General features: G+C 38.6%; 5 protein-coding genes, 1 long non-coding RNA gene and 1 pseudogene across 13 annotated transcripts; 3 read left to right on the forward strand and 4 right to left on the reverse strand.

Annotated features, from left to right (window-relative positions):
* The first annotated feature begins 43,321 nt into the window (after nucleotides 1-43,321).
* FABP6 (fatty acid binding protein 6) lies at nucleotides 43,322-52,771 on the forward strand. The gene is made up of 4 exons (XM_001369808.5): nucleotides 43,322-44,906; nucleotides 48,238-48,413; nucleotides 49,064-49,153; nucleotides 52,649-52,771. Exons 1-4 carry the CDS (start codon nucleotides 44,840-44,842, stop codon nucleotides 52,700-52,702), a joined length of 387 nt encoding a protein of 128 aa, XP_001369845.1. The 5' UTR covers nucleotides 43,322-44,839; the 3' UTR covers nucleotides 52,703-52,771.
* Nucleotides 52,772-60,196: 7,425 nt separating this feature from the next.
* CCNJL (cyclin J like) lies at nucleotides 60,197-110,564 on the reverse strand. 2 transcript variants are annotated; one of them, XM_007473963.3, is made up of 6 exons: nucleotides 110,285-110,564; nucleotides 109,756-109,867; nucleotides 80,821-81,031; nucleotides 66,214-66,513; nucleotides 63,752-63,911; nucleotides 60,197-62,546 (listed from the first exon to the last, which is right to left on the reverse strand). In XM_007473963.3, the coding sequence occupies exons 2-6, from the start codon at nucleotides 109,816-109,818 to the stop codon at nucleotides 62,099-62,101; spliced, it is 1,182 nt and encodes a 393-aa protein (XP_007474025.1). In that variant the 5' UTR covers nucleotides 109,819-109,867; nucleotides 110,285-110,564; the 3' UTR covers nucleotides 60,197-62,098. The 2 variants fall into 2 exon arrangements, with proteins under 2 accessions (XP_007474025.1, XP_056667516.1); XM_056811538.1 differs by lacking the exons at nucleotides 109,756-109,867; nucleotides 110,285-110,564 and adding an exon at nucleotides 100,353-100,439.
* Nucleotides 110,565-120,335: 9,771 nt separating this feature from the next.
* Nucleotides 120,336-135,770, reverse strand: C1QTNF2 (C1q and TNF related 2). 3 transcript variants are annotated; one of them, XM_056811539.1, is made up of 5 exons: nucleotides 135,514-135,528; nucleotides 131,186-131,235; nucleotides 124,862-124,997; nucleotides 122,355-122,607; nucleotides 120,336-121,129 (listed from the first exon to the last, which is right to left on the reverse strand). In XM_056811539.1, the coding sequence occupies exons 4-5, from the start codon at nucleotides 122,596-122,598 to the stop codon at nucleotides 120,516-120,518; spliced, it is 858 nt and encodes a 285-aa protein (XP_056667517.1). In that variant the 5' UTR covers nucleotides 122,599-122,607; nucleotides 124,862-124,997; nucleotides 131,186-131,235; nucleotides 135,514-135,528; the 3' UTR covers nucleotides 120,336-120,515. The 3 variants fall into 3 exon arrangements, with proteins under 3 accessions (XP_056667517.1, XP_007474027.1, XP_007474028.1); XM_007473965.3 differs by lacking the exon at nucleotides 124,862-124,997 and having other exon boundaries at nucleotides 135,514-135,770; XM_007473966.3 differs by lacking the exons at nucleotides 124,862-124,997; nucleotides 131,186-131,235 and having other exon boundaries at nucleotides 135,514-135,770.
* A 24,287-nt stretch (nucleotides 135,771-160,057) lies between these two features.
* SLU7 (SLU7 homolog, splicing factor) lies at nucleotides 160,058-216,525 on the reverse strand. 2 transcript variants are annotated; one of them, XM_056811540.1, is made up of 16 exons: nucleotides 215,793-216,525; nucleotides 172,134-172,317; nucleotides 171,888-172,041; nucleotides 171,371-171,451; nucleotides 170,895-171,059; nucleotides 170,351-170,419; nucleotides 168,418-168,465; nucleotides 167,125-167,256; nucleotides 166,743-166,840; nucleotides 166,500-166,567; nucleotides 166,013-166,152; nucleotides 165,543-165,704; nucleotides 163,777-163,881; nucleotides 162,600-162,671; nucleotides 162,173-162,286; nucleotides 160,058-161,671 (listed from the first exon to the last, which is right to left on the reverse strand). In XM_056811540.1, exons 1-16 carry the CDS (start codon nucleotides 215,995-215,997, stop codon nucleotides 161,489-161,491), a joined length of 1,980 nt encoding a protein of 659 aa, XP_056667518.1. In that variant the 5' UTR covers nucleotides 215,998-216,525; the 3' UTR covers nucleotides 160,058-161,488. The 2 variants fall into 2 exon arrangements, with proteins under 2 accessions (XP_056667518.1, XP_001379920.1); XM_001379883.4 differs by lacking the exon at nucleotides 215,793-216,525 and adding an exon at nucleotides 188,061-188,216.
* Nucleotides 198,411-212,410, forward strand: LOC130456385 (uncharacterized). The gene is made up of 2 exons (XR_008915154.1): nucleotides 198,411-198,638; nucleotides 211,927-212,410. It is a non-coding gene; the product is annotated as an uncharacterized LOC130456385 (long non-coding RNA).
* Nucleotides 216,526-216,608: 83 nt separating the features above from the next.
* PTTG1 (PTTG1 regulator of sister chromatid separation, securin) lies at nucleotides 216,609-227,585 on the forward strand. 4 transcript variants are annotated; one of them, XM_007473968.3, is made up of 7 exons: nucleotides 216,612-216,740; nucleotides 219,757-219,805; nucleotides 220,661-220,745; nucleotides 222,090-222,283; nucleotides 223,589-223,682; nucleotides 226,012-226,179; nucleotides 227,429-227,585. In XM_007473968.3, exons 3-7 carry the CDS (start codon nucleotides 220,670-220,672, stop codon nucleotides 227,509-227,511), a joined length of 615 nt encoding a protein of 204 aa, XP_007474030.1. In that variant the 5' UTR covers nucleotides 216,612-216,740; nucleotides 219,757-219,805; nucleotides 220,661-220,669; the 3' UTR covers nucleotides 227,512-227,585. The 4 variants fall into 4 exon arrangements, with proteins under 4 accessions (XP_007474031.1, XP_007474030.1, XP_001379946.1 ...); XM_001379909.3 differs by having other exon boundaries at nucleotides 226,012-226,167; XM_007473969.3 differs by lacking the exon at nucleotides 219,757-219,805 and having other exon boundaries at nucleotides 216,609-216,740.
* Nucleotides 227,586-275,404: 47,819 nt separating this feature from the next.
* On the reverse strand, nucleotides 275,405-275,884 carry LOC100030448 (lipopolysaccharide-induced tumor necrosis factor-alpha factor homolog; annotated as a pseudogene).
* Nucleotides 275,885-288,358: the final 12,474 nt, after the last annotated feature.

Raw genomic sequence — 288,358 nt, forward strand, 5'->3', positions numbered from 1 at the left:
GAAGCACCAAAGCCTTACACATACCAAGAATTAGCTCTAAAAAACAGTAGCACAAAAAAGCCTGAGATTTAGCCCAGTGTTTCCCTACCCCTAAGTGAGTAGAGTCCAACTTTAACATAAATTTTAAAGTCAAGAAATAGGCTAGAAAAATGAGCAAACAACAACAAAAAAGTATTTGACCGTAAAAAGTTACTATGGCAACAGAGAAGACCAAGATATAAACTCAGAAGAAGAAAACACTGAAAATAATGACAAAAAAAACTAAACTAAAAGAAAAATGCTAATTGCCCCAAGCCCAACATGAATTTTTAGAAGAATTAAAGAAAGAAATGAATGGTAGAAGAAAAATAAGGGAAAAATGAAAATGATGCAAGAAAATTATGAAGTGAGAATTAACATGCTGGCAAAAGAGGCAAAAAAAAAAACCATACAGAAAATAACATTAAAAAAACAGAACTGGCTTAATGGTAAAAGAGGCACAAAAGTTCACTAAAGAAAATAACTTTTTTTTTAAAGCAGATTTGGCCAAATGGAAAAAGTTACAAAATCTCACTAAAAAAAAATTCTTAAAAATGAGAATACTGCAAGTGGAAGTTAGTAACTTCATAAGACATCAAGAAACAATCAAAAAAGGTCAAAAGAATAAAAAGAAGAAGAAAATGTGAACTATCTCATTGGAAAAATGACTGACCTGGAAAATGAGAGGTCATTTAAGAATGATTTGCCTACCTGAAATCTATGACAAAAAAAAAAAAAAGCCTGAACATCTTATTTAAAGAAATTGTCAAGGAAAACTACCTTGATAGCTTAGCTCCAGAGGGTAAAATAGAAATTTAAAAAATCCACCAATTCATCTCCTAAAAGAGATCGCAAAATGAAAACTCCCAGGAATATTATAGCCAAATTGTAGAACTCTCAGGTCAAAGAGAAAATACCTTAAACAAACAGAAAGAAATTATGGTGGAACCACAGTTAGGCTCACACAAGTTTTAGCACCTTCTATATTAAAAGAATAGAAGGTTTGAAATATGATATTCCAGAAGGCAAAGGAGCTAGTATTACAACCAAAAATGACCTACTCAGCAAAATTAAATGTAATCCTTCAAGGGGAAAAATTGTTATTTAATGAAATAGAGGACTTTTAAACATTCCTAATGGAAAGATCAGAGCTGAACAGAAAATTTGACGTCAAAGTGAAGACTCAAGAGAAACATAAAAAGGTAAACATGAAAGGGTAATCATGAAGGACTCAGTAAATTTAAACTGTTTACATTCCTATATGGGAAGATGATACATGTACCTCCTAAGAACTTTATCATTATAAGGGCAGTTAAAAGGAATTTACATAGACAGAGGGCATAGATATGAGCTGATTATGTTGGAATGATATCCAGAAAAAAAATGGACAAAGGAAAAAGAGGGATGCACTGGGTGAAGAGTGTTAAAAACTATATTAAACTCTGGTCTTTAATTTCCATAGAGTTTATTAATATTTATTTAAATAAGAGAAGGCAGATAGATAGAGACAAAGAAGCCTATTCTAAACTAGCCACATGAGTGCTCTCCTCATGGCTCCCTCCTCCACCTTCCTTCTGCAGTATGCCCAAGGGAATAGAGCAAGTCCACTTTCTGGAACTCCTTTTTTTATTCCTTCCCTTCTACCCCAGATCAGAATCCCACTCCTTTTTAGGTTAAGTTATATATCTAGGTCACTGTCCACACTGGAGTACAGGCACATAGGTTAGACCCAAATGCATGATCCTGGGAGGGGGTATAATGGGGAAATTTTTCTCACATAAAGGAGGTACACAAAGAAGAGTTTTTACAATGGAGAGGGAAAGGGATATGGTAGCAAGTAATGCTTAAACCCCACTCTCATTGGAATTGGTTCAAAGAGGGAAGAATATATATACAGACTTGGATATAGAAATGTAAGTTGCTAAATAAGAGGAGGGGATGAGAAGGGGAAGATATATTAAGGAAGGCAGTGGTTGGAAACAAAAATAGATTTTTGAGAATAGAGGAAGAAACAGATGTAAAAATTAAATTAGTCTCTAGTAATAGAAATATTATATTTTATGAGGTTTATTAAGATTATTAGAAATCAAGGATACAAAATAATAAACCACATGCCTAGGGATGATTAGCCCATTCACAGCTTACTCACTACATCTTGCAATGTCCAGGTAGAAGAAGAGCACCAGATAGGCGTTACAGCCAGTTTAAATACTAATTGTAATCTCACCCAGGTGGAGACTTGGGTGAGATTATAGGGAATTCTGGGAAATACCAAGGACTTCTGGGGACTGAAGTCTAGGGTTCAAATCTCCATTTTTATATACTCCCCTGTGATCATATTGGGAAACCAGTTTCCCCAAAAGGATCATGGAAACATAATCAACCTAAAGATTACATCTGTTGCAGAAAGTTGCCAGAAAACCTACGCTACATCAAGAAGATCAAGAATGAACTTTGGATATGGTTGATTAAACTGAAGTTTGATTGAACATTTATTATAAATGTACACATTTATGCCAAAAGCCAAAAGCCGAATTTGGTTTTCTGTCAACGCGCCTAGCAAAACATTGGTTTTGCTTTCTTTCTTTCTTTTCTATTCCTCCCTCACTATTGTAATTTCCTCTTAGAAAATTGAATATTTTATGAATCTGTAGTTAGAAGTGCATTTAGGACTACAAGATGATTATGTTAAATGATCAATGGGGAGAATAGTCTCCCAATGATCATTGGGGGGGATTGTGAATCTTAAAATTTCCCCAACTCTACCTTAGAACATTTGGTTAAGGCTATTCCCCATTTTAAACAATGGAGGTACTTAGTCAGGAATGTATGTGAGAACTTTAAAATTACTCCACCCATACTTAGGCATACTTTAGGGGAAGATAAAGTTGTAAACTCCTTACTGAACAATAAAAAAGTACTTAACTCATACTTATAGTGAGGCAAAAGCCCTTAAGCTAGGTCTATTTTTAGATCTAATACAAAAGGGTGCTAAGTACCTTTGAAGGTTAAATTAATCACTACAAGGTCAGGCAACTTGCAAGGGACAACCTTAGCAAAGAGGTGTGAAATACTCAGAAGTTTTAGTCTACCCAGAGAAGGTGATAACAAGATGTGAATTAAGAAGGTGATAACAAGATGTGAATTAAGAATGGTCAGTCCTTTGGAAAACGTCTACTGTGATTGGTAGATGTGAAAATTTAGGGGAGGTGACATAGGAGAAAATTCTCTTTAAAAGGAGGTCAGGGGGGCAGCTGGGTAGCTCAGTGGATTGAGAACCAGGCCTAGAGATGGGAGGTCCTAGCTTCAAATGTGGCCTCAGCCACTTCCTAGCTGTATGACCCTGGGCAAGTCACTTGACTCCCATTGCCTAGCCCTTACCACTCTTCTGCCTTGGAGCCAATACACAGTATTGACTCCAAGATGGAAGGTAAGGGTTTAAAAAAAAAAAAAGGAGGTCAGAGGCCTCTGGACTGAGTTCAGCTTAGGAAGCTAAATTGGAGTCTCTTGGTGGCTGAACTTAGTTGAGCTCAGGAACTGAACTGGAGGGTCTCTCTGAACACTAGAGTTTTGCTTGGGACAATCTTGTGGTGAGTGATTAAAGACTGACTTAGTTTTTTCTCTTAAAAGAAAGGCCTAGGCCCTAGCCTTCCTATTATTTCCTGTTACTCTGTCTCTCTCCCTTTCTTTAATTCCTTCATTTGTATTAATTAAAAACTCCATAAAACCCAGCTGACTTGGGTATTTCATATTTGAGAATTTTTCCCATGGTGACCACTTATTTTTGATTTAAATCAAGACACTAAAAATTATCTTTATGCTTTTGGCAATTCAAAGTCTTGAACCCATATTTTTGTGGTCACAGTTTATGGCAACCACTCTTTTGTCTGTAACAATTTGGAGAGGTGCCATGTTTCTTAACCTAAAATTTCTCTCTTAAGGAATTTAAACTTTGCAATTTAAAATAATAATAATTTTACATTTTTACACAGAAGATAATATGATGGAGGAAAATACATAGTAATCATAAATGTGAATGTGAATGGAATGATCTCACCCATAAAACAGAAGTAGATAGAATGGAATAGAAACCAGTATCCAACCATATAGTGTTTACAAGAGATACACTTGAAAACAGAAAGACACACAAAGAGTTAAAATAAAAAGCTGCAATAGAATCTAATATGCTTCAGCTAAAGTAAAAAAGGCAGGGGTAACAATCATGATCACAGACAAAGCACAAGCAGAAATAGACCTAATTAAAAGAGATAATCAGGGAAACTACATTTTGCTGAAAGGTACCATAGAAAATGAAGTAATGCCAAAAAAATTTACAGCAATTTGTTTTCTGATAAAGAGCTCATTTCTCAAATATATTCTGAGTATAGAACTGTCAAATTTATAAAATTAGGAAACATCCCTCAATTGATAAAAGGTCAAAGGATATAAACAGGCAGTTTTCAGATAAAGAAATTAAAACTATCTATAGTTTGTGGGAAAATGCTCTAAATTACAGTTGCTTAGAGAAAGATAAATTAAGACAACTCTGAAGAACTACCTCAAACCTATCAGAAATGACATATACTCGAGGGGATGAGTTAAAATAGCTAGTATGAACTGTTGGTGGAGTTCTGAACTGGTCCAACTATTCTGGAAAACAATTTGGAATTATGCCCAAACGACTATAAAACTGTGTTTATCCTCTGACCCAGCAATACAACTATTAGTTTATATCCCAAAATTATCAAAGAAAAAGGAAAAGGAACCATATATACAAAAATATTCAGAGTAGTTCCTTTTGTGGAAATTGAGGAATGCTTATCAGTTGGGAAATGGCTGAATCAGTTGTGGCATATGATTGTGATGGGTACTATTGTGGTATAAGAAATGGTGAGGGGGCGTTGTTTCAGAAAAACATGACAGGACCTATATAGTTCATATGAATTGATGCAAATCGAAGAGAAAAGAACCAGGAGATCATTGTGAACAATAGCAACAATGCTGTAATGATGATCAACTGTGAAAGACTTGGCTGCTCTGATCAAAACAATGACCCATGACAATTTCAAAGGTCTCATGATAAAAAAATGCTATCCATTTCCATAGAGAAAACTGATGAACTCTGAGTGTAAACTGAAGTACAGTTTTCTCACTTTATTTTTCTTGTATTGTTTTCAAATGTTATTAATATGGAAATATGTTTTGCATAATTTCACTTGCATGATAACACTACTGGATGTTATATTGTTTACCTTCTCAGTGGGTGTGGGAGGGATGGAAGGGAGGGAGAGAATCTGGAACTCAAAATACAAAAAGAAAAAAATTTAAATAAATAAATAAATAATTTTAAAGTAAGCACTTGAGGGCAACTAGATGGTGTAGGGGAAAGAGTGCCAAGCCTGGAGTCAAGAAGATCTGAGTTTAAATTTGGGCTTAGATACTTACTAACTGGATGACCCTGAGCAAGTCATTTAATCCTATTTGCATCAGTTTCCTCATCTGTAAAATGACCTGTAGAAGGAAATAGTAAACCAGTCCAATATCTCTGCCATTGAAATCCAAAATGGGGTCACAAAGAGTGGGACAGGACTGAAAATGATTTAATAAAAACAAGAAACATTTAAACAGATATTTATGATCTGATGATTGATTGGTTGGTTGATGGCATGTGAAACATCTCTTACCTGGAGTAGTCCATATTCCACTAACTTCTTGTGGAGGAATCTGAGTCCAATCTTGACTTTAGTTTGGTATACATCCAAATCATGCTCTAAGACTTGATCCTTATACGGGGAACAGAGATAACAGATCTAACCTAAAGGACTAGAGGAGAGAAGGGCTACAATTAAAAAAAAAAGGAACTTTAGGTCCCTGAAGGTGACCTAAGGAAAGGGAAATGGGAAAGTGGTAGATATAGCTTCCTAGTTGAGGTTGAGGGGAAAAAGCTGAAGAAGAGAATGAGCAATTTATGCAGTTGCAGGTAAAAGAGCCTGGAAAAGACCAGTTCTCATCAGGAAGAAAGATTAGCCCCTCAGGGACTTGGCAGATCTGAGTGGAAGCAGGCAGGAACAGGTAAAGAGCATCTCTCTCCTTCTTCAATTCTTCTCTGGGGATTGCATACTGCCTACCACTCTGCAGGAGGCTTTCAGGTAATGTAGTAGAAATTGTATGTGAGAGAGACAGAAGAAGATGTGACTGAAATCTCTCTACCTTTGGCAACACGGGTTTTAGCCTTAATCTGGTGAATAAACCCACCATTTGAGAAAAAGTAGAATCATCAGTATGAGCCCCTATTACCAGCTAGACTAGTTTCTTATTTATGCAGCAAACTCTAGTGTATTTGACCCCAGTGCCTCTTTTTCTCTCTTCAACATTTGCACCATTATCCAAGAAGGATGACTAGGGGCACCTTTCAAAGGTGTCTTGGTAAAGAACATGTTAAATTGTTTGGGGGGGGGGGTAATGGATAGAGAGAGTGACTCAAAGATCCTGCTGTTCTTTCATGAGCCCTTCTCCTTCCCTTTTCATTTCTACCCCTCCTCCCCAGCAACATAGTAAATTCAGTATGAGCAAAGATTGCCCCTGAAGGTTCCGCTGTTCAATTGAAATTTATTTCTGCTTAATTCTGCACCATTGCTGAGATCTCTTCAAATCCACACCAGTGCTAGGGGCAAGAATGGAAAAGTAAAAAAGTATGTGCTCTAGGGATATGATGGAAACTATGGTAAACAGAGGAATAAAAATCCCAGAACTTCAGATAGCAAGGCATCTCCTTTCACAAAACCTAACACGTTGTTGTTATACAGACATTTTTCCATCTTGCCTGACTCTTGATGACCTCATTTGTGTTTTCTTGCCAAAGATAATTGGGCAGATTTGGCATTTCCTTTTTCAGCTCATTTTACAGATGAGGAAACCAAGGTATAACAGGGTTAAGTAGTTTGCCTAGGGTCAGCCAGCTAGTAAGTAAGCATCTAAGGACAGAATTAAACTCAGGATGAGTTTCCAGATTCCAAACCCAGTGCTCTATCCATTGAGTTACCTCTAATTGCATAATAAACACTTGTCAGTGAAGATGATAAAGAACCTCTATCTGAGGCAGGAGTCTACTTTGTGATATCCCTGATAAGTGGTGTTTGGTCCATCTGTGTTTGGCCATCTGATTGTCCTGGGATTTTTGTAGATGCCCACTCACTTACTCTTTGGTCTTGTGGCTGATACTGGCTGGGTGACTAAATACTTAACCTTCCTTAGCCGTTTGTTAAATGAGAATAATAATAAAACCTACCTAGGAGTGTTAATGAGGATCAAACAAGATTACATATGTAAGCATATTAGTTAAATCCTATATAAATGTCAGCTCTTGTTATTGTTATTCTATGAGGTTGTCCAGGGATAGGCAAATCATTTGGAAGGATGATAAGGAGAGATTTAATTGAATGGAATTCAATTTAATAAGCAATTTTTTTTGCCATCAGACAAATATTTATTAAACACTTTTTTGAGCATACTACAGGGGATGGTAGTAATACACAGTTTAGATATGATACGATACTTGACCTCAAAGAACTTACATTCTAATAGAGAGCTATTGATAACTATAAATACAAAAATATTATAGGATAAATGTGTTAGGAATGTAAAAAACAAAATGCTATAGTAGGTCTGAGGGAGGAGGTCATTACCAACCAAGGAAATCACAGAAGACTTCTATATTGGATAGATAAATTTATTAGTCACATTCTATCATGTATTTATCATATATTCTGCTATTGACATTCTTGTAACATTAAAATATTCAGTGTTACCAATGTAGAAATCCCAGCCAGGCATTTCTCACCCTGATTGGCCAGGACCCCTATAGCATCTGGAGTTCACTCAGCTTAGTTTCTGGATGAGTCTAATAAGGACCCTTCCAAAGTATTGGCGAAATGTACCACCAAAAGAGCAACATTGGAAAGGTCCAATAAATGTCACCATAGCCTCCAAGAAAGACTGTAAGTTCTTGGCTCTACAAAAGCCCAGTGAAGCTATTCAGTCTGAGGTTAAGAACCTTGACCTTGAATTTCATGCCAACTGGTCTGAAACTGGCTATCCCTTCAAAGATTAATAGACTGGAATCAAAGGTGACTACAAAGGAATCCCAGCTGAGACCCTCCAAGAAAACAAGGGTCCAGATGTGAGAGGACCCAGTTTATAATACTATAGGAATGAGATCCTTGTCATATTGCCTTGGCCTTTGATTATTTCTTCTTTTTCCTGAATTCAATTTTATTTTTTCTTTCTATTTCAAATGCCTCAGTCCTCCCTCAACCATTTAGAAGGCAAGAAATACAAAACCCATTACAAAAACAAAGACATGCCAAACAAATTTCTGCATTAGTCATGCCCCCTGCTTCAACTAGAAAAAAAGACAAGAAAAAGAAAGAAAGAAAAGTAAATATGCTTCCATTTGTACTCTGACTCCATCAGTTTCCTACATGGTTGTGAATAGCATTTTCTATAATGAGTCCTTTGGAACTGTGATGGGTCATTTTGTTGATCAGAGTTACTAAGGCTTTCAAAGCTGATTATCTTTATAATATTGCTCCTAAGTATAAATTGTTCTTCTGGTTCTGCTCACTTCATTTTGCCTTAGTTCATATAAATCTTCATTTTCTGAAACCATCCCAATCATTATTTCTTATAGAACAATACAGACCTAACTGACAGGCATCTCCTCAGTTTTCAGTTCTTTGCCACCACAAAAAGAACTACTATAAATATTTTTGTGCATATGAATTTTCCCCCCTTTTCTTTGATCTTATTTGGGTATAGACCTAGAATCAATATTTCTGATATGCACAGTTTAGTAACTGGGGGTGTGATTTTAAATTTTACTTTATTCTCCAAATGACATGTAATAACAATTTCCAACATATATTCTCAATATTATAAGATTCAAATTGTCTCCCCCCCCCCTTTCCCCTTCTCCTTCCCAGAGATGGTAAGCAATCCAATCTGGGTTATACATGTACTATCATGCAAAACTCACTTCCATATTGATCATTGTCATAAGAAAATATTCATATAAAACTAAAACCCCAAACTAAAAACTCAAATAAACTAAAGTGAAAAATGGTATGCTTTGATCTGCATTCTGACTCCAACAATTACTTCTCTGGCAGTGGATGGCATCCTTTGTCATATGAATTTCAGAATTGTCCTGGGTCATTGTATTGCTGAGAATAGCTAAATCTTTCACAGTTGATCCCATTTTTCTTTGAAGTTTTGCAGGTGGTTGCTTTAATCTCACCATCCCCTACTGAATCTGTATCTTGCTCTTTGTCTCCATAGAAATTTCCTATGGTTAAGTGTTTCTTTTGCTATTTGATCATTTTCCCAGCCTTTTTTTGCCTGTGAACTTGGAGTTCTGAAAACTGCCAATTCTGTCTCCTCTGCTCATGATTTGTGGAACTTAGAGCATTGTGAGCTATTTTTCCCCTGGGGCTAGGGGTTTCACTGCAGGCTTGAAAGAACCAAGTAATATGGACTTCAGGACCTCATTGTGGGCTGGTGCCAGGGCTTGGGAATTCAAGGGGGTGGGTGTGGGGTGCTCTGCTGTTGTCTTGGGCCCAGGATCCCAAAGTTGGCCTATGTCCAGGCTGGAAACCTAGCACAGTAGGTGAGGGGTGGTCAGCCAGCACTCCTCTGTGTGTAGTTTTACTTCTGCTTTCCCCTTTTCTGGTGAAAATCAGCTCTCTCTGCCTACTTTTCAAGTTGTTTTCTGCCGGAGAGCTCCTTCATTCCATCTCCTTGTTGGTTCTGTGACTTCAGTCATATTAAAGCACTATTTTAAGGTTCATGCTTGATGGTTGCCACTTGCCAGAGAAGGCTTACATAGATAAACATCAGGGCAGCTTCTCGGGAGTGCCTTTCACAAGCCCCCAAAATGGCAGAGAGAGCAAACCCCCTTCACAAGCTGGCTTTTCAAGCTAAGTCTAAACCATCTCACAAGATCCTTCATCCTCACATATCACATCCCTTGACTTCTGCTGGCCCAGAATCCCACCTGTCATGCTGGCAAAATAAGACACATGTCTCTGTGACCCCAATTACATAATATTGCTAGGACCTGGACCTGATGGTCTCCTAGATATTTAATCCACACAATTCCTAATGATCATAGTTGACTTTTTAAAAAATTACAGAGCTCTTTACATTCATTATCCCCTTGAAGCTTATAACTCTGTGAGATAGGCATTTTAGGTACAGGTAACTCTGTAGTATTATCCCCATCTTACTAATGAAGAAATATAGAATAAGGAGGTCAAGTGTAATAGGATTAAGTCCCTGGGACCTGTCCTCTGGCCTCAGGAGTTATATACCCATGCCTTGGTCTCTCACTAAAAGGTATACCCAACCAGAGGTTTCATGATCTCTGACACTGATGGGCTGTATCAAAGAAGATTGATGGCTGAGATTCTCAGTAGGTTTTAAAGCAGGAATTTTCAACCTTTCTTAATCTCTATAATCCAGGGCCTTTTAGTAAAACCTTTTTATACTCCTCTATTTACCATGAAATGAAATAAATTCTAGAGTTTACCAAAACAAGTCCATAAATAAACTAACATTAATTAACCCCCCCTCCAAAACCTGCATTAGGTAAGAAACAGATGTTTTATATCATAAAGTTGTTAAATGTTTATAAATTTATATAATCTGTGTATGTTAATATTAATATACTACTTTTGGGACATTCCAATAAGATAATATAAAATCTTCCTGGACAAGCTTCCCTTACCTCCTGTGAGGTACACAAATTCCATCTTGACCAACTTTAAAAGGAAAAATTGCTCCTGTTCTCTTTCTCTCTTTGGAATGTGTCAACTGGGGCTCAAGTAGCCTCTCTCTCTGACTTCTAGGAAAAGGGATAGGGAATCTCTTCTCTTTCTTCCCTCTATTTGTTCCCTCTCCCAATGTCAATGGCAGCTTCACTTATTTGGTAGTGAGGACATCCTTACCTAGATAAGCTTGAGAATGGAACTCGGACCTCTGGCTGCTTCTTCTATCATGTGTTTCCCTTGAGCAATCTCAAGATGGATATTTCTAGTATTGGAGGGAATTTTGTGAATTCCAGAGGTTAGGCACTCCTGGATCTGGGTGTTGGTTTTCCAGGAGAGAGTGCTCTCTAACACAACATCTCAGAGGATACAAAAGAAACAAGAAAGCCCAAGCCATGCTCTGGCTTGCCAGATAATCAGATTTATTGTGAAGATGGTACAGAGCAGAGAAGAAAATGAAATATCTGTTCAGCAGTTCTACAAGTCTCCAAGGAGTTTTTACCTCCCAGGAGAGAATAGTAGAAGTGATGGATTACTGTTTCATATTTTAAATATTTTGTCAGGGCATTGAAATGAGTCTTTTTGTGTTAGCATTTTTCTTAAGGTGGAGGAAATAAATAGTTCTATATTTGATTTCTAATCTTTGGATATTGAATCATTTTCTAGAAGGAACTCTTAATCGCTTTGGGGGAGATTCTCAACATGAGCTAAACTAGAATTTTGTTTAATGAGGTTTGCTTGGAATCACTATAGGCAGGGGTATAATGAGCCAGAGAACAAGAGGAGAAAAAAAGCATGCTTTCCTCCCTTTAGGATCAAGGTTATCCTGGACTGAACTTAGTCTGCTTAAGCCTAGAACCAGAGGCTCTTGGTGGGAACAGGGGACCCCACTCTGGCCCTGATTCTTTACATACGGAAGGCAATGAGGATGATGATATAGGATTGAAACCTGACATAGGTACAACATCTCCTAAAGCTTGGACAAGGCAAATTTGAGACAGAAAAGAAATCAGACTTCACATATTTAGGGATAAATTTATGGAACATGTACTGGTAAATGTGAGAAGTCACAAGCTGAAATGATGCCAAGTTTCATGAGAGGTTTAGATAAATTCTAAAAGGATAATTACAACATGGGGTAAGCAAGAACTTTTGAGGGAGGTGGCAGGGTAGCTTTGAGGTCACCATCAGAGAAAGGAATTCTGCCCTTTCACAAGCCATCTTTTCCTTAGAATTCTTCCTATGATGGACAGGTCTCAAACCCATTGGTGACTACCCCAAGCAAGACTTCCCCTGATAAAATGGGAAGATAAAAGCAATTGGTTCCAACAGCCATGAAGCAGTTGCTGGGGAGTGCTTAGAGATTGGTTAGGCATTAAAGTTTCCAAGGTCATCCACTGCATCCTGAGACATTGCCAGTCATCCTGACTTTTGTTTTGCACTGGACTTCAATGACTGGAAGAAAGAGCGACACTCATGACTTTGTGCAGCCCTGCCTCACTTCAATACAATTCATGATCAAGTCAAGACATCACCGTTGGATGTCATTGGTCCTCTTTGAAAACAAAGGACAAATGACAATGATGGAAGGACCAGGAAACAGGTTTAGATAGGCAAAGTCTATGGCCCCAAATAGCAGAATTGGAAACTGAATCAAGGACCTCTGACTTCAAAGTCAATGCTATTTCTTCTTTTCCTTTTTTTTTCTGTGCTGTTTTGACATAGACTATTCTGCTTCTTAGAACATTTTTACCTACTATCCTCAACCCCCAAAGAATGCAATGAGATAATATAATAATAAATAATAACGGCCAGAATTTATTTATTGCTTTTAGGTTTTCCCAACTGCTTTACAATTATTTTTTTATTTGATCTTCACAACAACCTTATAAAGTAGGTGCTATTATTATTTCTATTTTACAGATGAGAAAATTGAGACTGAGAGAGATTAAATGGTTTGCTCAGGATCCCTTTGCTAGTAAATATTTGAGGAAGAATTTCAACTCAGGTCTTCTTGACTCTAGTTGCAATAATCTATCCTATATACCAAGCATCTTCCCACTTAATATATATGAAAATGATTATTTTCTATTGAAAAGATAAAAAAACTATGAGAAAGAATTTCTAATAAATTTTAGTTATATAAATACATACTTCAATAATTCAGGGATACATGATTTCATTAGTTTGGATACTGCCTGTGCTGACACATGGCCAGCCTTCTATAAATCCAAGAGTTACTACAGCCAAAAGATTCGCAACATGCTACAGCCAACCTGGTAATGAGATCCTCTGTACTCAGCAAGGCTGACCCTTTGACGTCAGGCTTTCATTAATCACTGGTCCTTTCTTCTAAGCTTTTTCAGCTTAGCTGAATCTGTTAGGGCTTGTACCTTGCTAGCACTTTGACCAGTGTCACTCCCACACATTAATAGGGCATCAGAATAGATTCTTGGTGAAGTTATATATAATATAGAGCATTTTATATTTGCTTGTCATCTCAGAACATTAACTCAAACATTCACCATGCCCCATCACTAAGGTCTAAAAGTTTCTTTAGTCATGATGAGGGAGGCCACACACAGCTCAGCCCAGGACAGGGGAAGCAAACCCTAAGGATTTGGAGACCCTGGTTTGAATCTTCCAAGTGTAGGTGGCCTCTAATGTGATGATGCCCTTCCTCTGCTGCCTCCCACTCTTACCCTAGGGCAAAAGGTATCTCCAGCCCCACCTTGGATTTCCTTTTTTTCTTTTTTGTTTATGACTTTCAGGTTGTCCATTAATTCTTAGATTGTCTGGCCTGTATCTATTTTCCAGGCCTGTTGTTTTTCCAATGCAATATTTCATATTTTCTTCCATTTTTCATTGTTTGGATTTTGTTTTATTGTTTCTCAATGTCTCATGAAGTCATTACCTTCTATGTACTCAATTCTAATTTTTAAAGACTGATTTTCTTCCATGACCTTTTGATCCTCCTTTTCTATTTGGTCCAGTCTACTTTTCATGGAACTTTTTGTTCACTGGATTTTTTTGCCCCTTTTCCCACTTGACCAATTTTGCTTTTTAAACTGCTTTTCCTTTTGAATGACTTTCATTTCTTTTTCCCATTTTTCTTCTGCCTCTCTTATTTTATTTTTTAATTCCTTTTGAGGTCTTCCAGCTCTTGAGACCAATTCCCATTTTTCTTTCAAGTTTTGAATGTGGCTGCTCTTACTGTTCCCTACTGAATCTGTTTCTTCTTTGCCTCCCTAAAATTTTTCTATGGATAGGTGTTTCTTTTGCTGTTTGTTCATTTTCCCAGTTTTTTTTTTTTTTTAAATATGTGGACTGGGAGTTCTGAAAACTGCTGATTCCGTCTCCTTTGCTGATGGCTTGCAGTACTCAGAGCACTGTGAGCTATTTTGCCCTGGGGCTAGGGGCTTCACTGTAAGCTTGAAAGAGCCAAGCTACAGATTTCAGGGCCTCACTGTAGACAGGTGCCAAGGTTTGATACTTCAAGGGGTGGGTGTTATGTGCTCTGCTGTTGGCTTAGGCAGGGTCCTAGGATGTCACAGTTAACCTGGCACAGTAGGTGGGGGGTGGTCAACCCACATATCTCTGTGTGTAGTTTTACTTGCTCATGTGGAAGGGGCATCAGATACTATAGGGGTTAGACCTGAATGGCCAATGCTATCACGTGGATCAAGCAGGATCAGGCCACTTAAAAAATAAGCAGTGGGCACAACTTCATTCTTCACTCACATTCTTTATGCTTTAAGGGCATGCAAGTTGTTGGGCAGTTATTAGATATGATATAAGAACTGCCTGGCCCTTGTATGTCTCAATCTGCCCTCATGCTAATGCCTTTGGACAATCAGAGATCCAGTGGTGGCTGGACCAGCCCATTACCACCCTGTAGGACACAAGCTTAGCTCTTCTCCTGTTTCTCCTTTTTCTGTATTCTTTCATAGGGGCCTCAGTTTGGGGGTTCTTCCTGATTTCTCTTCTTTACATACCCCTCATTTTCAAAATATTAAAGATTTCTTGAAACTAAGAAGACTTTCTAAAAGTAATAGGAAGTTGACCTGTCCTAGGTCAAGAAGGCAGACTTCTCACACAGCTTAGTGACTCAGATAGGAGAGATGACACTTCATATCTAGGGCAGGAAGGGACCAGCTCCTATGGGTATTCCTCAGCCCTCCCTGGACCAAGAATTCACCTGTCTTAAGGGTCTGTGCCTATTTAGGGCCACTCCTGCCACTGCCAAGCCTCGCTAAGGTATAAAATGGACATCTTCCCCATTTTTAATTTCCCGTTTCTCTTCTCTAGCTCTCAACCGGTTAGCTGAACTGAGCTGATGAATGACTCCTAAGCCCATCTATCACATTTTCCTGCCAATTCTGACTTTACCTTACCTAGGTCTTTAATGGCATCCCTCAGATGCCAAAAGTCAGGGGGCGATGTCTTTTTAAAAAAATTAAATTAATTCTATTTTTAAGAAGATCCTCATTCTCTCCTTTCTACTTCTGGCCCCTACCCCCAATCCCACTGAGAAAGCAAGAAAGAAATGCCCTCTTATAAACATATATAATCAAGGAAAAACAAATTCCCACACTGACTGTGACCAAAAGAATAACATAGTCTCAATTTGCATTCTGGGTCTATTGTTTTTCTCTCTGGAGATGGGTAGCCCCTTTCATCACAAGTCCTTGTTTTTGTTTGTTTTTAAACTCATACCTTTTGTCTTAGTATCATTTCTAAGATAGAAGAGTAGCAAGGGCTAGGCAATTGAGGTTAAATGATTTGCTGAGGTTCACACAGCCAGGAAGTTTCTGAGGCTAGATTTGAACCCAAATACTTCTGGTTCCAGGCCTGGTGCTTGCCTCAGTTTCCTTGACTGTAAAAATGTGGATAATAATAGCATCTATGTCTCAGGGTTGTTAGGAGGATAAAATGATATATCTGTAAAGCTCTTAACATGGTGCCTGGCACATTGTAGGTATGTAAATGGTTATACCTTTCCTTTATCCCTTCCCTCCTAAGAAATAATTAAAAGGAATGGTTTCAGAGAAACCTAGAAAGACTTGTATGAAATAATGCAAAAATAAAAATAAACAACAGTGAAAGATTTAATAACTCCCATCAATTCATTGACTAACCATGATTCCAGAAGATAGATGATGAAGCCTGCAACCCAACTCTTGATCAAGAGGTGATAAATTAAATATATAAAATAGGATGGGGTGGGGTGGGGTAGCGAGGTGGTTCAGTGGATTGAGAATCCTGGGTTCAAATGTGGTCTCAGATACTTGCCCAGCCCTTGTTACTTGTCTTACTTAGAAATGAGACATAGTATTGATTCCAAGATGGAAGGTGAGGGTTTAAAAAAAATTAGAATAAAATTTTTGGACATGACCGATTTGGAATTTGGTTTGCTTCTCTATGAATATTTGTTCAAAGAGTTTTGTTTCTCTCTCTCTCTCTCTCTCTCTCTCTCTCTCTCTCTCTCTCTCTCTCTCTCTCTCTCTTCCTTTCTTCCTTTCTTCCTTTCTTCCTTCCTTCCTTCCTTCCTTCCTTCCTTTCTTTCTTTCTTTCTTTCTTTCTTTCTTTCTTTCTTTCTTTCTTTCTTTCTTTCTTTCTTTCTTTCTTTCTTTCTTTCTTTCTTTCTTTCTTTCTTTCTTTCTTTCTTTCTTTCTTTCTTTCTTTCTTTCTTTCTTTCTTTCTTTCTTTCTTTCTTTCTTTCTTTCTTTCTTTCTTTCTTTCTTTCTTTCTTTCTTTCTTTCTTTCTTTCTTTCTTTCTTTCTTTCTTTCTCTGCCTCCCTCCCCTCCAGGGTGTGGGGTAGCAGAAAGGAAAGAGAAAATGCTGCTTAATTAGGAGGAAAAAGTAATAAAAACAACAAACAAACAACCGTTTATGAAGCCTTTGCTATGGGCAGAAGGGTTTAAACACTAGGGATGCTAAGAACCAAGCTAAGATAGTTCCTGCCCTTAAGGAACGTTCTAATGGAATGCAACATACATAGTTAGGAATGGAAAAATGGGAATGGGCACGTGCACAGTGGGTATAGTTTAGCCATATTTGAGAAGGGACTTTGTGTTTAGGAAGGGCCCCACAGGCCTATTGATATAGTTTGGGACAAGATAAGGAGAAACAAAAACAACTATCAGCATCCAGTTTGTGGAGAAGGAATCTGGATTCTTGTGGAAAGGAGAGAAATACCAGAATGCAGGAGGCATAGTTTGGAGTTGGCAAGGCTGTATGTCTGTGGCCAAGTCATTGAATTTCGCAGTCCTTAGGCAACCCACCAAGACATTTTTAAAATTTTTAACCCTTACCTTCTGTCTTAGAATCAATACTGTGTTGGTTCCAAGGCAGAAGAGCTATCAAGGCTAGGCACTAGGAGTTAAGTGACTTACTCAGGATCAAGCAGCTAGGAAGTATCCCAGGTCATATTTGAACCCAGGAGCTCCTGTCTCTAGGGCTGATTTTCAAACCGCTGAGCTGCCCAGCTGCTTCCTAAATTTGCTTTTTATTTTAAAATATTTTTTTCATGGCTTCATGATTCATGTTCTCTCCCTCCCCTCTTCCCTTCCCTTCCTGGGGCTAAGAAGCAATTCCCCTGAGTTACACATGTATATCACCTAGCTGCCTCCTAAGACAGGGTTTTTTTTCTAAGTCATGGACCCCTTTGGTAGTCTGATGAAGCCTAAGAATAATGTTTTTTAAAATTCATAAAATAAAATAAATAGGATTACAAAGGAAATCAATTATATATATATATACATATATATATATATATATATATTTAAAAAGCTCTTATCTTCCATCTTAGAATCAATACTGTGTATTGGCTCCAAGGCAGAAGAGTGGAAAGGGCTAGGCAATGGGGGTTAAGTGACTTGTCTAGGGTCACACAGCTAGGAAGTGTCTGAGGCCAGTTTTGAACCCAGGACCTCCCATCTCTGGGTCTGGCTCTCAATCCACTGAGCCAGTCATCTGCTTCTGGAAATCAATTATATTGAAATGGAATTATTAAATTTTTTTTTTAAGTTCATAGACTTGAGGGGGCAGCCAGGTGGCTCAGTGGTTTGAGAGTCAGGCCTGAAGATGGGAGGTCCTGGGTTCAAATATGATCTCAGACACTTCCTGTCTGTATGACCCTAGGTAAGTCATTTTGCCCTCATTGTCTATCCTTAATTGCTCTTCTGCCTTGGAGCCAATGCACAGTATTGATTCTAAGATGGAAGGTAAGGGTTTAAAAAAAAAATAAAACTAGTAATTAAAATTTAAAAAGAACTTATTTTGTACTAGGCACTATGCTAAGCACTTTATAATTATTATCTCATTGGATCCTCACTACAATCCTGGGAGGCAGATGCTGTTATTCATTTTGTGGATGTAAAAACAAACAGACAGTTGAGTGTTTTACCCAAAGTCACATTGCTAGTAAGTATAGAAGCTAGATTTGAATTCAACTCTCTAGGAACTGCAGGCTGAGAGCTCTATCCCCCATACCACTTAGCTGCTGCCTAAACAAATGCAGATGATGTTGGAGGGAAGTGAGGTGGCTCAGTGGATGGAGAGCCAGACCTGGAGATGGGAGATCCCTCCTTCAAATTTGGCTTCAGATTCTTTCTGACTATGTGACCTTGGGCAAATCACTTAGCCCCCAGTGCCTAGTCCTTCCTGCTCTTCTGACTTGGAACTGATGCACAATATAGATGCTAAAACTGAAGGTAAAATTTAAAAATAAATGGAGATGGTAGAGGGTCCATTTTGCGTCGGAAAAGGGTGCAAAAGTAGGGGATGGCAACATGAGACTAACTTTGCTGGCACATAGAGAAAGAAGAGGTAATGTGAGATAAGGTTGCACGAATAAATTGGACACAAATTAGGAAGGTCACAAATGCCAGTTTATTTATGTATATTATATATGTCTATAATATATAATTAGTATATATTATATTAATAAAATACATAGGTAAATAAAAATAATAATTTTAAAAATGTATATTAAGGAATTTATACTTAATTCCCTAGGAAATGGGAAGCCACTGAAGGCTTCTAAGCAGAGGAGTGCTTATTCGTGGTCATGCCCCTTTTGGAGAAGGTGGGAAGGGAATAAGTATGCATGTACAATTTACTATGTTCCAGGCATTATATTGAATGCTTTACAAATATTTTCTCAATTGATCTTCACAATAGCCCTGGGAGGTTTTGGTGGTGTTATTATCCTCATTTTTCAGATGAGGAAACTGAGGCAGAAAGAGGTGAAGTGACTGGTCCAGGTCATAGCCCTAGTAAGTGTCAAGGCTCAAACTTGAAGTCACATCTTCCTTATCTATTTTGCTGCCTGTCCTCCTAGATAGAATACTCCAAGAAAAGCCACTGCAAAGAAACTAGAGGAGCAAGGGACATCATGTTTCCTGGAACAAATACAATATAATAAGGGGATTCCTTTGCCCTGGAGTGAAAAGGCTAGTGGATTTGGATTCTGAATCAATTTGGAGATAAATTCCAATTTCACTACTTAGGATCTGTGTGACTTAGTTTCTCATTATAAGTTGAAAGTAAAGTATCTGGTTAGATCAGCACATTGATAAGCATTGATTAAACTCCCTACTGTGTGCCAGTCTACAAAGACAAAAGCTTACTAACTATGTGACCCTGGGCAAGTCATTTAACTAACCCCAACTGCCTGGCCCTTACTGCTCTTCTGCCTTGGAAATGGTACTTGTATGGATTCAAAGACAAGAAAGGTAGTGCTTTTAATTTTCTTTTTCTTTATTTTCTTTTAATAACAAATTTCCCCATAAGTTTTCCAAAGTTACATGATTCATATTGTATCCCTTCCTTCTTCTCCCCCCCCCCCACTCCTAGAATTGACAAGTGATTCAATCTGGTTTATACATATCTTTAAAAGAATAATTTTTTAAAAAAGAAAGTCTAGCCCTCACTCAGTGTCTCCCACTTTACAAAGGCTTACTTAATGTTTGTTGGGGAACTGGTACACACGTATGTAAGTATATACAAATGGAAATATGGGGTGGAAATTGGCCTATGAGGATTTGGGAGCACAATAGTTGGAGAAGTCCACTTTTGGAAGTGCTCAATAACTGACTATCATGAATAGGTCTCCCCCCATTAAAAAATATTCAAAATAACAACAAGGTCATGGGAGAAGAGGGATCAAGAATGGCATCTGGTGTGGAAGATGGGCATGAGCTGAACTTTGAAGGAAACAAATGATTCTAAAAGGTAGAGAGAAGAAGGTAAGGCATTTCCAGGCATGGGAGATCCCTAGTTGGGGAGAAAGGCTCAAGGAGGGGAGATAAGGAGTACCACGTGTGAGGGACAGCAAGAAGATCAGACTGACAAGACCATCTGGGGAAGACAAGGCAAATGAATGGGAGCCAGCATTTGAGGGAGAGGATTTCTTGGGTCTAAATCTTAGAATCTTGTGAATCTGGGGAGCCACTCACTAGAACTTGCCACTCATTATCTCAGAGAGATGGAGCAGCAATTTCTAAGCACTCCCACGAGAGGGCAGCTGGGTTGCAACATCACCACCATTTCTCTCTCTCTCTCTCTCTCTCTCTCTCTCTCTCTCTCTCTCTCTCTCTCTCTCTCTCTCTCTCTCTGTCTTTCTCTTCAGTTGCTCAATACATTTATCTGTCTTTATTTTCTCTGCATATCTTTGTGTCTCGATTTGCCTGTCTTATGACTTGTCATTTATCGATCTATTTGTTTGTCTTCTTTTCATGGGAAACTTGATTATTCTTGGTGATGGAACAGAAAGAACAATAGGTTTATAAGAAGACATGGATTGCACTCCTCTCCTTCCACCAGAAAGCTGTCTCAATGTAGACAAATCACCTTAAATTTCTGAGCCTCAGTTTTCAACTTTGTACAATAAGCAGTGATGAAATAATGGATGGAGTGAAGCTGTTATAAGAAACAGTGCTCTGTAAAATGTTTTATATGTGGGAATTTGTAGGAGTTGCTTTAGCAGATTATAGACAAGGATTCTCTCTTATGTTCCACTTGTGTTGTGCTAAGTCCAAAATAAGACATTAGATCAAGTACAGAAAACAGTTGTGAAACTCCTCCCGTGGGCAGAGGACTGTGCTAGGCTGCAGAGGTGATGCCAAGCTTAGATAAGACAGTCTCTATCTTAGGAAAGCTTACAGTCTAGTAGTTGGCAATACAGATGACTAATAAATGATATTGCATAAGTCTATTAAAATTCAAAGGGAAAGATCATGAACAACTGAGGGATCAAGGAAGGTTTCCTAGAGGAAATAATAGCTGATTTGGGTCTTAAAGAATGAGTAACAGTGCAGTAGGCAAAGGAGGGGAAGGAAGAAAGAGAAAAGGCAGGGAGGTAAGAATGAATCTTACCTGTTCAAGGGGTAAAATGTCATCCTGTCTGCCTGGAGCAGTCGATGCCAGTCAAGTTATTTCTTTTTTTTAAACCCTTATATATATATTGTATATTATATATATGTATATGTATATGTATATGTATATATATGTATATGTATATATATATATATATATATATACTGTGTATTGGCTCCAAGGCAGAAGAGTGGTAAGGGCTAGGCAATGGGGGTCAAGTGACTTGCCCAGGTTCACACAGCTGGGAAGTGGCTGAAGCCGGATTCGAACCTAGGACCTCCCACCTCTAGGCTTGGCTCTCAATCCACTGAGCTACCCAGCCGCTCAATCCACTGAGCTCTCTCCTTGGAGAAAAGTAATACAGAAGAATAGTTGTTCTTGAGTCATTTCAGTCATGGCTGATTTTTCATGACCCCATTTGGTTTATTTATTTATTTAGTCAATTTAGAACATTATTCCTTGGTTACAAGAATCACATTATTACCTTCCCTCCCCTATTCCCACCCTTCCCGCAGCTGATGCGCCATTTCATTGGGTATTACATGTGTCCTTGATCAGAACCTATTTCCATGTTGTTGGTGTTTGACCATTTGGGGTTTTTCTTGGCAAAGATTCTGGAGAGTTTATCATTTCTTTCTCTAACTCATTTTACAGATGAGGAAACTGAGGCAAACAAGATCAAGTATCTTGCCCAGGGTCACACAGCTAGTCTGTGTCTGAGACTAGATTTGAACTCAGGTCTTCCTAAATGTAGGCCTGATGCTTTATCCATTTTATGGGGCCCAATTATAATAGGGCCTCCAGACTAAGGAGTATAAACATTACCAAGGAGGCAAAAGAAAGCCATAGCAATTTTTGGAATCTCTATGGAATAAAACAACCAAATTTATGTTGTTTTTTTTTTTTAAGATTATTCTGGAAGTAACATAAAGGAGAGATTAAAGGAAGGGAGAGGCCCTAGGTTCATAGATCTAGAATGGACCCTATAGCCATCTAGATCTAACTCCTTCATTTTGGAGAGGAATATGATGAGTCCCAGAGAGGTTGAAGTGACTTGTCCAACACCATACAAAAAAATTACTGCTGGATGGAAGATTGGAACCCAGGTCCTCTGACTAAAAATCCAGTGCTGTTTTCCATCATTCTATTCTGTCTCTACATAGGAAGGCCTGTAAGAAGACTAGGTGGCTCAGTGGATTGAGAGCAGATCTGGAGATGGGAGGTCCTGTGTTCAAATGTGGCCTCAGACACATCCTAGCTGTGTTACCCTGGGCAAGTCACTTAACTCCAGGCTCCTAACTCTTATGCTCTTCTGTTTTGGAACTGATAGTATGGATTCTGAATTGATAGTATCAATTCTAAGTCAGAAGATAAGGGTTATAAAAAAAGATTAAAAAAGTTATTACAGGTAGCATAGGCAGTTGAACAAAAGTCTGGAGCAAGCTGATTAAAAATGGATTTAAGAGAGCTTGCAGAGAAGTGTTGGAGGGGACCTACCTTGTAACTGATGGGACAGGAAAAGGGAATGATCGAGAAGAGTCTAAGAAAATCCCATGGTTATAACCTGGGGGAATGCAGACGTTTAGCTAATGAATTCAGTTTGGGAGATGCTGATCCTGAGGGGATAGTGGGCTGTCCAGGGGTAGGTGTCCTCTAGGACTTAGCCCTGTGGATAGGGCGCCTAGAAAAAGGGCAAAAGACAATAGAATTCTAGCGTTATCTTCATTGAAGTGATAGTTAAAGTTACGGATGTTTTCAAGAGTGTGAATGTGGGTCATGGTTAGAATGGAGAATGAGAGAGAGAACTGGATGATGGGACCCTCCCCAAGCTAGCTGGCCCTAAGGTCTCTTTGCGGTCTGGTAAATACACCAGATCCTCATTTCTACCACGAACCTGTTCATTCTCCTTGCTCCGGAATCCCTCCTCCTCCTTTCCAAGTTCTTGGATCCTATGTTGTTCCTTAAGGCACAGACCCAGTTTCACTTCCTTTGGGAAGCCTCCCCTGAACACCACCAGTTTGTCCTGATCTCTTCTGCTAACTCTTCTACCAACTCTCATTTGTGCCCTCAGACATTTTAGTAGATGAGAGGAGCATATATCAGCCCCCTACTCTCCTCACACCTACCCCGCCCCCCCAACATCCTTGAGAAGAGAATTTTGCTTTATAATTTCTGTGTCTTCTACAGCAAATTGGTATTGGGCACATATTAACTCCCAAGAAATACCTGTTGATTTGTACTGACAACACAGTTTGGGCAAGGGTTGTTTCTGGGGGCCTGTTGCTCAATTCAAGTACAGTTCAGGGTAGCAGTTAGGTAGCTCAGTGGATTGAGAGTCAGGCCCAGAGATAGGAGGTCCTGGGTTCAAATTTGGTCTCAGATACTTCCCAGCTGTGTGATCCTGGGCAAGTCACTTAATCCCCATTGCCTAGTCCTTATTGCTCTTCTGCAGAATGTAAAATGGAGATTTTGAACCCTAGACTTCAATCCCCAGAAGTCCTTGTTATTTCCCAGAATTCCATGTAATCTCACCTGAGTTTCCACCTGGGCGAGATCACAATTAGTATTTAACTGGCAGTAACACCTACCTCTCGCTCTCTCTTCTATGCTTCGCTCTTCCATTGCAATGATGTAGTAAGTAAGCTAAGCACGGGGATTATGAATCGACTAATCAACCATAGGCACAAATGTGGTTATTATTTTGTATCCTTGATTTCTAATAATCCTTAATAAACCTCAAAAAATATAATATTTTTATTACTAGAGACTAATTTAATTTTTACACTTAGAACCAATACCCAGTATCGATTCCAAGACAAAAGGAAAGGGTTAAAAAAAAATCAAATACGATCCAGATCCATGAGTAGAAAGAAAATTGTTGACTGCACTTGGAGTCAGAAAGTCCTGAGTTCAAATCCATTGTGTGACTATTTGTGTTGACCCTGAACAGATTTCTTAACCACTGTCTACCTCAGTTTTTTCATCTATAAAATCAAGATAATAATAGCATCTCCCTGCCAGAGTTTTGTGAGTATCAAAGAATATATTTTTTTGCAAGTGGTTTTGCAAACTTTAAAGCTCTATATAAATAAATACTAGCTATTGGTATCAGGATAAGAGGTTAGGGACCCATATTGGAAAAGAGGGTTGAAATCTGTAGGCCTGACCCTAATCTTCTGCTATCCATTGTAGAATATGACAAGTTTGGTGAATCTTTATTTGGGAAGGTATTTATGAATGTGAGTTATTCATTTATAGAGTATAAATACTGTCAAGAAATATTTATAATCTCTTTGCCTGGTTCCAGGGGTGGTAGGAGGAGAATGGTGGGGCTGGATTTCCTTGGATGAGGAAGCTCTATTTGTAGGTCTTTTCCCCCCCAAGGGCTTCTTGGCCTGAGTTTCCTTTTGCAAAAGAAGAAAAACTTCTGTTGTTGCTTATGGCCTTTGACATGAGCTTTGGCTTGTTTTATTTACCTGGCATAGTTGTAATATTAGAGTCCTTTGGACCCCTGGAAGTCTAGATCTAGAAGTGAGGATCTAGATCTAGATCTAGAAAGTGAGGAAAGAAGAAGGGCTCCCCCTCTCTCCTATTCCCCTTCCTTCTTCCCTCTTTCTTTTTTCCCTTTCTCCCCCTCTTTCCCCTTTCTCTCGCTCTCATTCTCTTTCTTTGTCTCATTTTCTGTTTTTCTGTCTCTGTCTCTGTACCTTTCAGTCTGTCTGTCTCATTTTCTCTCTATCTGTGTCTGGCTTTGTCTCTGTTTCTCCTTCTCTTTTGCTCCCCTTTGCTTCTTTCCTTCTGCTACAATTTCAGAGGTGGAAAAGGAGAAGGTCTTTTTAGGACGAGCAAGAACAGAGAGAAGCTCAGGGCAGCTGTCTGACTTCTGAGGGAATAACAGAGCTGTACAGAATACAGATTAGCCAGGAGGCTCTGCAGTTCTATCCCAGGGGATGCTGGGGAATGGGCTGTAGTGCTCTTGCTCATGGGTCTGATGAAAAATAAAGAGGATGAAGTCTGCCAGTCAGATTCAGCAGAGCCATGCAGAGGGTACAGAAAGTGGGGACTTCTCAACTTCGGGTTTCTAGGGCAGAGATAGGAAGGGGAGGGATGAAGGAAGAGGTGTTGTGCCTTATGGAATGTGAAGAGGTCCCTGGTACCTTCCCTCAAACATATCTCACTTTTTCCTGTAACCCTTAGCTTGAATTGTTCTTCCATCTGGAATGCCTGTGACTGTTCTCTTCCCTCTCCAAATCCTTCTCATCCTTCAGTTCCCACCCCCTTGAAACTGATGCTCTTCCCAGACTTTCCTCTTAACTTCTTGTCTGATGCCAAGATTAGACCTGCATCCCAGGGATATATATCAGAGATAGGAGAAAAGGATCTATGTGTACCAAAATATTTACATCTCTCTTTGTGGTGGCAAAGAATTGGAAACTAAAGGAATCTCTGTCAATTGGGGAATGGCTGAACAAGTTGTGGAATATGCTTGTAATGGAATGCTATTGTACCATAAGAAATGATGAACAGGACAATCACAAAAAACACCTGGAAAGATTTATCTGAAGTGATGCAAAGTGCAGTGAGTAGAACCAGGACAACGTTGTACACAGTAACAACAAAAATGTGTGATGATCAACAGTGAATGAATTAACTTTTATCATCAAGGCAGGGATCCAGGAGAACTCCAAGGGACTCATGATGAAAAAGGCTATCCACTGGGACTGACAGAATCTGAATGCAGATTGAAGAACACCATTCTTCACTTTATTTCCTCCATGAATTTTTCTTTCGAATAAGTAAAATGTATTTTCTTTCACAATATGATGAACATGGACATAAGTATTATACAACAGCACAAGTACAACCCTTATTGTTTTACTTGCCATCTTGGGGAGAAAGGAGATGGAGAGAATATGGATTGCAAAATGTCGGAAAATGATTATTAAAATTGTATCTAGGGGAAGCTAGATAGCTCAGTAGATTGAGAGCCAGGCCCAGAGATGGGAAGTGCTGGGTTCAAATCTTGCCTCACACACTTCCTAGCTGTGTGACCCTGGGAAAGTCACTTGATCCCCATTGCCTAGCCCTTACCACTCTTCTGCCTTGGAACCAATACACAGTGTTGATTCCAAGATGGAAGGTAAGGGTTTAAAAACAAAACAAAACTGTATCTACATGTAATCTGAAAAGAATATAAATTTTTTGAGAACTGACAAAAAATAAACTTATTATTTGTACTACTTATTTTACCATTAATCATGCACTACCTTGCTTCATCTTTTGTATAATTATATGGAATTATTCATTGCACGCATATAAAATAGCATGGACTTGTGGATAGATATAGTTGCTCTTGGAGCAAAGAAGACCACTTTTGACACATACTCAGTATATGACTGTGGGCAAGTCACTTAAACACTTAGGGTCCAGGTATCTTTCCAAGACTGTAAGTTGAAGAAGAGGAGATGATTAGTAGATTGAGTTTTCTTTCTTGAGTGTTCCCAATACAGATAAACCACAGTGCAGGGTCCTATCCTTTACTGTTATTTTTTAAATGCTTGTTGATTGCTAGATTGATTGAAATTCAATACAACACTAGTGGTAGAGGTTAAGTGTCAAGAACTGAATTCTAACAATGAAGTTCCAAGAGAAGGCAGATAAAATATCTGATCAGACCTATGTTGAAGTCCCACATGGTTCTGATTCTTACTGGCTGTGAGTCAGGATAAGTTATTTTATCTCTCCATGGCCCAGACATCTTCCTATGGGTCTGTATTGGTAGAAAAAGTCCTAGGAGCCCTTGTCAGCAGTAAATCACAAGTCTCCTCAACTGGATTATAAATTCCTTGAAAGCAAGAATATTGGTAGTACATATATACGGACTAGTGGTATATATGGCAGGAAGAGTAGTAGTACATATATGCTCTCAGAGCACCTAACTCAGTGCTTTCTTTCTGGTCAGCACATCACATATTGGGTATCTCATATACAACGTCATTACCTATGATCTGTGGGTTAAAGTTGTGTCTTGTTCTATTGTCCCAATCGCCTCCCCCTCTTCTAGTCAGTATAGTAAGTTTATTAGCAGCCAGTATAAAGGGGGCAATAGCAGGGAGGAAGGAAGATTGCACAGGGGACCCTGGAAGCCACCTACAAACCATCCTAAAGGTCCAAGGAACATAATTTACAAATTACATCATATATTAACCAGAATTTACATCCTGTAATATGTAATGAATCAGCAGAAGCTACACAGATGCTGTCATTGGAGTTCTGGTCTTATGATATGCGAATTCCAGACAAATTCCAGGCTTTCTCAGTTCCAGATCAGCAGAACATCAAAAAGGTGCTAAGAGCTTTGAAGTTTTCCAGATATCTTTGACATGATTTGGGTATGTTAACGAACTAACCCCCAGGTGGGACAGATAGGAGTTGGTCTGTTTCCCACCCAAGAAACCTATTAAAAATTCAACCTTCAATTCCACCCCTCCCATCCAACCCATATGGGGCCCAAGCTGCTGAGTGCCCCCATTCTTATTCATGGTGATGTGACTGATATTTTCTGCATCTTTCCATCCCTGGCCTCTTCCCCACATTCCTGACTCCCTTGGCTGTCCTTTTCCCTGTCCCCACATTGCCATCTGTCTCTGTACTGCTTTTCGTTGTTTGTCTTTGACTTTCTGGGCTTTTTATACCCATAATCTCAATGTTTAGTTAAAGTTTGACTGCTGCCCCATTTCCTGCTGCCAGTTGTGTTTTTTTGGGGGAGTACCCAAACCTGGCATTCCTGCCCCCATTTTGTAATTTTATAAATTGTCAATTCGATGTTACTTGACTGATATAAAATAGACAAAGAATGAGTGTTAATGGATTAATTCTATTTGAAACAACAACTGTCTAACAAGCATTTATAATATACTTGACAGTGATCTTGCAAAGGTTATGCCAGCAAAGGGCTAGTGTCAGTTAATCTCATCAAGCTAGAAGAGGTTCCAATGAAGAACTGACCATTTGGCATCTGATGACCAACCTAGCAAAGTTCAGAGCCTCATGTCCAGGCTGGCTGAAGGGCAATGAATTTTTCAGCACAGTAACTCAGGAAGACTTCTACCAAGTAATGGAAGGGTTGAGATTTGTGGACAGTATTTATCTTTGTGTGCCCAGCACTTAGCACAATGCCTGGCACATAATAGGTAATTAATAAATGTGTATTGACTGACTGAGAGGTGGCCTCTTCATCTAGGAAATTATAGATGCTTAAAGAATTAGGGCAGAGGCAGCTGGGTGGCTCAGTGGATTGAGCGTCAGGCCTAGAGATGGGAGGTCCTGGGTTCAAATCTGACCTCAGACACTTCCTAGCTGTGTGACCCTGGCCAAGTCACTTGACCCCCATTGCCTAGCCCTTACCACTCTTCTGCCTTAGAGCCAATACACAGTATTGACTCCAAGATGGAAGGTAAGGGTTTAAATAAAAAAAAAAAGAATGAAGGTATCCAAGTATGTATGATAGGCACACAGAGGTTGAAGAGGTTACAGGCCCTGATCTTATAGACTTTACATTTAAGAAACTGCTTCATTCAAGGTTGAAGAATTCTATTCCTTTATTTGGGGGGTGGGGGAGGAGATGCTAAGCACTAAAGACCATTCATAGAGTCAAGAGAGCCTCAAGCTCAGTCCGAGAAGGTTATAATTGTTGTTGCTTGGTCACGTTCAACTCTTTGCAACTGCATTTGGGGTTTTCTTGGCAAAGATACTAGAGTCATTTTCCAGGTCCTTCTCCAGCTCAGGAACTGAGGTAAATAGGATTTAGTGACTTGCCCAGGGTCACACAGCTAGGAAGTGTCTGAGGCCAGATTTGAACTCTGAAAGAATAGTCTTCCTGACTGGAGCCCAGTGCTCTATCCACTTGGCCAATTAGCTGCCTCAAAGGTTATAGTAATAGTTTCCATTTCTGTAGTATTTCTTTTTTTTTTTCTGTAGTAGTTCAAGGTCTACAAAAGGCTTTAGGTAGAAAGAACTAAATTTACTAGACAACAGTGGCACTACAGACATAGTTGGGGTCCTTAAAAAGGACCCCAGTGTCTCCTGGTCCTACCTCCTGGGCCAGAAGCATAGACCCCCTTTATGATATTCCCAAAGATTACTCGTCCAGTCTTTCCTTGAACAACTTCATTGATGAGATGTTCGCTACATACTTTACAGAGCCACTCATTCCACTTTCGGAAAGCTCTATTTGTTTTAAATCTGCTGCCTGAAATTGCTGAAATCTGGGTCCCCGTAACCTCCACCCCAGACTTTGAAATTCCATCCTATGTGGACATACGGAACAAGTTAAGGTCTCTTCCACATCGAGCCCTTTAGATATTTGGAGATAGCAATGATAACATCCCACCCACCTCCCCCAGCCCACCCAAGACTCCCTACCTGGTGGCTCCTGGCAGTATTATCTTCCAAATGTTTAGCTCAATGCCTCTTTCTCTGAGTTGGGGAAGGGGAAATAGTGAGACTTAGTCTCTAGAAGAGAAGTCCAGGATATAAAACCCAAGTACTTCTCCAATGTTAGTATTTTCACATCTATCATTTCATTAAGCCTTTAAGAAATATTTATTATCCTATGCAGATCTGTCGGTATGAATCATAATTGTAATGCAAGGCCTTTTCAGCATTTTTTTTTAAACCCTTACCTTCCATCTTGGAGTCAATACTGTGTATTGGCTCCAAGGCAGAAGAGTGGTAAGGGCTAGGCAATGGGGGTCAAGTGACTTGCCCAGGGTCACACAGCTATGAAGTGTCTGAGGCTGGATTTGAACCTAGGACCTCCCATCTCTAGGCCTGGTTCTCAATCCACTGAGCTACCCAGCTGCCCCCTGCATATTAGTTTTAAGGCAGAAGAGTGATAAGGGCTAGGCAATGGGGGTTAAGTGACTTGGCCAGGGTCACACAACTGGGAAGTGTCTGAGGTCAGATTTGAACCTAGGACCTAGCTCTCAACACACTGAGCTACCCAGCTGCCCCCCCTTTTCAGCATTCTGATGGGTTCTACTGAACTTTTTTTTTCTTTTCTTTTCTTTTCCTTTTTTAAACCCTTACCTTCCATCTTAGAATCAATACTGTGTATTGGCTCCAAGGCAGAAGAGTGGTAAAGGCTAGGCAATGGGGGTCAAGTGACTTGGCCAGGGTCACACAGCTGGGAAGTGTCTGAGACCAGATTTGAACCCAAGACCTCCTGTCTCTGGGCCTGGCTCTCAATTCACTGAATCACCTAGTTTCCCCTTCTTCTTTTTCTTTAAAAAAAAAAAAATCTTTGTTGTAAGAGTCAGTTAGTTCTCTGGGAATGGGGAAAGGAGGGATAGAGAATGAAATCAAGTTGACATAAAACCAAAAAACTTCAATAAAAAGTTAAAAACAAATGATTCTCTTCATTTTACCAAAGAGTCTAAGAGACATCCATGAGTTGCCCCACGTCTAATTTGTGGCAAAGCTGGGATCAAAACTCAGTAAGGGGGAACAGCTGGGTAGCTCAGTAGATTGAGAGCCAGGCCCAGAGATGGAAGCTCCTGGGTTCAAATCTGGCCTCAGACACTTCCTAGCTGTGTGACCCTGGGCAAGTCACTTGACCCCCATTGCCTAGCCCTTACCACTCTTCTGCTTTAGAACCAATACTCAGTATTGATTCTAAGACAGAAGGTAAGGGTTTAAAAACAAAAACAAACAAATTCATCAAGGGCTTTAAAATAAGCTTGCCATTTACCTCCATGAATTGAGAGCTACTTGTATCCATTCCCCACCTCTCCAAATCCTCCCCATATTTTCTGGGTTCACTAGGTAAAAAATGCCAGCCTCAGATAAATCTGAATCTGAGGCTTTTGTGAGGTGAGAAGTCAAGGTCTACATTCATCCCTCCCTTCCCATCCCACTCTTTTCCGTTCTTTCTCCTCCCCACCCTCTCCTCCCTTCCCTAGATGGGTTGGGTTTAAAAATGCCAAGGCCCTCTCCTCCTCTTCCTCTCCCCAGCCCAGCTGTAACTGCTATCTATGAAACTTCTTTTGTGTTCTAGGATAAGGGCTGAGCCGTGAACTCAGCTCGGCGTTGGGCCCAAGGCCTTTCAGCCAAGGACAAGATCCCAGTAATGATTAGATCATTAACTCCCAGCAGGTTTTGCTTTCTCAGCATTTCAGCTCAAGTAGATGCAACCCAGAAGTGAAAACTTAACACCATCTTCCCAACCCCCATCTGGGCTGAGAGTAAGCTATATAGATATATCTATATAAACCTGAACATTGGTCTCCCCTTCCCATAACACTGTACATGTACACCCCCCAAAATGCACAAATATATGCTCGCATATACACTCCGTGGGGAATTCAGAAAAGAATTTGAGTCACCGCCAGCATGGAGCTTAGCAATTAGCTGGGAAGATATTATTTATGTAGCAAGTATGCTCAGAGCTCACTATCCCAGAGTCAAGATGCCGCACCTTCCCCCCCCTCTGGAGTCTAGGGTCCCAACCCCTGAGGGATTGGGGTGCTTCTTTTTTCAGTGCCATCAGCTCAGGCTGTTTGGAGTATCTTCCTCCCCCAGTGTCAGCCCTAATTTTATCTAACCAATGAACAAAAGAATATTTACTTCAAAGATATAACAAGAATAAAAGTACAGACATTTCCCATTAATAATGCAGCGGCACACTTTTCCCTATCCCACTTTGGCCCCTAGAGAAAGGGAGTTTAGATGTAAAACAGTTTCTAGATAGCATTGGTCCAATCAGTTTCTTTTCTGAATGTGGCACTGCTGCTGGCTCAGTCTTCGTCTCAGTTGCCACTGGCCTGGGTCTCTAAAGTTGCTTCCTGCTCCCTGTTTCTTGGGGTATTGAAGCTGGGCCTTTGGGAAAAAAAACAACACAACATATACTTGATTCTTGGATTCCTGGGCTCTCAAAATCGTAAATGGTTTTCACTCTTCTGAACTTTTAAAACGAACAAGGTTAGAGTCTCCAAATTCTTCTCCCTGCAAAATGAAAGAGCAAATGCTGAGGCAAAGAAGCAAAACCCACTTTTACAGAGCCAATGTTGGGGTTTCAATGGGGAGAAGACCTGAGACCACTTTCTTCATTGTCTCTCAGTAGAAGCTTTCTAGCAAGAAGTTAGCCAAAGAGAAGCCATCAAGAGAAAGAGGCTGAGGCCAACTGAGGGTTTTTGAATGTTCCAGTTCCATTTGCACAACTTCATCTAATCATGAGCCTTGATTCAGTACATAATTCAGACCAGAACAGTCACTGAATGTCTCGTCAAGCTCCAGAGCTCTCTGTGAGACTTCAATTGTATTTTATTTCATCTCAACTAACCCACAATGTTGAGCCTTCATTCCCCTCTTGGCCTTTATAGACTTCAAAATTGTGTTTTTCCCTTCATTCTGCAACTCCCCCCTTTTGGTTCCATTTGTGTGTGTGTGTGTGTGTGTGTGTGTGTGTGTGTGTGTGTGTGTGTGTGTGTTGTATTTTCCCAATAGAATGTACAATCTCTGAGGGTGAGGACCAATTTTTTGCTTGTACTGTACCCCTTGAGCTTAGCACAGTGTGTAGCACATAGTAAATTCTTGGTTCATTCTTTCCTTCCTTCTCTCTTTTGTTCCTTTGTTCCATCATTTTTCCTTTCTTTTTGTCTTCCTTCCTTCCTTTGTCCCTCTTTCCTTTTTTCCCTCCTCTCTCTAGCTTTTGCCCCCAATTGGTTTTTTGTTCTTTCCTCAGTGGCTAATTAGACCAAATCAGAGAATCAGACTTCCAGAATCTGAGAGTTGGAAAGAACCTCAATGGCCAGCTAGTCCAAATCATAATTGAAAGGCATCCCCACTACAATACACCTGCAGAGATGTCAGTCAGTCTCTGATGACTACCAAAGAAACAGAATCCATCATAACATCCAAGTAAACATCCATCTACATCTAGGAAGCTCTAATTACTAGGAAGATTTTTTCCCAACCCCAAGTTTAAATTTGCCTCGTTGTAATTTCCATCTGCTAGTGCTAGTTCTGCCTTCTGGTGCCAAACAAAGCAAGTCCAGTCTTTCTTCCACATGACTGCCCTTCAGATACTTATAAGATAGCTCTTAGGTCCCTCCTGACTTGTCTCCTCTACAGTCTAAACATCGCCCTTTCCTTTACCCAATCTTCATATGATATGACTTAAAGCCCTTCATTTTCCTGGTTGCCATTCCCAGGATGCCCTTCAGCTTATTAATGTTCTTAACTGTGGAGTCCAGAATTAAATTCAAAACTCCTGGTGAGATCTGTTGAGACCTGAAAATGGTGGGACTATTGCCTCCCTCTCTTAGAACTGTCTCTCCACATGTAAAACCCAGTGGAATTGCTCATTGGCTACAGGGTGGAGGGGAAAGAAGGAAGGGAAAGAAGACAAATCATGTAGCCATGGAAAAATATTCTAAATTAATTAATTCAATAAAAATTTTTAATAAAGAAAAGAATTATGACTCTCTAAAGGCAGACTGACACTGGGGAATAACCAGCCTACTTCATGCTTTGGTCCCTTTGGGTAATGTGCCCTTGGAGCCCTTGCTTGAGGTACCTGACCCTGCCTCTGATTTCTACCACCCATAGAAACAGATTATCTGCAAGACTCATCCTAGCTCTAACATTTTGTGAGGCTACAAATATGAGTGTCTGGCAAGGTTCAATATGTTTTCCTTCTCCTTCGATATTGTTATTTCAATCGTGTCTGACTCTTTGCAACCACTTTTGAGGTTTTCTTAGCAGAGATACTCTAGTGGTTTGCCATTTCTTTCTCTAGTGCATTTTACAGAGAGGAAATGGAAGGAAACAAGGTTAAGTGACTTGGCCAGGGTTTGAAGCTGGATCGAACTCAGGTCTTCCTGATTCCGTGTTGCCCTTCTTTGGTTATTTGGTCACTAAACAAGAGGTTAGCAAGGGAGTTAGTTTTGGAAAAGGGAAGCTTCTTGGGGCCACAGACTTCATTTCCATTCTCTAACATTTAGAGCCAGGACATCTTTTTAGTGTTTCAAAATATCACACCAATTCAGGTGGTGACCTGGTGCCCAGGGAAATCAATCCCTTCTGACTGTCACGGAAGCCTGTGTATGCTTTTTCAGGAAGGCGTATATCGCCTGGCAGGGTGGTGCACCTGGAGGAGACATATGACAGGAGGAGCTGAATGCTCTGACTCAGCAGAAACCCCCTGGTTTTTCAATAATTCAGGCACATGTGCTCTAGATAATTACTTTTCTCCTGCTTATAAGCTTAGAGGAATACCACCTCCCAATAACTAGCTACTTAATAAGGCTAAATTGTAATGCGGGTTCTGTGGAATTACACATCACATTAACACCAAATGAGTTCATTAGGAATTCATTAGGAATGATTGCTGTGGTGGTCACAAGAATTCATAATGTTTAGCCAGACACAATGACAAAGGCCTGAATCATTGTTGCAGGGAGGAGGATAGAGACCTTCCAGTTCCAACAATCTCCAATTCCAGGGTCATAGGACTGGTGAAGAGTTTTCAGAGTTAATACTTCTTGGACATCGCTACATCTACTTTATGCTCCTTCTCTTCCTTCTCCCTGACTGGTTCCCTTTCTCAAAAGGGGAACAAAGAGGCCCCTTTAGCCTTCTCCAGTCTTAGCCTGCCAGGTCAGTCCACAAAGCTTGGTTGAGCTTATTCTGTTTCTAGCCCTTATCCTGAAGGATTCAGACATGGTCCCGATCCTCAGAGAACTCTCTAACTAGGGAGATAGAACACAGATATATACAACAAAAGGGGTTAACACAAAGGGCAGAATAAAATTTAGTGATGAATTGTCTGATACAGGCTCTACGTGTTGTAGGAACCTATTAAAGAAGACCTTTTATATGACTACAAGATGGGAAAGACATGGCTGGATAGCATTTCATCAGAAAAAGATATGGAGATGTTTAGTGGACTGCCAACTTGACGAGTAGACAGTACAACAGACTCCAATATGCCCATAGATTTATAATCTTCTAGAAGTGGGTTTTCTTTACAGTTCCTGAAACCTATTCATACATGCCTAACGTTTGGGAATTTCATCCATGTCATTCCACAAATCACCATTGTAGGTCCCCAACATGTGCTGGGGTCTCCATCAATTTCTCTTCTTGTTGCATGCATATTTGTGGAGCATGTGGACTGTCCATCAAAAGTCCCTAGTTCTTTTTTTTTTTTAAACACTTATCTTCCATTGACACTAAGCATTGGTTCTAAGGCAGATGAGCAGCAAAGGCTAGGCAATTAGGGTTAAATGACTTGTCCAGGGTAACACAGGCAGGTTACAATGTCCTCTGTCTGAGGTCAGATTTGAACCCAAGACCTCGCAACTCTAGTCCTGGCTCTCAATCCACTGAACCACCCAGTTGCCCAGTCCCAAGCTCTTGTGATATGTCTAGGCTGTCACTTTTCCTGGCCATACCTTTCTCTGATAACATTCTTTACACCACTTCTCCTGAATAATTTCTTACTTGTAATTTGTTATATAGCCTGCTTACCTTTGGGTAATCTTAAACTTTCTCAACAGTAGCCCCACAAAATACTATGGCAAAATTAAACTAGTTAAGAGTGTATGAGAGGCAGTATTTTAGATAATGAGAATTGTCTTTGAGTTCTAGATTCAAGTTCTGCATCTGGCAAATATTAGCTATGTGACCATACACACATCACTCAACTCTTCGGTGCCCTTGAAAATGCACTGACTTAAGTTACAAACAGACTACATATCTTCACTGGTGGAGGACAATTCTATACTGGGAGTTTCCTTCACTAATGATATCAGAGATGTTATTTCCTTTTCCACTCCATATTCCCATCCTTGCAAAAAAAAGGAAAAAAGGTTGTTTTTAGAACTTGAGAAATCTCCTGACTGGCTCAGAGAACATCTGGGATACTATATTCAGTATGAGGCACCAACTTCCAGGAAGTGCATTGAAATTCTATGGAGCTTATCAAGATGGCAAAGGTAATCAAGATGGTGAAGAGTCTTGGCCTAGGTTCAAACAATCCTGGTTGAAGGAACTGTGGGCAATTAGCCTGATGAAGAGAAGACTTTGGGTGAGGAGGGTGTAGATTGGTCATATAACATGGTGGTTGTCTTCAAGAAAATTGAAGGATTTTCATATTTTTACATATGGCAGATCACTTAGACTTTTTATGCTTGGTCCCAGAAAATAGAACTAGAACGAAATGGGAGAAAGTTAGAGAAGTAGATGTAACAACTTTGTAAAAAGGTAAAACTTCCTAAGACTTAAAAAGTGATCCCAAAGCAGAATGGGCTGCTTCCTTGAAAACCTTCAAGCAAAGGTTAGACAGTCTCTTGTTGGGATTTTTGGTCTGGAAAAGGTTTGGACTAAATGATTTCTGAGGGCTTTTCTAAGGCCAAAGTTCTAGGTGGGATTCTGTGAATTGGAGAAATTCAGCTTTGAATGGTAAATATGATCTTTGAACGTGGGTTTGCAAAGTTATATCAAAATCAAAAATGGGAAGAAAAAGGTTAGGGAGGTGGGGACAGCAAGAGAAGAACAAAGGCTTCTGTCTTTATGGGCTTGGAGGCAAAGGTTGGGCACCAACGGGAAGCTATTAATTTATAGCTCAACTGCTAGGGATTCTTAACCTTGGGTTCATTAGCTTGGTTAAAAAAAATTTTTTTATCACTGTGTTCCATTAAAATTGGTTTCCTTTGTAATCCTATGTATTTTGTTTTATGCATTTGAAAATATTGTTCTGAGGAGGGGTCCACAGGTTTCATGAGATTGCCAAAGAAGTCTGGGCTACTCCAGTAAGGAAGATTTCACTCATTCTTAATCCTGCTTGGGAGTTAGTGGGTTCCCCCTCACTAAAGATCTTCAAGGGAAGATTGAATGATCATTTATTGGGAATTCTGAAGAGGGGATTACTTCTAATGAATTATGGACTAAGATCACATTCAAAGACTCTTCCAACTCTGAGATTCTCTGATCCTGACATCCATTATTGAGGAAAACTTAATCTTGGCTCATTTTTCTCTTATAGAACTCAGCTCTCCCAGCCTAGATATATAATTTAATATGTGTATATATAAATACTTTTTTTCAATGGATGAAAATCTATTTTCTCTCCTCTATTTTTTCCTATTCCCCGCTGAAAGAGAAAGAGAAGGGAACAAGTACCTATGAAGTGCCAGGAACTCTATTAAGCAGTTTTAACAAATATTATCTCATTTGATCCTCACAACAACCCTGTGATATAGGGACAATCTTTGTCCCCATTTTATAATTAAGTAAACTGAGGCAGACAGAACTTAAACAATTTGCCCAGGATGTTGTTGCTGGATTTGAACTTGATCTTCCTGACTCTGGGCCCAACTTTCCATCCACTAACAGAACCTTTGTGACAAATACACAGTTGAACAAGAGACATTTCTGCATTGACCTTGTTCAAATATTTATATCCATGTCATCAATCTCTCTATCTCTCTCTCTATCTCTCTATCTCTGTGTCTCAATCTGCACCTTGAGTCCATTGCCTCTCTGGCAAGCAGTGGTTATCATGCCTCCTCATCAGTACTTTGGAATTAGGATTATTACCCATGATATTGTTCTTCAATCTTTCAAAGTTGTTTGTTTTCTCAATGTTGTTACTGTTCTCTTGGTTCTGCTTCCCTCATTCTGCTTCAGGTCAGAGCAGCCTTTCAGGGAATGTGACATGGATCCTTGGATTGTAGCTCTGTGTACTTGGTAGGACTTCTTTTCAGAGCTAGCTAGGTTGAAATATGATAAATGGAAGAGTCAATGGGTACCAGTCATAATACAGTGCTCAATAATCATGTAACAAGTTGCAATGCCTAATATGAAAAGATGGCACAATGGGTAGAATGCTGGGCTTACCACAATCAGGAATATCTGAATTTAAATTCAGCCTTAGAGACTTATTTGCTTTGTCACTCTGGATAAGTCATCAACCTGCATTTGCCTCACTTTCCTCATTTATGACATAAGGATAATAATAGCACCTACTAACTGATACAGAGTGAAATAAGAAGAACTGGGGGAATATTGTACATAATAACAGCAATATTGGGTGATGATTATCTGTGAAAACTTGACTGCTCTCAGCAATGCAATTATTTTGGACAATCCTGAAAGACGTGTGGTGGAGAATGTTCCCTACCTCTAGATAGAGAACTGTTGGAGTCATCCTTCACATCAGTATATCTTTGGCTTTATTTTGGGGTTTTGGTCATGTATGACTTTGCTCTTATAACAATGACCAATACAGAAGCGTATTTTGCATGACAATAAAAATAAAGTTAAAAAATAATAATAGCACCTGCTTCTGAGAGTTGTTGTGCAGATAAAATGAGAATATTGGTGAAGTGCTTTGTAAACCTTAAAATGCTATGTAAATGCTATTATTAATAAATGGCAGGGGCATCTAAGTAGTTCAGTGGATAGAGAGCTAGGACTGGAGATGGGAGGTCCTATGTTCAAATATGGCCTCAGATCCTTCCTTAGCTGGGTGACTCTGGGCAAGTCATAACCCTTGTTTGCCTCTGTTTCCTCATCTATAAAAGAAGCTGGAAAAGGAAATGGAAAACCACTGCAGCATCTCTGCCAAGAAAACCCCAAAATTGTCCATGAAGAATTGGCCATGACTGAAAATAACTCAACAACAGCAGTACCATTAACTATCATGTTCTTATGTAAGGAGACTGGTGCAGCTTTCTCAGCTGGCATAATCTCCCCAGTGAGAATCTAGAGAGCCCACTCAGGGAGAGTTGCGATGAAATCAAACAGAAAACCTGGCAGCAGCCATTACACTTGCTCTAGATCTCTCTCCCCTGTGGTGGATCCACCAAATATTCATTATACTTCCCAAGCATCAGCCTTTTGAAGGAATTAATACCTGGAATGAATGAAAAACAATTCAGAAGTACCTATCATATGCCAGTCACTAAAACAAATGTGAGACATTCCTTGCTCTCAAAAAGCTTACACTCTAATGGGGGAGACAACACATGTAGAGGAGAAGGGAGTTTTATTCAGGGAAGTCCTGGGAATGGTGATTGAAGCCTTAAGCAGTGTTTATCAAGTTTTTTTTTTCCAAAAGAAATGGGAGGAACAATTTGATAACTCTTATCCAGTTAGGGCTAGAAGGGATATGGAGGAAGGTACCAGGTCAGTAAAGATGGCAAGATGTACCTGGTCTATGGAGGGATGTGTTAAAGATATTTTTAGGGTTGTGACTTAAAATCTAAATTAATTTGGTCACCAAGGAAATCCCATAATAAAATACCCAAGTCAGCTGGAAACTTATGGTGATTTTAATTAATATAGAGGAAAGAAATTAAGAAAGAGAGAGAGAGAAAAGAATTAATTTAAACTGCTCCTGCTCAGGCTGAGCCAGGCAGGAGTTCAAGGCCTTGGCCAAGGGGCCCTCCCCTGAGAGCCAAGGGAAAAGGGAGTCACTCTTATCACTCACCACGTGACCATCTCAAGAAAGCTGTCCAAGGGAGCTCCTCCAGGCTCGAGTTCTAGGATCAAACTGGCACCCAGGCCTGCTCACAGGAAGTGACCAGCCAGAGCCACCTCTCCAGGGAAAGAGCCAGAAGGTTCTCTTGGAGAGAGCCAGTGAGCCAAATATATAGCCCTTTTACTTTTGTGTCTCCTCCTCTAAATGCCCATTCTTTAGTTCTCATCTTCTTTGATTAGATTACATCTTTAGAGTTACTTAACACTTCTTTGTTAAGTTCACCTTTTGTGAGTTACTTAACCTTTTTGTGATTAATTTAACCTTTATAGTTACTTAACATCTTTTTGTATTAAGATCTAAAAATAGACTTAGCTTAAAGTTCTAGCTTCACTATAAGGTGAGAGCTAAGTAGTTTCATTATTCAATCAGGAGTTTACAACTTTATCTTCCCATAAAGTAAGATCTAAGTGGGGTGGAGTAATTTAAAGTTCACAGATGGATGGGATATGAAGCAGGGCCTGGGTCTCACTAGATATAGTGAGTTTGATGAGTCTGTACTCATTTAGGAATGTTCATTTGCAAGATGGGAATTACAAAATGGAGTAGATAAACTTTCCCTGGAAATTGAGGATTTATCCCAGATATTTGTGTGGTATCTTTGGTGTGTGTGTGTGTGTGTGTGTGTGTAGAAGGTAGGAAAGATGGGTTGAGGTGTTGGATAGCAGAATGGAAAGATTGACACCTCCAATTGGAGGGTAAGGAATTTGGCTTGGTCAGTTTGAATAAGATAATTATTGAGTGCCTTCTTGGTAAAAGATACAGATGAGTTCCTAAGAGAAAGACCAGGAGAAAATACATGTCACAGTTCTTCTAGTTCACCCATGTTATGTCATATATTCCTAAGACACATAAAACCCTGAGGCCTGGATTTTGATTCCCTTTTACTAAATGATAAAGCATTCCCTAGAAGCTTTAATTCTTTCTTCTCTGCAAGAGTGACTGGAAGAAGTGTCTGTCAGTCCACTCCACTAAGACCCTACTCATCATCCAGATAATTAATAGGAATTAATATTATAACTAAATTGATTAAATAATTAATCCCAAAGTGTCTCTTCCAAGCACCACATAGGGGATATTTATGAATTTTCCTCCATCAGAAAGTAAATTCCTTGAAAGTAGGGTCTGTCTTTGCTTTTTTATTCATATCCCTAGATAGACTTTGCACACAGTATTTATTCATTTACAGTTTTTTCATTCCTTTATTCTTTTGTCCAGCCCAATATTAGAGCCTACCCTTGGGAAGCTAGCACTAATTTGCCCTAGAGAGGCACAGCAGTTATGGTCTTAAAAATCTTGGGCTTAACTTTAGGTTTTAGAAGTCATCTACTTTAACATCTGCATTTTACTGAGAAGCAAAAAGATAAGGTGATTTGCTCTGGGTCACACAAATAATCAGCGGCAGAACCAGTGTTGGGACTGAGTTCTCCTACTCCTAACCCAGAATTAACCAAAGCACATAGGAGGCCAACAATTTGCTCAAAGCAGAGCTGGGACCAGAACTAGCTTCCTGACTCCTAGGTCAGTGCTCCTTCCTCCACATCACATTGATTTTGGATATTATTGTACTCTATCAGTTACAATTGCCCCATAAAACAATAAGTAAATAAATAGGAAGGGATGAGGTCATTTACCTGCCTAATGAAATCCTGTGGGACGAGAGAAAGGGTTGAAAAGGAATGGGAATGAGACCTTGAAAGCAGAGCTTTCAGGTTTCCTCAAAACAGAAGAGCAGAGCTGAGTTATCATTGGTCCCTGATGTCTTCAGAATCCTCTCCACGCCTACTTCAACCTTGAACTTTAGGGCTTTAGTTGAAACTTCAGGGAAGCCAAATGGTGGCCAAGGAGAGGGAGAGTTCTAGGCATAGGGGGATAATCAGTGAAAATGCTCAAATTTGGGAGATGGAGCATCTTGTGGGAGAAATAGCAAGAAGGCAGGTGTCACAGGATTGAAGAAAAGTGGAAGGTAGTAAGATATAAAAACCTGGAGATGTAGGAAGGGGTTAGGTTTTGAAGGACTTTCAAAGCCAAACAGGATTCTCTATTTGATTCTGGAGATAACTGGGAGTTATTAGAGTTTATTGAATAGTGTGTGTGTGTGTGTGTGTATGTGTGTGTGTGTATGTGTGTGTGTGTGTGTGAGAGAGAGAGAGAGAGATGGTGAGACATGCAATTTAGGAAGACTGACTTGACAACTTAGTGAAAAATGGGTAAGGGTGGAAGAGGTACGAGAGAGTATGGAATCTAGGATGACACTGAGATTGTGAGCCTAGGTGGCTGGGAAGATGGATGGTATGTAGTTTTGGAAGAAAAGTGGGACATCAGAATAATGGTTTTAAGTGCATAAAGCAATTATGTAGATTACAAAGGAAACCAAGTATATTAAAATGCCATAATCTAAGAATTAAAAAAAAAATAAAAACAAGTTTGTAGGTCCCAGGTTAGAAACTCCAGAGCTGGGTGCAAGGAAGGCAATACAAAGGAGTTTCTATGCAGATGATTCTACAGAGCTGCCCTTTGGGCATCCTGAATTGGAGGTCCCATAGGTATCTAAAACTTGCAACATTCAAGACCGATTTCAAGCTCACTGTCCTTTCCACTCTACCAATCTCCCTCAGTTGGCACTGGATTTTACTTTCAACTCTAGAGGAGATGCTACAATTTCCCTCAGTTGTCTTTCCCTCCATTTAATAATATTAAATGACAGGAAACCTTACTGTCTGACTGAAATCTTCACCATTATAGTTAACCTCATTTCTTTAGAGTAGGTACCCAGGGGAGATGCCTGCTAACCAGTAATCTGGTATATCCAGAGAGGTATATAACTGCATAGTTCCTCTTGGTATTTTGTCCATTATACAGGGTTTTCTATGTTGGTGTTCTCAGTATAAAATCAGAATCTTGAGCATGTGCCAAGTTTTCATGGTTGGGGGCCTGAAGAAAGTGGCAAAGAAATTAGTTCAGAAAAATCTCTTGGACCCAACAATTGACTGGGAAGAAGACTATTTTGTAGTATACCTATTGGAAGTCAGACTTACTCCACTCAGCCCTGGGGACACCACATGTGTGGGGTTTGGAATTCACTTCCAGAAATCACATTTTTAGGAGGATGAGCTGGAGTGTGACCAGGATGATAAGTGGACTTGGGCATGGTTGGTAGAACTGGGGAGGTTTGGCCTCAAAAAAGAAAAGTCTTAGGGAAATGACAATTGTCTTCAAATATCTGGAGGACTGTTGTTGGAAGAAGGTTTGTATCTACCCTGTGATGTGCCAGAGATTAAGAAGAATCAAGACAAATGTGTGGAAGCAAGGGGAAGACTAACTTTGACTCAATATAAAGAAAGATGAAAAAAACCTATTAGAACTGTCCAACAATGAGGCTCCCCCATGAGATAATGAGCTCCCCATCACTGAAAGTGTTCAACAGAGACTACTTAAGCATCTGTTAGGAAATGGAAATATGGACTAACAGCTTCCAATGATTGGAAGAGACCTTAGAGATTCTCTGTTGGAACTTTAATTACTCACTAACAGACTCCTGGAGGAGACCCAAACTACCAATGAGTTTATCAGTACTAATAATTAGATCAATAATGGGCTGCATTTGTGGAATGCTTGATTTTCATTTGAGTTTTATGACTCAGTTTTTAGATTGGGATTTTTTATTTTTATTTTTTTGGATGAGAAGTGTGATTTCATTAAGTAGGGAACTCCCAATAAAGAAACGCCTTCTACTGATGTTTGATCAGATAATCAGCAATTGTTCCACAATTAAAAATTGCAGAGAGTTGCTTGTAGGCTCAGAGAGGTTGTGGGTTTCCTTTTTTTTTTTGTCTACAGTCACAGAGTCATTATGTGATAGAGATGAGCTTTGAACACAAACTCTTCCCCCTCTCCCCCAAGATTGGCTCTCTATTCAATACTACAGCATTTTAGTATTAGGCAAAATTTATTTTTGTTTTTTATATTTTCTGAATGACATGTAAAGATTTTTTTTAACATTCCTTTTTTAAGACTTTGAGCTCTAAATACCCTTCCTCCTTTCTTCACCTCTTTCTTCCTTGAGAAAGCAATCAATTTGATATTGATTATACATGCATAGTCATGTAAAACATATTTCCATAGTAACCATGTTATAGAAAAAAACAGAACAAAAAAAATCAACTCAAGAAAAATAAAGGAGGTAAAAAAAGTCTGCTCCAAATTAAATTTATATTCTCTCAATTCTTTTCCTAGAAGTAGATAGCATGTTTCATATAAGTCCTTTGGGAAGGGGGCAGCTGGGTAGCTCAGTGGATTGAGAGTCAGGCCTAGAGAAGGGAGTTCCTAGGTTCAAATCTGGCTTCAGACACTTCCCAGCTGTGTGACCCTGGGCAAGTCACTTAACCCCCATTGCCTCTTCTTTACTACTCTTCTGCCTTGGAACCAATACATAGTATTGATTCCAAGACAGAAGGTAAGTGTTGTAAAAAAATAAGTCCTTTGGAAAATAGCTGCATTGTGAAGATGAAGAGACTAAAGCCCAGAGAGCTCATGGTCCTATGATCTTATAACCTGAGCCAATTTAAGATTGGTGCATCAGAGCCAGAGCTAGAACCCCCAACCTATGTTGATGGTTGGTTAGTATTGGGACTTGGTTTTATAAAATACATTCCATAGAATGTAGACTCCTTGAGACAGAGACTCAATTTTTTGTTTTTGTATCCCCAGTACCTAGGACAGTACCAAGCATATAGTAGACATTTAATCAATGGTTGATGATTGACACTGAGCCCCATCTAATTCCTTAAGACATATGAAGGTCTTGGACCTTCCAAGGTCAAGGAAGAGCAGTAGGAATTCAGCCAAACTGTAGGTTCAACAACCTCAGGGTTGAGGACAGTCTCCTTCCTCCTTGGCCTGATTGGCCCCTCATAAAACCCTAAAGTAGGGTGAGGAATAGTGGGGTGATTTGGGGGCTGGGCAGAGGCTTCCAAGAGACTTTATAAACCTCCAGCAGGGAGTCCCTTCATTGAGTCTCCTCCTGAGTCTGAAGTTACTTTCTTCCTCCTCTCCAACCAACTTCCTTTCAACATGAGCTTCAGTGGCAAATATGAAGTTGAAAGTGAAAAGAACTACGAGGCATTCCTGAATCAGTTGGGTGAGTAGACTTGGCTGCTGCTTTTTCTGATAAAATCATGCCAGGGGTGGGGAATAACAGTCCCCTTACTCCTACTTTGTAGGGTTACTTGGTATTTTTCTTATTCTTTCTTAAAAAACAAAACAAAACCCTTACCTTCTATCCTAGAATCAATACTAAGAGCTGTAAGGACTAGGCAAATGGATTAAGTGACTTGCCCAGGATCACACAGCTAGGCAGTATCTGAGGTCAGATTTGAACTCAGAACCTCCTGACTCCAAGCATGGCTTTCTATACACTGAGTCACATATTTGTTCTGTATTTGGTCTTTTTAAAACCATTTTTGCACATTTGCTTCTCACAGCTAACTTGGGAATTAGGCAAGGCAGCTAATACCTATTGAATTGATAGATGGATTGAGGCAGAGAAAAAATTTGGGGGAGTGATTAGAGAGATCTCTCCAGTTTCTCTCCCTCTCTCTCTCTGTCTCTCTGTCTCTGTTTCTCTGTCTCTGTCTCTGTCTCTCTCTCTCTCTGTCTCTCTGTCTCTCTCTCTCTCTGTCTCTGTCTCCCCCCCCCCCCCTTTCATTCTTTCTTAGTATCATGCTACCTCGCTGCTCCTCAGATCTGTTTCTGACAAATCCTATCTATGTGACTTTTGGCACTTAACTTGTTTGTATCTTAAGTCCATTTTATCTCTTTCTTTCTCTCTTTCTCTCCTTCCTTTTTCTTTCTTTCTTTCTCTCTTTCTCTCCTTCCTTTTCTTTCTTTCTTCCTTCCTTCCTTTCTTTCTTCCTTCCTTTCTTTCTTTCTTTCTTTCTTTCTTTCTTTCTTTCTTTCTTTCTTTCTTTCTTTCTTTCTTTCTTTCTTTCTTTCTTTCTTTCTTTCTTTCTTTCTTTCTTTCTTTCTTTCTTTCTATCAATACTGTGTATTGGTTCCAAGCTGGGAAGTATCTGAGGTCAGATTTGAACCGAGGACCTCCAGTATCTGGGCCTGACTCTCAATCTACTGAGCCACCCAGATGCCCCCTCATTATGTACTTTTTTAAGACTAGAAAGTACAGACAAAATCATAGATCTGATCCAGAGAGGGGAAATAGTCATATAATTGTGATTAAAACTCTGTTTTCCTGAATTAAGATGATGCATTGGGTAGAGTGCTGGGCCTGGAGTCAGAAAGACCTGAATCCAAAAGTAATCTCAGACATTTAATAGCTGTGTGATCCTGGGCAAGTCACATAACCCCGTTTGCCTCAATTTCCTCATCTATAAAATGAACTGGAGAAGGAAATGGTCAACCCCTCCAGTATCTTTGCCAAGAAAATCTCAAAGGAGATCAGGAAGAGTCAGATACAACTCAACAACCACAGTAGCAGCAATAGGTAGGCTGGGCTCCAGGTTAGGTAGCTGAAAGGTGAGGTGGTGCTAGAGGATACCAGAATGTTGGCCCCCTGCTCTGAGGCTATTTTTACCCCCAGGGAGTTAGTTAATGCCAGTGGCCTGGGATTCCTGTACCCAACACTGTGCCTTCCAAATCAACATGCCAACCAGCATTTATTAAGTAAGCTCTGGCCCAAGCCAAGGTAATATAAAGAACGGGAAAACAAGAGCTCACGACTGGAGAGGGAAAACATGACAAGCAAGATGGATTACAGAATAAATTGGAGATCATCACAGCGAGCACTTAATATTTGATGAATGAAACTGAATTGTTGACAGGAATCACAAGAGAAAGCATGGTGTGGCTCCCAGACACCCGACTCTGCCTGCTAGTGACTAGTGACCTTGGGCAAACAGATTAACTTCTCAGACCAGGAGTTTCCCCATCTGTAAAATCACAGAGCTGGATTAGATGAGGGATGTCAAAATCAATAGAAATGGGGGCCACATATGGATTTAGAAAAACAAATTAATGTTATCTATGTTATATTTTTTTATTTAAATGTTTATTTTCTAATTACATAAAAAACAAAAACACCTTACCCTCTGTCTTAGAATCAATACTAAGTTCCAAGGCAGTAAGGACAACGGGGCTTAAATGACTTGCCCAGGGTCACACAGCTAGGAAGTGTCCGAGGCCACATTTGAACCCAGGACTTCCCATCTCCAGTCCTGGCTCCCTATCCACCCCCCACCAAGTATGTTTGAATCTGGTTCTGGGGCACTCTGGAGTTTTGCAGGTCTCAAGTTTGACTCCCAAGTTTGCCGATCTCTAGGGTCCCTTCAGGTTGTACAGTTCAATGATTCCTTGACTTGGGGTGGGCTGGGGATAGGAGAGCCTGTTTTGCAGAGGGCTTTTATTTTACCTTAGGTGGGCAGTCAATCAACAAGCATGAACGTCTGCCATATGTCAAAGGTTGGGAATTCAAAGATCAAATGGGGATTGTTTCTGTCCCCACAGAGTTTGTTTTTTGTTTGGCAAGAGAGCCGGTCCACATACACAAAATATATGTGTAAAAATATGAGTGGGGGGTTTGGGGGCATGGGGGGAGGCACTAGCAATTGAGATGAATCAGGAAAGCTCAAACTAAGCACTGAAGGAAATGAAGGGTTCTAAGAGTCTGGAGGTGAAAAGAGAGCACATTCCAGGCATGGGGGACAAGCTGTACAAGGTTATGGAGACGGGACATGGACATCTCTTGTGGGGAATAGCAAAAAGGCCAGTTTGACTGACCAAAGGGAGCATAGAAGGAAATGCAATAATAATAATAATAGCAGCAGCTAATATTTCTATAGGGCTTGCATTGTGCCAGGCACTGCACTAAGAGCTTTATAATTATGATGTTACTTGATTTTCCCAACAACCCTGTGAAGTAGGTTCTGTTATTGTCTTCCTTTTACAGATGAGGAAGCAGAGGTTAAATGACTTACTTGCTCAGGGTCACATAGCTAGTAGCATCTAAGGTCAAATTTGAAGTCAGGTCTTCCTAACTCCAGGCCCAGCACTTTGTCCACTGTGCCACCACCTAGATACACCCTAAGTATTGCATAGAACCTGGAAAAGTAGGCTGGAGCCAGGATGTGAAAGGTTTCAAATGCCAAACAGGATTTGTATTTGGTCCTAGAGGTAACAGGGAACCACTGGGATTTATGGAGCAGGAGTGTGGCACTGTCAGACCTGTGATTTCTTAATATCACTTTGGTGACCACATGGGGGATGGATTGGAGAGGGGAGACGAGAGGCAAAGAGACCAATGAAGTCATTGCAATGGTCCAGGAAAATGGTGATGACCTAAAGTAATCTCATGCGCTTCAATCAAAATCAAATGGGGACATTTGCTGGGTTCCTGGGGAAAAGAGAAATCTTTTCTTTCTGAGAATTGAGCATAAAAAACAAATGTGATTTCCTCGTAGGAATCTCCAAGGATACCATTGAAAAATACAGGAACTTCAAGACCCTCACTGAGGTGGTTCAGGATGGGAACAACTTTACCTGGATCAATACTTATCCAGGGGGTCAAATCATGACTAACAAATTCACCATTGGCAAGGAGTGTGAAATGGAGACCATGGGAGGCAAGAAGTTTAAGGTGAGGGATGACATGGCCACCCCAGGTGTCCCCTCCCACCCTGGAGGGGGCTCAGAGGGAGGAGGTATCCTTTTCATTGTCAGGGACACACACATTCTGAAGTTACCTTCATCTTCTGAAAAGGTTAACCTGACATCTTATCTTGGTCTAGGCTTGAGAATAATTGTGAGGATAGGATTTGGTCCTGGAACATTAATCACACTAGATTGGTAGGTCTGTGGAGAAGTATATTCCAGGTACCTCCATGGATCCACACTGACTATGTCTCAGCCATTAGCTTTTATCAGCCTGGAAAGTAATATTTGGATAACTTGGGGTCAAAGATTAGGAGGTGGGAAATTTATCACCATCCATTCCCCTCCCCCCAGCCTATGTTCCTTCAATCTTGCTCTGGTACCTGAGGCAAATGCTTGCTCATTCCACCTTAAAGACATTTAATGCCTCTCTATCTACTGGAAGAACCTTCCACCGGACTTTTTCTACCCTAGAATTCACTATCCTGGATCTCTTCTCCAATTCCATGCTTCCCCTTTGATGGCCCCATCAAGAAGCTCTCCAGTTACCTCCCATAGGGCTTTTATATTGTTTCCAGTTTGGTTTATATTTGGAGAAACTCAATGATTCGGGGATTGTGTCTGTTTTTAACTCAGGCCACAGTGCAGATGGAGGGAAACAAGATAGTGGCGACCTTCCCCAACTATCAACAAACCTCTGAGATCGTTGGAGGAAAACTGGTGGAGGTAAGCTGGAAGTTCATGTCAAGAAATCCATGGTGAAGAGCAGCTAGGTGACTCAGTGGATAGAGAGGAGGGAAAGCCCTGGGTCCAAATTTGACCTCAGACACTTCCTAGCTGGGTGACTCCGGGAAAGTCACTTAACTCCAATTGCAAAGCCCTACCACTCTTCTGATTTGGAACAGATTCTTAGTATCAATCCTAAAACAGAAGGTAAGTGCTTAAAAAAAGAAAAAGAAAAAGATATCCATGGTAGTCTTTGAACTGTTGGCTGCTCATAAGGAGTGGCTATATAGAGTCCAACCCTGAAGAATTTGTATCAATTGACATTTCAGTGAATGTCTAGAACCTCCTCTGTTAATAATCTGGTACCCTTCCTACTTACCACCTCAAGTTTAAGACCAGGGGTTTTTAACGTTTTTTGTGTAATATGGAAGCCTTAACTAAATCTGATGAAGCTATGGATTCCTCAGAATAATGTTTCTGAATTCATAAAACATAAAGGATTACAAAGAAAAACAGATTTATCAAAAGACTTATCAAACTAGATATATATTTAAAAGTTAACTAGCTCTAGGTTATGGATCCCTAAGCTAGAAGGAACCTTAGAGATTATCAGATTCAACTCCTTTATTTTACAGATGAAGAAACTGAGGCCCAGGGAGGAGAAGTGAATTGTTAATGGTCACATAGGTAGTGCCAGAAGAAAGATTTGAACCCAGGATTTCTGACTCCAGAGTCAGTACTCTTTTCTCCTCTCTCACCATTCTCCAGTGCCACACTGTACTTCCTCTTCTTTTTGAGGAATTTGCAGGAAATTCTTGACATTCCCCAGAAGTCCTTCTCCTTTTAAGGGCTAGAGACTGTGAATGGTAGACTTTTTATGGTGGGGTGGGGTAAGAGAGGATGTTCTCATTCTCTACTAGATGGAGACCTTCAGTTCCACTTCAGCTTGGAGTGACTGGACATCCTTAGAATGCTTCCCAGTGTTTCCCACAAAGCTTTCTTTTTTATTGCTCCCTCTTTCCTCTCTGACCTTTGGATGCTGTGACTGAAAAAGAGATACACCCATTCCTCACTGTTCAGCATTAAGACATTCCCAGTGTAAAGGGGATATGCCTTGGGATGAGGTGCTTGGCCCGTGAAATGATCTCAATACCCCCTGCAGACAGGGGCAGCTAGATGGAGAGCCAGACTTAGAGACAGGAGGTCTTGAGTTCAGAACTGACCTCAGATTCGTCCTAGCTGTGTGTCCCTGGGCAAATCATTTCACCTTGTTTGTCTCAGTTTCCACATCTGCAAAATGAGGTAGAGAAGGAAATGTTAAACCACTCCAATATCTTAGTCAAGAAAACCCCATATGGGGTTATGTACAGTTGGACATAACTGGAAAAAAAAAACAAAAACAAAAAAAACAAGAGGAGTCAGAGAGGAGGAAGCTCCTGTTAAGCTGGAGATTCCAGCCTGATGGAAGGAGAAAGAATATTGGGTCTGGAGCCCAAGGGCGAGGTTCAAAGTTTACTCTTCAATTCACCACTTCTGTGATATTGGACCTGTCGCATTCCTTCTTCTCTCTTGGCCTCCTCCCCTGCAAACTAAGGAGGTTGGGTTCCTAAGAGGCTGATCCCCAAGCTCCCTTCCAGATCGAAATCCTAGAATTCCCCCAGAAGACTAGGGGCCAAAAGGGAATTTCATGATCCCACCAGTTTCAGAACCAGAGTTAGGGTTATGGAAATCACGGGCTGTAAACCCAGAGCTCGAAGAGGCCTCTGAAGCCATCTGGAACACTCCTCACATATGATAAAACTGGGCTCCAGGGAGTAGAGGTAAGCACTTGAGGCTGGATTTGAACCCAGGCTCCCTGATGCAAGAGACAGTCCTCTTTCCATTCTATGGGAAGTAGCATGGCATGATGGACAGAGTAGTAGATGGGGAGTCAGGAAGTCCTGGGTTCAAATCTCTTCTCAGATACCAGCATGTGACCCATGAGTGAGTCTCTCAGTCACAATTTCCTCAGCAATAAAACAGAGACAATAATGCCTATTTCACAGGGTAGGGTGAGGATTAAATGAGGCAATATATGGAAACTACTTTGAAACCCTTAAAGGGTTATTAGAGCATTAGCTCTTATTATTACCATTGTGCCTCCTTCTTCCTTCATCTTTTTCATAGAAACAGAACAATAAAATGTCAGAACTGGAAGGGCCCTTGGATTCATCTTGCTATTGCCTTTATTTTATAAAAAAGGAAACTGAGGCCCCAAGAAAGGAAGCCACATGCCCAGATTCAACTGTTCTTGCTAGCACTTCCCAGGCCTTGGAATTTATGGGACAGGTCTTAGGCTTCCCAATGACAGGAACCAGATTTGCCCAAGAGAAAACCCTGAAAATCTCTGTGATTTCACCCTTCCAGAAGGACCTATTTCCTGGCCCCTGGAGGCATCTGATAGTCTCTTATGACGGTGGATCCCAGAATTGGGCTATGTTGGCCCACCCCCCAAGCCTTGTTTGTCCAGAGAACAAAGAGAACCTACAGCTTTTTGGACCCTGGAGACTGGGAGCTCTTGGCCTACCTTTTTGGAAGGCAATCACTCCTGCAGGGGATGATAATGGCTCTTACAAAGGAGTCTCCTCTCAATCAGGAATACCTCTACTCTAGAGTGCTTTGCATTGTAACAAGAGCTTTCTTCCCCAAATCCTGGTGAAGAACTGTAAATTGTGCAATAATGATTGTTCTCATTTTTTTTATATACCGAGCCCTAGATTTTCATGAGTGTAGGGAACCTTTTCTGCAACTTGAGAATTTTCTTGGAGCACTGAGTGGATAAATGACTTGCCCAGAAAGGCACAGCCCATATTCCCAACTCTAGGCTTGAGCTCCCACCAAGCTTGCCCAAGTTTCCACAGGAGAGTCAGAACTTGAACTCTGGTCCCTGACTCCAGGTCTGATACTTCTGTTTTCTTATACCACATTGTTTCTCTTCCATGTCACAAAAGATCCTTCGAGGTAGGTAGAAGATTTGGACCTGGAAGAGATATCTAGCTATAGTCTTTCCCATTTAGAAGGTCAGAAAACTAAGGTTCAAAGAAGTGACTTATTCAAGGTCATGGAGCTGGATATTTATCCTGTACATAGCTTGTTTTGTACCTGTTTGCACGTTGTAAGCTCCTGGAGGCCAAGGACCATCTTTTACCTCTTTCTGTATCCCCAGTGCTTAGCACAGTGCCTGACACAGAGTAGCTGCTTAATGTTTATTGACTTGAGAAGCAACAGAGGCAGGAGCAAGAATTTGGGCCTTCTATCTTTCCCAGGCTCCCCCCATTCCCCATGCTTCCCCTTCAAGATTAGCTGCCTTTTCCACTGCCTCTATCCTTGCATGCAGTCTCACCTATCAGAGTGTAAGTAGTTTGAGGACAGGAGCTGAGTTTTTGTTTTTCTTTGCTGAAATGCTTGCTGACTTCCACTTTCTAACCTAATTTTATCCTTTTATTTTTTTTTAAGATCTCCACTAGCGGAGGTGTGACCTACGAAAGAGTCAGCAAGAAATTGTCCTAGGCAACTAAAATTCCGGAACCTTCCCTACAGGGATAGGGGAAAAACTTCAATAAAGCCAGTTTTAAATACAAACATCCACAGTGCTTGGGAGTGTCTTGGTCTCAAGAAGTCGGGAATTTTTGATGTCTTGAAAGAGACATCCTGTGTTTGAGGATTGGGGGTGGACGAGAGGAAGATCTTGGGTTTATTTGGATTAAGTCACAGGGTTGGGACATTTGTCCTGGGTCTTCACCACTCTATAGTCTCCCAGAAAGTGTTAAAAGGCAGAGAAAAGGGGGAGAAGGGGAAGGAGGGGGAAAGAGGAGGAAGAGAAAGGGAAGGAGGAGGGATGAGGAGGTGGTGGTGGTCTTTCCATCCCACAGTCTCATTCATAATGGCAGGGTGACACCATGTTTAATTCCATAATCAGTACCCAGGTGGTTGACAACAGCCCTTGCAAGGGACAGCTAGGTTGCACCAGGCCTGGAGTCAGGAGGAGCTGTGTTCAAATCTGACCTCAGATACCTTCCTAAAGGTGAGCCTGGGCAAATTACTTAAGCCCATTTGCCCAGCCCTTGCCTTTCTGGCTTGAAGTTGTAATTTGGAGAGAAGGTAAAAAAATAAAAACAAAAAACAGGGAATGGGTCCCAAAGTAAATAAAGCCAAGGAAGCTGGGAATGGGGTATTGCAAGACTGGAGCCAGGCAAGGGCATAGGAAATGGTGGACACAAATGGTCAAAGGATTGTGAATTTAGAACTGGACAGGATCTCAGCCCATTTCAGAGGAGGAAAGTGGGGCTTAGGGAGGCTAAGTATTTTGTACAAAGTAACCCAGGTGGCAGAGGCAGGATTTGGACTCAGGCCCACAGACTCTAAATCTAGTGCTCTTTTGAAAGCATCATCCCAGCCTCCTTTGCCCAACAGTCCCTGTGTACTCACGATACATTTAATTAATGTACTGTACTATGTGGGACAGCAGTGAATAGAGCACTGGGCTTGGAGTTAGGAAGACTCCTCCTCATGAGTTCAAATCCAGCCTCAGATTTATACTGGCTCTGTGACCCTGGGCAAGTCACTTAATTCTGTTGATCTCGGTTCCCTCATCTGTCAAATGAGCTGAAGAAGGAAATGGCAAACCATTCCAGTAGCACTATCAAGAAAACCCTAGATGGGGTCACAGAGAGTCAAATGCTACTGAAAAAGACTTAACAACAATTATGTGCCAGGAAATCCAGACACAAGCAAAAAGAAAAATAGTCCCTTACATTCCTTTTAGAAGAGGACACATAAAAGGAAACTGAAAAGCTATGGGATTGGGAGTTGGGGGAGGGGAAGGGATTGAGGCTAAATTCTGAAGAGGGAAGCCTGGGATGGGCCCTCTCTCCCAACAGAAATTTGTGGAAGACCTCACCAATGGGAGAAAGGACCTGCAGGTTCCAGGCATATTTTCTAGCCTTTCCCTGAGACAGGTTGCTAGGTTGGTTGGTTCCTAAGAAAGACTGACTCAGGAATTAGTACCAAGCCTGAAGTGAGAGAACTAGTTTTAAGTCCTGGATCTATCCACTGCTCTGATACTGTGGCTGAATCACTTCACCTCTCTCTACCTCTCAAGTTTCTCATCTGTAAAATGGGGATAATAATATTTCCTTAGGACAGCTTGTTGGCACAGTGGATAAAACACCAAGCCTGGAGTCAGGAAGAACTGAGATCAAATAAGACACTACTTCTTTCTTACTTACTGACATTTACTAGCTATGTGACTCTGGGCAATGATCTGGTAGTTGTAACTGATGTACTCTGGTTAATGACTAGAGAGCTGCTAGTAGAGGGACACCTTTGCAATGGTGGTAGATGTACTTTGAGAAATACTGAGAGATGCTGCTACAGATAGAGGGATATTGCTACAGGGGAATGCTCTGGGGTTTGCCTATTGACCCCTATTTGATTGACTAGTAGATCAATCTATTTCCTAATCTCCTCCTCCCTTCACTCCCAGATAACCACACACTCCCTCAACTCCTTCCCTTCTCCCAGCCTCTCCCTCCCAGTTTCTTCTTGAAGCTTGTGGCTTCGACCCTCCCCCCTGAGTGGACTATGAAGATACTCTTGTTTTCTTTCTCAGGTAAGGGGTTTATTGGGAAACAACAGGATGGGAAACTGAGGAAAGAGGGATGAGGGTTTCCCTAAACTATAGGGAGAATTTGTGGGCTTGGGAAGTCAGTCCAGTCACAGCTGTGACAGAGGGACAGTCAGAGAGATGGAGGACAACTGTTATTCTTCTTTTCTTCTCCACAAAGTCACCAAGGTCTCTCAGCCTAATTACAGAAGCCCCCCTCAAGGGTCCTTCAGCCTGGGACAAAAGCTAACAAAATCAATTCAGCTTCTTCCCCCTACAGCCAGGCTTGCTTCCTTTCTTGGTCAGTAAAGCCCAGAGAGAGCAGAGGTTTCTCAGTTTCTCCTGGCCAGCTCAACTGCCTCCTCTTCCCGGGAACATTCCGTTTGGAACCTTCTTGATTGACAGACAGGTCCCCAGCCTTGTTTCTTGCATGAACTGGCTTGTAAGTCCTCTCTCTCTCCATGCCTCTACCACAGCAAGTCACTCAATCCTGTTTGCCTCAGTTTCTTCATCTATAAAATGAGCTTGAGAAGGAAATGGCCAACAACTCTGGCACCTATACCAAGAAAGCCCCCAAAAGGGTCACAGAGTCAGACATGGTTGAAAAACAACTAAACAATTATTTCCTTATCTGAGATACATAGAGAAAGAAAGACTGGCATTAAAGGAAGACCCACGTTCAAGTCTTACACTAGCTGGGTGACCAAGGATAAGAGTGCCCCAGAAAGATCCCTAATTTCTAATATTTACATATTTCACTCACTAGATCCTTACCATAATCCTGTGAGGTGGATGCTATTATCATCCTCATTTTAGATAAGGAAACTGAGGCAGACAGAGGCTAAATGATAAGCTGAGGGTTGTACAACTAGTGCCTGAGGCAGAATTTGGTTTATTTCTACCACTTTGCAGTCTCAGATGGTAAATTATAGATGAGTTATCTTCTGCCTCTGAGGAGAGAATTACCACACAAGGGAATTCCCTATACGGGTGTACAGATAAGATCAGGTGACCATGCTTTATATGCTTCAGAGTACAAGGGATGATGGCTTTGAGTGTTGAGTCTTGGCTCCAGACAGATTTGTAATGTCCTTGCTACCTGGCCATCAATCCCCTACCGCTCATCTTGATAACTGCCCCACTCATGGCTCATTTCCCCAAGAATGGTCCTTCCTTACCACCTCTCAAGTTCATCATTGTACCAAGACTTATTGCTAATTAAGTGAACTAGGTAGGCATTAAATTAAACCAGCAGCATTGTTCTTCCCCCTCCAGATTGAATAATTACTTATAATGAGCTTGGATAATAAGTCTCTAAATAACAGAGTTAGCTGCAATTAGGCTGAAAAACTCAAACTCACTTCTTTGGAACAAGGGCAAATACAAACTCTAGGGTGGAAATGTATCAACCTGATCTTTCTCCATCCAATTCCTCATTCCCAGTCTTTTTTTAGGAATGAGAATCTTGCCTTCCCAAGATGCCCAAGGTTCAGAAAAATCCTCTTGTGCAGAACTTGTGTGCTGAGGCAAGTAATTTCACATGATACACTTAAAAAATTTTAAAAATATTTTACATTTTAAAGATTTCACGACACTTGTTTCTTCAGCCACAAAACTGCCTATTTTCTGCCCATTTTTGAAAGCATATTGTATGAATGAAATACAAGATGTAATTTTAAAAAGTAACTTACCTTCTTAATCATATCATTCTCATGCACAAGAATCTTCTCTGGCTCCCTATTGCTTTAGTAAGTTTGAAGCCTATTAATTATCATTCTTGATGGCACCTGGGTATGTGATCTCTCAGAATACATTCTTTCTCCAAACTGACCTCAAGGGGAATGAGGATACTCTCTCCATGCCCACCAGGTGGGGCTCCATTCCCTACAGTGGAAGGCTTTGAAACCAACCCTTTCCAAGGAGGGCATTTGTTTTTGTTATCAGGTGACAAACACTGCTTCGGGTTGTAGATGTATTTAAGCTAGCTTGTGTATAGCTATCCAAGTTAAAGCTTCCAAGTGTGCCCAGGAGACTCTTACCATCCGGAAGAAGAGACACCTTCAGCCCTGTCCTAACCTCTTCTAGGTTACATTTCTCATTTTAAAATAAGGGAGTTGGCCAAATCCTAGCTGATCTCATTAGTTTCTTTCTAATAACCACGATGCTCTGTGATCCTACTATACACAGAGGGGAGGGATTGTGAGGATGTATCTCATGTTCTTCCCTCTGCAATATATTTGGGAAATAGTGATATAAAAACAAAAAAATTTAAGGAGAAAGAAGAGGGGATAAGAGAATTTTGGAAAGTTTTTATTAAGTTTTATAAAAGGAGGAGGTAGGAGGCTTGGTGGATAGAGTGCCAGGCCTGGAGGCCGGGGTTCTGGGTTCAAATGTGACCTCAGACTTTTCCTGGCTCTGTGACCTTGGGCAAGTCATTTAACCCCCATTGCCTAGGACTGACCACTCCTCTGCTTTGGAACCAATACACTGTATTGAGTCTAAGATGGAAGGCAAGCTTCTTTGTTTTTTAGAAGGAAAAGATTTTTTAAAAAAAAGTTTTATAAGTACAAAAATTAGTTGATCAGGAAGTCTGCCTGAACTATCAACAACAAAAAATTAAGGCATCAAAACAAATAAAATTGGTATTTGTGCAGTTTGCATAGAATCTAACATATTCTCCCTTATACCTATATGGATAAGTACTATGAGCAAAGAAACTGAGGCTGAGGTTAAGGAGTCACACAGCTGTGTCAGAAGCAGTCTTTTCCATTAAAACTCAGTTTGATATTCTATCCATAACACCACTCTGGTTTCAAAAGAAACAACTCTGTTCCAACAGTAGCTTCACCAGCTAACACTGTTTTAATGAACACCTTCACCAGTGCTTATAATTAAGTGGACTGTCATATGCAAAGTTGGTTTTAAGTATGTGGGGGAAAAGCTTCTTTGGCTAAATTGGCTAAATTAATCTCTCTGGAAATCTCATTAACACCAGTGATTGGATTAGTAGAGTCCATTGTATTTTCCTTCCTAAGTTCTTCTGACTCACTTCTTGGGTGTCTAGCTCCTTCTGGGCTCTCAGAAGCCTCCCCAGCCCTGCTCCAAGGGCTGCCTCTCTCTCCCACTGGAGTCAGGGGGAACACAGACTCTCAGGTCATTCAGCCAACAAATGTTGAGACTAAAGGGGTGGGGGGAGGGGAGGGCTGCTTTCTTGATGGAGAGGGCAAGAGGGGAATCAGGATTTAGATCAGGAAAGAATTTAATCTAGTCCAATCCTCTCACCTAACAGATGTGAAAACTGAGCATCAGAATTGTGAATGGCCTTCCCTAGTCTTTTGTTTTTTAAAAGACAGTCCGAGATTTCCTTAGTCCATCCAGCTCATGGTACTTTCCTCAGTGACTGATATGTTGATCATTGATCCAGCTCTCTGGACTCACCTGTACTCAGTAGATGGGAGTGGAAAAGAGGACAGGTTTGGGAGACAAAATGCTACTTGTATGACTTTGGACCTTATTTCTCCTCTTGGAGCTAATCATGTAAAATCAGAGTTGTACTCTGTAATCCAATTTCCAATTAGACTAGACAGCTGCTTTTAGGTCCAGGCACTACCAACATGCTATACTTTGGTGATTCTAAGTACCAACAGGCTGAAGAGTCTACCTGGTTGATAAGTCCCAACTGGGCCTTGAATGTCACACAGCATTATGGAAATGGACTCATAAAAGTAAAGAATTGGCCTGCCTCCTCCTTTCCCCTCTCCCCCTCCCTGGTTTACTGAATAGAAATGGATTTCCTAGGAGCACACTTACCAGCAGTCAGATAAATCGCTTCCTGGGCATCTCTACATTGCTGTGATTTAGGACTCCATCTGTGGAACCCGCACTCTCCCCCAAACTCCCCCTCAATGTCCTTTGCAGCAAACTGGCTTTCTCTTCTCTGGTCTCAAGAGCTGTTTCCCTTGAGGTCTCTGTGCCTGAGTCTATAAAGAATTTGCCTCCCAATAGCCAATTACATGGGCTGTCCATCCATTCTTCCCCCAAGGATGCGCAACGGAGTGGAACTTTAGTGAATTCTTGGGAATGGAGAAAGCCCTGGCTACCTCTCAATCTGGGAGTTGAACACAGCTGCCCACAAACTGAACAGAGCCGCTGGGAGGCCTTGTTGGCCGTGATCACCCACTCTGGCTGCTATGAGCTATTCATTAAAGGAAAAAGGCAGGAAAACTACTCTTCTCCATGGTTGAGTCTAATTGCTCTCGGCACACCTGGCATGACCCAAAGCTAGCACTGCAGGATCTCATTCATCTGGAACCAGCCAATGCAGGGTCTGTGATCACTAGACCATCTAAGTCATTTAGGAAAAGAGGGCCTGCTAAGCCAGTTTGTATCATAAACAAAGCCTGGGAGGTTATGTTGAGAAAATAAAATCTCACTCTATCACTTAAAAAAATGTTAGCACTCAGTTCTTATTCCAACGATGTGCTGATTACTAGTGTTGTGTGCCTGTCTTCACATCTTCACAGTCTAGGCTCAAATGACAACTTCTCCAGGGAGCTTCCTCGGATCCTCTCAGCTAACAGCTCCTCCCTCTGAGTTCCCAGAGCATGCTGTAGCTTCTACACATATTTTCCCCCTTATTTCTTGCTCTTTCCAAGAAGCTGCTTGGGGGCAGGGACGAGACAGAAATTCTCATTCATTTGTTGTTGCTGTTCAGTCATGTCTGAATCTTTGTGATCTGTGGGCCGTGCAGTCTGTGGAGTTTTCCTGGCAAAGATCCTGGGGGTGGTTTGCCATTTCCTTCTCCAATGGATTAAGGCAAACTAGTTAAATGACGTGCCCAGGGTCATCTGAGGCTGGATTTGAGCTAAGATCTTCCTGATTCCAGGTCCAGTCCTCTGTTCACTGAGTCACCCAGCACCCTTGCTCTAAAGCAAATGCTCAACGGATTGGGGGAGGGGAGGTCCAAGAAACTGGACTGAGGAAGGCCTGGTTTCAAACTCTATTTCAGACATTTATTAGCTATATGACCCTAGGAAAATCACTTAACATCTCTGGGCTTCAGTTCCACATCTGCAAAATAAGGGAGTTAGAATTGGCCTAAGGTCCTCCCAGCTCAAATTCCATGATCCTCTGGGGGCTTGGAAACTTTCACTTCATATTGCCCCTGGCAAGCTCCTAGAGTAGAGAGCAGCTAAAACAGGGGATGAAAACCTTAATCCAAAACCTTTTATTTTAAATACAACCAAAATTCAGTTTTAGACTTAAGAGTGAATTCAGAAGGCATTGACTGATGATTGAAATGAGGCCCGGCAGTACAGTACAATTAGATTCCAATATGTGGGAGGGCTCTGCTTTTGAAATGAGGAAAAAAGTCCAGGAAAAGACTGCATGACACAGGATGAGAGAAATCAGGTTAGCTATTTATTGGGGGAGCTTTCCTCCAGGGGCCAGTAGGGAAAGAAAGGAGAGAGTTTCACCAAATGGAAGAAAAGGTGAGGCTGACTGCTAGGTTCTGCTATCAGCCCTTAATCCACATCTGTGGTCCTGAGAGGATGCCCAATAAAATAGTGTAGAGACCAGAAAAGCTCACAAATGATAAAAACAGGCCAGAAGACACTAACGCCAAATTTCCCAATGCTAAATGCTTGATGGTACATCCAAGGCTTCATTTTGCCTGCTATTTAGGTTTTCATCCGCTCTGCCCACCTTCATCCTACTTTAAAAACAAAAACAAAAACTTCATTTTTTCCAGGCAAGGAAAGTAAGCTCTTCAGATTAGATTGAGATTAATTTAGTGATCCAATAAGGCAGAAGGTAGGTGAGTTCTTGGTGTTGTGATTTTAAAGAAGTTGGGAACAGGCCACAGATTTCTCCTAAAAGTTTAGGAGAGGACCATATGTTGTTGGAGGGACAATATCCAACACCCTATTCTCTACTCATCCCCACCCTTCTTTCACATCATCTCTTCCAAAAACCCCAAGAACACACTGAGCATGGATCACAAAAATCAGAGTGAAAAACATATTATTGCACATTGTTTATATTGTTATCCTCCTCCTGTGAGCCCTCTGGATGGACAACCAGCCCTCTCCAAAACTGCCTTCCAATCTGACATCAAATATCAAATGTCCTGACAGTCCCCCCAAGCATAAACACACCTCTGCATTTTTACAAATGCTCCACTTCTTGCCTTCATACAAACAAAAACTTAGGCCAGGTTCTCATCCCCTACAGAGGCAGAAGGAGAAAATAAAACAACCCTAAACCTTTGTCTACTCTTCAAAGATCTTATCTACAGGCTGGTTTTGTAGAAAACCCGGCTAGTGAACAAAGTTGCAAACAAGTCTAGGGGCCATCTGGAACTACGAAAGGCTTAGGAAATGATTTTTGCTGATTATTCCTTTTCCTTCTGACAAAACAAAGTCAAGCTATCGGCTTTTAGTAAGCAGGCCACAAGATAGTTCAACTTAGAACACATTAGCATTATGGGCAGTGCATTACTCACAGACAAAACATTTTTTTTTTCCTAAGGAACCTTCAAGTAACATTAAATCCCTGATATAATTTGTAAACAAGACATTTTGCTGAGCGAAAAAGCTAAGTCACTTTAGGAGGCAGCAGCATCTTAAAATACCTACAAGGCAGTGACATTTGAAGTTAAAAAAAAAAAGGTAAAAAAGAGACCCATCCACCCAATCCCAGAAGGCAGGTGTTCAGATGTGTTTCTCATTAAAACAATAACAAAACAGTCACAAATCTAAACAAATAAACCAAAAAAACAAAACCTCAAACATACATTAGACTTCTAAGCCAAGGAAAAACTGCACCAACAACTCTTGGCATTTTCTGGAAGAACCAAAAAACTTCTCAAGTGTCATTTTACAGTGGTATAGCTGCCATTGATAAGAAATAAAGTCTTTTTTTTAATGATAAAAACAGGAAACATTCTTTGACTAGTAGTCTACCCAGGGTCAGGTAGTATGGCCACCAGTCAGGTCCTTCTGATTCCCTGGAGTCCCTATTCTGGAAGACAGATGCAAAGTCATCTCTATACAACCAGCTTCTTAGGGAAGAGTTTCAGAGAGAAATGTTCTTGGTGAGGTATGTTATTGCATTTTTCCACTCTCACAGTTTTAAAAAGGGCAAAAGTCTCCATAAGCCAGTGCTTCAACAAGGCCAGGGGGGAAGAGGCCCTAAAAATAACCAAGCTCTGTGGCTGACATCCTAGCACATCTCCCAAAACAGCTGACTGCCCGTGCAGCCATGAGATCCCTCTCATTCGTCTGCTCAAACATACAGTCTTAGGATGGCTTTACTTTATCTGTCAAACATCCAGCTGGGAACGAGTGATGTCCACTGAAGTAGCTACTCCCGTAAGCCATAGAGATGCAGTGTCTTGGTTCTACTCCTATCTGCCTGGGGAGGGGTCCTGGGATGGTAATAGCCTGGACTGCTGAAGGCTGGAGAGCAGAATAAGGGTGGTACAGAGAGGGACCGGTGCTTCCTGACAGCAAGCCCCCAGACTGGTGGGGCTGCAGGGTGTCACGATAGGCCGAGCACAAGTCTTGCACAGGGGTCTGGATGTGGGATAGCGTGGCTGCTGGCTGGGGGACTGGATGGTGGAAGGCCGGCTGTTGGAACAGCACCTGGGTAGGAGCCTGATGTGTGCCTGGAACCAACATGTGGGATTGCAAGGCCAGTGGCGGGTTCTTCACTTTGTTAGCATCCTTGAAGTCATTGTCAAAAGCCCTGGAGGGGAAGAACCAAATGAGTATTAGGTGAAAGTTTGGTGACAAAAGTAATCACTCGGAAATTTTAAACTGAATATATGCTGTATAATAACAGCAATTTATATTTATTTATTTTTACATTATAAAGCATCTTCCTCATGACAATTCTGAGGCAGGCAGTGCAATAATTATTCCCATTTTACAGAGGAGAATGAGGCTCAGAGGTTTAAAAAAAAGGCAGGAGATAGCTGGGTAGTACAGTGGATGGATAGAGCACCAGGTCTGGAGTTGGGAGGACCTGAGAGTCAAATATGGCATTGAGTACTTCCTAGCTGTGTGACCCTGGGCAAATCACTTAACCCCAACTGCCTAGCCCTTACCACTCTTCTACCTTAGAATTAATATTTAGTATTTGAAGAGAGTAGATAAGGATTTAAAAAAAATAAGGTTCCTCAGCTATTAAGTTCATAGAACTAGATCTTCTGATCCCCAAGTTTAATGCATTCTTTGACATGCTGCCTCTCAAGAGGAGAGCTAGCCCTTTTTAGAAACTCTCCCCTAGCCTGATGGTGTTACCAGCCTTGTCTAATTGGTTAAGCATCCGGGAAGTGCTGCAGAGTGACTGGTGCAGGTGAGGGGGCTGTGGATGTGGCGGGTGTCATGAATGCTGTCCCCAGTGCTCTCTCTCAAGCCTACCATAGGGTCTGTGGATGTCTACCTTCAAGGTTAATTGAGTAGAATTTCTTTTTGAGGGCTTTGGCCCATCACACCACTTTTTAAAAGTAATTAATTAACTTTTCCAATTGTATACAGAAACAATTTTTGACAATTGTTTTAGGACATTTTAGGATTCAGATTTTCTCTCTCCTGTCTTGCCTTCTCCTCTCCACAGGTGATAAATGGTCCGATATAGATTATACCAGGGCTTTCATGCAATATACCATGGTGCCTTTTTAATGTTTTTTTCCTGATCATTTGGCATTCACTCATCAACCAATTTAGGCAGTGAGCATTTCAAGTCCCCCTAAAACTGCATCATGACTCAAACATGAACCATTCTAAAGATTTAGGTTGCTTAAGATGCTGCATAATTGACATTTTCATACCAAATATTTGGTAGGGAGATTGCTTTTTTGTTGTGCAGATTTCACACAGATATACACTTGAATTATTGTGTCTCCCTCTCTGTCTCTCTCCTTCTCCCTCATCAGGGTTAAGACTTACAACAGCATGACTTTAACGCAAGCACTGATCTGCTCCATGGAATAGTGTGATATTTTCTCCAAGTCTCTGGTCCAAGTGGGGGAGAGCTGCAGGCAAATCCTAGAGGCCCAAATGCAAGCTGCAGCTACCATGGATGGTGGGAAGTTGTGAAAAATATGATCTGAAAGGGAAGTTAACATTATGAGTATTATGAAAAATGCCTCCAGGTGAGTTCCACTCTCCCTTTATGTCAGGGATCCACCTGAAGATTGGTCAATTCAGATATTTTCCTCTGGAAGGCACAGGTGACCTATGGTACTTTCCAACCCAAAGTCCCAGTTCACAGCTCCAGGCATAGCTCTACCTTTCTTATTCCAGTTCTTCCTCTGTCTCCTGATCTCATGAGGCTACAGCAAACCAGCAAACTATCTCACATCTATCCCCTACACCAATATAAAATAGTGAAAGCCTCAGAACTGCTTTCTTTCCACACCTTTTTCTTCTTTTGATTCTTGATAAGGGTCTGGAGCTTGAATGTTCTCTGAACTTCCTTTGCTCAGGCATTTGATGAGAAATAAGCGCCATTCCTGAGAAATGAATGAACTTTGTACCCTTAGAACAATTTCAAGCTCCTTCAGGCAGGTGGAGGAAGGAGTTATGATTTTCCTTTGGTTTAGAGGAAGGAGTGCTTCAGGTGACATACTGATGGTTCATCTTGGCCTTCCTGTTAGTAGTTGAACTGTTTCTTCTTGTCTCAGAATTGTGGAGTAATACAGCTCTAATGTGTTGTTTCTAATAGCTAATGTTTATTTCCTAAACACAGATACCTGAGAAAATGCTTTCTGGGACTTAGTGGATGGCACCCTAAAATGAATTTTTAAAAAATAATGAAGTACTGCTCTAAGATGTTTGATGTGTTGCTACCTAGTTGGACTTAGGCTATAAAAGATTATGAAACATCCCCAGTCACTGACCCAGAGGTCCCACAGCTAGGCAGGAACCCCAGGTGGGTCTAAGGCACCACAAAAACACAGAAATATTCACAGCAGCAATTTTTGGATTAGCTGACCATCTATTGGGGGAGCTAAGCCAACAGTGGTAGATAGATACACTCTATGTTGTAAGAAACGATGACTTCAGAGAAACACAGGAAGTCATGTAGGAATCAATGAAGAATCAAGCAACAAAACCAGGAAAACAATATATACAATGACCCCAACAAAACAAAAGGAAAGAACGGAAAACTGGATATTATGTAATTATTATGACCAAACTTGGCCTTGGAGAAGGTGAGAAAATGTACCTCTCTCCCTTTCTTTGCAGAGGTGAAGGTGTGGCATATGGAATGTAACAGTGTGGAACATTGAAGATACATATTGTCCAACCTTAGTTATACTTAACTGATTTTCTTTCTTGTTCATTTTTGCTATAAGGAGTGAGTCACTGGGAGGTCTGTACTTGAAAATAAAGGTCAGGGCAGCTGGATGGCTCAGTGGAATGAGAGCCAGGCATAGAGACAGGAGGTCCTGGGTTCAAATCTAGCCACAGACACTTCCTAGCAGTGTGACCGCGGGCCCCCATTGCTTAGCCCTTACCGCTCTTCTGCCTTGGAAACAATACTTAGTATCGATTCTAAGACAGAGGTAAAGATTTAATTTTTTTTTTAAAAGGTGGTACAGGAAGACTTACATGAATTGATACAAAGTGAACTAAGCAGAATCAAGAGAACATTGTACACAAAAATAGCAATATTGTAACAATGATCAAAAGGGAAAGACTCAGCTACTCTTTTCAATGCAATTATTCATAACACTTCCAAAGGATTTGTGATGAAAGATACTATCTATCTCCAGAGAAAACATGAAAAAGGCTATCAATTTTTTAAATAAAGATGCTACTGTGTACTGAAGTGATTTGTTCATTCTGTCATTGTCTTGGACCTCTCTTTCAAAGCAAAATCAGAAGTCTAGGATTTAGATCTATTTCAGCTTTCTCATTTTACAGATGAGGAAACCAAGACCCAGAAGTGAAGGAGTTTTTACCCAAAGTCAAGGATGGGCAAGTAGGTGATATAGTGGATAGGAGTGTGGGATGTGAAGTCAGGAAGACTCATCTTCCTGAGTTCAAATCCAGTCTCCAATATTTACTAGCTGTGTGATCCTGGGCAAGTTATTTAACCTGTTTGCCTCAGTTTCTTCATCTATAAAATGAGTTGGAGAAGGAAATGGAAAACCACTCCAGGATCGGTGTCAAGGAAACCTCAAATGGGATCATGAAGGATCAGACACACTTGAAACAAATAAACAACAAAACATTTAGGATCACAGAGTCAGAGCTGGGGGAGACCTTACAGGCCATGCCCTTCAATTGAGGTCCAAAGAGCCATGGACACAACAGACAGGGAACGTGGGATCTGGGACTCCCAACTTATCTGCTGACCCAGCCTTCTCCCAGCCCCTGAAAGTGAGCTGTCATCTCCTCACCTTGCAATGAAACTTCCAGAAAGTAGTGGACATATTTCTCTAGGAAACCTTTGGTTTTTGAGAAAGAGAAGATAGGCCGGTTGTTGCAGAGGTCCTTCTCACTGAGTGAGAATAAGAGGTAGTAATCCACATAGTGGGCTGGGGTCGGCATGCATAGGTTCCAGCCGAAAGCCTCCAGGAGGAGCAGCTCCGTTTGCAGAAGTTCCTTCTTACTTAGTACCAGTTGGTGGCTGCATAGGAGGCCCAAGCTGTTCATCTGTTCCAGTTTTGGCACTCGGTCCTCCTTCTCTTCAAATTTGCCTGGAGGAGGGAGGTGGATAGGTAAGAAAATGTCAAATGTTTCCTATACAACAGTCTGAAGACTCACTACATTATAGAGTTTATGAAGTACACAAGGAATTGGGCATGACTTTATTATGTTTCTTTCTATCATCTATCTATCTATCTATCTATCTATCTATCTATCTATCTATCTATCTATCTATCTATCTATCTATCTATCTATCTATCTATCTATCCATCCATCCATCCATCTATCCCTTACCTTCCGTCTTTGAGTCAATACTGTGTATTGGCTCCAAGGCAGAAGAGTGGTAAGGGCTAGGCAATGGGGGTCAAGTGACTTGCCCAGGGTCACACAGCTGGGAAGGGTCTGAGGCCAGATTTGAACCTAGAACCTCCCATCTCTAAGCTTGGATCTCAATCCACTGAGCTACCCAGCTGCCCCTGGGCATGACTTTAAAGTGGGTTCCTGCTATACAGGAAGGACAGGGTAAAAACACAAGCAGACCTATATGGGATGCTTATCTTGAGAATTCTAACCAGGAAAATGACTGCTACAAATTTCCAGAAAGCCCTTATTTCCCTTTTACAACACATTTCCAGAGACCTTCGGAAATGGAAATCCTAACCATATATCTATCTCTGGTAGTCAGGCATGAAAATGTGGAAACTGCATATTACTGTATCTTACCCCTACCCCATCCAAACCAGACCCATTCTGCTGGTGGCATCCTATGTATAAGAAACTGAGTGAAGAAGCTTCTTAGCCAATGCAGAGTGTTGCCTGGGGCACTGATTCATCTACGGTCAGAGCCAGCACCTGGAAGGAGGGGGCACTCAGTGGATATTTTCCTGCTTCCATGGCCAGCTCTCATCTAGGCCACTTTGCTTCTAGTATAAGTATTATCGTCTGGGGCTTAAAGGATAAAGTGATGAGGAGAGTGAGGCAGCTTGTCCAGGAACATCAACTAGTAAGTGTGTATATAGTGCAAGACCTGAATTCAGGTGTTTCCAAACCCCAAGACAAATTCTCTTTCCACTACAGTGTTTGTTCCCAAACTCTGTGTCTTAGACTCTATTCTAGTTAAAAAATTCTGCAGAATGACTTCACATGTGTAATGGGTATCATATTGCTTGTCATTTCAATAGAGGGGAGAAGGACTAAAGGGAGAAAGAATATTTGTAACTCCAAATTTAAAAAGGAATGTTAAATGTTAAAAAAATATTCTTCAGATCTTTCCCCTTCCCCAACAGTTGTAGTACTTAGTAACTATTGAGAAAATAATTAACAGAAATCAAGTATGAATTAAGCAACCGCTTAAGCAGACTTAAAAAAAAAATTCCAAGAGCATTTCCTCAACATTTGAAAGATAGTAAAGTAGCTAGATGGTGTAATGGATAAAGCCCTGGAGTGCTGGAAGACCTGAGTTCAAATCTGGCCTCAGACATTTCCTGTGTGTCACTTTACCTCTGCTGCAGTTTCTTTAACTAAAAAATAGGGATACCTCCCTGGGCTGGGAGGATCAAATGAGATAACTATAAAATACTTCTCACAGTATCTGGTATACAGAAGATACTATATAAGTTAAATGCTTATTTCTTTTCCTTCCTCTTTCTAGTAATATAAATGAGCAAAAGATTTCATTCATTAAATTTATCATAATCAACACAAGTTTGCAAAATGTTTTACATATAACAGCCTGTGAAGGAGATACTATTATCTTATTTCCATGTTACAGATATGGAAATTAAGGTAATAGAGATTAAATTACTTGCTGGGGTTATACAGCTAGCAAGTATCTTCTGAGGCAGGATGTGAATTCAGGTTATACTGTCTCCAAGTCCAGTCCTCTATCTACTCTGCAGCCTAGATGACTTAGGTTATAGTGTTCTTTGCTTATTTATTATTATACTGAGCTGTGTGGTATATTTTTGGGGTGCTAAATAAAGATTTTCCTCCTAGGCATTAAATGGTGTAGCCACTGGATATCAGCAGGGCTGTTTTGAATTTCATCACTTGGACTTTGGACAAGTCACTTTTTAGGCTTTATCTTCTCCATAGTATCTTAAAGGGAGATTGTATAGATCTCTCAATTATTAATTCTACAAATAAGCCACAAATTTATATATTCACCCTGTCATCACTCTCCCACTGATTTGGGCTCAGGATCCATTCTTGACTTTTCACTCTCATTCCAAGTAACCAATATATTGCCAAATCTTGTCCTTCTTTTCTTCATCACCTCCCACCTGAATTATTGAATTCCCCTGCCTTGAGTCCTTCTTTTGCTCCAATATGTTCTCCATTCTGCTAACAAAGGGAATTTCCTAAAGGGTTATTCTGATACCTGATTGCTCTGATTTCCAAGGGCTCTCTATTACCTCTAAGATCAAATATAACCTCCTTTGGTCATTCGAAGCTCTTCATAACCAACTCCCTTTCTACCTTTCCAATTTCCTTAGGGACAATTCTACTTGTTGCTTTTTATATGATGCTCCATTTTCCATTTGTGATCACTGGCTATACCTGATAGAGATTCAATTCTATATACCTACTTATTTATGGTCTCCTCCATTGTTTGTTTGTTGGGGGTATGTTGGTTTCCCCCTTCCTTTCTAGATATCCCTAGGAAATAGTAAAATCTTATTGAGTGCTTGGTGACTTAAAAAAAAAAATCCAACTTTTTATTTACTGTTTTTCAATTAACCCACATGTATTTTCTTTCTCAACCAATTTAAAAGGAAAAATTATTGAAACAAATATGCAAAGTCAAACAAAAATTCCCACAGTCTGTACCCAAAAACTTGTCTCATTTTGCAAGTTGAATAATCTTGAAGAGGGTAGCATAGTTCATTGGAAAAGTCTCTGGAGTCATGGTAAGTCACTGCATTGCTGGCTTATTTCCTCTTCTCCACTTTAGGTGTGTGTAAAACTGGATCCTGCCAGTGGCCTTTTAGGATGCTTATCTTCCTTTACAACTCAGCTCAGAAGCCATCAATACTAAGCCAACTGCTCTGAGCTTGCTATGGGTTAGTTAGTGCTCTTCCCTGCCTCAAATTACCCTCTATTTATTCATCTATGAACATGTTTTCTCCCAATGAAGTAGAAGCTCTTTATAAACAGTCACTGTTTTGTTTTTGTCTTTTCATCACTGGTGGTTAGGAAAGGCAGCTAGAGTCATAAACATCTCCAGTCCAATCCAACTCAATCGTACAAGTGTTTAAAAAAAAAAAACAACCCAAAAAACAAAACCCTTATCTTCTAAAGCAGGTAAGAGGTAAGGGCTAGGCGATGAGGGTTAAGTGACTTGCCCAGGGTCACCACATAGCTAGTGAGTGTCCGAGGCCAGATTTGACTCAGAAAGATGAATCTTTTGACTCCAGGAAACTTGAAAGGATTCCCTTGAGAAATGGCACCATGGAAGCTCAGCCTAGAAGGGGTAGGTGATTCCCACCATCAAGTGCTGAGGATGGAGTGCATTTCTGAAAAAAAGGAACAGCCAGTACAAAAGCCCTGAGGGAAGAGAAAGAAGAATGAGAGAGCAGGGAATCCCAAATAGAGCTATTAGGCTGGAAAGTCGATGAAAGGGAGCAAAGCACAATAAACCTCTTCTGTTGACACCTACTGGCCATTTAACAGTGCTCCAGACAACTCTTCTCTAAATAGTACCTCTTTGGCATTCTGGTAAAACCCATGGAACCCTTCTCAAGAGTATCTGTTGTCTACATTTATAATACTGAAATTTCAGTTAGAGGTTAATAAAAATAAAGATGGACCCCTTACCCCTATTTTCCACTCCCTGAAAATTATCACCTAGAGTCTCAAGGTAAAGAATCCCTCTGTTCCAAGACAGCAAATTACAAGGCAAATGGTGATCTACATCAATGCCTGATAGAAGCGCTGAACTTTGGAGAACCCCGATGAAATCCCAGGTCCACATGCCAACCCAACCTGTGGCTCTTCCTGTAATTAAAAAAAAAAAATCCCCAGCACATAACACCTAGAAAGTACTTAAATAAGTTACCTTGAATTCAAGGTCTCATTGTTATATGGAGATAACTCTGGATTCTCAAAGGCCTTGAAAAAGAATTCTTCTACCAAACTGGCAAGTCTTAAGGAGTACAAAGGTTTCAAGTTTGACCCTAATGTCAAACCCTATCTATAGTCCAAGTAGCAGTGAAATAGCAATTATTCTTTTGATTCCCAGCAAATCCTGAAAGCCTACTAAGGTGCAGGTGTCCAACCCACAGGTGCAAAACAGAGATCCAGGAAGCATGCATAATATACCAAGGTCAACATTTAAGACACAATCCATTATGGGATTCCCAAATGCTCTTGTGCATATCTTGTGCAAATCAACAAAAATTTGAAAATAAAAGGGAAGTAAAAATTCTGATAGCCCTTTCTCCCTCTCCTGCTTGTCCCTAAGCAATTACCCTGGGTCAAAGTTCCCATTGCTAACAGTCAGCCAATACTCAGGGTATCTTTCTTCTTCTCTTACCCCCAACTTCAGATCTCTACTAACAAATTTAAAGTTGACCCAATAGGTGAACATTTTAAGGAAGACTTCCCTGTGCCTTATGTTCCTTGTTAATCATTGGCCAATCCTTCATTTCCTTCTCCCAGATGTGAGAGAGAACTGCAATACAGACTGGTTTATATTCCCAAGTAGAAAAACAAATTACACTTCATCAATAAGCCTCTGGAAGAGAAAGCAGCTGCCGGCCTCCAATAAAAGGTTTAACCTATTCAGCAATTTCTCATTTGCCTAATCACTGTTCTCTCTTAAGCAGGGTAATCATAAAGCCTTCTTAAGAAATACCTTGTGATGACAGTAGTATAAATATTGACTTCATTTTATAGATAAGCAAACTGAGGCTCTGCCAGATCAGTCTCAGAAGCAGAAGATCTGCACCCTGAGGCCTTTGACTTAAAGTCAAACACTTCATGTTCCATATTGCCTCTCCAAGTAGGGTAGAGAATAACTAGGCAATCTGTATTCTAGCCCTGTCTGGATTCCATAAGGGTACCCACTTACTAATATCAATTTACAGGAAAAAAAAGTAGCCCAATGGAGAGCATTTTCTTAATATTTTTCATTTCAAAATTTCCTTTGCTTATCCTCCTCAGCCTTCATCCACAATAAATATTAAACTTATTCCTCCCTCAGATCTGGGAGGAAGGAAGACTGGTACCCAAGTTTTTGCTCTTAGTGAGAGAGGTGTTTAGTCACCAGGGAATGTCTGGACATTTAACAATGTTACAAAGGGCTGGAGGTGGGAGAGAAGGAGGACCCCTGTGCCTCAGGGAATACAGAGATATACCATCTGAGCTGGGGGCTGCTAGGCCAGCCCTATCCCAGGTGGGAGGGAGACCCATGCCTGTTGGCTATAGAAGCAGCAGCTGGGGTCCTGCTGTCCCTCTCTGTTCCCAGCTGTTGTCTAGAAGCTTACCCCTCGACAACTCAGAGCTCATTCGATCTTGGAATGAAATTAAGATCCAAGTAGCAGGGTATTACTTTGGGAGGCAAACTGGAAGAACATAAAAATTAGGCCAGAGGTCTCCCCCTCACAGTTATGGGCTCTTCCTTCTCTCACCCAGTTCCTCCCCCAAATTCTGTTCTCAGGAGGTTGACTTTAAACATCAAACAATGCACTTCCCTTTAAGGGATGCAGTCTAAGTGAGTGCTATAATTAGTTGCTTGGCTTCTGCACGTTCACAGGCATACCACTCCCCCCTCCCCTTCTCTTCCCCCCAGTCACAATCATGAATCAGGGTGAGCAGCCCATTGTCCAGACTGCACAAATCCGACTCAGCTGTCTCCGCCTTATCTCCAATCTGCCCAGACACCAGATGCAAGAAAAATTCTTTGGGCGAGTCACCTACAAAGGGGTCTTGGGAGGGTCATGTGCATTCTAAAACACCAAAGAAAACCATAACTTCCCCACGGCCACACTCTTTTCTCTTCTTCAAATGTGTATTTTAAGGGGGGGAAGGGAGAGGAAGCTTTCCACACATCCCTTCCCACCCTAGTTCTCTGGTCCAGGCCAGAGTTATTGCAGGTGCTAACCTCAGTATTTTACAAACATGCAGTGAGTGATCCATCAGGCAGAATTCCAGAGGCCAGCCAGTTATGTTAGGGCAATGACAGTAACAAAGACATTTCTTTCCTAGGATCAGGAGTTTGTGTTTGGAATTGGGCTTCAAAAGAGGAAGGGCTGGTTTTGTTACTTTTGGGGTGGGGAGCAGGAGGTGGGGAGATGGGGGAGAAGTGTTAGATTTAAAATGGTTGAAGGCCTTAAACTGTAAATTTCAAGGTTTACAGAAGGGAGTCTAGCAAAAGCAAACAGGAGCCACAGCTAACTTTCCTGGCTTCCCAGAAGAAAAAAGACAAGACATTGTGCCCTAACTCCCAATCTCTCTCGAAGCAGTGAAGACATTAGCTAGCTGTCCACATACTAGATCTAAAGCAACGTTTGCACTTGGGACCTGAGAATGAAAAATTAAACTTTATTTGGGCCTTAGATCCACGGTTCCTCTTGGGGAAGTTGCAGCAGCTTAATGCTCCTTTTTTGGGGAGTACCAATATCTTTCTAAAAATCACAATGGTTCAAACACCCCTTTTTTTACACTATTCCCCAACTCCCTCTCTTTATTTCTACAGGGACACCAGCCTTCTTGCTGTTCCTCATACCCTATTTTTCAACTCAGCTCTTCCTCCTGTATTAGGGAATTACTCCTCTACAACATTACACTTCTCACTGCTGATACTTGGTTTCCCTGGTCTCTTTCAGGACTGCTCAGATGCCACCTTCTGCCAAAGAGCTTTCCAGGTCCCTCTGACTAACAGCACCCTTCCTCTGAGATAACTTTCTGCATATATCTGGCATGAATGTAGTTGTCTGCCTAGCCAGTCAGGAAGTAATAGTGCTTTAAATAAAAGGAGGAGGAAGAGAAGGGAAGAAAGGAGAGAGGGAGAAGAGACAGAAAGGAAAAGGGAGGGAGGAAGGGAGGAGGAGAGAGGGGAAGAGAGAGAGGGGAAAAAGAGAGAGACAGAGACAGAATTTCCCAAAGGGAAGACCTCCTACACACTGAAGGGGGCCTGCTTTTCTGATGCTAATTGCACTTTCTCTGGGCTCAGCAAAAAGGCCAGTGGCCAGAAAGGGCAGGCAAGGATAGCAGCTCTTTAGCCCAGCAGAGTCAACTCTGACAACGGATTTCCTCAGGTCAGGAACCAGTAAACAGAATGAGAACCAAAACTGAAGCTGTTGCCCTTGGCCAACACAGTCACTATTCCAGTGAGCAGGGAATCACAAACACTTTCTCTGTAGTGTGCTCTGCTGACTTGGGTTTAGGATGATTTAAAAGCTACTTTAGTTTGGGCTACTTTTAGTTTAGGAGAATCCAAAATTCTCCTAAATGGAGGCTAGGAGATAACCTGGAATGGAGTCCCTGGTTGGGCAACCTATACTTATGTTGTGAATGAATAAGTCATTTACTCTCAAAGCCCTGATTTCCTTGGTTGTAAAACAGACAGACTGCTTCCTCCCTGATGAAACTACCAACATGGGCAGGGAAGCCTGTTGGATACAAAAAAGGGGAGGAGGTGTGAAGAATAAAAAACCCAGACAAGATTTCTTTGGCCATAGAACAACTCAGTAGGACAGAAAGAGGAAAAGGTGCTAATGCCCTCCAGTGGCTTCTCTTTCAAATTAGGCAGGGCTTGCTTTCTCTCAGGTCTTTGTGGCTTCCTCTTTTCCAGGGACTCAGGTCATCAACAGGTTAGGTGGAATCTACTCTAACTGAGACACCAATATAAATCACTCATGAGGGATTAAGCCAGTCAATGCATTTTTACAAAGAATCTTTCCTAGGACTGGGCACAGTCTGCCCAGGGCTATTTGCTAGTAGAACACTGGCTTCTTTTTTTCTTAAAGTAAAAACAAAATAAAAACAAATCCCAGGAAGCAGGTTGCTTTTATCCCCTCCTCCGAAGACTCATTCATTTATTTATTTATTTATTTTTGCATGATCATTTCCCAGTCTTTCTCACCTCCCACCTTATTAGAACATAACCTGGTAACAACCAATTTTCTTTTTTCAAAGCAAAGCAGATCCCACCCACACAAATTGGCTGTCTGCAGTTGGTGGCCAATAGGATGGAAAGCTGATTCCAGATTTTTCACCAACCACTTGAAGTCAAGATTTGTAGTTTCTTAAGTAGGAAACACTGAAATTTAATTCCACATTTAGAGGCAGTCTTTCTATGGTTCATTCACCTAGAGGTTTTTCTAATTACTGGGAAGACTTCCCTCTTTTAGGGGTGGAAAAAATACTTGCTACATATACCAACTTGCCCCTGGCTTCTCAGACTATCTCTCTGTTTGCTCGGGCATCTCACACTGTGTTGCCCCTGAAGTGACCCAGATGCATTCACTGTTTCAAATTGTCTGTGAAGCTCTCTCCTCAAATGACCAGAGAACAGAGACTCAAGGTCACTTATTATTTGACTGGAATCTGGAACCACCAGAGGTCAGCCCTGAGTCCTTTGTCTGGGGGAGGGAGATGAATCTTTTTTCAAGGTCAGAGTTTTTCAGGCATTCCAGTTTGAAAGGGCAAAAAAAGGCAAATGCCACCAGCAAGCAAGTTCCATCGGACTATTTCCAAATAAGCATGAGATGATGCTTTATAAAGAACAAAATAGAAAGCCAGAGAAGGTCTATTGAGTACTCTCCTCTCCCTTTTCCATAGTGTTAGAGAATTGGGGCCTCCCACTTAAACCATCACCAGAATAGCCCACAGGACAGGCTGGGGCAGCATGGTGGCCCTTTTCAAAACTGGGTTCTGATTTAACACTCATATTGGCAGAGACCAAGGTGTCCCCTAAGCACCAATGCTTTGCTCCAGGTCAGCACAGGCTCATCTGTAAAATGAGGGGGGGTTGGTCTAGGTGGCCTTAAGCCCCTTCTAGCTCTAGATGTATGAAGCTGTTTTCCCTAAGCAGGGGAGTAAAAGATAAGAAGTTCTAGGATCTCTGCCTTCCTCTAACCGTAAGCTTCAGATCCCTCAGATCCCTGATTCCTTGGTACTGGTAGGGAGAGAAATGAAGAATTTGCTCAGATCTCAGCACCTCATTTACATTAAAACAGGCAATGGGCTGGTTGTTTCCTTCCTAATCAGCATGTGGGGAATTTCTCCCATAGAGGCCAAGAAGAGTAGGCTCAACTAAATTGCCATAGGATTGGCCTAGGATTAGTTATATTTTGTTATACTAGATTAGAAAGTCACCACATGGTACAAGTAGTTCATCCTTATATCATCTGGAGGTCAAGGACTTTCATTGGGAGTACCCCATGTGGATTTCTATGGCTTCTGAAGCAATGATATTGTGAGTTACTGTTAGGTTTGGAATCAGCAAATTTAGGTTTCCAAATGCTATTTCTGACACATAATCTAGGTGATCTTGGACAAGTCACTTGACCTATGTATCTCAGACAACTCTCTAGGCCTTGCCTACTAAATCAGGGGAATGGAGGGATTTCCCTTCAACACATAAAGAGTGGGAAGAATCAAAAGCCACAGAAATGGTTTTTACTCAAAAGTAAAATTCCCTCAATTGGAAAACAGTTCCATAAACAGACACAGAGGCAGCTTTGAAGTGGTCGTTGGGTATAGATAAGTGGTCACAGAAAATAAAAGATAACAATTAACAACTCCTGGGATAGCAAGGACAGAGCTTCCATTGCTGGAAAAACTTTGCTACTTGTGCTTGAATGCCTCTTAGCATAAAACAGGCCAGAATGGATTATCCTCTTTCAGCCCTAAGGCTTTGCTGCCCAACAGAGTAAGCCTAAAACATTAATATTCCTTCTGGTCTCTTTTATAACTATGATGAAAACTAGGGCTTGGTGTTGAAAAGCACTACTGCTACACAACTAAGAGCAATAAAAATATTCCTACTTTTTGAACCAAAGATTCTCAGACCCTGACCCAAGCACAGTGCCTGGAACAGTGGGCATTTAATGAATGCTTCCTCTCTCCCCCACTTCTTCTGTCTCCTTCCTTTCTTCCATATTCTAACAACTTCATTCATAATAAAAAACAATCAGAAATAGCCTATGTAGCTAATGACTGGGAAATGGTTTATGAATGTAATGGGAATACCCCATAAAGAACAAATAATCTATTAAAGAAGTAATAATGTACTATAAAGAAAAGAAGGGTAAACTAGGTGGCACAGTGGATAGAATCTTGGGCCTGGAGTCAGGAAGACTTGTTTTCCTGAGTTCAAATCTGGTCTCAGACACTTACTACCTATGACCCTGGGCAAGTCACTTAACTGTGTTTGCCTCAGTTTCCTTATCTGTCAAATGAGTTGGAGAAGGAAATGGCAAACAACTCCAGTATCTTTGACAGGAGAATTCCAAAAGGAGCCACAAAGAATCAGACACAACTAAAAATGACTCAACAACAAAAAGAAGAGGACCAGAATGTACACAAAACTATTCAGACTACAGCTCTGTTGGCAGTGAACAACTTGACAAATATAGGAGAAAGATCAGAAAGGGTCACAAGAAAACAGCATTTTTCTTTTTGTTGAAGTTAACATTTCAAAAATTGTAAATAATTTGGAGTTTTATATGTGATTTTTTTAATAAAATGACTATTTTAGTTGATTTGTGCCAAGGTTTAAAATGTAAAAAACAAAACCCTCTACAGGGTGCTGAAGAATATCTCTGGTTCCCCTCACTGATTTGGTGTATGTCATTGTCATTTTCTACATAAATCCAAGGCATTTTAAATATAGAAAGATAGGCCCCTAGAGAGGTAACCTAGAACACCTTTCATTAGTCCCCCAAAATAAAAAAATTACAGCCCCAGAAACAACTGACATCCCTCCCACAGTTCATCATCATCCTTCAAGGAAAGTTACTATAATCTGATGAAAACAACCCATTAGTTCATTCCTATCCACCAAAAAAGGTTTAAGCTCGCTTTCAAGTTTTTAAGGTCTCAAACCAGGCTTCCTATAGCAATCAAGGTGGGGAAGAAAGCAGGGGAGAGGGAACTTTATTGGGGATAGATAAGCTATTCCTAGAGGCTTTTGAGTCACTGACCAACCAGAGTCAGACAGGCAGTAACTTTTATTGGGATCTCTGTCCCAGATCTCCTATTTAAGGACCATTAACACTGTTTTTCTGTCTGAGAGCTCATCCCTCACCCTGAGTTCTCTCCCCTCCCACCCCTTCAAGCCAAAACAAGGTAACAACCTGAATCCAACTTGGCCAAAGTCACAATGGAAAATCAGAAACTTCCATGGGACCAAAGAGATGGATTGGGGAGCATTTATCTTCATAGTTTCTTGCAACAGGAGACTCGTGGTTCCAAAAGTTTCTCATATAAAACCAGCTGCATTTAAGAGACAACTTCTCTATGAATCAAAATTTAAGGAGAAAGGAAGAACGATTTAGTTATCAGACTTCTGTGAAGCTATGAGCAAGTAAGAAGATAGGCGTCAGAATTTTCAAGGATGGAATCATCTCCTGACATTTGCATGGGGAAGTCACTTTAGGCCATAAGAGTGTTTCACCTCACCATGCCTGGAATATCTGCCCAAGTCCACTGAAGCCTCCTACCATTCTGTACAGATATAAGAAGTTTACAAGTCAAGAATGCCTTGTTTCCACGTGCCAAAAATAACCCCACATATTAAAAAATTGAGCTGGGCTCTATTTATCATGGTCTAGAAGTAGGGCCATTTTCAAGTACAGGAAAAAGACCTGGGTGCAAATTACATTTGCCAGACACTGGACAAGTTTCTTTATCTGTAGTCTTTAGTTTCTTTATTGGTAAAGTGGGGGATGGAGTGTGGACAGGGAGGAGTTGGATGATCATCTCTAAGGTTCCTCCTAGTTCTAGCATCTATAATCCTTTGATAGTGGGCCAGCACTAGACTCTAGATTTTTGCCTTGTGTTAGTTTCTAACTTGCAAACTTTAGCTATTTTCTAAAAATAGTTCTAGAAAATAGAAAAAAAAATTTTCTTACTTTCTGCAAACCAAACATTTAAAATGTGTCTAGTGAAGGGGTATAGCTAAGAAGGGCTCAGGAGGTACAAGGAAGCAAGGGTCATGTGGCAGGGTGAAAAAAACACTGACTTGGAATTCAGGAGATCTGAGTTTTCATCACAGGATAACAAATTTAAGAGTTGGAAGGAACCTCAAAGGTCAGAATCCAATCTTCTCATTTTACAGATGAGAAAAATGAAGCCCAGAGATATTATGTGACTTATGTGGCCAGGGTCAGGTAGCTTGTTAAGTGTCTGGAAAGAGTCTGAACACAGTCTATTGAATTCTATTCATTATCATACAATGCCTTTCAGAACTAATCTTAATTTTGCCACTATCGAGCTGTGTAATATTGGGCAAGTCACTTCCTTACCTGGCCTCTTCACCTGTAGAATGGGGACAGTACTACTTGTAACATAAATCATAGCCTGTTGTGGGAATTCCATGATATAAAATCTGTAAAGCCTATTTGCAAGCATTTAACGGCTATAGAAATTTTCTGATGTCAATATAATGTGTAAAATGAGCAGGTAACTAGATCTGCACAAACTCCAAATGCTCTGAAAGTCTGATTTTACAGGCTGGAGTCTAGAGAAAGGCAAACAAGCTGTTTTTGCAAAGAGATGTACCTTTAGTAATGTTCCCCAGAGTATTCCTGAAGTTAGATGAGCTCCTGCTGCTGCTATGCTGAGAGGCTCCATTCGTACCCTTTAAAAGGGACTCTGGGAGAAAACAGATTGAGATGGTATCTTCTATGGCCAGACTGATTAAAAGATGCCTTCATAAAGGACCATGATCTGATAACCCTTGGTGGGATGGGAAGTACGTGAAGCTAAAAACAAGATGTCTTCCCATAAAAACAAAACAAAACAAAAAAACAAAGGGGAAGCTGAGCGCAGCAAAACTTCCTATTCCACTGTCTGCTCATCCACATAGGAGCAAGACAGTCTGGAGAAGCAGCAGGGAGAAGAGATGAATAGGATTTAGGGGATGTCATGGAAACTTTTCCTTCCCTAAGCAATGGCAGCATATGGCAGGTGCCCCCTAAAATAAATTTCTCCTGCCTCAGGCTGGCTCCAACCCTCAGACATATATAACTATCTCCTTCCAGTTTGAAATGCCTCTTTTCACCCTCTTTTCCTCTATTTACCCTCCCCCTTTACTCAGCCAGAGCAGCAACAAACTCCACTTCTTAGCTCCACAAAATGATACTGAGGGAAGGTTCATGTAGTCCTGCAGAAAATTAACTCTGTCCCACCCGCTGAAAACACTATTCTGAGTCAGCCTCCAGTAGCACCAAAGTGTTGCTCATATTGATAGCTGCCGCATGGTCCAGACTGGACTTTATAAATGTGGCTTTTATTGGTTGAGAAGCAGCCAAAGAAACAAGGTTCATTTCTTCCTAGGAAGGGGGAAGGAGAGGGGGGAAATGAGGAGACTAAGCTACTTTTTGGTTTAGAAATACATAATGGCAGCCATATATCCCTAAGCCCAGTTCCTGTCAAATACGTGTACTCATAGCAAACAAGACTGTGGTCAAGAAATTCCTCATTTTCTCTTAGACAAAGAGGCTGGGTTTTCCCTCTGTGTCAAAGAGATATGGCTGAAGACCAAAGAAATGGTATCATGAAACAGATGATTTTTGAGAGAGAGCCCATTGACCATCCTAGAGCTAGGGATTCTATTACTACACTACATTTGTTTGTTGAGTTGTTTTCATTATGTCTGACTCTTCATGATTGCATTTAGGGTTTTCCTTGCAAAGATACTGTAGTGGCTTGCCAGCACATTTGACAGATGAGGAAACTGGGGCACAAACAGGGTTAAGTGACTTGCCTAGGGTCACACAACAATCTTCTGGATTCCAGGCTTAGTTCTCTATACACTGTGCCATCTAGCTGCTAGATGTTCAAAGGTGCCCCAGATTTCTAGTAACATTTTTGGAGAAATGTAAACCCCACCAGGGAATGTGCCTTTGTAACAAGGCAAGGAAAAAATTTCCTGAGTTCCTAAAGATATTTAAGAAGATATTCAAAGGTTCTTCCCCACTTCCAGAACTAGCTAGTGTTCCCATTCTCCTACTCTAGGCCCATGTGAAAACAATTGCTTTAAAAGGTCATGCAAGGTACCTGATTATTAGTGATTAAGCCTGGGAGGGAGGAGTGATGTGAGGAGAAGGGGGGGCCCATCCTCCATTCCCCTTCCCCTCTAAGGAGAAAGATAATGGGAAAAGAACAGAGAAGAGGTTTCCACTTACTTGCTAGCAAAAGACAGGCGATGGCTACGATATGCAGCTGTTTTGCAGTCACACTGTATCGATCCATGAAGAGGTCCAGCAGGTAGACAGCCAGGTGTCTGGCCGTGGGGCAGATCTTGCAGTGGTTGCTGAGCACAGAAACTAAGTCGACAAAATACCTTCGGCTCTCAAGGAGTGGGGATTGGGCTTTGTAAACGGGCAGCTTCAGCTCCTGGGGGAACAATGCCAGGGGAGAAGATGAGAATTCTGTTGTGTTTAATGAGAGCACCCAAAGCTTAATTTGATGCCTTTTTAAGGGGTGCATCCAGCAGGTTAATGTTTCATGAATTAATAATGAACACCTAGGACCAACAAAGACTTTCTGCTTATGAGGGTAAAATCTATGGTAGGAGGAGGTAGTTAAATGATCACAGTGGATTTAGAGATTATAGTTTTAGAATTAGAGAAGATGTTAGTTTACCTTGTATGACATCTTTATTTTAACAGATGAGAGAACTGATATCCAGAGAGGCTAAGTGACTGTAAGCATAGTTTTTGTTTTACCTTTTGGAATTCTAAATTCTTTCCCTTGCCCCATCCCATGAGAAGGTAAGCAAGAACTATTATACATGTGAAATGTGCAAAACACATTTCTGTGTTAGCTATGTTCCCCCCCACCCCATTTGAATTAGTTTATTTAGTCAATTTAGAACATTATTCCTTGGTTACAATAATCACATTATTTCCCTCCCTCCCCTCCACCCACCCTTCCCACAGCTATGTTAGCTATGTTAAAAAAAAAAAGCAAGAAAAATTAAATGAAAAAAGTTTCAATCTGTACTCAGAGTTCATCAGCATTCTCTCTCTCTCTCTCTCTCTCCCCCTCCCCAACATTTTTCATCATGTTGATCAGAATTCTTAAGTCCTTCAAAGTTGTTTATTCTTACACTAACTACTGTGGTATTGTATAAATTATTCTCCTTGGGGGGGGCAGCTAGGTGGTTTAGTCAATAGAGAGCCAGGCTTGGAGTCAGGAGGTCCTGGGTTCAAATTTGGCCTCAGAAACTTCCTGGTTGTGTGACTGATCAAGTCACTTAACTCCCATTGCCTAGCTGTCACCTCTCTTCTGCCTTAGAACTAATATACAGTATTAATTCTAAGTAGAAACTAAGGGTTTTAAAAAATAATAAAAAATTATTCTCCTGGTTCTGCTCACTTCACTTTGTATGAGTTCATGTAAGTCTTCCAGTGCTTTTTTGGAAAATAATCCTGTTTATTTCTTATAGCACAATAGTATTCCATTAAGATCACAATGCGTTCAGCCATTCCCCAACTGATAGGCATCTCTTTAATTTCCAATTCTTTGCCACCACAAAAAGAGTTGATATAAAAATTTTTGTATATACAGGACCGTTTCTCTTTTGAGAGAGACAATATTTTAAAGTGCCTGTCACATACTATTTCATGTTTTCTTCCCTTTTATGTGTTATTTTCCTTCATTAGGATATAAAGCTCCTTGAAGGCAGGATTGTCTTTTGGTCTATATTTGTATATTCTGTGCTTGCTACAATGCCTTCCAGGCAGGAAATATTTAATATATGCTTGCTGACTGACTTAGAAAAACTTGGCTTTTTTTAAGATGGCTCATATGCCACCTTGTGTATGAGGCCAAAGTTCCTTCAGCTACTAGTGCCTTTACCACTTATGACTTTCAACTTTGTATCTTGCACACACACAAGTACTTCCACCCACTCCTCCCATGCTTTTATTCAATTGTTTCAGTCCTGTCTGACTGATTTTTGGCAAAAATACTACGGTGGCTTGCCATTTCCTTCTCCCCAGCTCATTTTACAGATGAACCCAAGGCAAACCCTGCCTCATCACAGAGCTAGTAAGTGTCTGAAATTGGGTTTGAACTCAGGTCTTCCTGACTCCAAATCCAGAGCTCTATCCATTGTACCACCTAGATAGTTCATACATGCATATTGTGGGTGTGTAGCATGTATGTCATTTACCACTGTTAGATTTCCTAGGCAAAGGCTGTTTTTGCAATGTCTGATTTACTGACTATAGATTGGAACTGCATCTTATCTAATTCTATCTCCTCCATAACCTAACTTAACATGTAAGCTTATTTTTGTTGTGGTAAGAAGGGATATTTGTATATACAGATAGTAGCACTGTGGCTGACCCTCTCCAACTCATAACTTATGACAATTAAGTATTATTACAAAGGTTTAAAGATAATTAATTGAACCCATACAAAGTTTTTCTTATAATAAATAGTCAGACCAAAATATTTTTATTTATCAAGAAACATGTAAATATGACATTTATCCCGGCTAGATTATAAGCCTCATGAAATCAGAAGACCAATGTATACTGCAAATTAATTCAAGAGGTTTTTTAAATTTATTAGTAAACAGTAAGCACTGAACTACATGTTTACAAAGACAAAATCAAAATAGTCCAGGCCTTGTATATTTTTACCTACCTAACACGGTGTGCTACATATATTTGGCACTAAACGTCTGCAGAAATTGAAAGGCCTACTTAAATCTTGAATAAAAACCTGTCCTTCCAATTCCCAATTTATAGGTACCATTATGAAAATTCTGAGATCCTATTTCCAATAGGAAAGAGATGCTTCCTCACCTAAGCTTACTCAGAGTTAGAAGATTACCATTAGAAGGGATATGAGAGTCTTATAACTCTCCTTTCCACTTTACAAATGAAGAAGCAATCCTAGAGAGGTTCCATGACCTGACTAAGGTTATGTACCTAGTAAGCTGGGGCTGGAATCCAGGTTTTCTGATTTAATATTTATTCAATGTTATTTTCACAATACCATGTGGTTTTCCCTATAGAGGACTATATAGTTATTTACCCAAAAAGGAAAAAAGGTTGGGTCTTCAGAAAAAGAAAAGAAAAAAAGATGAAGATATTATTTTGGTTATTGGTAGGTCAACACTCTGGCCTCTTGGCTTCAACCTCACACACTCATGAAGCAGAGGGAGGCTTTAAACTTTTTTTGGGTCATGGACCCATTTGGCAGGGATGCTTGTTAATGAGGATTTCAAATGAATAAAGTAAAACAAACAAGATTTAGGAAGGACACCAATTCTACTGAAATACTGCTTTATAAAAATGTTTTTAAAAACCAAATTTCTGGGCTTCATTTAAGTTTAAGAACTGCCCTGAGGCCATTTGGCAGGGTTGGGTTTCTAGACCCTAACCAAGGCATGAAAATGTCACTAGGGCCTTTCCTCTCTAGAGTTTGGGCCTCTCAGGTACCCCTGGACTTCTGGACCAAGTTTCCTTGAAAGCTGTTTCAATTCAAACAAATGTCCTTTTTGGCAAAGCCAAATGGATTTGAGAGACAATAGGGCAGCTCAGCAACCCAGTCAACCCTTAAAGCAATTACCAGGATTAGAAAGGCATTTAGAAGGCAGCTACTGGGAAGCATAGTAACCAGAAGGGAACAAAGTAACTTAGCAAAGCTTCTCCCCCAAAAAGGCTTACACAGAGTCCCTCAGGGTCACAGGCAGGAGGGAGACTGGAAGAAGGGGTGGGGAGCTCACAGAAGCTTATACATTTCCTATTCTCTGTTCTGGTTAAAACAAGTTTCTTCATTGTATCTGATTATCTTTAGGACACACACTTCTGAGGTGACCTCTGTCCACAAAATGAGTCTCACTGGTCCTTTCTATTGCTAAGATTTCATGGACAACTGTCACAGATATCTTCAGAAAGGGATAAAATCCTACCTTCTACAGGAAAACATCTGCCTCTGGTTCTCCATAAAAACTGTTTTACAGATGAAGCGATGAAAAAGTACTTATTAAAGAGCTTGCTAAGAACAAAGCAAGGGCAGTTAGGTGGTATGGTGGATACAGCACTGGGTTTGGCATCAGGAGGACCAACCTGAATTCAAATCTGGCCTCAGACACTTACTGGCTGTGGTAAGTCACTTAACCTCTATTTGTCTCTGTTCCTCATCTGGAATGCTTAGAAACAAAATGGCAAATCAATCACTCCAGTATCTGCCTAGAAAACCCCAAAATGAGGTCATGAAATATTGGACATGACTAAATAACAACAAAAGGGCAAAACTCTGGGCTAAGCTCCGGAGCTGCAAATAATAAAATGGAGACAGTCTCTATTTAAGATGCTCACACTCTAATCGACAGAGACAATAAACAAAGTTAGCTGCTGCAAGACTTGGGAAGGAAAGGCAAGAAGTTCTAAGGATGCAATGGTGAGCAAATGGCAAGGTTCAGAGGTTCTCAGGTTAATTATTTAGCTATCTCATGGATAAATCTAATCTCAAGAGTAAAGACATTTTGGAACTCAAATATAGATAGGAAATTTGAAAGGGATTATTAGATAAAGTCAGAGGACTTTATCTAAGAAACCCATTCACAATATCAGGATGCCTGCTCCTGAATTTTGTCATATACTAGTTTTTGGACCTTAGACAAGTCATTTAACCTCCAGGGCTCAGTTATCTTCTCTCTTTAAAAAGGATGGAATCCCTTTCTCTTTTTATCTTTCAGAATGGTTGTGTGGATTTCCTCTCTACTCTTCCTCTCCTTAGCAATTTTGGTAGATTATATAAATACAATCATTTTCCCTTCAAAGAAGATTCCCAGGTATATATATCCATCTCTAATTTATCTCTTGAACACCTTCCTGACTTGTAACTCCAACTGTTTGCGGAACATCTCTACCATCTGGAATGCCACATTTCCAAAGTGTACTTCAACAACTCCTCTCCCCAGAGACCTGGATTCAAAACCTTAGGGATCATTTTTTGTTATTCCCTTCTTTCTCCCTCTCCACAAAATGACCAATTGCCACATCCTGTCTTTTTTACCTCCACAATATTTCCCAATCTATACCCATATTTCTACTCTGTTACTATTGAATTCAAGTCTTTATAACTTCTTATCGGGTCTATCACAATAGCTTCCTCCTTCTCCCTCCTCTAATCTAACCTTCACACAGCCAGCAATAAAATCTTCCTAAAAGGCGTGGGTCTAGGCATAGCAGGCCCCATCTCAAAAATTATCAATGACTCCTCTAGAGAAAAAAAAACAATACAAACTTCCTAGCCTGACATTTCAAGGCTCTTGATACTGGGCACAACCTACTTGTGCTGCTTCATTGCACAGTACCCTGTTGGAACTCTTTGGGTTTGAGCCTAATGGACTACTGGCTAATTAGAACGATACTCTACATATATGGCATGTAATCCCTTCTTCATTTCTGCTTTCAGATTTACTTTCTTTCAAGGCTTAGGGACCACCACTCCCTTTCCAATTCAAGACCAAAGTATTCTCTCTATCCTCAGATTCTGCCAGATCATGAGATCTAAGGCAACTCTTTTGTCTCCTATTTCCACCCTCTATGTGCCCCACTATCACTCTCATCTTATGTTCCATTTGATCCTCTCAGTAAAATGAAAGCAGGACTTATTTTTTAATACCTTTATCCTTAGTGTCTGGCACAGAGGGGCATAAAAGTCACAGTGGGTGGAAGGTGAAGTAGATGTCAGCCTGATGTAAAACAAAACTCCCTACCAATCAGATCTATCCAAAATCAAATGGGTTGTTACCTCAGGAGTGGGTAATGGGAGCTGGAGGAAGTCAGTACATCATGTTAATTGAATCCGTTACAATTTTATGTTTTCTGAACTTTCAACTTGGCCTTCATGGAATTAAGGCTAGTCCTTTTGCTTCCTAACAGGCAATCATCTCCCCCTCCCCCCCTGCCCTAAGAGGCTGTTCCAAACCTCAAGCCTCTCACAATATCCTGTCCTACCTTCAACTAAGGACATTGCCTCAGAGTTTTCTGATAAAATCAGGGCCACTTACCTCTTCTCTATATCTCAAAACCCCTTAGCAACTGCCTCCATTCTCCTTTTTTTTCCCCCTAAACACTATTTAATGAAGAGGCAGATTTTTTACTTTCTAAGGCTAAACTAACCTTTCAATATATACCTTTAATCTCATTTTATCTTATCTTCTCCAGCACACCACTATCCTTATTAGTCACCTAAGTGCACAACTTTGGCATTATCCTTTACTCCTCACTCTGCCTCACCCTACTGGGTGATCCCCAACAATTCACACAGATGCCAAATCTTGTCATTGCCACCTCAACAATTACCTGTGGCATCTTTCCCTTCTCTTTACTCACAGGGCTACTAACTCATAACCCTACTCTCTCTCTCTAATCTTCGACTTCTCCTTATCTATGATTCCTTCCTGTGGACAAATGTAAAAAATAGACTCGAATACAGGACTACAATCCCCATGAGCCTTTGCTCCACTTCCCCAGAATGCCTTGTAATCTCACCTGGGCCGAGATCGAGAAGGTATTTAAGTGGATTCAAAGGCTTTTGAGGGGCTTTTCTTGGCTCTTTTGGACTTCCGTTTTGGAGCAGAGGCGTCTCTTCCATGATGTGAGGTTATTTTGTCTAGGCCTCTGGCCTAGGCACATGTTTCTTACTTGTATATTCTTAATCTTTAACCTTTAATAAACCTCTAAAAAATATAATACTCCTTGCAGAGAGAAACTAATTTCTACCTGCCTCAGTCTCCCCATATTCCATAAATTTTAATCTTTACACTGAACATATTCAAAGCTTCAAAAAAAATAATTTGTTGCTCAGTGGATTGAGAGCCAGACCCAGAGACACCAAGTCCTAGGTTCAAATCTAGCCTCAGACTCTTCCTAGCTGTGTGACCCTGGGCAAGTCACTTAACCCCCATTGCCTAGCTCTTACCCCTCCTCTGCCTTGAAACCAATGCACAGTATTGACTCTAAAATGGAAGGTAAGGGTTTAATATAAAAATAAGTTAAAATAAAAAAAAATTTGTATTAGACCCTATAGCATGCTTCTTTGAGAGAATCCTCATTAGACCTTACCCTCATGGTAATACATTGGACTGTCTTTTCTGTCTTCCTCAAACTATTAGAAAAAGTTACTTGCCTTCATTTACCCTCCGCTAACTCTCAACCCCATGTAACCTGGCTTCCAATCTTACTTGCTGGCTGTTTTCTCCAAAGTTACCAAGATCTCTGTTTAGTATAATGGTTTTTCCTTAGCTTCATTCTTGAAATCTCTGAAGCAGATGGTACTGGCAATCGCCCTCTGCTACTGGGTTCTCATTCCTTTTGGGGTTTTGTGTCACTGCTTATGTGAATCTCCTCCTACATTTCTGACTGCTCCTTCTCAGTCTCTTATTCTGGAGTCATAACATGTCTCCAAATTGCTAAACTGTATCCTAAATATCAGTCTTGGTCCTTCTCTTATTTGACTATTCTTTCTCATTTAATGATGATTTTTCAAATTTATGCATACATTCTCTTCCTGAGCTCCCACTCTACCTCTGTGGACATTTTATGCTAGATATCTTCTAAGCATCTCAAAATCAGTATGCCCCCCCCCCCCAAAGAATTCCTTTCTCCCCAAACACATTCCTATTTCTGTCAAGGATGCTACCATCTTTGTAATTAGCCTTGTCTCCTTAACCAATCAGTTGTTAAATTTTGTCATTTCTAAAACCATAATATCTGTGGCATCCCTCCCTTCTCTATTCTCACAACCATCACCCTGATTGAGGACCTGGAGTAATGAAACACCTTCCCAATGGGAATTCTCTCCCTTCTCCATTCCATTCTCCACATAGCTTTTAAAGTGCCCCTCCCACCCCCATCTCTCCTTCCTTCACTCCCTCCCTCCCTCACCTTCTGTCTTAGAATGGATATGATGAATGAGTTCCAAGGCAGCAGAGTGGTAAGGGCTAGGCAAATGGGGTGAAGTTCCTTGCCCAGAGTTATATAGCTAGAAAGTATCTGAGGCCACATTTGAATCCAGTACCTGACATCTCTAAGTCTGGCTCTTAATCCACTAAATTACCTAGCTGCCCCCTCTTAAAACACAGTTCTAACCACTTCACTCTCCTACTCCAATGGCACTTTCTAACTTATAGGATCAATTATAAATTTCTCTATTCAGCCATTGAAGTCCTTCACAACCTAGCTATCCAGATTTGTGTTCATGTGCTCTATAGACCAACAAAAGTGGCTTCCTGATCTCCATGTATGCAAGCAATCAACAAGCATTTCTTAAGTATTTATGTATTTAGGTGCTAAAAAATGAAACAATGTCATTTCCTCTTCCCTTGGAACCCCTAGTTTTCTTTAAAATTCAGCTCAAGCACTAGCTATATGAAACCCTCCAGTGGCTACTTCTCCCCCATTACCTTGTATAAATGTAGTTGTCTTCTTCAAGAGAACATTGAAGTCTTGATGTCAGGGACATCTTCCATTTTGTCTATTCTGAATCCCCACCATCTACCAAAATGTCTGGCACAGCAGGTGTTAATAAATTTTATTGATTGGGTTCCCTATCACTTTCTGGTGAAAGCTGAATGTCACAGAGGAGATTCTTGTATGGTCTGGCCTTTATTAATTCTGAGGTCTTTTCTGTGATTCAACCTAAACCTCAGTTTTTTCATTTGTACAATGAGGACATGTATTAGATAAGTGTTCTCAATGTTATTCCCAGTAGGTGGGGATAAGTACCCTTCACAGGGTCCTGAAGAACAGTATTATTTTAATAATAAGATATTTGCCACTTAAAGTATTCCTCCCTTTTCCAACTATGTATCTTTGTGAGCCTGAAATTTTAAAACAAACTTTAAAGCAACATATCACATCTTTAAGACATTAAAGAGATTTGTGAAAATAAGTAAAACAATGCCACTAATTAACGCCAACACCTATATTTTTCATAAAACATTTGTTGTTAACATGTAATGGGTTTATCATTATCATTAAATTAATACCTATTTCAAAATATTTTGTTAGTTTTAATTTTGAATATGGTAAACATCAACAGATATAACCCACGCAAATAAAATGTCTTTTGGTGTCCTCAGTAATTTTTTAAGAGTATTAATGAGTCCTGAGTCCAAAAAATTTGAGAACCACTGTACCAAGAAAATCCTTTAAAATTCTGTACTAAAGAATTAATCTAATAGAAATCTTTTGCTTTGAAAATTAAACTGTTCCTTGTCAAATGACCTATGGTGAACACTGGAAGCCTAAATGTTCCCCCTGCAGGGTCAAATTCAAAATCAAATTTCTCTTCCATTTCTTATATGTTCATCACAATAGTCTCTTTTAGCTCTTCCTTTCCTGGTTCCCAGAACCAAGGCATCTCTAGATACCCAAAAAGATAGCTGCCATAAGTGGGTAAAAGTATTCATTTTCCTCATGAACACAGAAGTAAAGAGAAGATTTTGAAAGAAGATAGGTTTTTTTACATGGACAATGTCTATTCTAGATGGAAGCATGTGTGTAATGGAGATTTGGAATTTCAAGGCCTGAGCTCTTTTTCAGCTGGTCTCAGCTTCCTCACTATAAAATGAGGCAATTCCCTTCCACCTTTAAACTATGATCTTATCATCATAACCTTATATATTACCCAGCTCAGGGAGTCTGAATTTTTGAGACTTGAAATAATATTCAGGGATGGACAGTAGGGCCCACTGTGGTAGGTCTTTCTCTTTAAAACCAAAAAATCCCCCCAAACAAAAACCCCTCATTCATTTCTATCCCAAAGCTACTTTCTTTACTGTGCCCAACTATCCAGGGGATTACCTTAAGTGCCTGAATGGCAGCTGCAGACAAGAGAATTCTAACCCACACAAAGGTTCTGTTTCAGGCTCTAAAACGAACAAGGGCATGCAGGTGTGTGATCTGGGTTGTCTCTACATGTTCTGGAACTATGGAAGGCTGGGGAAGCCTCATATTCCCCTCTTCCTTCCAGTCAAAGTTAGGTACATGCATATTCTCTCTTCCCACCATCTTAAGCCCTAAACACTGATGCAATCAGCACTAATTACCAGTATCTGAGAAAGGGCCTATCAACTTACTGTGCCAGGGCTCCATTCAATATCTTCCGGGCTTTCAGTCCTTATCTCCCTTCCCTGGCCCACCATTAGCTCCCCCATTGGAATGTAATCAAAGGCAGGGACAAAATTTGGGTCCTCAAATCTTAGCACAATGCTTTGCACTTAGTGCTTAAAGAATGTTTTTCATTTACTCATTTCTCCAGTCTCAGACATAGAATGAGCTGACTAAAAACTTTCCCTGATCACCTTGTTTTTTCCTTTCAGATGAACTGTTGAAATTGGAGGTAAGACCAATTTTCTAAAGTAGATATAAAATACCAGAAGGTAGTATAATAAAATAGAAAGAACATATGATTTGTTATCAGAGGAGTTGGCTCTGCCACTTTCTACCTGTGGGACCTTGGGCAAGTCACAAACTCTAGGGTCCACAGTTCCCTTCAGCTAAAAAATGAAAGAGTTGAATTAGATGACTTCTAAGATCCCTTTTAGCACTTAATCTGTAATCTTTAGGTCAGGAAGCTATTTATGAAAAGATGGGAATATAAAGAAAAGCAAGGGGCAGCTAGGTGGCTTAGTGGATATAGCTCCAGGCCTAGAAATGGGAGGTAGCCCTGGGTTCAAATCTAGTCTCAGATACTTCATAAATGTATGACCCCCATTGCCTAGTCCTTACTACTCTTCTGCCTTTTGATTCTAAGCCAGAAGGTAAGGGTTTGGGGGGGGAAATGGTGAGAAACAAGTCCTTACTCTCAAGGAAGTCATATACTAAATAAGGAGACATGTAAATTAGAACATTCAAGATATAAACAGAGTAAATGACAAGTAATTTCTGAGAAGACACTAGCATTTGCAAAGAAACTGGCAATACTGAACTGCTAGGGTTAGGGTGGAGGCTGTGAGTGAAGAGAAGGGTACAAAGGAGAAATGTCATGAAAGTAGAATATTAGGCAATAGGGAGTCCAGGATGACATGAAGGTCCTAAGCCTGAGAAAATGAAAGGATGAACCCTTGACAAAAAAAAGACCGTCAGAATCAGGGAGGGTTTGGAGACTGAGAAATGTTAATAAAACAAATAAAAATATACAACATAGACAATGCTAATTTTGTGGGTGTTTAGTCCATATGCCTCTACAGGGATTCATTTTTATTTGAGTTTGACACTAAATGAAGAAAGTCTGACAAAAGTGAGGTGAATTTGGTGAAGATCACAGATCCAGAGTTAGAAGGACATAAGAGGCTATCTAGACCAATCCCTTTATTTTTACAAGTGTGTGTACACATACATATACACACACCCAAAAGGTAAGCTCTTTTTGAGAGTAATTTTACTTTGAGTAAATCATTCTTAAGAATTCATTTATTCTTTGAATTGTTTATCCCAAGCACCAAGCACATAGGTATTTAAAAAAGTTAAGTGATTTACTCAAGATCAGTGTCAGAGGCCAGATTTATTCACTCCCTCTCTTTGGCTATCTCCTTCACAGACAGCTCCAACACCTTGCTGCCAGACCCATCCCTGTTCCCCCTTGGTGACTACTTTTCCCAACCAGACCAATGCTTCAGGAGGGTCCCAGCCATGGCTGTCTACTCCCACTTCCCTCTCTTCTGTAACCATGAACCCCTATGGCTTCATTCACCATCCTTGTAACTTTCTGAACCAAAGTTCCCCTATGTTACTACTCCTCTTTGTGTGCTGTATCTTTACTATCTCCAGTGTTTGGCACATGGTAAAAAACACTTAACACTTCTTCATCCCTAAGTTCTCTGACTCAGAAGCCAGAGTGCTTTCCAATTTTGTTAAGTCATGTCCAATGTGACCCCATTTGGGGTTTTCTTGGCAAAGATACTAAAGTGGCTTGCCATTTTCTTCCTGGCTCATTTTACAGAAAAAGAAATTTGAGACAAACAGGATTAAGTGATTTGCCTAAGATCATACAACTAGAAATGTCTGAGGCCTGATTTGAATTCAGGAAGATGAGGCTTCTTGATTTTAGGCCCTGCATTCTATCTACTACACGACTTTGCTTTCCACTTTACCAAACTCATTCTCAGACTATGAAGGGGTATATTGAATTCTCTTACTGGAGGAGAAACTGGTACTTTCCAGCTCTGCATTTAAGTACTAAGTTTGCCTCTTTTTAAAAAACTATAAGAATATATGTTTTCCTTGCTTCCAAATGAGTACAGAGAAGTTACAAAGCTAAAATTAGGCCAACACTTTAGAAATATACTATTAGAAATGTTCTTGTGGACACTATGATTTGACAGAGGGCCTCAGTACAATAATGAAGTATGATAAAATTCAATACTTATCTGCTGGGTGGCTTTTCTGCATCCTCACTAGAACCCTTGGCTCACAGTCTAATAATATAATGATTAATGCCATTGCATGAAGATTTTTACCAAGAAGCACTGGATAAATAAGGTATAGATTCTATTCACAGCCTAATATGCATAAGAATTTCTACATAGACACTGCACAATGACTGAATATATCAGGCCCAATTAGATTGTAAACTCCTAGAGAGCAGGTATAGTCTTTTGCCTCTTTTTGTATCTTAGTGCTTAGCACAGTGCCTGAAAGGCTGGTACCAAGCAGATTACAACAGTTCCTAGAATGTTCATTTTCACTGTTCCTGTCTCTGTCAACTCCCTTTTCCTAGGGGTGAAGGATTGGCTCTCTTAACAAAGGTTAATTATATTAAGGAGTAATACTATTTTTCTTTCTCAACTCTGGACAAATATTTCAAAGAATAAAAAGCATTCTGTCCCACATCCCCTTATGCTTCATATATAGCATTTTGGAGTTAGTTTATAAGGTGCTTTCTCCTACATGAGTTCATTTGTTTCCTATAATCACATTGATTGAGCAAGAGTAGCAAATATATTCAGTGATATGAAGATGAGGTACAAAAGGTGCTATGATTTGTCTATGATTACACTGAATTCAACTATTCCAGATCAAGCTCTATTCTTGGTGCTAGAAATTCAGGACAAAAAGAAAAAAACTAACTAACAGTGCTGGTCTTTAAGGAGTTTGTAGGTCAAACTAATAAGTAAATTAATACCAGGGCCTGGAACCCATATGTTCTGACTCCTAGTGTAGCATGATCATCCCCACTCCATGCCAAGCTCCACCATACACAGACTCTTAAGTAGATTCTTCAAGAGGACCTAGTACACATATATCCAAGAAGACTCAAGGTTCTTGGCTCTTTAGTATTAACACAGGGGCAGTGGGGAGCAGTTAGGTGGTTCTGTGGATAAAGAGCCTGTGGCCTCAGAAACTTCCTAGCTGTAAAACCCCAGAGAAGTCACTCAACCCCAATTGCCTAGACTTACTGCTCTTCTGCTTTGGAAGTGATACTTCATGGCAATCTTAAGACAAAAGTTAAGAGGTTGGTGGTGTTTTTTTTTTTAAGAATCAACAGGGAACACAGTGGATTAATCACATACTGGAATTTCAGCATTCTAGGTTTCTCCAGTGATTCTACTACAGCTATATGAAGTGCTAAAACATCAAAGACTTTGGTACTTTCCAGCTCTGAAAGTGCTTGTCTCTCATCTTCATCCCACGGCCTTCATTCTGAAATTCCTCCAAAAAGAGACCTGGTGTACAAAGTATTGATGTCAGGAAAGCTTGTGTTCAAATCTCATCTAACAAAATTAAATTAACCTCTTGGTCATTCAGTAAATATTTATTAAGTACCCACCAGAACCAGGCACTATCTAAATTCTGAGTTTACATAAGAGGCAAAAGACTGTCCCTGCCCTCAAGGGGCTCACAATATACTCTAGGAAACTTAGTTTCCTCATTTGTTAAATAAGGTTGATAATGCCTATACTCTTTACAATAATATAGCTGTTGGATAAAGATAAAGTAGATAAGGTGCTTTGCAAAAGGTAAGGGTCTGGGTATAAAATGCCAGCCACTATCATCCTAAAAAAAGTACTTAGCTTCCTGTGCAGTCCTGAATTTGGCGTCAATTTGACATTTGTATATGAGTTAGAACTAAATGTAGCAAGATGTGAAGAAAGAGCATGTGCAACAATGACCAACAAAATATGGAAACTTTCAGATTAAAGGTATGAAAAATTGCCTTGTCATCATTAGAACAGCTTGTGGTACACTGTGTATCCACTCCTCCATCTAGGCTTGCATCACTCAGCATGACATTTCTATATAATGTAAGGGGGAAGGCTCATTTTTACTAAAGAGGTATCTCTGTCAGAGCCCTATTTCCACATTATATGGAACATTAAAAAAAATTTTTGAACACCAAATAAAGCAGGTATTTCCATATACAGGTAACAGAAAAGGAGGATTGCATATGAAACTACAGGTGTGTGTGTTTCTTTTTTTATTATGTACAGCTTGCTTGCTTTTTTTAACATCCATTAGAAGGTCAACCTGTAAAATCTGTAAAGCTTTCCTTTGTCTGGACTTCTTTCTGGCTGCCTTCAAATCTTTTCTGAACATTAAAAAAAAAAATGTATGGATATTCCCTCTTTTCTTTTTCTATTCTATCCCTGTGTTCCTCAGCTCCATAAAAAAAAGTAAAAGAAAAAGTGATGAGGATGTCTGAAAAGGCATTTCCAGAAGTATCATCAGTAGTGAACCATGAAATTAGGCTGGGGGTTGATTTTTTTACCATCACTTACTATCTCTGTGGAGGTGGGCAAGTCACTTCCCCTCTCGGTTTATTTCTCCATCACAGAAAAAGAGATAAGAACTTATCAGGTATATTTTATAGTGTTAAGAAGATAAGAGAAATTAAGTATCCAATTCAACAAGGATTTTAAAATTAGCTATCATATGCCAAAGTAAAATAATATTTGCCTTCAAAGGGCTGACATTTTATTTAATGTAAAAATACCAAAGATCTTTATAAACTACAGTTACAGAATCCATGAGATTATTGGCCTATTCAGCATAATACCCTTTCCTTAGCAGGTACTTGAATTAATTCAATTATACAAACAAACTAAATTACTTCTTCCTTCTCAATTTCCCCTCCACCCTCCCCATTCTCCTTTTCTTTCAGCATTGCTGATAGGGAGGGGAGTTTACCATGACTCTCCTTTCTTATGACCAATGGCATCTGAGAAAGTGCTGACAAGGCCAAGGGTCATCCTTGGCCACAGCCTGAAGTTATGTGAAACTCAGGGGTCTTGAAGTCCATGACCCAAAGCCTCTTAGCACTGTGTTCTAACCAACTGTAAATGACCCAAATCATCGGAAACATGTCCTCTGTTTACTTTTTTTCAGGAAGTGGCCCTCTCTTTTCTTGCATTAGAAACCTAATGTCTGGAACTAGGCCAAGTTATGCTTGATAGTCCTAGCAGGGATATTAAATTCGTTTCCTCCGGATATTCTCCCAGAGGCAAATATTAAGTACATTTCCAGACCCCAAGGGGACTGTCCCTAAATAGGTTTAGTGGAAAGAATACTGGATTTGGAGTCTGTGAACTCGTCCTAATCCCAAATTCTGTCTAACTATGTGACTTTGGGTAAGTCCTCAACCATAAAATGAAGAGTTGTTTGTAAGCTATAAAAAACAAACAAAAATCACTGTGGAAAGTGAGTTACTTTTCTTTCCACAAATCCTATTATGGTGAGTAAAAAGACAGTGAAAAGATGCTTGGGTGGGGGTGGGGGGGAGGAGGTGGAGCAGGTAGGTAACACAGTGGATAAAGCAAGAAGCCTGGAATCAGGAAGACCTGAGTTCAAATATGGCCTCCGACATGTTTAACTATGTGACCCTGGGCAAATCACTTAATCCCAAATGCCTAGCCTATACCATTCTTTTCACTCTTGGAATTGAAATTTATTATCAATTCTAAGACAGAAGGTAAGGTTAAAAAAAAAAGTATAATGCTGAACTTGAAAGTTAAGAAAGACCTGTATTAATATTGACTCATTAAGTCTTGGTTTTTCATTTGCAAAATGTGGATAAATCCTATAGTATTAATTTTATAAGACTGTTGTGAGGCTCAAACAAGTGGCCTGCAAATTCTAAAGCATCATGTAAATTCTAGATATAATTGTGACAATTTTGATGTCTAAAGTTTGCACCTAAACCTTTGAGAGAAACCCTTTTTTCCAACATCTTACTCGTCAGAATCCTTTCTATACTTTATTGAAATTAAAATTTTTGTTTTACTATTAAACACTGATAAAAATTATCAATAATGCTTTTCAATAATCAAGAAACAAAAACATTTTGATATAAGAACAGAAAGTGTAAAATCTGGAACTGCCTATGACAGTTTTTGTTCTGCATTTTAATAGAACAGTTTATATTCTATCAGGCACATTTATATAGATGCTATGATTATATGTATATGTCTTCTTTTAATTTAATTTAGAACAGGGGAGTTCTTAATATGGAGTCCATGAATTTAAAAAGTTTTTCATAACTACATTTCAACAAACTGGCTTCCTGTTTAATATTATACTTTTTTAGTTATAAATTTAAAATCCTGATTCTGAGAAAAGTCTGCCAAAAGGATCTATGACACCCCAAAATCTCAGAACTAAAAGGATAAAGGCTTCTATAGGCCAAAGCCTTCTATTGTTTCTTTGTGGCCTTTATAGCTCTCAGTATAGTATTATATAATATGACCCCCTCAAATATCCCCATTTAGCAGATAAGGAAAATAAGGCATGGAGAGGCTGGGTAAGAGGTCAAAGTGATAAAAATCCAATGTATTACATTAGTTTCCAAGGATTCTGATTCAGAGAATATGAAATAAAGGAGTTCTGAAAATCCTAGCAGGTAAATACTATCACCTTCAAAATAAGAGTCTCCATTTATGGAATACTTATCAAATGCCAGGTTCTGCTAAGCACTTTACAGATGTTTCTCATTTGATCTTCACAACAACCTTTGAAGGTAGGTACTATTATGATCCCCAATTTTTAGATGAGGAAACTGAAGCAAAACAACAACAACAAAAAAATCATGACTCTCCTAGGTTCATATAGCTAGAAAGTATCTGAGGAAGGATTTGAACTCTGGTTTTCTTTATTCCAGGCCTGGGTGCTATCCAAGGTACTTTACCTCTAGGCAGCTTAGAAAGAAACCCAAGGCAGCACTGTAGCTGCAGTGAGAAGTTTGTGGTCCAGTTCTTATGGGGAGGCACAGGAAGAGATCCTGGACCAAGGAGAAGAGGGAGAGGAGCAGACAGGGAAAGAAACACAATGTGGAGAAACAAAGCTGGAGCTTGCCCTTTACTATTCTGTGAATTGTATAGTCAAGGTGGAAAAGGGCCCAATTCTTTAGCCAGTGTCTCCTCCTCATTGGAGAATTTTAGCTTCTACTTAAGTCTAGAGAGTTTCACAGGTTCCTGGGGAGTTGAGGCTCAGAGGATGGAGAGATGGTTCTATTCTCTTCAAGGGTCCCAAGTGTTTTCTCCTTTGGAGGTGAGACTCAACTCCAAGGTAAGAGAGGCTGATAGGAGACTTATTCTGATTGTGTAGAAATTTGAGTATAAGTTGTATTTAAACTAAGTTTGTTTTGTTGCTGTTCAACAATGTATTAGAAACCTGAGGCCTTGTGCATGGGAGCTTAAGGCTTCTGATTTTTGTTGGTGACATATAACTTGGCCAAATACTGAAATTTTCAAGAGAAACTCTGGTTGGAGAATCCAAGTCAAAGAATAATTATTGAGAGGGTCTCAAGATTGAACCTAGTTTATGTAAACCTCCAAACTTTCATTTTGGTGCTGGAGATAAAATTTTATTAAGTCTCCCACTTTGCTTGAGAAAGTCAAGTCTATATGGTATTGTCCCAAGACAAACATATTTTTTAGAACATCTATAAATAGTGCATGTTGAAGGAAAAAATAATTATACCAAGTCTTGTATTTTCTTCCAAGTTTTAGTCTTGTCTTCCACAAATTGTAAGTATATGAACACAATTTCTTATCTCTTGTCCATGTCTTTGTACTGTCTTCCTGCTTCTTCCTGCTCTCCCCCCCCAAAAAAAAATCCTAAAGGGCATATAGTAGATATTCAATAAGTATTTGTTAAAATGACCTAAATTCAAACCATACAGAGGCCTGGGTAGCCCAGTCGGCTGCCAAGAATGTGAAAAATCTAGAGGATAGGGAACATTTCCTTTGACCCTACCCACCTGCACAGATCCCAGCTCCTGGGGACAGCTTATGTTTGACTTTGAAGGATTCAGTTACAAAATAAACCATTTAATTACTCAAAGGGGGCTAGAAAAAAGAGGCTCTGACCTCTGCTGTTATGAAAAGACATTAAGTATAGCAAAGTGGTGAATAAAGGGGAGGGTTTCTTTCCTAGTTCATGAATGATAGAACCTCAAATCACCCAGCCAGCCTTCTCCTATACACACACCATTGAATCTGGTCAGACATTGTAACTGAGGGGAAAACCCAAACAATTAAATGGTTTAGAAGTGTCTTTCAAATACATGGAACAACATACTTAACCAAGATGGAAGGTAAGGGCTTAAAATAAATAAAAAATAAAAAAATAAAAAGAAATATAGTTCCACCCCAGCCTGGCTACTTAAGGCTTAGAACTCTGAAATCAAGTGATTCTCCAGCCTTCTGCTTCCCCAGTAGCTTTTGCTACTAAATTTCCCATGCAGTGTTGACCAAGATGGAAGATAGATTGTCTCAATCTTCTCATTCATGGAAGTTGAGATGATAGTGCCTACTCACTTCTAGCTGCTGAATAGCAGCAAAGAGGCCAGTGCAGGTTAATATTCCTTTTGAAATGATCTTATTTGGAAAATTCTCAAAAGTCTAGGCAAAATATCCTTGGAACAGTTATTTTAGCATCTATTACTTGGCATCATCACAAAAGCTGACAGGCCTATAATCAAAGGATTAAAGAAAAAATACTCTTTACTTACTATTCTCCAGTCCTCCCAGAAAATGGCCACCCAAATCTTCACTGGATAAAATCCTGCCTTGGTTGGGTGGGGTCTTAAGAAGAGATGGAAAGTAAGGAACAATGTATGTATGGAAAAAAATTTAGGGACTTTCTGGGTCAGTCATTTAATACAGGCCTGGGCCAGAAGGAACACCTCTAGGCAAATTCAGGTTGGTCAATGGGAGAAAATTAAAAAAAAAAAAAAGCAAAACCTTGAGACGAGGAGTCCAGGAACCCAGGTTCTAATAATCCTGGCTCTACTGCTGACTTGCTACGTGACCTCAATTGTTTCTAGTTCCCCAAAGCAAAAAACTGAGGTTTATAGATACATTATGTTTTGCTAACTGATTCCAGGTTGATTCAAAGAGCAGTAAAAATCAAAGGATGGGTAAGTACAAATTCAGTACAATTAAATCTCTTTCTAGCAACTGAGGGAAGAAAAACACAAGGACATATATACATATAAACCCTTACCTTCTGCCTTAGAACCAGTACTAAGTAAGGCAGAAGAGCAGTAAGACCTAGGCAATCAGGGTTAAATGACTTGTCCAGGATCACACAGCCAGGAAGTATCTGAGGCCATATTTGAACCCAAGTCCTCTCAATTCCAAGCCTGGTTCTCTATTCATTTGCAACATAGCTATCTAAAGGATATTCTTAATTAACTATCCCTGAAGTTACAGAATCCTCAGATTGGCTATAAAGGGCCTTACCAGTTCCCTCCCATAAGTCTGCCTTGGTACTTCAGGCAAGATGATATCAGAACCCTATTGTGAAGCAGAACTCACTGGGTCAGAAGCTTCTGTAAGGCAGGGCCCTATTTTTGGAATGTTTTCACCTCATAGGTTTGTAGAACCCTGGGGAGAATGCTGGCAGCATTAAGACAGAACTCTGGGGTTTTAAATAAGAGCAGAAAACCATTTTAAGCTGAAGGCCTCTCAGAAGACTAAGAGGTCTTAAATAATAGAGCAATGGATCTTTAACCTTATTTCCTTTCCTAGAGTGGAATCTTTATCTCCTTTTTATTTTATTTTTTTTAACTCTTACCTTCCATCTTAGAATCAATACTATATACTAGTTTCAAGGAAGAAGAGAGGTTATCCTTTCTTAGAAAGGTGGTCATTTCCTAATTGAAGGATCAGATAAAACTCGAGTCTATCCACCATTCTGTTTATCAGCTACTAAAAAGTGTAATGAAAGAAACCAAATCCACCTATAAAAGCCAGAATTCTGCCTTATTTTCCTGATTTTCCAAAATGCTTCTTTCCCTTATAACCACTTATTTAAGATCCTTAAATTGTACTTTGGTCCTGACCAGTGCATCTGCTCCTTCTCTAATAAGTAATTTTCTAATTACACCCACCTGCTGGGAGCAATATCTGATAAGAGCAAAACTACTTCCTTCTGGCAGCCTAGCAGATATTCATTGAGCCCTGTGTGCCAAATTGCATGCTTTTATTCCCAGGTTACTCGAGGCTAACCTGTCATCCACTGTCAAGCCTTGTGGCTCAAGTCCTTTCTTTAGAGACCACCTGCTGCTAAAGGCCTCAGCAAGACAAAAAGGGCATTGAGCATTCCTGGGAAGTTTCTTTTCAACCTTTTCCTCAGAGACTAGTCAATCAATCTAGAGAGGACAGATATAGCATTTAAACTAGTTCTAACCTACTCCAGGCCAAAATGACCTTGTCTTCCTTTGAACTTACTGCATTTAAAATCAGAGCTTTAAGTGCTTAAACTGTCACGGTTAAGTGGAGCTACTAAATGCTAGCTGTCACTGGTAGTTTTGTCCTCAACCAAATTGCAAACTCACAAAGGGCATGGAGACTTTAAATGGATAACTTCAGTTTATTCAGTCTCAATGCCCTAAATCTTACAGACAGATAAACTGAGGCTCAGAGAGACTGATTTGTTCAAGGCCAAAAAAGTATGGAAGAACAGAGTCAGAGTTCAAGTCCATATTTCTTGACTACAAATCACAGTTCTTTCCACCTCTCTGCTTCCAACATTCCTTAAACATCTTTTTCTTGTCTGTAAAATGAAGGGGGTTGACTAGATGATATCTGATATCTCTTCCTTAAAAAAAAATATTTTTTTAATTCTTACCTTCCATCTTAGAATCAATATTGTATATTGGTTCCAAGGCAGAAGAATGGTATAGGCTGGGCAATGAGGGTTAAGTGGCTTGCCCGGGGACATTACAGCTAGGAAGTGTCAGAGGTCACATTTGAACTCAGGTCATCCAGTCTCTAGGTCTTGCTCTCAATCCACTGGGCCACCTAGTTGGCCCCTCTGATATCTACATCTACAATCCTATGACATGTAAGTAACTATCAATAAAAATTTTTGCCTTTAATGAGTTTACACTAACAAGGAGTTGGGTATTAGATATGATAGTACAAGATGGAAGAAAATGAATGAAATGGGAAGATAGGCAAAGAACAGAGGAATCTGAGGAAGAAGGGACCTTTCATTTTGGGATAAATTGGACCCTGAAGGAAGGAGACAGACTTTGTCAAAGGAAAAGATGACATTGAAATACAATTGTCAAAATGAAAAACAAAATTAAGTTAAATTAGGACTCATCTAATAAAAACTTCTGGGAAAACTAGACAATAGTATGAAAGAAATTAGGTTTTAACCAATATTTCATACCAAGAAAGACTCCAAATAGATCTATGACCTAATTAAGGTGACACTATAAGTAAAATAGAGCAACAAGGAAGAAATTACCTTTTAGATCTATGAATGAAGATAGTCATAACCAAACAAGGAATAGAGGATCAAAGGAGACAAAACCTATGGTTCTGATTACATAAAACTGCACAACTACAACTGAAAATTGGAAATTTAACTGGGAAAAATTATTGCTTCAAATTTCCCACTACCTAACTTATAAGTAATCAAAGGATATGAATTGGTAGTTCTTAAGGAAAGGAACCCAAGCTAATTATAGTCATATAAAAATTTGCTCTAAATCATTAATACTTCAAGAAATGCAAATTAAAGCAACACTGAGGTTCCATCTCAATGCAGTCAACTGGCAAAGCTGACCAAAAAAGTAAGTGACAAATTTATGTTGGGCACATTGATATACTGCTGATGGAGCTGTAAATTGGTCCAGACATTTTGGAAAGCAATTTGGAATATGCTATAAAAGTTAATAAACTATGCATGCCCTGTGACCTATTAATCCTACTAGTAGGCAGTACCTCTAGAGAGATCAAAGAAATGATAAAAGGTAGTATTACATTCAAAAATATTTTAGTATTTTTCATAGTGGCAAAGAAAAAACTGGAAGTGCCCATCAATTGGGGAATGATTGAACAATATGAATGTAATGAAATGTACCTTTTCTGAGAGAACTTGGAAAACTTGTATAAACTGATGCTGTGTAGAATCAGTACAATTTTTACTATAACAGCAATATTATAAAAACAATTCTGAAAGATTTAGAACAGCATGATTCCAAAGGTCTGATCAATCTTTCAACATTTGTTAAGCACCAACTATGTGCCAGGACAAGAGGTGATGGACTAACAGGCAAAATGAGAAACATATTTTTGGATGTGGCCAATTTATGTGGGATTTTTTCCCCCTTGATTATGCTTGACAGAAGGGTTATTTATTTCTTTTTTCAATGGGAGTGGGGGTAGGGGTGGGACTTGAGAATTGGGCAGCAAAGAATTACTTTTTGGAAATTATGTGAAAATGTAATTATTTGGAAAAATAAAAGTTCATAGGCCTCGGGTTAAGAAAACCTGCAAGAGATGTAGGATTTCAATTTTACTAGGAAGACAAAGGGCAACCTCCAAAGGGTTCTGAATAGATAATATTTTAAAAGCCTTTAGCAAAGTGCCTGGAATATTGTAGGCTCTATATAAATGCCAGTTATTATTATTATTATATGCAAGTTAATATGAGAAGGGGAAGAACTCCCATTCCCAGGGGGATTCAGAACACAGTTGGCATTACATAAATATTAGCAATTTTTAAAATTATAATTAGCAAGTTAGTTGAGAAGGGGAAGAACCCTCATTCATAGGGGGAATCAGGAAAATTTCATGTCCCTGGAAAGAATTGAGCCTGGATGAAAACTAAGGATTCTAAGATGAAAACTAAAGATTCTAACATTGAGGAAGGAATACTCAGGGATGGTGGGGACTGTCTGGAGAAAAAAGATGGAATGCAATTAGGAGAAACATAAAGCAAGCCAGTTTGGCTGGTACAGAATGACCCAGGGAAATTATATACTAAGTCTAGAAAGATTAGCTAAAGCCACACTATGAAGGGCCAGGTAAGAAGTTGGCACAGTCACTCAGGCAATATTTTAAACATTATGCTAAATTTCTGAGTTTACTTACAAGAAATTTCTTCTGTAAGAAATAGAAGGAACATAGAAAACTGCACTACTTCATCAGGATTCACAAGCTGAAACCTTTGGACGCCCAAGGTAAAATGCCATGTTTATTGTATGTCTTCTGATGAAGCAAAAGCTATGGGCAAAGGAGGGCTGGCCTGTCTCACATTTGCCATGTTCAACTTGTTAGAAATTTTGCCAGTCTGGATTGAGGGGAATGTTCTATTATCCTAGCCTTCATCCATTCATACAGGTCTTCCCATACTTCTCTGAATCCCTTACTATTCATCATTTCTTAAGGCCTAATAATAATTATTCATACCCCACAATTTTTTCAACTATTCCACAGTACTCACTTTGCTTCTAGTATGGTTGGCCACTACAAAGAATGTTATGAATATTTTTTAAGATATGGTATCTTTCTTTTTTTTGTCACACCTAATATACACATTAATTGTGAGATCAAAAGAGAATGAAGAATCTAGTGCTTTTTCTTACATTCAGTTATTTTTCAATCATGTTCAACTCTTTATGTCCCCATTTAGGGTTTTCTTGGCATAGATACTGGAGTGGTTTGTCATTTTCTTCTCCAGCTCATTTTATAGATGGGGAAATTGAGGCAAACAAAGGACTCTATCCATTGTACCACCTTGTTGCTCTTTCTTACAGAATTCCATGTTGTTTTCCAGAATGGTCTAACAAAGTTATAATTCAATCAAGCATGAAAGTATGCTTGTTTCCCACAGGCCCTCCTTGATGCCTGTTATCTTTATCAATTCAAAGGAGTCTGAGGTAAAATCTCAGAGTTGATTAGTTTCTTAACAGCCTTTCATATAATTATTGATTATTTTAATTTCTCCTTTTGAAAACTATTGGTTCATGTTTTTTTGACCATTAGAGAATGGTTTTTAACCTTATATATTTCACTGTAAGGAGGCAAGTGACACAGTTAGACTTTTCTTTAGGAAGAGCATTTTGGCAGCTGTGTAGACTGGAGGGGTAGGGAGAAGACAAGAAGCCAAGGTTAAATAGGGAGGCACTAGTCCAAGTGAGAAAGATTCAAACTAAGATGTTGTCAAATGTTCTACACCCAACAGTGAGTGGAAGGAAGGATCCAAATGTGGGAAACGCTGTTCAGGCAGAATTTATAAGCCTTGCTAAATGACTAAATATGGAAGTGGTGAGAGAGAATGAAAAGTATAGGGATGATTCCAAGGTTTCAAATCTAGGTGATTGGAAAAGTTGAGATGCTTCTAACAGAAATAGGAAGTTTACAGGAGGTCCTAGGTTCAAATCTGACCTCAGATATTTCCTAGCTATATAACCCTGAGCATGTCATTTAACCCCCATTGCCTAGCCCTTAGCACTCTTCAGCCTTAAAACCAATTCTAAGACAGAAGATAACAGTTTAAAAAAAAAAAGAAAAGAAAAGGGAAGTTTCAGAAGGAACAAACATTTGTATGGTGCTGGGCTACACTGAGCTTGGGAAGCCTGGAGGAATGCAGGTGATATCTAGCAAGAAGTTGGTGATGCTCAAGGAGAGAGGAGAGCTGGATATATAGAGTTGGGTTATCTATAGAGATATTTATTGGGCTCACAAAAGCTATAAAGATTAAAAAAAAAACCAAAAAAACCCTCTTCTCTTCTTTGCAGAAATAGAGGTCCATGGAAGTGAAGTGCTATATACAAAATCAGGGTTTTTTATTATGTTTGGTTAGTTTTGCTTCTTCCTTCTTCCTTTCCTTTTTTGTTTTTGTTGAGTTGTTTCAGTTGAGTCCAACTCTTCATGACCCATTTTGAGTTTTTTTTGGCAAAGATGCTGGAGTGGTTTACCAGTTCCTTCGTTACCTTATTTTACAAATGAGGAACTGAGACAAAAAGAGTGAAGTGATTTGCTCAGGGTCACATAGCTAGCACGTATCTGAGGTGGATTTGAATGCATTAAGAGGAATTTTTCTGATTATAGGCCTAATGCTCTATCCACTCTATCATCTACCTTCCAATTCTTTCTTGTAAGGGGTGGAAAACTGGGAGGGGAAGATGCAATGATATGTGTGCACAATATAAAAGTTAAAGCTATCAATAAAAATATAGAGATAGGAGGACAAAGTCTTAGAGAACAATCATAGGTAGTACAATGTATATGATGATTTAGCTAATGATACAAAATCAGACAGATAAGCAGGGAAAAGGATGTGGAGAACAGCAGTACAGAAGACAAGGTGAAAGAAAATCTAGAAAGAATGGAGTGGCCAAGTTTCAAAAACCACAGTGAGGTCCAGAAGAATGAAGATTGAGAATAGCCATTAGATTTGTCAAATAAGTGTTTGTTGCTAATCTTGGAGAAGTTTCCATGGAGTGATAGAGTTGAAAGCCAGATTGTATTAAGGATTGAGAAGTGAAAGGCAGGTGAAAAAGTGGAGGCACTGAATACAAACAGCTTTTCCTGGGAATTGTCTCAGAAAATAAAAGATATAGGCTGAAATACTGAAAAGTGATAGCACTAAGGGGAGTTAGGGTTGGTGGGAGACAGTAAATAAGGAGAAATGGAAGATAAAGAAGAATGGATGATAATAATGAGTTATTTTGTACTTAATTGAATTTGGAGGGTCTACAAAATATTCATGTAGAGATATACACTGACATTAAGAGTGGAATATCAGGAAAATGACTCAGGCAGTGCTGTGAAGGAGAGACTGCAAACTATTCCAAGCAGGAAGATCAGTTATGGAGGCTACTAAGATCATCTAGTTAAGAAGATAGGAAGTACTGACCAACAGTGATTACAATAAGAAAGAAGAGGAAGGGTTGGATAAAAATGTATGGAGGCAGAAACATTCAACAGATGAGATGTGGGGTGGGGTGGGGTGGGGTGGGGGTGGGGTGAGGGGCTGGGAAGAGTCAAAGCTGACTCAAGGTTAAACTGAACAGTCCTTGTGTGACCAGGAAGGCATCTTGATCTTGCAGAAAATCTTCATTCTAGTTCTCCTCCCTGAACAGCAACATTGGGAAGAATCAACTAAAACTGTAGGAACTGCCTACAGACTTGAACTCCCAAGCTTTCTAGACACCTCCCTATCACAATTTCTGATCCATACTCAGTGGAATGGGGCGAGGATCATCTCTTCCCATCCTAGAGAACTGAACTGGAAGAAGCTCTGGGTTCCCAATTTTCCCAAGCATAAAGTTCAGATGTCAGCCTCTCAAGCCTGTTCTTAATCACAGCCAAGTTAATGAGGCCAGAAAGGAATCCAATAGAAGGAGGAATTTGAGTGCTAGAGCATGTGACCACCAGGCCAAGATGAAGTACCACCATACTAGTCTGAACAGGAAGGAGGGTCAAGGAATCTGAAAAAGGTCTCACAAAATGGAAAGAAAGTAGGAATGTTTCCAATTACAGTGGCCAGTCAAACCAAGCTGACCAGAGAGGCTGACTATTTTATTTAGTTAGACCCTAGTTCTACTGAAGCCAAGATCATGGGACCAATCCCTGTGTGGTCTGCTTAGCTTCCCTCTCTTCTATATGGTAGAGATCTAGAGCGACTATTTATGAAGGCAGATTGACTCTGTTTGCAGAAAATATTTATTCTAATTCTCCTCTTCATACAACAATATAAAGCAGCTTCAACCCAAACTTCAGTGTTCAAAAGAGAAAAGGATAATGTGTGTGTATCCTTAATATTGTGAAATGTGATACTGGTTGCACAAATCATACAATAATACTTAAAACAGTGGCTTAGCGAAGTCTTCCCCATTAGAATGTAAACTCCTTTTTTAAAATTTAGAATATTTTTCCATGGTTATGTGATTCATGATTTTTTCCCACCTCTCTTCCCTTCCCCCACCTGGAGCTGACAAGCAATTCCACTGGGTTATATACATGTATCATTGTTCAAAACCTATTTCCATGTTAGAATGTAAACTCCTGGAAGGCAGGAACTATGTCACTTAAGTCTTTGTATCCCTAGTTTTCAGCATAGTACTTAGTTGGATAGAGGCACTTAACAAATGTTGATTAATATCTTTAGATCTCAGTTTTCCTCTTCTATAAAGACTTAAGTATGATACTAAGCAGCCTCTAAGCTCCCTTTAAAGTATAACATTCCATAGAATGTTACTTTTCCAAGAACAATGCGAATTGAATGATAAGTAAAAACCCAAGACTAGAAAAGATTAAAAAATTACAGCTTCCAGAAGAAAGAGACATCCCCTGGTCCTGGGATTATCCTCACTTTCTCAGCCAAGCCTCAATGAACCAATTCTCTTTACCTTTTAGCATCCCATGTCAGGAGGAAGGTTGGACTAGAAGTATTCCAGATTCCCTTACAGCTCTAAATCTATGTTCAATGGACTGGAGGAACTCTAGGGGCTAGACCTGTGAGTTCATAAATATAAGGTAACTCCTGGATAAGAAAATTCCCTCTACCAAAGCAGATTGGTATGGCCTCTGCCAACCCATAGTATTTTAGCACCTAGGGCAATGAGAGATTAAGGGAGTCAGTATAATGTGAAAGGTGAAACTTGGACTCAAGTCTCTCAACCCTCTTGCATGATACACTCTGCCTTTAGTATTTCAACATTTGTTTCTGAGGGAAAGACTTTGTTGGCCATAAAGAAACCTGGGGTTTTATATTAATTTATATTAATGGTGGAGTCAATTTTACACAACTACTCACACCTGAAATGCCAGGATGAACTATTTACTCATTTTTTAACTCACAAAAGAAAATCATATTCTCCCCTTAAAAAAGTTAACCTATTGATACTACATGGATCTTGAAGAGGAGACACAACTAAGGTTGAAAAAAAAATTTCAAGACTTTCTAATACATAGAATTTAGACAAACATTTTAACTGGTTTAAATTAAACTGCCCTTTTGAGTTCAAGAAAATACTCAGTAGCTCCTATGTCCAATTCTCAAATCCAAAAATAGAAATATGCTTGTCAAGTTGATTGGAATTTAAGGTTAGATCAAGAGACTGTACAAGTCCCATTTCATGGAGTAGGACACTGGTCCATGCTATTAGAGGGGAAAAAAAACAATTTTTTTCCCCCCTCTGATTACTTAAACTCTGGCAGAAAACCCCTTATCCGTTTTAAATGCGGGTACCAGCATAGCCAGGTGCTTCTAGCATATCTGTTCCATTTTAGCTCTCCAATGCCCATATGGAGATGGGGAGTGGGAGGTGGAGAAGAAAGGAAAGAATAAAGGGTTGGAAGCAGATCATATTTCATCTTGCTGAATGTTTGGCTACCTTTCCCCACCTGCTTCCCCCCTTCTGCCACTAGCCTAGGCCACGGGGCTTTGTGTCTCCTTTACTAACAGCCTAGCTTTCCTTCCCCCAAGGCGTCTGCAGCAGTCAATTTAATTGGCTTGTGGGTTGGGTAGTCAGCCCCTGGATGCAGATTTACATCCCACGGTGATTAGTTGTTTTTTAGGAAGGCTTCCCCCGCGCCCCGCCTGCCTGCCTGCCTGCCTTCCCCTCCTTTCGAAAGTTCCAAATTTGTAGACATCAAAAGTTATCAATATGCACAAAGATCGGTCTGGCTAGAATTTCACAAAACATTCCCTTCAGCAGATCTCGGGACAATAACAAGCAAGACAGAGACCACAAATAAAAGTCGGAGTTCAGAGTTCCCACCCGGCAGCACTGAGCCCTAGGGCTACCGTGGGACGGCGAGAAGAGCCAACAATCCAGAAACCCCTAAAATAGCAGCTCTGGCAGCAAAGGAGGGAAGGGGTTGGCAAAAAACTGACCTTTTCTCTGAGTGTACAGTGGATATCTAATGCCAGATGTCCTTCCCACCATCTTTCATCCATTCTCGTTTCTCTTTGCTAGGGTTCGGCTGCCGGGGATCTTAGGGGGCACCTAAGGTACAGAGACAACTTTATTTGGAACTGTGGAGCATCTCACTAAGCTGGTCCAGAGTTCCCGCCCCCGCTCTCCGTCCCTCCACTTTCTCCAGCCCCGAGCAGCCCGGCAGTGCATAAAGAGGGACTGCGGGCTGGTTCGCGAGCCTTGGGGACCTCCCCACGACCCCGATCCCATTATGCTACTTGCAAAGCCCTCTCCCCCGATTCTTCTTACCCTAAACTCTGGGATTTCCCCCTCCTCCCCCGCCCCCCTTTTTTGCGAAGTTGTAAAGTAGGAAGAGAGCTAAGAAAACTTGCCGGGCTCCTTGGGCTTAGCCCCGGGCTGGTGCTCCGGGCAGCTGCTCTCCCCGCCCCCTCGGGCAGCCTTTGTCCTACTCCCACATCCTGCCCTCAGAGCTGAGGCGAAACTCACGCATCCCTCTCTCAGCTGCAGCAGGCGCCGGGGTCTGCAGCCACGGGCAGGCAGGCTCCCGCCTCCCCGCTCCGGGAGCCCGGCACTAGATCTGGCGCCGCCCGCGTCACCGCCGGCTCCGCTCCACAGCCGCGCAGGGCTGGCCTCAACACCAGCCAGTGGCCGCTGCAAGCCTGAGCCCACTTTCGGCCGCGGTGCCACAGCGCACACCGGTCCCACAGCAGCTGACTCCCAGCCCCAGCAGCCGTCGCCGGGGCCTCCCTCAGTCCCTCCCTCCCTCTCGCTAGGGGAGTTGGGGGACCGCCCCTCGCGCATGCGCCACTCCTCCGGATCCCAGGGGGTTGGTGGGGATTGTAGTCTTTCTTCCACCGCGCCTCCGGCGTTCTTCCTCCTCCTCTCTGCCCCGCCCTGACTTGCCCTGCCCCACCCCAAAGTTTTTCCTAACCTTCCCACGCAGGGGTATTTGATGCTGCTCTGCCTTCTCCCTTCCCAATATATACTTCCGCCTTGATCCCTGACGCTCCGACCGTTGTCTCCTTCCTGGTCCCGGGTCTGGACAGGGAGACATAAAATTGCTAACCTCCTTTGGGAGATATTCCATCGCTGGTGCCTGAGTCTCTGGGGATCTGTCCATTCAGGGACCTTCGTCTGAAATCCTTTCCTGCAACCCATTGAGCTGGAGTTGGGGAGATGGTGGGGTAGAGAATTGAGGTTGGTTTTTTGTTATTGTTTTTTTTTTAACCCTTACCTTCCATCTTCCAAGGCAGAAGAGTGGTAAGGGCGTGGCAATAGAGGTTAAGAGACTTGCCCAGGGTCACACAGCTGGGAAGTGTCTGAGGTCAAATTTGAACCCAGGACTTCCTGTCTCTAGGCCCGGCTGTCAATCCACTGAGCTACCCAGCTGCCCCCTAGAGGCTGTTTTTTTGCACGTTCAAATAAAACAATTTCTGGATCGGTGAAACCTTTGGAGCTCCACCTGGACTTTTCTTTTTCGTTGGGATGTCTGATTTCATCAATGCATAGTTGTGACTGTCTTAAGAGAGCTGCCTGGGGAAACTGAGGCTTACCGGAGATCCTTCAGCTAGAAGGCAGAGGCAGAACTTTCACCCAGATCTTATAGACTCCACCAGAGAGAGAGAGAGACCCGGTACTCATTCCTCTCCTCCCTTTCCTAATTGTGGCAATATTGTGACTGCTGTACAGGTTAGGCTCATTTTTTCTTGGAAAAGTCTCAAGGTTTACTTTAAATAAGTCTTGGGCCATTGATCTGGCTTCCAAGTCTCCTTAAATTCAGTTCAATTCAATAAGTGTTAAGCACCTACTATGTGCCAGGCAGTGTGTTAAGCACTGGAGATACAAAAAGGCAAATGACAGACCCTGCCCTTAAGGAGGTTACAGTTTAAAAGCAGGAGACAACATGCAAACAAATATACATAAAGCAAGCTATATACAGGAAAAATAAGAAAGAATGAACAGAGGTAAGACACTAGGATGAAGAGGGGAGAGAAAATTTTCCTGTAGGAGGTGAGATTTTAGTTGGGACTTAAAGGAAGCCAGAGCAGAGGTAGCAAAGTGTTTTAGACATGTGGGAGAGCAAGTGAGAATGTCTGGTGTCTCCTGAATACCAAAAAAAAAAAAAAAGCCACAAAGGGCTCCCTGTTGCTTGACTGACAGACCACCAGGAAACAACAACTTAGCTGAATCCAAGAAATAAGTGTCCTGAATAAAGATCTTTGACCATCCTTGCCCTAATTAAATCTTTTGTTAACTGTTGGAGATTCTATGAGTATTTTATTTTGTTCTAAAAGGTACCTAATCAGAAATGAAGTTTCAAATACATTATTTCACACTACCTTCTGTGATTTATCAAGGAAACTCCTTCTAACCTTAAAGACACTGCTGCCTTGGCCATACTCTCCAGCACTGGAAGGTTGCTACACAAGGCCAGAAGGAAAGAATTTTCATGCTCCTTGTTCTTTGCTACACCATCTCTGGGGAACTTTTCCTTTCAGGTACACTATATCCAGATAAATCACCCTACCTAGATCATGGTAGTTTGTTTTCTCCTGGATCCCAGGTCTTTTTTAAAATGTAATTTTTCTTTTATTTTGTCCCTCAATAACTTGCAAATCATAATTTTTAACATTCACTTCAAGTTCTCTCCCTTACTTTTCTCCCCCTCCCTGAGAAGGCAAGGAATTTTATATAAATTATATATGTGCAGACATGGAAAACATTTCTGTATTAGCATGTTGCAAAAGAAAATGCATGCCAAAAAAACAGAAATAATTTTTTTAAAAGTTTAAAAGTATGTTTCCATCTGGATTCAGATGCTATCCATTCTTTCTTTGGAGGTGGAGAGCATTTTTTAAAATCATAAATCTTTTGGAATTATTTTGGATCATTGTATTGCTGAGAATACCTAAGCCATTTGTGGTTGGTTATCATAAAATGTTGCTGTTAGTTTGTACAGCTCTCCTGGTTCTGCTCATTTCACTTTGCATCAATTTATCATGTAAAATTTCCCAGGCTTTTCTGAAAGCTCCTTGTTTCTTATAGCACAATAGTATTCTATCACAATCATATACCGTACAACTTGTCTAGACATTGCCCAATTGATGGACATTCCCTCAATTTCCACTTCTTTGCCACAACAAAAAGAATAATTATAAATATTTTTGTTCATAGAGGTCTCCCCCCCCTTTTTTTTTTTTACAAAATCCCTTTGGGACCCAGATTTAGTGGTAGTATTATTGGATCAAAGGGCCCATGCACAATTTTATAGCCTTTTGGGCATAATTCCAAATTGCTCTACAGAATCAGTTCATAGTTCCACCTACAGTTTATTAGTGTCCCAATTTTTCCACATCTTGTCCAACATTTGTTATTTTCCTTTTCTGTCATGTTAGCCAATCTGATAGGTGTGAAGGCATCTTGGAATTGTTTTAATTTTAATTTCTCTAATCAATAGTAATTAAGAGCATTTTTTCATATAACTATAAATAGCTTTGATTTCTTCTTCTGAAAACTGTCTGTTCATATCCTCTCATCTTTTTCAAGGAGTTTATTATCTGACTCAATCTTCTCTCAATTGATTTCATTTATATTTAGGAATTTCAATTCATATGTTGAATATTGTTGGGTTCATGACAAAGTGATGTTACATCATTTTAACTGGGTCCTGGTCCTGACTGCTATACATCATCATATTCATATTACATATCTCTATATAGCTTTATATAATCATATTTATCATAGTCTTTTAAATTCTTCCCTAATTGAATCTTTATCCCATTCCCCTCATAATCTCTTCTGCTTTCCTCAAATTTACCTCGAAGACTCCTTCTCACATTCTCATCCTTTGGGCTTTGCCTCATACTTCACTTAAAAAAAATCAATCCCATCCCTCACAACCTTTCTTTTCTCCCCAACTCTATATTGAAAATCACCTCAACATAATTCCCTTCTAGACCCACCTTTCTGCAGTCTTGAAGGAAAAGGTGTTCCTTCTTGCAAATAAGTCTTGCAGAATTGCCCTGGATCATTGTCTTGCCAATAATAGCTTAGTCTATCCCTGCTGATCATTCCACAATATTGCTTTTACTGTGTACAATGTTTTCCTGGTTCTGCTTATTTCACTCTGCAACAGTCCATGCAGGACTTTCCAACTCTAGCCTTGATGATTCTGAGGGTGGAGGCAGAGGATGGGAAATAAAGGCTAGGCCTGGCCAGATATAAATGGCTAGCTGAGTTTACAGCTAGGTCCTAATTAGTGCCAATGATGAATTCTCTGAATAATCACCATATTCCATGTATTCTAACTGTACAATTCAAAGTTATAATTAGGTAAAATATGGTCAATGCTTCCCACTCAATTGGAATTGTGCAATTTGAATTTGAATAATGGCACCACTTCAGGAGATTCTGTATCCGAATACACAGGGGACTTAGCTGTACTCACTTACTAGTCAACATAGCTCTGCTCATGACAGGGAGTTCCAAAACTGAGTGGATTCACTCCTTCAGGAACTGGAGTCATTTTCTGTGAAGTCTTAAACTTCTTCAGTATTAGTATATGACACCTATTCAATGCTGAGCTGAATCATTGATGAATCTGTCTAGGCACTACCCAGGGGGTTGGGTTTTTGGTTTATTAAAAAAGACCTTAACACAGAATAGATTTTTTCTCCTCAAACTTGATCCTTGCTATAATCCTAATGGAAGCAAACTCCACACTAAAGAGATGCCATGGGGGAGCTGTTGGTACCGGCATCCTTTCTATTTCCCCTTCTCTCCTTCTCCTGATCCCTGGGCTTGCTTAGACCCTATGGGGAGATCAGGTAGGAAGAGTCACTCTTTTCCCCTACTCCCTTTCTCCTTACTCTCTTAGGGCTCCTAGACCCCATCTGGGGTGACTGGTCAGGAAGTGATTTTTTTCTTTTGAGTTCCAAATTCTCTCTAGGCCCTCTCCCACTTATTGAGAAAGCCTGAAATATGACACCCAATTATACATGTGAAATCATGCAAGACATATTTCCATATTAACCATGTTGAAAAAAAGGCAAGAAAAATAAAGTGGAAAAAAAAAGCTTCAATCACACTCAAAGTTCATCAGTTCTTGCTCTACAGGCAGAGAGCATTTTTCATCAAGAGTCCTTTGGAATTGTTGTGCATCGTTGTTTTGAAATGAACACCTCAGTCCTCTAGTTATGATGGAAGGTCTTACCGTTCTCTGTCTGGCGCCTAGCCATACCGTTAGGAGGCTCAGATCTGCCATGAACCTTGAAATTGAACTCTCCTATTAGAAAGTGACCCATCGCCTCTCTGTTTGCACTCCCAGCTGTTGGTACAGTGCTTAGCACACAGAAAGTGCTTAATAAATGCTTTTTTCATTCATTCATTCATTCATGGTAGTGGTGGTGTGTTTCTGTCTTTAGTGGGAGTCCCATCCTCACTCTCCCAGACCTTTGGAATGCTATGGAAACAACCACTGGGAACAATGGGAGGGCTGCTGAGAACTGGCCAGACCCAGGCAGGGAGAAATGAAAAGAAGTCATTAACTTCAAAGTCTCTGAGCCTCTTGGCCCCTGGTCTCCCCTCCCAGCTCCGAAGACAATGAACAGGAAGGGGACTCAACTGGATAGTAAAAAGTGGCCAGACAGTTGGGGCCTGCCTGGATGGCCCTGAGCCATAAGTTCCTTTTAACTGCTCACAGTGTGCCCTGCTGTACACTGGGCTCTTCCTGAATCATCAGGGAGATTCATGAGGTCATCTCAGCTGAATCTGGTTTGGCAAAGACCCCCCCCCCCCCCAATTAGGAATCAGAGGCCTCTTGGGTGAAGGTGCTTGTTAGAGTGCAGGTCCCTGGCACCTGCTGAAGTCTCTTTCATGCCCTCCAGTGGAGCAATCCCTTAGGTTTTTATAGTACTTAGACTTTTCAAAGCACTTTGATATTCATTATCTATTTGGAAACCTATGAGTATTAGAGATGAAGAAGACCATAAAGGACAGACTTTATGTTTTTATGATAGTCCAGCCTTTGAGAAGAGAGCTTCCTAGAGGAATAAGAATGTCCCTGCTCTATATAAACCCTGGCAACTTCATAGGCTTGCCATAGACTTAGAGTTGGAAAATGTCAGAATCATGGGATTACAGATCGAAAACTGGAAGGGACCTTGTTGTTAAGATGTTTCAGTTGTGTCTGACTCCCCATTTGGGGTTTTCTTGGCAAAATTATTGGAATTGTTGTGTATCATTGTTTTGATCCCAATACCTCAGTTCTCCAGTTATGATGGAAGGTTGTACCATCTACTCTGCTACAGCATCATAAGGATCTCTGGGAGGATCTCCCTATGAGGAAACTGAGACAAACAGGGTTAAGAGACTTGCCCAGCTGGTGTCTGAGGGCAGATTTGAATTCTGGAAGATGAACCATCCTGACTCTAGACCCATTGCTCTATCCATTGTGCCATCTAGCTGCCCAGAGGAGAACTTAAAAACCATCTAGTTCAAGCTATTCATTTTACAGAGGCAATGACGTGCCCAAGGTCCCACTGATAGTAAGTTCTAGAGGAAAGATTTGAACCCAGGGTCTCTGACTCTAATGACAGCATTCTCTCTACCATCTTTATTTGGCTGACAGAAAGGAGAGCCATAGATCAGAGAAAGTGTTAGAGGTAGAAGGACCTTGGTGATCCTTTTGTTAAGCTCTCCTCATTGCCTAGCCAAAGGCCTGGAATTCCCAGAGTCTAGTTTTAGAGATCTGCAATCCTGTGATTCTGGCTTTTTCCAGCTCTAAATTCAATGCTCTCACAGTATTTGCTATGAATAGGAGCAGATCAGGTAGGTCCCAGGGCATCCCTGACCAAGGGAGGTGGTGCTTATTACTTTAGATACAATCCCCATTCAGCAGGCTGCTTCTACTGCTTTCTATTTTATTGATTATCTTCTCAAGACATTGGTGCTCTGGTTTTAAGCCAGAAATAAAAAGAAATATGGAGCTCAGTGCCTCAACTTTATAGAGGCTTTCTTCCCTTTTGCCTTAAAACAGATTCTGTTGGCTTAGGCCCTTCTGAAACCCACCTGTCATTTCAGAAAAATTGAAACTCTTAGAATGAATGATTTCTGGCAGCTCAATCAGGAAAAGGTGTTAGGTATAGGGATACTAATAAGTAATAGTTGGGACATTTGGATAGCTCAGTGAATAGAGAGCCAGGCTTAGAGATGTGAGGTCCTGGGTTCAAATTTAGCCTCAGATATTTCCTAGCTATATGATTTTGGGCAAGTCTCATAACTTCAATTGCCTAGAAGTTATTACATAAAGAGAGAAAAAAGTAATAGTTATGATAAATGGTTGTGTTTTTTAAAGCCAGCCTGGGACTCTTCTTGGGAGGACTTGAGATCTGTCACTAGAAATTAAAGCCCATTTGGGAAAGTCAACATATAAGAATGTGTATGTTTATGTGTTCAACAGCCACAATTTCTCAGAGCCTCAGACAAGGAGAACAGACTGCAAATCTGTCCATGAACCTGTTCTCCTTTCATAAGAATGCTTCTCCATTTGAGATGTTAACATTTATTTGTGAAAGTAAGAATAGAAAAGGGGAACATATTCTTAAACGACCTCTGTAAAGCATTTCACTTGTGTAGGGCATGTCTGTGTGTGCAGTATAGTGTATTTTTGGTTGTTGTTGTTGGTGGTTGTTTTTTTTTTTCTGGACCTGTGATTTCATTAGTACTATACAGGGAATACTAGATATAGAGACCCTCTCCATTGCAGAGCAACAAGTGACCTGTAATTGATAGTCTTAGAAAATTACCCAAGTACCAAGAGTTGAAATTTTTTATTTAAGTCTTTGTATTGATCTTCACGACAACCTTTTAAGGCAGGTACCGCAGATTTTAGCATTTTTGTCTTTCAGATTAAGAAAGTTAAGCTCAGAAAATAAAAGTATTTTGCTTAGTCAGAGTCACAGAGCTAGGAAGTATTAGACCTGGGAATCAAATCCAGATCTCCTGACTCTAATTCCAGTTTATTTTCTCATTCTATGATGCTGGGTCTCCATAGTGATGGCAGGAGAATATAGGCTTTTGCCCACGGGTATACCTTCTGGTAGAGGTGATGTCTTCCCCCATTAAAATGAGTTCTTCAAAAACAGGATCATGTATCTTTCTCTCTCTGATCACCATCATTTGGCATATCTTATTGACTAATTTACAGTAAACTAAGCCCAAGCCCAAGTAACCTAATGACATCTTTCTAACTTGTCTTCAGCAGAAACAAATAGCTATGTTTTGAAGTTTAATGAGAGACTTGGATAAGTCAGAACCCACCCACTAAATCCATCTGCCCAATTGTATTTATGAGATTTCAAGAACTTGGGTTACATCCTCCCAGTGTAACCTTGGAGACAGTTGATGCCCATAGACTAGAAAGTATCTCTACCTAAGCTCCTGCCTTAAAATATATTATTTCAGGACTTACCTTCTGGAACAAGTGGTCTTGTTCCAGGTTTGTTTGTTTGTTTTACTAATAGTTCTCGTAGTAATTACTAATTTACTAATAGAACTCATAGTTCTCATTTTATTCTTTCAAGTGATGGAATATCAGAGTTAGCAGATACCACAAAGAAAATCCAACTCCTTCATTTTACAGACAAGGAACCAAAGACCCCAAAGGAGGGAGATGATTTCTTCAAGTTCATATAGGTTAAATAAATGGCAAAAGCAGGATTAAAACTCAAGTTAGCTTACAATAAATCCACTTTCCCTTTCCATCAAAAAACCCTGCTGCTCATAAAAATGATTGATCCTAGTTTAAAAGTAAAGTTAGGTATTAGCAGAGGGAGACAGAAAACTATATCCTGATTCTCTCGTACTGGATTAGCTTCCCCTTAGCTTTAGAGCTTAATGTAAAACTATACAAAATTATGTTAGAGGCTAAAAATGGTGACTTGCTTTTTTTCATGGTAGAGAACAAGATCATACTGTGCATTTGGGCCAGAAATCTCATTTGCTTTCAGCTCCAGACTCTAGGCACGGGTCCAATGCGCCTTGCGGCATCTCTGGAATTTTATGTGGTGGACGGTCGCCCTCTGGAGGGAAAATGGAAGACAGCAAGCAGGATGTAACCACCCTGTCACTAAAAAACACAGCTGAGCTCTGGCTGTTGGAGTTTTTCTAATCTGTTTTTCTCCAACCCAAATGATTTTTCTTGGCTAGTAAAATAACAGATTTTTCTATTGAGGGGCCTTCTGAAGCCTCAGCATGCTCATGCCTTGGGGAATAGACACTGAAGAGGAGGAAAGCATGAGTAGTACTATCTGAATGCTTGGAGAAGGAGAGGGAGTCAATGTTTTTAAGAGCAGGCATTTTAAGAAGAAATGACAAGTTTTTTGGGCTGGAAAAACTTGCAGCATTATCCTGAGGACTAGTGATGGGGAAACACTGATCTAATCCATCTCCTCCTTTATTACTGTGTCATCTTGGGCAAATGACTTAAACTCCCTGGGCCTCATTTGTAAAATGATGTGGGCTGTCCAAGAGGACTGCTCTTGCCCCTTCCAGCTCTAGATTTTGTAATCCTTCATTTTATAGAGGAGGAAACTTTGACTTAAAAAGATTAAACAAACAAAAAAACCTTAAAGAGATTAAGCAAGCTTGCCCAAGACACATAGCTAATTGGTGATGCCTGTTTAAAAACCAAATTTCCTAACCAGTACTTTCCCCATGATGCCACTGAGTTGCAGACAGTCCTGGGACTTTACCTGATATGCTAGGGGTCAATGACCAAGCAATCTTGTCATAGATGTTATCTTATTTGAAAAGGGCTATGGAGTTCCATCCACTACATACACACACTGGTAGGTTAGCCAATAGTCAGATCATCTTTATCTGTGATGACTGAGAAGCAGTGTGTCCTGTGTATTTTCCCATGATTTGAAATTCCTTAACCTCTCTTGAGAGGTCAGGGAGGGATAAGGTTATATAATGGAAAGAATGCTTGGGACTGGAGTCAGAGGATGTAGGTTCCAGTCCTGTCTCTGACATTTACTACTTGTGTGCCTTGGGCAAGTCATTTAGCTGTCCTGGACCTCAATTTCCTCATCTATAAGATTAGGGAACTGGACTAGATGGCCTCTGAGATAATTTCCAGATCCAGATTTATGAACTTCTTTCTTCAAAGGACACGAACAGAACAATGTCCAGATTTCTTCTTGGGTCCTGAACCCATTAGCATTTCCTTACTAAACATCTCTGCCTTGGGACTGGCTTGATCTTGACCCAAGAAGCTTGGTCAGCTAGGTCTCATCTTATTCTTGAGATCCTTAAGAAGTAAGATGGGCTCAACAAGATTAAATAAATTAAAAAAAATTTTTTAATAAGACAATTTATTCCCTGGCCTCCCCAAGAAGCCTTTCTTGATGCTCTGTGGAGTATTGTAGAGGTTACAGCTATTTGCTAAAACTTATATAGATACAAGCAAACTTCTCAACCCACTTTTGCAGGACATTCCTACAGCCTAGAAAAGAATGTGACCAGGGACCCAGTGAACTCTTCAAATGCTCTAGTTTAATGTTGTGGGAGTAAGATACAGAGGGAATTAGTTTACTCAGCAAGAACTTGGAATGATCGTCACATTCCAAGGGGACTTGGCAAAGCTCAACCTGAAACTGGTTCTTCACTGGCTTCCTTCCCCTGGGTGATGGTTTCCCCTTCCCTTCAGCACCTTTTACAACTCATTGGGATCATCTTGGTCAGCATAGATGAGAAAGCCGGTGAATAGGCTGTCTGTCCAGTAAGGATCATAGAAGAGTCCATTCTGCTCTGAATAGAAGATCTGTAGCCAGACTTCATCCCCTTGCTTCAGGGCTAGGATGGTAGAGCCAGATGCCACATCATGGTTTCCAGTGTTGGCATCAAATGTCCGGATCCGGTACTGTCCATTGTGTACCAGTCCAATGGCCAGGTGCTTGTTGGCTAGAGTGATGTCATAAGTGAAATAGTAGATACCAGGAAAACCACAGACAAACTTGCCACTGGACACGTTGTAATGGCCACCTTCATTCATCAGGATTTTGTCAAACTTGATTGGCAGCCTCTCCCGAGGGTAGCTCTTGGTGACAGCCACTGAGAATGCAGACCTGGCTCTGTTAGCACCGCAGATGCAGGGCCCTGGCATTCCTGTTTCCCCCTTCTTCCCCTTGGGTCCTTTTTTCCCAGTGGCACCATGTTTCCCTGGGATCCCACTGATTCCCTTGGGACCTCTGGGTCCAGCTCGTCCAATTGCCCCTGCTTTGCCCTTCGGTCCTGGTTTCCCGGGGTTCCCTATTCGACCACGTGCACCTGGAATACAAAGTAGGATGGCATGAGCTTGGAGATATTAATTCACTCAACAACCACTATTTGAAGATCTGGCAAACATGTTAGTGTGATGCTGGCTTGAATAATAATACTAATTAGCATTTATATAGAACCTTAAGGTTTACAAAGCACTTTCCAAATATTAACTCCTTTGTTCCTCACAATAATTCTGCAAGGAAGGTGCTATTTTTATCGCCATTTTGGTGAGAAAACTGGGGTATACAAAGAGTTTAAGTGACTTATCCAGAGTTAAAATCTAGTAAGTATCTGAGGTAAAATTTGAATTCAGGTCTTCCTGACTCCAGGTCTATTGCTTTGTGGTGGCAGTAGATGGTCTCTTTCAACCTTCTCATTTCACAGATGAGGAAGCTGAGCCTGCCAGTGATACTGAGAATGATGAAAAACACTTCCTCAAGGAGTAGTAGAGTTTAGGGCATATATTCAGGATGAGGAGGGAGTAGCTGGGAACTTGATCTAGAATACTTGGATATACATAGCATGTAATAGGAATAACTCCCCTTTATATTATGTTTTACAGTTTTCAGGGCATTTTTCTCACAAAGATCCAATATTATTGTTCTCCTCATTTTATAGATGGAGGCATCTGATTCCAAACTCCTGCTTTACAAGGTTGCTTCACATCTGTCCACTATTTGGACTTTGAGAAGAGCTTTCATCTCTCTTTCCTATCTATTTATCTCATTTGATCCCGACAATGTTCATTCAAGGGAGAGTAGGTATTTTAATACCCAAATGACAGTCTGGGAAAGTAAGACACTTAAAGGTTAAGTGATTTGCTTAAGATCAACACCAAAGTCAGCCCAGACTCTAACTTTACTATAGTCAATGTCAGTCAACAAGTATTTATAAAGGGTCTACAATGTGTAAGGTGCTGTGATAAGCACTAAATTTTCTTTTCTCCACATGGTACTGCCTTTATGTATAGATATAAATATTAAATATTTTATTTTTAGCTAAAAAGAGCTGATATAAATTTTATTTTGAGAGCTTCATGATATTCCTTGAGATAAATGGGGACACTCAGATATGTTGCAAAGCCAGGGCTAGGGATTACTAGGTTGGTATTAGTATCTGTAAAATGTTTTACAAACCTCAAAGTAGCATATAACTGCTATTATTTACCGTCATATAACTATTATTACTATTATTGTTATTATTATTATTACTAAATTTCCTTCTCCCTTACCTTCTTCTCCAGTTTCACCCTTTTCTCCATCCTTCCCATCCTGACCATCTTTGCCTGGGAAGCCCATCCTGCCCACCATGCCTGAAGGTCCTGGGGCTCCTGGAAGGCCAGGGGGACCCTGGGGCCCTGGAATGCTGCAGATGAGCTTGGGGGGATCATTCTGGAGTTCTCCTTGGGTGAAGGCACTGAGGAGTTGATTGGTGGCACAGGGGATGGCCCAGGCCAAGAACACCCAGGAAATCATGGTGGCTACCTGCAAGGAGGCAAGGGAGCCAATGAGTTTTGGGTAGTCAGGCAGAATATTAGAAGAAAAAGCTGTCTTTAAGGGCATGGCAAATTAGGCATTCTCCCCAGTTCGGTGCTGAGTGTCGGGAACTAGGATGGAGAAGGGAGAGAACAGAAGGAAGAGGAGGAGGGAAGGCACTGAAAAGCTGGGACTAAAGCAACTTCCTGAGAAAGCTTATTGTCCTCTTGTGACTCTTGCCTCCTATAATACTACTTCCTTCTGACTGTAGAGCCTGGTGCTTATGCCTTAGTTTCCATTAATCCAGACTGCCCTTAATGTGATGGAATAATGCTCAATGCTGATGGACTTTGGCTATTGGAAATGAGTACTTAGAAAGACTATTGGTAAAATAGGAAAATAATACCCAACTTCCCTTTCTCATGGGGTTATTATGAGGATGTGGAAAGCATTGCAAATCTGATGCAAAAGGTAGCGTATATAATGAGAAGCTTGCCCAGGACAGAAGAAGGGTCAGGACTTGTGACAATGCCCATTTTAACATTAATATTAACATTATCACTTCTGACACTTTTTTATTGATTTAAGATTGGCAAAGCATTTTTCATGTTATTTCATTTGATCCTCATACTGGCTCTGGGAGGTAGGTAGGTCCTATTATTATTCCTGTTTTACAAATGAGGATACTAAAACTTAAAAGGGATAAATGACTTGCCCAGGGTCTTCCTGACTACAAGTCCAGTGTATACAATGACATACTGTCTCTCTTAATGTTTGAAATGGTACTAGATGGCCTAAGAACACTGCAGGTCCTATGGTCTAAGCACTTAGAAACAACATGATCTGACATCTCACTGGGATTTCCATTTTATGAAATCTGATTCTCCTTGGCTTTGGTACTCTCATTTCCCTCCTATAGACCCAATCAGGTTTTTAGTTTTCTAGACAACAGAGATAGGTTACTAAACATGGTAAGACTTTGTGAAGGTCATTTCCCTTTATGATCTGCCATTTTATGATTTTGTGTCTTTCCCACTCACCTTTGCTTCTTACTTTTTGAAAAGAGTCTTCCATATTCCCATAATGTCCCAGGAGCCTAAACATAGTCTTCAGATATACTCCCACACAGCTGGTTGAGCTGCTTGAGACTGTTGGGATGGGCAAGAGCTAGAGGCAGCCAATCAGGGACATTCCTCAGGCTTCTGTGCTTGGGGGTCCTAGTTGCCTTTTTTTTTCCTTTCTAGTCCTCTCTGGCTCTGGTCCCTTTCTTTTCTCATCTCTTTCACTATAGAACCTCATCTAGGACTCCTAACTTTGTCTAGATGCCTTTGGCTACAGTCTGACTCAGCAGCTGCATTTTTAACTATTAAAAAAGGGCAGGTGAAGAATGATTCTTTCCATCTGGCCAACAAGAACAGGATGAGTCAAAGGAGACCCAAGAAACAGATGCCACCTATTCCCATTCAAACTGTGGCTATCAATCCAGTGTGGAAAATGGATGGAGGGAGGAGGTGCAATTGGGTAGTTCAGTGGATTAGGATAGGAGGTCCTAGGTTCAAACCTGGTCTCAGACACTTTCCAGTTGTGTGACTCTAGTCAAGTCACTTGACCCCCATTGCCTAGCCTTTACCACTCTTCTGCTTTGGACCCAATACACAGTATTGATTTTAAAACTGAAAGTAAGGATTTTTAAAAAATGGATGGGGGGGGGATGAATTTGGAGTCAAGATTTCAAATGCTAATCACATTTACTATGTCCATGATTTTGAGCTAGAGATAAGGTGGCAAAATGTAGGGTTAGCCAGCCTTAGGGGGAAGATAATAAGGGTTCAAGTCTTTGGACACATTGGTCGTGTGACCCTGAGTAAGTCAATTCTGACAGTCTTGTGAGAATTTATTGTTAAATTTTCACTGAGCATTTACATCTTAAAAAGCAGCAAACTACAAATTAGGACTTGCCTTATTTGTTTCATTGGTTATCTAGATTCAAGAAAAGGATGAAGAAAATATTAATGCAGATTAAACTTAAAAGTTGTTGAGGTACATTTTAATGATTTTGTTTTGTTTATTTTTTAAGAAATCTGGTTGTTAGACATTTATCAACATGCCATTCCTTTGCAGTGTCCTAAACTCTAAGACTTTAAATTGCAAAGCAGATGCTGACATGCATTGGAAGATGTAGTTTTTTTCCCTGAGAATTCTCTGGACTAATGAAATCAAGTCCACTAAAAAACAAAAAAGAATTCTTCCCAGAGGAACTCACCTTTCTAAGCCTCAGTTTTTCACATCTACAAAAGCGAGGGGGTTGATTTCAAAACTTCTTTCCTGGTCTAAATCTTGCCTTCCCCTTCAAGAAAGCAGCCTTCCCTTTCTTGATTCATACTCTCTTCCTAGGTCATCTGTGAATACATGTTTTTTAAAGACTATAGCAGATTAGAAGAACCAACCCTTGGAGCAGGTCTGGACAGTAAGAATGCTGCAACTTATTAGATTATAGACAGGTAGAGACACAGAAGAAAACACTGAAAAAGAAAAATCATCTGCTTTAGCTTACTTCTTTCTCTTCTCTGATATTTTGCGCCTGCTCAAAGAAAGAGCATACTACCTTGTTTCATTAATTACAATCCTGTTGAGATCAGTAACTCATTCACCTTTCTCTCTGTTTCTCATATTCTCAGTTCAATCCTCTAAGCTTGCTGAGCTGTGCTCCTTTACTTTCTGGGAAGGACAGTGATTGGACACTATTTTCTCGAAGGGAGAGACCAATTGGTTAAAAAAAAAAAAGAACTGATGATTTGGAAACTAGAGGTCTCTGCAGCATTAGAGGGCCAGGGCAACAGATATAGGAATTGTTTTGGAAATGAAGAGGACACTAGAGTCTCTTCTTAACCTGGAAGAGGGGGATAGGAAGAAATAGCCATCTTCAATGCTAGAGTGCCTCTCTCTCCTCGACTCTTCTTTATATTCCTGGTGGTCAAGTCTCTTCTCTCATATCCTGAAGTTGGCATATCCTTTTCTGATGTCCCATGGCCCACATCATGGCTTCTTAGGCTTTTAGGTAGTTCCAAGTTCCTAGCACTTCACAGTGGCAAGACAACTCCTTGTGAACACCATTTTGTTTGAGTTTTTCTGGGATACTTTTCAATAGGTTTAAAACCATAGACTCTAAAAAGACCTAGGAGGTCACTGATTTTGCCCTTTTTATTTGACAGATGAGCAGTTAGAGGCACAGTAGCTAGAGCACTGGGCTTGGAATCAGGAAGACTCATCTTCATAGTTCAAATCTGGTCTCATATGCTTTCTGGACCCTGGACAAGTCACTGAATCCTATTTGTCTCAGTTTCCTCATCTATAAAATGAATTGGAGAAGGAAATGGCAAACCACTCCAGTATCTTTGCTAAGAAAACTCCAAATGGGGTCGTGAAAGGTTGGATATGACTGAACAACATTTTACAGAAGAGGAAACTAAGGTCCAAAGACATGAGGTAGCTAAGGCCAAGATAATTGGAAAGTGTGGCCAATAGCGCCATAGTGGAATTTAAGCTATTTAAACTCTTTGGAGTGAGGAGTTATTTCTTTTAATTTTGGCTTCATATCCCCAATGCCTAGGACTTAAAAAAACAACAATGGCAAAAAAAGTGAACCTGTGATTTCAATGGTGTAGGGAATTTCCATTGAGAAAACTTCCTCTCCCAGAGGAGGTCAGTATCTTCTCTGTAGCTTAGATGCTTATGGCATTGAGTCACCTGGAGCACTTAAAGGCTAAGAGACATGCCCAGGGTCTTTCAGTCAGTATGTATCAGTTCTGGAACTAGAATCCATGTTTTCCTGTCTCCAAGGTTAGCTTTTTAGCCATTGCACCATGCCTAGAAGCAAGTATCAGCTTAATGAACTGTTTGTTGAGTTACTGTGCCCAGAACCCAGGCCTCCCAGGCCTTCAGATCCATAGTCTGCTGCTATTACCTAATGATGTAGTGGGAAAAGCACAAGGTTTGGGAGTCAGAGGATCTGATTCCAAATTCTAGGCTTCTTAATTGATGCCATCCATGACCTTGCAGTGCCACTTATTCCCTGTGACTTTGTTTTTGTTAAACAAAGGTACTGGATTAGAGAACCTCCAAGATCCCTTTCAGTGTTTTAAATCCTGTGACCTAGGAACCATTAGTTTCCCAGAGGTTAAACTTAGGCTATGTGGTATTCAATTTTTAATTGAATAGGGTAAATTAGGGTAAAACCCAGTTCCTATTCCCCCTGAAGTTTTCTTTCTAAAGATGACAAGACAGAGGACTACTGACAGTTTGACATCATTTCTCAAATATGTAGTGATTTATTTCTCCTTTTGGCCTTAGTTAATTCTCTCTCTGTCTGTCTCTTTGTCTCTCACTGTCTCTCTGTCTCTGTCTTGATAATCAGGAAGATGTGAGCAGAGCATGGAGGGGTTCTTTACATTCTTCCCACCATAGAGAGAGTCCTTGTTTGGTTAAACCACAGAAACAGAATTGTGGAATCTCAACTTGGCTTAACTCCCAAGACTTTTGCTGTATCTTCTCCTCCTCTTAAGCTTCCAGGGTTAAGTAGTTAATGATCCATAAATAAACTTGGAAGTTCAGGACTTAAAGGAATCAAGCAGTGAATTACATTTTGTGGGTGTGGAGGAGGAGTCAGAAAGTCTGGTAGGTCATTTTATCCACATGGGGAACTCCCTGATGTGAAAACCTCCACTGATGAAGATCAATAACTCATTTGTAACATTCTCTTTAAGGGTTGCTTGGCGGTTTTGAGAGGGTAAGTGATTTGCCTATAGTCATAGCAGATAACATATCAGAATCAGGACTGGGTTCTGAGGCTTTCCCTCTACCCTCTCTCCAAAGCTGCCTGAGTCACAGAGTAAAGACAAGATCAGGTGCCAATGTGCATGGGTAGAAGGAATTTCCTCTCTAAGAATTCCAGTGAAATCTCAGTTCCAAGCCAAAAAATTATTAATACAATGGAGGCGATGCTCCAGATCTCTAGGGTCCTTTTCATCTCTATGAAAATCTGTCTGTATGATTTGCCTTTCTCTGGAGAGTAGCCCAGCCCAGAGTATTTGGATTTATTCCTCAAATCCTGGAGCACTAGAATCAGGGAGTCCCACCCCTTTTCTTGAGGGAGAAAAGTTTAAGTCAAACTTGTGCTTAAGTTTGTTTTTTTTTAAACCCTTAATTTTCATCTTAGAATCAATATTGTATATTGGTTCTATGGCAGAAGGGTGGTAAGGGCTAAGCAATGGAGGTTAAGTGACTTGCCCAGGGTCATACAACTAGGAAGGGTCTAAGGCCAGATTTGAATCCAGTATCTTTAAAAAAAATTTTTTTTTAAGCCTTTACCTTCTGTCTTGGAACCAATACTGTGTATTGGTTTCTATATTTCTATATATGGCTTTATGATTTGCAAAGTGACTTCCTTACTTCATGCGATAGATAGTATAAGTAGTATTTTGCCCCATTTGTAGATGAGGAAACTGAGGCTCAGAGGGCCTCAAGTCAAGTGTCTTACCCATGACATCTGTGATGTTTGAGATTGAAACCAGGGGTGGCAACTTTGTTCTCCTTCAACATGGGCCCTGGATGACTTTGTCACCAAGTCTTGGACTAAATGGATCAAAAGGCTGACCTAGTAGGATAATTATTATTCTGTTCTTATTTTTAGTGTTCCAATGAATGGATGGACAAAGAGACAGGATGAGACATGCTTACATTAGAGATATTGGGTTTGATTGGGAAAACCACTTTGATAGGAGTAGGAATTCCCTAAAGCAGAATACTCCCATACTCTCATGGAATCCCAAGAAGCAATTAAAAACAGAGTTTTCAGTTTGAGTCTCTATTTTCCCCCCTCTGAAATGCCAGGAGAAAACAGAGGAGGGATGGGATAATCTTGTGTCCTTGACAGCTTGGTCATTGAGTACTCCTTATTCTTCACTTCACATTCTCCTACTATCCTTTCTTTCGGGAACAGACTTTAGTCTCTGGCTGCAGGTTTTTGCCAACACTGAAATCCACAGGATCTATTTGCCAAGGAACCAGGGAAAACATGTTGACCTAAGCTGACATTTTACTGGCTAAATATGGGGAAAATAGGTCACTATGAGAAACCTGATAGTTAGAGCTGTAGGCAGAAATTTTGAACTAATGGGTTCCAGAAGTAATTACAAGACATATCAAAATGTTAGTTATAGGAGAAGCTATCTGGAGCTGGGACCCAAATGCCCCCAAATACCCCAATGTGCCTGTGGTTCATGAATTTATAGATCTTGAGCTAGAAGGGATTTCAGAGACCACCTAATCAAATTTCTTTTTTGTTTCTTTCTTTTTCCCTAATAGATGAAGAAAGTGAGGCCTAAGAAGTTATGTGACTTTGTCTAAAGTCACCCAGTTAGTAAGCAGGAGAGGTAGAATTTGAATCCAAGACTGCTGACATCAAAGGATAGTATTCTTTCTATAGGACACACTGACTTCTGTGACAGGCTTGCCAAGTACCTTAAATTTTAATTTTTGCCTGCATTTCTATACTCAACACTTAGAACTGTGTTTTGCTCATGGTAAGTACATAATAAGTGCTTGTGGACTTAAATATTTTTAGAGAATAAAATTTTAAATAGTAAGAGCCCTCCAGATATTTTAGTTTAAAACCAGTCTTGAATAGGAATTTCGTCTACAGTATCTCCAACATGATCATTTAGCCTCTACCTGAAGACATCTAGTTTTGGGAAACTCACTACCTCACAATGGGGTCTATTACATTTTTTTTCAGTTCTAATTATTAGTGTTGATGTTGTTTTTTGAGTCATACAGCCAAAAATCTCCTTCTCTATGATTTTTACTTATTACTCTTAATTTTGACTTCAAAGCACAAACAGAACAAATCTAATACCTCTGACACTGCTACTACTCAGGTGTAGGCCCCCATCACCTCGTGCCTCTACTTTTGCAATAGCCCAAAGTGAGTCTACCTGTTTCAAGTTTGTTTCAACTGTACTCCATGTTCCATTCAGCTACCAAATGATTTTCTTAAATTTCGAGTCCAACTCTATCGCCTCCTTGGGCCCAGAAAAGCTCCAATTGCTCCTTATTGCCTACTAGATCAAATGTAAAATCTTCTGATTGTCATTCAAAGCCCTTCATAATCTAATCCCCTCCTATCTTTTTAGTCTTTATACAACCAACTGTAAGGATGATATTAGAAAATAAGTATTGTTTTATTCATTTAGGGATAAGAAATAAAGTGGCTGGCTTGAGAAAAGAACTGGAGTTTGAAGCAGAGCTGAGAGAGCATGTTAATTTCAGGTGTGACAGTTATAACCGTTTTTCTATGTCAGTTACTCTCTCTGGCAGTTGGAAAAAACACACACACTCAGAGGCTCTCTCAGCTGGAGGAAGTAACTTTTTTGCCTCTCTCTCTAAGAGAAAGATCTAAAGGAGTTCATTGTTTTCCTTTCCCAACTTGGGAAACATGATTGAATATCTATTGTGGTTTTATAAATTGTTTAATTGAGTCTGTTAAGACTCAGAGTTCTAATTTGATTCTTGTTGAGACTCAACCAGCTAGCCTTTGCTATTTTATAATTTGAAGGCAAAGTTAAGATTTATAAGGATATTAGCAGTAGTTTTATTTAGATAGTATAAATTTGGGTTAGTTAGATCAGGGAGGATTAGTGACCAAGGAGGATTAGTAGGAGGAGTGATTAGTGTGAAACACAGGAGAAGTGGTTCCTTATGGAACCTGGGAGTTTAGTTGGGTGAATTTAGAATCCCTTAAAATTAGAAATCCTTTATTTATCCTTGTATATTTCAATAAATTATAATAAGAGTCTCTTTAGTGTCCTTGCGCCTGGCCCTGAAGGGAAGTTCACATTTGAGCTTCACTTCATCACTGAGGATACTTTTGATTATCTCTATCAAAAGTATCCAAACAATTTTAACCTGATTGGCGAGTTAAACAGTTTTGAAACATTTTGAACCTATATTGGAACAGTTTTTCCATATAAATATTTTATTTTTACAACTCGCCAAATTTATTTTTACACAACACATACTTTTTGATCCAATGACATTGGTCTCTTGTTCCACAAACAAAACACTCTCTCTCTGTGCTCTGGTTATCTTCTCTGACTGTGTGTTAGACTTGAACCCTTTCCCTCCTCAACTCTGCCTTCTCTGGCTTCATTTAAGTCCCAATTAAAATTGCATCTTCTATAGAAAACTTTTCCTAACCCCTCTTAATCCTAATCCCCCCCATTTGTTAATTATTTTCTATTTATCCTGCATAGTTTATTTGTCCATAATGTTTGCTTGTTGTCTCCCTGTAGATTGTAAGCTCCTTAAGGACAGGAACTCTTCTTTGCCTCTTCTTGAATCCCTGGAGCTTAGCACAATGCCTGAAACATAGCAGGTACTTAATAAATGTTTATTGATTGATGACTTACTATTCTGCACAATATCTTTTTAAATTACTTTAAAATACCTCTAATCATTTCTCTGTTTTCTCCAAACTAACCATCTAGTTCCTTCAATAGAACCTTTTCCAACTAGGTTTGAGTCACCTTACCATCTCTGGTTGCCTTCCTTTGGACACCGTCCAGCTCGTCAATGTCCTTCCTAAAATGTTAGAGGCCACAAATAAGGTCAGAGAAATTCAGAATTGGAAGGGATTTCATAGGTTATTAGTCCAGCAATGACTAGGAACCTCCCTCTATAATATATTAGATGAGTCTATTCAGTAGCCTATTTTTCCAGAGAGGTTAAGTAAGTGATTTGCTCAAGTCATACAGGTAGTAAATAGCAGACTCAGGATTTGAACCCAGGTTTTGTGACTCCAAGTTCACTTTGGGTAGGGCTGGACAACTAAGTTTGCCTTCTGTCTTAGTACCAATTCTAAGACAGAAGAACAATAAGGGCTAGGCAATTGGGGTTAAGTGATTTGCCCAAAATCATACAGTTAAGAAGTGTCTGAAGTCAGTTCTGAACCCAGATCTTCCCCAGCTCCAGTCTGGGTGCTCTATCCACTGTGCTATTAAGCTGCCCTGAAACCAAGTTTTGAAACTTCTTTTTGTTCAGGAGAAGCATCTCAGCAGAGTAGAGAGATAACTGACCTTGATAGTCAAGCCAAGCCTTTGATTTGTGTGTGTCTTTGGGCAAGTCATTTAACTTCTTAGGGTCTTTGGGAACATTTCTTCTTTTTAAAAATTCAATTTTAATTTTTTAGTTCTAAATTTCCTCCCTTCCTCTTTTTCACCCATGCATTGAGAAGACAAGAAAAATAAAACTCATTACATCTATCTATCTATCTGTCTATCTATCTATCTCTCTATCTATCGTGTGAAAAATAAATTTCTATATTAGCCATGTTCTAAAGGAGAAAAGCAAGAAAAAAAATAGAGGAAAATATGCCTAAATCTGCACGCTTAATGTGGCTACCATGCTTTATCATGCATCATTTGGAATTGTGGTTGGTCTTTGTGTTGATAAGAGTTCCTAAACCTTTCAGAATTGATTATCTTAATATTGCTGTTACTATGTAGATTTTCCTCCTGGTTCTGCTCACTATACTTTGCACTGGTTGATGGAAGTGTTCTCCGAGGGAATTTTTAAGACTCTACGTTGCAGTGTAGTTGTTGACCAGTAAGAGCTTCCTACCTGGTAGAATCAGTGGGCCAGATTAAAAAACAAAAACAAAAACAACAAACGAAAATTGATCTATGCTTTCCCTGGATTTAGAAGTAGAAGGGACCTTAGGGGTCATCTAGCCCAACTTCATTGTGAGGAGAAAAGTGTTGGGTAAGTCACTGCTTATTGGCAAGAGAAAGTAGGCTTGGTGAGGGATTTCTTTGGTATGTTTGATATAGTGATGGGATATCCAGGTAGAGGTTCTTAGAGGAGGGGTCAAGATCAAGGAGTACAAGAAAGGAGAGAGGGCAAAGAGATAGAGTGATGGTATTACAAAGTGACAGGCATGCTTACTTAATACCAGGACAATAAATGCAGACATGGAGAATGAGCAAAAATAAATTAAGGACATAATATATTGGGTGCCAATACATACTATTAAAAAAACTCCCTTACTTTCTATTTTAGTAACAATTCTAAGACAGAGGGACAAGAGCAAGGCAAACAGGGTTAATTGACTTGCCTAGGGTTACATGCATAGTAAGTGTCTGAGGTCACATTTGAACCCAGGTCACTTGGACTCCAGGCTTGTCTCTTAATCTATTGTGCCACCTAGCTGTAAGCCAATAGATAATATTTTTAATTTCTATTGCTAATTTTGCTCATTAAACCAATATACCTGCATGTTAATGTCTTCAATATGAGTTTTACTCTTGGCACATTGCCATTATTATTAATAATAATAATAATAATTTTTTTAAACTCTTACCTTCCATCTTAGAATCAATACTGTGTATTGGTTTCAAGGCAGAAGGGTTAGGCAATGGGGGTTAATTGACTTGTCCAGGGTCACACAAATAGGAAGTGTATGAGATCAGATTTGAACCTAGGACCTCCCGTCTCTAGGCTGGGCTCTCAATTGACTGAGCCACCTAGTGGCCCCCTTATTAATTATTTTAAAAAAATCATTAAATGCACAATAGTGAAAGCTAGACATAGCTGAAAATAAAAATGCTGTTTATATTTTTAAAAGGATTCTTGGATCATGTTAAAGGAATTTAATAATCTTCATCCTCTGGGATTTGTATCATCACAAAATAATTCAGAACTTTATTCCTTTAATCAATCAAAGAGCATTTATTGTTTTTGCAATGGCTACGAATTATGTTAGATAGGTGCTGGGGATACAAACAGCAAGGTAAAGCAATCTCTGCCTTCAAAGAATTTACTTTCTTTTGGGGAAGGCAAGATGTACATTCATGGTATATATAAAATATTTTAAAAATAATTTGTTTAGGGAAGGCATTAGAAGCTGAGGGTGGGGAGGAGAGAATCCAACCTGGGAAGTACCAGGCTGCTTCCAAGCAATGATTTATTTGGGTCATTAGCTATTTGATGCCTTGAGAAATGAATAAATAAATAAGTATAACATTTTATTTTATTCACAAGTAAAAAGCCATACCCTCATCAAATATATCTACACTGTATTCAGACAAAGAGGAAGAAGGGAAAAAGGACTTTGTGCTTTTTAATCCAAGGTCTAGAAACATAAGTGGAATAGAAAGAGGGCATGAAAGATGGTTATTTAGCTCTCCCAATTCTTTAATTGGTTTCTTTCCTTTGAGGAGAATGGATTTTTAGAAGCCAACAAATCTCACTTTGAGCAAGATTCTCCTGTGCCTCAGTTTCCTGTTTTGTAAAGTGAAAAGATGTAAAGTCTTTGGGATTCATATTTTCATGGAATTTAGAGATGGAAGGGACTTTAGGGATGATGTAGTCCAACCCCTTTTTACAGAAGAAACAGGAGCTCAGAGAGTTTATATTAGTTGCTTAAGATCCTGTAGTAATGATTCTTAAAGGTTGGAAGAAAATATTTCCCCTTTTCTTTTGTATGTGCAGTAATGCAAGGGGAACTAAGGCACAGAGGTAGAGTATATATGTCCTAGAGCTATAACTAGGTCATTTTTCCACCTGGGGACAAAACCAGTTAGTGTCTGAGGCTGGAATATGAACTCAGGTCTTCTTGACTCTACCTAATTGCCTCTATTTCACTTGGATTGGAAGCTTTTACATTAGTTGTGTCTTTATGTCTTTTAATGACTGATGCACACCTGTGTTGGTGCTGTCTGGAAGAGGCTGTGAGCCCTTAATGGGTCTGAATGAGCCAGAGGAAATGTAGATAAGGCAGCACATCTGCTCCGTCCCCATGCCACTGCCATGTGTGGGTGAGTGTAAATAGTAACAGCTGGCATTTAAGAACATAAACCAGGGAGTAGGGTGGGGTGGGATGGGATGGGAGGCTGGGATGTGAAGCTGAATGGTTAAAGCTCTCGATATGACCCAGAAACACAAAAAGGAGGGTCCTTCAGAGACTGAGTCTTGTGAATAACAAACATGGGATAGCTGGTTAGGAGCAGGTTGTCCAAGGCAGAGTCTACAAAGATGGCAATTAGTGCAGCATCTACTGTTCTAAGTCTTGGTTTGAGTATTTCGGGGGGGTCCCTTTGGGTTTTGGATGGATGCTTTGGGAGACTTGGCACAACCTGTGGTGGTCCTGCAAGTGACTATCCACCCATGGTAGCAGCTAATGGTCAGAGTCCAAGAATGGAGAGTCTTTTACAGGGTTTAAAGATTCCTGAAAGAAAAGAAACTACAGGAGGAAGTTTGTGACGGCATTTATACCCAGATGCCAATTTTATTTCAGCATTATGTTTAAATCTGACCAAAGGGCCAGGGTCATTGATTAGAAAGAAGGTTAGCTCAGGAATTGGGGGATGAATGTAAGTTTTAGTCCAAGATTCACTGCTAATTAGCTATGAATCCTTGGCAAATTACTTAGCTTCTCTGAGCCCCAGGCTCCTCAGTTACAACATGAGGGATTTGGATGAAAACCTTAATTCTCTACATCTTGGCATGGTACCTCTGTTTTTGTTCCTCAGGGAACAAAATTCTGAGCAGTTTCCTTGCCCATCCCTGCCCCTTCCATGTCTGAGAAGCCATTATCCACTTCTCTTTAAGTTTACAATTTCCTTAGCAATTCAGGTCAGGGCAGAGGAGATGCTAGCAGCTTAAAACTGCCAACAGAATCTAGATACTCCTCTTCTCTCCAGCCTCTCTACACAGATTTTCTTTGTAACTTTCATTTTGCCTGGAAAACCTCCCCCCTCTGATAAGAGGCTAAGACCGGAAGATGCCTGGTCAGGGTGGGATAGGGCCGTGTTTGGTATTGGAAAAAGTGAAGGGTCAAAGGTAAGTGAAACTGATACTCACCAGGGCCAGTCTTTTCCAGAGGATTCCTCAGGGTCTCAGGCATCCATCATGCCACGAGCCCTCAATTCCTGGGCCATGGGGAATCTAGGTGGCTGCAGACAGCTCTCTGCCCAGGCTGTGCTGCAACTGAGGGCCCACAAGCTTTTGCCACGGTTGCCACTGTTTCTCCAAGTCCTGATGTATCCCGGCTTCTCCCAGCAGCGCTCACAGCTCCAGCCTCTGGCTCCTTTTGCCCAAAGCATAGTTTTCCCATCCTGTAATGGGATTGAGCTGCTTCCTTCTGGTCACGTGCCCCAGCCAATCACACACATGTGCTGGGGCTTGGGGAACGTTTTCTCTTTGTTTTTGCAATAAGTTGGAAAAAGTTTTAAGTGCATGTGGCAGCCAGACTCATCCCTCTGGGAAAATAGCGTGTGTGCATGGGTGTGTATGTATGTGTGTGTGTGTGTGTGTGTGTGTGTGTGTGTGTGTGTATCACTAAGTACATATGCATCTTTACATGTGTGAGTACATGTGTATGTATCTGAGCATGCCTGTCCATTTGCCCATGTTTACATGTATGTTTGAGTGAATGAGCATGTGCTTGCGTGAGTGTGTGCATCTGAATGTGAGTTAGCCAGAGTGAGTTTATGAGGACAAGTTGGTATTTTGTCATCCTCATCTCTCATTTCCTTGTACTTTGTCACACAGAGATTTGGTATAATTTCAAGGAAGCAGTAGCAGTGAACATGGGTGCAAGAGATAGTGCCTGTTTATCAAATGTCTAGCTATGTGTGACGTATCTAAGAATGACTCTGGTGAACATAGTTTCTTGAGAAGTCTTGTGATATAATCACCGTTTCTCAGGGCTTACAGTGTGTTATGGAATCAGTGATTGACCTCAAGCTTATCAGCCCACTAAAACCTTGTTTCTACCCAGGGTTCTTGGTTTTTTTTTTTTTTAAGTCCTTATTTTCTGTCTTAGTAACAACTCCAAGACAGAAGGGCAAGGGCTGAGCAAACAGGGTTAAGTGATTTGCCCAGGGTCCCACAGCTAGAAAGTATCTGAGGCCAGATTTGAACCCAGGTCCTCCCATCTCTAGGCTTGGAACTCTATCCATTGAGCAACCCAGCTTTCCCCTTCCCCCCAGGGTCTTGTGGTTACCTGTTGCTGCTCAGTTGCCTTTAGGTTTTCCTGCTTAGAAACTGTTCTTGGCTTCTGTCCTAAGTTCCAGCAGTGCTTCTTCAGCTGCTTATTGGACATTTTGAACTGTATGTTTTATAGGTGCCTCCAAATAAGCTTTTCTAAAACAGAACTCATTATTCTTCTTCTTGGCCAAAGGAATACTAATAAATGTTTAATAATCAACTCTCTGAAAAAATATAGCAAGAAACATTTTAAAATTTAATTTGTACTCATCACTTTTATAAGTCGAGACAGCCAATAAAACAATTGATTAGACCCAGAGTTTGCTGATTTCTGGGGTAAAAGTGCTCATGCTGAAAATTTAACAGTGGGAAAAGGACTTCTGGAAGTCAATATTGAGGAGAGGAACACTTTGAACTCACCCAAATTCACCTTCAAATAATTATAAAAAATATCTTAAAATGAATTCTGGAGTGGTAGAACCAACAAAAGATGGGGTGAAACAGTTTTCCACCCCAAGATAACACAGAAGATCATCAGGAAAGATGCATCTCAAAGGGGCAAGAGGGGAGTGAAATCCAGCATAGATAGTGTCCAAGCAAACCAGTAGTTGAGGGAACAAAATCCAGTGCAATCTGGTGCAGGTGGCATCTAAGCAAAACATCTGAAAACTTCCTCACAGCAAGATAACCAGGCTGCCCCAGTATTCCATAGGCTTGTAAGGCAGTAAGGCTGCCCCTGCACACCAGAGCATGCCAGCACAAGAAGCTTGGGACAATGTTCCCTCTACCTCAAGAACAGAGCCACACTTTAGCATATAGCTTAAGGTCACAAAATAAGTTGGTAAAATGAGCAAAAGACAAAGAAAAAAGTGGAAAAAAATCCCTAACTATACAAAGTTATCATGGTGACAGGAAAAATCAAAACATAAATTTAGAAGAGAACAATGCTAAAACAGCTAAATGTGATACCTGGAAATCTGGAAATGTGGAAATGTGAAATGGTGCCAGGCTCAAAAAGAACTTCTGGAGGAACTCAAAATCTATTTTTAAAATCACATAAGAGAGATAGAAGAAAAATTGGAAAATGAAGAGATGAGAGTGATGCAAGAGAATCATGAAAAAAAGAGTCAATAGTTTTGCAAAAGATATATAAAAATTCACTGAAGGAATAACTCCTTAAAAGTAGAACTAGCCAAATGGAAAATGAAGTACAAAAGCTCAATGAAAAGAATAATCCCCTAAAATTAGAATTGGGAAAATGGAGCTAATGACTCCACAAGACATCAAGAAACAATGAATCAAAATGAAAAGAATGAAAAAATAGAAGTAAAGCCTCCCGGCCAGCAAGAAGCTTTATGGTAGGAAAATAGAAAAGGGATAGAAGTTTTTGAATCCCGCAAAGGGAGTGAAAGAGCCGACCTTTGAGATATGAGTAATGAGTCAGTAATCAATTATTATTAATATTCGGGAGCCACAGCCATGCTTCGACCACTGGACATTACTTTTAAGGCTATTCCCATCCAGTGATCCCAATTCAACACTGCACTGGTCAGAGGATAATACTAGCTCAGTAGGGAGAGAGATTAGAGACTGAAAGAATTAGACAATGCTAGGTATTAGCATTGGAAAAGAGAGAGAGGCAGAGAGAGAGAGACCTGACCGAAGGGCCAGGCCTCAGGAAAGAAAAAGAGGAGAGAGAAAGGGGAGAAGTTAGTCTGTTGGGCAAACCTGTTGATGTCCTTGAAGTGGGTGGAGCTGGCTGTATTCCTACCTTTTATTCTCTTTGATACGCAAATGAACTCAATACATATTGATAAGTTACATGATGCCTCAATACATATAGATGAGTTACATAGTGTATTGCCATTGGATAATTGCAAATTATGACAAGGTGAAGGTGGGGTTATTATCCTCAGGTGAGTGAGACAAAGGGAAGCAAGGTTTCGCGTCCTAACTTCAGCCATGCTGGGAATAGAGTTCATTGCCATGCGCAGAATGGCCATGTGCTCACTCACAATCCTTGTCTCTCCACAATACCTATGGGCTGGACTGCTACAAGAAGCAAATGTGAAATATCTCATTGGAAAAACAGGTGACCTGGAAAATAGATCAAGGAGAGATAATCTGAGAATTATTGGACTAATTGAAAGCCATGATAAAAAAAAAGGCCTTACTTTTACAAGAAGTTATCAAAGAAAACTCCTGATATTCACAAATGAGAGGGAAAAACAGAAATTGGAAGAATCCACCAATCATTTCCCAAAATAAAAACTTCCAGGAATATTGTAACCAAATTCCAGAGCTCCCAGATCAAGGATAAAATGCTACAAACAGCCAGAAAAAAACAATTCAAATATCATTGAACTACAGTCAGGATTACACTGGATCTAGCAGCTTCTACATTAAAGGCTAGTGAACTTAAAATATGATATTCTGGAAATGAAAGGAGCTATGATTACAACCTACCCAGTGAAATTAAGTATAATCTTTCAGGGAGGAAAATGGATATTTAATGAAACAGAGGACTTTCAAGGATTCCTAATGAAAAGACTGGAGCCAAACAGAAAATCTGATTTCCAGAAGCAAGGCTCAAGAGAAGCATAAAATCCTTCTTCTATTTTTCCCTATTTCTGTTGTTTCACAGCCTAGTATTCATCATTACTTTATTCTCAATGCTAATATCCAATCAGTTGTCAAGTCTTATTGATTCTACCTTTATCTCATCCCTCATATTCTATTCCTTTTTGTTCCATTTATATGGTCATTAACTTAATTCAGGCCCCTTTCTCCTCTCTTTTGGACTATTACAATAGCTTTCTGGTTTAATTCTCTGCTTCCACTCTTTCCCGTCTCCAAACCATCTTCCATATTGCCAATGTGATGTTCCTAGAGCATAGGTTTGATAATGGCACTTTCCTTTTCAATAGGCTCAAATGGTTTCTTGATTGCCTTTTGGATAAAATGCAAACTCCATTGTGTGGCATTTAAGGTTCTTTGTAACCTGGTTCCAGCCTACCTTTCTAGGATGATTATACATTACTCCCCTTTATATATACTATAGTCCAGTCAATATTTTTGTTCTATTACACAGGCTATTGTCCATGTGTAACAGTTGGAGCAACAACAAGAACAATAACAATGATGGGACTAAGGGATTATGGCACGGCACCCACTCATTCTTTCTAAGGGGCCTCTGAGTTTTGGTCTGAGGCACATGACTTAGTATAGGTTCATTACTAAGGAAGACTGGTCTATTGTAAGAGGGGACAGAAAACCCTTTTATTATATTTTTCTGTTCATTAAATTCTAACCTCTGTGTCTTAGGGAAAACTTATTTAAAGCTTATATCTTGGTTGTGTCAAAAATTCCTTCAACAGTGGAAGTGTAAAAAGGGTATTATTCAGTGTTCAATATGGATCAAGTATTGTGAAAGAGAATTCTTTACTCTATTGTCTATCCTGAGTTAACACTAACTTAAGTACTTCACTAGATTGTGAAGACAGGATTAACTCTCCTTTGTCTACCTTTTGATTGAATCAACACAAGCTTGAACTAGGTGGAGGAGCTCATAAACCACTTAGTGAATTCATACCCTCAGAAACTTAATCAACCAGGATGAGTATTCACCTCTCCAGAAGGTGAAAACTTAACCTTTAAAAGGCGCGAAGTTGATTGCACAGTCACTGCCCCCTTGGCAGTGCTAGATAATTTGGAAACTGTGATTGGCTTCTGTGAAGAGCAGTAGGGAGAAGAAGTCACCATAAAAGCAAGCCCCAAACTCCCTTAGAGGGAGATTGTCTTTGCCCCAAACTCCCTTAGAGGGAGATTGTCTTTGAGAAGATAGTCTGAAGAGATTGTCTTCTGGAGATATTTTTCTGACTGGGGAGAGTCTTCAAGGGAGCTTCGCTGGAGACTGTGGCTTGGATCGTGGGCTTGGAGCTTGGCTTCAGCTTAGACTCTGACTCCTAGAGTACTTCTTGGGTGAGTGAAAGGCTGAGAACTAACTAATCTTTGCCTGGATTAAGCAGACCTGGAGTAAACACTTAGGTTGATAGGATAGATAACTTCTCTAACCTTTTATATTTCTCTGCTTTATCGTTTCCTCTCCATTTGGTAAATATTTGTAAATAAATTTCTGACTCAATATATAATAAATATTGGCGACCACATAATTTAATAAAATTATTGTCCAACCATTAATTTTCACCTCAGTATGAAATAGATACTATGCACAAAAGAAGTTATAATGGGCGTAAAAGACTCACAGCATGCATTAACAGAACATATTAAAATAAGATTTAGTAGTTTAACTTATAATGAATATAATACAGGTTCTAGGGTTTCTATCATGCCTCTTTCCCCTTGCTCATCAGGGCCCCAAAGTGTGGCTATTACAACTTCTCTCCGAATTCTAGGAGTAAATTTGAGGGAAATGAGGTAGTTTTATTTTTTTTTAAATTGTATTTAATTAGTCAATTTAGGACATTATTCCTTGGTTACAAGAATCATATTTTTTCCTCCCCTCTGCCTACCCCTTCCTGTAGCCAATGTGCAATTCCACTGGGCTTTACATGTATCCTTGATCAATACCCATTTTCATGTTGTTGATGTTTGCACTAGGGTGATCATTTAGAGTCTATATTCCCAATCATATCCCCCTCGACGCATGTAATCAAGCAGTTATTTTTCTTTTGTGTTTCTGCTCCCACAGTTTTTCCTCTGAATGTGGATAGCGTTCTTTCTCATAGAGCCCTCCAAGTTGTTCAGGATCACTGCATTGTCACTAATGGAGAAGAACATTACATTTGATTGTACCACAGTGTATCAGTCTCTGTGCACGATGTTCTACTGGTTCTGCTTCTCTCACTCTGCATCAATTCCTGGAGGTCATTCCAGTTCACATGGAATTCCTTCACTTTATTATTCCTTTGAGCACAATAGTATTCCATCATTTAAACAAATTTTATTTTTAAAACCCTTACCTTCCATCTTAGAATCAATACTAGGTATTGGTTCTAAGGCAGAAGAGCGGTAAGGGCTAGGCAATGGGGGTTAAGTGACTTGCCCAGGATCACACAACTAGGAAGTGTCCAAGGCAAAATTTGAACCCAGGACCTCCTGTCTCCAGACCTGGTTCTTTATCTCTTGAACAACCTAGCTTCCCCCTAGCTATAACATTTCTCATGTATGCACTCCCACTGATATTCCCCTTATTTATCAATTTATCAATATTATCAATTGATATCACTTAGCTGGACAGAATTTATTAGCTTCTAGGAATGAATATTTACTAAGGGGATATAATAAGAACAGTAATTTTAAAAAAATAAAAAAGATCCCCACAGAGTCCAAGGGAAAGTGACTCAAGCTTAGAGCACATATGGCAAAGGAGAGTAACTCAGAGTTCCTGTGAGTCTTATTTGCAGGAGGACCTTTTCTTCTATTAGCTATAGTATATCTTTCTGCTGGTCTCCTCATCAGATTCAGAAGCTGCCTTTACTTGGGGTGTCTGGTTTTAACTTAGTTCTAGAGGTAAACACCATTGCTAGCCTCTACCTCCCTGGGGATGCTATGATGTCCTTCTGAAGTTCACCAGGTTCTTCTCTGAAGAGAGAGGATTAGGAGAAAGAGACTTCTCTTCCCTTCCCTCACTCCCAATAGCAAGTGACTCACTCTCAGAGGCATGGATTCCTGAGTTTAAATCTGGCCTCAGGCACTTTCTGTGTCCCTGGGCAAACCACTTGACCCTGTTTGCCTCAGTTTCCCCATCTGTAAAGGAAATGGCAAACCATTCTAGTATCTTTGCCAAGAAAACCTCAAATGGGATCATGAAGAATTGGAAATGATGGAAAGACTGAATAACAACAAAAGGAAGTGTGTATAGAAATTGAAGAAAATTTGCCCCTACCCTTATATTCTCTTAGAAGGTTAATACTTAAACCTCATCAGAACATAAAGTAATTTATGAGACATCTCATTAGGACTTTCAAATTTTACCTTGCTTCTTCACTGTCCAAACAACTCTGGGTCTATTTTTTTCTGCTAAAAGGAGGCAGATATTAACTAATCCTTTGTCCTTTTCAAGAGTACTGGAATAGTCTTCTTGCTACTGGTCAGCTCCATTCATTGGACTCCAGACCTTTGGATTTCTCAAACTCACAAAGTTGACTTCAAACCTGAACATGTATCTTTCAAGAATAATGTTTGATCAGCTTTAAAAAAAACCCCAAACTATTTCTTTTTGCTACATTTTGAGTTTTGAGCTATCTCCTTCCCGCCCAACTCTGCATTAGAGAGGGCCAACATATATACATAGATTATATATATATATATAGTTATTATGTGTAAATAGATATTATATATAATATATGTGAAATTATATAATATGTACTTCCATATATCAGTTCTTTCTCTGGAGATGGACAGATTCTTCCTTTACTATTCCTTTATAGTTGATTTTGTAATGATGGGGAGTAGAACAAAAGAACCACTGGGGGAAAATGGAAGTTGAGAGCTCTACAGAGATTGAGGCAGAAACAGCAGTTGGAAACTGAACAAGGACTTCTGGGAAATTCTCCTGAGGAGCAGGGTCTTGGGTGCTGAGACGCAGAAGGGAGTGGAAGGAGGAGCTATTTCTTTGGGCCATTTTAAGATATCTGTGAAGATTTCTGACACTGACAGAAATCCTAACATTGTGGGTTCCTGTTTAAAACAAATAAACAGTCATATAGCAAATTCAGTCTCGTTTATTTACATCTAGAGAGTAAGCCCATTGGTAGACTCCATCTTGTTGCTAGTTTCCAAGAAGATAAAAGAGGAAGGCTTGTGAATGCTCCAAAGCAGCACATATCTGGATTGAGGCCCATGTAGAGAGGATTTCCCTGCCGCCCTTTAGGGCCAGCTGGACCATTGGAGGGCAAGCCTTCACAGAGGGGAGATCTCCATTTTGTCTCCCTCAAGTAATTCAGGGACTCCAGAGGGAATAGTGAGGGAAACCATTTTCATCAACCCTTTTCTCACAGCCTTCAACCCTCATTTCTTCATCTAAGTAGTGTTTACAATTTGAATAGTCATGTTACTCAGAATAACAATCATTGATAATCTTCAAACAATATTAATGTTACTATATACAATGTTCTGGTTCTGCTCACTTCACTTTGTATCAGTCTGTGTAAGCCTGTCCAGGCTTTTCTAAAATCAATCGCCTGGTCATATCTTACAACTTAGTAGTGGAATACTATGAAGAAATTTCTTTAAAATATAGCATAATTTGTTCAGACTTTCCATGATTGAGGGGCATCCCCTCAATTTCCAGTTCTTTGCTACCACAAAGAAAGCTGCCATAGATATTTTGAAACATATAGATTCTTTTCCTTTTCCCTGATCATCTTGGGAAAAAGACCTATTAGGGGTATTACTGGGTCAAAGAGTAAATCCAGTTTTGTAAATCTCGGAACATGGTTCCACATTGCTCTTCAACTGACTACTAGTAAGGGAGAAGAAATAGAAGTGGGAATGGAAATTGGAAATTTCAGTGGATATGAGTATTTGGGCTTCTTATTGGTATCTGAGTAAATCCTTGGTATAGCAGAGGCTGACCCTGAATGAGGACCAACTTGACACATTGAGGAAAGAGCTTCAGGGATGGACAAGAAGCATAGCAGAAAAGTGTACTTATACCTGTGGGAATCTTCAGGAACCCTCCACGAAGGGGAGAAAATGACTTCTATAAAAAAGCACTTTCAGGAAGACATGGTTTAAGAGTGTTTTAGATGGTGTAGAACTATAGTGAAATATGAAATTCCTCCTTAGCAGTCCTTCAAGAGGCAGCCAGGAGCTCTAGTGCAAGTTTGCTGAGTTGAGTCCACACTCCACAAAAGGTCAGTGACAAGGTAGGAGGAAGAGTTGATCCCTTCACAAGATGTCTAGATAGAATACAATTCTTGCAATTAGGGTCAGCACATAAGTGGCTGTTGCTTTTCCAGCCTGGGAAAGATAGGGAGATCTAGTCTCCAGACAAAGAAAAAAAAAGCTTTTTGATATAATGCTCAATTGATGTCATAGAATGAAAGATGGGAGACCTGGATTCTAGAATCGTGCAGGTGTATGTCACTCCCCTACTCCAGAAGCTTGAATGGCTCCCTATTATCCCTATAATTAGGTATAATCTCCTTGTCTTGGTATTTTAAAGCTTTTTATAATCTGCCCTTCCAAATTGGCCACATATTATTCTTTGTCACATATTACAACCAAACTAGCCTGTTTGCTATTCCATACATACCACATTTTATTTCTTCTTCCATGTCTGTGTATGGGCTGACCACCATGACTGGAGAGTTCTTTCTTTCTTATCTTCCCCTTCTAGAACCTCTAGCTTCCTTTAAAGCACATGTCAAGTACCATTTCCCCCAAAACAGACTTTTCCTGGTCTCTCTCAGACTACAAATTATTTTCTATTTAGTTTTTTGTGGATTCTGCATTTACTGATTTGTGAATTTGTTATTTTTCCCAAGTAGACCATAAATTCTTTGAGAACAGGGACTGTTTATATATCTTGGACAGACATTGCAAATGGGTAAATTGCATCCAGAATTAAATGTTGGGGAGGAAAGAAGGTTGAAGTGATTTTGGAAAATTATGAAATTCTTTTAATGACCCTAAACTTTTCTCTGAAACAAAAGCCTGTCTGTTAAATACTAACATTATCATAGGAATGGAGATCAGGGAATCCTGAAGATGCTGAAGAATTAAAAATGGGTATCACCCAAAGAACAGTGGAATAATGGGTGCACAGAGAGGGTGAATAGGCTACAATACATTGTAAATTAGCAACTACCTAAAGAGAATCAGAGTAAAGGATTTCATCAAAGAAATATATAATCAAAAAAGAAGATGAGGAAGGAGAGGAATGTTGATAAGTGGCTCAGTGGATTGAGAGTCAGGCCTAGAGATAGGAAGTCTTGGGTTCAAATCTAGCCTTGGATACTTCCTAGCTGTGTGAGCCTGGGCAAGTCCCTTAACTACCATTGCCTAGTCCTTACTGCTCTTCCATCTTGGAACCAATACACAGTATTGATCCCAAGATGAAAGATAAAGATTTTTAAAAAAAAGAAAAGAAAAGGAAAATGGGCTGGTCACATGGAAAGAGTGAGAGACAGATTATATACTCTCCTGGTATACTTGAGATGTCAAGAGAAACCAAAGAAGGCTTCCAGAGCATTGAGTTCCCTTATGGAGGAAATGGCCACAAATTGCCAAGAATGTGCAGGGTCAGAGGGGTTGTGATCTACATTGGGGAATGGATATCTACATTGAGAGACCTCAGATTCTTTTCAGTGACTGAGCATTTGCAGCACTTAACACAGTGTTGAGTACATGCAAGAGGTAGTCAATAAATGGTTACTGAATTGATCTGGTGGTTCTTGTATGACCTTGGGCAAGACCCTTAACTTCATTTCCAGTTTCTTCTTCCGTAAAATGAACACATTGATAATAATACAAAGAGAAAAAATAGAAAGACTGCAGAGCTCTGATCAATGTAGCAGACCAATGATGAGGCATGCTTATAGTAGTATGCTGGCAAAAGTTTAACAACCAGCTGTCTGGGGGGAAAATGTCTTACAAAAAACTCAAGTTTGATCTGCATTATTGATCTTTTATCCATCATTTTCTTAAGTCTAGAAATCAACATAATAAATAAATCAAGCCCATATTTGTAGCATTTGCTGGTTTCTCAGATGTGAATATTCATATTAAGAACTTCACAATTGGCCCACAAGAGTCAGTTCATGATTGCTCCAGCCTGCATGAGCATGATAATCATCTCTTTAAAAAAAATCCTTACCTTCTGTCTTAGAATCAATACTAAGTATTGGTTCCAAAGCAAAAAAAAAATACAGTAAGCAATAGGCGATGAGAGTTAAGGGACTTGCTCAGGGTCACACTGCTAGGAAGTATCTGATGCCAGATCTAAACCCAGGACCTCCTATCTTTAGGACTGGTTATTTAGAGAAGCAATGGACTTGAGGTGAAGTTCAGAGTTTTACACATGATTCACTTTTTTTGGTTTCTCTTTGAAATGCTTTTATTTTTTGATGACAGTTAAGTTCATAATAAAAAAGAAAAAAATTAAATAAGAGAGGTTGAACCTCTAAAGTTCTTTCTAGCTCTGGCATTGTTGTGTAAGAAAATGACATAAAGCTTTGGATTTCTTTTCCTGTTGGGCATTATATCTCTTTTCTTTCCAGGGGCAAACAGTAGAAAATGTGGCATATTAATTGCTCTGAAAGGGCATGAAGCATTTGAAAGAGCATTTGAAAGAGCACATGTACATCCAGATGCTAATATATAGTTCACGCCTATGTACATCCAACCACAATCATGTATACAAATACCCCAAACACAGGTACTCTTATGAAGCACACCCACATTCAACCATCTATCCATCCACCTACACACACACACACACACACACACACACACACACACACACACACACACACATGTCATCTTTGTTATTTTCTTCATCAGAATCTCTATCACTCTTCCCTCTGCTCTGGGCATGAAGTAGGCACAGGGTAATAAAAGGACCAGGGATTTATCTGAACTCACTGAAAGCATCTTTGCAATCATGATGCTCAAATATCTGGATGTCCTGGTTGGGAAACAATGGCCTAACAACATCTATGCTGGATGACTCTTTTTCTTTTCAACAAGGCTCCCATGGTGTTGAATGGGCTGGTACTGAATTTCACAGGGTGGCTACACAACAGATGTTAAGCAGATGGCTCTGTTTGGCATGCAGGGAGAATGAAATGTTGGTGGTAGGGAACAGAAGGTAGGGGCAAAGTCCAGCTCCTGTAGCAAGATTTTTTCTTCCTCTTCTCTACCACTAAATTAATCATTACTCTAGATGCTTGTAAGACTAAGAGACTGCTCTGATCACATCTGGTAGTTTCAAAAGAAGAGGTACAATAATAGTGAATAGATGATTGGATTTAGAGGCAGAAGATTTGGGTTCAAATCCTGATTATTTCCTAGGGGGTGTCACCTTGGGCAAGCCATTTATTTGGGGGTTCAGTTTTTTTATTTGTAAACTGAAGGGAGTGGACTCATTGTTAAGTCAATTAAAATTTATTAAGTGCCTACTATATGCCAGGCATTACACTAAGCTCTGGGGATACAAAGGAAGGTAAGAGAAAGTCCTCCTAGAGGATATCATAGAATCACAGAAACTCAACATTATATTGCAACAGAAATTATCTAGTATGACCCTTATTTAATCAGGAATCTTTATAGCATAGAATTAGAGATCGTAGGAACATAGATCAAGGCTTGGAAGAAATCTCAGAGGCAATTTAGTTCAATTTCTTCATTTTAGAGACGAGGAAAGTGAGGACTAGGGAGTTGAAATAACTTTCCTATAGTCATACAGACTGCAAATATCAGAAGCAGAATTTGAACTTAAGTCCTCTAACTCCAGAAGCATTACTCTAGTCTTCAGAAGTTATCTAGTTCAACTTCCAAATGAGCTTGAATCTCTACTAGTGGCCCTACAGTCTGCCAGAAGATCTTGAGAGATGGGAAACTCCCCTTTTCTTTTTTGGACAGTCCTAATTATTGTGAGTGGGTCAGCTAGATGATGCAGTAGATAGAACTTTGGCCTGTAGTCAGGGAAATCTGAATTCAAATCTAGCCTCAGATACTTACAACCTGTGTGTCCCAGGGCAAATTACTTAACCCTTATTTGCCTCTGTTTCTCATTTGTAAAGTGGGATTACAGTGGAGAAAGAAATGGCAAAGCACTGTGGTTTCTTTGTTAAGAAAACGCCAAGGGAATACGTGTACAAAAATATTTATAGCTGTGCTCTTTGTGGTGGCAAAAAACTGGAAAACAAGGGGGTGTCCATCAGTTGGGAAATGATTGAACATATTGTGGTATCTGTTGTTGATGGAATATTATTTCATTTAAAGAAATTAGAACTGGAAGAATTCCATGTGAATTAGAACTCCAGGAATTGATGCAGAGTGAAAGGAGCAGAATCAGGAGAACATTGTACACAGAGACGGATACACTGTGGTACAATCGAAGGTAATGGACTTCTCTACTAGCAGCAATGCAATGATCCAGGATAATTCTGAGGACCTTATGAGAAAGAACACCACTCACATCCAGAGAAAGAACTGTGGGAGTAAAATCCCAGAAGAAAAACACATGATTGATCACATGGTTTGATGGGGATGTTGACTCTAAATTCTAAATAATCACTCTATGGCAAATATTAATAATATGGAAATAGGTCTTGATCAATGATACATTTGAAACCCAGTAGAATTGAGCATTGGCTACAGGAGGGATTGGGAGGAGGGAAGGGAAAGAACATGAATCATGTAACCATGGAAAAATATTCTAAATCAATGAAATAAACACATAAATAAATAAATAAAAAACCAAGGGGTTACATAGAGTCAGGCAAGCCACAACAATTTATTGTGAAGTTCTTTGTAGTTAGCTAAAATCTGACTCCATGGAAAGTCTATCCATTAGTTTTAGTCCAGCCCTTTAAATCAAGTGGATCAAATCTAATTGCTCTATAATACCAGTTGAAATACTTGAGAACTGTCCTCAGGTCTGTTGCTAAGGAAGTTATCTCTTCTCTAGCTTAAAATATTCCTAGTAGCTTTTGCTAATCTTTTTATGAAATGATTTCTAGTTCCACATTCCTGGTTGTTCTCTGGAAGTGTTTCATACTGTCAATGTGTTTCTCAAAATGTGATAACTAAATAGCATAACTAACTTTTGAGCATGCCTAGTTTGTTTAACATGGTGGTCTCTGCTTCCCATATTGTGTGTTGGGAGTAGGATCTTTGATTGGCTCTCTGTGTCTTTAAAAGTAGTGCTACCAGACTGATCTCTCTTTTTACTGTTTTTTTGGGCTGTGTTTCTGGCTGCTATGCCCAGAATGGACACAACTATGAACTATAATAATTAAAATGGGTTTGACAAATATAAGAATTTTCTAAAATTGTGATTGTTGATTATAAAAATTAATATTAAATTAAGAAGCGGTTAGCAGCTTTAGTAGCTTTATTACAGCAAGGTAGAGATAGTAAAGGGGGAAATGTAGGAAGGAGTTAGAAAATATTGCCTAGCTAAATACCCTACAATTGCCTATCCAAAGAAATCCAGCTCAACTCCAACAAAAGTTCCCTCAGGTCTGGATCTCCAACCAGGAGAGCTAGAGAGTCTCAGCCTCCAGGTTCCAATCTTCAGGTGGAAGTCCTAGATAGTCTCTTCAGCTGGAGTCACCAACCCAGAATGGATGATCTCAGACTTCTGGTCTCCGCTTTTATAAGCCCTTTTCTCCATGTCACTTCTTGGGAACCAATCATAGTTCCTTAACTTGCCTGGCACAGCCCAGGGCGGGGGTGGGGGGCAGTGCCCGTGGGATCGATTTCCTGTCTTCTTTCAACTTCCTTTATTTGAGGGTATGTCTACCTTTACACATCTCTATGATGAAAGGACCTCCGGGTCCCTGATTGATTAAATTAAAACAAAAGAAGTTCAAGTCCCTGATTAAATTAAAAAGAAACAAAGGAGGATAAGTTCCCTTTCACAAAAATAAATCAGTAACCTTAGCTCCCAGAAATGGGTCTGGAGGTGTTTATTTCTGCTTTGTGTTAATATATCCTGTTTCAGATGCTGGAGGTGATCCCCATTGGATCTAGCCCCGGAGCCTGGATTACCAGTGACATGGTGCAGCAGCCAACCATCTTAGCATGGAAGCCCCAAGAAGCCAGGGTGTCTGGGACTCAAGCCTCACAGGGAGTTTCAGACTTGGAACAAGGACTGTGCTTGATGAGATTCAAACTAAACTATGAACCTTAATCCCATCCCCTCCCTAGAGATTGTGGTGGAGCAACTAAGAGAGAGGGTTTATGCTTCCTACATGGGGAATTATATATATATATATATATACATACATATATATATGCATATATATTAGTGATTATCTTTTGATTTAAATATTCATTTTTTCAAAAGCTCCATTGTATTACAATAGAATCCTGGATGTGGATAGGCCAGAGTAAGGAACAGGCGATACACATAACTTAGGCACTAAAGCAGCCCAAGATTGTCTTGCCTGTTCCTCTGGGCATATCCAACTTAGCACCAACAGGCTTTGTACATAGAAAACTCTCAATAAATTCCAGTTGAGGGGCAGGTAGGCGGCTCAGTGGATGGAGAAACAAGCCTGGAAATGGGAGGTTCTGGGTTCAAATGTGGCTTCAGATACTTCTTAGCTGTGGGATTCTGGGCAAGTCACAACTCCAATTGCTCAGCCCTTACCACTTTTCTGCCTTAGAACCCACACAGTAGAGATTCTAATAATACAAGAGTTTAAAAAAAGCAAACAAACAAATAAATGCTGGTTGCCTGCCTGACTTTTGGGCAAATGTTCCCCTAAGCAAGCACTTAGAGTTGTAGAAAGAGGTGCCTACTGCTAAAATTATTTTAGTATGTTCATTTTGTGCTGAATCTTATTGCTTAAAATTCAGCGCACTAACATTTTTATTTTTTCTGGCTGTGGGCAGGTAGGAGCTGAGGCCTTTGCCCCTCTAGTGTTATCTAAGTAACCTCAATGGCACAAAGAACTTTTTCATATATATGTCATTTAGCCCTCTCAGCATTTTGAAATAGCTGAGAGTGGGTGGTTATTAGCTCCACTTTTTTAACCCTTACTTTTAACTTTTAACCCTTACTTTAACTCTGGTCTTGGAATTACTACTAAGTATCGATTTGAAGGCAGAAGAGGGATAAGAACAAGGAAATGGGGTTAAATGACTTGCCTAGGGTCACACAGTTAGGAAGTGTCAGATTTGAACCCAGGAGCTCCCATCTCCAGTCCAGGCTCTCTATCCACTATGCAATCTTGTTGCTTCAGCTCCATTTTACTAGTAAGGGAAACTAAGGACTCAGGGACACACTGAGCCAGGACTTAAGTAAAGGAGTTTTTTTTTTTCTTGTTAGTCATTATCAGTCATGTCCAGCTCTTTATGAACCCATTTGGGTTTTCCTTGGCAAAGATAATGAAGCAGTTTGTTATTTCCTTCTCTATCCCATTTTACAGATGAAGAAAGTGAGGCAAAAAGGGTTAAGTAACTTGCCCAGTGTTACACAGCTAGTAAGTGGCTATGGCTAAATTTAAACTCAGGTGCTCTATCCACTGGACTTTAGAGATCAACTCTTCCAACTTCCTTATTTTAGTAGCATAGGATGATAAATCTAAAGCTAGGGGGAGCCCCAGAGATCATTTAGTTCATCAACTCCCTCATTTTTCAGATGAATAAACAGTCCCAGGCAAAGTAAGTGACTGACTTGCCTACGTTTACATAGCTGGTTAAGAATCCGAGCTGGGCTTTGAACCTAGGTCCTCTGATTCTAGAGACAGTGTCCTTCTCATTTTTTATAGGTGAGCAAGTTAACTAACTTGTCCATATTAAACAGGTAGCAAGTCTTTCGGATACAACCCTCCAAACGTTGAGCCCCTGCACCCTTTCCACTCTTTCATTTTACCTTAGATAGGCTTTCAATTAAGGGGTGGGATTTCTGGGTCATGGGCTAGTTTTCCCTCTTGCCTGCTCTTTGCCTCCAATGGCAATTCCAGTGTTTTTCTCGAAAACTTGACTTTAGTTCTTCGAAACAGCTGTGGCCAAGATCCATGTTTTCAAAGGCTTGCTTTTCAACATGGGCCTTTGATGCTGGAATATTCTCCAGAATGAGATCATCCCAGATGTGATCTCATGGATGTGGCAACACTGGGGAGTGTCAGAGGAGCTCTGCAGCTGCTCAGGTCTCTCTGTCCTGTGTCTGACAAGTTTCAAAGCCTGATGAGCTGAGAGTCAAAAGAGGAAGCCAGTGGTCCAATATCACAAGGGAGAAGGGGCTGCAAGTGGCTTTGGGTTAAAAGGTCACTTTTAGTTATGCCAGAGAGAAAGCAACCAGTTTATAATTTATCTCCATTGAGGGTTTGAGCTCATGAAACAAGATACTAAGAAATTCTTTCCTCTCCATTGGGCTTTAAGTGGGAGTCTAGAATATCTCCTGAACCAGAAAAGGTTTTAGGAAGTTAATAGTAGATCTGTATAGAATTTTTGACTTTTCAAAGACCTTTCATAGATTTATAACTCATATCTGTGAGAACACCAACACATGCTGAGTGATTATTACTGTTTCTCTATTCCTTTTTCTATCTCCTGCTCTGGGCATGGTAAACAAATCAATACGGGTAGAGCCAGATTAATTTTAATAATGAACCTCCTGTCGCTTTATTCTAATTCACATTGAATATTTCTGTTGAGCTGGAACCAATTACCCTAGTTCATATAGTTAAAACTTCAAACAGTGAGAATTCAGATGCATGTGATGGTATCTAACTGTATCACCACTGCTTTTGGAAAGGATATCTCAATCAGTTACTTTATGGATCAACTCACCATTTCTGTGACTCTGGGCCAGAACTCATTTCCCTGGCCCATACACTCTTGTATACATTGTCTTACCCTACTACAATAGAAACAAGTCCTTAAAGAGTTTTCTTGTCAGTGCTCACTTTGTATTTCTATTTCTAGCATTAGCACAATGCCTGGCATATACTAAATGCCTTTTCATCCATCAGTCCATCCATCTTTCCATTCATCCATCCATTCATCCATCCATCTATCCATCTATCCATTTATGTGTGTATGTATCTGTTTATCTGTCTCTATCTATCTTCCTTTCCATAATCCATTCATTCATTTCATTAATAAGAAGTCCAGTCTTTGTTTGAAGGCTGTCAATGAAAGGGGAAATGTACTATTTTTGTAGGTGGACATGACCTTTGATAGATTTGGATAGACCTTTGGACAGAGCTGATTATTAAAATGCTTTCCTTACATTCAAGTTTGCCAAAGAAGTCAGGGCAAGTCTTCCTCTTTATTTGACAGAAAAGGGGAACTGAAGCACAGAGAAGTTGTAACATGCTTATTGTTGTTCAGTCCTTTCAGTCATGTCTGACTTTGCAACTAGAAGCAAGATTAGGGGCTTTCTGAGTAGAGAAAGGGAGAGTGATAATTCCCTGAAATTAGAAAAAGAGGTGTCCCAATCCCTCCCAAATGGGTATATGAATTCAAAGAAACAATTTTCTGATAAGACACAGGAGTTGCGTGAATTATATAATTGTGAGAGAACTCCTTGCATCAGTTTTTGGATGTGCCTGGATTTCTGGTTAGCAAATGCAATAAAGTTTTCCCACAAATTCCCGTAGTTAAATGAAGTTTTCTCACAAGACAAACATTGTACTAGACCCGTAATTGGAGAGAAAGGGAACTGATCTAGATCCAGAATTGAGTCGCAAGATGGAGTCCATGTGGTTTACTCAGTTCTCACAATTCTCTCTCATAGTAACTTATTCTTAGTAGACACTAAAAATATTCTTCTAGAAGCTGTCAAATTAATCATCCTAAAGAACGGATCTGATTAGGTCATATACATTGTCTCCCTCTCCCCTCCAACCCCAAAGTAATGGTAGAAAACTAACAAGGACCAGTATGGAAATTCTGGGAGCTGCCATTAAAGCAGAGAAATAGTCCTGAGTCCCTACATCCTCATTCCCAGTTTATGTTTGGGTAATGTTTATTGGATGGTTCTAGGAGGTACATATGATCCAAAATGAAATGATTAAGATATGGCCCTTGTTTTCTATGATATCTCCATGGATTTATAGAGTAGGAAAAGAGACTAGAAACAAATTTTTTTTCCAACCCTCATTTTGTAGATGAGGAACCTGGGTCCCAGAGAGGTAGTGTGTCTAGGACTCATAGAGAAAATTAGCAAATTCTAATTCATATACAAAACTCCGACTAGCACTCATTCCACCAAATCTCACAGCATCACCATATGTCACACTGGCCAAAGGAATACAAATGAGAGAGTGAGCATTTGTATATATTGAATTGAATTCTTACTTATTATCCTTAGGTGAAGGGTGAGGAGGGCTTCTCTGACTAAAACTTGTGAGTCACAGTTAACATTTATTTGCATTGAGGGGAGGTGTTGAGGTTTAGGCTATAGGGAAACATTATTCCTGTGGCTGAGAGACCTCTAGACCTAGTGTTCAAAGGAAATAAGACTTTTATAACTATAAAAGTGCTTGCAGTTGCTATCTAATTTCAGATTCAGACATGTCCAGGTCCAAAATGGTGGACACTCTTCCTGAGAAATCAAAAAAACAGTTTTTGGTAAAAAGTTCTTTGCAGGTAAATCAGTCCTTATGAGAGGCAAATATTACTTTTAATCTCGCTTTGGTATTGCTATTTTATATTTTTGGGGGGGTGTCATTGAAGTTGGCTACCACTGAATCAAAGAAATGCTTTTTAAAAAAATGACTTTTTAACATAAACTTAACCTGCTTAAGAAATACAATCAAATAAACATAATAAGGATGAGAATCATGTATGAAACCACAAATTCCAAGCTATTTACAACTGCTAAAAGGAATATATGAATGGAAAGTTTAAAGAAATAACAATAAAATCTTATTTACTCTGTATCCTTTTATCTCTTTTCTGCCTGTATCTTGATCAGATTTTTATTTAGTTTTTATATGATATAGTTATCATGTATGTTGTTCTCTGACTTTGTTGTCTTGTTTTTGCTTCAGTTCAGATTCCTTTCAACATTCCATTGTTTTCTTCACACCTTCCATTCCCGTTGATATATCATTATTCATTTGTCCAACAATAGGAGAATCGACAAATAAATAACACACAAGTTCCAGGATTCTGTGTGTATGTGTGTGTGTGGTTGTGTGATTTTAATTAAGGCCATTTAAAAATGTTTTTATAAATAGGAAAGGGACATAGAATAGAGAAGGGAGAGATCTTAAGAGACTGAGTCCTCTTCCTTTCATGTTATAGATGAGGAAACTGATACATAAGGAAGTTTGGTGATTTACCCAGGGTCACATCGCTAATAAAACTCTGAGGCAGGATTTGGATCCAGCATTTCCTGACTCCAGGTCCAGGATTCTATCCCCTATGCCATACTGCTAGGTCTTTTTTTTTTCCTCTCATTTCCTCGATTTCTCTACCCTCAATTTAATAATATCCTTAGGATGCTTTCTCAATAGTGGGATCACTGGATGGAAGGATAAGGTCAGTTTTATAACTTATTGTATATTGTCTTCCAGTAAAGTCTCCTCTGATTTTATCATGCTAGGATTCTCCAAACCCGTACCAGTGGAAGAAGGATTCTGGCATGTCTTACCATGCTGGGAAATCTTTGAGTACTGCCTTGTTGACTGGCCAAATATCTGTTTTCAAGAATCACCTACCTAGCTAAGTCTGAAGAGTCTCATTGATAAGTTGGATGGGGTATCATGAATTGTTTGCCATAGCATCTTTTTTTTTTTTAACTCTTACCTTCTTAGTATCAGTTCTGAGACAGAAGATCAGCAAAGGCTAGGCAATTGGGATTAAGTGACTTGCCAGTCACCTAGGTGGGAAGTCAGGCCAGATTTGAACCTCAGTCCTCCCCAACTCCAGGCCTGGTATTCTATCTACTGTGCTTCCCCCACCATAGTACTCTTCCCCTGCCCCCCTTTTCTAAAACTCTTACCTTCTTAGTATCAATCCTATCTATTGAGTCACCAAGCTGCCACTCCACCAAAGTACTCTTGATTAGCTACTAAGTGCAGAAAGTTGCTAAGTTTTTGAAGCATAAAATGTTACATGATTATTTTCTATCTTTAAGAAATCGACATATTTTTTCCTTTTAGAAAACTGCATGTAGTCTATGTTGGCCATATAAGTTATATGTAGATCCACATAGGTTTGTCTAAATGTGGCTTGTAGGGAGGAGGCATGATTATCTTGGAATTTCATCCCCTCCTCTCTAAGAGAGACTAATATCTCTCTGGAGAGGAACAGAAGGGACTGGCCTCTCTGTTCTCTATAGGGAGAGCTTTCTGGACTAGAATGATATCTCTCTGTCCTAAATAGTTCAGGGGAAGTAATTTTGTTCTTAGGTTCAAACTGCTTTCCTGGTTCTTCTCCCTTAAAGGAAATGCAACCCATATTCCAAAGCTTGGTGCCTTCTCACCAAATGCTAGTTTGTGAATTTCAAAACTACTCCACCCTATTCAGACTATTCTTTAGAATATTGGATTTTAGCTATTTCCTGAACAATAACAATAGAGATACTTGGAATAACAGAATCAGGTCTTAGAAACTACATTTTCCACCCTACTCCAGTGTAACAAGATTAGGAAGGGCTGCAGCAAACTCAAGATTTAATTATTTGAGAATATGGCCTTCAACAGACATGTGCAAAAAAAGGACAGACCTCTGGGCGGTGCACATGTGAGACGCAGGAAGTGAGGTAGAGAACAGCCTCTGGAGTTCTTGGGACTTCCTGTGAGGAGGGCTAGAGTTCAGTTGGAGGCTAGTGCTTGTTGTTGGAGGAGCCCCGCGGACTGCTTTCCTTCAGATTGGTCACGTGAGTGATAAGCACTGATTCCTTTCCCTGCCTTGGCTATCCAAGGCCTTAACACCCGCTTTGGCTCAGTCTGAGCCAGAGTGGTTCTAAGTTAAACTTCTTTCCTTCTCTCCCTTTTCCTTCTCTCTCTCTCTCTCTCTCTCTCTCTCTCTCTCTCTCTCTCTCTCTCTCTCTCTCTCTCTCTCTCTCTCTCTCTCTCTCTCTGTCTCTCCCCCTCTCCCTCTCCCTCTAATACTTTCTTCCTCCTGTTGTAATTAAAACACCATAAAAATTTGGCAGCTGACTTGAGTGTTTCATTTAGGAATTACATAAGTGAATTCCTTGGTGACCTTAAATTAATATATATCAGTCTTTTAAAGTGATTTCAATATCACAAGTTACACACAAGGCTGTCACAAATAGTCATTAGTGAGTAAACAAAAATCAGAGCTTTACTGATTAGGATATACCAGAAAATTCAGATTGGGATATTTCATCTCTGCTGAGAGTCCCTGACCTCACATAAAGGGAAATTCCGATAAGTTTCTAGGGAGGCAAATCTGATAGTGATTTGAGCAATGCATTATAGTGTAGGAGAAGACAAGAAGTCTTGTTAGGCAACTATTACAAAAATTCAGGTGTCTGATAATATCTATAAAAGTTGAGTCAGCAAGAATAGAAAGGGAATGGATTCAAGTGATGTTTCACAGGCTGAATTAGCACCATTTCATAACTGATTGGGTGTAAGAAGTGAGAGAAAAGATAAAGGATAAGTCTGGGATTTCACAAATGGGAGAGCAGCTGACAGGAATTATTCAGTGTAAATGGAGGAACTGGAATGTTTAGGGGGAAAGATAATGAGCATGATTTTGAACATGTTGAGTTTGAAGTAGATGGCATATACAGATCAATGTAATATAGGCATAGTTGTGTACAACACATTTTGTCATATTCAGCTATTTTTTAAGGTAAATGTTTACTGAATATTTCAAGTCACACATATTGTAAGGATAATTTAGGGTCACGATCTAATCTAAGTTTGATTTTTGGTCGCCAGGGGATATCCCAAATAAAATACCCAAGTCAGTTTGCAAATCTATGGTGGTTTAATCAATATAGAGGGAAGAGATCAAGGAGAAGAGAGAGGGGAAAGGGTATAGGATTTCACCTGCCTGGCCTATGCCAGGGGGAGTTTGAAGTCCTCCACCACAAGATTTCTGAAGAAGATTAGAGGCTTCTAAGTGGATAGTGTTTGGAAGGTAAAGGAGGAAAAATAAGCTAAGAGAAGATGCCACACCTGAACTAGGTTACTAGGCTTCCTCCAGTATGGTATCAAGGGAAACACCACTAAACCAGACAATAGCTGCTGCCATGCCAAGATGCCAAGACACTCAGCAAGCTGCCGCCAGCCACCTCTCCACTGCAAAAGAGGCCTGAGAAAGTGACGCAGAATATATAGATGGTTTTACATCATTTTCCTATGTATCACCTCTACCAATGGTAGCTTAAGCTTGACTTAGTACAGCCCATGGGTATGTCAGCCGTTTCTGATTTGTCATTTACTAGCACATGTATATCATAAGCCATCCTCCTAGATATTTACTCCTTAAGTATAGGTGTAGACAATCCTGATTTTGTTAGACTAAGTAGGGTGGAGTAATCTAAAGTTCACACTATGCCTGTAGGAATTGGAGATCAGACTTGAGAATTTATAAAATGAGACAGAACTGAAGATATCAATTTAGTTCAATGTGTTCGGTCATTTTCAAATTCTAATCAACTATGTAAATCTAGGATGCCTTTCCATATTCAATTTGGTTATTCTATAACCATGATCATATCTGAACTGTTGGCATCATCTTCCATTTAATTCAGAATTTGGTTGTTTAGAAAAGTAGCTGAGTTTTGAAAAAGTTCATGTGCTCATATTGTTTCTGAACAACTTCTTTGCCCATGTGTTCAACTTTTTGCTTACTTCCAGCTATTGCTGTTATTGTCTCCATTAGACTGCTGGATGCTAGTTAAGACTTAGGCACTTGTTTTCAGTTTCCAAGATTCCTAAAGGAAATGTTCAAGTTTATATGCTGGCTATCTTTTGGTTTCAAAATAGGCCCTGCTTTTTAGCAAATTTCCCCAAAAGCGACACCTGCTGGCCAACTAGATTAGGTGCAATAGATATTTGAATCCTTTAATGAAACTTAATTCATGAGATCATTGGTTTAAAGCTGACAAGGACCTTAGAAGTATCTAGTCCAACCCTCTCACTTTATAGATGAGGAAACTTAAGCCCAGAGAAGTTAAATAAATTCATGATCAATATATAATTTAGTACATTGCCAATTTACCACCATACTGAGAGAATAAAGGATTTTTAAAGCTGAAAGTCTAAATGCCCAAAATGACACATTGGAAAACAACTACACTTGGGAGTAAGAAGCCTGTGGTCAAATCTGGCCTTGGCTACTTGAAAACTGTGTGATCTTAAGCAAATCACTTGGCCTCTGTAGACTTGATTTTCCTTAATGAAGGAGTTTAGACTATGATCTCTCATCCCTATATTCTTCTCACGCTGAATTCTATGACTCTCTATAAGCAGGACTCTACCTGTTCAGGAAAAGTGAACTGAATGTCAGGGCTCTATTTGTCAGAGGACACAACCTTTGGCACCTAAAATCCTGACATTAGGAAAGTCAGTTGCTACCTTTATTATGATAGCTTAATGGCCAGATTCATCATCGATAAACTATTTCTTGAGTATCTACTTAGCAGATTCTTGTTAGTTTTGAAGTAAAAGGTGACCTCCAAGTTAAATTCTAAGTTTAAGTACCAGGTAAAAACAATCCTAAAAAAAGAACAAGGTTACAAAACACTAACAAAGTTCTTTTTAGAAAAAATAAATGAATCCATGATGCATATTTATTTGCATTAACACAAGTTTGCAGATTTAGATACATTGTTGGTAGAACTGTGCTCTGATCATTTTGGAAAACATTTTAGACTTTTAATATTAAATAGATTATATCCTTTGATCCCCAAATCCCACTGCTTAGCATATATATACAAGGAAGATAAGAAAGGTCTCACATATCCAAACATTCCCAATGAATCCTTAGAGTTTACAAAGAACTAGAAGGAAAACCCTTCAATTTGGGAATGACTGAATGAACTGTGATATATGAATGTAATGGAATATTATTACATCATGAGAAATGAGGAAGAAAGTAGATAAATAAGGGAAGATTTGTATAAACTGATGTTGAGTGAAATAAACAGGACCAGGAAAATATCACACTGACAATGTAATAATGTAAATTAAAAAAGATAAATAAAAGGAATCTAAAATTCTAAGTAACTGCAATGAAAGAGTCTTGGTCTCAGAACTGATAATAAAACATACTTCTTTTCTCTTAGCAGAGAAGAGGCAGACAATAACAAAGTTTCTTTCACTTAGATGTGATAAGTATTGTTATTTTTGCTTAATATTTTTTTCCTGTTTTAGGAGAGGTTCAATGTTGAGGTAGAAGGAGGTTCTACCTGGAAACACTGTGTTGCAAAAACAAAACAAAAACAAAAACAAAAACAAAAAGGCATCTAAAAACTAAAAAGGGCCTAGCAAAGGTGGTAGCATAGTGGAAAACCATTGGGTTTGGAGTCAAGAACAAAGTTTGAATTTTAGCTATGCAACTTACTAGCTGCATGACCTCTCTGGCTTCAACTTCCTTTTCTGTAAGAGAGGTAGGGGAGTGAAGTAGGTAATTTCTAGGGTCTCTTAGTTTAAAATATGATGCTACTCTACCACCATTCCAAAGGACTCATGATGAAACATGCTATCCATCTTGAGAGAGTGGATAGACTCAAAAGTGTAGCTAGAAACATGTTTTCTTTCTTTTTTTTTTTTTTGGAAATTGCTAACATGGGAATTTGTTTTGTTTGATATACTTATTTGTAACAAGATTTTTCTTGCCTTCTCAAAGGGCGGAGCAGAGGGAAGTAGGAGGGAGAGAACTGAGGAGTGAATTAAAAATAAAATTGAGTATTATAAATATTAAGCTTTTATATATTAAACCTTAAAAAACCAAATCATATGATACTGATATCTTTAAGCCAATTGTTGAAAGTGGCTTGCAGTCAATGAATTAAAAATTCTAGCAAACATCTTCATAACATACTTCCTGTCTGTTTTTCTCCCCTGGAGCAGAAGGCAATGAATTGATGAAAGATTTTCAAAAATTTATTTAAAAGTCATAATGAGGATTTTTCGATCTCTTTGCCAAGAGATTAAAAGAAATATATACAAGTTGGGTGTCTGGAATTTCTTTTCAAATGGTGTCATTGCTGTCCAAGGAAAGAAGCCATGGGATCATCTGGCCTCTGGCGCTTCATCCTGTATGCCTCCATTTCCTCTTCTGTGGGCTCTCGGGCTTCATACATGCTATTGTAGGGCCTCTTCCTCTCATCTAGCTGCATGATTTCCTTGACGTGGAGGAGGCGAGCCTCCTCAGCATTTAAAGCCTAATTGGAAAAAGAGAGAAGGAATGAATAGGGGAGCTACTTGCTCCACAGTGGAAGGGCAGAATGGATGCAGCACTGGGTGCTGACATTGGAAATCACTCAGGGGGCAGACCTCAAGGAATTCTTCAAACTCCAACTTAGAGACAATTATCATTCAATTTGCCACATAGTTTTAGTTTGTAAAAGTCAATTCTCACTATGAATTTTTCCATTTGTTTCAGCTATCACAGTCAATTTTAAAGAATTTTTGCTACATGACAAAGACTTAACAGAATTTGTTTTTCTGATAGATTTAATTCTTTACTTGAAGCCAACCCTGGGAAAACCTAACACACTTCAAAGTTTTACTTAAAGGTCAGGGAGTCAGTTTTTTTAGGCAGCTTATAGAACATAGGCATATTTCATTTGCAAACATTCTAAAATCTTTGGGGTAATGCCTTTAAATAAAGCATATGCCTTAAGAATTAAATTTAGGTGATACATCAAGAGAAAATCAAGTACCTTTTTCAGTTTTTCATGCTTCTTCTTTTCTTCACCCTCACTGTCAGAACTACTCTTCCTGTGCTTCTTCTTCTTCTTCTTCTTTTTCTCCTCTTTCTGTTTTTCTTGGTGAATCTTTGAGGAAGGATTAAGATGGAGGATTAATAAGGCAAATGTCCTTGGTCTGAATTTAGCTGTGTTAACTTGGGGTAACCTCCTTAACCTTTTATGAGCCCCAATCTCTTCACTGATAAAATAGTAATAATACTTGTATGAATTGCTCTACACATCTGCTGTGAGGAAAGTGCTTTTGCAAATTATAAAATGCTATATAAATGTGAGATGCTATTAACATGCTCATGAGGGACAAATTTTTATTACTTCTATACTTATTTATAGACTGTAAAAAACACTGGTGACCTGTTAAATGAAAAGGGCTGTGGCTTACCTCCATCAGAGTTTTTGGTCTGTTTGTTTGCTCTTCTCCCTCAGCATCATCAGGAATATATTCATCTGCATTCTGTTTAATTAAAAAGGAAAATGAACTGAATTGCTGTATCATAATGAATAGACATAATGTGAAAAGGTACTCCCCACATCACTATCCACCTAAGAAGAGGGTGTTTTTGATATATGTTTGACTTAAAGCTATGTTATAGTGGATGGATCCCTGACTATAGCCTGAGAAGATGTGTTAGAGCAGGTGTCAAACTCACATGCAAAAATCCTGGAACCAGATTAAAATTAATTAAGAAAATTTTAACAAAATTAGTAAAAAGATAATACAACCTAGATGATGTTAATTTATGGTTTTCTAAGTCTACATGCAGTTCACAGGGATCAAGATCTTTCTATGCGAGTTCAACAAGTGTGTGAGAGGACTGACCCTGTCTCTTGTCTATATGCCCTTGGCAAAGTGACGAATACCCTAAGTTTTCTAGCTATAGAGTGTGGATACAGACTCTCAAGTGAACACGTCTTGTAATTACAAAATAGAAACATGCCATTACAATCTGAATTTAACTGTTTCTCAGCTCAGGATAGGGATAAGGATTAGATGTGTGATTTCAGTGGTGAGGACACCACCAATCCAGGAAGGCACTATCTCTGCAACTAGTCTTAGAGAGTTGCCTAGGGTCATGGAGAGATTAAATGGCTTGTCCAGGGTCACACAGCCAAGATATTTCAGGGACAAGACTTGAATCCAGCTATAGCCTGTTTCTGAGTTGGCTCTCTATTCACTAATACCATGTTGCTGCATTTTTAAGATCAGAAAATAGTTTTCTGAAAAGAATTCTACAAAATGTAAAGTTAGGCAATAACAATGACTGACTCTGATGTTTAAAGGTAATCAGTCTGTAGTATTTATTTGTTCATCATTCATTCATTTAAAAAAAAACCCTTACCTTCTGTCTTAGAATCAACACTAAATATCAATTCCAAGGCAGAAGAGGGGATAGGCAACTGGGATTAAATGACTTGCTCAGGGTCACAAAGCTACGAAGTATCTGGGGAAAAATTTGAACCTAAGACTTCCTATCTCCAAGTCTGGCTCTTTATCCACTGAGCCACCTAACTGCCCTATTTATAGTATTCATTGCACTTATAGAAAAAAGGATACTCACAGCAATTTCCTTCCCAGCTTCTCCAGTACAGTAAGAAAACTTGACAAAAGAGTGACAGCACTTGTATCCCCATCTACCTTCTTTCCAATAGGAACCCCAGATATGCTGTAGACGAGAAAGATATTATTGAAAAACAGAATATACACTATTCTAAAATATCCTGTAAATTCAAGAGTATATAGTTATATAAGGTCTCTAGAACAATTCAGCAAGAGGGATAAAGGAGGCAGGCGAGCTTTAGAGCTCCCTTGTACAGATTTTATTGTTTACTTTTATAAGTGTGATATTTCTCTTACATGTTCAAAGGCAATCTAATAAAATTTTATTAACTTGAACTGAAGTTAATTTCTGATTAGCAAATTGTTTCTATACCAACAGGGAAAATTAGTAATATAAACACAATTTTATTTAATATCTGAAATAACACCAATTTTGAAAACATTTTCAAATAACCTGTTAACTTTAGTTTCTTCATCTGTCAAATGGGGTTATTAATTCCTGGCCTACATACTTCACCAGGTTGGGAAGACAAAAAAGGCAACAAGGGATGTAAAAGTAAAAAAGAAAGCATTTGAAAAAAGAAAAAAGAAAGTATTCTACTAATGTAATTCATAATTTGGCAACCCCATCCCTCTGTTGTAATGGATGTTTCCAATGTCATTGAGGACACAATCATCACTAAATCCAATGGTCCAATTCTCATCCCCCTTGACCATTCTATAATAGCACTTGATATCCCTGGATCAATTTCTGTGACAATATTCGTAGTTTTTCTCCAAAATTATCCTTGATTCCTTGTTATTCAACACCCTACATATTCAATCAGTAATCAAATCTTTTATTTTCTCTCTCCATAGTATCTCTTGAAACTGTCCCCTCTTCTCTATGCACATAGCTACCACTCTAGTTGGGTTTCCCAAACTCTTTTTGCAAAGACTATTAGGAGAACCTCTTAATTGGTCTTCCTGCCTCAAGTCTCTCTCTTCTACAATCAATCTTCTCAGCTATCAAAGTAAGTTTTGACTAAAGTATAAGTCTGACTATGTCACTATCATAACTCACCCAATTACAAGAGCTTCCTAGTGCCACTGGGATCAACTATAAGTTTATCTTTTTAGTTTTTAAAGTCCTTCACAACCTGGCCCCAACTTTATTATGAATTACTGTTCTCCTCACACTTCACATTCTGGGAAAATTGGCCAACTAGTGGCACTGTTGCACTGGTTGTCCATCATACCTAAAATGTATTATTTCCAACTTTTTTTTTTAATCCTTATCTTCTGTCTTAGAAGTGATACTAAGTATTGGTTCTAAGGCAGAGAGTGATAAGGGCTAGGCAATTGGGTCTAAGCAACTTGCTTAGGGTCACACAGCCAGGAAGTGTTGAAAGTCAAAATTGAACCCAGGCACCTCCAGGTCTGGTGTTCTATCCATTGAGCCACCTTGCTGCCTCTTTATTTTGAACTTTTATTTCCTTTGGCTCATGGATTTTCTTTTATATCAAGCCTTCCCTGATATCCACAGCTGGCAAAGATGCTAGGAAAGGATGGTGTGACTGGGATCCTAGAGTTGACAAACTGGACAGCAAAGTTCCAAGTGTAGTATGCTGGTTTGGATAGTTTCAATGTGCCAGTATCTACTATGGATTAATGAGTTTCTTAAAGAAATAACTGCTACCTTAGCATTATAGGTATATTAGCTAAAATAGACAAACATGAAAACAACATAAAGCAACAGCAAAGGCAGTTCTAATTTTCTGAGCTTACTGTATGATTGTTGATCTTGACATCCTCCTCATATTTAGAGCAGGCAACAGCTCGCTCTTGTCCTTTGATGATTGTTCCATGTCTTGAATATTCCACATAGTCTTCTGTTTGAGCTAACAGTAACTCAGAGGGGGGTGCATCCAGGTGTTCTTGACCTCCATACTAAAAAGAAATTACACCTGGTGAAGTATGCTGAAAGGTTTCACTCCAACAAATTATTTAAGGCATCTTTATGAATCAGTGAAATCCAAGATAACTTTACTGAATTCTTCTTAGGAGAAAAAGAACAATGGATAAAAAAAACAAATGAAAGAGGAAAGTAATAGCATTGAATTTTTAACTAATAAAGTAAAGGTATTCTAGAATGGTATAAAAATTATCATTGGTAAAAAATATAGACAAAATGATAAACTAAAGGAATTTTTCTTTTGACAGTATTATTATTCAAATTCCATTTTGGCCAAAATTACCTTCTCTAGGATGCTTTCTTTCTGTTGTTCTTTGAAATCTTCTTTTTTGACTTTAAATGATTTATATAGCAACTCCAGTTTTGTTGGGTCTGCTTGGAGATGTACTTCAGACCCTTTGTCATAAGCCTCCCAGGCAAACACTAAAGTGAATAAAGATATTAAGTTATTAATTAAATATTGCATTCAGAAAACATAAATTGAGCACCTACTATGTAAAGGCATAGGTAGGTGCTAAAGACATTATAAAGATAAATGGGAACTTGGTTCTTCCTTTAAAGGGCTTACAATACAGTTGGGAAGGGGCTATAAGACTGTATTTTGAATATTTACATGTATTATCACAGTACTAGTATTCTTTTGGCTAAGGATCATTTGACTTGGGCTTTAAAAGCAAAGTTTAAATTTGCCAGTATTTTCATTAGTTGATCTATTTGAAAGCAAGTCTTTTCTCATAGGAAAAAGCTTTTAATTTGATGCAAAAACTTACACTGTGTTTGTGCCATCGATATTGTATCTCCAGTGTATCGAACGAAATTGTCTCCTGCATAACTAACTCTAAGAGAACAAAAAGCAGATTATTTAATGAGGATGACTTCTCAAAAGGTACATTGTTTCTTGATCTTGATACATTATATTCATTTTAAATGAATTGTTGACTCATCTCACATTTATTTTAAAATATTCTCTTGTACTGCCATGTGCAAACAAAACAAATTGTAGACATACTTACTCATCAGGATTCTTTCCAGCATTGGCATAGGGATTCTCTCGCATTGCTCTTGTTTTTGGATCATAGTAGGCAGAATTGGGATCTAGATTTCGCAAATACTGTGAAAGAGAAGAAAAAGAAAACACATTTAGTTCTAACATTTATTTGTACAGTTAAGAACTTTTGAATTAAATAGTGTACATTTGAGAAAAATCAGTGTACCACTGGGGAGGCAGGGACAAGAATTAGATAAAAGGACCATAATATCATCACTGTTCTAGGTTCTCAAAGGCTCGGAAGTGCTCTAACTCCTATTACCAAAGTACTATTATAACTACATAAAAATTAATTTTGGTGTCTGAATTTTTAATGATTGTTACAAATTAAGACAACTAGAGCTTACTTTAGCAATGTCTTCTCGAATCCTGAGATTCCGGACTGTAATTCGTCTTTTAGAGTCAAAATTCTGCCCAGGCATATCAATGTCATCTGCATATTTATCTTCATCTTCATCTTCACTGTTATGGTCTCTTTCCTAAAAGAGAATAAAGTTAGAAAATGATTAAGAAAAATGGATCAAGGTTTTATGATTTAAGTGAGACCATTTGAACAATACCAAATCATCATCAACTAATAAAAAATAATTATATAGAGTATAATTTGCAGCAGGCACAGTAAATACAAAGATAAAAATGAGATAATACCTTCCATCAAAGAAATTACATTCTAATAGGAGAAAAAAAACATACAAATTTAAGTGACTATAAAACATAGGGGTAGGGACTATTCAATTGGCAGAGGTAACTTTCAGATGAGGAAACTTCCCTCAGTCAAGGCAGATCAGCGTCTTCTCTAAGATAGTTTATAGTCTTAAAAGTGCTTAGCAGGTGTTGGTAAACTACAGTTCATAGGCTAGTCATCTAATCTAAGAATAGCTTCTGCGTTTTAAAATACAACAAAATTTTATTTTTAAATTTAAAAACTATTATCTTACTATACTCCTTCCACATCTCTTCCTTTTAGAACATCTACCATCCTTCAAAGTTCAAGTCAAGTACCATCTACATGAGGCCTTTGTTGAATCTTGGCCAAGAGTACTAACAGATTAAGTGATTTGCCCAGATTCATATATAAAAAGTTGGTATGGGTAAGAACCAGGACTTGAATACAGATCTTCTTGGCTCCAAGACTATTTCTCTATCCACTCTATTATACTGCCTCTCTTAAATTTAACGTATATACAGTGTAATTTTATTTGTGTGTGTGGGGTAACAATGGAATGCTAGAAATGAAAAGTCAGCATTTCTCTCAGGGAACTATAATCCAGTTAATACTTTCTTTGAAATTCTCAAGCTATAGGTATATATGTTATATAATCAACCCAGGCTATTCACCCCTTCTCCACTGCACCAATAGTAACCATGAAAAGTCAAAGTAGATCTAGTTATTTATTTATTTATTTTTTTAAAGACCCTTACCATCTGTCTTAGAATCAATACTGTGTATTGGTTCCAAGGCAGAAGAGTGGTAAGGGCTAGGTAATGGGGGTTAAGTGACTTGCTCAGGGTCACACAGCTAGGAAGTATCTAAGGCCAGATTTAAACCTGGGACCTCCCATCTGTAGGCCTGACTCTTGATCCACTGAGCAACCCAGCTACCAGCAGATCTAGTTATTTCTGAGGCAAAAATTTCCTACCGTCTGAGAATTTGGTTCTTCTTCTCCCCACTGATGTTTTGGAGAATTCTGCAATAAGAAAGAAAACAAGGATTTTGTAACTTCTGAATTTGGACATATAATGACACTACATACACATTATAAGACATCTAATACCATTCTAACACCTAATCATACTAAAATTTACTTTGTTAAATATCGGGGCCAGTAAGAGTTCTAAATACAACTATCACCACTTAAATGCATTTAATTATCTATAGTCATTATTACCTAAATGGCTTATCCTTAGCTCAATCATTTAAATTTGTTATTTAGACTTATTATTTAGAATTACATAAATTCCCCATGAAGGATTTATAGAAAGGCAGACATAAGAAGTACAAAAGAGGAGAAAACAAATTTTGGTTATAATATGTATCAGTGTAAGAAGTATCCAATAGAAGAGACTGTGGATATATCAAAAAATAGTATTTTAAATAAACTCATCAGATGTACTCGCTGTACTTCAGTACATACAACTGGCTATATTTGTTAGCAAGTCCAAAGAATCAATTGATCAATGGGTATAGTTATTACCCAAATTGACCTTAGTAATCGATTCAAATGTAAAAGTTGTTATGTTTAACTGCATATATTTCTGGAATGTGTGGCAAAGATGGCACATGGGCACATACTACTGCCATACCCCTTTTCTCTGCTTGGAGCTACTGCCAGACTCAGGAATTAAAAACAAGACAAATACACTGAAAAGTTATCAAAAACATTATTCAAAGATTTTTTCTATAATTTTTATGTAACTGTAAAACAAACAAAAAACCTACCCCATAACATAAATATTCTACAAAACAATGGCTAAATAGATTGTGATACAATGAAGCAATAATGTTGTGACATTTTAATTAAGACCTAGGAATATAAAGAAGTCTAGACAGCTCTCTATGAAACAAGGGGGGAAATGGAGAACTACAAGAACTGTATACACACTATAATGAAGAAAACAAATGAGAATTCTTACTGAAGTTATTCTTTATGCACTGAAATAAATTAGTTTAAACATAAATAGCTACCAAGCATGTTTAGTTTTACTGATGCTCAATATTAAGTTAAAAACAAAACAAAACAAAACACAAAAAACAAACCCTTACCTTCTGTGTGTATTGGATTCAAGGCTGAAGAATGGTAAGGTTTAGGCACTGGGGGTTAAGTGATATGCCCAAGGCCACACAACTAGGAAGTATCTGAGGCCAAATTTGAACTCAGGACCACCTTTTTCTGGTCTTGGCTCTCAATCTACTGGGCCATTTTGCTACTCCTCAAAATTAAGTTTTAAGAAAACACTTTAAAAAATGGCATTGGTCCTCATGCATTTATTTTAAGTTGGCATTAGTTCAACCTCCCCTACCTTTACTTCACTGAATAAAAGGAATTTATTCAACATTCTGTTCCACCTACCAAATGTCTAATGGAAAGGAGTTGACACCATGGTACAGCACTTTTTTTTTTTAAACCCCTACCTTCTGTCTTAGAATCAATATTGTGTATTGGTTCCAAGGCAGAAGAGTGGCAAGGGCTAGGCAATGGGGGTTAAGTGACTTGCCCAGGCCCACACAACTGGGAAGTGGCTGAGGTCATATTTGAACCTAGGACCTCCCGTCTCTAGGCCTGACTTTCAATCCACTGAGCCACCCAGCTGTCCTCCAAGGTACAGCACTTTTAAAAGACTGCAAACCTTACCTTAGTAAACTAACAAATAGCAAGTTTACAACTCGCTATTTTTAAAAAAGACTATTTTTTTGAGATGATCTAAAGACTATATTGTTGACACAACACTTCTGTTAAATCTCCAGTTTTCAATATCAGGTCTAAACATTTTACCTTGTAGCAAGGTTAACTAAATATTTGCTATATCCATTTCATTGAAAATTAACAGAAGTTATTATATTCAATTACGTACCACTTGTTCCATTAATTTTCCTGAGGCTAATTCTTCCTGTAGCTTCTGAGCTTTCAGTGTACGTTTAGCCTACAGAACAGAAATATTTTAAACCACAAACAAAGCAACCTTTTGACAATTTTTTAAAAACAATGAAACAAATAATTAGTACTTTTACTATTTTCAATAAAGGCAAGGAACTGGACCACATGATCTCCTACTAGCCTACAAACATTATGATTATAAACATAAAATGAACTATAACTTCAGGTAATCAGGTAATATTTCTATCTTATCTTTACCTAATAGTAATTCCATTAATTGGTATTAAAATCAACACCTAAAAAAAAGACAAAACATTCTGGCTGGTTGAGGTTAATGTCATTTACTAGTTGTTTAAATCCATTATTACTATTACTAACTTAAAAACGAAACACAACAACTGTATGCCATTTTAGATATATCCTCTGAGCTCATTATGTTTTATTAATACAGAATGTGGAACAGAAAATAAAATGTACATTTATTCAACAGAGATTATGGAAAATCAGGGATTTTTACTCACCAGGTCCACTTTAGCATATTCTTCCACAATCTTCATATGTTCCTCTGAGTTGTAGCCATTCCACCGATCCCTTTTACCATCATAGTCAAACATAAGCTGAGGCTGGATATGTTCATCTGGTGCTATATTAGTTCCTGTGAATTTGGCGCCTACACGCCTAGGTCTCTGGAAAATAGCACATTATTTTATCTTTTCTTAAATAATTGTATCCTTAGAAGACACTTTGATCTAGTCTTTCTCTCACACAGATTGGAATGACAATATTTTAGAGAGAGTAAATGTTGTTGACTTTGACTGATGACTACTTTTCCTTCATTTAGAATTTTCTAACTATTCTGATCAAATTTTCTCAAAACATTCTACTGTTCATGAAAAATAATTTTACAAAAACCCATTTTCATTACTTCTCAGAAAAATGAAACAAAATGAACAAAATCCCTGGTAAGAATCTCTGAAGCCTTAAATATAAAGCTTACCTCAAAGCAGTCTTTTTTTTTATGAGTCAGAGCCCCACAATTTTCACATGCTCCTTTGCGGTATTTTGTAGTCACAATATTCTAAAAAGGCAAACAAAAATGCAAAGAATTGGTTCCATCCAGATATATATGGTAGAAATAATTTTTTTTCAGATTATGCTTTTTAATATGCCTCTCAAGACGATGTTACCCTAAAATGCTGGAAGATTTGATAAAATAAAGTAAAATATTATTGGAAGAATAATTAGTTTGGACTAAATTGGGAAAAAAATCCTCAAAAGACAAACAACCCCACTGAAATTTGGGGTATTTGAAATATGAGGTAAAGTCTGGAGACTTTGGTAATGCAGCTTTGAATAGCAAAAGCCTATCTGCTAATGTTATACATCATATGAATTTTAAACTTCAAAACAGGTTTCTTTTTTAAAAAATTATTCCTTAAAAGATTTTTTTTGGGATGAGGATTATGTTCATAATTTAAAATTTTTCTACCAACTCATATCCACAGTTCACATACCTCCTTTACACCCCTCTTATACCATTCTCCAGATGAACTGTATTCTTTTTGTTTCTCAGGCTGAGGTCTCTGATGCTTTAGTGTGGGTCTTTTTGATGGATCTATATACCATGGCACAGAGGAGATGTACTGAGGAATATGAGGATTGATATCTCTGTAATAAGATAAAAGTTAGAAAGTTCAACAAAGGAGAAATTAAGGTGTGTTTAGTATAAATATACTTTTCAGGAAAACATAATCACTTACTTTCCCTCCTCATCTACTTCAGCTGGAGCATTTCCCAACTTTCTCTGTTCTTCTAGCTCTTTTTTCTTCCTCCAGTCTTCCCTTGTCATTTTCTTTGGCTCTTCCAAACCCATGTCATTTGATCCCCCTGAGGGGGCAGTGTTTATTGCTTCTGCCACAGCAGCTGACATGGTCCCAGTTATATCTGAGGAGGAAAAATAACTTAGATTTGAAGGAGGCAGTTTTTCTTTGTATCACTTTTGGATACATGCCAATAATAAGTAATTCTGGGACCTTATAAAAATTATATTTCATAACTCTTCATTCCTTCATAGGCTACTATGAAGCTGTGACCTCAAAAATGTGGGTTTCAAGACTGTGAATTGCCAAAACTGTAAAGATAATTTTTAGTGTCTTGATTTAAATAAAAAATAAGTGGTCTCCATGGGAAAATTCCCAAAATACAAAAATACCCAAGTCAGCTGGGTTTTTATGGAGATTTTAATTAATACAAATAAAGGAATTAAGGGAAGGGAAAGAGACAGAGTAAGAGGAAATAGTAGGAAAAGGCTAGGGCCTAGGCCTTTCTTTCTTTCTTTTTTTTAATATATTTTATTTGATAATTTCCAAGCATTATTCATTAAAGACATAGATCATTTTCTTTTCCTTCCCCCCATCCCCCATAGCCGACGCGTAAATCCACTGGGCATTACATGTTTTCTTGATTTGAACCCATTGCTTTGTTGATAATATTTGCATTAGAGTGTTCATTTAGAGTCTCTTCTCTGTCATGTCCCCTCAACCGCTGTATTCAGGCAGTTGCTTTTCCTCGGTGTTTCCACTCCCATAGTTTATCCTTTGCTTATGAATAGTGTTTTTTTCTCCTAGATCCCTGCAAATTGTTCAGGGACATTACACCGCCATTAATGGAGAAGTCCATTACGTTCGATTATACCACAGTGTATTAGTCTCTGTGTACAATGTTCTCCTGGTTCTGCTCCTCTCGCTCTGCATCACTTCCTGGAGGTTGTTCCAGTCTCCATGGAACTCCTCCACTTTATTATTCCTTTTAGCACAATAGTATTCCATCACCAACATATACCACAATTTGCTCAGCCATTCCCCAATTGATGGGCATCCCCTCGTTTTCCAGTTTTTGGCCACCACAAAGAGCACAGCTATGAATATTTTTGTACAATGTCCATTATCTCTTTGGGGTACAGAGCCAGCAGTGCTATGGCTGGATCAAAGGGTAGATATTCTTTTGTCGCCCTTTGGGCATAGTTCCAAATTGCCCTCCAGAATGGTTGGATCAGTTCACAACTCCACCAGCAATGAATTAATGTCCCTACTTTGCCACATCCCTTCCAGCATTCATTACTTTCGTTTGCTGTTATGTTAGCCAATCTGATAGGTGTGAGGTGATACCTCAGAGTTGTTTTGATTTGCATCTCTCTGATTATAAGAGATTTAGAACACTTCATGTGCTTGTTAATAGTTTTGATTTCTTTATCTGAGAACTGCCTATCCATGTCCCTTGCCCATTTATCAATTGGAGAATGGCTTGATTTTTTGTACAATTGATTTAGCTCTTTATAAATATGAGTAATTAAACCTTTGTCAGAGGTTTCTATGAAGATTTTTTCCCAATTTGTTGTTTCCCTTCTGATTTTAGTTACATTGGTTTTGTTTGTACAAAAGCTTTTTAGTTTGATGTAGTCAAAATTATTTATTTTACATTTTGTGATTCTTTCTATGTCTTGCTTGGTTTTAAAGCCTTTCCCCTCCCAAAGGTCTGACATGTATACCATTCTATGTTTACCCAGTTTACTTATGGTTTCCTTCCTTATGTTTAAGTCACTCACCCATTTTGAATTTATCTTGGTGTAGGGTGTGAGGTGTTGATCTATTCCTAGTCTCTCCCACACTGTCTTCCAATTTTCCCAGCAGTTTTTATCGAATAGTGGATTTTTGTCCCAAAAGCTGGGATCTTTGGGTTTATCGTATACTGTCTTGCTGAGGTCGCTTTCCTCCAGTCTATTCCACTGATCTTCCTTTCTGTTTCTTAGCCAGTACCAAATTGTTTTGATGACTGCTGCTTTGTAATATAGTTTAAGGTCAGGGACTGCAAGGCCCCCATCATATGTGGTTTTTTTCACGATTTCCCTGGATATCCTTGATCTTTTGTTCTTCCAAATGAACTTAGTTATGGTTTTTTCTAAATCAGTGAAGAAGTATTTTGGTAGTTCAATGGGTATGGCTCTAAATAGATAAATAAGTTTGGGTAGGATGGTCATTTTTATTATATTGGCTCGTCCTATCCATGAGCAGTTAATGTTTTTCCATTTGCTCAAGTCTAGTTTTAGTTGTGTGGCAAGTGTTTTGTAGTTGTGTTCATATAGTTCCTGTGTTTGTCTTGGGAGGTAGATTCCTAGGTATTTTATTTTGTCTAAGGTGATTTTGAATGGGATTTCTCTTTCTAGTTCTTGCTGCTGAGCTGTGTTGGAGATATATAGAAAAGCTGATGATTTATGTGGGTTTATTTTGTATCCTGCAACTTTGCTAAAGTTGTTGATTATTTCAATTAGCTTTTTGGTTGAATCTCTAGTAGACCATCATGTCATCTGCAAAGAGTGATAACTTGGTCTCCTCCTTGCCTATTTTGATGCCTTCAATTTCTTTTTCTTCTCTAATTGCTACTGCTAGTGTTTCTAGTACAATGTCAAATAGTAGAGGTGATAATGGGCATCCTTGTTTCACTCCTGATCTTATTGGGAATGCATCTAGTTTATCCCCATTGCAGATGATATTAGCTGATGGTTTTAGATATATACTGTTTATTATTTTTAGGAATGACCCTTCTATTCCTATGCTTTCTAGTGTTTTTAATAGGAATGGGTGTTGTATTTTATCAAATGCTTTTTCTGCGTCTATTGAGATAATCATGTGGTTCTTGCTGGTTTGCTTGTTGATGTGGTCAATTATGTGGATGGTTTTCCTAATGTTGAACCAGCCCTGCATCCCTGGTATAAATCCTACTTGATCATGGTGAATGATCCTTCTGATCACTTGCTGGAGTCTTTTTGCTAGTATCCTATTTAAGATTTTTGCATCTATATTCATTAGGGAGATTGGTCTATAGTTTTCTTTCTCTGTTTTTGACCTGCCTGGTTTTGGAATCAGTACCATGTTTGTGTCATAAAAGGAGTTTGGTAGAACTCCCTCTTTGCTTATTATGTCAAATAGTTTGTATAGTACTGGGATTAACTGTTCTCTGAATGTTTGATAGAATTCACTGGTGAATCCATCAGGCCCTGGGGATTTTTTCTTAGGAAGTTCTTTGATGGCTTGTTGGATTTCATTTTCTGATATGGGATTATTTAAGAATTCTATTTCCTCTTCTGTTAGTCTAGGCAGTTTGTATTTTTGTATATATTCATCCATTTCTCCTAAATTGGTGTATTTATTGCCATATAATTGGGCAAAGTAATTTCTAATGATTGCCTTAATTTCCTCTTCATCGGAGGTGCTGTCCCCCTTTTTATCTTTAATGCTGTGAATTTGCTTTTCTTCCTTCCTTTTTTTAATTAGATTGGCCAGTACTTTGTCTATTTTGTTTGTTTTTTCAAAGTACCAGCTTCTAGTCTTATTTATTAAATCAATAGTTCTATCACTTTCGATTTTATTAATTTCTCCCTTAATTTTTAGGATTTCTAGTTTGGTTTTCTGCTGGGGGGTTTTAATTTGATCGCTTTCGAGTTTTTTCATTTGCATTTCCAATTGATTGATCTCTGCTCTCCCTAGTTTGTTAATATAAGCATTCAGGGATATGAATTTACCTCTGATTACCGTTTTGGCTGCATCTCAAAAGGTTTGAAAGGATGTCTCGCCATTGTCATTTTCCTCGATGAAATTATTAATTGTTTCTATGATTTCTTCTTTAACTAAACGGTTTTGGAGTATCATATTGTTTAATTTCCAATTGGTTTTAGATTTGTTTTTCCATGTACCATTACTAATCATTATTTTTATTGCCTTGTGATCTGAGAAGGCTGCATTCATTATTTCTGCTTTTCTGCATTTGTGTGCTATGTTTCTGTGACCTAATGTATGGTCAATTTTTGTGAATGTGCCATGTGGTGCTGAGAAGAAGGTGTATTCCTTTTTATCCCTATTTATTTTTCTCCATATGTCTATTAATTCTAATTTTTCTAAGATTTCATTCACTTCTTTTACCTCTTTCTTATTTATTTTTTGATTTGATTTATCTAAATTTGATAATGGTTGGTTTAAGTCTCCCACTAATATGGTTTTACTATCTATTTCTTCCTTCAATTCTCCTAGTTTCTCCATTAGAAATTTGGGTGCTATATTATTTGGTGCATACATGTTGATTAATGATATTTCCTCATTGTCTAAAGTCCCTTTTAACAAAATATAATTACCTTCCCTATCCCTTTTGATCAGGTCTATTTTTGCTTTGGCTTTATCAGATATCATGATTACCACTCCTGCCTTCTTTCTGTCAGTTGAGGCCCAGAAGGTCTTACTCCATCCTTTAATTCTGACCTTGTGGGTGTCAACCCGCCTCATGTGTGTTTCTTGAAGACAACATATGGTAGGGTTTTGGATTCTAATCCATTCTGCTATTCGTCTACGTTTTATGGGTGAGTTCATCCCATTCACGTTCAAAGTTATGATTGTCATTTGTGGACTCCCTGGCATTTTGATAGCCATCCCTAATTCTAACCTTTTCTTCTTCGGCTCTACCTTTTAGTCCAGTGATTTACTTTAAATCAGTCCCCCTTATCCCCTCCCTTGATATGTTTCCCTTTTTAGTCCCTCCCCTTTTGTTCCCTCCTCCTTCCCCCTCTCTTTTTGTTCTCCCTCTCCCCCTCCCCCCCTTGGTTTTCCCTTCTCCCTACCCTTGTTGGGTAAGATAAAATTCAAGATCCCAATGGATCTGGATGTTTTTCCCTCTCAGAGTTGATTTCCCTGAGATTAAGGTTTAAGTAAAAAACCCTCTCTTCCTCTCCTTCTTATAGGAGTTTTCTTCCCCTCCCCTTCCCATGTGAATCTTTGTGTGAGAAAGATTATTCTATTTGGTCTTTCTTTACCCCCTATTTATACATTACATTTTCCCCACATATTAGTATACATAGATTGATATAAATGTAGTCCTTATAGAAGAGAGTTTGAGTAAAAGAAGAAGATAACATTTTTCCCCTGTCCTTAATATTTACCTTTTCAGGTATTCCTTGCTCTTTGATTTTCGGTATCAAACTTTCCACAGAGCTCTGGTCTTTTCTTTGCAAAAAGTTGGAAGTCTTCTATTTTGTTGAATGCCCATACTTTCCCTTGGAAGTATATAGTCAGTTTTGCTGGGTAGCTGATTCTTGGTTGAAGACCCAGCTCTCTTGCCTTTCTGAAGATCATGTTCCATGCCTTACGATCATTCAGAGTAGAACTTGCAAGGTCTTGTGTGACCCTGATTGGCATTCCTTTATATCTAAATTGTCTTTTTCTGGCTTCCTGTAGGATTTTTTCTTTTGTTTGATAGCTTTGGAATTTGGCAATTACATTCCTGGGAGTTGTCTTTTGGGGGTTCAGTGTAGAAGGTGTTCTGTGAGCTCTGTCAGTGGCTGTATTGCCCCCTTGTTCTAGAATCTCTGGGCAATTTTCTTTGATTATATCTTGTATCACCATGTCGAGTTTGGTGTTTATTTCTGGCTTTTCTGGAAGTCCAATTATTCTTAAATTATCTCTTCTCCCTCTATTTTCCAGATCTGTCACCTTGTCGGTGAGATATTTTATGTTCTCTTCTAATTTCTTGGTATTTTGGCTTTGCTTTATTAATTCTTGCTCTTTTACACGATCGTTGTCTTCCAGCTGCCTGATTCTGGCCTTTAAAGCCTGGTTTTCCTTTTCAGTTTGGTCACACCGGTTTTGTAGATGCGTGAATTTCTTTTGCATTATTTCCCACTTTTCCTCCCAGAAGGCTTCCATCTTTTTGGTCATTTCTGATTCAAATTCTTCATGGGTTTGTGGAGAGTTTCCATTTCCTTTGGAAGGTTTCGGAGCATTTTCTTGCGTATCATCTTCTATCTCCTCTGTATTTTGTATTTTGGCTCCACAGAATGTGTCCAAAGTCGCCCCTTTCTTCTTATTTTTCTTGGGATTTTGGGGCTTCTGTGCTTCTGTGGAGTTTGCCATCTCTGAATGTGGAGAATTAGCTTTTCTTATCTCTGTCTGGTGTTCAGAGGTTTTAGTCCTGGGCAGATTGTCGGTTCTATGAGCTTTCCCTGGGTTAAATTGAGTATGCCTCACTGGAACTGGAGTGGAAGGGTTGGACCAGGGGGCCACACTCTCCCCCGGCTCTATCTTCTTCCCTGCTGCTAAGGTACCCCCTCGACTGGACTGGGTTGGGTTGCTTTCTGGAAGTTGCCTTCAGAATAGCTGGCCGTGAGGCTGTTTTGTCGGCCCTGAGGGTTGCTGTTGTTTCAGAGGACCCTGCTCTCTGCGGAGGAAGGAGCCGCGGCTTCCCGGAGCTCCGAGGGCAGTGACTTTCACTGAGACTTGGATAGCAAGATCCAGCCCGTGAGGCTCTCTTGCCCGCCCTGAGGGTTGCTGTTGTTTCAGACCACCCTGCTCTCTGCGGGGGGAGCTCCGAGGGCAGTGACTTTCACTGGGACTCGGATAGAAGGCCCTGAGGGTTGCTGTTGTTTCAGACGACCCTGCTCTCTGAGCGGGGCGGGGCCGCGGCTTCCCGGAGCCTTGGACTCTGCGCTCCTACCCCTTAGGTCCTAGTGATCTCGGGTTCTGGCTTTTGAGGGGGGCCGTACCTTTTGATCCGGGTCCAGGTCCAGGAGGAGGATTCCCAGGGTCGGTGCTGTTGATTGTTTTGAATTTCGGCGCCTTAGGAGCTTATAGTTTGAGATCAGTTGGGAAGGGTTTTCCGGAGATCTGAACTTTAGCTTTCTCTAAGCCGCCATCTTGACCGGAAGTTCTCCCTAGGCCTTTCTTTTTAAGATAGAAACTAAGTCAGTCTTTAATCACTCACCACAAGATTTTGTCCCAAGCAAAACTCCAATTCTTCACTGAAATCCTCAACTCCTGAACTGAGTTCAGAGAGCCAGCTCTGACTCCAGACCTCCAATTCAGCTTCCAAAGCTGAACTAAGTTCAGTGGCCTCAAGCTCCTTCCTTTTAAAGAAAAATTTCTCTTGTGTCACCTCCCCTAAATTTTCACATCTACCAATCACAAAAGATGCTTTTCCTAGGACTGCCCATTCTAAGTTTTCAACACTCTTTAGTTCTCACCTTCTCTGGGTAGATTATATCTTCTGAGTACTTCACACCTCTTTGCTAAGCTTGCCCTTTGTAAGTTGCTTGACCTTTTAGTGATTAATTTGACCTTCATAGGCATTTAGCACCCTTTTGTATTAGATCTAAAAATAGACCTGGCTTAAGGGCTTTTGCCTCACTATAAGTATGGGTTGGGGACTTTTCCCTCATTGTTCCATCAGGAGTTTACAACTTTATCTTCCCCTAAAGTATGGATGGAGTAATGTTAGAGTTCCCAATACATTCCTGACCAAGTACCTTCATTGTTTAAAATGAGGAATAGCCTTAACCAAATGTTCTAAGGTAGAGCCTGAGAAATTTTAAGATTCACACAGCACAGGTACACTGATAGTCTTCTACTAGTTTCACATACCCCTAGTACTTACTATATATGTATGTGAAGCTATAAATTTGCACAAAATGTCCATAGGAACATAGATTTAGAGCTAGAAGGAACTTTAGAAATCATTTAGTTCAATGCCCTCATTTTACAGAGCAGGAAACCAAGACCCTATGAAGTTAAGAGACTTGCTCAAGAAAATATAGGTAGCAAATGATGTAAATTATGATGATGTAATGTAAAAGTCCTGATACTGCGTCCAAGTCATTTGCTCCTTAAAAAAAAGACTTTTTAATTCTAAACTTAACACTAAAAAATGAGCAAATCCAGATACAAAGTAGTACAGAAAGAGGAGTGTATATAAAACATTTCTCTATTATATATAGCTTGCTTTTCCTTTTAAATAGTATATACAATAAACTCAACATGTTAACTTTCTCTGCCTATAGTTAGTTCTGGCCTGCCATCTATTCTTTTCTGTGCATTTAAACAATGTTTCAAAGACCCTCTTTACTTTCTTCTTATTTGCTACATTCCTTCCCTTATTTCATTCTCCTTACACCATGTTGACTCCTTTCTTAAATTGAAGCTTCTCTTGTACATCCCCTCTGTCCATTCTACCACCAAGGCTTGGCAGGGATTAGCTTTTCTTTTTTTAACTAAAGCACCAAATGCACACTTAGTCCTGACTGGGGTCTCCCTGAATGGTGCTGACTGACTGCATGGGCCAGGTTGGTGAGAATCTTTACAATAATTTTGATAAACATTTTATTGATACCAAGCGTCTGTAAAATTATGTAAGAGGAGTTAGTGGAGGTAGTGTTAAAGACAGAAAAGAAATAAGATTATTCTTTCTTTATCAAGGAAATTCAAATACTAATGAAGGCAAAAAGAGAAAGGAATATTTTACAGGCATTAGAGATGACTTAATGGAATAGAACAAGAATTAGAATAATGTTAGAGGCCATCTGATCCACCTTGTACCTACCCATGAATCCCTTACTCTAGGGATGTCAAATACTGCCCATAACAGTCCTGAGTGCAGCAGGCCTAAACCAAATTAAAATGTAACTGGGAAATATTTGACAAAAATAAACTAAAATATAATAGAAGATAGTTAATGTTAATAGGTGGGAAGCTAGGTGGCTCAGTAGATAAGAGTGTAGGGTGGGATTTGAACTCAGGAAAAGGAGTCTTCCTGACTCCAGGCCCCACATTCATCTGCTAGAATTCAAATCGAGCCAAATTCTTACTAGCTGTGTGACCCTAGGCAAGTCACTTAATCCTGTTGAACTCAGTTTCTTTATCTGTCAAATGAGCTGGAGAAGGAGTGGCAAACCACTCCACTCTCTTTGCCAAAAAAACCTCAAAATGGAGTTATAGAGTCAAACACTCATTACTGAAATGACTGAACAATGTTAACTTGTAGTTTTCAAAGTCCGCAGGAGGCTCCAAGGATCCTTACTTACAACTGAGTGGCCTCATTTCTATTTGAGTGACACTATTGCAATCTTGCATCCTCAACAAGTTGTTTGCCAACCTTCCATGTAGGGGAACACATGACATGTGGAAGCAAAAGAGTATAATATATGATTAAGGAAGGGGAATGTATAAAATAAGACTGTAAAGGTAGGTTGGAGGCAGATGAGTAGGCCTTGAATGACTGATTAAGGAATTTGCATTTATTCTTGTGGGCAGTGGGAAGCCACTGAAAACTGATCAGAAGGAGAGCAAGGTTGGCCCTTCATTATCACTCTCTAATCCTTAGAACTTGTGATCTTCTCCCTAAGACAGATGAGTACTGACCATTATAATAAAAATGGAAACTGAGTATTCTCTTAGGAAATAACTGGTTTACTGACATTGTATGTAGTCAATTCAGAATTGGCTAGCTGAGGGGACAGCTGGGTAGCTCAGTGGATTGAGAGCTAGGCCTAGAGATGGGAGGTCCTAGGTTCAAATCTGGCCTCAGACACTTCCCAGTTGTGTGATCCTGGGCAAGCCACTTGACCCCCATTGCCTAGCCCAGTACACAGTATTGACTCCAAGACAGAAGGTAAGGGTTTAAAAAAAAAAAAGAATTGGGTAGTTGTATGCATTAAAATCATAGAATAGTGCGTAAAGGTTAAAGTGACATTAAACTAGAAGAATAAGATGATGTATACCAAGGGTCTTTAACTTTTTTTTTTGTGTCATGGACCCTTCTGGCATTCTGATGAACCTATATGGACATCTCTTAGAATAATACTAGCGATGCAAAATCATAATAATAGCTAGCATTTATATAGAGCTTTACAAGTATTACTTCATTTTATTCTCACAATCCTGGGAGATAGGTACTATTATCCTATTTTTACACATAAGGAAACTGAGAGACAGTGAGTACATGATTTGTCTAGTCACATAGTTATTAAGAGTCTGGAACTGTCAAATCTGGCCTCAGACACTTCCTGGCTGTGTGAACCTGGGCAAGTCACCCACTACCTAGCCCTTACTGATCTTCTGCCTTGGATCCAATACACAGTATTGATTCTAAGATGGAAGGTAAGGGTTAAAAAAAAAGAAAGCCAGGAACTAGATTTGAATTCAGGTATTTCTAATCCCTCATATGGCACTCTATCCATGTCACCTCTTCCTGTCTCAATAAAATAAAATGCAAAGGAAACGAAGTATATTGATATAAATATATAATTTTTTATCCATATAATTTCACAGACTCCCCCCAAAACCTATCAGGGAAGCTTATCACACTCTTTGGGGTCCTTGGACATCAAGTTAAGACTTTCTGCTATATATAATTACAGCAGTGCACAACATATCTACTTAGTTACTGAGAAAAAAAGAAAAGGATAAAAGACATGAAATGGAACAGATCTGCTGGCATTTCTATAGTGTCTATTCTCATTAATAACAATGGTACTTCTATATTTGGAACCTATCACTAAGTAAGTGATATGCTATATAAGGAAGCAGAAATCACATTGTGAAAGATGAATTTGGGAAATAACTTGCTTGACCTGAATAAATATTACAGAATTACAAGATTCTATTATGCTGAAATAACTACAATAACTTAGTAGTTTCAATACTTCTCTAAAAGGTGTCTCTCCTGTGTGTGTTGATATATGTGTATATATATAAAAAATAAAGATTATGTAAACTTCCCTGATAGATGGAACCACAGAAGAATACAAATTGTCCAATGAGCCTTTTAATACAAAAACAAGCAGGGTAAAAGGAAAACATGCCTGACAAAAACCAGTGTTATGGAGAATATTTTTTGAGAAATCCAGATATCTGAGGAATTTCCTTATGTGTAATGAGGTTCTCTAGATTAGAGTTGTCAAACAAGGTAACATGCATCCCACTACATGCTTGAATGATGTTGGAACTGAATTAAAATATAACTAGGAAATATTTATCAAAATAAATAAAAATACAATAAAACATAGCCAACATTATATTTTAAAACTAGGCTCCCATAGTTTTAGGAACAGACTAGACATACAGCAAGTAGTTGTAAAAGATTATAATAACTTTGACAAAAGTAAAGATTCAAGTTTTTGGAATAAGAATTCACTACTTGGGAAAAATTGTTAGGAAAATTGAAAAGCAGTTTGGCAGAAACTGTATATAGATCTGCATCTTACATCATTCGCCAATATAAAAAATGTATACATGACCTTTGTATAAAGAAAGACATTACAAACAAATAAGAATAGGGAACCTATTACCTATCAGATTTATGGGTAGGAGAATTTATGAACAAGAGATAGAAAGAATTCTGAAAAATAAAATGGATTAATTTTGAATACATTAAACTGAAAAATTTTTGTACAAACAAAACGAATGTAGCCAAGATTGAGTAATAAGTTGGGAAAAAATTTTATAGTTTCTTTTGTAGATGTCTTATATCTTAACTATGTAAGATTAAAATTAATATCTAATAACTCCATATTTTATAAGATTTACTAATAATCACTTGAAGAAATAAAAGACAAAAAAGTAAAAGCTGAATAAAGAGAAGTTTTTCCAGTGGCATTCATCCAAAAAGAGAGAGGGGCAGTGTTACACACAAACTTTATCTCCAAAACGTAAGGCCATAACATGAGAATGAAAGTGGGATGCTAGGAATTAGATTCCTGGGGAGCAGATTCTAATTACACAACTACAGAGAGAACTTTGTCAAATATATAAGAATATGAGCCATTCCCCAATTGATAAATGGTTAAAAGATATGAACAGACAATTTCTGGATGAAGAAATCAAAGCTATATAAAACTATACAAAAATGCTCTAAATCATTATTAATTAGAGAAATGCAAATTAAAACAACTCTGAAATATTTCATACATATTGGCTAAAATGGTAAAAGGGCAAAACAACAAATGTTGGAGAGAATGTGTAAAACTAAAGACACTAATATATTGTTGGTGGAACTATGAACTGTCCAACCACTTTGGAGAACAATCTGGAATTATACCTAGAGTTATAAAACTGTGGTTTTGACCCAGTAATAGCATTACTCATAAGGTGATTAAGGAAAAAGGAAAAGAAACTATATGTTCTAAAATATTTATGGCAGCTCTTTTTGTGGCGGTAAAGAACTGTAAAGCAAAGGGATGTCCATCAATTAGGGAATAGATGAATGAGAATAAGAAATGATAAAACAAGATGATTTTTTTTAAAACCTGTAAAAACTTACATGAAGTGATACAAAGTGAAGTAAGCAGAACCAGGAGAATGATGTACATTGTAACAGCCATAATGTATGATGATCAACTGTGAATGACTGAACTATTATCAATAAGGCAAAGATCCAAGACAACTCCAAGGGACTTATGGTAAAAAAGGACATCCATCACCACAGAAGGAACAGAGTCTGAATGCAGACTGAAACATACCATTCTTCATTTTATTTCCTCTATTACTTTTTCCTCTAGTGATGAACAGGAAAATATGTATTATGTGATATGTACAACTTATATCATATCATGTCTTTTTTTTTTTAAACCTTACCTTCCACCTTGCAGTCAATAGTGTGTATTGGCTCCAACGCAGAAGAGTGGTAAGGGCTAGGCAATGGGGGTCAAGTGACTTGCCCAGGGTCACACAGCTGGGAAGTATCTGAGGCCAGATCTGAACCTAGGACCTCCTGTCTCTAGGCCTGACTCTCAATCCACTGAGCCACCTAGCTGCCCCCATCACCTGCCTTCTTGAGGAGTATGGAAGGGTGTGAGAGAGGGAAAGAACATGAACTGCAAAATGTTAGAAAATGAATATTAAAAATTGTGTTGTCATATAGTTTGGAAAAATAAAAATTAAAAACAAAACAAACCCAAATTGGACTTCTTCTGTAAGTTAAATGCATTCTAATGAATTAGTATGGAAATGTAGCAGAGAAATAATGTGGCTAGAGGGTTCCTTATGCACAGATTAATGGTTCCTGTTTCTGAGTTTGACACTGAAAGACATTAAGCTTATGTCAATAGGTCCTGGAACACTGCCAACTTAATCAAGCAAAATTCACAGGTTCTAAAGAGAGATGGGGCTGATAGTTTACAAGGAAAAACCAAGTGAATGAAAAATTCTTTCTGTCCAAATTACAATGTGTATATGCATTGAAATGTGTCAGTATCAATATCCTGGAAAGGCATTTTAAATGTTAAGTGAGGTGGCCCCCATATCACAAAAATGCAAGCCTAGGAGATGAATTACTTTTGAGAAATTTCAATCTATTCAATGATCAATCACAAAATCCAGAGTTTAACTTCAAATCATAGAATGCTTATGATTGAAGATTCTGTTTTGTGGATAAATCAAAGGGCAACAAGAAGAAGCATGTTTGTAATGTCTCCATCAATAAAATACTTGATTCACATTAATAAGCTGGAGCAGATCAGGATGGTAAACAAAGAACTAAGATTTCAAGTTCAAGCCTCAACTATGCCACTACCTAGGTAAAATTCCCGTGGGCAAATTTCCAACTTGGGCCACTTCCTCATTCTTTAAGTAAAATGATTGGAAAAAGTACCTCAAAGAATTAAAAACCAATGAATCTGTGAAGATAAAAGGGCTGGAAACCATGTTATTTGAAATTTGGGTTGAAAAGAAAATGAGCATATTTAGTCCAAAATAAAGACTTGGGTAGGCCAAATTAGCCATCTTCAATTATCTTAAGAGCAGACTTATAGAAATGAGACTAGATTGGATCTATATGTCTCCCGAATACAGAACTAGGAGATATAAGCATAGATTAGCAGAACAAAGATTTTATATTGATTAAAAAAGGAAATCTAAAAGCAAATGAACTAATATTTAAAGTTAAGGAAGAGTTGTTTATATTTTCTAACTTTCTGTCCCTTAAAAGTCCCTAAAAGAAAAAGATTTCTCAGGCAATAGTGAGTTCTCCATCACTTATACATTCAACAAGTATTTAAGTATTTCTTGTGTGCTAGGTAATAGGGATATAAAGACAAAACAACTTTTGCCTTAGAGGATCTTACATTCTATTGGTTAGATACATGTATATCTAAAATGAAATGTAAAATATGTAGAAAATATTTTCCTAGGGAAATCACTAACAAATGGAGGGAGGTGGGAAACTATAGGACAGATTTTTCAGGTGGCACCCAGAACTAGTTTTTTTAATTAAAATTTATTTTTTTTTAAATCAATGAAAATATACCTTCTTTGATAAAGAAAAACAAAACTTTGGCTAAACTTTGAAAGAAATGAGGTAAGGGAGTATATGTAGTGGAGGTGAACAGGGAGTAAGTATACTCCATGCATGAAGGGCAGCTTGTGTACAAGGGTACAGACACAGAAAATGGAAAATCAAGGGCAGAGAGAATAGCAGATACTGTATGAGCAATCACTGTGAATGATGTGGACCAGATTCATACTTGAGTACAGGTTAACTCTGACGATAATAGCTAGTACTTAAAAATCACTTTAAGGTTTATAAAGCACTTTACAACTATTATTTTATTTTAGCCTCACAACAGTCCCCATTTTACAGATGAAGAAACTGAGGCAGATAAAAGTTAAGTGATTTGTCACATTTAAAGGTGTGAGGCTTATTTTGAACTTATTTCTTCTTGACTCTGCCTGTCCCCCATGCTTGGACCACTCTACTTCCTCCTCTCAGGTCTACTGACCTCCTAAATTTCCTTCAAGTCCCAACTAAAATTCTGTCTTCTACAAGAAGTTTTCCCCAACTTCTCTTAGTTCTAGAGCCTTCCCTTCATTAATTATTTTCTATTTATCCAGTACTGCCCAGAGCCTGCTTTGTAAATGTTTGTATGCATGTTGTCTTCCCAATTAAGATTTTAAGCTACTGAAAGGCAAAACTTATATTTTGCCTTTTTTTTTTGGTATTTCCTGCTTAGCACAAAGTCTAGCACAGTGTAGGCCCTTTATAAATATTTACTGAATTGACTCCAAGTCCATGGCTCTATCCACTGCTCACTCCATCTAGTGTCTGTTGACCACAGTATCCCTCTGTATCAGGGGTTCTGTGAGTCTACAACCTGCAGCATGCTTTGGTGTAAAAGGTATTGGCTATAGAGTCAAGTTATTGCTCTTCAGTAGGGTTAATGACTTACCCAGGGTCATACAACTAATGTCTAGGACCACATTTGAACTCGGGAAGCTGAGTTTTCCAGACTCCAGACCTGGGAACTCTATCCATTGCGCCACCTAGCATCAAAAACTCATTATTCCTGAATTCAAATCCCTCCTTGAAAAGTGTACTAGCTGTGAAGTCACTAACCTTCCCAGGTGAGCGTAACCAAATTTTCTCATCTATAAATGGGGGCGAACTATCTTTCCGAGTTCAAATGTGGCACTAGCTGTGTGACCCTGGGCACTTTACCCTGTCTACCTCAGTTTCCTCATCTGTAACAAAGACACGGAAACCCACTCCTGCATCTCTGCCAATAAAACCCTAAACGAAGGCGTCGGATAAGACTGAAATGCCTGAATGACAGGAGGCTGGGGCGGGGATGAGTTTGGCCCAGAAACCCCGAATCTCCTCCAGCTCCACACCCAGGCCCCTGCGAAGCTCGTCCCCTCACCTCGCGCCCCATTTCCCCCCTCGGGTCAGTTCCCCCTTCCGCACCGGGCCCAGCTCTACCTCTTTGCATCGGAGGCCGCAAGAAAAGAGGCAGAGAAGCTCCTGCCCCGAGGCAGGTGCGGAAGCCGGGAGGCCCCAGTAACCTGTGTCCCCAGGCACCCTCCTCCCGACAGCCCAGCAACACTCACCTGGCACCAGGGGAGCCGCGGCACCCAAGAAGGCGAAGACACCGAAGGAATGTGGGCCTGGGCCTAACCCTATGCCGCTTCTACTGCGGCCGAGCCTTGTTTATATCCGGGGGAGTGGGGTTCTTTTATGAGCGTCCCATAAGCCACTGGGGCTGACATCTCTTAAAGCGACAGTGACGTGTTTGCACTCTGCGCGGAGATAGACGCGAGCATGCGCAGTGCCATTGTGTAGACTGCTCTCACTTCACCCCAGTCCTCTCCCCGCCCATCCTTGCCAACAGTCCTCAGAAGGTTCAAGTTTATTTACTTGGTACTAAAAAGGTCTGTCGGTCAGGAAAGTGATATATAACTATGAGTGTTTTTAGTACCACTAATACTCATGTATCAGTTACACCAGGCAGCATGGGAAAAAGAACTGCGCTTTATTCTGCAATTATGCATTAAGTGGCAATTGTAGTACTAGGTCTGGTCATGATCGTATTGGTGGAACTGGCAGTTTAATAGACGGCTGGATCGAAAACCAAAAGGGCTCCCTGCTGCCTGCGAAATAAAGCTTTAATTGCTTTGCCTGGTATTCAAAACCTTCCATGATTTGGCCTCAACTTCCCTTTCCAGCTTTAGCTTCCACTGTTCACTCCCAAAACATTCATGTAATTCATATACACTACAGCCCAGCCAGAGGGTTGACTGTCCCCTCCATATATATATACTTAACACCTTTATGATTTATAGGCATCGTGAACTCCTTTGGAAGTTCTCATATTTTTACAGCAAGTCAGTTAGCAGATATTAATTAAGGACTAACTAGGAGCCAGAAACTATACTATGCATTGGAATTTGTGTTTATGTTCCGTTACCTGAGCTTGCTTTTATATTCCATAAGTAGTTTTTTTTAATAATTTCTTTTTGTTTTGACATCATGTTTCCTACTGTATTCCTTCTTTCCCCCCACAGACAGTCTTATAAGAAAGAATAAAAAAGGAAAAGAAAAAAATTCTGCAAAACTAGCATATCAATAAAATATGACATTTTCAATATTCCACACCATTGGACCCCTTGCTTCTCTAAAGGAGTAGAGTGTGGTGACTTTTTGTATCTTTAGGGCCATATTATAATTTCACTGCATTCAGTTTTTGTTCCTTTGTTATTGTACTTCCTATTTACATGGCTGTAGTTATTGTATGGGCAGCTAGATGGTGCAGTGAATAGAGTGCTGAAGACTTGAGTTGAAATGTGGCCTCAGACATTCTCTAACAATGTGACTCTGGACAAGTCATTTATTTGTAAAGATATTTTATTTTATCAATTACATTTAATAAGAATTTTCCACATAAGTTTTATGAAGTTATATGATTCAAATTGTCTCCCTCCCCTTTTCCCCTCTCCCTTCTTGGAGATAGTAAACAATTTGATCTTGGTTATACATGTATTATGCAAAACATATTTCCATATTGTTCATTTTTGTAAGAGAATACTCACATAAAATCAAAACCCCCAAATAAAAACACAAACTAAAATGAAAAATTGTATATTTTGGTCTGCATTATCATTCCAACAGTTCTTTCTCTGGAAGTACATAGCATTCTTTGTCATGTTTGTCAGAATTGTCCCAGGCAATTGTATTACTGAAAGTAGCTAAGTCTTTCACAGTTGAAAAGCTTATAATATTGTTACCATGTGCAATGTTTTCCTGGTTCTGCTTATTTCACTCTGCATTAGTCTGGTCTTTCCAACTTTCTTTTCTTTTCTTTCTTTCTTTCTTTCTTTCTTTCTTTCTTTCTTTCTTTCTTTCTTTCTTTCTTTCTTTCTTTCTTTCTTTCTTTCTTTCTTTCTTTCTTTCTTTCTTTCTTTCTTTCTTTCTTTCTTTCTTTCTTTCTTTCTTTCTTTCTTGGCAGAAGAGTGGTAAGGGCTAGGCAATGGGGGTCAAGTGACTTGCCCAGGGTCACACAGCTGGGAAGTGTCTGAGGCCAGATTTGAACCTAGGACCTCCCGTCTCTAGGCCTGGCTCTCAATCCACTGAGCTACCCAGCTGCCCTTTTCCCAACTCTTTCTGAAACCATCTTGTTCATAATTTTTTTTCATCACAATAGTATTCCATCATCATCATGTACCATGATTTGCTCAGCCATTCTCCAATTGATGGACACCCCCTCAATTTCCAATTTTTTGCCACCATAAAAAGAACTGTTATAAATGTTTTTATACAGTAGACCCTTTCCCATTTTTAAAAAAATCATTTTGGGATTCAGTCCCAGTAGTGGTATTACTGGATCAAAGTGTATGCACAGTTTTAAAGCCCTTTGGGCATAGTTCCAAGTTGCCTGGATAAGTCATTTTACCTTATTTACTTCAGTTTCCTCATCTGTAAAATGTGCTGGGCAACCACTCTAGTATCTTTACCAAGTGAACTCGAAATGGGATCATGAAGAATTAGACATGACTGAACAACAACAACAAACAAAAAGTCATAGTTCCTCTTCAGGTAGCCAAAATCATAGAGTAAGGAATGTTCCAAACTCCCCTAAATCCACCACCAACTTACCCAAAAAGAAAAATAAAACACCTCAAAGCAAATTTTGGAGAGATGAAATCAACAGAAGATGGAGAAAAGCAGGGTTTCAGTCAAAGAAAATGTGGAGAAACCAAAGGAAGGACCTGACTCCCTGAGGTAAGAGGTGAGAGCAATGAGGAATAGCCCTGTGCAAGTACACCTGGAAGAAACCTCAGTGGAAGGTTAGGAACCACCTTGTTCTGAAGTAATGGAGTATAATTGAGGTAGATGGATGTTGTTATCTACTCTAGGGAACTGGGTTTATAAGTATTAGTCCCCTTTAGTGAAGTAAGGCAGATTGAGCCTTACCACATTAGGGTTTATAATCTCAAACAAATCAGTAGTGCAGTGGTTTAACTCCATTTTTTCCATTAATTACCCTAAGTATCTCATAAAATAAACATGTCCTAGTTAAAACTTTCCCACTGTAAACTTTAAATTACTCCATCCTACTTAGACCTACTTTAGGGGAAAATAAAGTTGTAATCTCCTGATTGAACAATAAAGATACTTAGTTCTCACCTTATAGTAAAGCTAGAACTGTTAAGCTAAGTCTATTTTTAGATCTAATACAAAAAGATGTTAAGTACCTATGAAGGTTAAATTAATCACAAAAAGCCTAAGTAACTAACAAAAGGTGAACTTAACAAAGAAGTGTGAAGTAGCTCAAAAGATAATCTAAACCAGAGAAGGTGAGAACTAAAGAGTGGACAGTCCTGGAGAAAAGCATCTGCTCTGATTGGTAGACGTGAAAATTTAGAGGAGACACAAGAGTGAAAGGTCTATAAAAGAGGATGAAAAGTTGAGATTTGGGATTCAGACATACAGTTGAGTTCAGGTGAGGAACTCAGCCTGGAGGAGCTCCCTCAGACAGCTACCTTGAGACAGTCTCGTGGTGATTTGGGTAAGACTGACTTCCTTTCCCTTGGGCTCAGGGAGGCCACTTTGGCCAAGGCTTTAACTCCTTCCTGGCTCAGCCTGAGCCAGAGCAGTTTAAATTAACTCTTTCCTCTCTCTCTCTCTCCCCCCCAACCCCCTCCTCTCTCCTACCTAATCCCTTCTCTCTATAAAATCACCATAATTACCAGCTGACTTGGGTATTTTATTCTTTAGGATTTCCCCTGGCGACCAAATTAATTTAGATTTAAGTCACAACTTTAAAATTATCTTTTACAACATGTAAAAATGTGGTCGGTTTAACAAAATGTGTTCCTTCAGTTTTTTTTTTCTTTTCTTTTTACCATGGTGTCAAATTTGATCATGGAATTTTCTTTGCAACTCTGGTCATTTTGTCAGGAATGCCTGAAAGTTCACTCTTTCATTAAATGTATATTTCTTCTGGAGTATTTTGATCAATTTCTCTGGGTTGGTGATTTTTGATTGTTGTCCTAGATCCATTGCCTTGTGGAATATCATATTCCATGCCTTTCCATCCTGATTGTGACTCCATGATATTTGAATTGTTGTTGTTGTTGTTATTTTTAACTGCTTACAGTATTATCTGTTTGGCCTGGGAGTTCTGGAATTTGGCTATAAGAGTCCTGGAATTCTTAGGTTTGGGATCTCTTTCAGTAGATGATCAGATTCTTTCAATTTCTATTTATCTCTTGTTTGAGATTAACAGGGCAGTTCTTCCTGGTAATTGTATCAAATATGGTGTCCAGGCTTTTTTGTTGTTGTCATGACTTTCATGATTCTTAAGGGTTAGCTTTCTTGGAACTTTTTTCCATGTCAGTTGTTTTTCCAGTGAGATAGTTCAGATTTTCTTTTTCTTTTTCTTTTTTTTTGAATTGGTTTTGTTTCCTGTTGACTTATGAAGTAATTAACTTCCTTTTGTCCAATTCTAATTTTTAAGGCGCCATTTTCTTCTTTGGGGCTTATATTTCTCTTTTAAAGAGTTATTTTCCTTTTTGAGATTTTGTATTTCCTTTTTTCCTATTTTCATCAGTGAGTTTTAGCTCTGAAGTATTCACCTTTTCTAATTTTTCTTCTAAGTCTCTTTATTATTGGTTTGCAGTTTTGTTTTGTTTTGTTTATCCTTTTTGGGAGCTTTTCCAGGATTTCATTTTGGGTCTAAAATCCCTTCACATTTTCATTTGAAAGTTCACACGTTTTCATTTTGGTATTGCTGTCCTCTTCTGAGCTTGAATTTTGGTCTTTCCTTTTGCTAAAATAGTTCTCCAGGACCAGGCCTTTATTTTTGTCTTTTGCTCATTTTGTAGGGTTTCCCCCCTCCATGATCTTTCTTATATGTTGAAGCTCACCTTCCCTTCCCTTCCCTCCTTGGAAGGAGTATTGTTCCTGTGTTCCCCCAACTACCACATGTAATATATTTAGTTGATTTCTGCTCCTTAGCTGCCAGCTCCTCCTGGTGTTGTGAGCTATAGGAATAGAATTATAGAAATAAGAGTGAGTTTAAGAGAAGCTGAAAGTTGGCTGTAAGGGGCTAGCATGGGCACATGCTAGGAACTCTGAAGACAGGATTCTGGAATGCAGGGGGCATAAGAGGAAGAATTTGGAAATTACAACTGTCTCTTCCTATCCTGAAGCTGGAGAGAAAGGAGCTTGCTCTCTGCTGAGCTTTTCTACCTAAACCTGTTTGTAAGAGAAGGGAAACCTTTCCATTTCCTTTGGAAGCACCTTTTCCACAGAAGAAACCCAGCTAAAGAAGATCTCTTTATTCTATCAACCCTAACTGAGAAGTTTTATCCAATGTCTGTTGGTGTGTGGGCTGAGGTGTTCACATCAGGCCATGTCCAGTCTGGGGTGAATTCAATCAGTTTGAGTTCATCCTTAGTCAACTTGGAGAAACTATTAACAACTAGAGAAGCCAAAAAGGGAGGATTTTAGTGTAAGGTAGAATAGAGAGGGTTTGGGGATACTTAGCCAGAAGCAAGGAGTGATAGGGAGCTCCAAGATCTTGAAGAGTCCATCTCGAGATAGGCATAGAGGGAAGAGGGAAGTATTAGAACTTGGAAATTAGAGCATCCTTGTTTCTAAATCCTCCCTCCTGGGATGTGGGACACTAATTCATTGCTGGTGGAGTTGTGAATTAATCCAACCATTCTGGAGGGCAATTTGGAACTATGCCCAAAGGGTGATAAAAGACTGTCTGCCCTTTGATCCAGCCATAGCACTGCTGGGTTTGTACCCCAAAGAGATAATAAGGAAAAAGACTTGTACAAGAATATTCATAGCTGCACTCTTTGTGGTGGCCAAAAATTGGAAAATGAGGGGATGCCCTTCAATTGGGGAATGGCTGAACAAATTGTGGTATGTGTTGGTGATGGAATACTATTGTGCTAAAAGGAATAATAAAGTGGAGGAATTCCATGTGGACTGGAATGACCTCCAGGAAGTGATGCAGAGTGAAAGGAGCAGAACCAGGAAAACATTGTACACAGAGACTGATACACTGTGGTACAATTGAATGTAATGGACTTCTCCATTAGTGTCAATGCAATGTCCCTGAACAATCTGCAGGGATCTAAAAAACACTATCCACAAGCAGAGGATAAACTGTGGGAGTAAAAACACCGATGAAAAGCAACTGCTTGACTACAGGGATTGAGGGGATATGACTGAGGAGAGACTTTAAATGAATACTCTAATGCAAATACCAACAACATGGAAATGGGTTCGAATCAAGGACACATATTGATATCCAGTGGAATTGTGCGTCAGCTATGGGAGAGGTGGGGGGGGGGGGAGGAAAAGAAAATTATCTTTGTTTCCAATGAATAATGTTTGGAAATGACCAAATAAAATAATGTTTAAAAAATAAAATATTATTATTGATAAATCCTCCCTCCTTACCCTTTGTTAATAAATAAATCTGTTACTGTTATACCAAGAAGGCTTGAAAGACTGGTTTGCTCTCTGACCCTAATGTGGTAAGGCTCAATCTGCCTTACTTCACTAAAGGGGACTAATACTTATAAACCCAGTTCCCTAGGGTAAATAACAACATCCATCCACCTCAGTTATACTCCATTACTTCAGAGCAAGGTGGTTCCTAACCATTTCTCATTGCTCTCACCTCTCAATTTGTTTAGTACTGCCCAGGGAGTGGTCAGTCACTTCTGGAGTTGTTACCCACTTTAGTAAGTGTCTTGTGGACCTCCCCTACTTAGTGTTAAGTAGGGGTGGCTATGCTTTTGGTTGATTAAATTTAAAAGTAGGCAAGAGGAGAGTCAATCCCATCTTCACAATTGCTTTGCTGATTCTTCTTACTTCACTTTGATTCAGTTTGATTTTAGTTCTCCATGATATTCTATGTTTGTCATTCTTTCTTTCAGCACTGATATTTCATTATATTCACAATTTATTTAGTCTTTCCCCCAATAGGCATCTACTTTCTTTTTATATGTCTTTGCTAATACTAAAAAGGTTGCTAGAAATATTTGGGAACTGTACATATCTTTTAAGAAACTGAATTGGTCCATATTTTCCATTCTTCATGTCTTTTTCCTCTGACACTATGCATCTATAACACATTTGGGTACATATGGCTTTGTATCATCATTCCATAGAAAACAAGCAGCAATTTCCTCTTTAAAGTTTACTACTCTCATTTTGGGAGACATGGAAGAAGCACCTCATATCTATTTCTTAGCTTCAAGTGTTTAATGGTTATTCTTTCCACTTATTCAGGAGCTGGTAAAACAATATGGGTTCTTTCTGATTACATCTTTTTAGCTCTGTGCTTAAGAGGACAACTAAATGGTATTCTTCAGATCATGCTGGGACAGGAAGGGTCCTTTTCCAAGAATTCCAGAATAAATTCTGAGAGATACTTATTTATTTTTGGGAAGAAGAGGGGGGAAAAGTCCCTAGCAAGACTAAACTGAAATATTCTAGGTCCTATTAGCTAGATTTTCCATTTTATTCCATTAATCTGTTTTTTTAAATACAAGACCAAACATATTTTATCAGTTTAAGTTTATATATTCAGTATTCACTTGTAAAATATATTTATATAATTTGAATTTTGTATAATTTGAAATCTGGTATATTAAGCTTTTCTTTTTACTGATTTCTGATAAATTCTATTTCATAGTTCTGGTTTATTGCCAATCCATTTTCTCATATTAATATTTTATGACTTTATCTACTTTAATGAATATTTTTTTGCCTCATCTATTTTATGACTATGGAATAGCTTATAGGCATTTTGGTTGGTATTTCATTAAATCTATGAATTAATTTGGGAAGTTTGGGCATTTTTAATATAGTTGCTCAACTTCAAATTGTTCTGAATCTCTATTTGTTCTGTTCTTTTGTTTTTGACAAACAAATTTTAAAGTTTTCTTTATACAAGTATGTCTTCCCAAATTAATGTCCACTTTGCTAAAATTTGTCATTATTATAAATGATATTTCTCCATCAAATTTTCCTGACTTTGTTGGTGGTAAGTAGAAATGAATGTGATTTTTGTGGATTTATTTTATGCTCTGCTCTATGCTAAAGCCATTCATTAATTTAATTTCTTTGTTGAGTCTTGGGTTTTATAGCTGTAAAATAATCTATGTATAAATATATATTTTATTTTCTTAATTTCTAATGCTCATGACTATATGTATATGTGTGTATATATGTATATTCATGTGTTTATGTGTATTCTAATGCAGGCTTTGATTGCTATCTGTTGTTCTTATGTGTCTAGCTCATCCAATTTTTTTTGGATGATATATTTAGTGACACCTCTTGCACACACCTCAGGTAGGGCAAGTTATTCATTCCCACTATCCATATCTCCATTACTTTCCTATAATTTTGATTCTTTGGAGATCATGCTTTCCAAAAAATGGAAACAGTTTAGGATTATTAAAAACATTGTACAGTTTCCCTCATCCCATCTGTTTGCTTGCTTCTATACAGCATCTCCCCCATCTTTAGGGCCTGTCTAAGACATATGAACATAGGAGCTAAACCTGCAAGTTACAGAGTAGTGCCTTTGTTCCAAATGTTGCTATGTTTTGAGGAACTCAAAGGCCCAGAAAAGACCTAAAATTTCAGTAGTAAATCTATTTTCTCTGTCTTTCTTCCTCTTTCTGTATGAAACATGTCACGGTCCTTCTTTCAGGCTTCCTTTTCCCAAGAATGTAAATATACCAATGAGAAATTATTTGGATGAATCACTTTATTTTAAGCTGGTAGTAGATATTAATTAAGCTTAAACATAAACTAGAGAAAGGGGATAAGCTCTGGAACTGGGGACTCGCTCTCCTTGAGAAGATAGGATTCAAGAAAGGGAGAGGGAGAAGCATCCCCATCCCCATTGTTCTCAAAAAAACGTCAACAGATCTAGATTCTCTCATCATCTCAGTTTTGAGTGGCATCTCCATGGTGTAGCTCCTGCCCCTGCCCTTTCCTCCCCCTTTCCCATCATTGTAGCTTCCTCTCATCTCTCTTTTCCCTTGGTTCCCTTCCCTCCCATCTCTCTTTTCCTCCTTTTTCTCTCCATCTCTGTTCACTGATGCCTGTCTTGACATTTTCTTTTTCTGGGTGAGGAGAGGCAATGCTGTTTCTTTGAGGCACACTCCTTCATAGATCAAAGAGACTGAAGAATCTCCCAGCCAGCAGAACTTGATGCTCAGCATGTATATCTCCTTGGTAACGGGAGCTACACATAGATGAAGAAACTGAGATTGTTACTTAGCCAAAGTCACATATCAAGTTAAATGTCAGAGGAATTGTTATTTCATATATGGTCAAGAAGAATGCTGTGTTAATTTCTTTCTGGGGCTTCAGCCTTCCAAAAAATCAATGCCTTTCCAAAGGTAATTCTAATGGGCAAAGGTCCTTACTATATTCTTCCTTAGTAAGAAGCAGAAAAAAATGAATAAAAAATGAATATTTTAAACAAATAGCCTTGATTTAATAATAAAACTCACAATTTTCATTTAAATGAGAAGAAAAATAGCCAGCTGGAACATTTGAGCTAAATGAAGCACCTTATAGATTCTATAGTTCAATTTTCTTATTTTTTCAGTTGTATTTACCTTTTTTGTCAAAGATACTTATGGGATTTGCTATTTCCTTCTCCAGCTCATTTTATAGATGAGTAAACTGAGACCACTGGGGTGAAGTGACTTGCCCAGGACTATATAACTAGTAAGTGATTAAGACCAGCTTTGAATTCAGGAAGAATCATCTTTCTGACTCTAGGTTTGACCCTCTATCTGTAGTACCATTGTAATGGGAAATATAAACCCTTGCTATTGATTGATATTGGTATCAATAATTGTTGGTGGTTATGAATAGGCTCTTGGTTGGGTTTGATCCTGTTAACAGTTGGAGAAAAAAATGACTGGTCCTGGCAGTTGAAGAAAATCTGCTCAGACTGGTGATTAAAAAAAAAACAACCCCAAAACAAACCACAACCTTATTTAATGAACTATAAGAATGTATGGAAAGGAAAAGGAAACAGAAAGTTAATTATAAGAGATATAATTCCCTATAACTAATCAATACTAACCTATATACCAATTTCTAATCCTCACAGATTTACTTCTTGATCACCCCAAAAAGTGATCCTCCTTAAATCTACACTGTACTTTCTACCTACCCCAAAATCTATCTTATTCTAATGTATAGATATATATTGATAAATCTCTTTTAACTATAAACAAGTAAAAAGTTGTATTCCCTAACTGACCCAAAATGGCCACCAAGGGATCAAAAATTGGCTTCCTTTTTCTTCACAATAGGGTTTGTTATTCAGGATCAAAATGGTTTTCTTGACTCTTGTATTAGTGGGGAAATTGAAGAAGGAAGCAAAATTCTAGCTACTTGGGGAACAAATATTAGGTAACACTTCCTTCTTTCTTTCCTTCCTTCCTTCCTTCCTTCCTTCCTTCCTTCCTTCCTTCCTTCCTTCCTTCCTTCCTTCCTTCCTTCCTTCCTTCCTTCCTTCCTTCCTTCCTTCCTTCCTTCCTTCCTTCCTTCCTTCCTTCCTTCCTTCCCTTCCCTTCCCTCAAGTTGAGCTGTTAACAAATGGAGTCAGTTCTGTCTAGACTAAAATGGTAAGTAAACTTCCCCTTAGCCCTCCTTTCTATGATGTTCTTTGAAGTTCCCCTCAATACATTGAGTCTGTTTGAAGTCTATTAAAATCAAAATGTCTATTTATTTAGGTATAAAGGGTTGATGGGTAATGAGGAAAGAGGGAAAGAAAATCCCTAGCTATTTCCTATACAGATCTGGGGCATTTGATCCAGGGTCTTTCTTCAGGATAAGCTCTGAGGTTCCCCTAAGGGACCAAAAGTCTTTATCCTAAAAGTGTCACCAGTTGAAAGATAAGATCTATGGTTCAGGCAAAAGGATTGAGAAAATGGGCATCTTTACAGCAAAGGATCAGTTCCTTCTCTCAGCTCCAGGAGCAAAGAACCCCTTCCAGTTTTTCAACTGCCCCCTCCTGAGCTTGGCTGAAAAGTTCCATACCATCCCCCAAAGTCAGCTGGAGTTCCATTTCCTCTTCTCCTGAGATAGTTTGTCAAATTTAATTTTTTTCCCATTGCTTCTGTCCTTTCCCTCTTATACACTCTTTACAGTACCATCTAGCTGCCCAGCTCTCTTATTTAGCACAAGGGAAAACTGAGGGCCAGAGAAGTTCTTGAAGAGTATGATTAAATAGAAAGAAGACATAGGAATGTGATTTAGGTCACGCTTTTACTTTCTCTGGATAGGATTTCTAGAATTGAGAAGGGGATGAAGTCCTGAATAAAGACTTTGAAGAAAAAAGGAAAAGATTCCAGATAATGAAAAAAATTAAAAGACAAGTTGGAACAAAAAACAAAAAAAATCCTACACTGATATCCACCTCTATACAATTTTTTATTTAATCTGTAGTCTTTAAGCAAATTATTCCACTTAATACAAATTCAGGAAATAGATTATAAACATTTTTTTAGATTTGAGAAATAACTTTGAGAAATTACAGAGAGAGATGAAAACAGCTGCCCCCCAATGTTCTTAGAATACAAAAATCCATGCTTGTTTAAAATAACCAGAATATTTGTTGATGAAAGATGAAGAACTTACATATTTCTTGAACTCATGATAATTTGTTTTTGTTAGGCTTCTTTTAGTCCTTTGGTTAAATACTCTTTTTCCTCCTTATAATTTATTGAAACCACAATAGTCAAATGATGAATGATAACTATAGAGCATAGATGTAGAGCTAGAGGGGTTCTGAGAGGCCTCTCTTATTTTATATGTAGGCTGGATCCTAGGCAGTTAGGTGAAATAGTGGATAGAGTGCTAGGCCTGGAGTTCAGGAAGACTTATCTTACAGAGTTCAAATCTAGCCTTAGACACTCACTAGCTTCATGACCCTGGACAAATCACTTAACCCTGTTTATCTAAGGTTCTTCATCTGTAAAATAAGCCAGAATAAGTAAAGACAATCCACTCTAGTATCTTTGTCAAGTGTGAATTTCAAAACTACTCAACCCTGTTCAAACCATTCTTTAGAGGATGGGATTTGGCTATTTCCTGATCAATAACAATGGAGATACTTGGAATGACAGAATCAGATCTTGGAAACTACAATCTCCACCCTACTCAGAGTAACAGGATTTAGGAAGGGCTGCAGCAAAGCTCAAGATTTAATTATTTGAGAATATGACCTTCAACAGACATGTGCAAAGGGGACAGACCTTTGGGCGGTCCTGGGTTAAGCTAGAGCCACCATTGGCACAGGGGAGACACAGGAAGTGAGGTAGAGGACAGCTGAGGAGTCTGGGGACTTCCTGTGGGGAGGAAAGGAGGTTGTTGGAGCCTTGGTGCTTGGAGTGGAGGCCCTGAAACTGTTTCTCCATTTTGGTCATGTGAGTGATAGGGACTGATCTCTTTTCTTTGCCTCAGCTATCCAAGGCCTTGGGCCTTTGGCCCAGCCTAAGTAGAGGGGGTATTTAAGCCCTATTCCCTTCTCTTCCCTTTCTCTCTCTTTCTCTCTCTCTCTCTTTCTCTCTCTCTCTCTTTCTCTCTCTCTCTCTCTCTCTCTCACTCTCTCTCTCTAATACCTTTCTTCCTCCTGTTAGTAATTAAAAACTCCATAAAAGGTTGACTGCTGACTTGAGTTTTCATTTAGGAATTACATAGCTGAATTCCTTGGCGACCTTAAATTAATATATATCAGTCTTTTAAAGTGATTTCCACATCACACAAGAAAACCCCAAATGGGGTCACAGAGAGTTGGACATGACTGAAAATGACTGAAGAACAATAATGCTAATTTAGTACAATCATACTACTTATTTAAGTGAGCACTGAATTTAGGTTTTCCTACAGAAGTTACATTTTACAAGAGAACTACTGAATCTCAGAGTTTAGAAGGGACCTTGTAATTTATTTGTTCCTCCAGCACCTGAAGAAGAATCAATAACATAGCCCAAAACAAAGCATTTAGCCTTTGCTTGAAGTGAGGAGGAACCCATTAAAGGGAATCCATTTCCTTCTCAGTCAGCCTATCCCATTTTTAATTTTATTCTGTTATTATCTTATAGTTCCATGACAATGTATTGTTTCCATAAGGATCATCATTTGCATATTTCAAATGTTATACCAGATAAATATGCCACTTAGGATAATTACAAAGATATTAGAATCACAACTCAGAAGAATTATGTACTACTGGAACACTTTTGGCCTTTGTTTTTCTTTTGATAGGATGCCACTATGCCACATTTTACAAGTTGTTTAGCATTTTCCTAAAATGAATTCACAAAGAAATAAAGTGCCATGAAACAGAACAAATATTCCCATTTCTATAGCGTTTTAAGCTTTATGAAATACTTTCATCATAACAACCTTGGGAGGTGGACGCTAATGGTATTATTATCTCCATTTTATATTGACAATCAAAGTTAAGTCAGCCAACAATCAGCAAGTATTTCTTAAGCACTTACTATGAACTCAGTATTAGATAGTTGAGGAAATTTAAGCTTAGAATTGGGACATGGCGTATCAAAGGCAAGCAGAGAGTGTTTGGAATACCCCTAATTATTATGAGGGTTTCATTAATTTTCATTAATCCTAAATTTGCTTTTCTTTTGTTTTTGTTTTTCCTAACTTTCACTCATTACTCTAAGTTCTATTCTCTGGGGCCTCCCCTAATAACTTTGCTTTTTTACCTTGACATTTTCACATAATTTATTTATTCTTTGATGTGAAATCCATATTATTTTCATAGACAAGCATCATCCATGGTGTCTTTTATTCCTTCTTTTTGCCAACACTATTGTTTGCTGTTGTAGTACCCTTTACTCTTTATTCTGTTCTTGCCTTCCTTGTTCTGCTTTCTTGATGTCTTTTCCTTCTTATACAAGCTATGCTTTTTAAGTCTGTGCTTTGATTCATTTCCCTTTGCATACTTAAGGGATAAATTACATCAAACATAAAGCAAAACATAAACCAAAGCCTGTAGTTTTACTCCTACCAAAATGGGTTCTGAATCCAAAGACGAAAATGACATCTGGAGCTGTTTTGTACATCTTGTGAGATTTAAAATGGTTGAGGTCTTAAACTGTAGTGAGTTAAAATGGTGGAAGATATAAATTATGTTAGATATAAGAGAGGGTGAGTAAATTTTGACCGCAGAAATATGTTTCACTACAGTGTCTTGGGTTTTAAATCAAATATAAGGTGGTCGCCAGGGAAATATTCCCAATTATTCAAATACCCAAGTCAATTGGGTTTTATAGAGATTTTTAATTAACAATACAATGAGTAATCAAAGAAAGAGAGAGAGAGTAAGAAAGGAATAAGTATGAAGGGCCTCAAGCCAATATGGCCTAGACCTGAGTCTTAAGAGAGAAATCAGTCAGTTTTTTTAACACTCACCACAAGGTCTGACTAAACAAGGATTCTAGTAACATCAGGCCAGCTCCATCTCAGCTGACTTCACCAGAGAGCCTTCCAGCCAGAGACTGTTCCAAAGGGCCTTTCTCCAGAGCCTCTCTCAAGAGATTCTTCCCAAGCGATCCTCATCAGAGATCCTCCAAAAGGATATATTTATCTCCTCAAGAGATTCTGCTTTTTCTTATATAGGGGTTTTTCTCCCATGTCACCTCCCCTAAGTCCCTACATCTACCAATCACTGTAGACGCTTTCCAAAGGACTGTCCATCTGAATTTCTGCTAAGTCGACAAATCTCCTCAGTAAGTCTGAATCAGTGAAAACACAGCTGAGTCAACTAATCTCATTAAGACAAAACTTGCCCGACCCTTTTAGGTACCTAGCATCTCATTGTATCAATTCTAAAAACAGTCCTGGCTCAAAGAACTCCTTGCCCCACCATAAGCATGGATCCAAGTACTTTCTTTGTTTAGCAAGGAGTTTTCTGCCCTAAAGCCATCTTAAGTACGGGTGGAATAGAGGTCCTCCCATTTCTGATCCTGGCGAGTTCTCACATCAAAATGGGGAATGTTTCTCAGTAGGGAATTTGTTCCAATTAAGAATTCCCTGATAGGAAATTTTTTAACATTCACAAGTCTGAGAGATTTCAAGATTTACAATCTTGGCCAGTTTTTCTCAGTTCAGCTTTTCCAGGATGAAGGACATCTATAACTATCTGTTTATTTTGAAGAAATCTACTTGTCATGAGTCTCCTGGGTCTAATGGTTACAGTATCATTTACTCTTAGGACACAGTTCTAGACTAGTTTTAACATCAGAGGGGACAAGAGGCCTCTAGGAGATGGGCTTAGAGGATGGTGGAGAGCTGGGCTGAAGGAGTGTAATGATGTGAGACTGATGGCATTATACCACTAAAACACTTATGGTTGCTTCTTGCTCCTCCAGTAGGAAGAGAGGGATAAGCCATAAATATCAGCCCTTTAAGTCCTTGCCTATTATTAAGATATTCTCCATAAGTCTTCCCTTTTTTCAGATTAAACATATCTAGTTCCTTCAAAGAAACCTATATAGTTGATTGGAAAGAGGGCTAGATTTTGAGTTAAAGGATATTGGTTTGAATCTGTTCTTCATTTTTTTACTTTCTAACTGACCTTGGGCAAGTGATTTAATGTTTCTATGAAACAATTTTCTCATTCATAAAATAAAATATTCTCTTTTGTAAATTTAGGACTGAATGACCTGTAAGGTTGCTTTTAGTTCTAAATTTAGAATATATGAACCAGTCCTCAACTATCATAACCTCAAGACCCTTCATCATCCTGGTGATTCTCCTCTAAATATTCTCTAGCTTTTGAATGTCCTTTCCAAATTGCAATTTCTAGAAATGAGCATGATACTCCAGGTGTGGTCTGACCAGTGGTACCATTGCCTCCTGAGTTTCCTGTGCTTCTTTTCATGCAGCCTAAAATCACATTAGCTTTTAAAGCTATCATATATTATACTCTTGACTCATACATAAGCCAACCTACTCATTTGCTCCCCCTCCAATCTTTTTCAGCTGAACTGCTGTCTAACTATATCTCATTCATCTTGTATTTATGTGGCTGATATTTTTACCCATGTATAATACCTTACATTTATTGTTAAAATTTAATCTCATTAGATTTGGACCATGGTTCTAAGCTGTTAAACCTTTTTGTGCTAGTTATGGCTTCTAGTTTTTTCATCTGCCAATCTGATAAGGATGCCATTTATGCCTTTATGCAAGTCATTGATAAAAATGTTAAACAACAGAAAGCTGTTAGCAAAGCATTGATATCCTTGGGGACTTTATCTAAAGATTTCTTTCAAAATTAGCATCATATAATTAGTGACTATTCTTCTAGTCTGGCTACTGAATGGCTTTCAAATATATATAATTGTCCTATGATCTAGGTAAGAGGTTTCAGTAATGGGGCCTATGGCTTGACCCCGAGGTCTATGTGACCAACTAATTAGAAGTGACAAGTTGGGTCCTATCTCATTATCCTTATATTAGCAATTTTGGAATGTGACTCCAGCACAATTGCTCCTATTGTCTTCCCAAACTTCCTCATTCTACATTATCCCTCAACCGTGCAAACTTCTCAATTCTGTACCCAGTGTTTTGGTTCTTTGGTTCCTGTGTACATGAGCCGAGGTGAAACAGACTAACTTTTATCTGTGCCACATTGGAGTTAAATGAACATATCTAAACTAAGTTGAGAAGGGAAACAACAAACTGGGGAAAATTTTTTTTTAACAGCAATTTTTTTCTGATAAAGGCCTCAATTTTCAAATATATAGGAAATTGAGTCAAATGTATAAGAACACAATACATTCCCCAATTGACAATTGATCAAAGGAGATGAATAATCAGTTTTCAGATGAAGCAAAGTTAATAATCATATAAAAATGTTCTAAATCATTTTTGATTAGAGAAATATAAATTAAAGCAACTCTGAGGTACTACCTCACACTTATCAGACTAGCCAATCTAACAGTAAAGGAAAATGATAAATATTGGAGAGGATGTGGCAAAATTGGAACACTAATGCATTTCTGGTAGAATTGTGAAGGAGTCAATCATTCTGAAGGGCAATTTGGATTTATACCCAATGGGCCTGTTCATATCCTTTAATTTAGTAATACCTCTACTATATCTGTAGCCCAAAGAGAATTTTTTTAAAAGAGGAAAAGGATCTACTTATATAAATATATTTGTAGCCTCTCTATTGTGGTGGCAAAGAGTTGGAAAATGAGGGGATGTCCATGAACTGATGTCAGTGTGAAATAAGTAGAATGAGATGATTATACACAATTCCAGCAACATTGTATGATGATCATCTGTGAAAGAACTTATTTATTTTCGGCAGTACAGTAATCTATGACAATTTTGAAGGGAAGTTGGCTACTGGGCATGAGTTGGTCATTGGGGGTTGGTTGCTGGTGGTATGAGTTGGTAATTAGTTAGTGATTGGGATATATGGATTATATATATAGATTGATTGATTGATTCTGCCTGGTGAGCTGAGCTGAAGGGTGATCAGCTGGACTTTCTCTAACTGCAGTTATTAGCAGTAGTTATAAATAGATATAGGCAGTAATTATAGGATAACAAGTAAAGACATTTTCTTTCTCTACCTCTTTCCTGTATTTCTCACCTTTATTATATTTATTTTACTATATTCTTTTACTATCTCTATTTTAATGAAACTAAATCATTAATTGTTAAAAGCTAATAAAAGTTTTCTTTTCTTTGGCTTAAAGGGATAATATTAATTTATAACTCTACTATATTCTCAAAACTTAAATTATTAAAAGCTGCTCCCTTATTTTGTCAAAACTCCTAATTTAACCCTTACAGTTTCCGAATCTTATTTTTACTTATGTAACATCTCTTAAATCTGTTGCCTTCTCACTAGCCACATAGCCAAAGCCTTCATCCTTTCTTGCTTGAACTGCCGAAATAACCGCTTATTTATTCTACCTGAAATCTCTGCCTTCTCCAATTCATGCCCCATAGAACTGCTAAAATAATTTTCCTGAAGCACAAATCTGATCATGTTGCTCAACTTTTCCATACACTCCAGTGACTTCTTATTGATCTAGGATCAAATATTATTTCATCTTCATGTAATTCTTTATAAATGCAAATTTTTGTTTTGTGTTATAAATTACCTAATTATTAATATGGTAGTACATGCATATTATTTGCAAATAACTTTATACATATTGGGGTGTGGGCTCAGACATTTTAAATTAATATGGGTATGCTATCAAAAAATTTTGAAGACAGCTGATTTAGATACTCATTTATTCTATGGATCCATCCCATAAGAACAGTGAGAGAAACTTTGATTAATACTTTGTTAAAATCCAGGTAAAATATATCTATAGTATCATCTTGATCTATCAATAAAATCACTCTGTTGAAGAAGAAAATGAGATTAATTTGACATATGCTATTCTTTAAAAAGTCAGTTTTCTTTTTTTCCCTTCTATTTCAACTAAGGGGTGAGGGGAAAGAAACACAAGATATGACCTATTCTTGATGAACCTATATTATTTCTTAGTGAGTATTGTTTTTTGGCTTAAATATTTGCTACATCCCTTATATATATTCTATATATTTTTTCATAATAAAAGTTGGGTTTAATGGTCTATAGTTTGAAAGCTGATAAGATAGCTTATCTATTTTTAATCATTATTTCTTATGATTCAGTTTGTCTATTCTTTTAGACACAAGTTGAGGATATTTTGTATGAAATATATTTTGCTAAATTGATGCACTTTGGAAAATAACAAAAAGAAATAGTTCTAGTTTGATAATTTTTTTATAGAATAAAAACATTCAAGCTTATTTCAAATTAGAAAGATATTTAAATATATTTATTTACAAAGGATTCTTTACTTTAAAGATGTAGCAAAAAAGAAATGTAAACATTTTCTCCAAGCCTTTGCATAGTCTTCCCTGTATTACCATTATAGTTCCTGGAAAGAGTGATCTCAGAGTTAATGTAGAATCTACATAGGATTGGTCATACTAAGTTTATACCCAAATGAGGTATAGCTGCTTGATGAATATGTATGTCAGTTACCCCATAGTCTACGTGTTTGCTTACGATAATTTTTTTTTTGTCAGGGGGATTGTCTTTTTCTATGGCTCCAAGATATATTGTGGAAGAATAATTGATAACACTTGGTAAATGATCAAATATAGAAGTTGTAACTGATCAAATACGGAGGGAAAAAGAGGAGAGGAAATAAGGTTTCCAGTACATATGCATGACTGAAAGGATAAAGATACTCTTAAATACAGAAAAGTCTAAAGGAGGGGAGAATTTATATATAAATATTGAGGTCTGTTTCAGACAAACTAAGTTTGAAATACTTTTAGGACATCAAGGCAAAGACATCCAGCAGGCAGTTGGATAGAAGAACTGGAATTCTAAAGAGTTAGGATATATGGATACTGGACATATGTATTGGGAATCATCTGCATAAAAATGGTAATGAATACATAGAACAAATGAGATCACCAAGAAAAAGAATATAGTGAGAGAAAAGAAGGCATTCCAGGGATGAAGCTTAGAGATGTTCATGTATAGACAGTAGGAGACAGATGACATTCTAGAAAATGAGACAGAATGAGTGTTGATATTATTAGGAAGAGAACCAGGAGAGAACAGGCTTTAGGGGAAAAGGGAGGATGAGAATATTCAATACTAGAGAATGACTAATAGTGCCAAAAGTAGCAAAGTGATAAAGGAATCAGAAAGCTGAGAAGAAGCTGCAGTAGTGGCCATCTTATCAAGAGAGCTGAGAAGCAAAATGATGTCCTGGTACATTATGGGGATATATATTCTGGCTGAGGAATGTAGTTTGAAGAGAGATTGGTATCCCTATGTACAGTCTAAGAAAAGGTATCATTATCCCTTATATACCACTGATGTTGCCAGTGGAAAGAGCCTGATAGGCTTATTGGTGGCAGGCTTTAGTCACAGTTCTAGTGTTTGGGAGAAAAAGTTTAAGTCCTACTCTGTTTATAAAGGTTATACAGCCTTTGCTACTGAGTTCCCCAAAACTTGACTTGAGAAATAGACTGTTAGTCCCAGCCCTGGACAAATGGCTGATGATAGGTGGGTAGAGCACCAAAAGACCCAGTATAGCATAAGTGGGAGCTACATAAAATGAAGCAAACAAGTTTGATTGAGGGGAAACATAAAAAGGGATAGTCAGGAAACAGATCACTGGGGTCTCAAGTAGAACTAGGTGCCTAGAACTGGTAAAGTGGTAGAATTTTTATATGGTCCTTGTCTAGGTCTAGAAGGGACTGGGGAACCTGAATCTAGTGTGCCAATTCATACTGGAGGAAATGACTAAGAAACTGGAGGCTAGTTGCTCTTCACATTCCCCACTATTGAACATTTATTTTGAATGTAAACTCTTATGCCAAAGGGGACTGCTCCCTAACTGGCTTTTTGACAATGTGCCTAGTAATCATTGGTTTTGTTCTCTTTCTCTTTTATTACTCTTATCTCCAAATTATTGTAATTTCCTGTTAGAAACAGCAATATTATATGTACCTTTAGTTAAAGATCTTTAGAGATATAAGTTGGTTATGTGTACTGATTCATTGGGTAAACTAGGCATGTAAATCTGGAAGATTTCTACATCCTTGTTTCCCAATGGAATCACAGAGGGGATTGTATAATCACAAATTTGCTCCCCAAGAACTCTCTTTCCTAGCTTCCCATGTTCCTTCTCAAGTTATGTGCTAACATAGGGAGGATATAAGTTTTGTGTAGCTCTGCCCTCTCTTTCTCTTCTCTTGGAAACACAGCTATGGAGGTGGGGTGAGGTGAAAGGCAGGAGAATTTTACTCAGGTGTTTTTTACTCAGATTTTACTTTTGTTCCTTTTGTTTCTTCTACTTCAAGTGATTATTAATAAACTTTATAAAATATAATACTTGGAGTTAATGGATTTTAATTTAAATTTAACACTATCAAAAAAGGATTGGCCAAGAGCTGGCTACTCAGTTGACTTTATTTTTAAACCCTTCCCTTCTGTTTTAGAATTGAGACTAAGTATGGGTTCCAAGGTAGAAGAGTGGTAAAGGGTAGGCAATTGTGATTAATTGACTTGCCCAGGGTCAGACAGCTAGGAATTTCTGAGATCAGATTTGAACCTAGGTCTTCCAAACTCCAGATCTTATTCTCTATCCACTGAGCCACCCAGCTGCCTCTCAATTGACTTCAAAAGGAAAGACAATTTTGATTCTCACTCTTTCTCCTGCATGTGTGGCTTTGGATTTCAACAACTCTTCCTTGAAATTCCCATAATTGTTGGGGAAATTTGGTACTTCTAAGTCTCTTTTCTCAACTCACTTTTTTCATTTTTTCCCTTGAGATTCTTGAGCTTTGTTTGGTTCCTCCAGATGAATTTTATCATCATCTTTTTCTTGTTCTATAAAGTAACCAAATCTTCAGTTGTTTAATTGGCATGATATAGAATATGCAAATTAATTTAGATAGTATTTTAATTTTACTCTATTGGCATGACCAAATGGTGAACAATTAATATCTGTCTGCTTATTTGTGTAAAAAATGTTTTTATGGTTGCTTTCATAGAATCATAAGGAAGACTCAAATATTTTGCATGTTCTGCAGTTATACTGAATGGAATTTCTTTTTAAAAACCTCTTCCTATGGCATTTAAAAAAAATCTTACTTTCTGTCTTAGAATTGGCACAAGTATTGGATCCAAGCTAAAAGATCAATAAAATTTGGGTAATTCTGCTAAGAGACTTGTCCAAAGTTCCACAGCTAAGAAATGTCTGAGGGCAACTTTGATCTCCAACTCCAGATCTACACTCTATCTACTTAGCTACCCCTTCTTATTGCATTTTGCTGGAGAGTGAAGGAATCAGACCCAGCTTTCTGGGTTAAGCTATCTATCATACAAGAGCAAAACCAATATCAAATTAAGAAAAAAACCAAAAGATAAGAAAAGACACAACAGTTTAAATCAACTTATTCAAACAAGCCATACATAGACAAACAAAAAATGGGAAATGAGAAAAGGCAAACATATCGATTTTTATCATCATAATTTCCTGCAAAAGCTTAACTCATATAAAACTCAACAAGGAGAACAAAAGAGTCCAGAAACTGCGTTATCCAATAAACACTTAATCTTTTTAGCAAACAGAAAGACATGGTAGTCAAGGGCAGCATTAGTTTATAGTGCAAAGTCATTTGTAAACATTACAGAGGATGAATGAAGATTATAAGCAGTATTGCCTCCTAAAATTGCCCAAAATCCTAGAAGCAAAAACAGGTCAGTCAGTCAGTCAACAAGAAAACTTGATATGAGGCTCAACTGAGTCATATCAATTTCAGAGTAGAAATAAGTGGAATGGACAGGAGGACAGCCAAATGATTAAAAGTGAAACACATTTTCCTGTGTTTCTATAACAATTTATTTTCATGACCAGCAATTATGAAAATACCACAATTGGACTCTAATATTGAAATTTCTGTCAGTTGAAATGACATTTAAGAAGATGAATAAGGAAAGAGTAATGGACCAGACCAAGTAGATATTGCATTGAGGATTTGTGCCATAATCAGTATAATCTTAAAAACATCGAGGGATTGGTTGGCAAGATATTTTAGAGAGGGGAAGATACCAAAAGGAAGGAGAAAATAATGGACAATATTATTATTACTTAAAAAAGATTATAAACCTATATATCTATTTTCTCATCTTTATAAAGTCTTTTTAAAAAACCCCTTATCTTCTGTCTTAGAATCAATACTAAGAATTGGTTCCAAGGCAGAAGAGCTGTAAGGGAGTAGTACAAACTTCAAGACTTTTTTCATTGACAAGGATCCTTTCCTGCATATGTGTTTGGGTCACATGATATTCCTTGATTTTGGTGGGAGACAAGTTCCCTTTTGGGAACTTCAAGAATGGAATTTCCTATAAGTCTGTGTGGTAATTTCCCAGTCTAATGGCAGGCTTCCCCAACTCCACTGTCCCTAGCTAATAATGGTCTTTCAAATCAGGAGATTTGTGAAAAAGATAGCAGTTTGGAAAAGAATGCCAAAGAAAGTTAGGAAACTAAAGGCCAAGGAAGAAATGATAATAACTACTCTATGTAGTCCATGCTGGGTACAGTGTTGACTGCAGCTCCAGTGGGAATTGAGGTAACAAGAAGCAAGATTGGGTTTTTCCTTTAGCTCTTGAACAAGAAGTCTGTCTATTTGAAATGTGTTCCCACTGTAGTGGGAAACATCAGCATTCTCTAATTTCAGGACCAAGAAGCCTATACACTGAGATTTATTTGCTACTATGGAATTATGTAAAAGAAAATAATGTAGGCTACCCACCCAAGTTCTCTCACCTCTCTTGACTGAGTTTCTTCTGCCTCTTTGGCTGTAGCAAGAGACTAAAGGGTTATTTGGAGAGTGGTGCCCCACAGATACCTTGATGTTTTATTGTATCTGGAGGTAAGGGGGAGTGGAGGATTGAATATGTAATCTGGAGGTTAGAAGGGTAGGTGCATTCTGGGTGTGATGTTGAGTGGCTTTTTTTTGTTTGTTTTGTTTATTTGTTTTTTGTTTTTAACATCATTTCCCTGATTTTACTCCTATTTCTATTTTGAGTAAATTGCCCTTTCACACCACAATAGTAGGATATTATGTGATAGCATAGCAGCTGTTCAAGGGGAGGGAATTCAAGGACAGGAAAACAATAATGGGGGCCCAGGGCATTAATTTGAATAGATATGAACACAAATGCATTATATAGATCTATGTTAGGGAGATAGATTAGGGAATATATACTGGAGATAGATATAAATGTATCTCATTTTATTGCATTTCACTTTATTGCACTTCACAAATATTGCTTTTTTTTTCATATTGAAGGTTTATAACAACCCTGAATCAAGCAATCCTATCAGTGCCATTTTTCCAACAGCTTATGCTTGGAGTAGAGGGGTGCTTCATCATATAGGCATGGCAGAGAAAAAAGCCCCCTCAAATGAATAAAAGACAAAGTCTGACCCTGGAAAAACTATTTCTGCAATAAGGAAGACCAAAATGCAGACTCAGAAAAGGACAGCAATACCAACAAAGAAATGTGTGAAGCCTCAAAGGAAAACGTGAAAGGATGTCAGGCCCAGAAATGAACTCTTGGAAGAGCTTTAAAAGAGAAGAACCAGTATGTGATCATATTGTGTCTCTGTGCCATAGTTTGGTAATTTTTAATTTAATTTAATAATTAATTTAATTTCAAACTTTTTCATTATTATTAAATCTGTTATGGTGGTCTGAAATCAGTGATCTTTGATGTTATTCTTGTAATTGTTTTGAAGTGCCAGGAAGGACTAAATAAATGTTGTGTATGTTTTGACTGCTCCATCAACTGGTAGTTCTTGTCTCCCTCCCTCCCTTCTTGGTCCTCTCCCTCCTCTATCCTTCTCTCTCTGTTTGTTTCCTTCTCCTTCTCTCCCTCTTCCTCTCCTCCTCTCTCCCACTCTCCCTCTCCCTCTCTCTGTTTCTCTGTCTGTATGTCTGTCTCCTCTTTCTCTCTGTCTGTCTCTGTCTCTCTCCTCTTCCCCCTCCTTGGGCCACCTAATCCCCGAGACACAACAGTATTGAAGAATATTACATATACTTAGTTGATAAAGCAGTGACAGAGTTTGAGAGGATTGATTCCAGTTTTGAAAGAAGTTCTATTATGGGTAAAATGCTATCAAATGACATCCCATGCTACAGAAAAATCTTTCATGAAAGGAAATATTAATCAATGTGAGAAACTTCATTGTTGTCTTAAGAAATTGCCACAACTACCCCAACCTTCAGCAACTACCACCCTGAGCAGTCAGCTGCCACCATCAACACTGAGGTAAGATCCTCCAGCAGCAAAAAGATTATAATTCACTGATGGCTCAAATGATTGATAAAGTATTTTTTAATTAAGCTATGTCCATTGTTGTTTAAAAAATTTTTTTTTCAATTACATGTAAGGATAATTTTTGACAATTGTTTTTTGAAATTAAAAAAATTTAGATTTTCTACCTCTTACCCTCTCCCCACTTTCCAAAGTGATGAATAATCTGATATAGATTATACCCATACTTTCATGTAATACATATTCCCATGTCATGATAGTAGATACATATAACATATATAATAGAAATCTCATGAAGGAAAAATATAGTGGAAGATGGCATGTTTTGATCTTCACTCAGATTACAATAGAGCCTTCTTTGACTGTAGATAGCATTTTCATCATGAGTCTCTTGTGGTTATCTTGGATACATGTTTTGGCTGATAATGGTTTAGTCTTCACAGTGGATCATTCTATAATATTTCTGTTATAGTATATGTTGTTCTTCTGGTTCTGCTCACTTCACTTTGTATCAGTTCATATGTCTAATCAGGTTTTTTTGAACTTATCCTGTTCATCATTCCTTATGGTATATATAGATTGTTTTTCAAAAACATTTTTTAAAAAATTTAGAATATTGTCCCATGGTTACATGATTCATGATTCCTTCCCTTGTTCCCCCTCCTCCTCCTTCCTCCCTCCTGAAGCTGACAAACAGTTCCACTGGGTTTTATATGTATCACTGTTCAAAACCTATTTCCATTTTATTCATATTGCAGTAGAATGATCCTTTAATATCAAAACCCCAATCACATCTCCATTGAACCATGTGATTGATCATATGTTTTTCTTCTACATTTCTGTTTCCACAGTTCTTTCTCTGGATGTGGACAGTGTTCTTTCTCATAAGTTCCTCTGGATTGTCCTGGGTTTTGCATTGCTTCTAGTAAAAAAGTCAATTACATTCGATTGTGTCATAATGTATCAGTCTCTGTGTACAATGTTCTCCTGGTTTATAGATTGTTTTTTAAAGACATTATTGAGAACTTAATAGACAACAGTATAGACTATCTATAGACTGGGAAACCAAAAAATTCTCCATGATCCCATTTGGGGTTTTCTTGGCAAATACTGGAATAATTTTCCATTTTCTTCTCATTTTACAGAGGAGGAAACTGAGGCACTAACAGGATTAAGTAACTTGCTAAGGGTCACACAGCAATAAGTGTCTGAGGCTGAATTTGAATTCAATTTTTCCTGACTCTAGGCCCAGTGCTCTCTATCCACTGTAACACCTAGCTGTCCCTTTGTAGACCTATGTATTTTATTTTGTGCTTTTAAATGTATTATTTAAAAGGTACCAGCCCCTTCTCTCAACTGCAACATGGGCCCATAACACAAATATAATTCAGAATCCCTGCACTATAAGAAGGCCTCAAGAACTATTGCTAGTTTCTCTGTGAAAGATCTATGGGAGAATATAGATGTGAATCACATTGGGTGAGAAAATGTGGATGGATTTTGGTCTGCAATTCTGTAAAGAATACCCTCATGAGCGACAGCATAAATCTATTTAAGCATATCAATATATAGCTCTTGAAAATTTATTCAATTTAATACAGATTGATTTGGGTGAAGGAATATATACCATCCAGATCAAATTTACAGATAACAAGAAGCTTGAAGGAAGAGCTAACAGGTTGAATGGCCAAATTACTATACCAAAAGATCTAGGAGAAGGAAGATAGCTGAATTTAATAGCACATGGTATAATAAAACCTTATTAAGTGGTTGATTGATAATAAGATAAAATTTATCTGGGATAGATACAAAATCCTACACTTGGGTGCTCTCATCAACATAAATAAAATATAAGTGAATTGTGCCTGGACAACTGTTTTTGTGTACTCCTGAAGACTTTTCATTTTTAATAGTTTGCAAAAGCATGATGCAGTATTTAGAATCAGTAGGGTGTATCTTGCCCAGCTTAGACCCTATAAACAATCCTGTGTTCCATTCTGGTTGATACATTTTAGGAAGGACAGTGGACATGATGGTGAAAGGACTGGAGAACATGCCATATAACAGTGTTGGATTTGGAATCAGAGGACCTGGGTTTGGATCTTGATACCATTTAATACCATATGTAATGCTGGCATATCACTGCTTCTCTTTGGTCTCATACATCTATGTAAAATGACTAAAATGGATTAGATAAACTTTAAGGTCTTTTTCAATTCTAAATCTATGATTTGGTCATTTTTCTTCTGGAGAAGACAAGACCTGGTGGTAAGGTTGAGTGGGGGGAGAGATAGAGTAAGAGAAAGGGAAATAAGATAGTTATCTTCAAGCAGGGCCCATGAGACTCAAACCTATAAACTTGGAGAGGCTGAATAATACCCTAAAAAGCACAATAAGTTTTGAGTCAGAGGCTCTAGGTTTAAATTCTGCTATGCTTCCTACTTGGGTACTTGTGTGACTGAGTGATTGATAACTCCCTTGGTCTCAGTTTTCTACGTGCCTGGGATAGATTAGACATCCTCAAAGAAACCTAGCAGTTCTGAATTGATCCTATGAACTTTATATGTAACACAACCTTCTGCACATAGTAATTCAATTCCATGAATATTTATTATTTTATTGAGCAGTTAGGTGGTATAAAGGAGAGTGCTGGGCTTGGAGTCAAGAGTTCAAATCTGATCTCAGGCACTTACTAGTTGTGTGAGCCTGGGCAAGTTACTTAGCCCTATTTGCCTTAGTTTCCTCATCTGTAAAATTATGTGGAGAAGGAAATGGCAAAAACTACTCTAGTATCTTTGCCAAGCAAACCCCAGATGGGGTCACAAAGAGTTGGACACGATTGAACAACAAAAACAACAGATATTTATTAAGTACTCACTGTGTGCCAGACAAATAAGATACAAATAAGAAGTTCCAGTCCTCAAAGAGTTTATAGTCCAATGGGTGAAGACAACACAAAAGATGGAAAGAAGGGGAGAGGGCAACTGGAAGTACCCTGAGCAGTTGTAACGTTTTCCTTTGAATTCAAACCAAGCTGAATCAAGATGGAAAGTGAGAGTTGGAGAGACCAGATTGTAGCCCATCTAGTCAGAGGGGGAGAGGAGGGCGGAGAGAGTCAGAAAGGTGCCGAGTATCCATTTGTGGTGTCAAGATCCCACCTAGCTGCCCAGTTGGTATTTAATGACTAGTTGTCCACATGTTTGAAAGGCTGGAAACTAGAAGAGGGATTTGGAGTTGAGGACTTGAGAGATCATTTAGTTTAATTCCTTCATTTTACAGAGAAAACTGAGCTTCGGAAGTTTAGGGGGCTTGTCTAGGGTCATACAGCTAGTCATGGGTTTGGAAGCCTTTGGCTGTATGGACACCTCAGAATAATGTTTTTTAAATCCGTAAAATAAAACACGTAGGTTTATAAACGTAAACAATCATATTTGAACATATTTTAAAAAATGCTCGGCTCCAGGCTAAAAGATCCGTTGAATGTCAGAGGGTGAGGATTATGAACCTACGCCTTCATAGTTCCAAGTCCAGTGACAGGAAGCAGCAACTTCTCAAAGGGCAAATTCCCACAAGTTTCTTGTAGCTTTTTTTCTGCCGGCCCCTTCCCATTACAAAGTTGGCCGAACTCCTCCAGGATCTCTCATTGGTTCATCCAACGTCCTGGCCCCGCCCTCTGCCGGGAAAGCCAATAAGAGGCACGGGCTCCGGTTTAAACTTAGGCCGGGGAAAACAAGTCGGGCTCAGCTGCTAACGGCTACCGTAGCTGCTGGTCGGACTGTTGCCCACTCTACATATCGGACCGCGGGGCGATCCGGGCCCCACGTGGGTAAGACTACCTGGTGTTGGAGGGAGACACTGGCTCTCGAGCCCAGCGTGGCTCGTTGTAGTTTTGGGAGGCGGGGATGGCACAGATGCAGAGAGGGGCTTGCCCTTGTCCTGGGCCCTTGGAGGGTAGCTGGTTTGTGGGAGGCTGCGAAACGGCTGCACCGCCAGCTAAGAACGCCCCAGTACCTGTAGAGGCAGCATGAGTGCTGTCAGCGAGCCGAACCTCCTGGACTGTCCGGAAACACCCGGGACTCCCCGAGGGCTCGGCGGCGGCTGCGACTGCGACTGGGGCTGCTGTTGTTGCGCGGGAGCGTCGCCCTGTGGGCTAAGCCAAGCAGCGCGCACTTGGGGCAGCGTCTCCCCGCTCCCAGTAGGCAGCTCAATTAGTAAACTTCCACTGTCTGCCGGAGACTATGCTGGTTTCTGAGAGGACAAACAGTAAAATAGCCCCTGCCAGTTCTCTCTTGGGACTTGTATAAGTAGACGCAATGTAAACAATGGCCCCCAAATCTTAGGATAGTCAAGCTATTAAGGATTAAAATTATACCAAGGCAATTGGAACCACCCTATTTGCTAAGAGGAAGGGACTCCCAGGTGAGGAGACTCCCTCTGCCGGTACAGGCTGGCACCTCCTCTGCAAACCTAAAGTCTTATAGACTTTTCTTCCTAGAAAGTTAGAAAGCAGGACATGAACCTGAGGCCATCCTGGTGTCAAGCCTAGCTCTCTACTATACAACATTCATGTTGCCTCTCAAATTAAGTTTAAGGTAATACGAAGTAATTGGGGCATGAGGAAGGGAAGGGACTCCGGAATCAGGAGAGGCAGCTGGGGGCTCAGAGCTGGACCCAAAGTCAGAAGAGTTGAGATCAAACTATGTGACCCTGGGCAGGCCATTTAACCTCATACTGTCTCAGTTCCCTCGTCTGTGAAATGGGGGTAATAGCACCTACCTCTAAGGGTTGCAGCAAGGATCAAATAAGATTCCATTTTTTCTTTTAAAAAATTTTCAAAAAAATTTATGAAAAACCCTTACCTTCTGTCTTAGACTCAATACTGTGTATTGGTTCCAAGGCAGAAGAGTGATAAGGGCTGGGCAATGTGGGTTAAGTGACTTGCCCAGGGACAACAGTTAGGAAGTGTTTGAGGCCAAATTTGAACTTAGCACCTTCTGTCTCTAGGCCTGGCTCTCAGCCCACTGAACCACCCAGCTGCCCCTTGATTTTATTTTATTTTTACATTTTTTCCACGGTTACATGATTCTTGTTGTCTCCCTCCTCTCTTCCTTCCTCCCTCTTGGAAGTTGACAAGCAATTTTACTGGGTTTTACATATATTATAAGATACCATTTGTAAAGAGCATTGCAAATCTTCAAGTGCTGTATATGTTGGCTGCTAGGAGGAAGTACTGTGACTGAGCTTTGAAGGAGGCCAAGGATTTTAGCAGGTTGGAGTGAGGAAGGAAGAGTGAATTCTAGGTGTTTGGGACAGCAAGAGACACGGAGAGGTTAAATGGAATTGTACTATTTGAGAAATAACAAATCCAGTTTGACTGAATCCTAGTATCCATTATGAGAAGTAATGTATGAATTTGAAAAAGGTAGGCTGGTTGTGGAAGAGCTTAAATGCCAAACAGAAAAGTTTATATTTGACCCTGGAGATAGGGATTCTTTAGAGTTTATAGGATCAGAGATCTGGAGCTGGAAGGTACCAGCAAGGCTTTCTGATATAGTCCTGTGAAAGAAACTAAGGGCTGGAGAGTTAGTTAGTTGCCTAAGGTCACACGGCTAGGACAAGCTGTGATTTGAACCCCGGTTTTCTGTCTAATTCTAATGTTTAATCTCAGAGATACAAACAGAACCTGTGATTTCACTAGGCTAGGGAACTCCTGGGCAAGTAAAGTCCCTTTACCAATGTAAGTTGGTACCTTGTCTAGAACACTGAGAAATTAAGTGATTTTTTTTTTCAGGATTGCACAACTTGTATGTTTCAGAGGTAGAACTTGAATCCAGATTTTCCTAGGTTTGAGGAATTGCTCTTTAACCACTATACCATGTTGCTTCTTGAAGGCATTCTTCTTTACCTTTAAGAAACTGTAGGGATAGACAGTGGCCATTCAGCAGGGGAATCTAGCATTATAATAATCACATTCTCACTCAGTGCTCTGGAAGGAGGTCTTTAATGACCCTAGAGATAATTGGTGTTCTCAGGCATGAGGCTTTAGAGGGAGGCAGGAAAGTCGAATTAGAGAGGAGGAGGAGAGGCCCAGTGCCTTTCTCTTCAGATAGATCAGTGCCTCTACTTTTCATTTTTTTTAGTTTTTTTTTAATTTAGTTTTTATTTAAAAACCCTTACCTTCCATCTTGGAGTCAATACTGTGTATTGGCTCCAAGGCAGAAGAGTGGTAAGGGCTAGGCAATGGGGGCTAAGTGACTTGCCCAGGGTCACACAGCTAGGAAGTGTCTGAGGTCAGATTTGAACCTAGGACCTCCCGTCTCTAGGCCTGGCTCTCAATCCACTGAGCCACCCAGCTGCCCCCTACTTTTCATTTTTGAGGCACCTAGAAGGGAAGAAATGACTTAGAATCATAGGATTTTAGGACTTGAAGAGGCTTTAGTCCAACATCCCTGAGGGGGGGAAGGGACTTGGATCAGGAGGTCACACTGATGTATTGAGAATATTGCTGCCCTTCCTTTGATACAAATGTACCGTTCCAAACAGATTTCACATTATTCCCCCTTCATGTGGTCTCTATTTTGTCCTAACTGGCCTACTTATTTAGTGTTCTCTATGTTTGACTTTGTGTTTTGATCTCTGTGCTCATGCAATCCCCAGAATGTACTCTTGCCACATCTCTGACACCTAGAGCTCATGTCTGTCACAGGCTTTGCAAAACATAAAGCTCTGTATAAATATCTTCCACCCCCCTTTATATTCCAAGGCTCAACTTGACTGCCTCCTTTGCTCATGGGATTCCTTTCCTGGGCTCCAGTTGATAGAGTTCCCTCTTCTTTGTTCAGTTTCTTAGGTTCCCTCATCAGTGTACATTGTGCATCATTCCAGTAGAAGGTAAGGTCCCTGAGGCCATGCACTATTTATTTCCTATGTTTGTGTACTTGTCATATACTTGTTTGAATTGAATGAGGGTGCCAGTCTGTCCTGCCTTTGGAATCAGACCTTTCGGATCAAACTTTATGTATTAGCTGTGTGGCTTTGGACATGGTATGATTTCAACTCTGGTCCTCAGTTCCCTCACCTGTAAAACGAGAGGGCTTTGATTATATAACTTGGGGATTCTTCTGCCCATCCTTTTGAATTCAGCTCTTTTTTGCTTGCTTGACTTTACAATAATGCGTTTAGGCAGATCACAGGAACAAATATTTTAGAACCTACTATATGCAAGTCTATAGAATAGGTACTGTGGGAACAAAAAACAACCCCTACTCATAGCTAAACTCACCTTTAATCACATACTGGTTTAAAGGATTCTAGAACCTTTCTCTGGGTATGAGTTATATTAGGGATGAGCCTTTCTATCTGACTTTTATCAGATTGGAATGTGAATTCTTTGAGGACAGGGACTTATTTTCTCTTTTTATTCCTATTATTTAACCCAGCACCACTCATTTGGGAAATATGAATATATTTTTTATAAATGCTTTTTCATTCATTCAAAAGTCATATTCTAGAACTGGGAGGGACCCAAAAATCATCTCTCTCAACCTCTTCCTCTCAACCTCATAGATAAGGAGAACAAGGCCCAGTGATTTGATTTATCCACTTTAACTAGCAGAATTTAAATCCAGTTCCTATTAGATCCGGTCCATTATTCTTTTTCACTACAGGGTCCTCTATGTGTTTTTCTGCCCTCTGCCTTACATGTGTTTTTCTGCCCTCTGCTCTCTATGTGTTTTTCCTCTACAGTTATCCAGAATGGCAACGCTAATCTATGTTGATAAAGAGAATGGGGAACCAGGCTCTCACGTGGCACCTAAGGAAAGGGTGAAGTGTAAGTCTATGTGATTCTGATGGGCATATAGGATTGCTGTGAATAAAAGTTTTCATTGAGCTTTGGGAATTTTTTATATAAAGTTTATACAAAACTTTATATATAACTTCATATAAACTTTATATAAAGTATGTATCCTGATGGTGTACTTAGAAAAATTTAGGGGATTAGCAATGGTACTAATTGAGAGAATTAATAAATAGATGCAGTAAAATCAGAGGCTACAAAAAATAAACCCTCAAAAAATAAATTGTATTTCCACATTCATATGACAGAATCTAAGAGAATAATAAAAAGAGAAATCCCTATTCCAAGTAATTACAAAGTGTATAAAATATCTGGGAATGAGTTCACTAAATCATACAGAATACTTGTGTAGATTCAGTTGCAAAATACTTGTTAAAGAAACAAAGAAACTCTTAAATAGCTGGTATTATCTTTTCTGTTTGTGGCTAGGCTATTGTAATATAATAAAAATGATAATACTTCCAAATTAAATTTATAGTTTTAATGCTATGCCAATCAAATTATCAAAGGAATACTTTATAGCACTTGACAAAATAATAATGAAATTCATTTGGGAAATAAACTATCTAGAATATCTAAGGGGAAAAAATGAAAAGAGGTAGGGAATGAAGGCAGAATAGTACTTTCAGACGTCAAATTATATCATCAGGTGGCAGTCATCAAAACATCAATGGATATCTGATATGGGTTAAAAAAATAGAAAGGTTATGAATATGTTTCCTTTGGTGTGGATTCTTTTTTGTTTCTGTTCTTGTCAGCACCAGAATAGACTTCCTGACTCTCCTGAGTGAGGAGCATCCTTAATTGCAATTAAAAAACAAACAACCTTTTTTGTAGGTAGATAAATAGGGCCTAAATTTTTTAAAATTTTGAACAAGGACTTGAATAAAATTAAATTACAATTCATATACCTTACTGGTGATATCATATTACTACAGATGCCATAGGCGTCTTGTTCCAAGTAATACATTTTTTTTGAAATAATATCTTTCAATGTATCTCTTAATATTTAGCCCTTTCCTAAGGCCTATTGTGTATACAATTTGAGGTATTCATTATAAAATTATGGTAGGTAGATTAGTACAGATCATTGTGCCTGGGTTAACCAAGCACCAGTATAATAAGTCACTTTTGGGGACAACTTGATGAAGGGAGGAAGTCTTGAATTTTGGCATTCTGAAATAATACTAAAGCAGTGATGTCTGGGACTCTACTGCAGGGCACTGACGAGGGTGTATATATAGAGGGAATTTCATGTATTGGATAATAACGTGATATAGTTGGTGGATGGGACTCTGATGACAAAATTCTTTTCAGCAATCAAAGCCTTATCTGGAAGAACTCAGATTTCAACTCCCAAGGCTGGCAAAGTGTTTACTTCAACTCCAGCTTTATCCAAATCTGTCAGAAAGGCTTTGGGGCCTGTCAATAGGACAACAGAAAAGGAAAACGTGGTGGGGAAGAGAAAAGAACCTCTCAAACAGAAAAGGCAAAACTTCACTGCCAAAAAGGTGAGTTGCTAGACTTTTTTTTCTCAAAGAGTTTAGTAAGTTGGGGATGATAGAGGGGGAAACCTGCTGGAGAAGACAAGATGGAGTGGAATCAGGGGTACATATAGGGCAGTTTACCTTGGCAAGGAGAAGGGGTCTCCCTCTTCAGAAGGGGAATATGGAGATCTTTGGGGAAGACATCTGAGCATTGTGAAATGAGTTGGGATGAAGAGGGAACTCATGGTGAATGGCCTTGATTTTTTTTCATTGAAGGAAGAGGCAGGGTCCTCAGGGGAGTAGGGAGAGGGGATGCCATGGAAGGAGTGAGAAGGAAGGAAAAGTTTGAAAGAGCCACTATGGTGAGTGGAATCATGAGCCAATTAGATATAATGGATTGCCCTGCTATCTTGAGGGCTCAGGGGAGATTTTGCAACATATGTTAGTAATGTACCCCATCAACATGGTTTTCCTCTAGTTCAGTTTGGCAGCACATGAATAGGAGTAAAAGCAGTGAATGATCAGTCATCCAAGACTGGGATTTTGTAAGGCATGATCAACAATGGTATAAGGGGCTGAGAGGTTCTAGTGTAAAGTTGAACTGGTTCACAAAGGGAGGGAAGGAGTGTGTAGTTAGCCACTGGGGTGTCAGCCTAGAAGAGGGCTGAGGGGTGGAAGACCTGAAAGTCATAGAGAGGATGAATTATTGGGTTAGGGAGCCATAAAGCAAAGAAAAATGGAATGATAAAATATTATAATCAGATAAAAGACTTATAGAGTCCTTTTGGCATACTTTTAGCACCTTTTTTCTATCATCTGTTTGGAGTATACTAAAAAAATGCAAACTCATTTTACTATTAACCTAAGCAAAACACAATTAGGGTGATAAATGTGCTAAAAAAATCACAGTGTGTTTAAAAACCAACTTTTTGTATTATCTGTTATTCTAGATTATTTATACCTCTGTTCTCCCTCCATTAGTGCAGATAATTGAATTGACTATTTTTTTTTTGAATTGACTATTTTTTAATTGGCTTCAATCTATATTCCTAGTAAGATGTATTGATACCCATAATAACTAAGGACTCAGTATATTTTTCATTCTTAGTAAGGTTTGAGCCATGTTACCAGAACAGTGTGCTGAGTTGTATCTTTGAATTATAATGATGCATAAAGAAGCTAGAGCTGTTTTAGAGTTAGCATAACGTTTTCTAACTTCAACTGGTTACTTAGTGTTATAATAATTTAAACTCTAGTCATTATTTCACATATGAGATTAGTTGGTAAGTCTTGCCTAATTTCACTAATTTTATATATTTTCTTCCTTAGATGACTGAAAAGATTCCCACAGGAAAACCCTCGGTTCCATTCCCAAATGAACCATGTCCAGAAATAGAAAATTTCTTTCCCTTCAATCCTCTAGGTACAATTCATTCTTTATTACATTTTTCTGACTAACATTTTTCATGAGTATATTTGGCTTCTCTAGGGAATTTCAGTTTAACTGTGAGTCACCTCCTAGATTTAGATAGCACATCAGGCTTGGAATATTTTAAGGTCTTTTATTTATTCATTCAACAAACATATTTGATACCTACTATGTATAAGACATGGTTGCTGGGTATTTGTGACCATACTTCCTTCTCTGTTCTCCAAGGATATTCCAGTTTAGTAAGAAAGATAGGGTGGTATGTGATGATTCTGTACCTGCTTTTATGTTTTAGTTTAGTTTCTCTAGAATAACATAGCTAAAGTACTACAGGATTTCAAAAGAAGGAAAGATTTCAGCCCACTCACAGGAATAGTCTTGGAGCATTCTTATAGATATATGTTCTTCTAGGAGATAATTTGAAGGGAGCCTGTCACTGCCCAATCATTGGTAGATCAAGAAACCCATTGAGTCTCCCTAAGAGACTGTCTCTGGATCTGTGTATGTAATACATTTAAGGATGCTGAAGGGGAGCTTATCCTTCTGGTCTATACATCAAACAAGTGAGGATATTGAGAGTAAAAAGAATGAAAGAAAGAATGGAATAGGCTTCATTGCCCATCTTGGTCCCTAAGTATTTCTAGTTTTCCTGGGAGAAGTGTTAAGAAATTCTATACCTAACATATATGTTGGAATTTAGTTCTTTCCTGTAACTTTCTGTATTTTCTAAACATAATGTCACTTTCTAGTGGAGAAATAGAGTATAATTCTTTTTTTTAAGCTTGGGATTGTTTCTTCTGCAAATGATTCTTGTAGTAAGTATTTCTAACATCAAGAAAGTAGTTATTTTGATGAAGGGAAGCTGTTACCTTCTGAGATGCTGTTAAGCCTGTAAATAGCTTTCTTTTACTGTTTTTTTTCCCCCTCTTTACTGTTGAAATGGTTTTGAAAAGTAAAGGCTTTTTAATATAATCCCTTTTAAAAAATGCCTCCTATTTTAAGTCCCAGGTAACATTAAGGGACCGAGCCAGGCAGTTAGCATTTGCTAAATGCCTACTATATGCCGCACACTATGCTAAATACTGGGGTACAAAGAAAGGCAAAAAAATTCCTCCCTGCCCCAAACCAGTCCCTGTTTTTTTGTTTTTTGTTTTTTAATTCTTTACCTTCTCTCTTAGGATCAACTCTAAGACAGAAGAGCAGCAAGGGCTAAGCAAATGGGGTTATAAGTGACTTCCCCGAGGTCACACAGCTAGCCAGTGTCTGAGGTCAGATTTGAATCCAAGTCCTTTTGACTCTAGGCCTGGTTCTCAATGTACTGTGCCACCTAGTTGCCTCTAGTCTTTGTTTTTAAGACTCTCATACTGTAATGGGGAAGATAACATGCAAAAAAACTCTGTATAGATGAGATATATACAAGATAAATCAAGAATAGCCTCAGAGGGAAGCCATTAAAGAGGCCTGGGAGATATTTCTTGCAGTAGGTGCCTTGACTGAGACTTGCAGGAAGTAGGGAGTTAGGAGGCAGAGATGAGGACAGGCTGTAAAATCATTTGGAGTTGGGAGATGGAGTATTGTGTGTGAGGAATAGCAAGGTAGTCGGGGTCCCTAGATCTCCAAGTTCAGAGAGAAGACTGGAAAGGTAGGAAGGGGTTCCTTGATTAAGAAGCCAAATAGGATTTTATATTTGATTCTGGTGGTAATAGGGAGCCACTGGAATCCTCTTAATGTGGGAGTAAGAATGGACAGATGGAGCCATGTTTAGACTTTTGTACTTTAGGAAGATCAATTTCACAGTTGAATGGAGAATGGATTGGAAATGGGGAAAGATTTATTAAGGCAGAGAGACTAATTAGTAGGCTATTACAGTAGGCTAAATATGAACCTATGAGGGCTTGCATTAGCTGGTGATTGTGTCAGAGGAGAGAAGGGAGTGTATACAGTCTGCCCTTTGTGAGAAGGTTCTTTTGAATTCCTTGGGATGGAAGAAGCCTAAAATCAATTTTTAAAAATATACTTAATTAAAAAACTATTTTATTATATATGTTTATATATAATTGCATACATATAATTACAGTCATGTCCAATTGTAAAAAAATCTACTAGGAAAAAAATAAAAATAAATAAAATGTTAATTTAAATCACTTAATTCCACTTAACAGACATTAAGGTCCTGCCAGGTGAAAAACAAATAAGTTATAGGCTTAATTTTCCTTTATTTGTAACCATTTCCTTTCAGTTACTTAAAAAAAAAAAGGTCTTAGTATAAGAAAAGAGTTGAAATATCTGTTGGATTAATAAATGGGCTTATCATTACAAACAGAATTTGAGAGTTTCGATGTTCCTGAAGAACACCAGCTTTCAAACTTGCCCCTGGCTGGTGTTCCCCTCTTGATGCTTGAGCAGGAGAAGTCACTCGAAAGGCTTGTGGAACTCCCACCCTCACCTGTAATTCTGCCTTCCATGGCCTGGGAATCTGGTAAATTGTCAGGTTTGATTTTTTTCCCTCTCTTTTTCTTTCTTTTCCACCACTTAGGTAGCAATTAGATGCTCCTTGCAGTAGGGGAAGAAAACTGAATGTTACAAGTCACATTTTTAGGGAAAGAAGTAGTTTGACAAAAACAAACAATTGTGAGTAGGGAATGACTTTCTGTTGAAATAGACCTTCAGGACAAGCTTCTAGATTAAAAAGGTTAAGCCATTTTGGGGACTCTGAATTCAACATTAAAATCTTGAGTGGGATCTCTAGGTATAGTCAAATGAGAAAGCAACCACTGATTCTGATTTTTTTTTCCCCTTGGATAGCAACAATTCATGTCATAAATCTCTCTAAGGGCACTTGGCTGGGATGAGAGATTCCTTAAGTTTATAGGAGAAGCTGATAGAAGAAAAAGCCTCTCTTGACAATAGCAAAGAATGTGACATGCAAAGAGATGATCTTTCCTTGCTATAAAAAATTTAAGTTATCTTGATGACTCAGAGCTATTTTTCTAGCTTTAATGAGTATTTTCATGCCTGTTGTTATTGTTTTGTTGGATCCTGATGTTTGGAATCCCAGCTTATCTACTTTCTTAGCAGCTGAGTGATCTTGGGCAAGTCACTTAAGTGCCTCATTTTCCTCAATTTTGTAAAATGAGAGGGTTGAACTAAAAGGTTTTGTCTAACATTCCTTTACTCCAACAGCCTGATTGTTGATTATAATGGTTGGGTACAGTCTGGAACAGGCCCTGCCAAGTAGGTTCTGGTAAGGTCAGTGCCAGATTTGACTGTTTGAGGACTGGCCCTCAAAGAAGTACATAGAAGGTTATTACCTGAAGGCTGGTCGTCAGGTGGTGAATCAAATCATGAATAAACAAACAAATTTTTGCTCCAGCAGTGTGTAAAGATTAGCAGAAAAGTGCATCAGTGGGGGCAGCAGTGACATTGATTGGTCAGAGCTCTTGAATATGTGCCAGGCCTTCAATTTTAATATTGCCTATCAGGACAAACCCTCCTAGTTGATAGGACGAGGAGAGAGTACAATTCAGCAAGTAGGAGAGGGATAGTATAAGTGCTTACAGTATTTGTGCTCCTAAGAAGCAGGCTCTCCGGGATCCAGGTCAAAAAAGCTAGAGGTCACAGCTTGATATTCAGGCCTTAATTGAGATTCAGAATTCTTATTTAGTGTTAAAGTAGGGCATGATTGGAAGCCTTGTCAGAAATGTACAGAATTCTTTAACAGGTATATCTTTCTCTCCTAGATTTGTTGGAATCGACTTCGAGCCTACTGTCTGCTGTGGATGATATTGACTTGCCACCTGTGTGCTATGAACGACCTGTTTGAATGTCTTTTTATTTTATAGCATGTTTATAATCACTTTTGTATTAATAAAGCAATTCTTTATGTACTAAATTCTACTTGGAGCTATGTTATTCAGGCAGTTTCACTGTCTATCTTTTATGTTAAATAGCTTATAAAACTAATTAGAATCATAGACTGAGTGTCCTTTCCACTCCACCCCAGTAAAAGCTCCATCCCACTTTTCCTCCTCTCCACTTCTTGAATGAATACTCTTAAGAGACAAGAAAACTGAGACTTGCTTCTGATACTGTCACTTGTCAAAGAGTGACAAAAATAAATTTAATCCTAGGTCAGACTGAGGATTAGGAACTGTTTCTATCAATACCATGCTTCCTTAACTAATAACTTTTCTAAATTTTCATATTTTGAAACATACTTTATAGAGACATCTTCTACCATTTTCTATCTGAAAATGAGTTGATCCAGGCCAATAGCTCCTGGGCCTGAGGATGGGGGAGTATGAAGATTTAAAAATACTAATCTAACAGATACAACTTCTTTTATAAGAATACCATTCTTTATGTGCTTTTGTATCTCTCATGGATGAGTTGGTGTTGGAGAATTTTTGTATAACTCATTATAGGAAATATATCCTTCTTAGATACAGTTTCTATTGTGGGAATTGAGTGAACCACACTGATGCCATCTCATGATTCAATTCTGGATTCAACTTGGTTCCTTTTCTATTAAATTATGAGCCCACTCTAATTTCAATTTTGTGTGAAAACTTTATTCAATTACAGGTACTGTAAGAAAACTTTATTGCACTGATTGAGCCTAGCCCTGCATGCCTGGGAAGCTGGATCACATATACCTATTGCTTTGTTGTTGTTCAGTCATGTTTGACTCTACATGACCTCATGGACAAAGTCTATGGGGTTGTCTTAACAAAGATACTGGAATGGTTTGTATTTCCTTCTCCAGTGTGTCCCCATTTTACAGATGAGGAACTAGGGCAAATAGAAGTTAAGCGACTTGATTATGGCATGCAGCTAGTGTCTGAGGCTGGATTTGAACTCAGACCTTCCTGACTCCAGGCACTCTATCCACTGATTCAACCTAACTGCCCACCTGTTGCTTCAAGAACCTTAACTAAGTATCTAAATTATGCGGACAAGAAATCCAGTCAGATCTGCTTTATGCAAGGAGTTTTCTCACAATTCTGTATCTCAAACAACACATTTATCTTACCTGAAAACTGGCCCCATCCTGGTCAGTCAATTGCTGTTTCATTGTTCCTTTGCTTGAATACAGATACTCGTGGGGGGTGAGGGAATTGAGATGCCTCTTTTTCCAATTACTCTCCCACCTTCAAAAGCCTTTAATCTTTCCTCCAATTAGAAATAAGATTACCTGATTTTATATTCTGGTTTATATCCTTTTAATTGTTATCTTTTAATGCATAAAAATCTATCTCCTCCTGTATTTGGAATCTAGTGCCAAGCTGAAGGGGCCTGGTTCTGATCTGTTCAGCGGTTGGCATGCATTGCTTAATAAATCAATATGCTTAGAAGCTTGAACTTTTTCTCAGTTAATTCAGATTTCACTTGTCACACAACCTAAAGAAACTATGTATTTGATACTTTTCTTTTCCTCTAAAAAAAAGTATCCATGGGCATGTAGGGAGGAGCTTTAGGAGTATCTAGGAAATTTTTTTGTAGTGTTAACCTACAGAGTTGATGGAGTAGAAAGTAAAAAATAAAATTACTACAAATATTTGTTCATATCTTATAGCCATAGATACTAATATCTCCAGTTCACACTGATTTGGAATTTTCTACTGCCCATCAGAAATATTAATCAGCTCACTATGTAATTCTTGAGGATTCTAAAAGGATCTCTTGGGAGTAGGAAGGAATTTCTTTACAGGGTGTCCCAAAAAATCTTAGAGCAGTTCATTTTTATTTTTTAATTTGAATTTATTTTTAAAATAGTTTATTTAATTTTGGATGTTCTTCTATGAATCATGGTCTTTCCCTCCTTTCCTCCCACCCCCCTCCCATAGCCAACTAGCAATTCCACTGGGTTTTACATGTATCATTATGGATCAAGACCTATTTCCATATTATTAACATTTGCACTAGGATGATTGTTTAGAATCTACATCCCCAATCATATCCCCATTGAACCATGTGATCAAGCAGTTGTTTTCTGTGTTTCTACTCCCACAGTTCTTTCTTTGGATGTGGATAGTGTTCTTTTCTCATAAGCCTCAGAATTGTCCTGGATCATTGCCTTGTTGCTAGTAGAGAGGTCCATTACATTTGATTGTACCACAGTTTATCAGTCTCTGTGTACATTGCTCTTCTGGTTCTGCTCCTCTCACTCTGCATCAATTCCTGGAGGTTGTTCCAGGTCACATGGAATTCCTCCAGTTCATTATTCCTTAGAGCAGGTTAAAGCTATTAAATACTCAGACTTTTGGGGCATCATATATATATATATATGTATACATATATACATATATGTATATGTATATGTACATATGTATATACATAGGTATACATACATATATATATATCAGGGAAATTGTTTGGAAAGTGAAACTAAATGAAAAGATAAGCATTTGTCACTCCTTTCTTACCCCCCCCCCCAATTTGGCTTTAGAATAAACTTTGATTCTCATAAGTTAGAGGGTTTGTGTTTTTCAAAGCAAAAACATTTTCTATAGTCCTCATTCCCTGAAAGCTCAAAATATGAGATTTCTTTTCTTTTTTTTTTCCTATCCATCACTACAACTTTGTGAAGCATTAAGAGCCTCTAATCTCTCAAATATCCAGGATAATTGCTAAACTATTCTAATTTTTTCAAACTCTTTCCTTCTGTCTTCAAATTGATATCTGTTTCAAGGCAAAAGAACAGCAAGGGCTAGGCAACTGGAGTTGTGACTTGCCCAAGAACCACATAGTTAAGAAGTGTCTGATGGCAGATTTGAACCTGGGGCCTCCTGTCTCCAGACCTGGCTCTCCATCCACTGAGCCCCTAGCTGCCCCCCAACATCTTTAGAAGGTGACGCATACCTAAGCTCTTTCAGATCTCAGCAGGACAAAGTTAAATCTTTTTATTTTTACTGGAAGGATGGATAGGGACTATCAGTTCACTTCTCTCTCTTTTTTTAGATTGAAATAGTTCTAATCTCTTTTTTTTCTGTTGCTAATCAAATCATATTGTATTATCACTATTTTGAAAGACTTCAAACAGATAGTTCTCTATTAAACATCAATCATTTTTATCTTGACTTATGGAAATTATTACACTTTACATATGCAAAGAAAGTAGAATTTTATCAGCAGGCAAACCTACCAACACAGCTGCATCCACTTATTCTCTGTTGAGATTGGAGTCTATCAGGTTTATAGAGATGATTTGAACCTAGATTATTCTAATTCCTAGTCCATCCCTCTTAACTATTGCCCCCAAGTTTCCTCTTTCTTGTTCTCTTTCCACAGTTTACATATAATTCAGAACTTGATTCAATGGATACCTATTGAGCTTCTCCTCTATTAGGTACAAGGCACACTATACTGGGGATAGAAATGGAAAAAGAGACAGCCCCTGTCTTCAAGGACCTTACATTTTATTGGGAGTGGGCCAGGTAAGTAGCATGTAGGTGAGGGCTGGAAGATGCAGAGGAGAAATCAGATTGAACCCTTAGGAAGGAGAAACCACTATTATCTAGGGGGTAAGTAACATTTATTGAGTGAATATTATATATGGTTTTATCTATGGGATGATGGCTTAAGGTGGAAACCTCACTGGATTTATTCCAGACTGTTCTCCATATTTCTATGCTTAAGGACTCACCCATATAAATCAGTAGCCAGATTTCCAAAATATATTCCATAAATGTCTTTGATCTTAAGGGCTATTTTCATTAGTCTCACCATTTGAAGGCTTCATCAAAGCTCACCTTATTTATTACTATTTGATTGTTAGACTATTCAGGCCTAAATTTTAAGGAGAGAACTCAACCTTTGTGACTGGTATTTTTCATTACTCAGTTCAAGAATATACTTAATCCAATTTGCACAGGGCTGCATGGTAAATGGGTAGTGCTGCCAAGATGCCTCACCGGGTCTTGTTCTTCCTGTTCCTCTGCATTCTAGGAATTACTGGTTCATAGAATATAGAGTTGGAAATGATTTTTGAGACCATTTAGCACAAGCCCTTCATTTTATTTTTCATTTAATTAGCATTTATTTTCATTCCTTCTCCTATTGAAAAAAAACAAAAATAAAACCCTGAAAACAAATATGGATAAGTCAAGCAAAACAAATTCCTTCATTTTCTATGTCCAAAAATATTTGTATCATTTTTTGTTTTAAGTTCATTACCTCCGTCGGAAGATGGGTAGCAAGGTTCATAAATGGGTCCTCAGGAATCATAGTCATTGATCAAGTTCTTAATTCTTTCAGCATTGTTATGCTTTTTTAATGTTGTGATTGTGTAGATTATTCTGGTATTACTCATTTTACTCTGTAGCCATTCAAAAAGGTCTCCCTGGATGGGACAGCTCAGTGGATTGAGAACCAGGTCTAGAGATGGGAGATCCTGGGTTTGAATGTGACCTCAGATACTTCCTTGCTTTGTGACCCTAGGAAAGTCACAACTCCCACTGACTAATCTTTATTGCTCTTCTACCTTGGAACTGATACTTAGTATTGATTCTAGGTGGAAGGTATGGATTAGGGAAAAAAAAAGGTCTCCCTGGATTCCTTTAAAACTTAAATAATTTCTTACAGCACAGTTCATTTCATTCATATAATTTGTTCAGTAATTTCTCAATTTATGGGCACTCCCTTAGTTTCCAGTTTTGCTACTTCTAAAGAACTATTACTAATATATAACATATTGCTATGTATACTAATTTCTGCACATTAGTATATATGTATATGTGTATGTGTATTTATATATATGCATATATATATAAAATGGGCTTTTTCCTCTTTAATCTCTATGGGATATAGACCTAACAAGGTACCACTGGGCCAAAGGGTATGCACAATTTAATGACTTTTTGGAAACGGTTCTAAATTGTTTCCCAGAATTGTTGGACTGATTCACAGATCCACCAACAATACATTAATGTATCTATTTTTCTGAAGCCCCTCCAACAGTTGTTATTTTCCATTTTTGGCATCTTGGCCAATCTGATTTGGATGTGAAGTGGAACTTCAAAGTTGCTTTATTTATATTTCTTTATTAGTGATTTGAGACATTTAAAATTTTATTATTTGGCTGTTGATGCCTTGAATTCTTTCCCTGGAGAAATGACTTTTCATAATCTTTGACCATTTATCAATTGGGGAATACTAACTGCTCATTTTACTGTTGAAGAAACTAGGACCTAGGGAGGGAATAAGTGGTAATTGCTGGCATAATCACCCAAATCCTTTGGGTCTAGGTGTGATGTTCTTCCACTTTGTCACTCTTCTTTATATACTTGAATATAGAACTATTTATTTCTCCAGTAAAAAAAAGAAAAAAAAATTTCTGAGAGCCCTTCCTGCCCATTCAGTTTCCATGACATTTTGTAAAATGCGGAATCATTTTCAAAACCACTAATAGATTTCAGCACACAAAGTTTTTGACCTCATCTTGCTAAGTTCCTCTACTTCTATAGATACTGTTGGGCCAGGCCCAGGATGTTAGTAGGGAGGGTGGTCTATAGACTTCATTGTCAAAGGGCTCCATGAGAAACCTTCTTTTAGAGGGAAGGCACTAGCATGTGGAAGTATCAAGAAAAACTTCATGCAATCTGTGCTTGAGTTGTGTCTTAAAGTAATTTGAACTCTTGTGGAATTAAGGAGGGAGTGTATCCTGGCATGGGGGATGGCCATTACAAAGTCACAGAGATGGGGCATGGAGTGTTGCGTGTGAGGAATAGAGAGAAGGCCTGCTTGACTGAATCATAGACTGAGGGAGAGGGAACAATGCCCAAATGAGGCTACAAACATAGTTTGGGATGAGATCCTGGTGACCTTTAAAAGATAAATAGAGCAGTTTATATTTTATTCTGGGGGCAAGAGGGAGTTCATTGAATCAGGGAGTCACACAGCTAGATCAGTGTTTAAGGCAGAAGTGTTTAGGATGGACTGGAGTGGGGAGAGATTTGAGGTCAGGGGACCAATTATGAGACTCTTGCAATAATTTAGATGAGAGGTGTTGAGGGCTTGAACTAATGAGCTCTGTGAGTGGAGATGCAGAAACAGTAGGTAAATTTAGCTCCTGATTGGATAAATAGTGAGGAATCCAGGATAATATTGAGGGAAGAATCTCAATAGAAATAGGAAAGTTTGGAAGAGGGGAAGGTTTGTGGGGAAGATAATGAGACCAGTTTTGGACTTGTTGAACTTATACTTTGGACAGCTTAAGTTTGAAATGTCCACTAGGCAATTGGTGGTCCAGGACTGAAGCTTAGGGGAGAGACTGTGGCTAGATATGTAGATTAGGGAACTCATCTACATGGAGATGATAGCTAAATTCGGTAATCTTGTATAAATTCTTGGATGCCCATTCAGCTACCAAGAGAGAACATGGATAGGCAGACTAGAGGAATGGACAGAACTCTGGACAACATTTACAGTTAAGGGACACTAATATGGATGATGAACCAAGAAAGGAGACTGAGAATGTTCACTGGACAGGCATAAGGTGAACCAGGAAAGAGCAGTGTCACATAAAAACCCAGAGAAAAGCAGTATATTCAAATAACAGTTAAATTTTTTAAAAGATATTTTACATTTTTATATTTCTTTCATTTCTCAATATATACGTTCTCCTCCCCTCCCCATTAAAGCAGATGAAAAGGGAAGGGGGAAAAAACCAGTTCAGCAAAACTAACCAAAATATTCACCTGAGTATATGTAATATACATCTAGAGTTTATGATCTCTCGGCAAAGAAGGGAATTAATTCTCATAACTCTTTCCCCAGGTCAAGCCTCATTATCATTAAATAGCATTCAGCATTTTTATTATTTTTTTTTGGTGGGTGTGGGGGGAAGTTCCACTTACAATGTTGTATTCATTGTGTATTATTTTCCTACTTTTAATTACTTCATTTTGTATCAATTGATACCTTCCCAAGCCTCCTGTTATTCTTCAGATTAGCACTTATCATCGTTTTGCAGTTACATTTAACCACTTTCTTGTTTCTCTCTTTGTTTAGCCATTTGCTACTTTGTTTTTTAGTTCTTTGTTACTACAAAAAAAGATCAGTTTGATTCATGGCTTGGGGCACTGGATTGAACTGATTTACTCAAGATTCTTGTGGCACTGGCTTTATTGGAAGTATTTAGTCAGAGATCTGCTGATTTGGATCATGATGAAGAAATGGATGGCCTTGATAGAGATAGTTAGGTGACACAATGGGCCTGCCATCAAGAAGATCTGAGATCAAATCCTATCTCAGACTAGTTGTGTCATCCTGGGTAAGTCACTTAATTTTTTTCTATCCCAGTTTCCTCAGCTGTTAAAAAAAAAGCATCAGAACAGCCCTTAATTTCCAGGGTTGTTGTAAAGATTAAAGTGCTTAGTATAGTGTAGGGTACATAGTAGGAGATTAATAAATGCTGGTTTCCATTTCCTTCCTGAATATTTTGAGCTTGCATTGTAGCTATGATCTTGAATTTCATAAATGAAAGATATCACAGTCAGTAGGAAAAGAATTCTAGCTCCTAGCTTTTACCCACTAACTGTTGGTTATACTTCTGACTTGACTTTTGTAATACAAATGTAAGTAATTCATAAATACTATTCCTCTCTACCTCTCTAAAAAACGAGGGATTTGGAATAGGTGCTCTATAAAGTTTGTTTCATCTCTACTAGTCTATGATTTTATGTTATCAACTACTGCTTATTGCTCTAGCTTCTCTTGGACCCAAAGAAGATACTGTGATTTGTATGAATGTTTTATTGTTACAGAGAGGCTTTCAGAAGCTGACTTATTTTCATAGAAAGAGTAGGGGGTGGGGAATCCTTAGTGTGCCTGTGGTCCAGATCAGAATACAGGCACATTTGGAGCTATTTGGGGGTAGGAGGGAGTAGCTCTAAGAGGAAACCTTAAAAGAATATGAATCTGGTCCTCAGTAAAATTAGTTGTGCCCATGGTGTATTGTCTCCCTTGAGGATATCTGCCTGCAGGTGTCTGTACCTCATATGAGCTGACCTCTTTCTATTTAAGAAGCTACTTTTTTTCATCTTGGGGCAGACTCTGAAACCAACCATGTGCTCTGACCATCTTGGGTATCAGGGAAGTAGGAAGAGGATTCCATGGTAACAACATTCATCATCCCCAAATTCCATCTTCTGGACCAAGTGTAGAGGCTTGAGTTTTTTATCCTATTACATGCTACACACATCTCAGGATGCTCTTCTTGTAGCACTTTTTCATAGGATGGGGAGCAAGTGTGGAGCAACCTTTGTGTAGGTGAGAGTGACCAAGGGGGAAGGAAGCTTTTCCTGACAGCAACAACAGATGTTTCCCCTCCTGACCTGAAAAACCTATTGATGACTTATAAATAGAAAATTACTTTCAAAACATAAAAAACTAAAATATTCTACTCATCTTTTAAAAAATTAATAAAGGGACTTCTGGTCAAGATGGCGGCTTAGAAGCAGCAAAAGTTCAGACCTCTGAAAACCCTTCCTTACTGATCACAAACTGAATGCTCCTAGGAGACTGAAATTCAAACTGAACAACAGGACAGAGCCGGGGAACCCTCCTCATGGACTCAGATCAAAAGGTATGCCCCCAAAAGCCAGAATCCTAGATCACTCGGGTCTAAGGGGAAGGCAGAAGGAAGGTCCCAGGACCCCTACCCTCCAACCTAGAGCTCTGAGCCTGCGGAAGCAGCAGGAAACTCAGAGCCTGCAAAAGTGATGTTCTTAAGGGCGCACCTTGAAAGCAACCAGGGCCAGTCTCAGGGCATTCAACACAGATGGCAGGGAAACAGAGAGAGATGGCGGGGGGCGGGGGGGCTCCATCTGAGTCTCACTGGAGGTTTTTGCTTCAGGGCACATCCAGACCAACCCAGCTGAACCTAATCCTATCAGGAACCCTCAGAGCTCAGGGAGGCCAGGATCCCTCCCTGCTTAGAGTGCAGGGTCTTCTGAAAGGACAGAAACCTCAGGGTCAGCAAAGGCACTGAGGTACCTTGCAGACAGTGCTGTGCTAGGTTCAGAGTGTGGAAGCAAGGCAGCGGAGAAGCAATTGGAGGGAACTGAGAGTAGTAACACCTGAAATGCCGGCAGGCAGGGGAGGGCAGACCCTAGGCTTCCCTGGGAAGACAACGCAGCTGTGGAGAATGGACAATTTGCCTGGGGCTAAAGTCTTGGACCATCAGACAGATACACAAAGAGCCAGTCCTCCTCACTCAGATAGAGATGCAAACAGTACAGAAGTGCAAAAGTCTCCAAACATCAAGAAAAGCAAGAAGAAGGGGGTGACTTTGGACACATTTTATGGAGCAAAAATACAAAATACAGAGAAGATAGAAGAGGAAACACAAACAAATGCTCCAAAACCTTCCAAAGGAAATGGAAATTCTCCACAAACTCTTGAAGAATTTAAATCAGAAATTATAAAAAAAATGGAAGCCTTCTGGCAGGAAAAATGGGAAACAATGCAAAAGGAACTCAGCAATATGAGAGACCAAAATATGCAAATGCAGAAACAGCTCAAAGCCTCAAAAAACAGGTCAGACCAAACTGAAAAGGAAAACCAGTCTTTAAAGGTCAGAATCAGGCAACTTGAAGACAATAATCTTGCAAAAGAGCAAGAATTAATAAAGCGAAGTCAAAAGACTAAAGAATTAGAAGACAACATAAAATATCTCACTGACAAGGTGACAGACCTGGAAAACAGAGGAAGGAGAGACAACTTGAGAATCATTGGTCTGCCCGAAAAACCAGAGATAAACAGTAATCTTGATATCATAATGCATGATATCATCAAAGAAAACTGCCCAGAGATTCTAGAAAAAGAGGACAAAATATGCATTGAAAGAGTTCACAGACCACCCTCTACACTAAATCCCCAAAAGACAACTCCCAGGAATGTAATTGCCAAATTCCAAAGCTTCCAAGCAAAAGAAAAAAAATCTTACAAGAAGCCAGAAAAAGATAACTTAAATATAAAGGAACACCAATCAGGGTCACACAGGACCTAGCAATTTCCATTCTGAACGACCGTAAGGCATGGAACATGATATTCAGAAAAGCAAGAGAGCTGGGTCTTCAACTAAGAATCAGCTATCCATCAAAACTGACTATACATCCAGGGGAAAGTATGGGAATTCAACAAAATACAAGATTTCCAAACGTTTGTAAAGAAAAGACCAGAGCTCTGTGGAAAGTCTGATATCCAAACACAAAGAGCAAGAGAAACATGGAAAGGTAAATATGAAGGAAAGGGAAAAGGAGAAAAATGTTATCTTTTCTTTCATTCAAACTCTCTTCTATAAAGACTACATTTATATCAATATATATATATTAATATGTGGGGAAAATGTAATGTGTAACCCTCAAAAATTGTATGCATCATTAGAGTAGTAAGAAGAATCACACAGAGGAAAAGTTTGGGGCATCAAGAAGATATGGAGAAAGGGGGGGATAGAAAGAAAAAGGGAGAGGGGAATCATTGATGGTACTAAGTTTTACTCCAAGAAATAGAAAAAAAAAACTAAATAGAATAATCTTTCTCACACAAAGATACACATGGGAAGGGGAGGGGAAGAATTCTCCTATAAGAAGGAGAGGAAGAGAGTTTTTACTTAAACCTTACTCTCAGTGAAATCAACTCTGAGAGGGAAGAGCATCCAGATCCACTGGGATCTTGAATTTTATCTTATCCAACAGGGTAAAGGAGAAGGGAAAACCAAGGGGGTAGGAGGGGAGGGAAAACAAAAAGGGAGGGAAGGAGAGGGGGGAGGGAACAAAAAGAGAGGGGCTAGAAAGGGAAACATATCAAGGGAGGGGACTAGGGGGACTGATTTAAAGCAAATCACTGGCTTAAAAGGTTATAGCTAAAGAAGAAAGGTCAGAATTAGGGGAGGATATCAAAATGCCAGGGAGTCCACAAGTGACAATCATAACTTTGAATGTGAATGGGATGAACTCACCCATAAAACGTAGACAAATAGCAGATTGGATTAGAACCCAAAAACCTACCATATGTTGTCTTCAAGAAACACACATGAGGTGGGTAGACACTCACAAGGTCAGAATTAAAGGATGGAGTAAGACCTTCTGGGCCTTAACTGATAGAAAGAAGGCAGGAGTTGCAATCATGATATCTGACAAAGCCAAAGCAAAAATAGACCTGATTAAAAGGGATAGGGAAGGTAAATATATTTTGTTAAAAGGGAGTATAGATAATGAGGAAATATCACTAATCAACATGTATGCACCAAATAGTATAGCACCCAAATTTCTAATGGAGAAAGTAGGAGAACTGAAGGAGGAAATAGACAGTAAAACCACATTAGTGGGAGATTTGAACCAACCACTATCAAATTTAGATAAATCAAATAAAAAATAAATAAGAAAGAGGTAAAAGAAGTGAATGGAATCTTAGAAAAATTAGAGTTAATAGACATATGGAGAAAAATAAATAGGGACAAAAAGAAATACACCTTCTTCTCAGCACCACATGGCACAGCACCACATGGCACAAAGATTGACCATACACTAGGTCACAGAAACATGGCATACAAATGCAGAAAAGCAGAAATAATAAATACAGCCTTTTCAGATCACAAGGCAATAAAAATAATGATCAGTAAGGGTGCATGGAGAACCAAATTAAAAATTAATTGGAAATTAAATAATATGATACTCCAAAATTGGTTAGTTAGAGAACAAATCATAGAAACAATTAATAATTTCATCGAGGAAAATGACAATGGTGAGACATCCTTTCAAACCTTATGGGATGCAGCCAAAGCAAATCAGAGGAAAATTCATATCCTTGAGTGCATATTTTAACAAACAAGGGAGGACAGAGATCAATGAATTGGAAATACAAATAAAAAAACTTGAAAGCGAACAAATTAAGAAACCCCCAGAAGTAAACTAAACTAGAGATCCTAAAAATTAAGGGAGAAATTGATAAAATTGAAAGTGATAAAACTATTAAACTAATAAATAAGACTAGCAGCTGGTACTTTGAAAAAACAAAATAGACAAAGTACTGGTCAATCTAATTAAAAAAAGGAAAGAAGAAAAGCAAATGAATAGCATCAAAGATGAAAAGGGGGACATCACCTCCAATGAAGAGGAAATTAAGGTAATCATTAAAAATTACTTTGCCCAATTATATGGCAATAAATACATCAATCTAGGAGATATGGATGAATATATAGCCTAGACTAACAGAAGAAGAAATAGAATTCTTAAATAATCCCATATCAGAAAATGAAATCCAATAGGCCATCAAATAACTCCCTAAGAAAAAAATTCCCAGGGCCTGATGGATTCACAAGTGAATTCTATCAAACATTCAAAGAACAGCTAATCCCAATACTATACAAACTATTTGACATAATAAGCAAAGAGGGAGTTCTACCAAATTCCTCTTATGACACAAACATGGTACTGATTCCAAAACCAGGCAGGTCAAAAACAGAGAAAGAAAATTATAGCCCAATCTCCCTAATGAATATAGATGCAAAAACCTTAAATAGGATACTAGCAAAAAGACTTCAGCAAGTGATCAGAAGAGTCATTCACCATGATCAAGTAGGATTTATACCAGGGATACAGGGTTGGTTCAATATTAGGAAAACCATCCACATAATTGACCATATCAACAAGCAAACCAACAAAAATCAAAGGATTATTTCAATAGACGCAGAAAAAGCCTTTGATAAAATACAACACCCATTCCTATTAAAAACATTAGAAAGCATAGGAATAGAAGGGTCGTTTCTAAAAATAATAAACAGTATATATCTAAAACAATCAGCTAATATCATCTGCAATGAGGATAAACTAGATGCATTCCCAATAAGATCAGGAGTGAAACAAGGATGCCCATTATCACCTCTATTATTTGACATTATACTAGAAACACTAGCAGTAGCAATTAGAGAAGAAAAAGAAATTGAAGGAGGAGACCAAGTTATCGCTCTTTGTGGATGACATGATGGTCTACTTAAAGAATCCTAGAGATTCAACCAAAAAGCTAATCAAAATAATCAACAACTTTAGTAAAGTTGCAGGATACAAAATAAACCCGCATAAGTTATCAGCATTTCTATATATTTCCAACACAGCTCAGCAGCAAGAACTAGAAAGAGAAATCCCATTCAAAATCATCTCAGACAAAATAAAATACCTAGGAATCTATCTCCCAAGACAAACACAGGAACTATATGAACACAACTACAAAACACTCGCCACACAACTTAAACTAGACTTGAACAACTGGAAAAACATTAACTGCTCACGGGTAGGACGAGCCAATATAATAAAAATGACCATCCTACCCAAACTTATTTATCTATTTAGCGCCATACCCATTGAACTTCCAAAAAATTTCTTTACTGATTTAGAAAAAAAACATAACAAAGTTCATTTGGAAGAACAAAAGATCAAGGATATCCAGGGAAATAATGAAAAAAAATACAAAGGAGGGGGCCTTGCTGTCCCAGATCTCAAACTATATTATAAAGCAGCGGTCATCAAAACAATTTGGTACTGGTTAAGAGACAGAAAGGAGGATCAGTGGAATAGACTTGTCATAAATGATCTCAGCAAGACAGTATATGATAAACCCAAAGATCCCAGCTTTTGGGACAAAAATCCACTATTTGATAAAAACTGCTGGGAAAATTGGAAGACAGTGTGGGAGAGATTAGGTTTGGATCAGCACCTCACACCCTACACCAAGATAAATTCAAAATGGGTGAATGACTTGAACATAAAGAAGGAAACTATAAGTAAATTAGGGAAACACAGAATAGTATACATGTCAGACTTTTGGAAAGGGAAAGACTTTAAAACCAAGTAAGACTTAGAAAGAGTCACAAAATGTAAAATAAATAATTTTGACCTCATCAAATTAAAAAGTTTTTGTACAAACAAAATCAATGTAACTAAAATCAGAAGGGAAGCAACAAATTGGGAAACAATCTTCATAAAAACCTCTGACAAAGGTTTAATTACTCAAATTTACAAAGAGCAAAATCGGGGGCAGCTGGGTAGCTCAGTGGATTGAGAGCCAGCCCTAGAGATGGGAGGTCCTAGGTTCAAATCTGGCCTCAGACACTTCCCAGCTGTGTGACCCTGGGCAAGTCACTTGACCCCCATTGCTTAGCCCTTACCACTCTTCTGCCTTGAAGCCAATACACAGTATTGACTCCAAGACGGAAGGTAAGGGTTTAAAAAAAAAAGAGCAAAATCAATTGTACAAAAAATCAAGCCATTCTCCAATTGATAAATAGGCAAGGGACATGAATAGGCAGTTTTCAGATAAAGAAATCAAAACTATTAATAAGCACATGAAAAAGTGTTCTAAATCTCTTATAATCAGAGAGATGCAAATCAAAACAACTCTGAGGTACCACTTCACACCTAGCAGATTGGCTAACATGACAGCTATGGAAAGTAATGAATGCTGGAGGTGATGTGGCAAAATTGGGACATAAATGTATTGCTGGTGGAGTTGTGAATTGATCCAACCATTCTGGAGGGCAATTTGGAACTATGCCCAAAGGGCGAGAAAAGACTGTCTGCCCTTTGATCCAGCCATAGCACTGCTGGGTCTGTACCCCAAAGAGATAATAAGGAAAAAGACTTGTATAAGAATATTCATAGCTGCCCTCTTTGTGGTGGCCAAAAATAGATGCCCTTCAATTGGAGAATGGCTGAACAAATTGTGGTATATGTTGGTGATGGAATACTATTGTGCTAAAAGGAATAATAAAGTGGAGGAATTCCATGGAGACTGGAACAACCTCCAGGAAATGATGCAGAGCGAAAGGAGCAGAACCAGGAAAACATTGTACACATAGACTGATACACTGTGGCACAATCGAACGTAATAGAATTCTCCATTAGTGTCAGTGCAATGTTCCTGAACAATCTGCAGGGATCTAGGACAATAAACATTATCCACAAGCTGTGGATAGTAAAACTGTGGGAGTAAAAACACCAATGAAAAGCAACTGCTTGACTACAGGGGTTGAAGGGATCATATCTGAGGAGAGACTCTAAATGAACACTCTAATGCAAATACCAACAACCTGGAAATGGGTTTGAATCAAGAACACATGTGAAACCCAGTGGAATCGCGTGTCAGCTATGGGAGAGGTGGTGGAAGAAAAGAAAATGATCTTTGTCTCCAATGAATAATGTTTGGAAATGACCAAATAAAATAATGTTAAAAAATAAATAAAAAATAAAAATTAAAAAAAAAATTAATAAAGTAATGTTCAGAGAGAAAGTGTGGTTTAGTGTACAGAATCCAGATGACCTGGGTTTAGGTATCTCTTTTGCCACAAACTTGCTGTGTAGTCCCATTCATATCATTTAATCTTTCAGTACCCCCATAGATTTTCTAAGATTATAAATTTCAGAGTAGCTGCTGATACATTGGAAGAGAGGATTTTATCACTGATAGTTCCCTATGTAAAACCAGGAAAATAATAACAACAAAATCCCGAAGAAGATTCAGCAAATTATAAAAAGTATTAAATTGAAAAAAATATATGTGTTTTATTTAATCAAGCCCCCATTACCTACAGACTTTATTATTTTAAAAAAAGGAAACATGAAAAAGAGTGGGTTAAATGGAAAGAGATTTAGGGAAAAGGACAGATGAATACAGTGAAAAGATAAAACTACTTGTACTGGGGGCTGCTGGGTAGCTCAGTGGATTGAGAGCCAGGCCTAGATATGGGAGGTCCTAGGTTCAAATCTGACCTCAGACACTTCCCAGCTGTGTGACCCTGGGCAAGTCACTTAACCCCCATTACCTAGCCCATATCACCTCGGAACCAATATTGATTCCAAGATGGAAGGTAAAGGTTTAAAAGAAACAAAACAAAACAAAAAACTACATGTACCATATTATGTTTAGGCATCCCCCAATCAATGCTAATGCAAAAAGTGCTGCTATAAATATTTTGGTATATAGGAACTATCTTCTGATCAATGGCCTCCTTGGGGTAAAATATAAACCTAGTAATGGAATCTTGAAATTGAATCATATAGACATTTAAGTCACTTTATTTGTAGAATTCCAAATTGCTTTCTAAAATGGTTATACTGATTCACAGCACTACCAGCAATGCATTATTGTATCTGTCTTCCCATAACATCTCCAATATTGACCATTTCCATCTCTTGTCATTTGCCAATTTTGCAGGCAATGAAATGAAATCTCAGGGTTGTTTTTTTTTTTTTTTACATTTCTCTGAGGTATCTTTGTGTCACTGTGAATAGAATGGAAGACCTAAGCAAAGATCCTGCCTTAGACACTTGGGACTGTATGACAGTAGGAAAGTCACTTAACCTTTCTATGATTCTATTTCCTCATCTATAAAATGGAGATAATAATAGTACCTACCTCCCAGGGTTGTTGTGAACATCAACTGACTTTACAAATGTAAACTACTTTGTGAACATTAAAGTGATATATATGTAATTATTTATGAATTAGAGTATTCTTTCATATGGGTAACTAATTTGTAATTCTTTTGAGAACTGTTATTTCATTTCCTTTGACTACTTATTTATTGAGTAATAGTTTTTGGTCTTATATATATGTACATGTACATATCTGCTTGTCAATTTCTATATAAGTGTTAATTATCTTATATTTCTTGTACCAGCCAAAACTTAATCAAAGAAATTCCATACAAAGATTTCCCCCCATTGATTGCTTCTCTTCATATTCTAGGAGCATTAGTTTTGTTTCTGCAGAAGTTTTTTCATTTCATGGATTCAAAATTATCTATGTAATTTTCTGTAATTCTATCCCTAGTTTGATTAAGAATACATCACCTACCTATAGCCATAAGAGGTATATGATTTGCTTTTCTTATTGCATGATCTTTAATAATTTGATTGATATAGCATTAAAAGTATAAATTGATTTTGGTGTTAGTATTATTTTATTATATTGACATGGCCCGGCCATGAGTCCTGAATATTGTTCCAGCTTTCCAAGTTCTCTTTTTTTCTTTAAGGAGTACTTTATAATTGAATCTATCCAGCTATTTTGAATAAATTAATAGATTGCTCTCTAGATCATTTATATATTTTGTAGTTATTTGTAATCAGATTTCCCTTTCTGTTATTGTTATTATTATATAGAAATACGGTTGATTTTAAGGGCTTATTTAGACTTCAACTTTCCTGAACTGTTGTTGTAATTAGCATCTTTGCAGATTCTCAAGGATTTTCTAAGTAAGTCATTATAGAGTCAGCACATTGGGATGATTATAGCTTTTCTATTTTTATACCTTTGATTTCTTTCTCCACAACTATGTCAAATAATAATGGGGACAATGGGCTCCTGTATTTCCTGAGAAATTTTTAAAAATTGCTTATATATCTTATACTAACCATAACTATTAGAAAAATTTAATATAAAGATTTTCTTTCTCACCGAGTCTCTTCTTATTCTAGATGCATTAATTTCATTTCTGCAGAAACTTTTCAGTTTTCCTTGTAATCAAAATTATGTTTTATTTTCAGCAATTCTACATTTTCTTTGGTTAATAATATATCACTTATGCATAGTAGATCCCTATTGCCTATGAATTTTGCTTTTTTAGATATATTTTTATGATAATCTTTATACTTTGTAGTTTTTTTAAAAGAAAGCACAGAAGAGTATTGTATTATGTCAAAGGCTTTCCCCCTTATCTATTGAGATAATCATGCAGCTTTGGATGCTTTTGTTTTTCATATAATTAAGTTTTGTTTAATTAATTGTGATGGCTTTTCTAATTTTGAATCATCCTTGTATAAATACAACTTGGTCATAATGAATGATTTCTTGGATAAATTGCTATGGTGTGTTTGACAGGATTTTATTGGAGACTGTTATTAATGACATTGGGCTATAATTCTTCTGTGCTTTACCCTTCCCTAGTTTAAATATTAAGACACTATTTGCCTCAGAAAAGGAATATGGCAGGGACCTTCTTTCTTAATTTTTGAGAATGATTTGTGTAGTATTGCTACTAATTGTTCTTTAAAAGTTTTGTAGAATTCTCATGTGAATCCATCAGGACTAGAAGTTTGTTCTTTGATGGTTATTTTTATATCTAATTCTATTTCCTTCTCTGAGAAAGGATTATTTAAGGTTTCTATTGTTCTGTTAGCTTGGATATTTTATATCTCTATATATACCTATATGGAAATTTGTCTATCTTTAAAAACCCTTACCTTCTGTCTTAAAACAGATACAAAGAATTGGTTCCAAGGCAGAAGAGTAATGACTTGCCTAGGGTCATACAGAGAAAATTTTGATGGGGGAATACAGAACTTTGAGCTTTACAACCACCTGAAGGGAAAGCCTTTGTTTATTCATTTCATTCATTTATTCATTCAACAAATATTAATTGCTAAGCTATTGGGCATAGTGGCAAGAAGTAGAGTCTAGTCCTTGCCCTTAAGAAGCTTATAATTTGATGGAATGCTACTATACTGTAGGAAATGATGAGCAGATCAGTTTTAGAAAAACAGAGAAAGACTTGCATGAAATAATGCATAGCAAAGCGACCAGGACCAAGAGAATAACAACAATATTGTTTGAAGATATACTGTGAATGTCAAAGGTATTCTGAATAATGTAATTGTTCATATCAACCATGAAGGACTTAAGAAGGAAAATGCTATCTGCCTCTAGAGAAAGAACTGATATAGGGAAGTATATATTGTATGGTCCTACATATCTATATCTATATTAAATGTTGGCCTTCTTTAATGTGGGGTTGGGAGGAGAGAGAGTGAGAGATAATTTGGAACTCAAAATGTAATAAAAAGAAAGGAAGGAAAGAAGGAAGGAAGGAAGAGAGAAAAGGAAAGAAAAGAAAAGAAAAGAAAAAGAAAGATTGATTTCCTCTCTTCTTTCAGTTCCACATTTCCTAATAGCTCAGGTCAGGCCCAGACAGAAAAGGCTTTCCTCCCTGAAGCATTCTGATTTTCTTGCAGAAAGAGACTAGCTAATGCTGCCCTACTATATAAGCTGTTTATGGGTAGGGACGATGCTTTACTGAAACTTTCTGTCTCCGTGCATGTCTAGTATATTGATCAGCATAATAAGCAAAGCTTTATACATTAATAAAGAAGCATTGCATTAAAAAATAAAGCTTATAATTGTGACTAGGAGGTAAAAACTGAGCTTTTATAAGTAATATAAAGCAGTCTAACCTAAGAGCCAAACAAGTGATACAGACCTTAAGTATTGGATTCCTGTTATCTAACCTTTCTTTATGGGATATAAGGAGGATCAAAGGTATCCTGCTCTACCCTTGCCTCCTATTTTCTTGCCCCTTCCTCAAAGAACAGTGTAACAGAAGATAATAGTTGGCTTCTATTCCACATTCTGAATTTGTTTTCTCCTGAAGTAATATGTTTGTGTCACTAGAGGGCACTTTCTGCTTTCATATTTGTGGAACTGCTGAATTCTTTAGAATTTCAGGATATGAGAGGACACCTCTACGTCCCTGAAATTTTTCTATTGAATTTTTGGGGAAACAAGCTTCTGACTTGTTTTTATTATGAGACGGGATTAAGGACACCTGATTTTTGTTGATAGCATTTCTGTGTGGTTGAGTGTAACAAGCTCTTTTGGAAAATCAATCAATCATTCAATCAAATGATCACCCACTGGTATAAATGCAAATTAGGGTAGATAAAAATACAGAAAAAGGCAAATAATAATACAACATTTTGAAAGTAATTTAAGGCCAACAATCCAAAAGATGTCACAAATTAGTATTGATTAATTGCTAGCCAATAAACCAGTTTGGCATTGTGGAGTCAGGGTGCTTGTGTTGTTAACACTTTATATTTGTGACCATAGGCAAGTCATGCCACCTACTTGAGACACTATTTCTTCATTTTCTATGTAAACTGGGATAATAATACAGGTTTCTATTGTTATTTCATAGAATTGTGAGAGAAACACTTTGTGAATCTTAAATCACTATGCATATGTGTTACTTTCTCCTTCACAAGGTTGTTATGAAAAAAATACTTAATGATCCTTAAGGTGCTAGATACATGTGAGCTATTATTATTTATCAAGTTAGAAGAGTTAATGATGAGTGTAGACTGACTGAATTGCTGTGGAAAGGTTAGAATCTAAATTAATTTTTATCTGATGCGTATATGGGTAGGGAGGAGGGTGGAAGACATTTCAGGAAAATGAAAGTTATATTAAAGGCATAAGGTATGTAAGGGAACCAAGTACCGTGGAGGATTTAACTACCCTGTTCAATTGAGAAATTCTTGGTTATGACAACTAAAGGTCCTGTATTTTCTGGAACAGTCCCCATTTCAAGAAGAGAAAGAGTAAAAAAAAAAGATTTTTATTGATATCTTTTGTTTTTACATTATCTAGATTTCCTCCTATATTCCTCTCTGCCCCCCTTTCCTGAAGAGGCATCAAATGCTTTAAAAAAAGGAAAAAGAACACAAAGAACAAAACAAAAACCAACAACAATCAAGATATTGAAAACATCTGACATCCTATGCGATATTTTTAATGGGCAATCTTTAACCTTTATGAAGGAGTAAGGGGAGATGTCTTCTCATTTCCCCTTTGTGTTAAGTTTAGTTTTATATTTTGCATTCAGTTTCAATTATTATATGGTTGTTTTTTCTTTCTATGTACATTGTGTTATTGTCATTGTTTTATGTATTGTGTTTCTGGCTTTCCCTATTTCACTTTGCTTTGTTCAAGTACATTCATGCTTCTCTGCATTTTTTATGTTCTTCATTTCTTACAGCCCAGAAATTTTTGTTATTGTACCACATTTCATCTAGCCATTCCACAACTGATGGGCTTCTCTTTGTTTTTCAACTTCTTTGCTACCATGAAAGGGTTCCTCTGAAGACTTTAATGTTTATGGAGGTTGTTCTTTTTTCTTTTTAATCAAAGACATATTAAACATTCTAGTCACTCGCTCTGCATAATTTTAAATTGTTTTCCAGAATTGTACCAAATCAGAGCTTCACCTACAACCCTATAGTGCCCTAGTCTTTTCACAACCCTTTCAGCAATGATTATCTTTTGCCATTTGCCAATTTTCTGGGGGTAAGGTGAAACCTCAGGATTAATTTGATTTGGATTTCTCTTATTATTTATTAGTGATTTGGAGCCCTCTGAGAAAGAGCACTTTTAATGAAGCTTTGCAAAAGGATTCTATGTGCCCAGACTTCAGAAGATATGGTATATAGTTGAGCACGTGGCCATAGCAATTATCTATGCCCAACACAACTCCGTTAATTGTGAATTTTGTTGCTTCCCCTTCTTATTCTAATCACTTCATGTTATGCAACTTCTGAGGTAGCATGGTGACTCATGTTGCCTGACAAGGTTGTGAGGGAGTATTTACAGACAGGATAGAGAAACGATTGAGTTAGCCTCTGGCTTCTTCTGCCAGTAGGTGTTAAAACCCTTAATTAAGGGTGGGTGTCACAGATTCTGCTCCCAAGGATCAATACAAAGAAGAGGATAAAATAGAATGTGTTGATGATAGGTGGCCTGGGATTAACTGTAGTGTTGTAGTTACAAGGGTAACTGTTGTTCTTCAGAGCTAGTGGCCAGGAACCCTCAAGCAATATATTTTAAAAATGGCCCCTCAAAGCCTTGATAAATACATAAAACAAAACTTCCAGAAGAAAGGAGATGAGTCTGAGGCTTCCTAAGCACTTGCAAAATTATATTTCTAAGGTCACTAGTTTTCTCCTATTAGTTTTTGTGATTTGTCCTAGGCTATTGACCTAACCAGGGTCTGAAGAAGAGTTCAATCAGTCAGTTAAACATTTATTAAGTCCCTCCAATGTACCAGGCACTATGCTAAGTATTAAGAATACAAAAAGAGGCAGAAGTTAGTTCCTGCTCTCAAGGACTTCTCAATCTAGTGAGGTATATATATATATACATATATATATATATGTATATGTATATATATATATAAGCAAAAATACACATAATAGCTATATACAGGATAAATAGGACATAATTAAAAGAAGGAAGGCACTAGAAATTAAGAGATGTTGGGAAAGATTTTTTTGTCAGAGATAGGAATTTAGTTGGAACTTGAAGGAAATTAAAAAAAGCCAGGAGGTAGAAATGAGGAAGGAGAGCATTCTAAGCATGGGGGGGAAGTAAGAGAAAATGCCGCAGAGATGGAGTATCTAGTTTGGGGAAATGCAATAAGGACAGTATAACTGGATCTAAGAGTATTTATTGGTATAAGTAAGGTATAAGAAGATTGGAGGGGGATGTCTGAAGGGCTTTGAATGTCAAACAGAAGATTCTCTATTTGATATTGGAGGTGAGAGGGAGCCAATGAAGTTCATTGAGAAGGGAGGATTAGACTGCTGCTTCAGTAAAATCACTTTGCCAGCTAAATGGAAAATGGACTAAGAAAGGAGAGACTTGAGGCTATTCTAATAGTTCAAGTGTGAGGTGATGAGGGCTTGAACAAAGGTGGCAGTATGAGAAGAAAGGAGTGCTCATATTCAAGAGGTGTCACAAAGGTGAATTGACATATTGGATATGAAGGGTGAGAGAGAGTGAGGAGTTAGGGATGATCCCTAGATTGTACGTCTGAGGGACTGAGAGGATGTTATTGCCCTTGATGATAATAGGGGGGAAGATTTAAGAGGAAAGTTAATGAGTTCAGTTTAAGATGTGTTGAATTTCAGATGTCTTAGTGGATATCCAGTTAGAGATGTCTAAAAGGCAGTTGGAGAATTGAGATTGAAGGTCAATAGAGGCATCAGAGCATGATAGGTAGATCTGAGAGTTCTAGAGAATTAAGATCTCTTGCTCTGTTAAGGAAGTGACAAGAATTATCTTTATATTATTCTAGGCCCCATTGGCACTGCTTTTCCTTGTGATGATGATGAAGATAGCTACTGGGACTTCAGGTAAGAAGTAGATCAAATTTCTCTAGTGCTTACAATTCCAGTAAGTCAGTGGGCTAGAAAGTCCTTCCAGGACCACAGACCAGACAATCTCCATCTTTATTCTGGTAACCCTTGAGGTCTAGGGAGGCAAGGAATCTGTGCTCAATCCCCATAGCCTGAGAGCTAACTTTCTTGTTCACTGGGGTGCTCTTACCTGATAATTGTGCTCCTAAGAAGACTTTTAGTACAGTCAGGGGTTGTTCCTAGGTGGTAGCATCACTGGGGAAGTTATCCTGTTCCTTTTCCCCCAAATTGCAGCATTTTTCTTACCTTATAAAATCAGGTTAATATTAATAAAACCAAGGGAAACTCTGATGGGGAGGGTGGGAGAAGTAGAGGAGAGATGTCACAAAAGAGTTCAATTCAACAGTCATCCATGAAGCACCTATTTATGCTCATAGGTCTGTTCTTTGCTAGGCTCTGGGGATTCAATGATAAAATTACTGGGGTGGCTAGGTGGCTCATTGGATAGAGAGCCAGACCTGAAGATGGGAGGTATTCTGTTTGAATCTGGTCTCATGTTATGTATGTGAATCTGGGCCAAGTCACTTAACCCTAATTGCCTAACCCTTACTAAGTGCTCTTTTTCCTTGGAACCAATGCCTAGTATTGATTCTAAGATAGAAGTTAAGATTTGAAAAAATAAAATTATTCAGTCCCTGTTCTCAAAGAGTTTACAGTTTACAAGTATGAAGAGTGAATCAAACTTTCTTTATCTATCAATTGGCAATTTTTAAGTTAATCAATCAAAAACTCAAGCACTCCTACTTAACACTAAGCAAGTCATTGGCTAAAGTGGGTGACAACTCCAGAGGCCACTGCCCTGCCCCTGGGCAGTGCTAGGCAAATTGAAAGACTGCAATTGGTTCCCACAAAGTGGAGGTAGGGACAGGAAGTGATGTGGAAAAAGGACTATAAAAAGTCCTGAACTTCCTCTTCAAGAAACTTAAGCTTCACTTTGAGCTGGGACTTTGGCTCTTGGATTGCTTCTTGGTAGACTGCTCCTGGACCTTCTCCTTTGGACTTTGGTTTTGGAGAACTTTGCCTTGGTTGGGTGAGTAGCTGGCCTTCCTTTTCTGGCTTCTGGAGAGATTGGTGCTAGAAAAGCCTTTCTTTTCTGGAGGAGGCCACATTGGTAGAACCCTTGCTGAAGACACCATTGGACTTCTGGTTGAGGATTACTGGAAAATCCACATGGGGACAAAGGAGGTGGTGAAGCCCTGCTGGGGCTAAGCCCCAGACCGGAGCAGCGCTTAGGATGATAGGCTAGATAATTCTCTACCTTCTTAATTTTCTCACTTTTACTCTTTCCACCTAAATAAAACTACTAAAAGTCATTTTGACTTTAGTTATAATATCTTTAAATTGGTGACCACAATATTACTGTAGAATTCTCATATTAGCATAAAACCTAAAATTTAAAATCTTACACAAGAGGGTGATGTCTTGTGTGTAGACTATTATATTATAAGGTTGAGTGTTATGAGAATGTAGAAGAGACTCAGGCAAAACGTTCTCTGAAAACTTGAAAAGGGAGATAGCACTTTCAACTGGGGAGATCAGAGAAGACTGCCTAGAAGAAGTGACCTGTAGATGACTTTTGAAGGTAGTGTAATGGATAGAGTACCAGAACTGGAGTCCAGAATATTTACCTTCTTGAGTTCAAATCTGGCCTCAGACACTTACTAGTTGTGTTACTGTGGGCAAGTCAATTAGCCCTGTTTGCCTGTTTCCTCATCTGTAAAATAAGCTGGAGAAGGAAATGACAAACTATTCCAGTATCTTTACCAAGAAAATCCCAAATGGGGTCATGAAGAATCAGTCAAGACTGAAATGATTGAGCAACAACAACATTAAAGATAGTAGCACCTGTGTGTAGAAAAGGGAAGAGATAGTTTTATTACTTTATCTTGGGGCAAGGTGTGGGCCCTACTTTGGGCTGATTATATATGTCAGCTTTTTTCCCCCATTTTTAAAATAGCAGCTGAGGCACCTCTTTTTCCCAATCCCATTGTTCTCCTGAGTCACTTGCCATCCTTTAAGGTACAGGATTGCTAAAAAGGGGGATGGTTGCCAGGTTCAGTGGGTGGGCACAATCAATCATTCTTATTCACTTTTCCCTAGTGATGACTCTGGATACTATCTCTCTTGGGAATAAAGCTATGACTGTAGATGCTTCTGCAAAGCCTGAGATTTGTAAATGTTGTATTAATTAAACTAATAGTCCCTTTCTTACTTATATTGCTATGATTTCTTAGTTGACTTTAGTGCTCAGCCCCAACCAGATGAATTTTCTATTGCTTCTGCATGCCGTTGGCAGACCCAAGCCTTATTAGGTAGCATTTATTAGAGTACCTTAAGGCTTGAAAAACACTTTACATATTTTATCTCATTTAATATTTACAACTCTATAGTAAGTGCTATTATTGTTCTCATTTTTACTGAGATTCTTTCTCACCAGTATAAATATTTGTTCTCAAGCAACACAGAAAATTTCCTAGCTTTTACTTAGAAAGGACTAGTATATGAATTCAGTAAGATCTCAAATTTGTCACATTTTTTTTAATAGAAAGAAACAAAGTCACATCAAACACTTGAAAAAGGCCCCAAAACCCTGTAGCACTGGGCTCGTCCCCAGTGGGTTTATTTCATTGTGTTCCATTGTTCTTGTTGTTGAAGATTATTGGTTAGTGTGGCTTCTAGAATGTTAGTGAGGACATCTGGCTTATTGTGACAGCAGATGTTAACAACCCTGATTGAGAGGGGCTATTTTGTTCTGCATATTAGAATGGCCAGTAGAAACATAGATTCCTGGAATGCTGGAATTAGAAGCTGGGATCTTTGCAATCGCTTAGTTCAAAATCCTCATTTTATAGACGAGAAAGCTGAGCCCCACAGAATGACTTGCCCCAATTTACACAGAGAATTAATGGCAGAATTAGGACTAAAGTGCAGGTTTCCTGACTCAAGATCCAGGACTTTTCTTTAGAGTTCTGTATACTCTTGATCCTTTAAATGTTATTAATAAAAAAGTAAAATAAAGGGAAGAGAAATTGGAAAATATATCTTCAGTAGGTCCAGAAATTAATAATTTCTTTCATCCTAAGAACCACTAATGGAGTTAAGTAATGGCATACATGCCCAAGGTACAGGTAAAGAAGAAGGAATGAAGGAAAAAAGGGCCAGGAAGTAAATATGAGGAAGGGAGCAGGAAGCAGAAAGAGTGAGGAAGGCCAGAAAGAAACGGATGTGTGTGCTGTATGTGTGAGACACAGAGGGGTGTGGAGAGAGAGAGAAAAAAAGAGAGAGACAGAGAATAGAGAAAGTAAAGTCATACTTTTACTTCTGTTTCTGCAGTCACCTTGTGATATGACCTTGGGCAAGTTATATAACATTTCTGGGAGTCATAATCTTCTTCAAAATACAATTTGTTCTTACCTACTGAAGGTGAGATAATGTCTGAGAAGTGATTTGAGCTCTTTAGGTGGTGCTTTGTTGACTGCATTATATTGCTATTATTTCTAGTTAAAGGGATAAAATCAGTAGATTTGGGGTCTGAGCCCCAATGTGATAGACAATTGTCTTATTACTCCTTGTTTTAACAATATCTGCTTTAACCTTATGTGAGAATCTTGGCATGAGAACATTTTCTTCCTTCTTAAGAGATTTTTAAAAAGGAAGGTGGAAAAGGAGGAACTTGACACACATGACACTGATAGGGCTGAATTTCCCAATTTAGAAATCTGATAAAAAGGAAAAAGTCATTTTCAAATGAAAACTTAGCTTTGAGCCACTGACCTTATATGCAACCCTACCATATCTTCTCAACAGAAACTTCTAGGTCTTTCTTCTTGATGAAATTCTTCTTCATAAGTTATGTGAATCTTACTCTAAAGTCGTGTCAGTAATTCCCTCTCTTTCTTCCTCTTTGGTGGGAATCCTTTGGAAAAATCTGTGTGGCATGAGGGAAGAAGGTAGGTTGAAAAGATTCAGAAAGGTAAAAAATTAATTTTGTGAACCAAAATTATAATTCTTAGGTCTAAATATCTACTTGTTAAAAATTAAAGACAATTCTTCTAAATAGTATTAAGAGTTCATATTTGATATCTTATTACTATAAATTAGTCATAATTTATAATGGGATAGGGAGTGGACCCATGATTTCATTGGCAATCATTAACAAAGAGCAGTGCTTTTTATGCAACTTAGTCTTAGAAATGAGTTACATAGGTCAATAGTTAATTCAATAAGTTTCTCTTGCCTATCTTGGCTATCAAATATACATGCACACATTATGTGTTTATATAAATGTATATTCAAAATAAATTTATTAACAAAAGGGAATTTGGGTTAGGGAAAAGGTACCAGTATGCACATGGACAATATGTATATATCATATATGTACAGGGTAGCTAGGTGGTACAATGGATAGGGTTCTGGTAGTCAGAAAGACTTATCTTTCTAAGTTCAAATCTGGTCTCAGACACTTATCAGCTCTGTGATCCCAGGCAAGTCATTTAACCCTGTTTGCCTCAGTTTCCACACCTGTAAAATGAACTAGAGGAGGAAATGGTGAACCACTCTAATATCTTTGTCAAGAAAACCTCAAATGGGACTTCCGGGTAAGCATGGTGGCAGTCTAAACATGGCTTACTTACTCTCCCCAGCACACACTGACAAAGACTACCCCAAAAGACCTTAAGAACCATTTTCAGAGGAGTGGAGGAGCTGTAAAGTGGAATGCAGCATTGAAGGTACATGGGATTGGGGCTTTTCCAGTCTATAAGAGGGTGAAAGGGCTTCCACCCAAACATGAGTTGATCCACCCTCCCCCACCCCCACCTACAGAGCTCGAGCCAGCGCACGCCAAGACGAATGAGCAAGGGGCACATCTGGAGTGAGTAGGGGGCACCTATGGGTCCTTGGGAGCTGACTAGGACAGGAGACCCACCCGTGAAGGCAGCTGGGCAGAAAACCCCAGTGAGCGAGAGAGCACAGACCTTAGGTGCCCAGAGCCAGCGTGCCCACTGGAGCCAGGGAGTGAGTGAGGAGTGCTTCTGGAGTGAGCAGTGGGCACTTCTGGATCCTTGAGAGCTGACTAGGACCCCCCAGGGACTTACCCCTGAAAGCAGCTAGACCAGAAACCCAGGTGGGCAGGAGAGCGTGGACCCTGAGCACCCCTGGGAGGGTGGCACCGAGAAGAGCTGCAAAGGACTGCAGAGAATTGAGAGCTTGCCTCAGGCAAAATCCTTGCTCCTTAACTCCATACACAGAGAACCTACCCAGCTGACTCAGATTTCTGACTAAAGAGGCAAGGGAAAACATCCAGAAAAATGGCTAATCATGCACAGGAACCTCAAAATCCTTCCAAAAAACCCCAAAAGAAGGCTGTGACCTTTGAGAATTTTTACAGAGGAAAAACTCAAGCTACAGAGGAAATACTGAATGAAACTCAAACAAAGGCAAAACCAAAAACAAAAAATCAATGGAAATTGTCCACAAGACCTGGAAGGATATCATATGGAGCTTATCAAAAAGATGGAAGCCTTCTGGAAAGAGAAATGGGAAATGGTTCAAAAAATGAAGAAATCATAGCTGAATACCAAAAGGTTAAAGCAGAAAACCAAAAGATTACAACAGAAAACCAGCCTTAAGGACCAGAATTGAGCAACTGGAAACCAATGATCTTACAAAACAGCAAGAATTAATAAAGCAAGGTCAAAAGACTGACAAAATAGAAGAAAGCATAAAATATATCACTGTCAAGGTGACAGATCAGGAAAACAGAGGAAGGAGAGACAATTTGAGAATCATTGGTCTACTTGAAAAGCCAGAAATAAACAGAAATGTTGACACCATACTACAAGAGATCATCCAAGAAAACTGCCCTGAAGTTCTGGAACAAGGGGGAAAAATAGACATTGAAAGAGTTCATAGAGCACCATCTACACTAAACCCCCAAAAAACAACTCCCAGAAATGTAATTGCCAAATTCCAGAGCTTTCAAGCTAAGGACAACATCCTATAAGAAGCCAAAAAGAAACAATTCAGATACAAAGGAGCACCAATCAGGATCACACAAGACCTGGCAGCTTCAACACTAAAAGACCATAAGGCCTGGAACATGATATTCAGAAAGGCAAGAGAACTGAGTCTTAAACCAAGGATTACCTATCCATCAAAACTGACTATATACTTCCAAGTATGGGCATTCAGCAAAATAGATTTCCAAATATTTGTAAGGAAAAGACCAGAACTAAGTGGAAAGTTTGATATCCAAACACAAAAATCAAGAGAAACATGAAAAAGTAAATATGAAAGAGAGGAAAAAGGAGAAAAATTTTTTTTTTAAAAATTCAAACTCTCTTATTTAAGGGCTAAAATTAGATCAAATTATATATATTAATATATGGGGGAAATGTTATTTGTAACTCGCAAAAATGTTTTCATTATTATAGTAAATAGAATAATCATTCATAGGAAAAGATTGGGGCATTAAAGGTTATAAAATAATATGAAAAAAAGGGTGAGGGGGAATTGATGATGGTACTCAGAGATACCTGAAGAAATAAAATAAATAGAATAAACTTTGTCACACAAAGATACACATGGGAAGGGGAGGGGAAGAATACTCTTATAAGAGGGAGAGGAAGAGAGTGCTAATAGGTAATACTCAAATATTACTCTCAGCGAAATCAACTCTGAGAGGGAAGAGCATCTAGATCCATTGGGATCTTGAAGTCTATCTTATCCTACAGGGTAAGGAAGAAGGGAAAACTAAGGGGAGTATGGGGAGAGAGCTAAAAAAAAGGGAGTGAAGTAGAGGGAGGAGGGAACTTAACAGACCCTAAAAAATCAATAAGGGAACAAAAAGGGAGGGGCCAGAAAGGGAAGCATATCAAGGGAGGGGAATGGGGGGATTGATTAAAGTAAACCACTGGTTTAAAAGGATAGAGCAAAAGAAGAAAGGTCAGAACCAGGAGAGTATATAAAAATGCTAGCGAATTCAAAAGTGACAATCATAACTTTGAATGTGAAGGGGATGAACTCACCCATAAAACATAGATGAAAAGGAGAGTGGATTAGAATCCAGAATCCTACCATATGTTGTCTACAAGAAACACACATGAGGTGAGTGGATACTCACAAGTCAGAATTAAAGGGTGGAACAAGACCAATTGGACCTCAACTAACAGAAAGAAGGCAGGAGTTGCAGTCATGATACAAAGCCAAAGTAAAAATAGACCTGATTAAAAGGGATAAGGAAGATATAAAAGGGAGTATAGATAATGAGGAAATATCACTAATCAACATGTATGCACCAAATGGTATAGCACCCAAATTTCTGATGGAGAAACTAGTAGAATTGAAGGAGGAAATAGATAGTAAAACTATACTAGTGGGAGACTTGAACCTACCACTATCAAATTTAGATAAATCAAATAAATAAATAAATAAGAAAGAGGTAAAAGAGGTGAATTAAATCTTAGAAAAATTAGAGTTAGTAAATATATGGAGAAAAATAAATAGGGACAAAAATGAATACACCTTCTTTTCAGCAGCACAAAGACTGAGCATATACTAGGCCATAAAAACATGGCATATTACTGCAGAAAAGTGGAAACAATAAATGCAACCTTTTCTGATCATAAGGCAATAAAAATAATGATCAGTAAGGGTACATGGAGAGCTAAATAAAAAATTGATTGGAAATTAAATAATATGATTCTCCAAAATTGACTAGTCAGAGAACAAATCATAGAAACAATAATTTCATTGAAGAAAATGATCCTTTCAAACTCTGTGGGATGCAGCCAAAGCAGTACTCAAGGGAAAATTTATATCCTTGAATTCATATATTAACAAATTAGGAAGGGCAGAGATCAATGAATTGGACATGCAAATCAAAAAACTTGAAAGCGAACAAATTAAACCCCCCCAGAAGAAAACCAAACTAGAGATCCTAAAAATTAAGGGAGAAATTAATAAAATCAAAAGTGATAGAACTATTGAACTAATTAATAATACTAGAAGCTGGTATTTTGAAAAAAAACAAAATAGACAAAATATTTGTCAATCTAATAAAAAACAGGAAAGAAGAAAATCAAATTAACAGTATTAGGGATGGAAAGGGAGAACTCACCTCCAATGAAGAGGAAATTAAGGCAATCATTAAAAACTATTTTGCCCAATTACATGGCAACAAATATGCCAATCTAGGTGATATGAATATTTACAAAAATATAAATTGCCTAGATTAACAGAAGAAGAAATAGAATTCTTAAATAATCCCATATCAGAATAAGAAATTGAACAGGCCATCAAAGAACTCCAAAAGAAAAAAATCCCCAGGGCCTGATGGATTTACAAGTGAATTCTATCAAACATTCAAAGAACAGCTAATTCCAATACTATACAAACTATTTGACATAATAAGCAAAGAAGGAGTTTTACCAAATTCATTTTACATCACAAATATGGTACTGATCCCAAAGTCAGACAGGCCAAAAACAGAGAAAGAAAACTACAGACCAATCTCCTTAATGAACATAGATGCAAAAATCTTAAACAGGATACCAGCAAAAAGACTCCAGGAAGTCATCATGAGGGTTATTTACTTTGATCAGGTGGGATTTATACCAGGAATGCAAGGATGGTTCAATATAAGGAAAACCATCCACATAATTGACCATATCAACAGGCAAACCAACAAAAATCACATGATCATCTCAATAGATGCAGAAAAAGCCTTTGACAAAATACAACACACATTCCTATTGAAAACACTAGTAAGTATAGGAATAGAAGGATCTTTCCTAAAAATAATAAACAGTATCTATCTAAAACCATCAGCCAACATCATCTGCAATGGGAGTAAACTAGATGCATTCCCAATAAGATCAGGAGTGAAACAAGGATGCCCCTTATCACCTTTATCATTCAATATTGTACTAGAAACACTAGCAGTAGCAATTAGAGAAGAAAAAGAAATTGAGGGTATTAAAATTGGCAATGAACGAGACCAAGCTATCACTCTTTGTGTATGACATGATACTTAAGGAATCCTAGGGAATCAACTAAAAAGCTACTTGAAATAATCAACAACTTTAGTAAAGTTGCAGGATACAAAATAAACCCACATAAATCATCAGCATTTCTATATATCTCCAACACATCTCAGCAGCAAGAATTAGAAAGAGAAATTCCATTCAAAATCACCTTAAACAATATAAAACACTTAGGAATCTATCTGCCAAGACAAACACAGGAACTATATGAACACAACTACAAAACACTTTCCACACAACTAAAACTAGATTTGAGCAATTGGAAAAACATAGATTGCTCATGGGTAGGAAGAGCTAATATAATAAAAATGACCATCCTACCCAAACTTATCTATCTATTTAGTGCCATACCCACCGAACTTCCAAAAAAACTTTTTTATTGAACTAGAAAAAACCATAACAAAGTTCATTTGGAAGAACAAAAGATCAAGGATATCCAGGGAAATAATGAAAAAAAAAATACAAAGGAAGGTGGCCTTGCTGTCCCAGATCTCAAACTATATTATAAAACAGTGGTCATCAAAACAATTTGGTACTAGCTAAGAGACAGAAAGGAGGATCAGTGGAATAGACTTGGGGTAAGTGACCTCAGCAAGACAGTATGACAAACCCAAAGACCCCAGCTTTTGGGACAAAAATCCACTATTAGATAAAAACTGCTGGGAAAATTGGAAGACAGTGTGGAAGAGATTAGGTTTGGATCAATACGTCACACCCTACACCAAGATAAACTCAGAATGGGTGAACGACTTGAATGTAAAGAAGGAAACAATAAGTACATTATGTGAACACAGAATAGTATACATGTCAGACCTTCAGGAAGGGAAAGATTTTAAAACGAAGCAAGAGCTAGAAAAAAATCACAAAATGTAAAATAAATAATTTTGATTACATCAAATTAAAAGTTTTTGTACAAACAAAACCAATGTAACTAAAATCGGAAGAGAAGCAACAAATTGGGAAACAATCTTCATAACAAAAACCTCTGACAAAGGTTTAATTACTCAAATTTATAAAGAGCTAAATCAGTTGTACAAAAAAATCAAGCCATTCTCCAATCGATAAATGGGCAAGGGACACGAATAGGCAGTTTTCAGTTAAAGAAATCAAAACCTTTAATAAGCACATGAAAAACGTGTTCTAAATCTTTGATAATCAAAGAGATGCAAATCAAAACAACTCTGAGGTACCACTTCACACCTAGCAGATTGGCTAACATGACAGCTATGGAAAGTAATGAATGCTGGAGGTGATGTGGCAAAATTGGGACATAAATGTATTGCTGGTGGAGTTGTGAATTGATCCAGCCATTCTGGAGGGCAATTTGGAACTATGCACAAAGGGCAATAAAAGAATGTCTACCCTTTGATCCAGCCATAGCACTGCTGGGTTTGTACCCCAAAGAGATAATGGACAAAAAGACTTGTACAAAAATATTCATAGCTGCGCTCTTTGTGGTGGCCAAAAATTGGAAAATGAGGGATTTCCCTTCAATTGGGGAATAGATGAACAAATTGTGGTATATGTTAGTGATGGAATACTATTGTGCTCAAAGGAATAATAAAGTGAAGGAATTCCATGGGAACTGGAATGACCTCCAGGAATTGATGCAGAGCAAAAGAAATAGAATCAGGAGAACATTGTACACAGAGACTGATACACTATGGTACAATCGAATGTAATGGACTTCTCCATTCAGGGCAATGCAGTGATCCTGAAAACTTGGAGGAATCGAGAAGAAAAAATATTATCCACATTCAGAGGAAAAACTGTGGGAGTAGAAACGCAGAAGAAAAACAATTGCTTGAACGCATGGGTTGAGGAGATATGACTGGGGATGTAGACTCTAAATGATCATCCTAGTGCAAACATCAACAACATGGAAACAGGTTCTGATCAAGGAAAAATGTAATACCCAATGAAATTGCACTTCGGCTGCGGGAAGGGTGGGGTGAGGGGAGGAAGGGAAACAATGTGATTCTTGTAACCAAGGAATAATATTCTAAATTGACTAAATAAATTAATTCAAAAAAATAAAAAATAAAAGGTTTCCCATCACTGGTGTATAAGATTAATCCCCATACCTGAACTGTGCTTCCTTATCATCTCTACCTCTTAGAATTCCTAATATCCTTCAAAGCTCCATTCAATCATCACCTCTACATAAGATCTTTCCTGATGCCCCCATTCCCCATTGCAAATTATATTTTGTTTATAAATTTATTTTGCACATTTATGTTGTTGTTCAGTTGTTTTAAGCATGTCCAACTCTTCTTGACCCCATTTGAGGTTTTCTTTTTTTTATTATTTTAAACAATATTTTTATTTGGTCAATTTCAAACATTATTCATTGAATACAAAAATCATTTTCTTTTCCTGCCTCCCCTCCCACCACCCTTCCCATAGCCGACACGTGATTCCACTGGGTATCACATGTGTTCTTGATCTGAACCCATTTCCATGGTGTTGGTATTTGTGCTAGGATGTTCATTTAGAGTCTACATCCCTAATCATATTCCCTTGGCCCCTGTAGTGAAGCATTTGCCTTTCTTCGGTGTTTTTGTTCCCATAGTTTGTCCTCTGCTTGTGGATAGTGTTTTTTCTCATAGATCCCTGCAGGTTGTTCAGGGACATTGCATTGACACTAATGGAGAAGTACATTACATTCGATTGTACCACAGTGTATCAGTCTATGTGTACAATGTTTTCCTGGTTCTGCTCCTTTCACTCTGCATCAGTTCCTGGAAGTCATTGCAGTTCCCATGGAATTCCTTTACTTTATTATTCCTTTGAGCACAATAGTATTCCATCACTAACATATACCACAATTTGTTCATCTATTCCCCAATTGAAGGGAAATCCCTCATTTTCCAATTTTTGGCCACCACAAAGAGCACAGCTATGAATATTCTTGTACAAGTCTCTTTCCTTATTATCTCTTTGGGATACAAACCCTGCAGTGCTATGGCTGGATCAAAGGGCAGATCTTCCACTTTTCCCAGCAGTTTTTATCAAATAGTGAGTTTTGGTCCCAAAAGCTGGGATCTTTTGACTTGTCATAGACTGTCTTGCTGAGGTCATTTAATCCAAGTCTGTTCCACTGATCCTTCTTTCTGTCTCTTAGCCAGTACCAAATTGTTTTGATGACCACTGCTTTATAGTATAGTTTGAGATTTGGAACTACAAGGCCTCCTTACTTCACATTTTTTCCATGATTTCCCTGGATATACTTGATTTTCTGTTCTTCCAAATGAACTTTGTTGTGTTTTTTCTAATTCAGCAAAAAGTTTTTTGGTAGTTCAATAGGTATGGCACTAAATAACTAAATTAATTTGGGTAGGATTGTCATTTTTATTATGTTAGCTCTTCCTACCCATGAGCAATCTATGTTTTTCCAATTGTTTAGATCTAGTTTTAATTGTGTGGAGAATGTTTTGTAGTTATTTCATATAGTTCCTGTGTTTGTCTCGACAGATAGATTCCTAAGCATTTTATATTGTTTAGGGTGATTTTAAATGGAATTTCTCTTTCTAATTCTTGCTGCTGAGATATGTTGGAGATATACAGAAATGCTGATGACTTATGTGGGTTTATTTTTGTACCCTGCAACTTTGCTAAACTTGTTGATTATTTCGAGTAGCTTTTTAGTTGATTCCCTAGGATTCCTTAAGTAAACCATCATATCATCCTCAAAGAGTGATAGCTTGGTCTCCTCATTGCATATTTTAATACCTTCAGTTTCTTTTTCTTCTGTAATCATTACTGCTAGTGTTTCTATTACAATGTTGAATAATAAAGATGATAATGGGCATCCTTGTTTTACTCCTGATCTTATTGGGAAGGCTTCTAGTTTATCCCCTTTGCAGATGATGTTTGTTGATGGTTTTAGATATAAACTGTTCATTATCTTTAGGATAGGCCCTTCAATTCCTATGTTTTCTAGTGTTTTTAATAGGAATAAATATTGTATTTTATCAAAGGCTTTTTCTGTGTCTATTGAGATAATCATGTGATTTTTGTTGGTTTACTTGTAAATATGGTAAATTATGTGGATGGTTTTCCTAATATTGAACCATCCTTGCATTCTTGGTATGAATCCTACCTGGTCATAGTGAATCACCCTCGTGATGACTTCCTGGAGTCTTTTTGCTGGTATCCTGTTTAAGATTTTTGCATCTATATTTATTAAGGAGATTGGTTTATAGTTTTCTTTATCTGTTTTTGACCTGCCTGGCTTAGGAATCAGTACCATATTTGTGGTAGCAAACCTTTTAGAGATGAAGTGCCAGGCCCCACCCTTACCCCATCCCCCCAGACTGGGTGCTGTGCCTGCCCTGCCCCTCCCCAGAGACCAAGTGCCTGGTCCCCTACCCCTTATCCCACACAGGGGTGGGGGAGAAAGCACTTCTCCCAATAGGCTGCTATATCCAGGGGTGGGTGAAGTGAGGAATGTCCTCAGGGAGTATAGAGGGGGGGAGGGGAGTGGCCTGAGTTCTCTGCACCCCTCTAACTCTGCTGGTTGAGGGCTGCTGGGCAGAGGGGCAGGAGATGTGAAAAAAATGTCTTCAGACACAGTGGAGAGGGGGAGCGGAGCAGCTCCACCCGAATCTCTCTAACTTTCTAGTAACCAATTCTGGTGGTGGGGGAGCTCAGCTGAGTGTGCACAGAGAGAGCTCTGTGTGCCATCTTTGGCACCTGTGTCACAAGTTCGCCATTACTGTTATACACCATTCATAAAGGTTTTTTAAGGACAGGAACTGAGGCACATAGGTCTGTAGTTAATTTAATAAGTTTTTCTTGCCTACTTTGGCTATTAAAATTATCTAGGATTTTCTCTGTTCTTTTGGAAATTCTTTCCTTGAGATTCTTTCCTTTGCTGGATATTTTGTAAAGTGATTTTTCAAACTATTCAGGGTTGTGTTACTTCTGGAAACAATTTCTTCCCCATGTGCTTGGTCTTTCTGAGTTTCAGTTCTCAACTCCTTCGTAAGTACTATTCCTCCTTTTTCTCTAAGGGCAAAACAGAGTTATAAATTGTTGACAAATTTGTTCCGTTTTCTACTTGTTGTTTGCCTGTATGTTCCATCCTTTAATGTTCTTAGTGGTATGTGGATTATTTTGATCGTATTCCAAATTTTCTGCAGGCTTGTTTTCATGTTCATTCTTTTCCCCTCTTTTATGAAGTGATACTTCTCTTATTCTTCCATCTTCCTCTCTTGAAGTATTACAAATGAGGTTTTTTTCCTCTACTGAAATAGTGTTAATCTTGGCTGCCATTTCTCTCTGCTTGTAAGGAGAGATGATTATTTTCTAGTAAAGCACAATAAAAGGAGATGTATGCTTGTCAAAGTTGTTTGGCACTATTTAAAAAGATTTTTTGGGCAGCATATAGATTTAAGATGGGTTCTCTATAGCTCTTGCAAATGCCCCTGTTCTAGATGTATTATGCTAATGGCATCAAAACTCAAAACATAATTGGGTTTCTTCAATAAGATTCATGATTATTCAGAATAAATTGGTTGTACAATCTATATAGGAAAACTGAGGGCTTGAAAACTAATGTTTGTCCAGCTTAATACATGAAGCTAAATGACCTTTCTATTGAGTTAGTACAGCTATATATGCACTGGGTGCCCAAAGGTCTTAGCTTATTTTAAGAGTTTAAGACTGCACCAAAACTTTTGGGCATACTGTGTTTGTAACATTTACTATTAGTTAACAATAGGCTGGTCTGAGAATTGATTAGGAGGAAGAGAGCAAGTTGGTTTTGCCCTTAGGAACTTTAATATAATTCTGTCAGTGAGCGCAAGCACTCCTCAAAACAAAGATCTATCTCATCAAAACAAGTGTTTTCTAAATGATTCTGTATGGTTGAAAATCTTCAAAGTGTCTGAAAAACCAAAGTTAAGGATGATCCAAAGGATATTCAATAGAGAGCTTCATAGTGGGTACAAATAGGCTACAGCCCTTTTACCTTAATGGCCTATTCATAGAAGTAGCATGGAGGATATCCTTGAGGAAATGTCTATTGGGAAAAGGAGATGGGCCAGTGGTGGTGGTAGCTGGGAATAACAGGTAGTTAGCCTCTGTCCTTGCTCTGAGGGCACAAATGAAGAATAAAAAGCCCCAGAAGAACACCTCTAGCCTTGAGAGTAGATTTTCCATGGAGGCTCTATGGAAAAAACATGATTGGGAGTTGACTAGGATCAGAAGAAATTTATAGGTTATTATCTGTAGTGAAAGAGAGTACATCAGTGAGACCATAAATCCATAAATTTTTAAAGCTTATTTTTTTCATTTAAAAAAATCCAATTTTATTTTATTTTTAGTGCTGAATTTTCTCTCTCCCTCTTCCCATTCTCCTACATATTGTGAAGAAAAAAAAACAACCCAAAAAACAAAGTCCATATAGGTACAGTCATCCCTTGCTATATTGTAGTTCACTTATCGCAGCTTCACTGTATCATGAGCTTTTAAAAAAATCTAATTCTGTATCATGGAGTTTTTGCTATATTACAGGATTTTGTGAGTAATACTGTACTGTACACAATGTAAATGTAGTACACCACTACTGCTTATGCAAGTTTGCTATTGTGAGATTGTATACTATTGACTCATGGAATGAAAGGCGACCAACCACAGTGCTGTGTTCTGTATTCTGGGTGCTGATTGGTTCACTGACTGTAGCATCAGTCTGTTTACTCTCCTGCTACTTCCCAGATTTTCACCTATTGTAGGGGTCTCTGAAACATAACTCCCACCATAGATGAGGGATCACTGTATAGTCATCTGAAACAAATTACTGCATTAGCCATATCTAAAAAGAAGGAAGGAAAGTAGGAAGAAAGGAAGGAAGAAAAAGAATTAAAGGAAGAAAAAATATGTTACCTTATAAATTCTGAATCTATCAGTTCTCTAGAGGTTGACAGCATGTTTCATCATGATTCATTTGGAATTTTGTTAGAGTTGCTAAGCCATTCCAAGTTGATTATCATTACAATATTATTGTTACTGCATAAATTACTCTTCTGGTTCTATTCACTTCACTTTCATACATCTAATTAATTTTTTCTGAAACTATACCCTTCATCATTTCTCATGGCAAAATAATATGCTAATCCATAAATTGATTAAGCTTCTATTATGTGCCCAGGTACTGAGCTAAAGAAGTACAAAAAGAAAAAAGGTAAAAGGCAGTCCTTTCCTTAAGGAGTTATAATCTAATGGAGGAGACAATAAATATATACAAAGCAAACTACATGTAAGATAAATAGGAGATAATTAACTAAGAGAAATCACTGGAAATAAAAGGGGTTGGAAAAGGCTTCCTGTGGAATGTTGGATTTTAGTTGGGACTTAAAAATACCCAGAGATGAGAGATGGAGTGTTTTGCTCATTGAAGTCAGGGTCACCAGATTGAAGGGTACTTGTTGAGGAATAAAATATTAATATCACTATTATTTCCAGAAGACTGGAAAGGTAGGAGGGGGCGAGGTTATAAAGGACTTCGAATGCCAAACAGAACATTTTGCATTTGCTCTTGGGAGTAATAGGAAGCCCCTAGAGCTTATTAAGTATGGTGGTGACAAGATCGGACTTGTGTTTGGAGAAAATCACTTTTGTGGCTGAATGGAAGCTGGATTGGAGTGAGAGACAATTGAGGCAAACATGCATCACACTTATATGCCAGAACTTGTTCTCCAATTGATGGACATCTCGTTGGTTTCCAATTCTTTGTCAACCTAGAAAGAAGTATTATAAATAAATATATTTGTACATATAGGTCTTTCTCTCTCCATCTTTGATCTTTTTGGTGTAGTGGTATTGCTGGGTCATAGTTTAACAGCTTTTGGGGCATGGTTCCAAATTGCTCTCCATAATGGTCAGCCCAATTCACAACTTCAGAACTTCACAGTTCTTTTTCTGCAGTCATCAGCTTTGTTATTTCCCTTTTTTTGGGGGGTCAACTTAGCCAATCTGATGGGCACTCTTGTTACTTTCACACTTGATATTAACTGGAAAGACAAAGTAATAACTCTTTTCTTATCACCTCTTTTATGGTGAAGAATTATTCCCATTTAAAATGATTAAATTAAAATATTCCCATTTAAGAGAGGAGAGTGAGGCACAGAGAATTTAAGCAATTTTCACAACTTTTGGGAAAAGAGATACATATAGGACAAAAAAGGGATCACATGATTATAATTTTTAGGGGTGGGGAGTTGGGGGAAATGAAAAACAAAATGACTTGCTTCCAAGGGCTCATTAGTATTTATTGATTAAAATCTTTACCTGTTGACACTCCATTTAGTGTCCTTTCTTAATAATTGCAATTTAATGGTATTAATAATATTATATCATAACATAACAATAATGTAAATGTAAGAATTATTAAAAGGTACTTCTAGAATAATTCCAGTTCTAAGTTCTTCAGGGCTTTAAAATTTTGTTCACACATACAAATGAGCTCATAGATGTCATTGCGTTCATTGTATTCAAATGTAGGGTGTTTTGATTTCTTAATTTGAAAGATAGAAAAATGATTTATGATGCTTTGTTATAATCTGTAGCTAGCCAACAGTAAATGGGAAGCAGGTGCTGACTCAAAAGCATCTTGACACTGCTTCGTTGCGTGGGCAGCCTGCTGGTTTCGTTTTCTATAAATGAAACTCTTCTATAGAGTGAGTGACCATGCATTGCTTTTCACATTGTATTTCAAGCTAGGTGGTAATATTATCTGGTTTTATGTAATATTGCCTTGAGAGCTCCCAGTCGTTAATCAAAGTAAGATCTCAGCCAACAGCACTCACTTCCTGTCAATAGAACCTTATAGGTCAGAACTTTCCAGAAGAGATGGCAATGTGATAACTGCTCCAGCTGATGAAGTTGATTAAGAATGATATATATATATATATTTTTTTTTTTTTTGGTCCCTGATCTCTATTTCTACATGATCTTTTTGTTTCTTCTTCTATTCTGTCTAAAATAAGGACATGCTCACATTACCCACTTTCTCAATAAACTCTAGTGGTTCTCTTATGTTTCCAGGATCAAATATAATCTCCTCTGTTTATAATTTAAAACTCTTTATAACTTGACCCCTTTCTATGTTTCCATTTTCTTTCATATCATTCCCCTGCACTCTCTCTACTAGTCTAGTTATATTAGATTAATGTCAATAGAGATAGAGATTAGATTTGTTCTGTGTGTTCCCAGATGACAGGACTAAATGCATTGGGAGAAGGTTGCATGGTGGAAAATTTCAAATTGATGTAAGAAAAGTCTTCCTAAAAGGTAACTTGAGTTCTAGACGTGAAATTGAGAGACCCAACTTTGACTCCCACACCTTTGAAATATACCAATTGTGGAATCATGTTAGTCATTTAATTTTTCATGAGGTAAGTCTCCTTATCTGTAAAATAGGCTTAATGATACCTGCACTACCTACTTGACAAGGTTGTATAAAGGAAAGTACACCTCTGGGACAATATGGCATAGTAGATAAAGTATTAGATTTAGAATTAGGAAGATTGAGCTAACTTTAACCTCTACCAGTTATAGTCTAGATACCCAGGAGCAAATTACTTTATCCCTCTGAGCCTCAATTTTCTCATAAGTAAAATAGAATTACATGTACCCAGAGTAGCTTCTTCACAGTTTGTTGTGAGACTCATCTGAGAGAATTTAGATAAAGTACTTTTTAGTCACTCTCCACCTGAATCCATTCTCTACACATCCACCAAAGTGATTTTCCTAAAGCCCAAGTCTGCCCTCTTCACCACCTTCTTCAATAAACTATAGTGCAAAAGTCCCCAAACTATGGCCTGTGGGTCACATGTCCCCCCCCCCCCAGCCATTTATCTGGCCTGCACCACACTTCCTGAAGGGGCACCTCTTTCATTGGTGGTCAGTGAGAGGAGCATAGGATACATCTTCATCCTATGCACCTGGAGTATTGTATGTGGTGGTACTGCAAGGCTCGGTGTTGCTCATGTACAGTACTACTTCTGGTGACATAATCCTTTGTGTGGCGCCTTGTTCTGAGAGTAACTGAATGAGAACGAGGCACCACGCAAAGGATTATGTGACTGCACAATGGAAGACGTCAGCATGGTGAGCAGTGATCTGGGGGAGGGGATTCCGCACTGTGTATACTGCTGCCTGGTATAGTGGTGGCAGTGATGGGCCTGTGCAAGGTGTGGCAGGCTCATCATAGCCAGCGCTGCAGCCTCCGCTGTCCCAGACAGCATATACAGATTTGTTCATAGTTTTATTTAATAGTCCTACCCTCCAATGGTCTGAGGGACAGTGAACTGGTCCCCTGTGTAAAAAGTTTGGGGACCCCTGCTCTAATGGCTCCATATTGTTTTTTTTAAACCCTTATCTTCCATCTTGGAATCAATACTGTGTATTGGTTCCAAGGCAGAAGAGTGATATGGGCTAGGTAATGGAGGTCAAGTGACTTGTCCAAGGTCACACAGCTCCTTATTGTTTATAAGATCAAATATAAACTCCTCTCCCTGACCCTTTCCTACCTTTCCATTCCACTTCTACATTATTGCCAGCCACTCTCCCTACTCTCTAGTTATTTTGGTCTACTTGTTATTTATTTATGCCTTGTTGCTCCTTATTTTCCCAATACCTAGAATTTACTTCTTCACCTCCAACTTTTGGAATATCTGGTTTTCCTCAAGATTCCACCTGGCAAATGTCACCTTTTACAAAAAGCATTTCTTAATCCTTCCAGTTGTTAATGTCCTTCCTTCCCAAACTGCATCCCCCCAACCCAATTCTATTTATATATATATATATATATATATATATATATATATGTGTGTATGTGTGTGTGTGTGTGTGTGTGTGTATGTGTGTATGTGTGTATGTGTTATTTTTCTCATTAGAATGTGAGCTCCTAGTTCCTCCCACTGACATTGTTATAACTCAGATTGTTTTATAAAACAGTTGAAACTGAATGATGTGAAATGATAATGACCAAATCTGGGTTTCTGTCCCATCTCTGTTTTTTGTCCTTCATCCCTGAGATGTACTCCTTAGCCCTGTGTCTTGGAATTCTTGTATTTCTTCAACATTGCTCAAATGTTACCTTCTGTTACCTTTATTTGGCCTCTTCTACTATCAGGGCCATCCAAATAGTTTTGTTGCCAGAGAAGAAATGTTTGTATTACAGTGTATCTTTGGAATATTGACTTTGAAAACCACAAATTATTATCCATATTTTATAGCATTTTAATTTATTGTTAATTGTTTCCCAATTACATTTTAATCTAGTTTTTAGAATGATGATATTTCAATTTTGCTCCCAATGTATTCCTTATCTCTCTGTGGTCCAGAATCTGAAACTCTGCTGGGACATCCCTACTAGGGCCTGACTTGGGGTTGGTAGGGAGTCTAGTAACTCTCCTCATTTGCCTCCATCTTCTCCAGTGCCTTGTAATAAACAGTACTATTGATGAGACATCCTCCTGCTTCATCTAAACAAACAAACAATGCACATACAACACTTTATAAGTGTTTAGGACTGTTAGGGAGTTGAACAGCCCTAAAGTTCTGGTAACTCATCATTGCTGTGGTGCTGTGGTGGATAAGGTTTTGGCTTGGGAATCAGGAAAACTCAAGCCTTAAATTCTGACTCTGACACTTAATTAGTACTAGATAAATGTCAGTTCTTATTAAAAGCCTCTCTCTAGGTGCTTATGCAGCCCAGCATCTTGGTGTTTGAATTTCTTCTAGCTTTGGACTCTGTCTCTTTTATCTTACTTCATTTTAAAAATAAATGTTTATTGATGGTTTTTGTTTTTTACATCATCATAGTTTTCCTCCTCCCCAAAAAACATTTCATTTACCAAATAGTATTTTTAGAGCCAAAAAAGGGGGAAAAAAGACAAAGAGAAGAAAAGTAGTACAACTAATTGATACATTAAAAAGTCTGAAAACGGGTTTTGTTTCTTTTCTTTGTTGTCTGTGTCATTGCCTAATGACAGCTCTTCCTTTCCTGGCTTGAGAATGGTTCCCTGGTTGTTGTGGGCTCCCTCTCCTGAATGTGCCTGGCTCTAAACCCCTGTTAATGTGTGTTTCTATCTGGCATTGGTTCTTCAGTATACATGTTTCTTTGGAAGGCAGTGTGGTTGTGCAGTAATCTTTTCTGGGAAATGAACTGAGTCTATATGTGACCTTTTACACCCCCCCACCCCCCATCTAATTTCCCTCTGGAGAACTCTTTTAAAGGTCAAGTAGATCAGGTGTAAACTTCATCTTCAGTGAACTATCAACTCATTGATCCATGTTTGCTGCTGTAAATATGAAGCTGGGAACTTGAGTCAATGCCAAACAAAAGAAAAGTGAAGAGCATAACAGGAAGCCAAGATCAGGCAAGTGTACCTCCTGTCAAGGAGGCAGAAGGGGAGAAAAAGCTTTATCCAGCTTCTTATTTATTTATTCCAGCTCTTATATTCCTTATTGTCTGTGTCACAGTTGTCTAATTTTGGTAGTGCGTTTTTGGAGGAGAGGGTCTATGGTTGTTTAGCACCCACCTTTGGGTTCACTTCCCCAACTTGCCTTGGAAATGGCAGGTTAGATTCCCAGAGGAGTGACTCCTACCATGCTCAGATTCTAGAGGAAACTGAAATGGCAGTTCTTTTAATAGTATAGTTCTTGAGCCCCTACTCATATTGTTCTTCCTCTTCACAATTAAACAGTAGGTTCAATTAGTTCTTTAGCAAAGGCAATTTTTCAAATGGCATAGCAAAGATAACAATTACAAAGCATTTCCCTCCAAACTTTGGGGTTCCACAGAAACAGAGTCTATAAAGAGCCTAAACAGGAGCTTAAAGCGCAAGGGTAAGGAGACACGAATGTAAGACCAAGGTAGCCAAGACAACTTACAGCTCTGGAACTGTAGCTCTTGATGTTTTTTCTTCCTCTAGAGGTTTTTCACAAAGTTCATTTTAGGATTTAGCATTGGTGGTAGATGAGTTTTGCCACTGCTCAGCTGGAATAAATCCTTGCAGGCCATGAGATTTCAGATGAATAAGCCAATTCACTGCTAGTTTGGGTCAAGTAGGTCACTTAGTTATGGAGCTGGTTCTTTATTGGCCTTTGACTGCTACTAGACAGGGCCAGGCAAGTCACTGCTGTTGTTTTTTTCTCAGGGAGTAGCCTTGGATGGGTCAATCCATTGGATTGCTTGAGTTAATTTTTTTTTTTAATGTCCTAAAATTTTTGCCTGATTTTATTTTTAATTATGAACATTAAACATTTTGCCACAATGCAAAGTACCTGCATTACAGAATTTGCATATATTAATTTCAACAATAGCCTGAGACCATTTTGCATGCCACTTGAACAAAACAGCTAGAAACAAACCATCTTGAGTTCTATACAACAAAGGAAGAATACTAAACACACCTGGTATTAGTAAGCAGTGATTTTCAAGATCATAAGTTATAAATGTTTTAATGACAACATAAGCTACATCAAGATGATGCTCTTTATTTTTCCAAACCCTTCCATACAGCTGTAGACTTCTTATTTGTAGGTAAAAGCAAACGAATGATTAATAATGTATAGATATATCTAATAGATATTCTATCTTCTTCCTAGCACCAACAAAGGTCCCAGCAGATTATTGGATAAACCATATTTTTGTTGGAAGTATAACCATGCTTTTTGGTACATTTTGTTTATAATGTAAAATCTCTGTTTTGTTTTTCTGCCATTGAGATAAAATACAGGTTCAAATAAGCTCTAACTAGATTTGATTCATTGAGTTTGTGTATCTCATTATTATTTATCTTGACTTTAAGGGTATATTTTCTGGAGATTAGGTTAATCTGCACACTTTTAATCAAATATATTCTACTACCATGTGACTAATAAAGGGTTGGAGAGAGGAGGGGAAAGGGGGGGGAGAGGGAGATGGAGAGACAGAGACAGAGGGGGGAGAGAAGGAAAGGGAGAGGAAGAGGGAGAGAGATAGACAGAGACAGAGAGAGGCAGAGAGAGTTGGAAGCAACAGCTGCAACATAATATGAAACCTTTCCTAAACCCACAAGGAGCTTTTTATAAAATGTTCACCAAGTAAATCAAAGACTTAATAAAAGGCCAAAGTACTGTAAATAAAAGCCAAAGTACTCCAAGAGAGCTGTATACATTTCAACATTACTTTGAAAGCAAGATGGGATTTAACCCACACTTGAAAATAAGCCATCCTAATCATTAGTATAACTATTATAAATTTTAACCAATGGATAGCTTTCATCCAACATTTCAGGACTGATTTTTAGACAGATATTATCCAGATATTTCCTTTGCTTTTGCTGAATACTGAGTAAGGGAATCTTGGAACCAGAGTCCTGTTTGTGTGCTGATTTTAAACACAATACATTTTTTAGGTGAGAGGGCTGTCAGCCAGATAACTGAGTCTAATGATCCCATCTTGCAATTTGTTTAAACTAATTTAATGAGTGAAAATAAGAGTAAACTCTAGATTTCTCTGAAGTAGACCAGGTTCCCAAGGTTTTCTTGTAAAGAGGTTCCCAAAATACATTATAGCTACAAATCAAAGCCATATTTTCACATATGTTATCAAAAATAATCTTAGAATCAAAAAGTTTTTAATTTTTTAAAATTATTACTGCAGAAGTTGTTGACAGTCGCAGTGAGCCAAATGAAAGGCTCATTGCGGTTTTGTGTTTCTGATTTGTGTATTTGTTTTTAGTAAAAAGGGATACAACACTGGCATATGTAAGAATGATGTCATTCATAGAATTAATCAAGATGGGCTGATGAACATTTCCTTTGAAGTCACTTTAGGGATAAGTCCATCCAAAAGCAAGTTTCTTTAAAATTAAAAAAAAAAAACAACTCAATTGCTAAGAAATTCATAGATCAGAGGGACCCATTCACTTCCAGAGCTAAAGCTCTGGCTACTGGACTATAGCTGAGGAAGTAGGGAATAATAAAGAAGAAATTCTAATTTTGACAAGCTTTCACAAACTCAGAGAAATGTATCTAGTAGCAAACACCTTGTGTTAAGAATTATTAGGTTATCTTTCCTTTAAAAAAACAATAAAAAATTAAAGTGTATTTTTGTGCTCATAAAAAGTCCCTAATCGAATAGTATCTGATCGTAGCATCTCCTAAGGTCTCTAAACCAAGATTCTGCCTCAGGGAGGGGCAGACAGTAGGCACTATGGATTGGTTCAGTCTCTTTCTGGCCACTTCAGTCTCAAAGCCAAGGCAACCCATGCCTTCTGCGTAAAGACCATCAACAAAGGTGCTAACAGAAGAGGCAGAAGGGGTCTGCCAATCAAAAATCAATCTTAAATAAGCCAGCAATCAAAGACAGGGATAATTTAGTTCATACATTGGCACACTGCACCCAAACCAATGTCTCTGTTTGTCCTTTCAAGTCCTCCAAGCACTACGTTCAGAGGTTCAGAGGTTGTGGGGGTTTGGGTTGGTTTTGGTTTGGTTGATTGGTTTTCCTTTCAATGGACCACTGGAAAAATCAGAGTGGACCACCAAAGAACGGACCATCATCAGCGGTAGATGTGGTGAAGCTTCTGAAGGACTTGAAAAGCCGTCATCAAACTTTTTACGCAGATTTCTCACGCTTGCCTTGGCCCTACAAACGTTTATAGGTACCAAGAAGAGCTTTGCAATTTGGGCAATAGTGATCGACATCCTGAACGGCGTCGGCACAGAAGGGAATGAAGCAGCAGCAGGCTATACATCCCAATAAGCAAAGGCTGCCGCACGAAAGCCAGGTTAGGGCGTCTGCGTTATAGGAGAGTCTGGTCACTATCATCTTGTTACACGAAGGACAGCACATCTGGACCGGGTGGTCAAAAAAGGAGACAGGCTGCTGCATGTACGCAGTCTGAAGCGCAACTGCATTAGGATTAGGAACTGGTAGAGGCTGAGAATAGTACGCAGAAGGATTCATGCCCTTCCCATCCGCCCCAGGTACCACTCCTGGCACGGGTTGGGGGGGGGGGGGAGTAGGATAATAACTATTGATCGCCATCGTCTCTTCTTAGGAAGGAGATACTGTTGGAGCAGATGCTCCTAATGGAACAGCATTATGTGGTCCTGGAGTGGTCATTTTATCACCGCCTGCTGAGCCAAGCCGGGAGGTCTGAGCTCTTGAGCTTATTTTTTGATAGGCACCCACAGTCTTCATTACTTTTAGCCTCTGACTCAACTAGGCATCCTAGTGCTCTCTTTAGCAATAACTCAGTCTACGACTGGCAGAATTCTCTAGATTTTGACTCATGAAGAACCTTGGCTTTGAGATTTGTCATCTTCAGGAAGGCATTATACCCTCTCTAGCTTGACAATTATTCCTGGTTAGGGTGGCTTCCCTCAGTTTTGTATCTTAAATTTATTTATAATTATTTTATCCAATTCATACTTTCCAAATCCTTTTCAAATCTTATGCAGATGGTAGCTGGAGACAAAAGTGTTGAATCAATTTGGGGCAAATTCATTGTCTAGCTGACCTCTTCATATGCATTTGAACTGTCCAAGTTTCAGGCCCTTTATAATTTCACAATGGTTCCTTTGCATCTGAAAGACTTTTTCCTTTAAATTTCTGTCTATGCCCCTTTGTACAGTTCAGCCTCATTGAAATCTAAATAAGACACACTTTTACAGTGCTATAATTCCCTTTGTAGGAAGTAACCAGTGGAATGTGCAATGAATATTAATGAAATCCCTTTATAAAAATATCTTGGGACATCCAAATTGTTTTGTTGTCATGGAATTTTTTTTTTCCAAATCAGTTCCACAGATACACTAGATTTTCAATTTCTCATTAGAGATAAAAAAAAAGAGAGATAAAGTATATTGTAGGTATATACAGAATATACTTCTACAAACTTCTGGTAAGAGCTTATATGCTGTGTTGTTTTGGAAGTTTAGGATTTTTTTGTTTAAAAAAAATTTTTTTTAATGTGGTCCAAATATTTGACATGGGAAGACTGGTAACAATTTAACTTACTATTATGTACTCCAGGCCACTGGTTTGATTCTGCTCAACAATTAGAATGGGACTTTGGACTTACCAAGGCCATCACGTTCTCAATCTCCAAACCAAAAGGCACTTAGGAGAAATACTACTCTATCATTCCTGGAGAATTGTCTTCTCATTAGTATCTTATCAGGGTGCTTGGACCAGCTGTCAGCAATGTCTGAAATAGGAGTCAAGAAAAGAAAGACTAAACACAGGTTCATAGCCCCTTAAAGAATTCAGCAAAGCAGCAGTAGCATGCTTATAGGTATCTTAAAATTAACAAAAAATTTCCTGGTTATAATTTAATGACAATTTAAAAAAATGCATTTTCCAAATTTTTGAGATCCAGTTTCTCTCTTTCCCTTCCATCCCCGAGATGGTAAGCAATTTGATCTAGGTTATATGTGTGTGATCATACAAAATATGTTTTCAATTTGGTCATGTTGTGAAAGTAGACTCATACAAAAGAAAAAATAAAAACATACCCACAAATAAAATGAAAAATATTCAATCTATATTCAAATTCCATTAGTTTTTTTCCTATGAAAATGGATGGTATTTTTCATCACAAGTCTGTCAGAATTGTCTTAGATCATTGTGTTGCTGAGAATAGCCAAGTCTTTCACAGTTGATCATTGTACAATAATCTTGTTACTATGTACAATGTTCTCCTGTTTTTGCTCATTGCACTCTACATCATGTTCACGTAGGTCTTTTGAGGTTTTACTGAAATCCTCCTCCTCACATGTCTGTGCACAGTAGTATTCCATTTCTCAATTGGTGGACATCCCCCCATTTCCAATTCTTTGCCAAAGGGTAACTTTTTGAGTACTTTACAGCAGGCAGGAACTATGTTATTTGACACATATATATATACTTTTGAAGCTTCAGCCCACTTTTCCCCCTGGACTGTGTGTAAACTTGTAGAAAAACACGTTAGACTTTTTTTTTTTTTGGTGGGGAGAGACCTTTTTCTAATAGCTATTCTCATTGTACTATCTTTAAAACCTCTCACATATCCCCCTTTGGGGAGGTTGAAATGCTAGAGATTTTCAAAACTTTTTGTTCACCTTTAACCAATTAACAACTACAAATCATGCTTAAACAGCTTAGACTTTTACTCCTATTAACTATTATTTTAATTTCTTTAGCTCTTAAATACTTCCAGGAAAAATGCAATGAAATACCATGAAAGAAATAACATAGAAATAATGTTGCAACTAAATTACAGCCAAAGCAAAAAGTCTGTAGATAAAAATGATTGTGAAAATAATTCTCTTGTTGTGGCAGTAACATGGAATCTCCTGATTTAACTGAGTTCTAGCCTTACTAAATTAGTTTTGGGTACACTTTTAAGTTACCTGGCAACAAGGGCTCATTTACCATTGAGTTTAGGCCTAGTCTATAGGTGATTTCATTAGTATTCCTAGGCACAAAGGCTTTTTCTAATCTCATAGTTTCCTGCCTTGAAGCTCCAAAATGTAAAAACTTTAATGGTACTGAGAAGCACTTCTGTGTTCTATCTGAACCTTGTTTCTCAAAAATATTGCTTAGAATTTAATATTTGCATGTGAATTGCTTCTCCCTTTTTGGCACTGATGTTTGCCAGATTTTCCTTATGACCTGGAACTTCTTCCTCCTTTTAAATCCTTAGGAAAAAAGAACCTCTTTAATCTGCTACCTCATTTAAAATGGATAAAAACTTCTATCTGCCTTTACAATTCCTACATTCTGGACTTGCCTTTCTAAGGCTTCCTTCATTATGATTACAGAAAATTTGCTATAACAGAAGAAAAGTGGGAAGTAATTTAAAATGGGGGAGAAATGCTCCCATAATTTGGAATATTAATGCCATGTGTAAGTTGGCAATGGTCAACCCTCACCTGAAGAGCTTGACAGGAACTTAGCTGAGCTATTTCTCAGCCCTTCCATTTGTCCTTGTGACTGTATCAATAACCAATTTTCCTCTGTAATAAGGGACTATTTTGAATGTTAATTGATAACTAAAGATCAGGCTGTTAATATTCTTACTTCCTCCCTTCCTCCCTTCACCTTCCCTTCACCCTCCTTCTGTTGGTCTTTTAAATCTACTCAGGGTGAGTTTATGATGTCTCAAATGAAATACTCTTTTTCTTCTCTATCTTAAGTAAGGGATTTATTGGAGAAGACAGGGAAGGATAAGGAAATGGAGGAAAAGAGGGTTTTGGGGTTTCCCTAATACTAGAATGAGTCTTAGTTTGAAGGATGGTGGAATATAGTTCAATTTGGGAAAATGGATGATAGGTCTGGAAGTTCAGTCACTATCACAACAGAACAAGTCAGAGAGAGCTGGTCTTTGTCCTTCTTTCTTCTGTCTTCCAAGCCAAAGACCACCTTCAGGCTTCAGTCTCCAAAAGCCAAGAGACATCAGACCTCTTCTGTCTTTCAAGCTTAAAGGTTCAAACTTCAATTGGTCTGCCTCCAACTGCTTCTCCTGGTCACATTCCAAACCAGAATGCTCTCATTTGAATGACAGGTCATCAGTCCCAGCTATTCCTGTCTTGTTGAAGGCTTTCCCAATTTCTCTCTCTTCCACACCCCATAGCATTTCTTTTCCCCAACTATCTTCCCATACTATTCATCCTTAGATGGTAATTCTCTCTAACCATGCTCAGGGTTCAAAAATTATTTTCTCTTATTAACAATTACTTCTAGGCTCCATCATTTCTTTACTAAATTCTGCTGATGTCATCTTGGGATAAACACATCTGGCCAGGTAGGCCTATCTTGAACCTATGCTATGCTAAATTTAGAAAAGCATTGTAATAATAGTAGATTCACACTATATTTGATAATAGTTTAGTGGAGTTCAAAAGGGAGCTTGTAGAGAAGGAATTAGTATAGAAGAGATAGGATCCTAGATGAGTTGGCTCCTACTCTCTTTTCATCTCCCTTGAGTGAGTTTGCTGAGAGATGCTGCACAGGTAATAAGGGATTCCATGATTTGAAAGGGTGCTTGAGAGTTGAAGGAAGATCTCCCCTATCAGATAGACTCAGGGGTAACCCCAAATTCCCTGGCACGGAGAGGACCCAGAAATAAACCTCTCTGGTGACCTTGCCTCAGCAGGGAAGGGTTTTGATTGTTCCCTGTTAAAGCTGGTTTCAGATACCTTCTCAAGGTTCTCAAACGAAATTACTTGATAGAAATCTGACTGAGAAGTAAAGTTTAATGACTCATAAAAGGCAGGTAGGGGAGATGGGAAGAGGGATTTGGTATGTCTTAATTTGTTTACCTATCAATGTCCTTGGCTCAGATGGCCATCCAGCTGATCTGAGTTTCTCCACCCCTTCCCAAACTAATTTTCCCAAACTATTTATACTCTATTAAAGCTAAGAAATGACAGAACAGGTGCAAGAGGGCTGGAGGAGGAGCCGGGCTCTCCTTGACAGTGAGTCCACAACTCCCTTGCTTTGAGGGGTCTGATCCTCTGTTGAGATGCTCCTTGAGGTATCACACTGATGATGTTTAGCAGAAGAAACTTCTGGACATTGACAAGTCTCCTTTATGGCTCTTGATGAGGTCTTTAGCAAGAAAATTACATCCTGCTAGGTCAGGGTCCCAGCTCAAAAGGCCCAGAATTCCAAATGGATCTTTCTCAGGTCTTTCCTCCTCTCCCAGGATGCTTTACTTTCCAACCCTTGGTGCTGACACTCAAGCTCTTCTTGCAAAAGTCCATCTTTCCCTCTTGCATCCTTCCTTAGAGCACTCTGGAATCTCTGCTGCAAATTCTCAAATTTAACAGATATTACTTTAGACCTCTTAATGAGGTAAAATGCTACTACTTTAAACTTTACCTACTTTGGCTAAATTTTGTGAATAGCTCAATTCTGTAGGTTCTCTACTTAAAGGGACTTTGCTCAGAGTAAATATAATTCTCAGGGAAAATAAAATTGCCAGTTTTATATCTGCATTTGCAATATTTCTAACAGTCATTGAAAACGATGAGAAACAATACTTATCCAGTTTAGTTTCTTGGGGACTCCTTTGGATTTCTTGTAGAGATGTCATCTTTGAGAATCCTTCAGATTCTAGGCTGCAGGAAAATCTTGTTTCCTTCTTACAGTCATTTTTTAAAACAATAGCAACATATAACATAGTTCTTTGCATATCTTTGGCTTTTAATAAGTGTTTGTTGAATAAATGAATTAATGGCCACTATCTACCTGGTCTAGTGCTAGGCACTATGGGAAATGTTGAGTCTAATGAGTTTTTGAGTTGAAAGAGAGAGAAAAGACCAATAAACTCAAAAGACTAAGAAACAATATAAGACAACTGTGAATTAAATAAATCATCTATTTGGAGATGAAAAAGATCTAAAAAGTTTGCTCATCTAACCCTCTTATTCTACATTTGAAGAAACTGAGGACTTGAGAGGCTAAGCAAGTTTCTTGCTTGAGGTCAGTTAGTAAATGCTAGTATCAGGATTTGATCTCAGATCCTCAGACTCCAAATCTAGAAGTCTGCGCCACATTAAGCTTTTTGCTTCCAGACAATCTCTGTTAAATGCTCAGTGGGTTCAGAGAAAGGGGAGGTCAAGGAAGGCAACAAATGCCTTGGTAATCATAGAATCATAGTTTAAGAGGTGGAAAGTACATTAAAAGCAAGATAGTCCATTTCTAATTTACAAAGGGAAAAATCTTAGGCCAAGAGAGGTTAAGTGAATTGCCCAGGACCACACAGCTAGAAAGTGGCTAAGGTAGGATTTGAAGTCTGAACTTTCTGACTGCAAGACTTTACATTTGGGCATGTTGTCTCTGAAAAGGCACATGTGTGGTCTGGAAATAGTTCTAGTGGTTTGCATGTGGAGATTAAAAGGTTTAGGGGTATGTGAATGAATTCGATTTTTCAATGTGGCTACATTCCCAAACACCATGGCTTTGAGATAGTCAGTGTATTAGGGGTATAATCAGCTTGTGTTGTAAGGCACAGAGAAACAATCTGGTTTAGAGAACATGGGAGTAGAAATGAATCCTAGATGTGAGTCCCAGCCAACCTGTTGGCAGATGGAAGACATAATTGTTTTTACCTCATCTAAAATGGCAGTAGACACATTATTATTATTATTATTATTATTATTATTATTTATTTCCAGGTAAGGGGCTCAGAGAACCTTAACTTCAAATGCTATTAAAACACTTGTCATCATGATATTTCCTATAGTGACTTATGGCACAATTTCCTTAATTCTTAGCCAGGAAAACCAAAGCCCAAATAGGCCATGAATAGTATCCTCAGAGTCCTCATACCTGATGTTTGGAGGGATAGAGACAGGTTCATATGCAAAGTTTTTTTTAAACTAATGGATGGTAGGTATTCCATATATTAATAGGACCCATCAAAATGTTAACAACAAGGGATGAGGGGATGGGTAGGAAAGGGGAAATTCCAATTGACACCTGGATATATCCCAAACAGGGCAATGCCCCTAAATGTCACAGAGAAGAGTAGGATAGTCACATTTTTGGTTTCAGATTTGAGTAGATTTGAAACATAGTTCTCATACTTTTAGACAAGATTCTTAAGTCATCAGTACTATTGTTTTAGCTAATGACAATGATTACAGTTTTGTTTTTTTTTGCAGGGTCCCAAGTCTTCACACCAATGTTATTATTGTATCTCCAGTAACGTGAACCAGCATAATAGATAAAAAGCTGGTCTTAAAATCATGAGGTCTTGGTTTCAAGTTCCACCATGACACATATTGACTGTGTGATCCTGGACAAATCATTTAATCTTTCCTTCCTTCCTTCCTTCCTTCCTTCCTTCCTTCCTTCCTTCCTTCCTTCCTTCCTTCCTTCCTTCCTTCCTTCCTTCCTTCCTTCCTTCCTTCCTTCCTTCCTTCCTTCCTTCCTTCCTTCCTTCCTTCCTTCCTGTCTTAGTATCAGTCTAAGACAGAAGAGTGAAAAGTCCTCACAACTCTCAACTTGGCACTTAATCTACTGTGCTATGTAGTTGGACCTCTGGGCAACTTTTCCAAGACTGAGTTGTAGAAAAGGAACCAATCTGCATTGGTTGAGGGTATTTTATTATGCCAGTGTGTTAACATGTTTAGTCTTTATGCCATGTTTTCTCTCTTTTTCTCCATTAATCTTGATCTCACTTTCCAATGGTGAGATAATTGGGTTCCAGAGATGTAATCATAACTACTTCTAATCTAACTATGGGGTTTATAAATAGCATACAAGCCATTTGTGGGGTACTAGTTCAGTATGAAGATACGATTCTTATGTCTTACCACCTCTCTTGGGTCTTAGTACTGTATTTCTTCTTGGGAATTTGGTTCTATATAGAACTAAAGATTGATTCAGAATGACCCAAAGCTGTTTAAGGACCATGAAGTTTGATACTAAAGTAAATAAAGAGATCTGGTCCTTTTACAAGTGTACCAACCTAGGATGAACAAATTCTTAAGAACATTTGAATATAATAATCTTGAGCAGGCCAGATAATAGATACAGAAAGAGGTTAATAAAATTTCTGTGGTGTCAGGGACCTTAGAGACTTAGAACTTAGAGACTAATTGTTGTTGTAGCTTTTTTAGTTTTCTATTTCCCTCCTTCTTCTGGGGGGAAAAGGGTCTAGTCTTATTAGCCTGCATCAAATAGGTATCATACAAGCAAATACTTTTCATTTAATAGTAAGGCTATGGAACACTGTATTAAGCTTGGAGGGACCAGAGTACAAAATTAGGAGAGTTCCTGTCTCATTCATAAATGTAGACTTTAGCAAGCACAATAGCAATGTGATGATTAGATAAAACAGACGAATCCCTAAACCACACTTGAAAATCAGCCTTTACTCCATAGTTACATGCCTTAAAAAGAACAGAGAGGTGATATAGATACAGAAATTATTGTTGTCCAGGCATTTTCAGTTGTGTCCAATTCTTCATGACCCCATTTGGAATTTTCTTGGCAGAGCTCCTGGAGTGGCTTGCCATTTCCTTGTTTGACTCATTTTATAGACAAGGAACTGAGGCAAATAGTGTTAAGTAACTTGCACAAGGTCACATAGCTAGTAAGTGTCTGAGGTTGGATTTGAACTCATGAATCTTCCTGGAACTTCAGGCCTGGCACTCTATTTGCTGCACTACCTACCTGTCCTAGAATATTGACTCTCAATATTTCCCTAAAAATATTGACTCTGAAAGCCCCAAGTGGGGAACATGCCTATACTTCTGGAAAACCTTTTAGAATTACTCAAAATAAAAGTTTAAAGAATAATAGCTTATAGCAATGCTATCAGCAAAGTTATTATTACTACAGGAGCCAAGCAGAATTAAAAAAAAAACAACAATACTTTTGAAAGGGCTTGTTAGACCTAAGGCTTTGAAAACTTTGCTTTGAAGTCTTTGAAAGGCAAAAGATATTTGGAAAATTCTGCTTAAGTCAGGGATTTCTTTATTTTCCCTAGCTTACAGTCAAGTGAATGATCCTAAGTATTCTGAATAGATCATAGGCTAATATAGTTTAGAGTTGGAAGGGATTTTTCAGGATCTTCTGGTCTAACCTTCTCATTTTACAGTTAAGAGATTTGAAGGCCAAACAGCTTAAGTGATTTTCCCAGGGTCACAAAAATAGTTAAGTAACAGAGACTAGAATTTGAATTTAGCTTTTCTGCCTTTAAATGGCTTTTTTATTTTTCCTTTTTAAAAGAAGTTATAAATTTAACAATCATCAACAAATAAAAGCATTTCAACAAAGAACAAAAAAGGTCACTAATGAACTGTGAACTTCTGCTCTATATAATTAAAAGTGTATATAAAATATTGCAAGACAACAAATTTGCCATGGTGTTCCCTTCTACATTTTTGTTTTTATTTGTATATTTTATTTTTTTAAATTTATTTTTTTGAATTGAAAAAATTAATTGAATTAATTAATTTAGAATATTTTTCTGTAGTTACGTGATTCATGCTCTTTCTCCACCCCACCCCCCAGTTGAAGTGCAATTCCACTGGGTTTTACATGTATCATTAATCAAGACCTATTTCCATATTATTGATGTTTGCACTAGGGTGATCATTTTGAGTCTATATCCCCAATCATATCCCCATCAACCCTTGTGATCAAGCAGTTGATCTGTTTCTGTGTTTCTACTCCCACAGTTCTTCCTAGGAATGTGGATAGTGTTCTTTCTCATAAATCTTCATTTGTATATTTTAAAATATTTTAATGATATTCTTTTAAGTTTTTTTCTTTTCTGCATCTCTGTCACTGTTAACTACTAATAATCCTTCCCTTCCCAATTTATTGCCTTGTAAGAAGTGTTCTCAATCACAATAAACTAACACATTGGCAATGCCTATTCAAAAGGCTTTTTAATAATTCTAACTTTTTGAGTAGGCAAGATCTATATGGCTATTTCTCAATAGGTATAGATATTTGTGAATGGTAGACTTTGAGATATTAAGTATAATATATGGATTATTAATGGACAGTATATCAGTTAGATTTGGCTTTCCTATGAAACTGAAATAACATCAAAGGGCTTACATCTGGGATATGCATCTTGGAATTTTCCAATCTGGGAAAGAGGAACACATCATCCCTTAAGATAAAAGATTGATAATGATCATGAGGAATGGATGATGAAAGAGATTTCCTGAGAATTCTATTGGTTAAGCTAGTGTCGATTTGTAATGGCTAACCATGGTTTGATTAAAAAGAGCAATGGATTTGAAGTCAGAAGTCTTGAGTTCAAATTTAGACTTTGCCCCTTGTTACCCATGTGACCTTGCAAGTCATTTAACTTCTCTGGACCATGGTTATTTCTTCAGTATAATGAAGGGGTTGGACTAGATGACCTGTAAGGTCATTTTCTAGATCCATGATCTTGGTCCATTCAAGCAAGTTCAAACTTCACATGCCACTAACAATGGACTGGGGGTTCTTATATTATTCCTTTCCTTCCCTCTCCCCATCAAAAAGTCTTACTTTAAAAAAAATGTGCCTACACATGTATTTTTTGGGTAACGTTAAATTGAGGTTTTGACTGAAACTAAACCGGGTGTACTTGAAAAGCTAAGAGGCTTATTGGGCAGATGATAGTGCTCTCAGGATTTCCCCAGATTAGACCACGGAGAGTACAGACAGGAAGCCAGAGTATCGAGCGCCTGACCAGAGCTTCCTCTTGTGTGGAAAAAAAAAATAGAGTTAAGACCATAAGAGTTACAGGCCCAAAGAATGGCATCCCCCCAATAGTTGCCAAGAAGAGGACCTCCCCAGACCCCCATTTCTTCTGTAAAATTCAAGCTAATAAATTTGGTCTCACATGAAAAGACTCACTTTGAAACATAATCTTTCATTCTGATTCAACCTCTTCCCCAGCTCTGACCAGAGTAGGGAATTGAGAAGGGACTTTCCAGAGAACATTAGGGTGCAGGGTGTGGAAATGGAATAAAAGCATATGCAAATAGGGTTTTTAGTCTCTTCCTTTCTAATCATAGACGGTGCTGGAGAGCATGAGTGTTCCTCCTGAAGGCAGGCGGTGGATGCTCCTCCTGACACTGCATGTCATCTCTCTTCTCTCTGACAGCAGGGCCTAGAGTGAAGGAGTGACATATGGAAACTAAAAACATGCAAAGGGGTTAACTGAAGAGGAGGAAGGAAAAAAAAAAGCATGGAACTGGAAAAGACAAAGTAAAATGAATTTTTAGGATACCACCGTGAGTAAGGGCTGGGAAAAAAAATGATTCCAAGCTGATTTATTATGTACTTATCTTCTGTCTGAAAGGCTGTATTGCTTTTACATAGTGGGGTTTTGTCGAGAAAACAGCACATTCAAGATACATTCAAGATGTTTAAGCTTATTGAATAATATTATAGTTAAAGCAGGTGAGACTTTTGTCATGATCTATAAATATAAAAATGTCAGTGGGTTGGAAATTTTTTCAGTGCTTTAGTTTAGATGTGGTTTCTCATCTGTAATGAAAATGTTTTTAACATTTTATTTCTGTAGGGAAAAATGCATCTTCAGAAACAGTTATGGTGATAAAGTAATTTACTTTGGACTCAAGAGTTATAGTCTCTGTTCATTTAGTCAGTCATAGACTTATCTCCAGTAGAAATAGACTAAAAGCATATTTGTGCACATTGGGCAATCAAAATATTGTTATATTGGGCTTTTAGGTGGGGATTCAGTTACAGAAAAAGTCTCATTTTTGACTCATTGCTTCTCTTCTCTTATTCTTGTGTTCGAGCTTATATCTTTTGACATGAAGAACATATTTGTTTTATTGTCTCACAAAAAAAGAATTCTGCTTCTATTCTGAATCTTTTTTTGTATGTGTCAACCTGGTAATCATAAGAGCCTTTCTCCTCTAGCTGTTAAATAGGCTCACCTAAATTTCTCAGTCCTAAGGATATTTTTGCTTGCTGACCGTCAGTTCATTTGCTTTTCCTGCTTGCTGCTGGGATCTCTGAGGCTGAAGACTCTTACCACAGCAGGATAGTTATTTAAGAAAAAAGTCTTTTCCTGTATCGGGATATTTCTCATCATTTCTTACTGTAGTACCGTGCTGAGGCCATATGAAAATGGAGAAGCACGAATTTAGGGATGAGATCAACTTTTCATCATTTGATTTGTTTTAGTAGAATGCTCATTTTCTCAAACATGAATTTTTTGTTTCATTATGATAGCAAAGGGCCAAAATTGTAAAAGTATAAATGATTTCAGTTTTTCAAAAGGAGTATAATAGACAGTCTAGCACACTGTTAAGAACATAACTGGAAAGATGGTGATGATTTGCTGAATTTTGCTGAATTTTGTTTTGGAGTGGTTTGAACATAGGAAAAAGTGGTGGTCCCTTTCTAAGTTTATTCTATGTGACTTGGTCAATGTCTCTAATTTTGGTTTTTGCCTTTTTATCCCTGATGCAAGATATGTCCTTACCTTATTCTTTACCACCTTTAGGATACTTTAAGATGTCCTGAAAAAAAGAGGCAAGGAAAGTGCCAAAGGGTGACAATTTTAGCAGAGATACCAGGATAATATTTTAATTCAACACAATTCAATTCAATTCAGCAAGGCAGCTCAATGGATAGAGCTCTGGATCTAGAGTCTAGAAGTCCCCAGTTTAAATATAACATTACACATTGTGTGATTCTGGGCAAATAGTTTAACCTCTGTTTCTCTCAGTTTCCTCAACTGTAAAATAGGAATCATAATAGCTCTTACCTTCCAGAAATGAAAGACTAAACTGAGATAATATTTTAAAAGTGCTTTGCCGATCTTAAAGCACTATATAAATACTACTATTATTATTATTATTAAATGTCTACTATACATTAAGCACTGAGGACAAGAACATTAATATTATTAATATTATAATGTGTTATTAATATAAATATTATAATGATGATGATGGACATTTATACAGTACTTTTTTTAGGTTATAGATCATTTAGAACTGGAAAGGGCCTAAGAGCTTATCTGATCAATCTATTACCCTCCTTTTCTAGATGAGGACATTGGAGTATCCTTCAATGGATGCTCAAGGTCACACAACTAGAAACTGACAAGAG

This window comes from Monodelphis domestica, chromosome 1, assembly GCF_027887165.1.
Source record: "Monodelphis domestica isolate mMonDom1 chromosome 1, mMonDom1.pri, whole genome shotgun sequence".
Taxonomy (NCBI): Eukaryota; Metazoa; Chordata; class Mammalia; order Didelphimorphia; family Didelphidae; genus Monodelphis; species Monodelphis domestica.

What these genes read in the sequence shown, in the direction of transcription:
- CCNJL (XM_007473963.3), bottom strand. Translation starts at nt 109,818, where the DNA reads ATGGATGAAAGATGGTGGGAAGGACATCTGGCATTAGATATCCACTGT. An exon ending in ACTGTACACTCAGAGAAAAG is followed by an intron (nt 81,032 to 109,755) that starts GTCAGTTTTTTG and finishes TTGTTCCCCCAG; the next exon opens with GAGCTGAAGCTGCCCGTTTA. An exon ending in TGCGTTAAAGTCATGCTGTT is followed by an intron (nt 62,547 to 63,751) that starts GTAAGTCTTAAC and finishes CTTCCCCTCCAG; the next exon opens with GGCTTTTGACAATGACTTCA.
- C1QTNF2 (XM_007473965.3), bottom strand. Translation starts at nt 135,556, where the DNA reads ATGCCTGAGACCCTGAGGAATCCTCTGGAAAAGACTGGCCCTG. An exon ending in TCTGGAAAAGACTGGCCCTG is followed by an intron (nt 131,236 to 135,513) that starts GTGAGTATCAGT and finishes CTAACATTTTAG; the next exon opens with GAAGGACATTGACGAGCTGG. An exon ending in GGGTGAAACTGGAGAAGAAG is followed by an intron (nt 121,130 to 122,354) that starts GTAAGGGAGAAG and finishes TTTGTATTCCAG; the next exon opens with GTGCACGTGGTCGAATAGGG.
- FABP6 (XM_001369808.5), top strand. Translation starts at nt 44,840, where the DNA reads ATGAGCTTCAGTGGCAAATATGAAGTTGAAAGTGAAAAGAACTACGAG. An exon ending in GGCATTCCTGAATCAGTTGG is followed by an intron (nt 44,907 to 48,237) that starts GTGAGTAGACTT and finishes ATTTCCTCGTAG; the next exon opens with GAATCTCCAAGGATACCATT. An exon ending in TTGGAGGAAAACTGGTGGAG is followed by an intron (nt 49,154 to 52,648) that starts GTAAGCTGGAAG and finishes TTTTTTTTTAAG; the next exon opens with ATCTCCACTAGCGGAGGTGT.
- SLU7 (XM_056811540.1), bottom strand. Translation starts at nt 215,997, where the DNA reads ATGGGCTACAATCTGGTCTCTCCAACTCTCACTTTCCATCTTGATTCA. An exon ending in ATCGATGGCACAAACACAGT is followed by an intron (nt 166,153 to 166,499) that starts GTAAGTTTTTGC and finishes TATTCACTTTAG; the next exon opens with TGTTTGCCTGGGAGGCTTAT. An exon ending in GACCAAAAACTCTGATGGAG is followed by an intron (nt 162,287 to 162,599) that starts GTAAGCCACAGC and finishes CCTTCCTCAAAG; the next exon opens with ATTCACCAAGAAAAACAGAA.
- PTTG1 (XM_007473969.3), top strand. Translation starts at nt 220,670, where the DNA reads ATGGCAACGCTAATCTATGTTGATAAAGAGAATGGGGAACCAGGCTCT. An exon ending in ACCTAAGGAAAGGGTGAAGT is followed by an intron (nt 220,746 to 222,089) that starts GTAAGTCTATGT and finishes AATTCTTTTCAG; the next exon opens with CAATCAAAGCCTTATCTGGA. An exon ending in AAAACTTCACTGCCAAAAAG is followed by an intron (nt 222,284 to 223,588) that starts GTGAGTTGCTAG and finishes TTTCTTCCTTAG; the next exon opens with ATGACTGAAAAGATTCCCAC.